Genomic DNA, 286,561 nt, shown 5'->3' with positions numbered 1-286,561 from the left:
TTTCTTTTGCATTGGACAGTAGTCGAAACTTACAATGACTGATCAGTAATACCAGCTTCATTTGCAGAGGTATACTCAGAACAAAGTGGAATTGGATAGACACACCTGTGTAGGAGCCAGTGTGCGCACTGACAGACTAGTATCTGGGAGAAAAGGGTTCAAATACTTCATAAACTAGTTGACTTTGGACCAGTTACTCTCGTTCAGCGTAGCCTACTTCACAGAATTGTTGCGAGGGCAAAATAAATCGCAGAGCCATGTCAACTGTCTTGATCTCCTTGGAGGAAGGGTGGAATTAAAACGTATGGATAGGATAGGAAAGGAGATACGCGATAGTTTGTACACATGTTTGGAAGCTGTGGTTGGCTGCAGCTTTCTAGTGTACAGAGATCACATGTACACATGATGAAAAAAAATCCTTACTTACATTGAACAGAGGAAGCTGCCTGATACGGAACGAGGCCCTTGGTCTGTCTATCACAATCAGTGCTGGCTTTGCCTTCTATGACTGGATGTGGCCCTCCGGGGTCTCAGAGAGAGGTCTTTCACGTTAGTTCCTAACTGATCTTTCAAACGGAAGATGCCAGCTGTGAACCTGGGCCAGTTTGGTGTAGTGGTTAAGAGCGCGGGACTCTAATCTGGAGAGCCGGGTTTGATTCCCCGCTCCTCCACTTGAAGCCAGCTGGGTGACCTTGGGTCAATCACTTAAGAGCGGCAGGACTCTAATCTGGGGAGCCAGGTTTGTTTCCCCACTCCTCCGCTTGAAGCCAGCTGGGTGACCTTGGGTCAGTTACAGCTCTTTCAGAGCTCTCTCAGCCCCACCCACCTTACAGGGTGATTATTGTTGGGAGGATAATGATAACATACTTTGTAAACCGCCCTGAGTGGGCATTAAGTTGTCCTGAAGGGTGGTATATAAATCGAATGTTGCTGCTGTTGTTGTTACTACTACTTCATGTTATGGAAGTGCTGTACCATTGGGCTGCACATTATTTTCTTCAGAAAAGAGACTTGTTTGGATGGATGTTGAGACGCACCTGGAAAGCTCTGCAGATTGAACACTCTCTCGCTTAGAATATTGCAAAATATGGGAGATGTAAAATATCTGAGACAGGACACAGTGCGATAGGGAGCGGCTTGGATGGTGCTGACAGGAGTTCTTCCTGGGAGATATTGTCTTGGAAGCATTGTTAAAATCAGAACTGCATTTACCACAATGCTTCCCAGAATCCCCCAAGGGAATTGCTATTGGATGCTAAATTGATTCTGTAGTGGGGAGCTATGAAAATTATGCACATTTGAAACTGATTTAATTATGTAGTGTGTGGATACACCCTGTGTCAGGCTGAGAGGCAAAGACCATTAGTTAACTACTAGCAACAAAGCCCATTGCAGCAAAAAATACAACGGGCTCTAGAAAAGGCCCACCGCTGGGCTGGGCTTTGCCCCTTACTCCATGCCCAGTCTGGGCAGGGGGAGCGCAGGGTGGCCGGCCTGGGCTTTGCCCCACCCTCTGCACCTGATCTGAATGAAGGGAACACAAGGCAGCCATGCCAACCCATGGCGGTGGCACCCTCTGGAGGAACGGGCTTGCTCTCCTGTCCTTCCTGTGGCACAGCGCCCTCTGGAGGCTATCTTGGTGACATCTCAGCTTTTATCCTGGTGCTCCTGTGCAGGCGCATCAGGATAAGAGGTGAGTCGTCGGCAATACGGCATGCCTTTTATACCTTAGGATAGTGAAGCCCTCCCCTCTACAGTTCTAGAGGGGCGATACAGAAATGGTTTGGATGGAAGATATGTTGTGTCCTTGTGGAATAGGGGGAATCGAAACTATAGAACATGTATTACTACATTGCCTCTATTATCAAGAAATTTGCTTTAAGTTTGTTTCCTCTATAATCAATAGGTGCCCCAGCCACTCAGAATCTGAGTATACCAGAATGCTGTTAATAGATGAAAAACCAAAGCTTATAGTGTGTGGCAGCTTACAAAATCCGGAAGTTAAGGAAGATATAAATATATGCAATGAAATGTTTGTATTGTATTTTAATTTTGTGTAACATTTTAAGTAATGTGGGAGCTAATAATTTTTACCTTTGATCTCTTGAGAATAAGAATGCTGTCATGTTTTATCCTGGTCTAGGACCGTTTTAATAAAGATTGAACTGACTATTGGTTAACTATTTCGATCAATCTCTTCGTCTTCCTTTAGTGGGGCCCTCAAGTGTCTCTGAAGACAGCCAGGCTTCCCGGCCATCGCACCATGAACCCTTGCCCGGTGTACGAGAAAGAGAGTGGCCGAGTTTTTCTGTTCTTTATCTGTGTCCGGTCCAACACAACAACATGGCATCAAATCATAACAGGAAAGAACGCCGCCAGGCTGTGCTACATCTTCAGCCAAGATGGCGGCCGCACATGGAGCCAGTTGACTGATTTGACCAATGTGGTGCTTGGAGATGACTTGAGGAAGTGGGCCACCTTTGCTGTTGGGCCTGGCCACGGGGTACAGTTGCGCTCTGGACGCCTGGTGATTCCCGCGTATGCTTACTACATCCATTGGCATTTCTTTGGCAAGCCGATCCTCTTCCAAACCAGGCCTCATTGCTTCACTTTCTACAGCGATGACGGAGGCCGGAACTGGGCCCGGGGCTGGCTTGCCATGAGCTTCCAGATGGAAGAGTGCCAAGTTGCTGAGTTGACCCGCCCGGACAGTGGCCAAGTATTATACTGCAATGCCCGCAGTCCAGAAAATTACAGGGTTGAGGCCTTCAGCACAGACAATGGGAACCAGTTTAAGGAGTATTTCCTTTGCAAGAAGTTGCCCGAGACAGCAAAAGGTTGCCAGGGGAGTGTGGTGAGCTTCACCCCAGTGCTGCAGCCCTCACAGATGGACCACACGGAAGGTGCAAGGGAACCAAGTCAACCGCTTGATATTAATTCCTCAGCATCCCTCAAGACTCCCAAGCAATGGCTGCTCTTCTCTCACCCCATTGGCAGACGCAGGCGAGTCAATCTGGGAATCTACCTCAACACTTCCCCACTGGCAAAGGGCAACTGGAAGGACCCTTGGGTGCTGCACAAAGGGCCCAGTGGCTACTCAGACCTTGCTGTGTACCAGGAGGGCCAGTCGCTGCTCTTTGGTTGCTTGTTTGAGAGTGGAGTGACCAGAGAATATGAAGAGATCGCCTTCCAGCTCTTCAGTAACATTGAGCTTTTGAAGAACGTGAAAGGTGTCTGACGTTCTACCATTTCTCCCTCACATGTGCCGCTTCCCTAAACTAAGCAGCTCTAGACATCTGCCTGTTTATTTTCTATGGTGCCGAATCAGGAATAAAACTCGAAAGACAAATTAATTTTGAACAAAAGTTCTTTAAGTCTGCCATATAGAACCATACAGCAAAGGTTTCCATTTTTAAATGCATGGGTGTTAACAGTGAAACAGAAACTTGCAATTAGGGTTACCAACTCCAGACTGGGAAATTTCTGGAGATTTGGGGATGGAGCCTGGGTGAGTTGGGCTTCCAGACAGGAGGCACCTCAGTGGGGTATTATGCATGCAGCCCACCCTCCAAAGCTGCCGTTTCCTCTGGGGGAACTGATCTCAGACCCAAGCTAGAAGTGACAAATTACACTTGAATGGCAAGTGAAGAGACTCAGGGCCAAGCTACACATGACGAATGACACTTGAACGGCAAGTGTATTTCTCCCTGTTCACTTGCCCTCCACTCAATCCACTTGCCGTTCAAGTGTCATTCGTCATGTGTAGCTTGGCCCTCACATGCATTCCTCCCTGTTCACTTGCGCTCCATTTGATCTCTATGTGATCAAGTGGAGCACAAATGAACAGGGAAGAATACATGTGGGTCTGTTCACTTGCCATTCAAATGTAATTCGTCACTTCTAGCTTGGCTCTCAGGGCCAAGCTACAAGTGACGAATGACACTTGAACAGCAAGTGGATTGAGTGGAGGGCAAGTGAACAGGGAGAAATACACTTGCTGTTCAAGTGTCATTCGTCACTTGTAGCTTGGCCCTCAGAGCCAAGCTATAAGTGACATTTTTCACGTGAAGGACACTTGATCGTTTTCGCAAGTTTTTCTGGGAACTGAAGTCCCTCTCCCCCACCCCTTTTCCTTCTGTTCCTTCCCCTCTCTGTTAGAATCGCTGTCTGAAGAGCCAGAGAAAGCCTGCGGCAGCAGCAGCTTTTGCAAATCGTCTTGCTCCCGGGGAGCTGCTCTGGAGAAAGCTGACATGTCGGTGAAGCTGAGCAGGACGCCCAGGGAAGGGAGAAAGTTGCAGCTGCCCGCCCCCAAAGATTGTTGAGAGCAGGCTTGTGACTGGAGGAATGATTTGTAAAAGCTGCTGTTGCCGCAGGCTTTCTCTGTCTCTTCAGACAGCGATTCTAACAGAGAGGGGAAGGAACAGAAGGAAAAGGGGTGGGGGAGAGGGACTTCAGTTCCCAGAAAAACTTGTGAAAACAATCAAGTGTCCTTCACGTGAAAAATGTCACTTGTAGCTTGGTTCTCAGATGTATTCCTCCCTGTTCACTTGCGCTCCACGCAAAGTGAACAGGGAGGAATGCATGTGAGTCTGTTCACTTGCCATTCAAGTGTAATTTGTCACTTCTAGCTTGGCTCTTTGTAGTCCAGAGATCAGTTGTAATTCTGCGAAAGCTCCAGATCTCATCTGGGGGTTGGCAGTCCTACCTGATATGAACCAGGCTAATGCATAGAGAAGTGCTAAGCTGACACGGTACTCAGCTTCCTGGGCCAAATTAAGAGAAGGAAAAGGAAAGAGATCTTAATTATCCATTTTTAACAGATCGCTTGTTCCTTTCCTGTTTATTTCTGCTTGGATTTTAAGAGTGGTTTTGTTTGGTGTTTCTCAACCCTGGCTTCTTTGCGTTATTACGGAGGTGGAGTATTTGGGGAGGGGGCACAGATTGCATTGAGCTCTGGAATTCAGACTGATGCAATCTGGAGACTTCCGGCAGACCTTGGTGCAAAGTGGGCATATCATCCCAGCCCATAACTAAGGGAACCTCAAGTACTGCAGATGTAACAGAGATAAGGTTCTTTGGGAAAGACGGACTCGGACCAGATACGTCTCTGCTAACTAACTCATTCCAAGGCCGGGAAATGAAGCAAGGTTCCCCTTGCAGAAGTGGGCAAGTTTGCTCTTCAGCTCGTAAGAATGAAGCAAGCAACCTCTTAGGGGGTTGCATTGAGCAACTACGGAGGACTGGACACCTCTGAGCACATCCACGTGGCACTAGCTAAGCAACCTTAATACAGTGTTCGTTTCCCCAGTCCCCACCCCTCAAATGCATGGGGCACTTCTGTGCATACCGGTTAATAGTGTGACCACCGGTGCTCTGATTTAGAGCCAGAAGGGCTTCTTCGCTTGTTGGATCCAGAGGAGTTAGCCATGTTAGTCTGTAGTCGCGAAATAGTAAAGAGTCCAGCAGCACTTTTAAGACTAACCAACTTTATTGTAGCACTAGCAAAAAAGCCCATTGTAGGAAAAAATACAACGGGCTCTAGAAATCTGGGAAGGGGTGGCAAGCGGGGGGGGGGCTGGGGAGGTTGACAGGTGAGGGGCTGGGTAGGGCTGGCAGGTGGGTGCTGAGGAGGACTGAAGGAAGGGGAGCTGGGGGCTGAGAGGCGGGGCTGGGGAGGGCTGGCAGTTGGGGGCTGAGGAGGACTGATGGAGGGGGAGCTGGGGGCTGAGAGGCAGGGGCTGGGGAGGGCTGGCAGAGGGGGGGCTGGGGATCTGGGCTTTGGAGGTTGGCAGGGGGCTCGCCCTCCCCTCCCCGGCTCAAGCAGAGCTTTGGAGGGCAATGGGTGCCCTGCCCTTCTCGCCTGTCCATGTCTCAAGCTGGGCCGGGGAGGGCGGCAGCGGCTTGCCCTTCCTGTCCCTTGCCCAGCTCAAGCGAAGCCAGGGAGGGTGATGGGTGGCTCACCCTTCCCATCCCTTGCCCAGCTCAAGCAGGGCCAGGGAGGGTGGCAGGTGGCTCACCAAGGCGCTCCTGCACAGGGACCACAGCAGGGAGGAGGGCAGGCAGCAGGCCAGCCATGAGGACTCACCTTTCATCCCCGCTAGGGGCGCACAATTACGCCTGCGCTGTGGAATCAAGGTGAGTCGTTGGAAACCCGCTTACAGAATTATATAGTAAGATATGCTTTCGAGAACCACAGCTCTCTTCAGCAGATGCCTCTGTAACCCCTGTGAGGTTAATTGGTTTAGCCCAGTGGGGTGGAGTCAGAAGCTAGAGGCAGGCTGCTGAGGAGGAGGCTGTTTGCAGGGGAGCTTAATAAATTATAAGCTCTTATCACCTTGAATAAGGTAATCAAATATTTTATGTAAAATATGAATTAAGTGGTGTTTGTGTATTGTATGTAGCTGGTGTTACTGGGGTTGTATTATTTTTGCAGGGCTATAATTCCCAACCAGAAGCCTGAAGCCTGGGTACAGCTGCTTCAAATGGATGAGAGAGGACACATCATCACTTCTTGGATGCCTTTTCAAGGACATTTGGAGGGGTTTTTTTGTATGGTTGTACTTAAAAGTTAATTTTTTGTTAAAGTTGTATTTTATTAATTGTTAAAAAGTTTAAAAGAAAAAAAGTTGTTTCTTAAAACTTTGTGAAAGTTGCTTTCTAAGCCCCATAGAACCCATGTAAAGAGAAGTTACGTGTGCATCTGACGAAGAGAGCTGTGGTTCTCAAAAGTGTTGCCAAGTAGGCCCCCTCCCCTGCTTTGAAGCCTGCTATGAACTGTGCTAAAGTTTCCTGCGTTGCTGTTTCACTGCTACACCAAAGACTGCTTTGCACGTGTGTGTTCTGATACACGTGTCAGTTTCCTGCCTGCGTGTCAATTACCCTGCTGCTGCAATAGACTGTGTAGTTTACTGACTCCATGTTTGGGTAACTGCACAAAAGGACTCTCTTTCTGGGCAGCCCTGCCCCGACCTGTATCTGGACTTCCCAGTGTGTGTTTGGACTGTGTTACAAGTGTTCCCCGTGCCTGCTTTGCCATCTGCCACGGACCGTGCCTGTTCCCTGCTTTGGACTGTGTTTTAAAGTGTTGTTTCCCCTGCCTCCATGGAAGCCTGCCTCATATGGGCCCAAGCCGCTGCTAGCAGCCGGGCGCCTGCCGGGGAAACCTCCAGCGAGCCTGGCTAGGCGCTCCCTGGTCAGTTCCCGCCTGGAGCCTCCCGTGAGCCGGTCCCCGAGCTTGCCCTCGCTACCGGGCAGCCTGCAATCCAGCCCCAGCTATGCCCAGCCGGCATCCATGTTCTCAGGCAGCCAGAAGACCCTGGGAAGAAGACTGCTTTGGGAAGCCATTTCGGCGAAGCGGGCACACCACGTCCGCAGCGAGAGCCCCTCGCCCTGCTCTGCATATCTTAGGAGCCGCCCCGGAGAAGAGCTAAGTGCTGACCATCCCAAGCACTTAGAGAATGCATCTCAAAGAAACCTCCGCATTCCAAAGCTGATGACATCAGGACAAGCCCTGTCCGCTGGAACATCCTTTCAGCCCACTTGGATTTCCCCCTCCCTCTTTTGTCTCCTCTTCCTGAGGTGTCACTTATCACAATCTGATTACCAAAGTGGCCCATCCAAGCCATTCAGTAGCCCATTAGACCCTTTGTTTTAATCTGTGAGAACCACCAAGTACAGCACCAGCCCCAGGGTACGTTTTGGGGTATTTAAGCTGGTCTCCCAGACCACTCGGTGCCTCGGCCATTCCCTATCCAGACCTCCTTGCTGTCCGTCTGTGGTTCCAGTGCTGGCATTGGGCCACCCTCGCTGCCGTGTCTCTGCTTCGCTCCAGGATTGTGAGTATTTCCCTTACCATCGTTGGGAACCAGCTAATGCGAACGTCTCTGTATTTCATACCCTGTATTTCTTAGACCTTGTGTGTTCCTTGTATGATTGTGCGAGCTAGGCTTACGCTACACTCAATACACGTGTTTGGACCTTACTCCTTGTCTGCCTCTTTTTCACTAGAGTGTCTGGGATCGGGACCTCCGTAAACATAGGTTATGATCCTCGCTTAATATTAAAGTTACAGACTGCTATAGCTAATTCCCCATTATAATAAAGAACAGTTCTGGTAACAAAAGCTTATGCTACAATAAAGTTGGTTAGTCTTAAAGGTGCTACGGGACTCTTTGCTATTTTCCCTTATTGGAGTTATTGTAGGCTGAGGAGGCCATTTTTATCACGGCAACAGCACAGCGAGAAAGTGTGCCCCCTTGCCCAATGCCGCACAGCCCTGATAAGAACTGCCCCTTTTTAACACTGCTGTTTTTTACCACCCCCACACACATAACACCCACTGATAGCCAACACAGTTGTGCAACTTACATACGTAACACCCACTGATAGCCAACACAGTCATGCAACTTACACACATAACACCTACTGATAGCCAACACAGTTGTGCAACTTACACACATAACACCTACTGATAGCCAACACAGTTGTGCAACTTACATACGTAACACCCACTGATAGCCAACACAGTCATGCAACTTACACACATAACACCTACTGATAGCCAACACAGTCATGCAACTTACACACATAACACCTACTGATAGCCAACACAGTTGTGCAACTTACACACATAACACCCACTGATAGCCAACACAGTTGTGCAACTTACATACGTAACACCCACTGATAGCCAACACAGTCATGCAACTTACACACATAACACCTACTGATAGCCAACACAGTTGTGCAACTTACACACATAACACCCACTGATAGCCAACACAGTTGTGCAACTTACATACGTAACACCCACTGATAGCCAACACAGTCATGCAACTTACACACATAACACCTACTGATAGCCAACACAGTTGTGCAACTTACACACATAACACCTACTGATAGCCAACACAGTTGTGCAACTTACATACGTAACACCCACTGATAGCCAACACAGTCATGCAACTTACACACATAACACCTACTGATAGCCAACACAGTCATGCAACTTACACACATAACACCTACTGATAGCCAACACAGTTGTGCAACTTACACACATAACACCCACTGATAGCCAACACAGTTGTGCAACTTACATACGTAACACCCACTGATAGCCAACACAGTCATGCAACTTACACACATAACACCTACTGATAGCCAACACAGTCATGCAACTTACACACATAACACCTACTGATAGCCAACACAGTTGTGCAACTTACACACATAACACCCACTGATAGCCAACACAGTTGTGCAACTTACATACGTAACACCCACTGATAGCCAACACAGTCATGCAACTTACACACATAACACCTACTGATAGCCAACACAGTTGTGCAACTTACACACATAACACCCACTGATAGCCAACACAGTTGTGCAACTTACATACGTAACACCCACTGATAGCCAACACAGTCATGCAACTTACACACATAACACCTACTGATAGCCAACACAGTTGTGCAACTTACACACATAACACCCACTGATAGCCAACACAGTTGTGCAACTTACATACGTAACACCCACTGATAGCCAACACAGTCATGCAACTTACACACATAACACCTACTGATAGCCAACACAGTTGTGCAACTTACACACATAACACCCACTGATAGCCAACACAGTTGTGCAACTTACATACGTAACACCCACTGATAGCCAACACAGTCATGCAACTTACACACATAACACCTACTGATAGCCAACACAGTCATGCAACTTACTAAGGATTTTCACAGTCAAGAGGTTAAATAACAGACGTGTTTAGCAATATTCTTTAGCAATATTGGTAAGTGAGGTTATGGATGCAAATCACAACACCTAATGAATAACTCTCCAAGTGACATGGACAAGTTAATGCAGATTTAGACCAATGGCACGGTTAACCACGGACTCGGCACCCACGAAGCCCAGTTCAGAAGACCCCCTAGTATAAAAGACCCTGAATACTTTGGACTCTCCATCTTGAAGACTGGAAGAAAGGCTGTGCTATGTAGATGGTCTCTGGCCATACAGGCTAAGCTGCAGATCACGGTCCTCTGCACTCAAGACTGTACTTCTGGATTAGGTAAATATTGAGATAATGAGCGGTACGTTAGTAGATTTCTAATAAGAAGCTTCTATCTCCATTTGAACGGCATCGGAAAGATAAGCTGAGTGGGAAGAGACCAGACAGCCACCTTTTGAGTGGCTAAAATGAGAGGTGCAGTTCACACAATGAAGAGAGATTTATATTTGTATAGATCCAGAGGAGTTAGCCGTGTTAGTCTGTGGTTGCAAAGTAATAATGAGTCCAGGACTTTTTTTCTGGGAAAAGAGGTGGTGGAACTCAAGACTGCACAATGATGTCACTTTGGGTCAGCTGGAACAAGGGGGGAGTTTTTTAAAGTTTAAATTGCTCTTGGCAAAAATGGTCACATGGCTGGTGGCCCCGCCCCCTGATCTCCAGACAGAGGGGAGTTTAGATTGCCCTCCGCACCGCTTGGTGGCATGGAGGGCAATCTAAGCTCCTCTCTGTCTGGAGATCAGGGGGCGGGGCCACCAGCCATGTGACCATTTTTAAGAGGTGCCGGAACTCCGTTCTACCATGTTCCCACTGAAAAAAAGCCCTGAATGAGTCCAATAGCATCTTTAAGGCTAACCAACTTTATTGTAGCATAAGCTTTCGAGAACCACAGCTCTCTTCGTCAGATGGCATCTTCAGGTGCTTCGGACGAAGAGAGCTGTGGTTCTCGAAAGCTTATGCTACAATAAAGTTGGTTAGTCTTATAGGTGCTACTGGACTCTTTACTATATTTGTATGGCAGCCTCTAAACCCTTTCCTGTGCATTCAAACCCAGCAGATGGATGAGAAAGCTTTTCAGCTGCGAGCCCCATGGCTGGTTTTGTGGAGCAACACAAAACTGGAAGAGAAGGGTATTGCAAAGAAAGAGGAGCCTGGTGGGCAAGGGAGATGGAGGGAATGTTAAGGTTGTACTTGTCATAAGAACGTCAGAAGAGCCCTGCTGGGTCATTGTGGTGGTCCATCTAGTTCAGCGTCCAGTCTCACGCAGTGGCCAACCAGTTACCCTGGAGGACTGACAACAGAGCAGAGGCCAAGGCCTGATGTTGCCTCCTGGAACTGTAACGAGCTTTTGCCCGTGTCTGAAACTAAGCTTCTACTAGCCAAAAGAAAGGTGTATCTTTTCTCTTGGAAAGCTTTCAGCAATTAGTTCTCAGACCTGTCAAACAGCTAAGTTCTTTGAACCACCTGTTTATCAGTGTATTTATTTTATATAGGGTTCGATACTGCTTTGCAACTCTTTATCAAACACACAGACACCTGTCTAGAGTTTATTTCACTTTATTGAAAATACACCCTGGTTTTTTAATGAAGCAAGTGATCAAAATATAAATGGTTATTAATATAAATCCTATAAAAACAGAACACAGAAAGGCAGTAAGAAATAAGTTCGCTAACATTTCTTAATAAATTCCAAGTTTAACATAATCAAAGTTGCTATGAAATGCATAGGTAAAGATAAATTCTCACCTAAATTCTCTCAAGAGATTTCTTCCATCAGAGCGCTGCCATTCTATCTGAGTTTGCATTTTTATAAGTAATCATATGCAAATATTTAAGATCTATTCACGATAGCACAAACAAACAATAATTGGTCTGATGCTTCATTGAATATTCATAGTTTCTATTGTATAACCTTCCAATTAGTAAAAAATGAAGTTATACTCAAACCTGCAAAACAAAACTATAAATCTCTGAGAAGGGTCAGAAAAAGGTAAGTTGAGAGATCACCATTGGTTGAATCTCTGATAGAGGAACATTAATCTCGATAGAGTCCACTATTTTAATTAACTGTCAAAAGATTAAAGCACACCTGTTAGAATTACCTAACACACAGGAAAAAAAAAACACAGTTTATGCAAAGTCTGAAAGTTCATCTAGAATACAAGTGCTTGGCCTAGTATTGCTCAGTATTGATTATTGTCATGTGCTTTTATCTATATTGGTGCAAGAGAACTGGGATTCAGAGGCTGACTGCTCCTGGATGAGGAGGCTCCCTTCAGTCACCATGGCTATTAGCCGCTGATAGATCTATCCTCCATAACTCTATCTAATCCCCTTTTAAAGCTGGCTCTCTCTAGACGATACATTTTTGCACGGGTATGCACTGGTTGTAATGGGCTCCCTGCAGCCACACGTCAACTGAAGGGAACTGCTTATTTTTAAAAAATGAGTTCAGAAGGGTGCCGCAGGGGGAGGAAAAGCTCCTGCCCTCCCCTTAATGCTGTTTTCCCACATGAAAACTGCATGTGAGGGGGAGATATTTCACTGATTTTGGAGCTCCGTTTGGAGAATCTGTGCACAGCACAGCAAAGTTGGGAAAATACGCCCCCCTCCCCCGCCCCGTGCTGCATCACACAGGAAAATGGCTTGGGGGAAGGCAGGAGCACTCCCTTCTCTTGTGGTGTCATTCTCAGCTTGTTTGAGCTCTCTTTTTTTAAAAAAGAAGCAGTTCCCTTTAGCCGACGGTGTGATTGCTGGAAGCACCTTAAAACCAGCACATTCCTGGGCAGAAATGCTATTGCTACATCCTCTGGCAGTCAGTGAATTCCACATATAAATCACCCATTGTGTAAAGAAATATTTCCTTTTGTCTGGACAGAATCTACTGCCCATCAGCTTCATCGGCTGCCCTCGAGTTCTGGTATTTTGAGCGAGGGAGAAAAAGTTCTCTCTGTCCACTCTCTCTGGCCCATGCATAATTTTATAAACTTCTGTCATGTCTCCTCTTGAGGTGGAAATACATGTTATTGAGTACCTAGGGACGCTCATTTCACATGTCCCCCCTCCAACTTCCCATGCACTCACTCGCACAGTCACATTTCAGTTTGCCCCGCGTGAGTACATTCACATGTTCGATATCAGTTCCTCCTCAACTGCTAAAAGTACCCCAGTTTCCCCCACATCCATTCATTGAAATGCAGATCCTGTCACTTTCTCATATCTTAAAGAAATGCAAACTGGCAAGTCAAAGGAGCCTCCAGTACTTGTTCTTGCAGCAAAAACAGAGCTGAATTGGCGCTCTGCCCACCGGGCACGCTTGCAAACGCAATCACACAAAGGCAGCTCCTGTGAAAGCAGCAAGCATATGTGCTGAGCAAGAACAGCCTGCATGTGCATTCAGGAGCATACATAAAATCCTGCACTTGCACATCCTCAGGTAATTTGCAATATGGATTTCCACTCATAGTCATCTCTTTTCTAAATTGAAAAGTCTCTGACTCTTCAGCCTTTCCTCATAGGAAGGCGCTCCAGCTCCCAATCATCATGGTTGCCCTTGTCTATTGCTTGCTGTCTTAGCACACAAAACCCCCCAAGGGATTTTCAGGTGTCAAAGCTATGGTGGTGGAGAGTGCCCTCAAGTCATAGCTGACTTATGGCACCCCCCCCCGGTGGGGTTTTCACAGCAAGAGACTAACAGAGGTGGTTTGCCATTGCCTGGCTCTGCAACCCTGGTCTTTGTCGGAGGTCTCCCATCCAATTACTAACCAAGGATGACCCTGCTTAGCTTCTAAGATCTGACGAAATCAGGCTCACCTGGGATATCCAGGTCAGAGCACGTCTGCATGTAAGCAGTCTTATAAATCTCTGAAAGAGGAGGTGGCAGCGCAGAAAATCTTTGGCATGCCTCGATTCCTGATGAAGGATTTACTGGTGTCAAGTTATAATGAATTCTGCTCAAGGTTTCTGCCCTCGTCTCAGGGAGAGTTTTCTGGCCAAGCCACCAAAATAACTACTTGGGGAGACACAAAGAGGGGGGTGCAGAATAACAGCTTGGCTCATATCCAACCATGAGCAGTGTTGTGTGACATGGGACCCCCGAAAATTATCGGCCAAGAACTCCCATCTGGGAAACAAGTCTGGACTCAGCTAAGGGGTGAAAAACTCAAAAGGCTTTATAAATGAAAAAAGGGAAGAGTTCCAACAGTGAAAGCAGGCTGACAGGCTGAGACGATTTGCTAAGTATTGCTTAAACTGGACAGAGTTACGGGAAGATCTTCTGGTAAGTTATCTAGAAGCAAGAGATAGGTTTAAGCAACCTGTTGATAGATTGGCCAGAGTTCAGAAGTTCCCTTTGCGCAAACTGGAGAACTGGAGAACGGCTTATGCAAAGCGATAACCAGAATACAAACTGCTGCTTGTAGCAATAGTCAAGAGGAAGAGGAAGAGGGGAGGTTAGGTACTGCTACATCCTGCTGACGACAAGCAAAAGTAAGCTTGTCTTGAAGAAGACGTGGTCAGTTCACAAGCGGGAGAGATAGCTGCAGGGAGATGGTGAGGTCAACTTTGGGAGGTGTTCATTGAGAGCAATAGAGGTGTTTTTTTCTTTAAATATAGACCAGCTGGTCAAGAGGCGATCAGGCCGATCCAGGGAGGGAGAAAACCTGATAGATAGCATTCCAAGAAACTAAGAGCCAAGCTACAAGTGACGCCTGACACAGGTTGGACACTTGTCAGCTTCCCTCAAGTTTTGATGGGAAATGTAGGCATCCTGGTCTTGCAGCTGTAATGGAGAGCCAAGCTGTAAAACAGGACGCCTACATTTCCCGTCAAAACTTGAGGGAAGCTGACAAGTGTCCAACCTGTGTAAGGCGTCACTTGTAATTTGGCTCTAAGCTTGGCTCTATATTCTCCAAGTCAGCCAGAGCAAATCTTCACATGACGATGGTTGCCTGCTTCCTGTTGAGAAGACCATGGCTGGCAACAGGCAGGAGCCCATGGGTGGTGGAGACTGGAGTGAATGGCATTGCTGGATGCCGCAACGTCACTTCCAATTGAAAACACAGAAGTGATAGCACCGAGTTGTGTGATGCTCTAGGAATTTACCACATCTCTGTAGTAAAAGAATAGCGATCTGGTAAATTCTTAGAGCACTGTGGGGCACGATGCCACTATTTCTGAGCTTTCAACCACAAGTGATATTAGAGTATTGTGTGATGCTATTCCCCCATCCCTTTTCGCTCCCAGTGCTCATTCGAGGAGAAGCAGTGGGTAAAGGGCTGCAGGTTCCCTGCCGAAGCAGGCAACCAGACATCCCCACATTAGGGACCTAGTTAGGACTGAGACCTTGGCATATAGGAAAGCAGGGCTTTTTTTCAGCTGGAATGCAGTGGAACAGAGTTCCGGAACCTCTTGAAAATGGTCACATGGCTGGTGGCCCCGCCCCCTGATCTCCAGGCAGAGGGGAGTTTAGATGGCCCTCCGCCCAACTCCCCTCTGTCTGGAGATCAGGGGGTGGGGCCACCAGCCATGTGACCTTTTTCTCCGAGGGCAACCCACTGAGTTTCACCACCTCTTTTCCCAGAAAAAAGCCCTGTAGGAAAGGGTCTTTAAGCCTTCCCCCTGCATCATTTTCCCAACCTGATTGGTTCCAAGGGGAGTCATTATTTGTTCTGATGGTGAAATTTGTATGTACCGATGCATGCTGTGGTCTCCGTCCAAATACGACCTCCACAGTCCTCCCTGAGAACCTTTTCGAATAGAGAACTCCCAACACACATCCGCTTGACAGGCCTGACGCAGAAACAGAGTGGCTTCGTAAACAGCGTCACCTATGATGTGGCCTTTATATTAGTGTGACATTAGCATGCTCTGAAATGGTGCGTGCACTTTGGATCTGGAGGAAAGGAGCCCTGAACCAACATTCTTGGGCTCAGCGTGTTACAGCTATCTGGATACGCTCCTAAGGCAGAATTTTGCAACGGATCACAGCTGTTCCAATTCTTTCAGTGGAGAAATGCCCTCCATTCAGGAATAGAGATGGGCACGAACAGCAATACCACCTACAAAAAGCCACAAACAGCAGATTGGGCTGTTCCTGTTCCTGAGGCCCCATTCTAAACAAACAGGTGGTCGTTGCAAGCCTCGTCCATTGCTGTTCGTCAAGCCACAGAGTCTGGCACCTGCAATCAATTCCCTTGGCAACTTAGGCAGGGACTGCCTGAACTCTGTCTGAACTCCTGCTGTTTCCCTGGAAACCCCAATCTAAGCCCAATTTGGCTTGATAGGCAGGTCTTCCTTTCAAGTGTGGAGCTCTAAATTTGTTACAAGGGAGCAAAAAGCAGGGGGAGGGGGGCTCCCAGCCCTAGCTTTGCAGACAGTGGAGAGGGAGAGACAGTTGCGGTTGGCATTATGAGAGAGAGACAGGGAGAGTGCATTGGAGCTTGAATTTTCTTTGTGTGTGGTGGGATTAGGGATCTATCCATCCAGGGCTGCTGCCAGGCTCTGGGGCCAAGCTATTATTTATTATTGGTACATTTCCTACTGCCTGCTCAGGTAGGGTTTCTGTGAGTGGTATGGTAGGGATCTTGATGGCTGGAGGAGAGCCTGCTGGCCCCCATGAACAGGTCATGTTCATCATTGTTCATTGTTCATGGATGGCAACGAACAACGAATGGTTTTTTTTTCTGTTCGTGCCCATATCTATTCAGGAATTCATCCCAATATTTCAATGATTGTGTCTGCTCTCTGTCCATGCACAGGAGCCCAACTGCAGCCTAGCAGCTGGCAGAAAGGAGCAGGTTGAAGAAAAGAGTCTCAAGCTCCAAGTACAGATCCCTCCCGCTCTTAGAGTGGAAATACACATTGTGAATTACCTGGGGATGCTCAAGTGCAGAATTTTATGTGTGGTCCTCAATTCACGTGCAGGCTGTTCTTGCCCAGTGTACATGCATGCCACTTTCACAGAAGCTCCCTTTGGGTGAATGCAACTGCAAGTGAGTCAGGAGGGCAGAGTGACAATTCAGGTCTGTTTTTGCTGCAAGAACAAGTACTGTAGGCTCCTTTGACTTTCCAATTTGCATTTCTTTAAGGTGTGAGAAAGTGTCAAGATCTGCATTTCAATGATTGGAGGTGAGAGGCAGGGAAAATGGGATACTTTTAGTAGCTGAGAAGGAACTGATATTGAATGTGTGAATTTATTCGTGTGGAGCAAATTGGACTTTCTTATATCTTGAATGCTCTCTGATCTTGAGTTTGATCTTTGTGACCACACTGCGCCTATTCAGTCTTTCTATCTGAAAAGTGGAAACAGGCAGGGGTAGGGGTAATCCACCGGATCATGATGACAGCTCTAAATTGCAAAGCCAGGATAGATCACCCCAGCATTTGCTTGGAGAAGGTTAGCAGGCAGCTGTGGGACAGCCACAGGGTTTTCTGACCTCTTGGTGGGCAACGAGAAGAGCTTGCCCATCTATTCTTTGCACTTTCAATCTCTCTTGCTGTCCATCTCTTTTCAGAATTTCTCTATACTCCCCAGAAAACATGGCGGAGACTCACGTTGGCTCTGGAAAGGTAACTCTATTTCGACAGGAGTCCCCGGATGGCCTCACCTACCGCATCCCAGCCCTGCTGTGCCTTTCCCACGAGTCCACTTTCCTGGCCTTTGCAGAGGAGCGCTCGACATTCAGAAATGTAGACGCCAAATTCCTGGTGATGAGACGAGGGCAGAAGGAAGGAACATCTGTCCAGGTACCGCCACTAACACCCTGCAAAATGAAGATACAAACCGGAGTGAATGCAATACTTATGCAAAATAGTTGATCTAGCTGTATAAATAAATTCAACCTAATCAACACTCTTTGCTTAGCAAATATCTTAGCTGTTGATTATATTGTATTTTCATTTGCACTGGGAAATCCACCTCAGGTTTCAGTAAGAAAGATGGGCTAGAAAGAAAGAAAGAAAGAAAGAAAGAAAGAAAGAAAGAAAGAAAGAAAGAAAGAAAGAAAGAAAGAAAGAAAGAAAGAAAGAAAGAAAGAAAGAGGAGGGAGGGGATATCTGAAAATAGAATAAACCACACATGAAGCAGAATGGAATTCGATGGTGCCAAGTGGCGTGGAGGGCAATCTAAACTCCCCTCTGTCTGGAGATCAGGGGGCAGGGCCACCGGCCATATGACCATTATCGCCGAGGGCGATTTAAACTTTTAAAAACTCCCCCCTTGTTCCAGCTGACCCAAAGTGACATCATTGTGCGTTCCTGGGAGTGTGCGTGCACTTTGCGCACGTGCATGTGGTACCAGGGGCACCACCTCCCGCCAGGAGTTGCCCCCTCTGCTGGCAACCCACTGAGTTCCACCACCTCTTTTCCCAGAAAAAAAGCCCTGCACAAAAGTATGCCGGAGTGGAGAAAGTTGCTAGAGAGAATGTTTTCTCCCTCAACCCTAATACTAAAATTTGCAGGCAACCGGGGAAGTTGATGGGCAATAGACAGATAAAAGGAAATACCATAAACAGCGTCTGCGGTAGAGTTTCTGCTTTGCTTGCAGAAGGTTCTAGGTTTAATCTCCGGTATCTCCAGTTAAACAAAACCAGTTAGCAGGTGATCTGAAGCTCCTCTACCTGCGAGAGCAACTGCTAGTCAAAGTAGAACATACTGATCTTCACAGACCAATGGCCAGACAGTATCAGACGCACCTTATTTATCTGAATGTAACGCAGAGATGTAATACATCTCAAATGGTTTTTCAAAACATCTAAGAGGAGATATAAAAAATCTGGGGTGCTCGGTGTGAGCAGACTGAACAGCTGAAGCTGCCTTCGACTAAACCGGACTATTGGTCAATCCGAGTCAGTATTGCCATTTAGCCATAGGCTCCCTTGGTCCATATGCTTTTGGGGACAGTTTCAGAATTAGGGTTAGGATAATGTTTCCAGGCTTGCCGTGTTCCTGCTGGTGGTGGAGGATCCCCTGCTGCCAGCAGGCACTTCCTGCCAGTGCTCAGCTGAGTGACAAGAGGAAATGGTGGGGGAAAGGAAGGTGGAGCAACAAACAGTGTCCTAACATGCTGATGTCAATCCCTGTGCAACCAGAAGGGATGTCAGCATGTAACTAGTAAAACTCTAGCATTTTGGCAAGACTTGATGGTTAAATCATAGAGTTTTGCCCGAATGCTAGAGCATCCCTGGCAACACACTGACATCACTTCTGGGCTCACAGGAAGTGATGTCGCCAGCGATGTTTATTATGTTGCCAGTACAGCCCCCTTCCAGTCTTGTCCTGGCAAACCTAAATGTTTCCCATTATGAATTATGGTGGTCAGTCTTCCTCACCAAACTTCCATCTCTTGCTTTATATATTGTTTGGGCACCATGACAGGGGAAAGGGGTTTAAGTGCAATATATTGTGTGGATATGGTGTGGTTAACTCCGTTGATCTCTTTTTCCCTCTTGTCCAGTGGGGCCCTCAAGAATCTCTGATGACAGCCATGTTGCCTGATCACCGCACCATGAATCCTTGTCCAGTGTATGAGCAAGAGAGCGGCAAAGTATTCCTGTTTTTTAACTGCGTGAAGAACCACGTCACAGAAGAACAGCAAATCACAACAGGAAGGAATGCAGCCAAGCTGTGCTACGTCTTTAGCCAAGATGGTGGCCGCACCTGGAGTCAGCTGACTGATTTGACTGATCAAGTGATTGGAGATGAATTGGGAAACTGGGCCACATTTGCGGTCGGACCAGGCCATGGGGTACAATTGCGCTCCGGGCGTCTGGTGATTCCAGCATATGCTTACTACATCCACAAACACGACTCTTCCACCCCACCTGCCCATTCTATCGAGCCGCATTGCTTCACATTCTACAGCGATGATGGGGGCCAGCACTGGACCCGGGGACATCTTGCCATGAGACTCCAGACAACGGAATGCCAGGTTGCCGAGCTAATCCGCCAGGATGAAACTCAAGTGCTGTATTGCAACGCTCGAACATCACAGAAGTACCGGGCTGAGGCCTTCAGTAGGGATGATGGGAAACGATTTGAGAAATCCTTCCTAGGCATGTTGTCCGAGCCTCCCCAGGGTTGCCAAGGGAGTGTGGTGAGTTTCACCCCGTCACTGCCACCCTCAGATCTCGACCTAACAACAATGCTAGGTGAATTGACTCCTTTTCCGAATATTCATCTCAGACTGACCCTCAAGACTGCCAAGAAATGGCTGGTTTTCTCTCACCCAACAAGCACAAAGAAGTGTGTGGATTTAGGCATTTACCTGAACACGTCCCCCTTGGAGAAAGGTACCTGGAAGACCCCCTGGGTGATATACGAGGGTCCCAGTGGCTACTCAGACCTGGCCGTGTGTGAGGAGGGGCAATCACAGCTTTTCGGCTGCTTATTTGAGTGTGGAGTGACCAGAGAATATGAGGAGATTGCTTTCAAACTCTTCACCAATGTCGGGCTCCTGCAGCATGTGAGACATTTGTTCCTTTAGAAGTCAAGTGCTGCTATCCTGAACTAACCTCAACAGAAAATGAGAACTTTTTAATTTTATTTCCTCCTGCCCAGTCACTGAGTTGGAGCTCTGAGGTGAAAACTTCAGAAAATGGATGCCATTCTTCTTCACTTTTGTATTTCCATCTTATTTTCTGATATCAATTTTTTGTTAGTTTTTATCTTTTGGCTCTGAAAAAATCTTAATAAAATTTAATTTTAAAAAAGTCATTCTATTTCTTTATATTTTTATTTTTTCTTCTTTTCTTCAGCTTCTTTTCTGTTCTCAGTTTTTTTGTTAGTTTTGATCTTTTGGCTCTAAAAATAATAAAATGTGAATTTTTAAAAAGTCTATATTTCTTTATATTTTTATTTTATTTTTTTATTTTTTTCCTTTTCTTCAGCTGTATATTTTTCTTTTCTGTTTTCAATTTTTTTTAGTTTTTATCTTTTAGCTCTAAAAATTCTTAATAACATTCCCATTTTAAAAAGCCAGTTCTTTATATTTCTGTATATATTTTATATTATTATATTTTTTATTTTCTTCAGCTTTGTATTTCTATCTTCTTTTCTGTTTTCAATTTTTTGTTAGTTTTTATCTTTTGGATCTAAAAATTCTTAATACAATTAATTTTTAAAAGGCACTTCTTTATATTTTTTCTTTTATTATTTTTATTTTTTCTTTTCTTCAGCTTTGTATTTCTAGCTTCTTTTCTGTTTTCAATTTTTTGTTAGTTTTTATCTTTTAGCTCTAAAAATTCTTAATAACATTCTCATTTTAAAAAGCCACTTTATATTTCTGTATATATTTTATATTATTATATTTTTTTATTTTCTTCAGCTTTGTATTTCTATCTTCTTTTCTGTTTTCAATTTTTTGTTAGTTTTTATCTTTTGGATCTAAAAATTCTTAATACAATTAATTCTTTTAAACGCCCTTCTTTATATTTTTTCTTTTATTTTTTTATTTCTTTTCTTCAGCTTCGTATTTCTATCTTCTTTTCTGTTTTCAATTTTTTGTTAGTTTTTATCTTTTGGCTCTAAAAAAAATCTTAATAAAATTTAATTAAAAAAATGGATGCCAGTCTAGGTGACACACACCCAACAGGGCTTTTTTGTCTACATCTCTGCAGAGAACACAGAGCAGCTGCTATTTCCACATCCTTTATAAGAAATGGCAGAAATGGCAAAGGGAAATCTGTTTTTTTACAGTTCAGATTCTCTGGTATTATAAAGAAGAAAAATTCTAATACTGGAAAGAAAAGCCAGAAGTTGGTTGGACAAACCTTGCTGAGATCTATGCAGCAGAAGCAAAATAGCAAAGAGTCCAGTAGCACCTATAAGACTAACAACTTCATTGTAGCATAAGCTTTTGAGAGCCACAGCTCTCTTTGTCAGATGCAATCTGACAAAGAGAGCTGTGGTTCTTGCAAGCTTATGCTACAATAAAGTTGGTTAGTCTTACAGGTGCTACTGGACTCTTTGCTATTTTGCTACTGCAAACTAACATGGCTAACTCCTCTGGATTTATGCAGCAGAAAAGACTGCTAGAAAAACTCGTGATATAACTCACACTGAGCCTTGCTCCATCCCCTAACCTTCCCCATAAAATTTCCCAGTATGATTTTCTCTTTACATCAGACATCAGACAAAGTGGGCTGCGTTTCACAAAAGCTCACACTGAAAGGAACGTCGTGTTAGTCTTTAAGATACCACTGGACTTCTGGAATATAATTAAAACAATTTAACACATGTATCCCAAAAGCTAAACTCTCTGGAAAGTTTTTCCATCTCCAGATTTGTTGCTGTTTGTAGGCTTTATTTTCTCTTCCCCCCAGCCATTAATTAACAGAGCAAGAATCCAATAGCACCTATAAGACTTAAAATTGGTGGTACAGATACCACCAATTGTGGTCATTTCTTCAGATACAGGCTGTATCTGAAGAAGTGAGCTGTGACTCACGGAAGCTCACACCCTACCACTGATCTTATAGGTGCTACTGGACTCTTGCTCTTTTCTACTGCTACAGACAGACTAACACAGCTACCTATCTTGATCTCTCTCCATTATTAAACAATCTGTTAGTCTAAAACATTATACTAGAGTCTGGAGAAGTTGAATGGTCTTCTTGATTCACTGGTTTATAGTATGTAGGTTTCCCTGTAGAGGCAACAGGCTGACTTAAAAAAAATTATCCACACAAATTCTTGTACATCTCTGTTGTCTAAAATCATACAGTCCAAAATTATTATTCTTTATTCTGCCTAAGGGGTAGAACAGCATTGATACCAGTTGTGTGTAAGCGTATAAATATTCTTTGCAGATGGTTGTGATATGATGCACCGCCCACCCCTCTGAACTGCGGCAGGACAGGGAGAAATTTTCCAGCTGCCAGTTAATTAGGGTTGCCAACCCCAGGTTGGGAAATTCCTGGAGATTTGAGGGTGGAGCCTGGAGAGGGACAATGCCTTTGAGTCTACCTGTCAAAGCAGTCTTTTCTCCAGGGGAATCAATCTCTAAAGTCTGGAGGTTAGTTGTAATTCTGGGAAATCTCCACCTGGAGGTTGGCAACCCTAGATGAAGGGGGGAACCAAGTGTTTATTTTAGCCAGGGCAGCAGAAAGCTTTTATTAAGGCTGATTTCTGGAAGATTGGTTGATAGCTCATCAATTGGAAGGAGCTGATGGTTAAGCAATGGTCTCTGCTCCAGGCTGGGAAATTCTTGGAGGGTTTTTTTTTTTGGGTGGGGGAGCAGCGGAACCTGGAGAAGGTAGGACTTGGGGAGGGGAAGGACCTCAGTAGGGTATAACGCCATACAGTCCACCTTCCAAAGCAATCCTTTTCTCCAGGGGAACTAATCTCTGTGGCTTGGAGATCAGTTACAATTCCGGGAGATCTCCAGCCCGCTCCTGGAGGTTAGCAACCCTGTCTCCTGATCGCTGGGGCTGTCTCTCAAGCGCTTCTTTCCTTGAGCTGCACATCAGAGAAGGAGACACACCCCTCCCCTTGGCTACCGTGCGACGGGAGAGGCGCCCTGGAATTCTAGCCAACCTTCTTCGGAAGTGCTTGCGGGAGTTGCTGCTACCAGTAATAGGAGAGCCTCCCTCCCTATCCTACTCCGGCTTTTCCTGTGCATTTGTCATTCAAGCAACTCAAGTCAAGGCATCGCAGGTCCCCGCTGGCCTCGCTTCACCTCCAAAGGAAAAGAAACTCGCGTTGTCCCCTGGAACTTCCTCCCACTTGAAACAGCGGGTTGGGAACCCGCGCGCCTGATTCTTTAAAGAACGTGCAAGCGCAAAGACAGCCGTGGTTAAAGGAGAAGGGCGGGGCTGCTGGAGAACGTGCTTTCCCCCATGACGGCGCGCCTGTGAGTTCGAATCCTGCCTTGTGCAAAGTGGTGTCAAGCGGCGCGGTTAGGAGTAGGGGAGAGGGAAGGATTAGCTCGGCAACGCCCCTTCCTTCCTTCTCCCCCTTACTAGTTGTGGCCGGGTGCGGAGTTTGCACATTTGCACGTGTGTGATCTTTTTCTGCGCTTCAAGAAAGCTGCTGCCCGGTGAGTGATGGGACGCCAAGAGGCTGGAGGGACAGGAAGAATCCGGGGGGGGGGGGGACACGACACCATACAAAAGGCTCCTTTAAATGGAGAGGCAGTGTTGTATAGTGGTTAATGTTGGGTTTGGCTGTGGGAGATCCAGGTTCGAATCTCCACCTTGCTAGTGACTGTGGGCCACCCACAATCTCTCAGCCTGACCCACCTCACAGGGTTGTTGGAGGCTAAAATGGAGGCGAGAGAATTATAGAAGCCTCTTTGCATCCTCATTAAGGAGAAAGGGTATAAATGAAGTAAAGAAAGAAGGGTAGTCGTGTTAGGTTGTCAAACTAAAATATAATTAAAGCCCAGTGGGACCTTAAAGACATTGAGATTTCTATTAAAATAGATCAGGCATCCTAGATTGTATGGGGTGACTCAGGGGCATAATACTCAGTAAAACAAACTGGGATCACAATATTAAAAAAAAAAGGCAACCAGTTACTATGATTTATGGCTACTGTATATTATAAACTTTGTAATAACATTAATTACTTGTAACCCTTGCATGTTATATTGATAATAGAAAATCGCTGCAACAAAATTTGTGATCCCATATCACAATTTTAAAAGTCCCATCCTTGTGATATACCGAAGCGGTTTTTGTAATACATAAATGTGAGACGAGCATCTAGATGTAAGCCTGTTTCGTAGAGGACTTTCCTCAGAAGTTATTCTCAGTAGATCTTCCTCTGAAGTTATCTTCTTCTTGCTTGCAATTCAACATTTATGTGGGAAGCAAGCTGGTCCGATAGCCTTTTTTTAACGAGGTACCAAGCCTCGTTACCGGCTTTAATTAGCCGGTAGAATGCTCTCATGTAATAGAGTGATTGGTCGCCTGTTTTATTGTGGGGCGTAATGGTGTGCTTTGCAAATTAAACTTCCCAATCCCATGATCCCATAAGGAAGAAATGTGCCTCTCCCCAGAGCAACCTGCTTTGGTGGAAAAGAGCAAGAGTCCAGTAGCGCCTATAAGACTAACAAAATTTGTGGTAGGGTATGAGCTTTCGTGTGTCACAGTTCACTTCTTCGGACAGAAAAGAGCAAGAGTCCAGTAGCACCTATAAGACTAACAAAATTTGTGGTAGGGTATGAGCTTTCGTGCGTCACAGCTCACTTCTTCAGATAGAAAAGAGCAAGAGTCCAGTAGCACCTATAAGTCTAACAAAATTTGTGGTAGGGTATGAGCTTTCGTACATCACAGCTCACTTCTTCAGATAGAAAAGAGCAAGAGTCCAGTAACACCTATAAGACTAACAAAATTTGTGGTAGGGTATGAGCTTTCGTGTGTCACAGCTCACTTCTTCAGATAGAAAAGAGCAAGAGTCCAGTAGCACCTATAAGTCTAACAAAATTTGTGGTAGGGTATGAGCTTTCGTACATCACAGCTCACTTCTTCAGATAGAAAAGAGCAAGAGTCCAGTAACGCCTATAAGACTAACAAAATTTGTGGTAGGGTATGAGCTTTTGTGCATCACAGCTCACTTCTTCAGATACAGCTAGAATGAGAAGTGAGCTGTGACTCACGAAAGCTCCTGCCCTACCACAAATTTTGTTATTCTTATAGTTGCTACTGGACTCTTGCTCTTTTCTACTGCTACAGACAAACACGGCTACCCATCTTGATCTTCCTGCTTTGCTCCTTCTTCCTCATGTTTTTTCCCATAGGTCAAGGAGTTTCTGAGCTCTAATTTTATAGAAGTAGCTGCCCAACCCCACACTTTCAACAGCTTCAAGTAGAATCAAGGATGGAAATGAGGGAGAGAGACTCCAGCACTGCCGATTCAGAATTATTCTTTGCCTCTTTCCTACAAATGGAGTGCGAGGATGGAAGCGTTTTTTTAAAAAAAATTTTTAAAGGGATTTAATATTATTGATTCTGTTTTGAGAACATCTTTGTCAAGCAGAAGAAAGAGGGATGCGCCAGTGTGTAAAGCCAATGGAATTTTTGCACATCTCTGTCTGCCTTTCTTAGGAACTGCCAGAAATTTGGTAATGCTTGTGACTCGCCAAAGAGAGTCTGAGATGTATTATCCGACTGTGGGAATAACCGTAGGGAGAGTGGGCATGAATCACGCACGGATTCGAAGGGACTTGCATGGAGCAATGACGTGAAATTCAGAATGATCACTCTCGGTGGTGGTGCTGCAGTGAAATTTCTCAAGGTTTGAGTCCTGGGGCCAAATGGCTGTTACAGAAGTCACTGCAAAGCCAGAACGTCTGCCTCATGCCAAAGGCAAATCTCTGAATCTGGGCTCAACTTTAAATCCCCACCGCAGACCAAAACAGTCATGGCAGATCAACCTGGGTGATTGTCTACTTCTTCAGTCATTGTTAATATTTTAAAAAGAAGGGAAGGGGGCATGGAGAGGATTTCGGTCCTAGGTAGCCCCGTAGTTTGCAGGAAGGGATATTTATACCTGCTGTAGGCTGGAGAAAAATGAAAGAAAGGAGCATGCAATATTTATTTTTAATTTTAAACATTTTTATGCCACCTTTCCAACCCATTCAGGGCCCTGAGGCGGCGAACATTAAGACATTTCAAGCATTTAAATACAGCATTCACTCTCTCATGCATTCTCTCTGTCTCTAGCTGTCTGTCCATCCGTCTGTCTGTCTCCATCTTTCTCGCTTTAGTTTTGATGTTACAATGGTGTAGCCAGATCAGCCGTGGCCATCTTCCGGGCTAGACAGAGTATGAAGAAGGCCTTTTTTGGGGGGGCAACTGCATTTTCATGCTTCTCTAGTACTGGATCCAGTATAACCCCTAGACTCTTAACTGAGAGTCTCTCTACATGAGATGCTTTGGCACATGCTCGTCAAGTGTAGGCAGATGCAATGTTAGCTGGGAAGCATAGTTTAAAAAGACAGAGCCGGTGGAGATCGCCCCTTAGAGTGTTTGTTAATTTCATCTTCGCCTCCCGGAAGGCTCTGTCAATTTCACCTCTCCAGTCTAAAACTGTGTGGGATCCCAACCAGAGGGCAGTGAGGAATGGAAATGAGCTGGAGCTGCCTTCCAGAACCGGGCTTGAACCTGGAGACGTTATAATGGGTTGAAGTTTCTCTTCTGGCATTTCACAGCCCCTTCACACAGCTCCAGTGTATAGCAAAGCCTTTGCCCTGCTGCCAGCTCTGTCTTTTTAAACTGCCTTTGTTGACCAACATTGCATCTCCCGACATGTGTTCTTCACGTGTCAGATGTCTCATCTAGACAGACTCTCCGTCCGCAAGGGTTAGCTGAAAACTGGAAGCACAATGTCCTTTAAGATCTCCACTGTCCCAACCAACATCACTTCCGTCTTGCCCGGGTTCCGTATCAGTTTGTTCTCTTTCAGCCACTTGACTACAGCATCCCACAGTGATTTGGATTGCGAGATATAGATCTGGGTGTCATCTGCATTTTGAGGGCATCCAATTTAAACTAATTAAAACACATAAATGCATTAAAAACACACAATGAAGGAGGAGGGCTTAATGTGTTAGTGAGAGAATGCCAAACAAAACAAAGAGAGCCAGTTTGGCGTAGTGGTTAAGAGCGTGGGACTCTAATCTGGAGAGCCGGGTTTGACTCCCCACTCCTCCACGAAGCCAGCTGGGTGACCTTGTGCTAGTCACAGTTCTCTGGAGCTCACAGGGTGATTGTCGTGGGGTAATAATAACACTTTGTAAACCGCTCTGAGTGGGCATTAAGTTGTCCTGAAGGGCGGTATATAAATCGAATGTTGTTGTTGTTGTTGTTGTTGTTGTTGTTGTTGTTGTTATTAAAGCTCACTCACTGGAGGAAGACCATGATAGAGAGGCACAGATGAATATCCCCAGGAGGGGAGTTCCAAAGTTTTGGCACCCTAAACCAGAAGACCTTTTCCTGGGTTGCCGCCCATCCGGCCTCAAATGGGAGGGACACCGGAAGCAGAACCTCCCAAGATGATCAAAGCGGTTGGGCAGGTTGATGGGGGAGTAAGTAAACATTTGGAAGGACTAACAGGTTGGTGTTTAAGGTGGTTCCTGATTCCATAGAAGCTGCAAATTCTTGCTCAGCAGCCATAGTTGTGTGTCCCTTCCCTGGAATTCTGCATCGCTAACAATGGGGTGTGTGAACAGTTGCCTAGCTAGGAGACAGACATGTCAGAGAAGATCCTTTCCATGGAGAAGGTCCGAAGTTCAGTGTCCAGTTTCCCTGCATCTTTGGTAGTAGGACTGGAAAAGAGCTGTCTCGCTTTTTCTCTTTCTTTTTCTCTTTTTCCTTTTTATTTCCCCGTCTTGCCCTGCCAAAGGCCTTGAGGAGCTGCCCTCTGAGTGCTAAGCCAGGGGGACCAATGGTCTAAGTTGGTTTAAGCCAGCTTTGTGTGTTCATAAACCGCATCCTCCTCTTCCTCTGAGGTGCTATGGGATCCACGTCTCCGGCTGCCCAGCTTTCACAACCTTGCCATGTTGACATCTGGGTGTAGGGGGGACAGGGTGGGGTTCTTCCTTATTCTTTCAACCTGTCTTCCCGGATCTGTAGTCTCACATTCTGAATTGCACATAGAGAAGTGGAGGCTGGAAGATGCTTCAGTCACACCAGCAAGATCTTAGAGGTTGTGTGATGTCTAAGAAGGATGCTAGGCTGAAAGAAAAAGGTAACTCCTTGGGAGTAAGTTTCAGATAGGTTCCTGCAAGAGACCTCGGAGAGCCACTGCCAGTTGGGTTGTTGAGTGTGATGGCCTAGGAGTCCATTGGGCGGGGGCAGCAAGATTTGAGTCCAGTGGCTCCTTCGAGACCAACAAGATTTTCAGGGTATAAGGTTTTGAGAATCAGAGCTCCCATCTTCAGATACTAGGAGAAGTAGAGATCCTTGAACCTTTATAGAGGTGTGAGGGGGTGAAGCAAAGAAGGGGGGTGAAGCCAGGATGTAAAGGTAAAATGCAGCTTGATTAGAGCAGAAATTAGCATCTCTAGTGAAATAAGAATCCTATTTCTCTATTTAGTCCTGAGGGTCCCCCTGCTCCGAACTTGTATTTGAACTCAAGTGCAGCATCTCATGTTGTAACCTGCCCTTAGAGCATTTGAGGACTGCTACTTTTAGGTCCTAAGAGCCACGTGGTGCAGAGTGGTAAGCAGCAGTACTGCAGCCCAAGCTCTGCTCACGACCTGAGTTCGATCGCGGTGGAAGCCGGGTTCAAGTAGCCAGCTCAAGTTTGACTCAGCCTTCCATGCTTCCGAGATTAGTAAAATGAGTACCCAATTTCCTGGGGGTAACATGTAGATGACTGAGGAAGGCAATGGCAAACCACCCCATAAAAAGTCTGCCAAGAAAACATCATGATGTGACGTCCCCCCATGGGTCAGTAACAACTCGGTCCTTGCACAGGGGACTACCTTTACCTACTTTTAGGTCAGCAATGGAACGTCCTGGAAGATTCGAATGTTCTCCCAAGGGCTTTTGAGTGCTTTGATTTTCAACATCAGATTTATGTTTATTCTTTCGCGTACGGACTGACCAGTTTGTCTGATGTTGAGAGTGGACAGGCATTGCTGAGACTTCACGACATCTATAAAACTGGAAGATGAACACGTGAATGAACCTGAGAGGGTCTATCCGGTGTGGTTAGGTCCAGTGATTGTGTCGTTGGAGTGCATATGGGAACAGAGTTGGCATCTTGGTTTATTGCAGAAGGGAAGGGGCTGTGGCTCAGTGGTAGAGCATCTTATTTGCATGCAGAAGGTGCCAGGTTCAATCCCTCACATCCCCAGTTAAAAAGAACAGATGAAACTCCCCCATCTGAGATCCTGGAGAGCTGTCAGTCTGAGAGCCTCGCTACAAGTGACATTTTACACGTGAAGGATGCTTGATCATTTTCGCAAGTCTTTCTGGGAACTGAAGTCCCTCTCCCCCACCCCTTTTCCTCCTGTTCCTTCCCCTCTCTGTTAGAATCGCTGCCTGAAAAGTCAGAGAAAGCCTGTCCCCCCTCCCCCAGCAAGATGATTTGCAAACGCCACTGTTGCTGTAGGCTTTCTCTGTCTCTTCAGGCAGCGATTCTAACAGAGAGGGGAAGGAACAGGAGGAAAAGGGGTGGGGGAGACGGACTTCAGTTTCCAGAAAGACTTGCAAAAATGATCAAGTGTCCTTCACGTATAAAATGTCACTTGTAGCGAGGCTCTGGCCAGTAGACAAGACTGGTCTAGATGGCCCAGTGGAAGGCGGCTTCATATGTGTGTTGTTCACTTGGAATTAGGCAGTTTCATATATTCATATTATCTCCGGAACAGCATCCAAAACAACTCTTAAATTTATGAGTTTAGCAAATCAAAACCCAGATTATCAAGAGGAATTATCTTGTCCAGCCTTCATCTAGGTAAAACAATCTCTGCTTTGCCTGTTCCTCCACCCACTCCTTGCTTGCTGGAAGACACGTTCCTTCTTTACATTGTATTGCATCTTTATTTGAATATAAAGCACATTGTTGTATTTATATACTATTTATAACATCAACTTTAGAATTGCTGCTATAGCTGGATACAAATTTCTGATTGAGGAAATCAACTACTGAACTTGAGAAATTCATGTTTATATCCTTACTGCATTGCTGGATTGGTTGCCTTGCAAGATTTAGAAATATTTTTGAGTATTCATTGATGCCTGAATGGCCACTTGCTCTGAGTGTAAATGTTTGTGTGCATTCTTTGGAACTGAGCAGGGCTTTTTTTTCAGCAGGAATGCGGTGGAATGGAGTTCCGGCACCTCTTGAAAATACTCGGCAATAGCACATGAAAATAATATTATTCCAAAGAATCCCGTGTGTTTCTCCCTCATTTCCCTCTTGAGAGTTCCACCACTTCTTTTCCTAGAAAAAAACCCCTGGAACCGATTCATTACAAACAACACTTCTGAACTGATTATATTCTTCCTTTATTGTTATTACAACATAGTTCATTTGGCCGACTTAGCAAGTTTATCACAGCACTTTTCTTGGTTTACTGTTGCTTTCCGTGACTCTCTCTCTCTTTTTGCCTGGGATTTGCACAGAACAGCAACATATTGGCAATAAGCAAAATTTGACACGTGCCACTCTGAGCCGGCATTAAGCCAAAAATTGCAGGCAGTGTTCCCATAAAGAGGTCTTCTTTAAAAGAGTGCAAAAAGAGCTCTCCATAATAAACGCACTGTGGATGGTTGCGCAAAGCAGCAATAAAAAAGGGAGGAAGTTGTCATGTTCAGAATATGCTATGCTATGTTCAGGTATACTAGTACCAAAGAGACTCCATTTTAATCCTTTCAGTATCATGAGTGCTTTCTTCCCAGGTGCCAGGACGTTCCCACGCAGCTATCTCCAGAAGAGGAATGTTTTGGCTACCGCTGTTCCAGCCCCAAAGGACTTTCGCTTTCCAAGCTTCAAAGGGATTGTTTTGAGAACTATGGGGGGAGGTTGGGCCTGCTGAGATCTGTTACTTTGTACCTTATGCTTTGCCTGTCATTGGTAACAATTCACATGTACCACCCTGAATATTGTATTCAGGCTCGTGGACTATAATGCTTTCTTTCTTCAGTGAACTTTTGAAAACAACGGGCTTTTGTCTGATTGCAGAAGGTAGTCTGGAGTAAGGACATTATCTAGCCACAGTTCTGACAGAAGTCAACCCAGCGGGGGGGGGGGGGAGGGGTGGTTATTCTAGTCTGCATGTGTAATTGCAAGAATCAAAGGAGGCTTGGAAATGCCCTGACAATGTGCAATGCCTTGAGTGCACAAGGACCCTTGGAGATCTATGATTCAAAGCCTTTTCGAAGCACAGGTTCTGAAGGCTCTTCCTCTTTGTTCACCTGCGCCAGGTTCTAGTTTCTACATAATTCCTCTTCCAGATCTTCTGATGTTTCTTTTTTTTATTCCCCTTCTTCTCAGAACATTTCTGCACCCCCAGAAAACATGGCTAAAACTCAGGTGGGTTCTTCTGCGAAGGAGACTCTCTTCCGCCAAGAAGCGCCCGGGGGCATCACCTATAGAATTCCAGCCCTGCTGTTCTTGCCTGACAAGTCCCTCTTCCTGGCCTTTGCAGAAGAGCGCTCCTCACCCAGAGACGGACATGTCAAGTTCCTGGTGATGAGACGGGGGCAGAAGGAAGGAAAGTCTGTCCAGGTAACAGGTCTTCATAACGACAGGGAGGACACCGGGGGACTGCTGTTGGTTTTTTTTAAATGGGTGCCTGTCTCCTCTGCAGTTTTTGAGATACAGCCCAACTGGAGAGAGAGAGAGAGAGAGAGAGAGAGAGAGGGGTCAGGAGGACCCTGCATATCCTTCTGGTTTCACTGCTCTGGTGGCTGTTCCTTTGATTTCTAAATTGATATTCTCACGGAAATTTCCTTCCTTCCAGTTGACTCCACCTCTTCCTCCTCTCTCCTCCATCTTACCACCATGAAAACAAGATGCGCCCTCCTGTATCTCTGTCTTTTCTAGTTTAGCTAGTTAGTTTAGAATGCTGTCTCTATCCTATCCTGAAACTTATAATAAAGGACTCATATTAATCAACTAAAATAAAAGATAATCTCTGTGTGAACTTGCTTTCCTAAGCAGCAAGTGCAGTCCCACTGTGCCGATATGTACTCTGCCTAACAGTGTATTCCCCATGTGAAACTTATTTATTTTTACTTACTTACATTATCCATAGGTGGCATTTCTCACAGAGACTCAAGGCGGATTACACAGTGTACATCAATGGAATCAATAGGATGGGACATCCAATAAGCAATGTAATAGGATCAAGATTGCAGAAATTAAAACCAAGTAAAAATTTGAAACAAAGCAGAAACAAAGCACATTATTAACATGGCATATTAAATTATGCAGAAACAACATGATAGGATGCCCTGACCTGGATAGCCCAGGTGAGCCTGATCTTATCAGATCTCAGAAGCTAAACACGGTTGGCCTTGGTTAGTAATTGGATGGGAGACCTCCAATAAAGACCAGGGTTGAGGAGGCAGCCAATGGCAAACCACCTCGGTTAGTCTCTTGCCATGAAATCCCCACCAGGGGTCGCCGTAAGTCAGCTATGACTTGAGGGCACTCTCCACCACCACATAATAGGATAATACCATTGTGTTGTAGCGGTTAGAGTGTTAGATTAGGATCTGGGAAACTGAGGTTTGAACTTCAACTCTGCCATGGAAGTTTACTGAGTGACCTTGGGCCAATCACGCCCTCTAACCCTAACCTACCTTACAGGGTTATTTCAGAGATAAAGTGCAGGAGATAATGATGTAAACTACTTTGGGTCCCCACAGGGGAGAAAGGCGGAGTGTCAATGAAATAATAAATACTGTGACAGATAGTATGTGCTATACACAGTAGTATAGTCCACAGACCCTTTCCTTTTATTAAAGCACCTTCCGGATCTGTTCTGTTCTAATACAGCGCTATGACTTTTGTAAAATCGCCCGCCTGAATAATTTAGTTTTGCGTAGTCTGCAGAATGCCAGGACGGTTGGAGCCTTTATGACCTCCACACGCAGGCTATTCCAAAAGGTGGGCGCCACCACAGAGAAGGCACGTGTACGTGCAAGTTTTCCCTACTTGCAGAGAGGCATCTGCAGAAGGCCCTGTTCAGATGAGTGAAGCAGCTGTAGAGAGACAGAGGCAGTACAATAGATATGAGGAACAAAGATCGTGAAGGGCTTCGTATGTGATGGCCAGTATCTAAAATTGAGCCTGGTAACTGATGGGGAGACCGTGGAGTGACTGCTGCAGAGTAACATGCCTGCCCTGCCCTGTATCTGACAATAACCTGTTGATCCTTCTCTCCACCTTGCTTCAGTGGGGCCCTAAAGAGCCTCTGACGACAGCCTTGCTGCCTGGTCACCGCACCATGAACCCATGCCCGGTATATGAGAAAACGAGCGGCCAAGTTTTCCTGTTTTTTATCTGTGTGCGGAGACACATCTCAGAATGGCATCAGATCATGTCGAGGAAGAACGCAGCCAGGCTGTGCTTTGTCTCTAGCCAAGATGGCGGCTACACATGGAGCCAGTTGACTGATTTGACCGATCAAGTGATTGGACATGACTTGAGAAACTGGGCCACGTTTGCTGTTGGGCCTGGCCACGGATTGCAGATGAGCTGCGGGCGCCTGGTGATTCCTGCATATGCCTACTACATGCACTGGAGTTTCTTTGCCCCCTCTTCTGTTAATAACATAAAACCACATTGTTTTATTTTCTACAGTGATGACCACGGGAAGAACTGGGCATGGGGCCGGCTCCTCAAGAGCTTGCAGACTATAGAATGCCAGGTCGCTGAGCTCACTTCTCAAGATAACCACCGAGTGTTATATTGCAACGCTCGTAGTCCAGACAAGTATAGGGCTGAAGCCTTCAGCGTGGACTATGGAACCCAATTTGAGGAGTCCTTCCTATGCAAGGAGTTGCCCGAGACAGGAAATGGTTGCCAGGGCAGTGTGGTGAGTTTCACTCCAGTGCTGCAACCCTCAGAGCCGGGTCGAAGAGAAAATACAACTGCATTAAAGACCACTAAGTCATGGATGGTTTTTTCCCACCCCGCAAGCAGACACGAGCGAGTCAATCTGGGTATCTACCTCAACACTTCCCCACTGGTGAAGGGGAATTGGAAGGACCCATGGGTGCTGTATGAAGGGCCCAGTGGCTACTCGGACCTGGCCGTGTGCGAGGAGGGCCAGTCGCTGCTTTTTGGTTGCTTGTTTGAATGCGGAGTGTCCAGAGAATACGAGGAGATTGCCTTCCAACTCTTCACTGATGTTGACCTCCTGAGAAATGTAAAAGAAGGCTGATCTTGAGTCCCTGTTCCCTCAGATGTGTTTCTGCCCTTAATTCCTTGACATTAAGAATCCAGCAACAGAAAATGAGATCCTTTTTGTTTTCCTGCCTATCCTCTCAGTCATTGGCTTGGAGCTTTGAGGTTAAAGACTTCAGAAAATGGCTGCTAATCAACCATCAAGCCCTCCTGTGAAGAGGACAAAGAACCTCCTGCCGCCACATCTTTAAGAAGATAACAATAAAGATGTATTGTCGAAGGCTTTCACGGCCGGAGAACGATGGTTGTTGTGGATTTTCCAGGCTGTATAGCTGTAGCATTCCACACCCTGGGAAACTCTTACAGGATGACTCAGCCCAACCCCACCTTCCTGAGTAGATATAAATTACCTGCCAACATCTTTTCCATACTGTGACACTGAGAGATCTCTGTCTTTTGGTGCTACACCTCTGAAGATGCCAGCCACAGCTGCTGGCGAAACATCAGGAACTACAATGCCAAGACCACGGCTATACAGCCCGGAAAATCCACAACAACCAACAATAAGGATGTTCCAAGCAGATAACAGTAAACACATTCCCTGCAGTTCAAGAATTCCATAACAAACGTGGCCTAAAGCTGGACTGTATTCCTGGCACACGCTTGATCCTCTGCCACTTTCTTCCTCAATGTTTTAAAGAAGCCATTTTCTAAACCTCGTGGGACAAAGGTGTGGTGAGATCACAGGAGTAGAAGGCAGGCTAAGGAGAACTTCCATAACTGGGACACAGGCTTTCTTCCCCTGCCTTCATTTCCCACCCTGACGGTTTTTATGCTTCTCCTTATCCTTGTATCTATATGTTTCCAGAAGTGCTGGGAAAATAATTGGTTCCCCAAAATTTGTCTTTTCCCAGTTGCCATTACTGTTTGGTGTATTGGGTAAGAGCGGCAATACTCTAATCTGGAAAGCCAGGTTTGATTCCCAACTCCTCTGCTTGGCCAACTGGGTGACCATGGGTCAGTCACAGCTCTCTCAGAGCTCTCTCAGCCCAACCTACCTCACAGGGTAATTGTTGGGGGGATAATAATAAAATACTTTGTAAACTGCTGTGAGTGGGTGATAAGTTATCCTGAAGGGCGGTATATAAATTGAATGTTGTTGTTGTTTCCACTCTGTGCCTTTCAGGAGGGCAGCATGTGGTCCACAGACAAGGCAGGAATCTGCATATGTGAGAGACTCCCTGGGCCTTTAGAAAATCGATAAATTTTTTAAAAATGGCACTCCAGCCCTGGGCCAAATCGCCACAGTTTGTTGTATAGAATGTTCTTTACAGTCACATCCATTGAAAAGCTCTTTGTGTCTCTGAGCTGGTGACTGGAGGCGGGGCGGGGGGCGTCGGGGGGAGCGGCGCAGCCGCGACCCCCGGGGGCCCGGCTGTCTTTGTCTTCGTCTTCCCGCCCGCTGCCCGCCGCCCGCCGCCCGCCGCCCGCCTGGGGATGGGGATGGGGATGGGGATGTTTATTTTTGGCAACCTCTTCATGCAAAACTTAAAACTTTTGTGGTACAATGTTGTAATGTTATAAAAAGGTAAAAATTTCATAAAATTGTAATTTTACTAACAATCCAACTCAAATAAGTATATATATAATTCAAACAGTATTGCTTCTATAATCATATTAGCCATAAATATTAAACATAACTTTTAATCATTATATAAAAAGTATTAAATACTCGGTAGTTTTATCTTAAATCTTGAGCAGCTTGAAACCTTCAAGTGAGAACTGAAAACATGTTTCTCTGTTTTAGAGAAACTATTTGTCAGTACGAAATAAACAGGATGGATGTTTTTGTTGCACTCTCCCAACCACGAGACAGACTTCTCCTAAGAGTTTAATGGCTTCTTTCATTAACAAACGCTAGTCTTTTTCATTAAGTGAGGTATCAAAATATAAATGATTATTTAAATAAAACATAGAAAAATAGAACAGATGCACACAAGAATTAAGTTTCCTAACATTTTTTAATGAAATCTAACTCAATCAGGTTAACGATGAAATGCATTCAAGTTACCGTAGCACATATTACAAGGATAAGTTTCCTGCCTAGATCTTCATGAGATTTCTTTTGGCCAAAACCCTGATCTGCTATTTGGATTACCATTTTTATATATTATCTTATGCGGAAATCTAAGATCTTTTCATATGATAACATAGATAAATATCAAACCAATCATAATTTAATTCTTTTTTACTATTTCCAATCATGTGACATTCTACCTAGCCAAAAGTACCACTATGCCCAGCTGCAAGGTAAGAGATATGGATATTAAAAATGACAGGAAAAGTTACATGACCAGGTCATCCTTGGTCTCTGCTAACAATTACAGAACATTTATCTGATACTGTTCACTATTTTTAATTGGCTGTCAAAGATAAAGAAGCACCAGTTATACACCGTACTAGAAAACGAACTACAGTGAAGTTCATACAGCGTTATTTAGAATGCATATGTTTCACTAAGTATGTGTTCTAAACCATAATCAGCAGTCTACTGGTTTGAATCCCACTACTGACATGAGCTCAGTAGGTGGCCTTGGGTCAGCCACTCCTCTCAGCCCCAGCTCCATTGTGGGGATAAGAATAACACTAACTTGTTCACTGCTCTGGGTGAGGCACTAATATGTGTAGAAGAGCGGTATATAAGCACAGTTATTATTATTATTTATATTTCCATGACGCCATCTCTTGACCTGTGAAATTAAGTATTTTGATAAATATGAAAGTGATACAAAATATAAATGCATTGCATAATGTGTGAGTGTACATATACAAACTTTAAAAATTTTATTGGATAATACCGCAAAGCATGATTACTGAGAAAGCTGCTTTCACTGCTTTCAGTGTGGAGAGCTGCTTGTAGATCAAAACAACCTGACGAGCTGTCTTCATGCAGAGTACACTTGATTCTCTTGGCTTTCAATTCTGCTTTCGTTCAGCATGGGTAAATCAATGTGTCAGCAGTAAACATTTGTATCACTCCTCTCTGAATGACCTTTTAAATTTTACTGCCTATCATGTCAAAGCAATTAAAATTAACAATACAGTTACTAAGCTGCTAAGATCAATTAATGGCTCTTAGGCTTTATCTATTGATCTAGTGACATCTTCAAAACCCACTGGTAACAGACTATACATACTTCTCTTCTATCCACAATATATACACAAGGATTGATTACATATTCTTATCTTCTAAATTACATATTTAAATGACATATTCTTATCTCCTAAATTAATTAGTCAAACTCTTACATCAAGGATTGGTGACAAGTTGTGGACAGACTATGCTTGGACAGAATGTACACTGAGAATAAATGACATCAAACAAATTGAAAACTAAATAAATCACTTATATTTAACAAATAAATTTCTTCTGAAGTCTCTTTAGAAATTAAACAATAGAAACAAACTATGTGGCATTCCTCAAATCCACGTGTAGGATGCTATGGAAGTGGTACTTAGAGGGAAATTCATCTCCATTGCCTCCTGTCATGAAGAGCAAAAAGAAAACATTAGAAATGAAATGATATCTAGAATAAGAAAACTAGAAGATGAACACAAAAAAGGCCACCCAATCTATAAACTTCCTTGCTTGAAAATTAAAGGAAAAAACCTCCTCACATTCTATACAAGCTATTAAAGGCACCCAGGAAAAACTCAAACTAATTCTGTAAATACTACCAAACCATTTGTACATCAGACAATCCTGACACTAATCATATTTTAAATTATTTATCGTCACAGGAAATTATTTGCAAAAAAACCTCACAAGAACATAAACAATATCTTGACCAACCAATCACAACAGAAGATGTTACAGTCACTATCAAATCCTTGAAAAAAATAACAAAGCTTCAGACAGGGATGGATTCCCTGCCAAATTTTTACAAAAAAATACATTCACCTACTTTCAACTCCACTAACTGCCACATGCAACTCTGTTATGATAGGAGGTAGCATCCCTCTATCTTGGTCAGAGGCTGAAATAGTAGTTACTCCAAAAAAGGACAACGATATTACAAATACTAAATCTTCGCAACCAATACCCTTACTGAATCAAGACCAAAAGATCTTTACCAGCATATTTGCCAAAAGATTTTCTAAATTTAAATAACCAACTACATTCACCTTGACCAGACTGGCTTTATGCCAATAAGGAATCTTATTGACAATACACGTAACACTTTAACTATAATTAATTTATGTGAAGCATACAAAATCCCTGCATTACTTCTGGCCTTTGATATAGAGAAGGCATTCAATTAAGTGGAAATACCATATCTAAAACTTTTACTTCAAAAATGGGTTTTGGCGACCAATTCTAAAATGCCATTAATGCTCTTTATCTTTCTACAAAAGCTACAGTTAGGACCAGCAATGTACATTTGATAGATATCCATATAGCAAGGGGAACTAGACAAGGCTGTCCCCTTTGTATTGTCGAAGGCTTTCACGGCTGGAGAATGATGGTTGTGGGTTTTCCGGGCTGTATTGCCGTGGTCTTGGCATTGTAGTTCCTGACGTTTCGCCAGCAGCTGTGGCTGGCATCTTCAGAGGTGTAGCACCAAAGGATAAAGATCAGTGGTGACACTGAGAGATCTCTATCTTTTGGTGCTACACTGTAGTAACGACACGAGGCAAAGTCTGCCCCTCCAACATGGAGGCGAGAGTTTTATTCACTTGTATTCAGGAACTCCCAGATGCCCAAATATGGTTATAGCAACAGTTACAAGTTACACATTCCATTCTCAGCCAACGAAGCACAATATTGCTGTGTTCAGACTTTTGTCTTATCTAGGAAGCATAACAGAGAGAAAGGTACATCATGAGCCTCTGAGCATAGGAGAATGTTACTTAGAGTGTATGAGAATGTTGTGCTCTGTGAATCGTGAGAGACTTAATGTTACACATTTAAACTACTCCCTGAGTCTTCCCGTGTGGCATGCCAACTGACCAGGAGATCAGGAATGTAGAAATGTAAAGAGCAATTAATGGAGGCTGTGTGGCATGCCTACTCCAGCCTACACTTCACTCTTTATTATTTATTTAATTAAAGTGGCAACAAAGGGCCGTTCTCTGCATCATTCCAAGAGCAGTCTTCCTCATCCTCATCATCAGAGGATGTAAACCAGGAGGCTGGGTAACTAGATACTGAAGTGGTAACTGAATATGCAGCAGGATGTGGTTTTGGAATTACTAAAGCAATAAGGGAAGGAATGCAAGTGAATAAAACTCTCGCCTGAACAGCCAGGGACCCTCCCCCATCTACTAGCGCCTGGAATAGGCCCCTTATCGAGTGCACTCCCCTTCTTCAACTGGCAAGCATGGGTACATCCTTGACGCATCTTCAGCGAAGGCATGCGGATGAATTATGTTTTTTAGTCAAAAAGTCAGGAGGGTCTACCACATTTGGAGAGATTGCATGTCTCCTGCGCCACCTAGCTACATATTGTCCAGCTTACCCGGAGGCTGGATCTTTAAAAGTCAAAGACTGGGAAAAGGTGGGCAGAACTCTACATACAGAGCCTAGGGCACCTGTTCAAATGCTACACACTTGGCACCAATGTCGCCATGCAGTGGACCATCTTGGCCCACTTTCAAAACACCCGGGAGCTTCTCTTTCTTTTACTCCTCAGTACTGTCCTCTTCAAGTCCTGCCTCCGTCTCCCCCTCACCTCCTACCTTCTTCCGCCTCTGTTCCTTCGGCACCTAAAGCCGAAGATTCTAACTCTGAAACATTTGAAGCTGGAATTTCAAGCAGGGAGTTCCCTGAAAAAGTAGCTGGGGTTGTTCAACCTAAGGGAGGATATCTCAGAGAAAGGTTGCAATCAGCTCTGGAGGACGCTTCAGAGGAGCATACTAGGGAACTCACAGAAATGTTGGCTATCTGCCCAGTACACTTTACAGGGAACAGAGACGCTGCTGGAAATGAATTTGTAGAGTACAGACCAGTTCAGTATAAAGTTCTTCTTCAGTTAAAAAATGCTATACGAGATACAGGCTTAAACTCTCCTTTCACTCATGGATTTCTAGAAGCAATGATCAGAAACAGTCGTATGGTTCCAGAGGATTGGAAGCATCTTTTCCGGATGCTTCTAACCCCTGCTCAATATGTAGTCTGGGAGAGTGAGTTCAGGCAGGAATGCGCTCTTCGCGGAGCTAATTCAGGTGGAGCTTACACAGCAGCTCAACTTTATGGATATGAGGCTTTTGCTCAGCCTGATGCGCAAATAGCTTTGCCTGTAGGGACGCTGGAGCAGTCAGCTCAGGCTGCGTTCCATGCTATGAAGCGAGTTCCAACATCAGGGAAATCTCAGCCTTCTTTTTCCACGGTCAGACAGCGACCAAATGAATCTTACTCTGACTTTGTTGATCGCCTCCAAGAGTCAATCAAAAGGCAACTTAAAAATGAAGTGGCACAGACTGAACTATTGCTTAAGTTAGCTAAGGAAAATGCTCTTCCTGAATGTAGACGAGCAATTCAAGGCTTAGGATACAATCCTGAACTGGCTGAGATGATTCGAGCTTGTCAGGATATTGGCTCTGCTTCTCATAATGCGACCTTGCTGGCAGCAGCACTTCGTCAAGCTAATAAACCAGCAGGGAGGTGTTTTAATTGTGGTAAACCTGGTCATTTTAAGGCGGATTGCAGAGCCAAAGGAGGGGGAGCAATTCAGCCCCATCCTCATGGAAGTCATCCACGATTCAATCAGTCTTTTCCAAAGCCAAAAACTAAATGCAGAAGATGTGGAAAAGGTTTTCACTGGACTAGTGATTGCAGGTCTGTCCCAGTCGGGAAACTCAAGACCGAGCCTTTGGTCTCTGGCCCCAGTCCAAACGGAGACAGCACTGGATCAGGCAGTGCAAGAGCTGACCCTAGGTTAATTCCATCCCATCTTTCTACAACAAAGTCAGCAACCAGGGGAAGTGCAGGTCTGGATCTTTTCTTACAGACTGCTCTAACTTTCAAATTCCCAGGAGAAGTCTTGGTTACTCCTTCTCAACTAAAAGGACCTCTTCCATCAGGAACTGTGGGTCTAGTTCTTCCTAGGTCCTCTAGTTCTAAACGGGGTATTTTTGTAGTCCCAGGGGTCATTGATAGTGATTATCAAGGAGTAATTCAGATTCAGCTCTGGACTAATTTGCCACAGTCTTTAGCAGCTGGTGATTCTGTGGCACAGCTGATTCTCCTTCCCGATTTTCTCCCCGCAGGGGGACAAGATCGTGATCGTGGGGAGGGAGGCTTTGGGTCCACGGACCAGGCTCAAGCAACACTGGTGGGTCTTACAGCATCCATTTTCAGAGCTCGCCCACAACAGCGTTTCTTTCTTAACAGCTGCTCCTTCTCAGGTATTCTTGACACTGGGGCTGATGTTACTGTAATTTGTGCACAACAGTGGCCTCCAGAGTGGCCGCTAGAAGACTGTCCAACTGTTTGGGGGGTTGGAGGACAGCAGAAAGCACGGCAGAGTGTTAATTTTGTCCAAGTTTCTCTACCTGGTTCAGCACAGACTGTGCCTCTCCGTCCATTTGTTCTTCCAGTCCATGTGAACTTGTGGGGCAGGGATTTGTTATCCCAGCTACAAGCTTCTCTCTCTTTTACAGAATAAGGTTCTATGGCCATTCCACTTACTTGGTTAACTGATGAGCCTGTTTGGATTGATCAATGGTCCCTTCCTCAGGACAAACTTAATGCATTACATGATTTAGTTCAGGAACAGCTACAAGCTCAGCATGTGGAGCCCTCCTCTAGTCCATGGAATACTCCTGTTTTTGTTATTAAGAAAAAAAATGATTTCAATCACCTCCTGTGTAATTCTGTGCAAGTTTCAGACTGTTCTTGCAAACTTTGTGGGAGATGTCTTTTTTCAGTTACCTAAAGATAATAGTTTCTCTCTCCTACAATCAAGTGCCTGTTTTCCTAAGCCGCTGCACACCACAGCCGGCACAGTTTTTTTTCTAACAGTAGCCGCTCCAAAGAAGTTATGTTTTTCAGACCGAAGGTCACTGAATTACTAAATATTCTCTTCAAGTTCATCTCTAACTCACATTATGTTTATAAACTAATCAGCTGTCTTCCTGATGCTCATTTAGCACCCCCTATCAATTCTAATCTTATGACTCTGTTTCTACACTTCTTTCACTGTTATAAGTGACATTCTGTCTTAAAAATCTTCTGCCTTGTAGGATCAATAGAAATCCTGGTATCAAAGTACACAGAGCCTAAGAAATTTTCTGAAAGCTCCAAGTCATCTGCCTCAAAAAACTTCTTTGGTTTGATTGGTTGTCTGTTCGTTAATTATTCACATTATTTCTAATCTGTCTTTCTCACTAAAACTCCAAGTGAATTACAGCATGGGTCTGTATGTTCTCCTTAAAATCTTAAATCTCTAAAGCAGCTCTTCCTTCCTCTCAAAGTCTCAAAAGGTTACTGCTTTGAAGCATAAGGTTTATGCATGCATTCTTCCAACCAAATACTAACTAGAGCTAACCCTGCCTAGTTTTAAGAATTAGCAAGTGTTTACTTTCAGTCAAAAGAAATAAAAGTTCCACTGTTTGTGTTACTTATTTGCATGTAACCACTTAATTTCTAGTGAGGATTCCCACCACTATTCTTCATGAAATAGACTTAGAATTCTCTATTAGACCACTCCTCAGAGGAGAAAAACTGCATTTCATGTTCTTTCCCATCTCCTGGGATATAACACTGACAGTTACTCTGGGATATCACAAAATTAAATATTTTTCAAGAAGCGTATTGGTTTCATAAAAATAGTTCTTAGTTCTTAAAGTTACTTCATCCAAACTCATTCACACAAATCTCTTGTAAGGTTTTACACACAGCTATCCTCTCTAACTCTTATTCACAGATAATATTTCTCTCATCACCACTTCAACATATTCATAGATCCAGAGGAGTTAGCCATGTTAGTCTGTAGTAGCAAAATCAAAAAGAGTCCAGTAGCACCTTTAAGACTAACCAATTTTATTGGTTAGTCAGAGCCAGTTTGGTGTAATGGTTAAGAGCACGGGACTCTAATCTGGAGAGCCGGGTTTGATTCCCCACTCCTCCACAAAGCCAGCTGGGTGACCTTGGGCGAGTCACAGTTCTCTTGAGCTCTCTTAGCCCCACCCACCTCACAGGGTGATTGTTGTGGGGTAATAATAACACTTTGTAAACCGCTCTGAGTGGGCATTAAGTTGTCCTGAAGGGCGGTATATAAATCGAATGTTGTTGTTGTTGTTGTTGCTGTTGCTGCTGCTGCTGCTGCTGCTGCTGCTGCTGCTGCTGCTGCTGCTGCTGCTGCTGCAGCAGCAGCAGCATAAGCTTTCAAGAATCAAGTTCTCTTCATCAGATGCCTGATCAGAACAGGCATCTGATGAAGAGAACTTGATTCTCGAAAGCTTATGCTATAATAAAATTGGTTAGTCTTAAAGGCTCTTCAACATATTCAGGCAGCGCACAGCCAGCCTGCTTTCTTCTCACCCCCCCTCTCCCCCTCACTTCCACAAACAAAGCTAAGTTAGTGAACATTCCTGAGGTGGGAGATGCTTGACTCTCAGCTTGCCAGCCACTCTTTCCAAGCAACTCAGACATTGTTCTTACTCAAAAAATCCCTTACAATTCTACAGGTCAGGCGATTGTACAACATGCCAATCGCTCTATTAAAACCCTCCTCTCTAAACAAATAAAACAAGGGGGGAGGAGGGTCCCAACTACCAATGCTGGGAATGACTATGCAGCAAATTCACAAATGTTTGTTAAATGTTTGTTCATGTACAATCAGCTTAATTTTTGCAGCCACAAGCTGCTGCCTCCTCAAATGCTTCTGCCTCTGATAGACATTTCTGGCAGAAACCAGAGTTACCTACCCCTCAGGTGTACTATCGAAGCCTGCTAGATAAGACCTGGCAGGGGCCAGCCCCCTGTTAACGTGGGGAAAAGGGTGTGTTTCTGTTTTATCCACAGGTCCTTTGTGGGTCCAACCCGAGATGGAAAAAAGTCAGCCTGGAACAAGTTCAGATGGAAAAAGCTTCAAACTGCAAATTCACTTCTCATTCCTTGTGTGCCGTGCTGTTTTCTTCCTTGCAACTTAACGTCTCACCTTTTGCCTTGAGGAGTCTGCGGATTAATTGCTTCTCTGAGCAGAACCACAAGTAACAAAAGGCACAGATTGGACACTTGTCAGCTTCCCTCAAGTTTTGATGGGAAATGTAGGCCTCCTGGTCTCACAGCTTGGCTCTCTGACTGCTGTCCAATGGACTTTTCAACTGTCACTTGTCCAACATTCCACCAAGCTGCCTACATTTCCCATCAAAACTTGAGGGAAGCTGACAAGTGTCCAATCTGTGCCTTTTGTCACTTGTGGTTCTGCTCTATGTTGAAAAGTGCTATGCTAGATTCCAGCTGTGACTCTACAGTGAATCTCCTAAGTGATGAGAGGCCTTGGCTCTTGCAGCCTCTCTATGTTGGTCTTCCAGTGCTCACCATTGTGAACCATTGAACTCTTAGCAAAATAGCTTGCAGCCTGACTAAGACAATGAATGCAACTTCTATTGTAATTGCTGCCCTGAATGCTGAACTCATAGAGCTCAGACGTGCTGCTTTGGACAATCGTGCTGCCATCTTTGTGGACATTACTGCAAATTCTACACTCATTCTGTGTGTGCTTCTCTGTTCTCTGCCAATGACTATACACACTGACACCCGGCCTCTGCAGGACTGTCTTCAGTACAATTTGTGGAAACGGCTTGCTGCACAAATGAACAGTTCCACCTTTGACATGACATGAACTTATTGCCTTGCTTTTGAATGATACATCTTTAAACAGTAGTAACATGAAATATACTCAAATGTATGATTGGGGTACAACTGTGCCCCAACTTCCATTGTTTGCAATGTCTATTTACACTCCTTATGTAGTTTCCAATTCATCACAAAATCAAACTGTCTGCTCAAATAGTGAACTGCACCAAGCACAAATCCAAACCTCACTGTCTTTCTGTAGGACCAAATGTTCTTAATTGTTCAAAAAACAGAAAATGTTTCTTTTGCATTAGCATTTACTCAATTACCCCAAGGTTGGTTCTTTATCTGTGGCTCAAGAACTTTTAATTACATACCTGCTAATTTGTCTGACTCTCTCTGCTGTTTAAGTCATTTTGCTATTGTTTTAACTTCCAAAGCCATGCTTACTGCTTCTCATGAATATCACTCAGTTACTCTTAATGCTACATGCTCTGAAGAAACTTTTCTCATTAATAAAGCTAAAACTGTTGTTTTAGGAGCCTCTCATATAGGGATTCCAACCCTTGCTATACTTAATACTAACAATGTAAGGTACTTAGCTTGCAACTTAGCAAAAACTATTAATGCCACCTCTGTAGCTTTAACAGCACTAAATTCTAAGCAACAAGAACTTTGCAATGCTGTTTTGCTTATGCTTGTGAATTTCAATGGCTTCCCTGTGCAGTCTGACAAAGAAATTCTCAAGCATAAGCAAAACTTCAACAGGAAAGAAGAAACCTTAAGAATGAACAGAGCATGGTTTCCAGTTGTGAAAAACACCAGGCTAACAAAACATTCTATCCCCGACAATAGCCCTGCAGAGAAGATTAGCACATCAAGTACCTATCCATATGCAAAAGAACCTCCTCAGGATACAGTGAAGCCTCCCACCATTAGCATTCCACACCCTGGGAAACTCTTACAGGATGACTCAGCTCAACCCCACCCCTCCTGAGTAGATACAAATGACCTACATCTTTTCCACACTGTGACACTGAGAGATCTCTGTCTTTTGGTGCTACACCTCTGAAGATGCCAGCCACAGCTGCTGGCGAAACGTCAGGAACTACAATGCCAAGACCACGGCAATACAGCCCGGAAAACCCACAACAGCCATCGTTCTCCGGCCGTGAAAGCCTTCGACAATACATCAATGCCAGCAATCTTTGGCAAGGGGAGCAGCCTGATGGAGAAAGACTCTCGAATGAGCACCACTACCCCAACAAGACATTTCCCAATATGTAAAACAAATATGAGAAACCTGTACCATAAATGTGTTGGAATATATGTGTGTTGCAAGGTCTGAGACTCAGTCATTATGGGGTTAATGTGTTTACCTACCATGCTATCGTTTAGATTGACCTGGAAGGGGAACCTGGCTCAAAGCCAATAATCTGCAAGCCCGGGAAACTTGAGAGTGTTTGTAAACTGTTATTGGTCAACAGGTCAGGTGATTTTCTTTCAGGGTCAAGAAGACAGAGGAATAAGAAGATTCTCCATTCAGTTATCCCAGCTCTTTGTTTGTAACCAGTAGTGAGAATGTAGCTCCAGGCATTTGTTATTTTGTAGGCAATCCTGTTAACCTTTTTCCTTTAGAAGTAAATGATTTTAAAAGCTAAACTCGTGTGCTGACTCTCTATTGATTCAAGATCCATTGCACCTCTGAAGAAAAGCTATTTTTTAACCCTTTTCCCCAACCAAGTGGACCAGTTGAAGTAATTATTAAGGTGAAAAAGATGCTAGCAATTCGTGTATATTGTTCTTTGAATAACAGCAGTATGGTATGGCTTTGGATAGGCAATATGAGATCATTAACTCTCAAAAAAGGCAAACCTTATGAGTTATATCATCCTGCTTTCAGATAATACTGCCAGTCATTGCTGCATCTCAAAATAGTCTAGGAGACTCAAAGTTATCTCAGAAGTCTCAGTCAACTTGAGAGGAACAATCCTTACTGAAACTACTCCTTTTTAGCTCTCCAGAGAGCCAGCTAAAAAGAAGAAAGCAAACAAACAAAGTAACTGCAGACAAAAGTATCTCCTTTTCAAGTACAACATAATTCTCTCTCTCATTGTCTCACAGCAAACATGAGAAGGGGGTGGGAGTAGAAGACACTCTGTTGTGCCAGCTAGGAAAAAGGTGGGGAAATAGCTTCCAATGCTACAAAAAGAAACTTTTCAGCAACTTGAGGAAGCCAAGCAAGAAGTGAGAAGGAAAACAAAAGGGAAAAGGTGGGAAACTGCCTCCGGAGCTAAGAAAAAACCCCACTTCATAGAGCAAACTGTATCCCAGCAACACCAAGAGAAGCGGCAGAGTGGAAAACACTAAATCTTCACAGCTATTCTGCTGTGTCTGGAAAGAAATGGGCAGAAAGTCAGCTTCATGGCTGCAATAAAAGGGAGGAAAGTAGGGAAATTCTGCTGTAGCAATGCGCATAGCATACTTGCTGCAGAGGAACAAGTGCAGGGAAAAATACCTCTGCACTAGAACCTACAACTATATAGTCAAGCTTTTAAGGTTTCCTCAAAATCTGAAAATCCTTTAAAGAGTTATGATGACCTCGTCCAATCCTTAAGGCCACTTTCAGTAGGTGCTCGAGAGGGAAAACTGGTCAAGACCAATTTGTCATCTAAACCTTGGTTTGATCAAAGCTGTATTTGTGCTAAAAATGCTTTAATCTATGCCTATAAGCTAGCACTGAGAGCTGATGAAAAGACCAGACAGGATGCATATCGTTCTCTTTCATTTTTAAAAAAGAAATATAAATCACTGGTTGCCCGCTATAAGAAAGAACATACCAGAAAACTGTGGGCCAATATAATTGAAGCAGCTATGAGCAAAAAAACAGTGGTGTTCTCGAAACTAGTGTCAAACCGCGCCTCCACAGCCGCCTCCTCCTTGGCTTCCTGTATCCCCCCAGATAAATGGACTTCTTTTTTCCAAAAAATGTATGATGATCCTATTCAACCCCCTCCTGCCCTAACAATAGAAAATCTGGCCAAATGCCCCCCAGTTCATGCCGAAGAGGTAAAAGCTTATATTAGCCAGTTAACGAATGCAAAAGCCCCTGGGCTTGATGGAATATCTCCAGAATTACTAAAAACAAATAAGGACTGGTGGGCAACTTTCCTAGCCTCCCTATTTACTTATATTGATGAAACCGGCTACATCCCCAATGATTGGGGAATGGCGATAGTAGTCCCCTTCCATAAGAAGGGAAAGAAGGAGGATCCATCCAATTATAGGACCATCAGCTTACTAAGCATTGTAAGCAAATTGTCTACAAAACATCTGCTGGAGAAATTTTCAGACTGGCTAGAACAGGAGGATATAATTGCTGATGAGCAAGCTGGGTTTAGAGCTGGCAGGTCAACAATAGATCACTGCCTAGTAATGCAACACCTTGTAGAGAAATATGCTACAGGAGACCAAGCATCACTTTACCGGGCATTTGTTGATTTAAAAGCAGCTTTTGACACAGTCTCTAGAAATAGACTTTGGAGGAAACTGCAGGCCTCCTCTATTGATAGGCGACTGCTGTTCCTTTTTGGGGCTATGCACAAGCAAACTGCCCTGAGTAATGTGCAGCCGAATTGGGGATTTGACTGACCCCATTCAAACTTACAGGCAGGTGTGCCTTCTAGCCCCCTTTCTGTTTATCTTCTACATCAACAATTTGGTAAACCTTTTGAATGACTCTGGATTGCATCCTCCCAAATTAGCAAATAGGCACATTCACGTACTGCTCTATGCAGACGATGCTGTATTACTTTCTAGGACCCCCATAGGGCTGAAACGAGCCCTAAAAAAATTCTCCCAATTCTCTGATACTGAACACCTTCTAACTAATTACCAAAAACTAAGATCCTGGCTTTCGATAAAAATCCAAAGATCAGATGATGGGAGCTTCAGAGGCATCAGTTAGAACAAGTTACCAGCTTCAAATATTTGGGTGTAGTTTTGCAAGCCTCAGGTTCCAAAATAACACATAGCAGCTTCATTGCTGATGTGGGAGAAAAAACAGCACACAGTATACTGAAATTCTATCGATCACAAGGGGGGCAGTATGTACCGGCTGCACTCAGATTGTTTAAAGCCAAACCATTGGCCCAATTAGTATATGGATCATTCTTAGGGCTGCCATCCTCCTCTTTCTCTCAACTTGAGAGAGTGCAGTCCAAATTCCTTAGAGCCCTATTACAAGTGCCCAAATGCATGCCTAACTCATGGGTTAGACTGGAAACAGAAATGTTAAGGGTAGAGGCCAGAATCACCATCCTTTCAATTTTCAAATGGCTGTCAGGATGTCTAAACCTGCAAGGTCTGCTCCCTCTGTTATTCCAAGACAAATTTCAATCTAATTGGCAAAAGGCGACTCTGAAATCCCTGGGAAAATTGGGTCTTTCCCCTCAAAGTTTGCTAGTCATGGAGTTAGACTGAGCAAAATCACTCATTAAGCAGAGAGCGACAGACATTGAAAGACAAACAGATTTACTTAGAGCACCAGGTTTTATTTCTTCAGATACTACTAAATATATTGCCGCTCCTGCAGCCTACTTTTACTTTCTTGAATCCAGTAACTCCAGAAGGGCTAGAAGTTCAACTCTACCCTCTGCCGTTCTGGAAGGAAAGTTTAAAGCTGTCCATTACTCTCTTAGGCTTTGCTCCTATCCCCTAAGAGAAATTGACTCAATGGAGCACATCTTCTTTAACTGCCCAAGTCATAGTAAAATTAGAGCGGAAACCATCAGTCCATTAGTAGAAAGATGCCCTGGAAGTTCAAATAAAATCAAACTTGATTATCTTTTGTCTGATTGGAATCACCAGACAACACATCAAGTAGCAAGATTCTGTGGCCAGGTCTACAAGCAACGTAAATCGCATAAGGCAGACTGAATGTATTTTAACCTTTAAAACAACTAATTTATGATGATCTTATTTTTTACTCTTATATTTATTCATCGTTCTTCCCCTGTATCCAGTCTCGACTGTTTTTAAACTGATTTGCAAATGGTTTTATATGTACTGGTCACAGACTGTAATAATAAACTTGACTTGACTACCTCTGCACTAAGAACAGCAGAAATACCTGAACCTACTTCATGGGGTGAATTATCCTAGCTACCACCAGAAGAAGCTGAGAAATGGAGAAAAGTGGAGGGTGTGGTGTTGGTGATGAAGAGAATGATAGCACATTGAAAGAGCTCCGTCTCTCCAATGCCTGAAATTTAAGATTCATGTTGGAAGGGTAAAGTAAAAATATTTACCCTTCCAACGTAAAGATACACTAAGAGATCCGAAAGGCAGATTCATATTTATTAAAGGCACTATAGAAAACCAAACTTACACATTTGGCTCAATTTATGCCCCAAGCCAAGACAGCCTAATGAAATTCTAAAACAAAGTTCATTAGAATACACATGTATCACTTAGTATAATGTGCTCTAAACCATATTTTCATGACAAACCCACAGAAACAGCAGCAACATAATCTAAGAGTATAATGGAGAGCAACAAATAGAAACAGAAGGATTAAAAGTATCCTGCTCACCAGGTTGGAGGCAAGTTCTGACGACAACAGGGCCAACAACAAAGATTCTCAGGTCAAACTCCATGGTCAAGTAACAGATTCCAAAATCAAAGACTGTGACCCACCAAGGCTCAGGCAGCCAGAACCTAAGAGCTCACCAACAGCCAAGTCCAGAATACCACAATTGTGACTAGCTAATCCCATGCTAGCTGCAGCCTTATAAAGGGAGTTTCTCCTACAGGTGAGGCTGGGTTCATTAAGCTTCTTGCTCCAAGCTGGCTCATCTCTGCTACTCAGGAGGAGTAGATCAGATCCTGTACTGGCTCTCCTGACATTTCCTCAGTAGGGGGAAGGCCATGGGCTGCCAGGCATGCGCTCCTGTGCTTGGTCCATGCCTCTGCCCTTACCCTCAGCCTTCGCTGCTCCTGGGGTTCTTTGGGAGACAGTGGCAGGTCTGGCAGCAGGCAGGTCCATGCTAAGGCCACCTGTCTTGATGACACTGTGGTTGCCAACCCTCCTGGAGATCCCCACAAATTACAACTGATCTCCAAATGACAGATTTTAACATTCTTCAAGACATGGAGGCTTCTTAGGCTGGCCTATGTGGAATTATACCCCACATAGGTACTACCTGACAATTGATGTCAACCAACCTAGAGAACACTGAGAGTTACAAATGACTTTCAAATGACAAGTTTAAATTGTCTCAAACAGAATGGTGGCTTTGGAGTGTGGCTCCTGTGGAATTATACCCCATTGAGGACCCTCCATATTATGATTGCCGTACCTGGAGATCTCCCTCCATTTCAGCTGAACTTCATATGTCCTATTTTACCTAAATTGGAGACAATGGTGGTATTGGGTATTGGCAACTGAGTGTCTGAAGCACCTCCTTACAGTAGTTGCCAACTTGGGGTTTCAGGGGGCTTATATTTTCACCACTTCCTTATTCAAAGCCATGTCTAATACAGGGTGCTTGGAGGGAGGCCACATTCGAGGACTTAGGTACAGAATCAGAGACTGGATCATCACCAGCACATGTCCTCTTGTAGGGGACAGTCTCTGGAGTTCAGGGGTGTGTGATTTGGGGTGATCCAAAGATTGTTTTGGGTTTCAGAGAGCTTATATTACCACCACTTCCTTATTCAAAGCCATATCTAATACAGGGTGCTTGGAGGGGGGCCACATTCGAGGACTTAGGTCCAGAACCAGAGACTGGATCAGCACCAGCACATGTCCTCTAGTAGGGGACAGTCTCTGGAGTTCAGGGGTTTTTGATTTGGGGTGATCCAAAGATTTTTTTGGGTTTCAGAGGGCTTATATTTTCACCGCTTCCTTATTCAAAGCCATGTCTAATACAGCGTGCTTGGAGGGAGGCCACATTCGAGGACTTAGGTCCAGAACCAGAGACTGGATCAGCACCAGCACATGACGTCTTGTAGGGGACAGTCTCTGGAGTTCAGGGGTGTGTGATTTGGGGTGATCCAAAGATTGTTTTGGGTTTCAGAGGGCTTATATTTTCACCACTTCCTTATTCAAAGCCATGTCTAATACAGGGTGCTTGGAGGGAGGCCACATTCGAGGCCTTAGGTCCAGAACCAGAGACTGGATCAGCACCAGCACATGTCCTCTTGTAGGGGACAGTCTCTGGAGTTCGGGAGTGTGTGATTTGGGGTGATCCAAAGATTGTTTTGGGTTTCAGAGGGCTCATATTTTCACCACTTGCTTATTCAAAGCCATGTCTAATACAGGGTGCTTGGAGACAGGCCACATAGTAGGGCTTAGGTCCAGAACCAGAGACTGGATCAGCACCAGCATATGTCCTCTTGTAGGGGACAGTCTCTGGAGTTCAGGGGTGTGTGATTTGGGGTGATCAAAAGTTTTTTTCTGCTGCAGCTGCCGCCCCTTTCTTCTTATTGAATTGTTCTGGCGACATCCTATTTTGAAGCTGTTTACTCAAGATCTGGGTTTTGTAGGACGACCCAGTATAGGTCCCCTTAGAGTGCTGAGTCTTATTAATATGGAGGTGTATAATATGTGCCCCTGCAAACTTCATTTTGGAGTTGTAGCTTTTCAGTTTCCCACAATATTTTTCTTTGGCCTTGCCGCTTTGCGAATAACGAATAAGGAATAAGGAACTGCGAATAAGGAACTGGGAACTGGGAACCAACTTCAGCTTCGTCCCAGAATGTGCTTTCCTGAAAAGTTCTTACTGCACAATAAAAATATTTTTAAAATTGTGAATAGAATTCTTCAGGAGACCCTCAAACTGGATATAGGGCTATGTACTGCGGTCTGGTACCTGCCGTACCAGGGTCAGGCTGTCAGCTGGAGTGGGGTGAAAGACTGAAGTGCCGGAGGGGGCCCAAAATACCTGAAAGTATAGGGGCCCGGACATGGGTTAATATGGCCCTGGTCAGGAAGGCTCCCACATTCCTGTTGTTCCACAGACTATGTAAAATAGAGTCATTCAGGAGAGATTTTTGATAAAGGTAATAGGGATCTCTACACCTTGACTTGGATAGCCCAGGTGAGTCCAATCTCATCAGATTTCAGAAGCTAAGCAGGGTCAGTCTGGGTTACTAATTGGATGGGAGACCTACATCAAAGGCCAGGGTTACAGAGATAGGCAATGGCAAACTACCTCTGTTAGTCTCTTGCCAAGAAAACCCCGCCAGGGGTTGACATTGTTGGAATATATGTGTGTTGCAAGGTCTGAGATTCAGTCATTAGGGGGTTAATGTGTTTACCTACCATGCTATTGTTTAGATTGACCTGGAAAGGGAACCTGGCACAAAGCCAATAATCTGCAAGCCCGGGAAACTTGAGAGTGTTTGTAAACTGTTATTGGTCAACAGGTCAGGTGACTGTCCTTTCAGGGTCAGGAAGAAGGAGGAAGAAGAAGATTCTCCACTTCCATTATCCCAGCTCTTTGTTGTAAGCAGTAGTGAGAAAATGTAGCTCCAGGAGTTTGTTGTTTTGTAGGCAACCTGTGACCCTTTTCCCTTTAGAAGTAAATGTTTTTTTTAAAGCTAAACTCGTGTGCTGACTCTCTATTGATCCAAGATCTATTGCACCTATGATTTAAAGCTATTTTTAACCTTTTTTTCCCAACAGACATAAGTATGCTATGACTTGAGGCATTGCATTCTCCACCACTAATACAGTTATATATGCTGTGGCTGAATAATTTGGCGGGGTGGTTTAAAGGAGGAGAGGGACTGTGGATATTGGAAGTCATTATTGGTTTACCACATGTACTGCCCTGCTGTCTTTTCATTGTTTTCTACTGATGTAATACCATTTTTTCATTATATTCACAATCTTTATTGTGTCTAATGTGCTATGCTCATTTCAGTAGCCCTAGTATATTGCTCACATTGATTTTATTGACTTAGGCTGTGCTTCCTAAATGTCTCTTCATAAGGACTGGAGAAACTGAAGATGGGAGCTTTGACTCTCAAAAGCTTATACTCTCAAAAATCTTGTTGGTCTCTAAGGTGCCACTGGATTCAAATCCTGCTATTGATATGGGCTTTTTTTTTATTTTCACACTGTGCGTTGACTTACTACACTGTGTAATCTGCTTTGAGTCTCAGTAAGAAAGGCTGACTATAAATATAGTGAATAAAAATTTTTAAGAAATATTTGTCCGGGGTCTGAGTCCCAGCCCCCAGACTTGACAAGAGGGAACAGCAGGTCAACCAGGCTGACGGGCAAGCAGAGGGGGCAGCTGGGGGACAGCAGGTCATCCCCTCCCATGGGCAAATGGGGCCAGAACCTGTCAGTGCCAGGGGCAAGGGGCAAAGGCCCAGGGCCTCAGGAGCCAGGGGGAGACAGAGAGAGGCCAGCGAGTCCCACTCCCCTGGGGAAGGAAAGGGGGCTAGGCAAAGCAGAAGGGGGCAAGGGCAGAGGGATTGGGGGCCCAGCAATCACCCACCCAAAGACCTTACCTGAGGAGGAGAAGCAGCAGCAGCCCCAACAGCCCAAAGCCACGCCCCAGCTAGAAAATAGTAGCCTGGCCCAGGAGTTGCCAAAAGCCAAGCCACTCCAGGTGGGGCTATTGAGGCACTCTGCAGGAAGCCCTGGGCAACAAGCCAAGGAGCCGCAGCTGGACCCACCTTCAGCCATCAGCTCAGCCAGGGAGGCCGAGCTGCTAGCCAGGGGACTGCAGCTGGACAGGCCTTCAGCAATCAGCCAAGGCAGGGAGGCTGGGCAGCCAGGGAACAAGGCACAGCTGGTGCTGGTCAGTGGGGCCAGATCAGCTACCCCAGCTGCAACTGCTTGGTGCAGCCCAAGACTGGGCTGGAAGAGGGGTGGGGCAGTAGAAGGAAGCCCTATAAATCTGGCTGGGAAGAGCCCTGTGGTGGTGGATGTGAGTAAGGAGTGATAATGTGGAGTGAGAGCGGTGCAATGCAAGAGTGGAGGTTTGGAGGAAAGTTCTGGAAGGAGGGGATGAAGAAGGACCCAGGGGGCAAGCAGGCCAGGTTGAGCAGGCCAGCGAGTGGACTGAGAGGGAGTCTGGGTGAGGTATACCGCCCCTCCTTTCACAGAGCAGGGTCCTGCAGCATCCCTGGCCCCCCTATGATGTCAGGAGCAGACCGCCCAGTGCCACGCCCAGCGGCAGCGGCGGCAAGCCCTGACAATATTGTACAGGCGTTTATATCACCTTCCCTTTTGATGGCCCTGCCCTTTGATGGCCTTTTGATGGTTCACTCAGAGAGCTTCAAATGGAGCAGATCTGATCTTTGCAAGTCTGACGTTTTCTTTCCAGATAATTGCAGCACCTTTGGAGCTACTGCCCCTAGAACTGTCAGGTCAAATCATGGAGGCAACTGACTCTTTTGCAACACTCTATCAGATTTGTTTTCCACCCTTCCCCAAGAAGTTCAGGGCCATATACATGGTTGTCCTCCTCGGGTCCTCACAACAACCTTGAGAGGTAGTTGCGGCTGAGAGAGGCCTAATCTTTACCCAATAAACTTCATGGCCAAGTGGGGATGTGAACCGAGGTCTCCCTGGTGAGACTCTCTAACCACTGCACTCAACACTGCAACAGCTCAGTTTGAATGCTGAATAAATGCTGAATAAATGGAAGCTGAATAAATGCAGCTTTCTGCAACAAGGATGGTGTCTGATTGGGTCTTAGGGCTGCACACTATCCATGTACATATCACTTTTATGCATCTCTGGTGCCATACCTATATTTAGATTCTTCTCTATTTTGTTTTCTCCTGTCTGTTCAAAAATTTAGAAGATGATATTTATTGCTTTTACTTTTATCATTTACACCCTGCTGTAACATAGTGGTTAAGTGGCTGGGATCTGAGCCAGCACTCTTCTGGTTTGACTCCCACTCCTGCCACGAGCTCTGCCAGTGGCCTTGGCCAAGCCACTCCTCTCAGCCCAGTTCCTCAGCTGTATTATGGAGACAATAATAACACTGACTTTGTTCATTGTTCTGAGTGCGGCACTCATCTGTCTAGAAGAGCCGTATATAAGCGCACTGTTATACGAGCTGCTGTAGAACAGTGGTTAAGTGGTTGGGCTGTGGAGCAGCACTCTGCTGGTTTGACTCCCATTTACTGCCATGAGCCCAGCAGGTGGCCTTGGGTAAGCCCCTCCTCTCTGTCCCAGCACCCCAGCTGTATGGTGGGGATTATAATAACAGACTTAGTTCACTGCTCTGTACTTATATACGGCACTAATCTGTCCAGAAGTGCCATATATAAGCACACTTGTTTTTATACCCTGCCTTTCTCCCCAATGGGGTTCTAAAATGGCTTACATCATTCTCATCTCCATTTTATCCTCACAACAGCCCTGTGAGGCAGGTTAGGCTGAGTGTGTGTGAGCGGCCCATGGTCACCCAGCAAGCTTCCAATGCAGAGTGGGGATTCAAACTTGGGTCTCCCATATCCTAGCCCAACACTCTAACCTCTGTACCATACTGGCTCTCATTTCCATCAAGACTGGAGAAGGCAACCCGTTGTTGCAAGCTGTCAGCAGAGAGACAGCAAAATTGCAGCGAGAGGTGTGCACACAAGAGCCTTACCCAAGGCCACCTGCAGAGCTTGTGGCAGTCATGGAAGTGGAACGAGCAGAGTGCTGATTCGCAGCCCAACCACTTAACCACTACGCTACAGCAGCTCACATAACAGTGCACTTATGTACCGTTCTCGACAGATTAGTGCCCACTCAGAATGCTGAACAAGGTCAGTGTTGCCATCACTACAATACAGCAGGGGAGCTGGACTGAGAGGAGCGGCTGACCCAAGGCCACCTGCTGAGCCCATGGCAGCAATGGGAGTCGAACCAGCAGAGGGCTGGTCACAACCCAACCACTTTCCCCACGCCGATTGAAACGTTCTCTCTCCGGTTTCTGCACATTGTGATTCTTGATGTCCATTTCTTTCTTTCATGAAGAGACCACCCTGTTTGCTGTATGAAGAGAAGCAGAGGAGTTAGCCCTGTTAGTCTGTAGTAGCAAATAGTAGAGGCCAGTAGCACCTTTAAGACTCACCAACTTTACTGTAGCATAAGCTTTCGAGAACCACAGCTCTCTTCAGTGATGCATGGAGGGTATGGTTGCCAGCCTCAAGGCAGTGGCTGGAGATCTCCCGGAATTACAACTGGTCTCCAGGCCACTGAGATCAGTTCACCTGGAGAAAATGGTTACTTTAGGGGGTGGACTCTATGGAATTATGCCATGCCAAGGTCCTTTCCCTCTCCAAATCCCACTTTCTCCTGGTTTCACCCCTCAGAGCTCCACGAATTTCCCAAGTTGTAGCTGGCAACCCTATTTGGGGGGTAGACTCTATGGAATTTGCCATGCCAAGGTCGTTTCCCTCCCCAAACCCCACTCTCTCCAGGTTTCACCCCTCAGATCTCCAGGAATTTCCCAACTTGGAACTGACAACCCTAATGCATCCGACGAAAACTGTAGTTCTCGAAAGCTTATGCCACAGTAAAGTTGGTATGCAGAGCAGGGCACGGTTAGCATGGGACAGAGCATGCTGGCTGGATCGGGGGGGTCCTCTCCCCTGACTAAACTATGCTACCATTCGTGATGCCACATTTGTGACCTTTCCTTCTTTGGACAAAGCAAGCTGCAAAGATGCCACATTTGTGACCTTTCCTTCTTTGGACAAAGCAAGCTGCGAAGATGCCAATGTGACCTTGCAAAAGAGGCCGGAGCTGGCTAAAGGAGAGGGCGGGTCTTCCCCCCCCCCTTTCCCCCCTTTGTATTGAACTTCCCGAGGCTGAGCCTGCTGCAAAGCGCAGCCTGGGAGGAGAGAGAGCAATGCACCCTTGGCACTGCCCGCTCGCTGCTTAGGGCACTGCCAGGCTCTGGGGCTGGACGGGGGAGGAGGAAGGTTAGCTGCTCCTGCTCGCCTCCCCTTCCGAGGAGTCCGCTGCACGGTGAGTGCTGGGGGGGAGCCAGGACCGAAAAGCCGTATTGTCCCTTTCCCACCCGCTTTACTAAAGCACCAAGGACAATGGAGACGGCGCCTTCCAGCTTAATATAGAGCCCTGGAGATCAGCCCTGCATGTATGCCCCCCCCTTCTCCCCCAAGGTGGGCTGCTTTTTGCAAAAGCTCAAGGCTGGCCCTCTTCCCCCCCCCTCCCCGCGGGCTTTCCCCCTTCGGACCAGGCGATGTCCCATTGAATTGATACCATACCCCAGCCAGCCAGCCAATGCAAGTTATCGATGGTATTAGGCACCCGGAGGTGAACGGGATGGGAGGGCTGTTACAGAATCATAGGTTGGAAGGGACCTCCAGGGTCATCTAGTCTATCCCCCCTGCGCAATGCAGAAAATTCACAACTGCCCCCCACCCCCACCCCATGACCCCTGCTCCATGCCCAGAATCATAGAATCATAGGGTTGGAAGGGACCTCCAGGGTCATCTAGTCCAACCCCCTGTACAATGCAGGAAATTCATAACTACCTCCCTTTCCCTCACACACCCGTGATCCTTGCTCCATGCCCAAAAGATGGCAGAACCCTCTAGGTTCCCTAGCCGAACTGGCCTGGGGAAAATTGCTACCTTAACCCCAAGGTGGCGTTGGGCATTACCCTGGGCATGTAAGAAGGGGACATGAAAACTAAGCACTGATGTAACCCTTCCTGCCCTCCTCCTCCTCATGATCTGCCCAGGTTCTCAGAAACAGTTATGGGGAGGAAGGCTTTGGATTGTTGGCTCACCTTGCCTTTGGTGCCAATGGGTTTCCTTCTTTATTCTCTGCTCTTAGGACTACAGTCTCGAACATCAACAGTACAGAAGGACAGAAAGCAAGTATAATGTTAACAAGTAATTATAATAATGATGGCTGTAACTGACACCACCTGGCTGTAACTCTGGCTATCTACTAGATTTAGTCATATAGGAGAAGAATTGGGCTACTGCCAGAATAATGTTACGATCAATTCCAGCGAAAAGGATCTGCCGGCTATGGTGGGCTGGGACACGGTGTAAATGGGTTGTATTTTTAAAAAGCGATACTTCTTATCCTGTCTGCAGAACTCTTTTGGCTAAGAGGGAAATGGTGTTATCTTTATTATTGTAATTTATTAGATGTGCAACCCATCCTTCCAACAAGGAAGCACAGCAACCCTGTGAGGTAGGTTAGTTGGGTTGGGAGAGACGATTTGCTGAAGAATGTCAAGAGTGTGTGTGTGTGTGAAGGGGCGGTGGTGCATGTCTAATCCAGAAAGGCACAAAATCCAGTTTATAAAACCATGTCTTGCTTTTCAGTAAAAGGTAAAGGTAGCTCTCTGTGCAAGCACCGAGTCGCATGGCGGGACAACGCATCATGATGTTTTCTTGGCAGACTTTTTACAAGATGGTTTGCCATTGCCTTCCCCAGTCATCTACACTTTACCTCAGGAAACTGAGCACTCATTTTACCAGCCTTGGAAGGATGGAAGGCTGAGTCAACCTTGAGCCGGCTACCTGAACACAGTTTCTGCCACGATCACACTCGGGTTGTGAGCAAAGCTTGGGCTGCAGTAGTGCAGCTTACCACTTTGCACCACAGGGCTCTATTGGACTGAACTAGAAGCTACAGGCTGTTTTATTTTCCTGTTTGAATGGAGAAAGCTAATAAAATCTACTGCTCTCCATAAAATAAAACACAACTATCTACCCCTTGCGTTTTAAGAGAACAGTGTCACATTAAAGTGAAAACCATTGACTATTTGAGGTCTCTGCTTGTGAAAAGTTCCAAATTGTACACCCTCGGGGAACTTGTGCATGACCGTGTGGTTGCACCTGGCGTAAGTATCCTAACAGGATAACTAATTACTAAAGTTCAGCGTAACCACATGTCCTCCAATGCAAAGCAGGGGCCTTGGTTCAGAGGTCGAGTGCCTGTTTGCATGCAAAAGGTCTTGGGTCGATTCCACGGCAGATGTTAGGAAAGACCTTTCTTTCCCAGAGATTCCAAAATTGTTGCCAACCAAGTCAACAATAATGGTTAGAATGGACCTGTACTTGGATTGATGTTCTGTACTCTTTGTTCTTCTGGCTCTAAGGCCAGAACTGAGTGACTCTGAGTAAGGTGCCAGAATCAAACCAAACTAGACTTGTTGCCAAAGAGGAAATAAAGCAACATCTCTAAACAGCTGCATTTTGATAATTTCTGAATGCAACATGACCTTTAACCTCAAGATGATGCCTGGATAACGCCCAATCTCCACCATCCAGATGAGTGCAGCATTTCCGCTTGCAAACTTATTCAGCCTTCTAGCTAGCCTTACTCTGCTTTGATGTTACTGTAGGAATTTAGCAAGTGTTTTCATTTCAGTCATGAAAGAGTTAAACTGTTTGTGTTACCTACTTAATTAGTAAACATGCTTTGAATGTAACCATTAGAGCTTCGAATAAGATTCCCGCCATAGAAAGGGGAGTCACTAAGCATAATGAAGTAAGACTAGGATTTTCTATTGGGCAGTTAGTTTATTGGGGGCAATTAATTGATGCTATATACTGTTTTATTGCTCTTTGTTCACCTTCACTTCACTTCACTTCACCTTCACTCACTCTCTTACTTACTTCTTATCTAGCAAGATGTAGTCAGCTTAGCAATTTATTATTTTCTCCAAATGTAACCCTAATTTTTTATCCTTTAGTAAAGCAATTTTACAGAGCTACACTGGAGTGTGTGTGTGAATCTATTCTCATTACTTCCAATGTGCAATCTTTGCACAAACTCTGCTATATTTTCCTACAAGGTTATGGGCTACAGATAAAATAATGAGAATAACTCCATGTGTTAGCTAAAAGAAGAAATATTCCTTTTTGGCTTTTGTAAGTTTGAAGGTCTCCTCTCTTCTGCGCTCACTCCCTCTTGCTGTGGAGCTTCGGGAGCCAACTTGAGGAATCACCCTGACAACTTCGGCCCAAGGAAAGAAAGAAACGTGCAACTGAAAAGAAAGGACATCTAAGTCGTCCACATCAAAGGAAAGATGAGTACCGGAGCCGCAGCAGCTGCCGCATCCACCACTTCAAAAATTGGTGAGGAGATAAATTCCTTTAAAATACCTAATTTGAATCAAACCAACTTTACAATTTGGAACAATAGTCTAAAGCTAGCCCTCAAGGCGAACAAAATGCTTGACCTTTTAACTAAAGATCCGCCTCCCGGCGATGATCCTCAATTTGAGGAATACTCAACGAAAAATGCAAAAGTGATGTTTATGATTGTTACCTCCCTAAATGAGACTTACAGTCCATTGGTTGATCAGTATGAAACTGCAAAAGAGCTATATGAAGCAATCCTAGAGAAAAATCTTGGCAAAACTGATGATCAAATTAGAGACCTGAGATTAAGTTTGTACACGATCAGATATAAACATGGAGAAGACATGGAGTCACACATTAACAGAATACTCCAAATTATTAGTCAACTCCAGGCTGCGGGCAGTACTGTGCCTAAGTCCGAAATTTTTGCAGCTATAATGGGAAGTCTCCCTGAATCATATGAGAGCCATGTTACAGTCTTGAAAAGTATTCCAAATTTGACCATTCCATCTCTTACTAAGAGTCTGATGGATGCAGCAAGGAAAAAGGAAGCGAGTAACTTGAGCGAAAGTTTTCGTGCTTTCAGAGTATCAGAGAGAGGAAACAGAGGTGATGTAATTTGTAATTTCTGCAAGAGAAAAGGGCATTTTGCAAGGGAATGCAGGATGAGAGACAATTTGCCCAGAGGCCAAGATGCGCCCAGAGAACAAAGAGGCAGCCATTATCACCACAAAGGACCACGTGGTCGGGGGGGGGGTCATTCAGAGCTAGGAGTCGCAGTGCTGATAGAGAGACACGCAGAGAAGGCTTTTCTATGAGCAGAGAAAGATGGAATTCTAATTCTAGACACAATGTTTGTATGATTAATGATGAATATGATGCAGATATGAATCATTTTTGGCTACTCGACTCTGGATCTGGATACCACTTATGTCCAGACTTTGATAGCTTTATTAATTTTAATAATCAACCTGAAGTTAGTCTCCACCAAGTTGATGGAAGTGCGCTCCAAGTGGAAGGCACTGGTACTGTGAATTTAAAGCTAATTGATCTTAATGGGCATGTTAATTTCCTAACTCTCAAAGACTGCCTATATGTGCCCAAAGCTACCGAGCGAATAATTTCCCTTGGCAAGATGCTCAGTGCCGGGATCAGGATAGAAACAAACCGTACCGGAACCTCAAAGGTTATTTTAAAGGGACATGATGCTGAGATTCCTATTGTGAAATTGAAAAATTGTTTGTACCTGAGAACCGAAGTTGATAAAGTTGCAAGCCTGAAAGAGAAAGATTGTCAGCATAGAAACTGCATTTTTGGTTGGCATCATCATTTCGCCCATAAGAATGTTAACTCTATTCAAAGGCTATTAGAGAACAATGGAATTGTATATGATGATTGCAAGGCTATTGAGGAAACCTGTGAGATTTGCCTACAGGCAAAGGCTACCAAGCCAAACAGCAAGCCGCATCAGAAAGTTGAGGCTACCAGACTCCTCCAGAGAGTTCATTCAGACTTAATTGGTCCACTTAAGAGTTCGATAGATGGACACAGATATATTTTAACCTTTTTGGATGACCACAGTCGTTTTGCAAGTGTTTACCTGTTAAAAACTAAAGATCAAACAATAGATAAATTTAAGAACTTTGTGGCTACTGTGAGAAATCAATTTGGGAAAGCTCCAGAAATCTTGCATACTGATAATGGAAGTGAATACTGTAACACTGAATTCCAGAAATTTCTTGAACAAGAAGGAATAAAACATGAGAGAACAGTTCCATTTAGCCCATACCAAAATGGGGCAATAGAGAGATTTAATAGGTCTCTGCTAAACATGGGCAGAAGTCTTTTATTTCAATCAAAGCTCCCTGACTTGTGCTGGTCAGAAGCAGTAATGACTGCAGCTTACCTGTATAACAGAACGCTACACAGAGTAACTGGACAAACTCCATTTTTCCGCTGGTATGGGAAAAATCCAGGATTAAAGCATATTAAATCATTTGGTGCTAAAGCTTATTCATTCATTCCTAAGGAAAGAAGGGGCAAGTTGGAACCCAGAGCAGAACTGGGAATCCTTTTTTTTTTCTTTAATTTTATTTTTACTTTTGTTTTCCATACCCTTATCCCTCCCGCCCTCCCTTTAGCTACTCATCCTTTCTAGCCAGGGGCACAAGCTTAGGAGCTTCCACCGAACGTCCCGTTGTTGATCCTCCATGACCCATTTTAAATATAAATGCCATTTTTCCTTAATCTTTCCTATTCTTAATTCCCATGACTCATCCTGATTAATTATGGCTATAATGTCTGATTGAATGTATTCAAATAAATAATCCTGCCAGTTTAGTTCCGTCCACTTAGTTTTGTCTTTCCAACCAAATGCTATTACTGCTTTACCGGCTAGCACCATTGCTTTAAATAAGTCCTGTCCTTCTTTTCTGATATCTTTATGACCTAAAGTACTACCTAACATCAATTCTGGGTCTATCTTTGGTCTTATTGCGAAGAACTTATAAAGTTGCTCTGTTACCTTCTCCCAAAAAGCTTTAACTTCTGCACACTCCCACCACATATGGGAGTACCATCCTTTCCCGTTTCTGCAGTGCCAACAGTTTGAACTTAGTCTTGAGAACATATTAGCTAATATAGCCGGGGTTCTATACCACTTCGTGTAGAATTTCAATTCCAGCTCTCTGAATTTATGCACTTTTATCTCCTGTATACCTTTTATAATTCTGTCAACCCTTCTATCCGCTAGACTAATTTCTACGCTCCACTTCCCCTGAAGGAGGGTTCTTGTCCGATCTTTATCAGACATCATCCTTCTATATATCTTGCCTGCTAATCCTCTTTTTGTGTTTATCATCACCTTTAATAACTCCTCCATTGGTTCCCCCGCCGTCAGAGTCCTATTTTCGATTATCTTTTTAAGTCTATTATGTAAACCTATTAGCTTCAACCAATATTGCCTTCCTATTTCATCATGTAATGTTTGTAATGGTTTAAGTGACTGCCCACATAGTATATCTTGCAATCTAGTGTACCCTTTCTGTTTAAGTAATCTCCACCACTTCTCATCTTCCTCCTCCTCATCCAATGCCTCTAATAATACTTGTTTAGATACTCCCTTTAACCATTTCGGTTGCCATTTCCTCCAAATCATTAATGCTGTTTTTCTCGGTCCCGGTTCTAACATACTGTATTTAAACTTTCCTCCTGTAAATACTCCAAATCTTCCAACCCCTTTATTTGCCTCATTCTCGATTCTAACCCATTTTTGTTCACTTCTCTCCCCTATTTCCATTAATGTTTTTATTTGAAATGCTTCATAATAATTTCCCAGTTCTGGGACACCCCATCCCATGTCAGATCTATGAGCATATATGAAATATCTAGAAACCCTACTTTTTTTACTGCCAAAGACCCATTCTTTTATTCTCGCATTCCAACTGTTAATTTTTTGTCTATTGATTTCTAAAGGTATCATTTGAAACAAATATAATAACTTTGGGGTCCAGAACATTTTCACTATATTAATCCTAGCTGTTATGCTTAATGTCTTCTTGCCCCACCTCCTCATTTCTTTCAATATTGTGTTCCACGTCCGATTATAATTCCTCTCTACCATCTTATTAACATTTTTAACTATATCTATCCCTAAATATCTGAATTTCTTGACCCCTAAACCTATTCCTGTCCATTTATGTATCGCTTTCCTTTCTTCCATCCTCACATTAATATACATTATCTCTGATTTTGCCATATTAACTTTTAATCCTGAGTTTAACTCAAAGTCTTCTAATATAATTTTTGTCTCTTTGACTCCTTCTTTCAGATTAGATATAACTATGATCAGGTCATCTGCAAATAAGTTTAATTTAATTTCTTCCTTGCCTATTTGACATCCCTCTATCCTCCCAGAGTTCCTAATACGTTGAGCTAGTTGTTCTATAGCCATTATGAAGAGGAACGGGGAAAGCGGACATCCTTGCCTAACTCCTCTCTGAATTGAGAATTGTGAGGTATGTTCCCCATTGAGTCTAACTACCGCTGTGCCTTCTCTATATATTTCCTGGAATACTTGTATAATTGATTGACTAATTCCATATTTGGCCATAACTGTCCATAAAAATTGATATGACAGTGTATCAAAAGCTTTATAAACATCTAATTTTAATAAAGCCAGTTTCCTAAATTTACTATGACACAAGACATTGATTAAATTTCTTATTGGGTGTGCAATGTTTCTACCCTCCATAAAACCGTATTGATCCTCTTTTATCACTTTCCGAATAATATTCTTAAGTCTATTTGCCAATATTTTGGCAAAGAGTTTATAATCCTGATTCAGCAGGCTAATCGGTCTATATGAACCCACTTCTTGGGGGTCTCTCTTAGGTTTCAAAATCACCGTTATTTCTGCTTTCCTCCAGGTATCCGGGGCCTTTCCTCCTTTTAGTATATTATTAAATACTTCTTGTAATTCAGGGATCAATACCTCTTTCATTTCCTTATAAAATTCAGCTGAAAAACCATCTAACCCTGGAGATCTACCTGGCTTTAAGCTACCTATCGCCTGCTCAATCTCTTGACACTTTACATCCTCCTCAAGCCTCCTTCGTTCAGTTTCCGTTAACACTGTCCCTATCTCTTCCTCAAATTCCTTCACCTCTTTTTCCTCATATAAACTTTTATAAAATTTCTCAAATGCTCCTTTTATCTCCTCTGGATTCTGTGTCACCTTTTTATTTATCTTAATACTCCTCACCCTTTGTCTCTCCTTTTCCCTTCTCAGGTAATTTGCTAATCTCTTGGCTGAATTAAGTGTATTTCTCTGGTATTCGTTTTTTACCATAACCTGCTTTTTCCATAATGCCATGGAGTCAAGAACATCCAGTTTTTTCCGCAGTTCCCTAATTAATTTATGTCTATTGGGGCAAAATTTCTTTATTTGATCCTCTTGCAACTTACTTAATTCCTGTAGTTTCCCTTCCCTATCGGCATGCCATTTTTTCCTTATCTCCTTTTCTTTCATAATACATTGCCCTCTAATTACCGCCTTAGCCGCATCCCATAGTGTATTTGTCTCCACTGTTCCTCTGTTCTCTTTGAAGTATAGCTTTATTTGATCCGTAATATATCGCTTGTCCTCCTCCCTAGCCATAATCATGTTGTTGTATCTCCATGGTCTTCTAACTTGTTTATGCATTAGTATTATTTCTACACTTACCGGGGCGTGGTCTGAAATCCATATTGGATGGGTGGTTACTCTTTTTACCTCCCAGGTACTCATTCTATTTATAAGTACATAGTCTAAACATGAGGTGGTTTTATGTCTACTTGAAAAATATGTGGGTTTGGGCACTAGGTTAAGAACTTTGTGTACTTCAGTCAGATCCCATTGTTTCCAATTAATTATGTTATCTTTATTAAAATCCTTATTTAAATCTCTTGCCAAAATTACCTCTCCTTCAGAGAAGCTACGCGCTTTTTTTAATACCTTTAATAAAAAGGTTTTCTGTCCCATATTTGGAGCATATATGTTTATCAATGTTGTTAATCTATTTTCAACCAGGCATTTAACCATTATGAACCTCCCTTCAGCATCTCTTATCACTTCTATTACTCTTATATCATTCCTCTTGTGAGCCAGAATTGCCACACCTCTTGATTTTGATGATCCACGTGCCTCTGCCAAGATCCCCCAATTAGGGTCTCTGAATAAAGGTCTTTTATCTTTCTTTGATTTATGTGTTTCCTGGAGCCATGCTATATCTATATTCTGTTGTTTAAGAAATCTAAGAAGTTTATACCTTTTTAAATCCGAACCCAGACCATTGACGTTCAGTGTCAGCACCTGTAGCGTTTTATCCATTTTCAAACTCAGATTTACCTTCCCTTTGTTCCCCTGGCCCGATATTTAGTTTGATATTCCCCTTTGTATACCCAACTTCCCTTCCCTTCCCCCTCCCTCCCCCTCCCCTTCCCTTGTGTAGAGCCATGAGCTGGGGATGAGTACTCATCCCTTCTCTACACATCTGGGGTAAGCGCACCCTCCACTCCCCGAGTTATATTAATAACCATTTTAATACTATTTTAATTTTGTTTGTATACTTCCCTTAATATGTCTCAGTCTCGAGACAGTCTTGGCCTCTTGTCCTGACGGTTAGATGGACCTTCCTCAGAGTCCGGTTGCTGTGGCCGAGGTTGATGCGTTTCATCCATCGGGATTGACTCAGTATTCCTCACATTTACTCCCAAAGTTTCTAATAGGTCCCGTGCCTCTTCAGGGTTCCTCGCACAACGCCTCCTCCCCTCTTGGTAAATAACCAGGGATGCTGGGTACGCCCAGCTGAATTTAATGTTGCTTTGGTTAAGTTTCTGTGCAAAAGGTTTCATTTGAGTCCTTTGATAAAGCGTTTCTTTGCAAAAATCTTCCTTCACATAAACCCTTCTGCCTTTAAATGTCAGCTCTTTATTTTTCTTGAGTGTTTTGAATATCCTCTGCTGTAACTTCTCCCTCACAAGCTTCATTATCACCGGGCGCGGTTCCCCCCCCATTCTTCTTGTTTGGAGTCTGTGGGCACGTTCAATATCTTCTTCTTCTATTTCCAGCTCCTGTTGTGATAACCATCCCACCAGGGTCCGCTCTAAATCACATGCTTTAACTTCTTCAGAAATACCAAAGAAAATAATGTTCCCCCTCCTATTACGGTCGGATAAGTCTACGTATTGTTTTTTCAATGAATCAATCTCCACTTTGTTCTGTTGCGCAAGAGCCTTGGCTTCCGATGCAATGCCTGCCACCAATTTAACCTCTGAGCCCAAATTTCTCATTTCTGCTGTTAGCTCAGTTAAAGAAGTTTGTATTTTGGTCTGGGAGTCAAGCATTAGTGCTTGAAATTGTGCCAGTTGTTCTGATAAGCCTTTCACAGTAGCCGCCATGTTATCTGTCTCGGCTCGTCCTCCCTTCCCTTTTAAAACTAAACAAGTTCTGTTATCCTCTCACCTATTCTTTTCACCAAGCTTCTTCTTGTTGTGCCAGACGTCTCATAAATCAGTTTCAGCAGTTTCAATCAGCAGTTTACATTCTTTTAAAGCTGTTAACTTGGATGTCCTCGGGAGAGTGGAGACAAGGCGTCCAAACGCTAGCGCGTGCGCATTGCCCTCCAGAACTGGGAATCCTTGTGGATTATGCACCAAGAGGGTACAGAATCCTAAACCCCAAAACCTTTGAAATAAAAGTTGCTAACACTATATTCTTTGATGAGAAGCATGTGTTCACAGGGAACAAAGAACCTGATTCAGCAATGCCACCAAGCCGTGAAATAGAAGGTCCATTCTTCTGTGATCTGGTTTCGAGGTTGCCTGTTGCTGATGCTGATGCCAGTCTCCAGGAAGGACCCAAAGAAGCCTCACCTTCAGAAGGGGCAGAGGCAGGGATCCTACCACCAGAAGGGGAGACAGGTGAAACCTGGCCAGATGACACAGAGACAGAGACCAAGGTGAGGCGCTCAGCAAAAGAAAACAAAGGTGTGCCACCACTGAGATACGAATCTTGTGCTAAAGTGCAAACTGCTGATGAACCAGCAGACTGGGCTGAGATGCTTGAACTGCCTGAACACGAAAAGGACAAATGGATTAATGCTGCAAAGGAAGAGTTCAACTCACTTCACAGGAACCAAACCTGGACTCTAACAAAACTGCCACCTGGAAGAAAACCCATTGGGTGCAAATGGGTATTCAAAGTGAAACACAATGCAGATGGAAGCATTGACAAGCACAAAGCACGTCTCGTTGCCAAAGGATATACACAGAAACCTGGAATCGACTTTTCTGAAACTTTTGCACCAGTTACAAAGCATTCAACAGTAAGAATCCTACTAAGCGTAGCAGCTTCCACAGGTCTACATATTGAACACCTTGATGTTAAAACAGCCTTTCTCAACGGAGAGCTAGATGAAGAAATCTACATGACTCAACCAGAAGGATTTAAAGAAAAAGGCAAAGAGGCTTTAGTTTGCAAACTCAACAAAAGCATCTATGGACTACGTCAATCTGCCAGAGCTTGGAATGAGAAATTAAGAAAGCTACTATCACAACTGAATTTTAAACAAGGTGAAGCTGAACCTTGCCTATTTACAAGGATTATAAATGGACAATATCAATATTTGCTTTCTTTTGTGGATGATTTAATACTATGTTGTGACAGCAGTGAACAAGCCAAAGAAATTGTTAATCAACTAAATAAGGACACTGAGATTAAGCAGCTGGGTGAACCCAGCAGTTATTTGGGAAAGCTCATCGAGAGAACCCAGAATGGAAGTTTTCTTCTAAGCCAAAGACACAAGATCATGGAACTCGTGGAATCACTAGAGATGCAAGATGCCAGACCAAAGGGAACACCACTGGATCAAAATTATATCAAATACCATGATGGAGTACCACTAAGAGACAATGTCAAATACAGAGAAGTAATTGGAAAGCTTCTTTACCTGAGTAAAGTGTCAAGACCAGATCTATGCGCAGCGGTTGGGATCCTGAGCAGAAAAACAAGTGCACCCAACGAAGCTGACTGGGAAGCAGTAAAAAGGTAGCCGGATACCTGATTGGATCAGCAAACCTGAAACTAGAATTTTCACCATGTGATCACCCAATCCTAGTGGGATACATGGATGCCAGCTTTGCTGAGGAGATAGATGACTACAAGTCAACCAGTGGATACCTTTTCTTCTATGGAAACAACTTGATCAGCTGGACAAGCCAGAAACAAACTCTTATCGCTACGTCAACCACTGAAGCTGAATATGTATCTGCTGCACAAGCCTGTGATGAGCTTGGATGGATTATCAACCTACTGAAAGACTTTGGAATAGAAGAACCAAGACCCATCACTCTATTTGAAGACAACTTTGTCAGGGCTTGCCGTCGCTGCCGCTGGGCGTGGCACTGGGCGGTCTGCTCCTGACGTCACAGGGGGGCCAGGGAATCTGCAGGACCCTGCTCTGTGGAAGGAGGGGCGGTATACCTCACCCAGACTCCCTCTCAGTCCACTCGCTGGCCTGCTCAACCTGGCCTGCTTACCCTCTGCGCCCTCCTTCATCTTCTCCTTCCAGGACTCTCCTCCAAGCCTCCACCCTTGCATCTTACTGCTCTCACTCCACATCATCACTCCTCACTCACACCCACCACCACAGGGCTCTTCCCAGCCAGCTTTTATAGGGCTTCCTCCTACTGCCCCACCCCTCTTCCAGCCTGGCCTTTGGCTGCACCAAGCAGTTGCAGCTGGGGTAGCTGATCTGGCCCCACTGACCAGCACCAGCTGTGCCTTGTTCTCTGGCTGCCCAGCCTCCCTGCCTTGGCTGATTGCTGAAGGCATGTCCAGCTGCAGTCCCCTGGCTAGCAGCCCGGCCTCCCTGGCTGAGCTGATGGCTGAAGGTGGGTCCAGCTGTGGCTCCTTGGCTGGTTGCCCAGGGCTTCCTGCAGAGTGCCTCCAATAGCCCCACCTGGAGTGGCTTGGCTTTTGGCAACTCCTGGGCCAGGCTACTATTTTCTAACTGGGGCGTGGCTTTGGGTTGTTGGGGCTGCTGCTGCTTCTCCTCCTCAGGTAAGGTCTTTGGGTGGGTGACTGCTGAGCTTCCAATCCCTCTGCCCTTGCCCCCTTCCGCCTTGCCTAGCCTCCTTTCCCTCCCTAGGGGAGTGGGACTCGCTGGCCTCTCTCTGTCTCCCCCTGCCTCCTGAGGCCCTGGGCTTTTGCCCCTTGCCCCTGGCACCGGCAGGTTCTGGCTCCATTTGCCTGTGGGAGGGGTTGACCTGCTGTCCCCCAGCTGCCCCCTCTGCCTGCCAGTCAGACCGGTTGACCTGCTGTCAGCTGGCTGACCAGTTGACCTGCTGTCAGCTGGCTGACCAGTTGACCTGCTGTCTGCTGGCTGCCCCCTCTGTTTGCCCATCAGCCCGGCTGACCTGCTGTTCCCTCCTACCAAGTCTGGGGGCTGGGACCCAGACCCCGGACAAACTTATCCTGTGTTGCTTTAGCCAAGAGTGAGAGCATCAAAGGAAAGACCAAACACGTAGTAGTGAAACATCTCAAAGTGAGACAACTGCAACAGCAAGGACTAATAGACATTAAATACTGTCCTTCTGATGAGATGGTTGCTGACATACTGACCAAGCCGCTCAACAAAGCAAAGCTTGAACACCTACGCAAGAAGATGAACCTTCATGACTTCCACTCCAACACCTGAGAAGGGGATTGTAGGAATTTAGCAAGTGTTTTCATTTCAGTCATGAAAGAGTTAAACTGTTTGTGTTACCTACTTAATTAGTAAACATACTTTGAATGTAACCATTAGAGCTTTGAATAAGATTCCCGCCATAGAAAGGGGAGTCACTAAGCATAATGAAGTAATACTAGGATTTTCTATTGGGCAGTTAGTTTATTGGGGGCAATTAATTGATGCTATATACTGAAGTTTTATTGCTCTTTGTTCACCTTCACTTCACTTCAACTTCACTTCACTCACTCTCTTACTTACTTCTTATCTAGCAAGATGTAGTCAGTTTAGCAATTTATTATTTTCTCCAAATGTAACCCTAATTTTTTATCCTTTAGTAAAGCAATTTTACAGAGCTACACTGGAGTGTGTGTGTGAATCTATTCTCATTACTTCCAATGCACAATCTTTGCACAAACTCTGCTATATTTTCCTACAGTTACCATGTTCATAGGACAGAGAAGATCCCTAAATCTTCTAATAAAATGAAACCCAAAATCTTCTGATCTTTCTTTGCACTTGACAACTGGAGCCCCTCCTATCTGTTAAGAGACAAGCTAGGGTTGAATTTCCCACCCTAGCTGGCAATTAAGCCCCGGATACAGAGCCGACACAGGAGCCCAAAGAAATACATGCTCTCCGACAGTTGCCATCTTTCTTCACTACTCTGATTCTTTTGATGTTCCTTCTTTTCTCCTCTCTTCCCAGACTATTCTTGCACTCCAGAAAACATGGCAGAAGCTCGGGTGGGCTCTGGGAAGGTGGCCCTTTTCTGCCAGGAAGCACCAGGGGGGATCACCTATCGCATCCCAGCCCTGCTGTACCTGCCCCAGGAGTCCATTTTTCTGGCTTTTGCTGAGAAGCGCTCGTCATTCAGGGATGAAGATGCTGAATTCCTGGTGATGCGACGAGGGCACAAGGAGGGAATGTCTGTTCAGGTAATGCTTTCCTGCAGTGAGAAGCTGAACGCAGTTGGGCTGTTCTTGATTTCATTTTTCAAAATTGATATCCTATCTCTTCCGCAGTGGAAACATAGAGCTGGAAGGGAACCCAAGGGCCAACTAGGCCAGCCCCTGCACAATGCAAGAAATTCACAGCTATCTGCCCTGCTCACCTCCCCCAGTGACCCTGCTCTATGCCCAAAGGAAGCCAAAAAACCTCTAGGATCCCCGGGCATTTGGGCCTGGAAGATTTGATTTTGATTTGATTTGATTTATTCAATTTCTAGCTCACCTTCCCTTCAAGTAGGCTCAGGGCCAGTTACATCATCATAATCACATAGAAAGATAACATATATAAAAAGCAGAATCAATAAATGTAAGTTATAAAATACAGTATTAAATACAATTAAACAAAATTGCTCCAAGATACAGGCTTTAAAATACAGATCAAGTAAACAGTTGAAATACTTTGAGGTTAGACAGTGGGCAGAAATCCACCAAGGTCCAAACCAGCAGAAAATGGAGCAGAGCCAGACAAGAGGGACAGCAGGCTAGTTCACCAGTGCTGAGGGCTGTATTGTTCATAAGGCTGACTAGGCCAAAGCCTAGATCAGAGCTGTATTATTCATAAGGCTGACTAGACTGAAGCCTCAGTCAGGGCTGTATTATTCATAAGGCTGACTAGGCCGAAGCCTAGGTCAGGGCCGTATTATTTATAAGGCTGACTAGGCCGAAGCCTAGATCAGGGCTGTATTATTCATAAGGCTGACTAGGCCGAAGCCTTGGTCAGAGCCGTATTATTCATAAGGCTGACTAGGCCAAAGCCTTGGTCAGAGCTGTATTATTCATAAGGCTGACTAGGCCAAAGCCTTGGTCAGAGCTGTATTATTCATAAGGCTGACTAGGCCGAAGCCTCGGTCAAGGCCATATTATTCATAAGGATGACTAGGTCGGAACCTAGGGGCCCTACAGGGACTAGGGGCCCGTCAATTTTTTTTGCTGCGGCACACCGCCATATAAATTACAATTAATTCTCTTATATAAGCTCTATTAATAAGATAATTAATTGCTTCCTTACTGAAGTAAAACAAATTGTCTCTTATTTTAAAACCATTATCCATAAATTATATATTTTTAATAAATAGTAACAATTTTATTCACTTCAAAATATTACATTATCGAACAATTATACCCCCAAAATGTGCTTTCCTGAAGAGTTCTTCTCGCGCAATAAAAATATTTTTAAAACTAGAAACACAGCCCGTTGTGCAAATAAATACAACGGGCTCTAGAAAGCTGGGGAGGGCTGTGGGGGGGAAGGTGGTTAGGAAGGGCTGGCAGGTGGGGGGCAAGGAGAGTCTGGGGAGAGGTGAAAAGCAGGAGAGGTCTGGGGAGGGATGGCAGGTAGGGAGGCAATGGGGGTTTGGGAAGGGTGGAAATGCAGGAGAGGTCTGGGGAGAGATGGCAGGTAGGGAGGCAGTGGGGGTTTGGGGAGGGCTGAGAGGCAGATGGGGTGTGGAGAGGAATGGTGGGTAGGGAGGCAAATGGGGGTTTGGGAAGGGTGGAAATGCAGGAGAGGTCTGGGGAGAGATGGCAGGTAGGGAGGCAGTGGGGGTTTGGGGAGGGTGGAAAGGCAGGAGGGGTGTGGGCAGGCCTGGAAGGCGGGGTGTGGAGCTAGGGAGGGAGGGCAGAGTGAGTTCGCTCTTCCCTCCGCATGCCCGGCTCCAGTGGGCCTCGCAGGGCGATGGGCGCATTGCTCCCGCCCCATTGCCCTGTCCCTGCTGAGAGCGCCACAGCACAGCACGGCTCCGAGGGGGATGGGCGTTTCACCCGCCCGGGCCCCGCCCAGAGCGGCACGGCATGGCTTGGTAGGGCCCGGACAAGCAATATGCCCATCGCCCTTGAAGCCCCGCTGAGCAGTGCCGCTCTCAACGGGGCCCGGGCAGGCGAAGCACCCGTCCCCCTCGGAGCCACGCCACTCTTGCTGGGGGCATTTCACCCACCCGGGCCCTGCCGAGCACCGCGGTGCGGCGCAGCAGGGCTCCAAGGGCGATGGGTGCTTCGCCTCTCCCATCCCCGCCCACGGTGCGGCTCTGCAGGGCTTGGACGGCGAGGGGCATTTTGCGTCCGCCCGGCCCCCAGCGAGAGCGGCACGGCTCGACAGCACTCCGAGGCCAACCGGCATTTTGCCTCCTCTCGGCCCCCTGCAAGAGCAGCACTGCGTGGCTCAGTGGGGCTCTGAGGGGGACAGGCGTTTTGCCTGCTCAGGCCCCGCCGAGAGCAGCACGGCGCAGCGCAGCGGGGCTCCAAGGGGGACGGGCATTTCGCCATTGCCCAGGCTCCACCAGCACTTGAGCGCGTAGCTCTTCCCGCACCGCCCTCTTCCTCCAGCTGGGCTAGCTAGCCCGCGGCCTTCCCCGCTGCCCTTTTATGCTGGTGCGCCTCGCGCAGGCGCACCAGCATCAATGTGAGTCGTCAGAAACTCACTAAGGGAATTATATAGTAGGATTATGAATAGAATTCTTCAGGGGACCCTCAAAATGGATATAGGGCTACGTACCTGCTGTACCAGGGTCTGGCTGTAGTGGGGTGAAAGATTGAAGTGTCAGAGGGGGCCCGAAATACCTGAAAGTCTCAGGGCCCAGCCATGGGTTCATATGGCCCTGCTAGTGTCTCAGCCACAACCATAGGCCTGGTGGAACATCTTCCTTTCCTTCTTTCCTTCCTCCAGTTGACTCCACCTCTTCCTCCTCTCTCCTCCATCTTACCACCGTGAAAACAAGATGTGCCCTCCTGTATCTCTGTCTTTTCTAGTTAAGCTAGTTAGTTTAGAATGCTGTCTATCCTATCCTGAACCTTATAATAAAGGACTCATATTAATCAACTAAAATAAAAGATAACCTTTGTGTGAACTTGCTTTCCTAAGCAGCAAGTGCAATTCCACTGTGCCGATATGTACTCTGCCTAACAGTGTATTCCCCGTGTGAAACTTACTTATTTTTACTTACTTACATTATCCATAGGTGGCATTTCTCAAGAAACTCAAGGTGGATTACACAGTGTACATCTATGGCAGCGATGGCGAACCTATGGCACGCGTGCCACAGCCGGCACGCAGAGCCCTCTCTGTGGGCACGTGAGCCAGAGCTCATTTGGAGGCGTGGGTTTTGGCCTCGCCCACGTGATTCCTTTTCCTCCTGGCTGGGCTACAAAGGAAAGAAAGCTGCATTTAATTTAGTAGCCAGTGCACAACGGGAGGAGCCCAGCCCAGAGAGTTGCCCTTTCCCTCTCTGTCCCGGACTCCCAGCTCGGGAAGCCAGGGCAGGCTGCCAAGCAGATTTCCTGTCCTGCGCATTCTCTCTGCTGCGGAGCAGACTTTCTGTCCCGGCAGCAAGAGCTGGGAGGAGCTGGGGAGGAGCAGAAAGCTGTGGAGCGCGCACTTTCTTTGCCGGCGTGGGAGTCTGAGAAACACGTGCGGTGCTTCTTCTTGCACAACTCCTTTACCGGCTGGGGATGGAGCCGGAGAAGGTGGCAACCTGTGCTGCTTCTGTGCCGGCGGCGGGAGTTGGAGAAGGACGTGCTGGTGCTTCCCGTGCAGCTCCTTTGCCAGCTGGAGAAGGCAGCGGCGTGAGCGGCTTCTTTGCTGTGAAGAAGCCTCCTCATCAATCCCAGCTGAAGCAGCGGTGGGAGGTGGAGGAGAAGGCCGCCAAGCAGCTTCTGTATCGATTTGGTGAGTCCAGTGGTGTGGGTCCGAGTCCATGCTGGTCCAAGTCCAATGTCCTTTTTTTCCTCAACAAGCTTCCACTACTGTATACTTTCCTGAAGCATGTAAAATATATAAACTAGTACTGTCAACAAAGCCTTTCTCACTGTCGGTTAAACATCCACTTCACCAGAGCTATATTCAAAAAATTTTATTTTAACATCTTTTAATTACAGACAGTAAAATAGTTCAGTAATGGGGGTGGGTGAGCAGGAAGGGAATCCTGGCTATATAAAAAACCTCCATGGTCAACAGTGGGGAAACATCCAAAGTGCTGGGGGCGGGGGCGGGGGGGGAGAGGAATCTGCTGGTTTTTCTTTTCTGGCTAAAGAGAAGAAATATCATTTCGGTTTGGAAAAGCTGAAATGAATATTCCTTCCCAGAGCAGGAGCGAGAACAGACGGTCCGAAGGTTTGGGGAGGGCACAAAGAGAAGTAAGGGTGGGGGGCTTTAAAAGCTGCAACAGTTGTACTGCCTAGTTCTGCAGCCCCTCAAAACTAGGAACACCCCCCCCCCCCTCAATTTCTGATGTAAGAAGGCTGGTGGAAGATCTGGAAAGTCATTCTCTCCCCATCAAGAGCAGTATGGTTTGAAGACCACGGCATATGTTCCTCCCCACAAGACACTCACAGAACCAAATCCTGCCCCCAAATTTGTTTGGGTCATCTAATGCTTGTGAGCAGCTGTTTTCAGCTTTGAATTATATCAAATCCGATACCAGAAACAGACTAACAGATGACCTGAGTGCTGCATGTGTTGCTCTCAAACTAACGGAGTATGAGCCAAGGTTTGACAAATTATCAGCATGCATCCAACAGCAAAAATCACATTAATTGTGCAAAAGCATGCCAAATGCAAATTTTTATCTAAAGCAGCGTTTGCAGTCCAAGACATTCGTTTAGGAGTTGTTTAAAGTGTGTTAAGCAAGTTTAGTTTTCTTGTTTATCTTGCTCATCCTAATACAGGTTGACTTTTACTTTTACTAATCCAACACCTGTAGAAGCAAGGAAAGGACCCGGAGTAAGGCTTGCCCCATACAATTTCAGTCTGGCATATTCATATTACGAGTATCCAGGGCTTTTTTTCTGGGAAAAGAGGTGGTGGAACTCAGTGGGTTGCCCACGGAGAAAATGGTCACATGGCTGGTGGCCCCGCCCCCTGATCTCCAGACAGAGGGGAGTTTAGATTGCCATCCGGAGGGCAATCTCAACTCCCCTCTGTCTGGAGATCAGGGGGCGGGGCCACCAGCCATGTGACCATTTTCAAGAGGTTCCGGAACTCCGTTCCCCTGCGTTCCCCCAGAAAAAAAGCCCTGCGAGTATCCCTTATCCAAAAATGCATGCACGTAATTATTTTAAAAGTTTATATAAATTACTTGGCTTCAGGCTATGTGTACAATGTATTACTGTATTTTTTTCATTTACTAGAGTTGATGTTTTTTTCAATTAAAAACTATATCATTGACACAGGGCCGGTGCCAGAGGTTTTGGCGCCCGCGGCGGCGTGTGCGCGCGGGCGCGCCACGGACTGCGTGATGACGTCATTGCAGACGTCATCACGCGCCGCAGGGGGGCTGGGCGGCGTGTGGAGGACCGCCGAGCGCAGAAGCTGTGAGCCGGGGCTGGGGCGGCGCGCGGAGGCTGCTCCGTGCGCCACCCCAGCAGCAGCTCACGGCTTCTGCGCCCGGCTGGGGCGGAGGAGCACGCAACGGAGCCAGCCAGCCCCGTGCTTCCACCGCCGCCGCCCCCACACGCCCCAGCCGGGAGCAGAAGCTGCGAGCCGCTGCTGGGGCGGTGCGTGGAGGCTGCGCCCGGCTGGGAAGTGTGGCGGCGGCAGCGGGGCTCAAGCGGCGCACAGAGGCTGCGCCCGGCTGGGGTGTGTGGCAGCGGTCATGGCAGCAAGGGGCTGGCTGACTGGCTGCAGCAGTAGCTGCAGCCAAGTCATGCCAGCTTCGCTGCGCGCGTCTCCACCCCCCAACACCCCTTCCAGCGCCCCTCCAGTGCCCGCGCGCCCGAGGCCACCGCCTACCTGGCCTCCATGGGCGCGCCGGCCCTGCATTGACAGCTCTTTTACTGTGTTTTTCTTTTAAGACAAAATATGTTAATTAGTTCGGACAACTGTACGAGTCGTTGTTTCTAAACTAAAACCTCAGTATTCAGGTTTAATTGCAGTGTTGGCACTTTGAAACAAATAAGTTGGTTCTGTGTTGCAGTTTGGGCACTCGGGCTCAAAAAGGTCCGCCATCACTGATCTATGGAATCAATAGGATGGGACATCCAATAAGCAATGTAATAGGATCAGGATTGCAGAAATTATAACCAAGTAAAAATTTGACACAAAGCAGAAACAAAGCACATTATTAACATGGCATATTAAATTATGTAGAAACGACATAATAGGATGCCCTGACCTGGATAGCCCAGGTGAGCCTGATCTTATCAGATCTCAGAAGCTAAACATGGTTGGCCTTGGTTAGTAATTGGATGGGAGACCTCCAATAAAGACCAGGGTTGAGGAGGCAGCCAATGGCAAACCACCTCGGTTAGTCTCTTGCCATGAAATCCCCACCAGGGGTCGCCGTAAATCAGCTATGACTTGAGGGCACTCTCCACCACCACATAATAGGATAATACCATTGTGTTGTAGCGGTTAGAGCGTTAGATTAGGATCTGGGAAACTGAGGTTTGAACTTCAACTCTGCCATGGAAGCTTACTGAGTGACCTTGGGCCAATCACGCCCTCCCTTACAGGGTTATTTCAGAGATAAAGTGCAGGAGAGAATGATGTAAACTACTTTGGGTCCCCACAGGGGAGAAAGGCAGAGTGTCAATGAAATAATAAATACTGTGACAGATAGTATGTGCTATACACAGTAGTATAGTCCACAGACCCTTTCCTTTTATTAAAGCACCTTCCGGATCTGTTCTGTTATAATACAGCACTATGACTTTTGTAAAATCGCCCGCCTGAATAATTTAGTTTTGCGTAGTCTGCAGAATGCCAGGACGGTTGGAGCCTTTATGACCTCCACACGCAGGCTATTCCAAAAGGTGGGCGCCACCACAGAGAAGGCACGTGTACGTGCAAGTTTTGCCTACTTGCAGAGAGGCATCTGCAGAAGGCCCTGTTCAGATGAGTGAAGCAGCTGTAGAGAGACAGAGGCAGTACAATAGATATGAGGAACAAAGATCGTGAAGGGCTTCGTATGTGATGGCCAGTATCTAAAATTGAGCCTGGTAACTGATGGGGAGACAGTGGAGTGACTGCTGCAGAGTAACATGCCTGCCCTGCCCTGTATCTGACAATAACCTGTTGATCCTTCTCTCCACCTTGCTTCAGTGGGGCCCTAAAGAGCCTCTGACGACAGCCTTGCTGCCCGGTCACCGCACCATGAACCCATGCCCGGTATATGAGAAAACGAGCGGCCAAGTTTTCCTGTTTTTCATCTGTGTGCAGAGACACATCTCAGAATGGCATCAGATCATGTCGAGGAAGAACGCAGCCAGGCTGTGCTTTGTCTCTAGCCAAGATGGCGGCTACACATGGAGCCAGTTGACTGATTTGACCGATCAAGTGATTGGACATGACTTGAGAAACTGGGCCACGTTTGCTGTTGGGCCTGGCCACGGATTGCAGATGAGCTGCGGGCGCCTGGTGATTCCTGCATATGCCTACTACATGCACTGGAGTTTCTTTGCCCCCTCTTCTGTTAATAACATAAAACCACATTGTTTTATTTTCTACAGTGATGACCATGGGAAGAATTGGGCATGGGGCCAGCTCCTCAAGAGCTTGCACACTATAGAATGCCAGGTCGCTGAGCTCACTTCTCAAGATAACGAGCAAGTGTTATATTGCAACGCTCGTAGTCCGGACAAGTATAGGGTCGAAGCCTTCAGCGTGGACTATGGAACCGAATTTGAGGAGTCCTTCCTATGCAAGGAGTTGCCCGAGACAGGAACTGGTTGCCAGGGCAGCGTGGTGAGTTTCACCCCAGTGCTGCAACCCTCAGAGCTGGATCGAAGAGAAAATACATCTGCATTAGAGACCACTAAGCCATGGATGGTTTTCTCCCACCCCGCAAGCAGACACAGGCGAATCAATTTGGGTATCTACCTCAACACTTCCCCACATGTGAAGGAGAGTTGGGAGGACCCATGGGTGCTGTATGAAGGGCCCAGTGGCTACTCGGACCTAGCCGTGTGCGAGGACGGCCAGTCGCTGCTCTTTGGTTGCTTGTTTGAATGCGGAGTGTCCAACGAAATTGAGGAGATTGCCTTCCAACTCTTCACTGATGCTGACCTCCTGAGAAATGTAAAAGAAGACTGATCTGGAGTCCCTGTTCCCTCGGATGTGTTTCTGCCCTTAATTCCTTGACATTAAGAAACCAGCAACAGAAAACGAGATCCTTTTTGTTTTCCTGCCTGTCCTCTCAGTCATTGGCTTGGAGCTCTGAGGTTAAAACTTCAGAAAATGGCTGCTACTCAACCATCAAGCCCTCCTGTGAAGAGCACAGAGAACCTCCTGCCGCCACATCTTTAAGAAGATAACAATAAAGATTTTCCAAGCAGATAACAGTAAACACATTCCCTGCAGTTCAAGAATTCCATAACAGACGTGGCCTAAAGCTGGACTATATTCCTGGCACACGCTTGATCCTCTGCCACTTTGTTCCTCAATGTTTTAAAGAAGCCATTTTCTAAACCTCGTGGGCGAAAAGCTTAATGTTGGCTGGACAAAGGTTTGGTGAGATCTCAGCAGCAGAAGGCAGGCTAAGGAGAACTTCCATAACTGGGACACAGGCTTTCTTCCCCTGCCTTCATTTCCCACCCTGACGGTTTTTATGCTTCTCCTTATTCTTGTATCTATATGTTTCCAGAAGTGCTGGGAAAATAATTGGTTCCCAAAAATTTGTCTTTTCCCAGTTGCCATTACTGTTTGGTGTATTGGGTAAGAGCGGCAATACTCTAATCTGGAAAGCCAGGTTTGATTCCCAATTCCTCTGCTTGGCCAACTGGGTGACCATGGGTCAGTCACAGCTCTCTCAGAGCTCTCTCAGCCCAACCTACCTCACAGGGTAATTGTTGGGGGGGTAATAATAACATACTTTGTAAACTGCTGTGATTGGGTGATAAGTTATCCTGAAGGGCGGTATATAAATTGAATGTTGTTGTTGTTTCCACTCTGTGCCTTTCAGGAGGGCAGCATGTGGTCCACAGACAAGGCAGGAATCTGCATATGTGAGAGACTCCCTGGGCCTTTAGAAAATCGATAAATTTTTTAAAAATGGCACTCCAGCCCTGGGCCAAATCGCCACAGTTTGTTGTATAGAATGTTCTTTACAGTCACATCCATTGAAAAGCTCTTTGTGTCTCTGAGCTGGTGACTGATGTTATCTTTAGGGCCTTTTCCCTCAGTATAAAACTACCTTTTAAAACAACTCGAAGGGCAGCAAATGGGCAAAATCAACAGCCACCCGTTCACCTGCTTGTTGATGAGGTCAGGAACAGGGCTGTGTTATTCATAAGGCTGACTAGGCCGAAGCCTAGGTCAGGGCCGTATTATTCATAAGGCTGACTAGGCCGAAACCTCGGTCAGGGCCGTATTATTCATAAGGCTGACTAGGCCGAAACCTCGGTCAGGGCCGTATTATTCATAAGGCTGACTAGGCCGAAGCCTCGGTCAGGGCCGTATTATTCATAAGGCTGACTAGGCCGAAGCCTCGGTCAGGGCCGTATTATTCATAAGGCTGACTAGGCCGAAGCCTAGGTCAGGGCCGTATTATTCATAAGGCTGACTAGGCCGAAGCCTAGGTCAGGGCCGTATTATTCATAAGGCTGACTAATCTGAAGCCTCGGTCAGGGCCGTATTATTCATAAGGCTGACTAGGCCGAAACCTCGGTCAGGGCCGTATTATTCATAAGGCTGACTAGGCCGAAGCCTCGGTCAGGGCCGTATTATTCATAAGGCTGACTAGGCCGAAGCCTCGGTCAGGGCCGTATTATTCATAAGGCTGACTAGGCCGAAGCCTAAGTCAGGGCCGTATTATTCATAAGGCTGACTAGGCCGAAGCCTCGGTCAGGGCCGTATTATTCATAAGGCTGACTAGGCCGAAGCCTCGGTCAGGGCCGTATTATTCATAAGGCTGACTAGGCCGAAGCCTCGGTCAGGGCCGTATTATTCATAAGGCTGACTAGGCCGAAGCCTAGGGGCCCTGCAGAGATTAGGGGCTTGTCAATTTTTTTTTCCTGCGGCACCCCCCCCCCCACACACATAAATTAGAATTAATTGATTCTCTTATATAACCTCTATTAATAAGATAATTGACTCATTCGAACTGTGTTGTTGGAGACGACTCCTGAGGATCCCTTGGACAGCAAAAGTAACAAACCAAGCTGTCTTGGAACGCATAAAACCTGACATGTCTCTGGAGGGGAAGATTACAAAGCAGAAGCTCAGCTATTTCGGGCACGTAATGCGGGCCAACTCACTAGAAACATCAATGATGCTAGGAATGGTGAGGGGAATGAGGAAGAGAGGAAGACCAAAAACCCGCTGGCTGGACACCATCATGAAAGACACTGGACTGAACATGAAGGAACTGAAAGAAGCAGTCAGAGACAGAAACATTGAAGTGCCGGAGGGGGCCCAAAATACCTGAAAGCCCAGGGGCCCAGCCATGGGTTTATTTGGCCCTGGTCAGGAAGGTTCCCACATTCCTTTTTTTTTTTTTTGAAAAATTTTTATTGAGTTAGAATCCATTATTTCCACATTTACATTCAATTTTCCCCAATTTTTTCATCTCTAACCCCCTCCCTTTCCCCCCCCTTTTTGTTGACTTCCAACAGCTTTCCAACTCTTTGTCCCCTTTCCCTTACTTTTATTAGCTTCCTCTATCTAAAACAAATATATATTCTCCATTATTCTAAGCAGTACATCCTTAACTATTTTTAACATTATATGCCCAAACTGTAAGCCTTTGTTTCCATCTTAGATAAACAATTTATCCCAATTTTTCAATTTCAGGTATTTCTATATATCATAAACCATATAGATCATACATTCGTTTATATCAAACAATTTGACTTATTCTCTCTATATATTACTCATTCTATCTTTTTATAATAGTTCTATATATCTCTCCTCACGTAGTCAATCAATTTGACCCATCTATATCTTCAGACATTCAGTTTGGTACAAAACTTGTCAGAAAAAAAAGAAAATATTGTTAGTTAATCGCTCCTTATATTTAGTCCTTATAATTAATTATTTTCTCTATGTTCTGTTTGTTAACCTATATATATATATATATATATGTCAATCTATTAATCTGACTGCTTATTAATTCACATTTATCTCTTCTCCCCCCGGTAAAGTCTCCCCCCTCTACTTCAATACTTCAGTAGTTCTCAAACTGCCACAGTTTTCCTCCCACCTCCCATTTCTTCTCCAGGTATTGTTTCAGCTTCTCCCAGTCTGTGTTGAACTGCCCTGAGTCCAGATCTCTCAATTTTCTTGTCATCTTGTCCATTTCAGCCATATACAGCAATTTGTAAGTCCAATCTTCAATAGTTGGCACTTCTTGTACTTTCCATTTTTGCGCATACAAAAGTCTAGCTGCTGCTGTCATATAAAATATCAACGTCCTGTGTTGGGCTGGAATTCCCTCCATTCCCAAGTTCAGTAGCAGGAGTTCTGGGTTCTTATTAATTTGAAATTGTAAAATTTCACTCATTTCTCTTATTATTTCCCCCCAGTACTGCCTGGCTACCTCACACGACCACCACATATGATAGAGGGAGCCCTCATGCTTCTTACATTTCCAGCATTTATTAGAAGTATTCAAATTCCCTAGCGCAATCTTCTTTGGTGTCATGTACCAACGGTAGATCATTTTATAAATGTTCTCTTTGATATTAATACATGTCGTTGTCTTCATTGTAGTTTTCCACAAGTATTCCCATGCCTCCATTGTTATTTCTTTATTAAAGTTTATAGCCCATTTCACCATTTGTGTTTTAACTATCTCATCCTCGGTATACCACTTCAACAGTACTTGGTATACCTTGGATATTCTTTTCTTATCTTCTTTAAGAGGGGTCTGCTCTAGTTCCGAATTCTCTATTCGTATACCTCCCTTTACAGAGTCCGAATTATATAAGTCTCTGATCTGTCTATACTGGAACCAATCGTAGTTAGGTGATAGTTCCTCTTGTGTCTTTATTCTAAGTTTGGATGCTTCAGTTTTAGTTATTTCTTTATACGTTAAACATTGTTGTTCATTATCAACAGCTCTCGGGTCTATCACCTCATATGGAACCACCCACAAAGGGGTTCCTTCTTGTAGATAAATTCTGTACTTCTTCCAGATTATGTATAGACTTCTCCGAACAAAGTGATGCAGGAACATCGAGTTGACCTTTACTTTGTCATGCCATAAATATGCGTGCCATCCAAATATTTTTTTATATCCCTCTAGGGCTAATAGTTTCTTGTTCTTTAATGTCATCCATTCTTTCAACCAAACTAGGCAGATTGCATCATGATAAAGTCTCAGATTGGGCAGTTGCATTCCGCCTCTTTCCTTTGCATCTTGTAAAACTTTCACTTTCACTCGAGGCTTCTTGCCTGCCCAAACAAAATCTGATATTTTCCTCTGCCATTTTTCAAATTGTTTGGAGTCTCTGATGATTGGTATTGTCTGTAGCAAAAACATTACTCTTGGTAACACATTCATCTTAACTGCTGCAATCCTGCCCAACCATGACAAATTCAATCTATTCCATTTAATCAAGTCTCTCTCTATCTGAGTCCATAGTTTTTCATAATTGTTTTTGAATAGATCTATGTTCTTTGCAGTTAATTCGACTCCCAAATATTTCACTTTACTTGTTACTTCACAATCCGTTGTTTCCATTAACAATTGTTGTTTCTGCTTAGTCATATTTTTGCATAATATCTTTGACTTCTTTTTGTTAATGAAGAAACCTGCCAAGTCTCCAAACTCCTTGATCTTATCTATCACTCTTGGCATGTTCTCCAATGGGTCCTCTACAATTAACATTATGTCATCCGCAAATGCTCTGACCTTGTATGAATAGTCCTTTATTTTTATTCCACGAATTTCATCATCTTGACGTATTTGTATCATCAGAATCTCCAATACTAAAATGAACAACAATGGAGATAACGGGCAACCTTGTCTTGTTCCTTTACTTATCGTCAATTTCTTGATCAATTCATCATTCACCACAATTGCTGCAGTCTGGTCTCTATAAATTTCCTTAATTGCTCTGATGAATCTTTCTCCCAATTGTAGCTTTTCCATAGTGGCAAACATAAAGTCCCAGTTTAAATTGTCAAACGCTTTTTCAGCGTCAACAAAGAAGAAACCAACCTCTTTGTCACAACGCTTGTCATAATATTCAATAGCATTGATCACTGTCCTTAAGTTGTCTCTTATTTGTCTGTCTGGCAAAAAGCCTGCTTGTTCCTCCTCTATGACTTCCGAGAGCCACCCCTTCAATCTCTCCGCCAATATCTTCGCAAAAATTTTGTAGTCATTGTTGAGTAGCGATATAGGTCTATAATTTTTCACATTAGTCAGGTCTTGGCCCTCTTTTGGGATCAATGATATATTCGCTTCACTCCAAGTTTCTGGAATCCTTTGATCCCTTAAAACCCCATTCATCACCTCTTTTAGGAATGGTGCCAGTTCATTAGCCATTGTCTTATAGAATTTAGCCGTAAGTCCATCTGGCCCTGGCGCCTTTCCTAGATTTGCAGATTGTATTGCCTTACTTATTTCCTCGTCAGTTACTTCACTATTCAACTTATTTCTCCAAGCTTCCGAGATTTCTGGAAGTTTGGTTTTCTCCAAATATGACGCTATTGATTCTTTGTTTACTTCTTTTTTATTATACAGCTTAGCGTAAAATTTATAAAAGGCTCTACTAATGGTAGCCTGCTCCAAATACGTTTTGTTATCTTCGCAAATTTTATTTATTATCTTCTTTTCCCTTTTCTTCTTCAATTGCCATGCCAGGTACTTCCCAGGTTTATTAGCACCCTCAAACGCTTTTTGGTTCAGTCTTTTGAGATTCCACTCCAATTCTTTATTGCTCATTGCTGTTAGCTGTTCTTGAAGTATTTTAATTTCCTGGTATACCTTCTTTTTCCCTGGTCTCTTTTTTAGCTGTATTTCTTTGGCTTTTATTTTCTCCTCAATCTCTTGTCTTTTCTCCTCTTTCTTCTTTCTTGCTCTACCATTTAAGTCCATTAGTATGCCCCTTACAACCGCCTTGTAAGCATCCCAAACTTTATTGGTTGGTACTTCTTTATTCACGTTGTATTGTATAAAAAACTTTGTCTCTCTTCTCAGTATTTCCATATTCTCTCTTTCCTGTAACAAGTCCTCATTTATTCTCCATGCTTTCCTTTTTCTCTTTTTTCCAAATTTCCACATAATTGGGTTGTGATCTGAGCCTACCATAGGCATTATTTCTACCTCCTTAGTCCATAATGCTAAGTCTTTTGAGGCCCAGATCATATCAATTCTTGATAATGTAGAATGCCTTGCAGAATAAAAAGTAAACTGTCTGCTTTTAGGATATTCTCTCCTCCATACATCTTCAAGAGTCTCTTGTTGAATCAACTCAAAAAAAAGCTTTGGTAATAGTCCTCTTTTCTTTTGTGCCGTTGTAGTCTTTTTGTCTAGTTCCAAGTCTGTCACTCCATTGAAGTCTCCAGCAAGAATTATCTGGTCGTATGCAAGATCGTCTAAATGCTTCCTTAAATCCTCAAAGAAGCTTTCTTTTGCACCGTTAGGTGCATAAAGTCCGACTACCAACACTCTCTTTAAATTCCAAATACATTCCACTGCTACAAATCTAGCTTCCACATCTCTCATAACAAATTTTGGCTGTAGCTCCTCTTTTATGTACAACACCACTCCTCTTTTTTTCTTGTTGGAGGCCGCTACATATTCTTTGCCCAATTTTCCAGATTTTAAATATTTTACATCCTGCTTTCTGATATGGGTCTCTTGCAAACAAACAATGTCACATTTTTGTTTTAGTAGCCAGTGAAAAGTATTTTTCCTCTTATTCGGTGAGTTTAGTCCATTTACATTCCAAGATAATACTTTACACTCCATACTCATGATCTTGTTGGTAAGTCTTTTTCATTGTCCTTAATAAATCGCTCCATCTCTCGCTCAGATCTGATGCGTTTTTTGGCCCCTCCAAACTCAAAGGACACTCCTTCCGGTAACTCCCATCTGTACCTGATTTTCATGTCCTTCAAAATCTGAATTAGCACTTTATATTTTTTCCGGTCCAGTAACACTGATCTGGGCAGTTCCTTCATTATAATAATCGTCTTGCCATCAATCTCCAATGGATCTCGAAACTGTTTTGTCACAATCCTCTCTTTCATATTTCGTGTTGTAAACTGCACAATCACATCTCTTGGTAGTTTCCTCTGGGTTGCTATTCTCGAATTCACACGGTATGCCACATCTAGGATAGCCACAACTTCCTCCTCCTCCTTCCCCAGGTACTCAGCCAACACCTCAGTCATCTGTTCTTGCGCTGACTTTCCTTCCACTTCTGGCAAGCCACGAAAAGGTAGCTGCTTCTCCATATGTTTAGTTTCTGCAACTGACATTCTCCCCTTCACCAATCTCATCTCTGTTTGTTGCGTGTCTGCTAAATTCTCCATCGCGTCTTCTACTGTTTTAACTCTCTGCTGCGTTCCTTGTAATTCACTTCGTATTGTTTCCATACCTTTTTTCACTTCTGACAGCTCCGATTTTACTGTCTGTGTAACCTCTTTAACCTCTTTTATCAGCTCCAATTTCGTGTCCTTAAGTTCTTTAATCATATCTAAAAGTTTTTTGTCCAGGTTTTTATCCAGGTTTTCTATTGCCGATTGCCACTCTTTTTTTGACATCGTGGGGCTTGCTTTAGCTCGCTCCCACGAATCCGCTCTCTTCCTTAACTCCGTGGCGTAAAATTTAACGTTTTTCTATTTTAAATGTCCCGGTCTTCTTATAGAAATTAAGTTTTAAAGAGTCCAAAATGTCGGGCGTCTTTTCTCTATGGTTTCTCTATGATTTTGTAATCCAAGATGGCCTACTTCCTCTTCCGCTGAAGCCGCGACCCTTCCCCTTTCAAAAATGGCGATTCCCTACTTCCTGCCCTCCAGCAAGGGCCGCTTCTCTCCAGCCACTCTATTGTTATTACGCACTTCCTGTCTCCCGTCTTCCCACAGCAGATCTCGCGATGGTGTCTTTTTCTCACAGCTCCAAAGCCACAGGTATTCAAAACAATAGTCCCATTTCTTTAATAACTTCTTTAAACTTAGTCTCTTTTTAAATTCGATTCCTGCCGAGTCTTCCCCTCCTTTTCACTAGTCTGTTGCAGTTTAAAAATCTACTTTTTTTCCTCTCTGTTTTTATCAATCTGTCCCGTCTCAGAAGATAATGATCTTTACCTTCTCTTCACTTTTCTCGGGTTGTAATCGCTGTTTCGATTTTAAGTTCTCCTCTCAGCTTCTTCCCCCAATCGATGCTTGGGTATGTAGGTCTTATGCCAGCCGAATTGGCCCCAAAACTGCCGCAGAGATTATAGCCGACCCGTCGCAAGGTGGGACCTCAAGGATCGGGGGGAGACTCGTTGTGTAGAGCCCCCCCTCGTCCGAGATCTAGCTCACCCTAGGGTCTTGAGCGTTCTTTGCCTGCTCCCCGCCTGAGAGCAGTCGGCCGCGGGCTATTTTCACCCCGCCGGCCGGTTAAAACGGCAGTCCGGTCAGCTCCGCAAGTGGAGCTGCGTTAGACCTCCATGGATCCCAAACAGGAAGTCAGGAAGGTTCCCACATTCCTGTTGTTCCACGGACTATGTAAAATAGAGTCATTCAGGAGAGATTTTTGATAAAGGTAATAGGGATCTACACCTTGACCTGGATAGCCCAGGTGAGTCCAATCTCATCAGATTTCAGAAGCTAAGCAGGGTCGGTCTGCGTTACTAATTGGATGGGAAACCTACATCAAAGGCCAGGGTTACAGAGATAGGCAATGGCAAACTACCTCTGTTAGTCTCTTGCCAAGAAAACCCTGCCAGGGGTTGACATAAGTATGCTATGACTTGAGGCGTTGCATTCTCCACCACTAATAGTTATATATGCAATGGCTGAATAATTTGGCGGGGTGGTTTAAAAGGGGAGAGGAACTGTGGATATTGGAAGTCATTATTGGTTTACCACATATACTGCCCTGCTGTCTTTTCATTGTTTTCTACTGATGTAGTACTATTTTTCAGTATATTCACAATCTTTATTGTGTCTAATGTGTTATGCTCATTTCAGTAGTCCTAGTATATCGCTCACCTTGATTTTATTGACCTATGCTGTGCTTCCTAGATATCTCGTAGTAAGGACTGGAGAAACTGAAGACGGGAGCTTTGACTCTCAAAAGCTTATACTCTGAAAAATCTTGTTGGTCTCTAAGGTGCCACTGGATTCAAATCCTGCTGTTGATGTGGGCTTTTTTTATTTCCACAGTGTGCGTTGACTTACTACATTGTGTAATCTGCTTTGAGTCTCAGTAAGAAAGGCTATGAATATAGTGAATAAAAATTTTTAAGAAATATTGTACAGGCGTTTATATCACCTTCCCTTTTGATGGCCCTGCCCTTTGATGGCCTTTTGATGGTTCACTCAGAGAGCTTCAAATGGAGCAGATCTGATCTTTGCAAGTCTGACGTTTTCTTTCCAGATAATTGCAGCACCTTTGGAGCTCCTGCCCCTAGAACTGTCAGGTCAAATCATGGAGGCAACTGACTCTTTTGCAACACTCTATCAGATTTGTTTTCCACCCTTCCCCAAGAAGTTCAGGGCCATATACATGGTTGTCCTCCTCGGGTCCTCACAACAACCTTGAGAGGTAGTTGCGGCTGAGAGAGGCCTAATCTTACCCAATAAACTTCATGGCCAAGTGGGGATGTGAACCGAGGTCTCCCTGGTGAGACTCTCTAACCACTGCACTCAACACTGCAACAGCTCAGTTTGAATGCTGAATAAATGCTGAATAAATGGAAGTTGAATAAATGCAGCTTTCTGCAACAAGGATGGTGTCTGATTGGGTCTTAGAGCTGCACACTATCCATGTACATATCGCTTAACTTTTATGCATCTCTGGTGCCATACCTGTATTTAAATTCTTCTCTACTTTGTTTTCTCCTGTCTGCTCTCCTGTTCATTGTTCTGAGTGCAGCACTCATCTGTCTAGAAGAGCCGTATATAAGCACACTGTTATACGAGCTGCTGTAGAACAGTGGTTAAGTGGTTGGGCTGTGGAGCAGCACTCTGCTGGTTTGACTCCCATTTACTACCATGAGCTCAGCAGGTGGCCTTGGGTAAGCCCCTCCTCTCTGTCCCAGCACCCCAGCTGTATGGTGGGGATTATAATAACAGACTTAGTTCACTGCTCTGAGTGTGGCACTAATCTGTCCAGAGGTGCCGTAATAAGCACACTTCTTGTTGTTTAATACCCTGCCTTTCTCCCCAATGGGGTCCTAAAATGACTTACATCATTCTCATCTCCCGCATTTTATCCTCACAACAGCCCTGTGAGGCAGGTTAGGCTGAGTGTGTGTGAGCGGCCCATGGTCACCCAGCAAGCTTCCAATGCAGAGTGGGATTCGAACTTGGGTCTCCCATATCCTAGCCCAACACTCTAACCTCTGTACCATACTGGCTCTCATTTCCATCAAGACTGGAGAAGGCAACCCGTTGTTGCAAGCTGTCAGCAGAGAGACAGCAAAATTGCAGAGAGGCGTGCACACATGAGCCTTACCCAAGGCCACCTGCAGAGCTTGTGGCAGTCATGGAAGTGGAACGAGCAGAGTGTTGATTCGCAGCCCAACCACTTAACCACTACGCTACAGCAGCTCACATAACAGTGCACTTATGTACCGTTCTCGACAGATTAGTGCCCACTCAGAATGCTGAACAAGGTCAGTGTTGCCATCACTACTGGAGAGGAGTGGAGAGGAGTGGCTGACCCAAGGCCACCTGCTGAGCCCATGGCAGCAATGGGAGTCGAACCAGCAGAGGGCTGGTCACAACCCAACCACTTTCCCCACGCAGATTGAAACGTTCTCTCTCCGGTTTCTGCACATTGTGATTCTTGATGTCCATTTCTTTCTTTCATGAAGAGACCATCCTGTTTGTCATATGAAGAGAAGCAGAGGAGTTAGCCCTGTTAGTCTGTAGTAGCAAATAGTAGAGTCCAGTAGCACCTTTAAGACTCACCAACTTTACTGTAGCATAAGCTTTCGAGAACCACAGCTCTCTTCGTCGATGCATGGAGGGTATGGTTGCCAGCCTCCAGGTAGTGGCTGGAGATCTCCCGGAATTACAACTGGTCTCCAGGCCACTGAGATCAGTTCACCTGAAGAAAATGGCTACTTTGGGGGTGGACTCTATGGAATTATGCCATGCCAAGGTCCTTCCCAAACCCCACTTTCTCCAGTTTTCACCCCCCAGATCTCCAGGTATTTCCCAACTTGGAGCTGGCAACCATCCGACGAAAACTGTGGTTTTCGAAAGCTTATGCAGCAGTAAAGTTGGTATGCAGAGCAGGGCCCGGTTGGCACAGGACAGAGCACGCGGGCGGGATCGGGATCTTCTCCCCCGAGCAAACTATGCTGCCATTCGCGATGCCACATTTGTGACCGTTCCTTCTTTGGACGGGGCGATCAGCGGAGACGCCAACGTGACGCTGCAAAAGAGGCCGAAGCTGGCGCGCCTGCTCGGCTGCGGGAAAGCGAGTCGCGCCCCGTTCCCCTTCGCGTGTGCCGGCCTCTGCGCCTTTACGAAAGCAGCCGGGGCGAGGGGGTGTGGCCAAAGGAGGGGGCGGGTCTTCCCCCCCCCCTTTGCATTGAACGTCTCGAGGCTGAACCTGCTGCAAAGCGCAGCCCGGGAGGAGGGAGCGCGATGCGCCCTTGGCACTGCCCGCTCGCCTCTTAGGGCAGTGCCAGGCCCTGGGGCTGGGAGAGGGAGGCAAGACGGGGCCGATCCTGCTCCCGCTCGCCTCCCCTTCCGAGGAGTCCGCTGCGCGGTGAGTGCTGGGGGTGGAGCCAGGGCCGAAAAGCCGCGTTGTCCTTTCCCCACCCGCTTTGCTAAAGCACCAAGGACAATGGAGACGGCGCCTTCCAGCTTAATATAGAGCCCTGGAGATCAGCCCTGCATGTATGCCCCCCCCTTCTCCCCCAAGGTGGGCTGCTTTTTGCAAAAGCTCAAGGCTGGCCCTCTTCCCCCCCCCCCCTCCCCGCGGGCTTTCCCCCTTCGGACCGGGCGATGTCCCATTGAATTGATTCCCCACCCCAGCCAGCCAATGCGAGTTGTCCATGGTATTAAGCACCCCGAGGAGGGAGGTGAACGGGATGGAAGGGCTGTTACAGAATCATAGGTTGGAAGGTATCTCCAGGGTCATCTAGTCTACCCCCCTGTCAGAAGCAGCCCTTGAGTTGTCTGAGGACATTGCCTGCTGCATGCCAAAGGGGGTGATGCAGATATAAGCAGAGTGCTGAGTTTTGGTGGCAGGCTAGCTGGATATCTTGTGAATAGTGTTATTGCAATCCATCCTTGTAGTGCATTTTTTCCTAACCTCGTTCCAAAGAGTTCTGGATCATACTTTTCTATACCTTCAAACATCCTCCCGATAGGTATGAGACCCCTGCCTTGTTTGTGGGTGTGAGTGGTGGGATTCAAACTCCAAAGGGAAGATATTCTCCAGGTGAAAAGCTTAGGGAATAGTAGAGAACACCTGAAGCTCTGTGTGGGTGAACATAAAAGGAGTGTTGGTTGTACCCAAGGCCCTCCTGAGATAAAAGTTTAAGGTAATGTAAGGAGGAGTTGTAATAAAAGTCTAAGGCAGTTTAAACAGAAACAAGAGCTTTGACGATCAACGGCGAATGCCCTGCAAATCTTGTTAGTCTTTAAGGTGCCGCTGGACTCAAATCCTGCTCTGCTACTGCAGACCAACACGGCTGCCCGCCTGAAAGCTGGCAAAGAAGCAAATTAAGGAGTAACAAGCACACATTGAGTCATCTCGGGAGGTGGTGGGCTTTCCTTCTTTGGAGGTTTTAAAGCAGAGGCTAGACGGCCATCGGACAGTAGTGCTGATTCTGAGAAACTGGGCAGATCATGAGAGGGAGGGCAGGAAGGGTTGCATCAGTGCTTAGTTCTCTCAGCCTCTTCTTACATGCCCAGGGTAATGCCAATTGCAACTTTGAGGTCAGGAAGCAATTTTCTCCAGGCCAGTTAGGCCAGGGAACCTGGAGGTGTTTCACCATCTTCTGGGCATGGAGCAGGGGTCACTGGGACAGTCGGGGTGGTGGTGGTGGTGGTGGTGGTGAATTTCCTGCATTGTGCAGGGGGTTGGACTAGATGACCTTGGAGATCCCTTCCATCTCTATGATTCTATCTTTAATCCTTTGGGCAGAATTCAAAGGCAGTGTTCCACCAGTGATGGGGGTGGTTGCTTATTCCCCTTCCCACTGCAGACCCCCTCGCTGCTTGTGTGGATCTCCTGTCCACAAAGTAACCACATTTTAGAGAGCTGAGTGGGTAGCAGCCAGAGGGGGAAATTTATAAAAAAAAAAAATTCCCCTCTTCCACTGGTGTGACATACACTGGCAGAAATTAGCATCACTCCTGTACAGTAAGGGAAAAAATTAATGTGCTGTTCTTTATTATAATAATTCTGTAAAGACATGGAATCATTCCATTGTGAAATGTTGATTCATGGTTACTGTTGTTCATTTTTTAAAAACTACCCTGAGCATGCTAGTAGAAAAGCAGGGTGCAAATTTAGGGTCTGTTGGGATGCTTTTCGGCACAAATTCCCTGTGAAAGCAGAAGTGCTCCAATATCACTCTCGTTGATATTTCAGGACCTGCTGAAGAATGCTTGTGCCTTGTGCATCAAAATATAAATTTTCCTGGACCAGCCATCATGTCCTATTTTAGTGTGCTAACCATGTTAGTCTCTTACAGAAAGAACTAGGAAGGATATTGTAGCATATACTGTTGTGGCCTAAGTGGTTGGGTTGCAAATCAGTCTTCTGCTGGTTCGACTCCCACCCCTCCATGAGCGCTGCAGGTGGATAAGCCACTCTTGTCAGCCCCAGCTCCCCAGCTGCATTGTGGAGATAATAATAACACTGACTGATTTTGATGGGTTAGCAAGTAACTTTCAGAAAGAAGGTGGGTTCTAGGTAAATGCTTATTAGAGACATCTTGGAAAGTTCATTTTTACTCCTGTCTGGAGAGAAAGTTCAGCTTGGATTTGTGAGGAGGAAAGACCTATGGTGTCTACCAGGTTGCTTGTGAAGTCCACAATGGCTTCATGTGGTGTCTCCCTGCCGTTATGGACTAAAGGGGATTGCAAGCAGAAATGCTGCACTCATCTGGATGGTGGAGATTGGGCGTTATCCAGGCATCATCTTGAGGTTAAAGGTCATGTTGCATTCAGAAATGATCAAAATGCAGCTGTTTAGAGATGTTGCTTTATTTCCTCTTTGGCAACGAGTCTGGTTTGGTTTGTTTCTGGCACCTTACTCAGAGTCACTCAGTTCTGGCCTTAGAGCCAGAAGAACAAAGAGTACAGAACATCAATCCAAGTACAGGTCCATTCTAACCATTATCGTTGACTCAGTTGGCAGCAATTTTAGAATCTCTGGGAAAGAAAGGTCTTTCCTAACATCTGCCGTGGAACGGACCCAAGACCTTTTGCATGCAAACAGGCACTCGACCTCTGAACCAAGGCCCCTGCTTTGCATTGGAGGACGTGGTTTTGCTGAACTTAGTAATTACAGTTATCCAGTTAGGATTGAGTACTTATGCCAGGTGCAACCACACGGTCGTGCACAAGTTCCCCAAGGGTGTACAATTTGGAACTAGGGTTGAATTTCCCACCCTAGCTGGCAATTAAGCCCCGGATACAGAGCCGGCACAGGAGCCCAAAGAAATACATGCTCTCCGACAGTTGCCATCTTCCTTCACTACTCTGATTCTTTTGATGTTCCTTCTTTTCCCCTCTCTTCCCAGACTTATTTTTGCACTCCAAAAAACATGGCAGAAGCTCGGGTGGGCTCTGGGAAGGTGGCCCTTTTCTGCCAGGAAGCACCAGGGGGGATCACCTATCGCATCCCAGCCCTGCTGTACCTGCCCCAGGAGTCCATTTTTCTGGCTTTTGCTGAGAAGCGCTCGTCAGTCAGGGATGAAGATGCTGAATTCCTGGTGATGAGACGAGGGTGCAAGGAGGGGATGTCTGTTCAGGTAATGCTTTCCTGCAGTGAGAGGCTGGACGCAGTTGGGCTGTTCTTGATTTCATTTTTCAAAATTGATATCCTATCTCTTCCGCAGTGGAAACATAGAGCTGGAAGGGAACCCAAGGGCCAACTAGGCCACCCCCTGCACAATGCAAGAAATTCACAGCTATCTGCCCCGCTCACCTCCCCCAGTGACCCCTGCTCTATGCCCAGAGGAAGCCAAAAAACCTCTAGGATCCCCGGGCATTTGGGCCTGGAGGATTTGATTTTGATTTGATTTATTCAATTTCTAGCTCACCTTCCCTTCAAGTAGGCTCAGGGCCAGTTACATCATCATAATCACATAGAAATATAACATATATAATAAGCAAAATAAATAAATATGTTATAAAATACAGTATAAAATACAATTAAACAAAATTGCTCCAAGATACAGGCTTTAAAATACAGATCAAGTAAACAGTTGAGATACTTTGAGGTTAGATAGTGGGCAGAGATCCACCAAGATCCAAAACAGCAGAAAACGGAGCAGAGCCAGACCAGAGGGACAGCAGGATAGTTCACCAGTGCTGAGGGCTGTATTATTCATAAGGCTGACTAGGCCAAAGCCTTGGTCAGGGCCGTATTATTCATAAGGCTGACTAGGCCAAAGCCTTGGTCAGGGCCGTATTATTCATAAAGCTGACTAGGCCGAAGCCTCGGTCAGAGCCGTATTATTCATAAGGCTGACTAGGCCGAAGCCTCAATCAGGGCCGTATTATTCATAAGGCAGACTAAGGTGAAGCCTAGGTTAGGGCCGTATTATTTATAAGGATGATTAGGTTGAAACCTAGGGGCCCTACAGGGACTAGGGCCCATCAATTTTTTTTACTGAGGCACACCCCCACATAAATTACAATTAATTCTTTTATATAAGCTCTATTAATAAGATAATTAATTGCTTCCTTACTGAAGTAAAACAAATTGTCTCATATATTAAACCATTATCCATAAATTATATATTTTGAATAAATAGTAACAATTTTATTCACTTCAAAATATTACAGTATCGAACAATTATACCCCCAAAATGTGCTTTCCTGAAGAGTTCTACTCGCGCAATAAAAATATTTTTAAAATTATGAATAGAATTCTTCAGGAGACCCTCAAAATGGATATAGGGCTATGTACCTGCCGTACCAACAAAGGAAGTACCCAAGTATGAAAAGAGAGGTGGGAAAAGTGGGAAAATATACAACAAATTTAACTGACATCCACATGAAAATAACAGAAAACACACACATGCGCATGTCAACAAGTACAATGTTAAATGAGATTCCAGGATGACAACAAGCGGGTCGGTTAGGGCTCACCTTTTGAAATAACTAGGTATGATGGTCTTGTCGAATGGCCCAAGGTAATGGAGCCGCAAGCCCTCATCTCTAGGTACATACATACACAGCCTTTTTTTACAAAGAGAGAGAGCCATTAAAATTTACCAGTTTTGAAAATGCAGAATTCTTCACCCTCGGTAGCTGTATTTTAAAAGGTTTAAATTTTGCTTTTTCTTGCACCAGTCTGTGTTTATCCTTACCTAATATACATAGTTCTGCCAACAGAGAGGGGTGTGTGTGTGTGTTATGCATTGTATCCAATCCTCGCCTTCCGTTGGGGTCCCCATGTGAGCTCACTGTGGCTGGTACTTCATGAGATGGCACCATTTTAATTACTGTGCTTACATGCCACTTTTCTTGACAGATCAGAGTGGCAAACAAAGGCAGTGTTAGAAAAGAGTCCAGTAGCACCTATAAGACTAACAACATTTGTGGTAGGGTATGAGTTTTCATGAGTCACAGCTCACTTCTTCAGATACAGCTAGACTGTGAGTCCATCTGTCTTTATATCTTGGAGAGTGGAATGATTTCAGATGCCGAATGACAAAGACAGGCATGAATGGATAGGGTGGGATATGCAAAGGGGTGGTGGGTGTGGAGAAATCAGCATTGTAATGAGACAGGAAGCCTAGGTCTCGGTTTAGTCCAGGAGGTTGCGTTGTCTTGAGCTTTGTTATCAGTTGCAGTTCAGCTATCTCTTTTTCTAATCTCCCTTTGAAATTTCTCTGCAAGATAACATGGCAGCGTTGTTAGTCTACCCACAATGCAACTGGGGAGCTGAGCTGAGAATAGTGACTTACCCAAGACTGCCTGCTGAGCTCATGGGGTGGGATTCGAACTAGCAGAGTGCTGATTCTCATCCCGAGCACTTAACCACTATGGCACAACAGCTCTCTTGGGGGAAAGGTGCAGCACAGGCTTTTCACACATAGCCGCAGCCTTCTCTTGTTACCCCAGCAGCAGGGGAAAGAGCAGGGCTTTAGCAGCTCTTTTGTTACGGGTGTAGACGGAAAAACTGCCTTAAAAGTCAATTCCTGATTGACTGCTGCCCATCTTGAAGGCAAAGCTTCTCGGGCTTGGAGGACTGGCGGCATGCGAGAGCTATTTAAAGCTGCCTAAAAATAGACCACACACTCAGCCTAAATATGCTTGTCTTCCATATTAAAAATAGGGACGTGACAAGGGGGAAATTCATCCAAACATGCAAAAGGTTGAGGCACACCGAAACCAACAGATGTGCGAGGACCGCTTCCAACCCGGCAGATTGTTCTCAACACAAAAACTCACTCATGAGACAACTAATATCCATGCGAGCACCTGAATAGCTAAGGATTTGTTTTGGGGGGGATTTGTTTCAGACTCGTATGGAAAATTCTTGAGCCTATGACTCAAGACCTCCAACTCACCATTATCTTTCTTCCTCCCTCCCTCCCAACAGCAAATAGAAATCTCTTTCTGTTTCAAGACCCCATTTTGGGCTTTTCCTTGGCTTTGTTTTCTCCCTTTCTTCTCTGTCCATCCATCTCTCAGCCTACTGCTGATTCTTTCTCACTTCTTCAGCTGTTTGGCAATAGTCCGTGTTATGGGAGAAGCAAGTGCAGGGAAGTGAGGCAGGGCTGGGGCTTTTCTGTAACATGTATATTGTGTGTACATATGAAAGACCAGTGCGATTTCTCCACTTGCAGGGTGGACATTATTTCCTGCAGAAAAGAAAACTTGGTAAAGTGTGAACCTAAGTTTGCCAGGTTCTCTTACCCTCCCAGTGGTGGGGGGACGTGGCATTTACCTTCTTGATGTTCCCAGCGTGCTCCCAAGGCGATGTCTCCCAGCAGGCTTCCCAATGTGATGACATCACTTCCAGGAAGTGATGTCATCACACAAAGCAGGGGAGTGCACGCATGCCTTGCAGCAGGCAATTTGGGGCCCAGATCAGCCCACTGCGAAGCAAGGGAGCACTCTCAGGATGGTGCGATGACATCAGAGAGGGTGGCACAATTATGTCAGTGACATTGTCACACTGGCCCTGGGAGGCCCATTCTCTGTCTTTCCTCCCCACTGGCCAGGTGAGCAGTGGCTGGGGGCGAAAGTGGTGCACCAGTTACTGTAGGAAATCCTCTCGTGACATCCTTCAAGATATCAGATACATGAAACATCAGACAATGGAAGAATGATAGGGGAGAAACATTGTATGGGCGGGAATGCTTTTTAGTTGAGGTTGGCTGGAGAGAAAAGTTATAGAACTGGAGTCAAGACTACATTTCCCATGATGCATTTCTGAGCCTAGACTCCTCCATTTAATAACTGTCTTGTAATTTTTGTTTCTTGGTTGGGGACTATGACAAGAAGTAACCCAGTTTAATATCTATTTAAATATATAATGAAGATATGCCCTGTATTAGAGCGAAAGAGAAATTTATTGGCCAACAATTTGATCCTTTTTTCTGTCTTTCTCTAGTGGGGGCCTCAAGAGAGCCTGATGACCGCCATTTTGCCTGGCCGCCGCACCATGAACCCTTGCCCTGTGTACGAGAAGAAAAGCGGCAGAGTTTTCCTGTTCTTTATCTGCGTCCAGATACATGTCACAGAATGGCAGCAGATAAAGTCGGGGAGGAACGCAGCCAGGCTCTGTTACGTCTCCAGCCAAGATGGCGGCCGCACATGGAGCCAGACGACCGATTTAACCGATCAGGTGATCGGAGATGACTTGAGAAATTGGGCCACTTTTGCTGTTGGGCCTGGCCACGGGTTGCAAATGAGCTCTGGGCGCCTAGTGATTCCAGCTTATACCTATTATATCCACAAACGTTGGTTTGGCCATTCTCTTCTGTGCTGGACCAAGCCTCATTGCTTCGCTATCTTCAGTGATGACCTTGGGCAGAAGTGGGTCCAGGGCCAACTCCTCAGGAACCTGAGGACATCAGAGTGCCAAGTTGCAGAAGTGACCTGCCAGGGCAAGAGCCAAGTATTGTACTGTAGCGCTCGCAGTCCGGACAAGAGCCGTGTTGAGGCCTTCAGCATGGACCATGGAGACCGATTCGAGGAGCCCTTCCTATGCAAGCAATTGTGTGAGCCGCCCAACGGCTGCCAGGGCAGCGTGGTGAGTTTCTCCCCAGCGCTGCAACCCTCGGAGCTGGGTCGAATGAAAAATCCAGGTGAATCAACTCATCTGTTGGGCATTCATTTCTCCTCGGCCTCCGTTGAGAACACCGGGTCGTGGCTGGTTTTCTCCCACCCCACCAGTAGGCGTAAACGAGTCAATCTGGGCATCTACCTCAACACCTCTCCGCTTGACAAGGGCTGTTGGAAGTCCCCCTGGGTGCTGTACGAAGGCCCCTGTGGCTACTCGGACCTAGCCGTGTGCACGGAGGGCCAGTCGCTGCTCTTTTGTTGTTTGTTTGAATGTGGAGTGTCCAGCGAATGTGAAGAGATCGCCTTCCAGCTTTTCACCGATGCCGAGCTCCTGAGGAATGTGAGGGAAAGCTGCTCTTGCGCTTCTCCTTCAGAAGAGCAGCTGCCCTAAGTCACGGATATGGACAGAAGACCTTATTGGCTTCTGCCGATCTCTGCTTAGTTATTGGTGTGGAGCTCTGAGGCATAGGTTTTAGAAAATGGCGTCACCCGGGGGGCCCTCCCGTCTACCTGTCCTGCTTCCAGAGGTTGCCGAGTCTGCAGAGTGCTGCTGACAGGTAACGAGGTCCAGCTGGCAAGGCGAGGAATGTGCAAAGTCCGTAAATCAAGGGAGTAGTCGAGGACAGGCCGGGTCGGAGGTCAGAGAGACAGTTCCAAGGAGCAAACACAGGCAGTACAATAGCAGCTTAGAGAACTCGTTGAAGCCACGCTGAAGGGAGCCCTCCCTCTGGCTTTTATACTCTAAGGGCATTCGGTCAGCTCGCACAGCTGCTTCAAGTCTCCTCCTCTGAAGCCCCTCCTTCCTCTGAGAAGGCTGGCCAGTTCAGAGCCCGGAGGCGTGCAGATTGACGTCGGGTCTGTAAGTCTCTTCTGTCCCTGCTACGCCGACGTTGCTCTCGATAGTCTGGAGATGTTGGAGGGGATAAGGAAGCTGGCTGCATCTGGGCCGGTGGCTCTGGGTGGGGAAGGGGAGCTTCTGGCTGGGATTCAGCCTCTGACTGTTCAGCTGTGGTCGGCTGCTGGGAGACAGGCTGCTCCTCCTCAGGAGGAGCAAGGCTGTCAGCAAGCGTCAGCTGTTCCAGTTCCTCCTCCTCAGAGGACTCGTCAAGCTCTGGCTGTACTATGACACTACCTCACTGGTAAAGAGCACAGAGAACTTGTCGCTTCCACATCCGTAAGCACGAAAGGGAGATCTGGTTCTCTGCAGTTCAAAGATTCCCTTTGTTGTGATATTTTTTACTTCCAGATTTGCAGCCCAAGTCTGTCTGCCAGCTCACACGAATCACAAAATAGGTTGGCCTTGACTTGAAAGTACCTGAGGCCTGAACGGTGCTATCTGCTCTCTTCCTTCTTTGGAGATAGATCAAGATGGGTAGCCATGTTGGTCTGTCTGTAGCAGTAGAAAAGAGCAAGAGTCCAGTAGCACCTATAAGGCTAACAAAATATGTGGTAGGGTAGGAGCTTTCGTGAGCCACTGTTCATACCCCACCACATATTTTGTTAGTCTTACAGGTGCTGCTCGACTCTTAATCTTCCCTTCTTTGGTATTGTAGTTCTAAAGTTCGTGAAAAAACAGTTTGAAGTTGGTTGGGCAAACGTAGTGAGATCTCAGCAGATGGAGATGGAGATGGGTTAAGGAGAACAACCCGCTTATTTATTTTTATCATGTAGAGCCTGCTTTTCTTGCTGAGAATCTAGGTGGATTCCAGATTTGTTGCTTCATTTACTTAGACATTTCTCCTCTATGGGGTCCCAAATCGGCTTTCACCCTCATTCCTCCCTCCTCGGCTTTATCCACACAACAACCCTGTGAGGTAGGTTAAGCTGAGAATGAGTTTTGTGAATTTGCAACTAGCCCAAGATCACTCCACAAGCTTTTATTTATTTATGTTATTTATAATCCACCTTTCTCACTGAGATTTAAGGCAGATTACATAGTGTTAAATCAATACAATCTGCAGGATGGGACAAACAGATCAGATATGACATGGTAAAGGATGTATAAGTTACATATCATAGCATAGTTACATACATTGCAGAATGAGGATTTGAATTAAGAACCAAGAAGGTTAAATTAATCCAAATTAAAGGGCCCAGGATTAAAATTGCTGAATATAGATTGTAGATATATATCAGTGTCCAAAAATACTTGTGTTTATTACAAATTAAAAACAATTACAGCCCCAAAAATAGCCTGAGGCTGTATTTAAGCCCATAATTGTAATATAGAACATAGATAAATATGAATATACAAAAAATACATGTCTTTATTACAAATCTGTTTTAAAACCATTACAGGCCTCAATCTATATTTGAGCCTGTAATTGTTTTAAAACTAATTTGTAATGAATACTTATATTTTTGTATATTGATATATAGCTATGTTCTGTATTCAGCAATTTTAATACTGAGCCCTTTAATTTGGATTTGTTTAACTTTCTAGGTTCTTAATTCAATTTTTGGGGTTAAGCCCCTTTCTTAGTCTTTTCAGAGTGAGGATTCGAACCTGGGTCTTCTAGAACTTTGTCTGTCTAACCACTGCGCCGCACTGGCTGTTGATGAGCAAGGCCAGGGCTTTAATGTGCTGCACAGTTTTTCTCCCGTGGTCCTGAGAGTGGGGCAGTCAGTCATGACTTGTGGGTAGCTCCTCCTCCTGTTCAGCAGGGTCGGACAAACGTGCGATCCTAGGGGGGGAGGGGCTTCCCTCTGCTCTCCAGTTTTTTCCGGCCCTGCTGTGGCAGGGAGACGGACAGCTTTGCTCTTGAAGAGCAAAATCGACCTAGGGGAAGCATTTTCATTAGAACGGTGCAGGCTCGCAGGGGAAAGGAAGGACTTGTTCCTCCAAACCCCCCCCCCATCGGAAGAAGCCGCAGGAAAGCGGAGCCGGTTTGCGAGCGGCAGAACCGACGATCCCTTAGCAGAAGGGACCCGGTTCTGCAGGGGCAGCGGCAAAGCGCAGGGGGAGCCCCTGGCAGCTGCAGAAAAGAAGACGTCCGCTTTGGCGCCAAAACGACAATCAGCGTAGCCGCGGCTGCAGCAGAACGCAGCAGCAGCGCCAGGAGACAAGCGGCAAAGCCCCAATTCGCGCCGGAACGGCTGAGAGAGGTAGGAAATATCGTTCGGGGGGGGGGAGTGTGTGCATACCAGCTGGAGCACTACGGGGGGGGGGGGGCTTGGAAGCAGACCTCTGGGGGTTGCTAAGCTCTATTATTAAACCCCCCGCATTTTGTGCTTTCACTTTCCCAGGCAAGAAAGTTTTGGCGGGAATGGCGGCAGAGCCAATTGCGTCTCAGGGCAAAAACGTGGAAGCAACCCTTAGTGATATGGAGTCCCCTGGCTCACCATTGTCACCACGATTGGCCCACGGGGGAAACGTGGGATCAGACCCTGATCTCTCTGGCCATGAAGCCAAGGCTAATATTCTGGCTTGGATCAGATCAGAGATTAAAAAAGGACCGGAGGGGGCGGTGAAAGATCTCAGAAAACAGACTATAACCCCCAGTACTGAGAAAGATGGGAAAGCTCTTGCAGAGAGAAAAAGACAGGCAAGACCATCGGCACTCCCCAAACCAAAAAGAAAAAAGACAGAAACTTGGTTAAGGGGTGACTCCAGCGTATCAGAAGAGTCCCTTTCGGGATCAGACTGCCAGGGGCAATCTTCAGGGAGTGAAGAGGGAGAACTCTCTGATGAGGAGGAGGAAGACATGGGCCATTTGCAGACCAGGCTCTTTCCCCAAGAGGTTTACAATAAGCTGTTGACTAAGGTGCTCAGGACTCTGGAGATCTCTCAGACTCATACAGAATCTCAGGATTCAGAGCAGTCTTATCCACAGGGCTTGGAAAGGGCACTCCCAAAGATGGGACCCAAGCAGTCTGGGGTGCCCCTTCCAGCTGCCTTCCATAGAATTCTCAAGACAGAATGGGATAATCCTGCTAAGCCTAAAGCATATCAGTCTGTATTTAATAAATTTTACTCCCTAACGTCTGACTCAGCTAAGCAGGTTAAGTTGCCTATTGTGGATGATCCGGTCTCCATCCTTGCTACCTCATCAATCCTGCCTATGGATGCAGAAGGAGTACCAAAGGACCCTTCGGACAAAAAGATAGAACAGGCTCTCCGCAGAAATTATGAAGCATCATCTGCAGTACTTAGAGCATCGGCTACGGGTTCCCTCTTCGCCAGAGCAGCATACACCTGGGCCTCAGATCTGGCGGCAGCAGGGAGTGAGGTTCCCAAGGAGATTAAAAATGAAGCAAAAAAGATAGCTCTTGCATCAGCATTTGCAGCGGATGCCACGCTAGATTCTTTTCAGATGTCCTCCAGGGCCATGGGCTATAACGTTGCTGCCCGACGTAACACCTGGCTCAGGAATTGGGACGTGGATCCTCAGGCACGAAGTAGAGTGGCAGCGATCCCTTTTTCCGGGAGTAAGCTCTTTGGAGATGCCTTGGACAGGTATCTAGTGGAAGACACAGAAAAGAAAAAGGTCCTACCCTCCAGAAAGAGGGATGTAAAGTTCAAAGGGAGACAGTCCTTTCGGGATAACAAAAGAAACTCGAGACCAGGACCTGACAGGTCTTTCAGGAACCGATGGCAATCCAGACAAAGGAGTGAACATCGTCCCTTCAACTTCAGAAAATCGGCCATTCAAACAAAGGGCCAAAAGAAGGGAACTCAAGCATGACTATATGCCGATGGACACACAGATTGGAGGACGCCTACAACATTTCTGCAATCAATGGTACCTAACGATCTCGGACAGATGGGTGCTGGACATAGTATCCAAGGGTTATTCCTTGGAGTTCGACAGACTCCCTCGACACCGCTTCATTCAACTGACACGGGATCCCAGTCAACAAAATCACTGCAAAATACAGGAAGCCATACAACATCTCCTGAGGATAAAGGCCATAGAACCGGTTCCAGAGAGACAACAGAGGCAGGGCGTGTATTCAGTGTTTTTCATTGTTCCGAAGAACGGGGACGTACGAGCCATTTTGGACCTCAAATGGTTGAATCGACATGTGAAGTCTCGCAGGTTCAAGATGGAAACAATGAAGTCCACTGTACAGGCCATCCAAAAGGGGGACTTTATGGCTTCCATAGATCTCTCGGAGGCCTATTTGCACATCCCCATAAGAAAGTCTCACAGGAAGTATCTGCGTTTTGCTTACAACGGACAACACTTTCAATACAGAGCTCTGCCTTTCGGTCTCAAGTCGTCACCCAGAGTTTTCACCAAGGTCCTAGTAACCCTAGTGGCCTTTCTCAGGACCCAAGGCATAGCCCTGTCTCCATACCTCGACGATATCCTGATAAAAGCTCCATCCCTACAGTCAGCTCAGTGGGCAGTAGAGACAACGATAGATTGCCTGGAGAGACACGGATTCGTCATCAACAGGCAGAAAAGTACTATGACACCGACGCAGGAAATCACCCACTTGGGAGTCGTGGTGAACACGATCAAGGACAGAGCCTTTGTCTCCTCGGAGAGGCGGCAGAAACTGGTAGGGATGATTCAAGAAGTGCAGGACAGACGACAAGTGGATGTGATGACGTTGGCACAGTTGCTGGGAATGATGGTGTCCTGCCAGGAGACGCTCCAATGGTCCAGATTTCACACGCGTCCACTTCAGAGTTTTCTGAGACCCTACTTGAGATTTATAATACACAGACGGGTCAAGATGGTGGAAGTTCCGGACTCTTTGTCCGAGGAAATGGAATGGTGGACACATCCAGTCAGATTCGTGAACGGCATTCCTCTCAGAGAACCAAAGAGGATAGTTCTGACCACAGATGCCAGTCTGATGGGATGGGGAGCGCATATGCAGGGCAAAGCGATCCAAGGTTTATGGAGTCAAACAGAAAAGTGTCTCAATATAAACCTGCTAGAGTTAAGAGCCATAAAGAACGGCTTAAGAGAGCTGCAGGGTTGGCTGAAAGGACGTCATGTTCTAGTTCAAACCGACAACATGATGGCCAAGGCTTATGTGAACAAACAAGGCGGCACCAGATTCAAGGCATTAAACGCAGAGGCAAGGGAAATCCTCCTTTGGGAAGAGGTGAACCTGGAGTCTCTAAAGGCAGTGCATGTGGCAGGTCAGCAGAATCATCTGGCGGACTGGCTGAGCAGGAACCTGATAGACCAGGCCGAATGGAGACTGAATCCTCGGGTTTTCACCCAAATATGCGAGAGATTTGGAAATCCGGAGGTGGACCTATTCGCGAGGGCTCGGAATGCCCAGCTTCCGAGGTTCTTCTCAAGACAGCCAGAACAGCAAGCAGAGGGAATAGACGCACTGAATGCAGACTGGCCAACAGGTCTTCTATACGCCTTTCCACCGCTGAGGATTGTACACAGGGTGGTTCAGAAAGTGGTGGAACAACAGGCGGAAGTGATCCTGGTCGCCCCATTCTGGCCCAGGAGACCATGGTTTCAGGAGCTGTGGAGGCTTTCACAGATGGAACCGTGGAGGCTCCCGTGCAGAGAGGATCTACTAACTCAAGAAGGAGTATGTCACCCAAATCCGGGAACACTAAGACTGGCAGCTTGGAGGTTGAGCGCATCCAGTTGAAGGCCTTAGGATATGATGACTCTGTCGTTTCTACAATGTTGGCTTCAAGGAAAGTTTCGACGAATAGGAGTTATAACAACACGTGGCAAGTGTTCCAGTCATGGTGTGCAGACCGGGATATAGACCCGGTGACAGCGTCAATCACGCAAATCTTATTGTTTTTGCAAGATGGACTGGACAAAGGTCTCAGCGTCAGCACATTAAAGAGACAAGTAGCAGCATTGTCGGCATGAAGGGTTCCGAGAGAGGGACATCGATCACGAAACATGCACATGTGAAACGATCTCTGAAGGGGGCTGCGTTATTGACTCCCCCACCGGTTCATAGGTTTCCGACGTGGAACCTTAATTTAGTGCTTCAGGCTCTTACGAAGGAACCGTTTGAACCTATGGCAACATGTTCTCTTAAAATTTTGACTCTTGAAAACGATTTTCTTGGTGGGAATAACTTCAGCTAGGAGGGTGTCGGAAATAAGAGCCTTGTCGGTGAATAGGGAATTGTGTTCCTTTCATAATGATAAGGTTGTGCTTCGGTTAGATCCCTCCTTTGTTCCAAAGGTGAACTCTCCATTCCATAGGGAAGAGGAGGTTATTCTGCCTTCCTTCTGTAACAATCCAAAGCATGAGAAGGAAAAGGAGTGGCACAAGTTAGATGTAAAGAGGGCGCTGAGTTATTACATAGACAGAACCAGGCCTGTTCGTAAGGTTGAGAATCTGTTTGTATCATTTAGGGCCTCTTCTATGGGGGACAAGGTATCGACCTTCACGCTTAGTAGGTGGATTAAGGAATGTATAGTGTTGGCATATGGGGCTAGAAAGGTGGAGTTGCCCTCGGGGATCACGGCTCATTCTCTAAGAGGGGCGGCGACATCGGCCGCCTATAGGTCCTTTCCTTCACTGGAAAGAATATGTAGGGCGGCCACGTGGAAGTCCGTTCATACCTTTACTAGACACTATAAAATAGATCAGATGGCGTCTGCTGAGGCTGCCTTTGGGAGACGTGTTCTACAGCACGTTCTGTGAGAGGTCAGTTATTCCCGCCCTGAGTATTACTGCTAGATGTATATCCCACAAGTCATGACTGACTGCCCCACTCTCAGGACCACGGGAGAATGGAAGATTCTGTCACTTACCGTGAAGCTTCTTTCTCTGTGGTCCGAGAGTGGGGCAGTCCAATCCCACCCTAGATTCAGATTAGCATTATTTTGTAGTTGCAGGAATATTTGAAATGTTCACCTGTTCTACCGAAGTTGTGAAGGAGAAAGACAAATTAAAGGTTGTGTTTTTGAAGTTCTTTCTTGTTTGTGTTACCTTTCTTTGGATGTATGTTGGTGTATGTTCACGTACTGACAGGCACAGTGTCTGGAGGGGTATTCCGGGCTTGAAAACGAACTGGAGAGCAGAGGGAAGCCCCTCCCCCCCTAGGATCGCATGTTTGTCCGACCCTGCTGAACAGGAGGAGGAGCTACCCACAAGTCATGACTGACTGCCCCACTCTCGGACCACAGAGAAAGAAGCTTCACGGTAAGTGACAGAATCTTCCATTTCCCCATTGTTTTCCTTCGCCATCCCCAATGTATTTTATCCTTTTCTGTCTATCTGCATCTTACATGCAAACACCTAAATAGCTAAAGATATCAATAGCTCTTAAACTCCACACAGATATTAACAGCTCTGAAATAGAAGAAGAAGAAAATAAATACAGTTTACAACTCTGGAAATTGGAATTTATTACTCAAAGTGGATTTGATGGATTGGGCGCTTGATGAATATTTATGATTATTTATTTATTTATTTATTTATTTTTGTTTATAAACTTTTTATTAAACGAAAACAATTACAACATACAAACTTGAACATGTACAACAAACAAACAATCAATTCAATGCATGGAATTTTGTTACAGAAGGAGAGTCAGCACATGCCAACAAAGTTATATACATTGTGGAACTTTATAGTGTAAAACCCTTTGACATAGTTATTGTTTGAAGGATTTTTGATTTCGACTGAATGTTATGTTTTTCAACATATTCAAAAAACGGGAACCATTTCTCCACAAAATTAGAGCTCACCGGAAACTTCTCTGCTACATAGAGATCGTTGTGTGTTTTTTCCACAATGAAATAATTCCACACTTTTTCCAACCATGCTTCAATTAAGGGAGCTGAGTTTTTCTTCCAAACCAAAGCTATCTCATTCTTTGCTACTACAAGAAAAGTTGCAATCAGATCTCTTCTAATTTTAGGTATAGGTAAATCACCCCACTGATTCAAGAAGATAATCTTGGGGTCTAACGGGATTATATACTCTGTTATTACTCTGATTTTTTCAAGCACTTTACCCCAATAATTTTTAATAAGTGCACATTCCCACCAACAGTGGGCGAACGTTCCTACCTCTCCACATTTCTTCCAGCACTGTGGGGAAGCCAATGGGTATATATGTGATATTCTCTTAGGGGTAAGATACCACCTGTGCACAATCTTGAAAGATTGTAACTTAGTTGAAATGACATTTGATTTGAAAATGTCTGATGTCCAAATTTTTTTCCAGGTTTCCAAGGATTGGTCTACCTTACTGTCTTTGGCCCAGCTGGACTGACATGAGATCTGTTTTTTGTTCACCATGTTTAGAAGGATAGAATAAAGTATTGATATCATACCCTTTTTTTGCGTTGTATAGGAGCGTAGCACCATTTCAAATTCTGTCAATGGTTCTTTCATAATTGACTTCAGACCTATTTGTTCTGACATGCTTTTAACCTGTAGATATCTGAACCATAACAGTTTTTGTTTCAGTTTACATTCTAGTTCTAGTTTTCCCAGCAGAGCCGCGGGTGACGCTAAGTCAATTAATCTTGTCAAATTGGCTTGTCGAAAAATGTTTTGGAAAACTGGATCTTTACCTGGAGAAAACCAGGTTTGATTTATGAAGGAAGAGAATCTGGATATGTCTGGAACCAGTTTATTTTTATGTTTATCCCATGAGTTCAGTATTGCTAATAAAAACCTATTTTTATGAATGCCATTGGGCCTGTTTGTTTGCTTATTCCACATTAGATCGTTAATAGTGTATGTGTCTAAAAGCGTCTTGAAGAGAGTGACCCAGCCTGCTGTATTATTTACGGAGATAAGTTGAAGTAAATTGAGAAGCCTGATTGCTGTTTGGTATAGGTTGAGGTCTGGGAAATTAAAACCACCATCTCTGGATTTCCGACATAGAGTGGAGAATGGGATCCTGGGGTATTTATTTTGCCATAGAAAGTTATTAATTAATGTCTGCCATTGAGTGATTAGAGTTATGGGAATTACCACTGGGATTGCCCTAAAAATGAAGAGAAATTTGGGTAAAATGAATGCTTTTATTAGTTGGTATCTGTCAAACCAGGTAAGTTGTAATTTGTTACAATTAGAGATCTCAATCTTGATCTGTTTTTCTATCCTTTGGTGGTTTAATTTAATAATGTCATTTAAATTGGAGGAAATATTAATGCCAAGATATGTTAGATATTATGATGCCCATTGGAATTTGTACTGTGTGCCAATTTGATCTTCTAAATTTTTAGCTATATTTATGGGGAGAATTTGAGATTTTGATTGATTAACCCTCAGGCCAGAGATATTACCAAATTCCGATAATAAGGGATGGAGATGTTTCAAAGAATTTACTGGATGTGATAGATAAATAAGCATGTCATCCGCAAAGAGGGATAATTTAAGGGACTCATTTTTAATGGGAATACCATGAATGTCCATGTTTTCCCTTAATGCTATTGCAAGTGGTTCTAAGGCAATTGCAAAAAGTATGGGCGATAGTGGGCAACCCTGTCTGGTACCTCTATTTATTACAATTTTCTCTGATCGTAACCCATTAATTTTGATGTTGGCCGAGGTGTGTGAGTATATAGCCCCTACAGCATTCAAAAATTTTTCCCCAAATCCAAAAAATTGGAGGGTACTACTCAAGTAATTTTTCTCCACAGAGTCAAAAGCTTTTTGAATGTCTAAAGACAAAAATAAGGCTTCAATTTTGTTGTTTTTGCAATGTTCTATCAAAGACAGAGTTTTGTAGATATTATCTGTGATTTCTCTTTTTGGGATAAAACCTGCCTGGTTGGGGTGGATATAATTGCTTATGAATGAGTTTAGACGCCGGACTAGAATGGATGTGAATACTTTATAATCATGGTTGAGCAGTGATATCGGTCTATATGATTCTGCATTTAATGGGTCTTTCCCTTGCTTATGTATTACGATAATGTCAGCCATGTTCCAAGTAGGGGGCATTTTACATTCATTCAAAACTACATTGCATGCATTGGTTAAGTGTTGAGCTAAAAGAACCGCATATTTTTTATAGAACTCTGATGGATAACCATCCGGTCCTGTAGCTTTGTTATTTTTTGCCAAGTTGATTGCTTCTAATGTTTCCTGCAAAGAGACAGGTTTGTCTAAGAGAGTCCTATGGCAACTTTCTATTTTTTTGACATTTTTGAGGGATTGTAAGAACTCCATGATTTTAGATTGATTAGGGTTCGTTGATGAGTACAAGTTCATGTAAAATTCCCTAAAAATTTTTAGAATTGATTTGGAATTGTGAAATTTAACCTTGTTTACATCTTGAAGAAGATGGATATCATTCTGTGTGTTCCTCTGCTTTATTCTTTTCGATAGGATCCTTAAAGCTTTTGGAGTATTAAACCAGTATCTTTGCTTGGTCTTAATTAAACTTCTATGTACTTTATTTGTTTCTAGCGTCTCCAAGATTTTACGTTGAGCCGTTAGAGCCATGTATGTCTTTTTATTTCCTGTTAGTTTATGTTTCTCCTCCAATATTTTAATGGACTCTTCTAATTCCTTCCTTTTCCTCATGTTTTCTTTATTTATTTTTGATGACAAAGCTATAATATGACCTCTAGCCACAGTCTTGATCGTGTCCCAAAGAGTGCTAGCCCCTATTTTTTCTGACATATTCTCATCTATGGTCCTTTTTAATATTTTACCTATTTCTTCAGCTGACTGTTGGTTATAAATCAAACGCTTAGGCAGACACCATTGTTTAAAGCCTTGAATATGTGGTTCTGCTGTTATTAACACATTGACCCAAGAATGGTCAGAGCATGTGCTTGAACCAATATCTGAATCAGTCACTTGATCAATCACTGAATTAGAGATCAATATGAAATCAATTCTAGTGTATGTGTTGTGTCTTTGGGAATAGTACGTATAATCTCTTTCCCCTTCGTGTAGTTGTCTCCATATATCAGTAATTTTATGCTTTCGTAAGGATGCAGGCTGATATCTTCACACCTGTCTGAGAGGAATGGCCATTCAGTTGTGTAGATTACATCTCAACTTACCAGAAAGTGATTTTCTTTCTAGTGTTGTTACTGATGACGTGCCATATTTTGTGGTATTGTTCCCCTCCCCCTGTGAAATGGCTATTTAAAAAATATTTATTTGGCATAAGCCACTCTCTCTCTCTCTCAGGTTCTCAGGGCAGCCTAAAAAGATACTAAATACATTGTCAAGTTAACACACAATCTCATTTTTTTAAAATACTCTCAATACTGTGGTGATGGAAAGTGCCATCAAGTCGTAGCGAATTTACGGAGACCTCTCCTGGGGTTTTCGAGGCAAGAAACTAACAGAGGTGGTTTGCCATTGCCTGCCTCTGAAACCCTGGCCTTCTTTGGAGGTCTCCCATCCAAGTACTAACCAGGGCTGACCCTGCTTAGCTTCTGGGATCTGATTAAATCAGGATCACCTGGGCTATCCAGATTGGGGCTTTGTTTTCCGGTACTGAAATAGTTGTGTTGGTTCTCTGGTCACAGGATATGATAGTGTCTCCCCCTTGAGGCTGTTGCCAGTAACTGTGGTTTGTGTGCTGCTTCCTTCTGTCTTAAAAATTTTGCAAAAATACTTTTTCTCACCAGACTCTCTCTCCTGCTGCCTAAACCTCCCAGCTAGTCCACGTATAATCTGTGCAATATCTTTGTTTTTTCATGTGTATGAATGTGTCTGTCCGTTTGGGAACGGGGGCTGTGCTTTGCTCCCCCACCCTCCTCTTTCTTCCCTCCATCCAAGCCCCGTCCTGTGGCTTTCTCTTGGGTTCCTGATCGAGAGTCTTTTGCCTATAACAGCTGTGCTACAGAAAGCATCTCGACAGAGGCAGCTCTCCACATCCTGTGCCTATTGTGGGGAAACGATTTGTGTATCGGTAAAAATGTACATCTACATGTGAAAACGTGCTTTTAGGACAGCGTGTCTCCAGACCTCATGGAATTGTCTTGAATTGCTCACTGGATCATATTATGACATCCCGCCCCCCTGCCAAATATGTTCCTGTTTTCTTCCATTAGAGAATGTCCTTGAGTTGCATAGAAGTGGCTGGCTGTCCAACAATTACAACAAACAGCGCATAGATTACTCCACCTTTGTGTTACACAACAGCAGCTCCATTCGTTGGAAGGGTAGTTGGGGAACCCCAGAATGCCCATAGTCCGCTGCTTGCCTGTAAAGTCCTTGTCAAAGCATCTCTTAACATCGGGGGTCATTTCGTAGAAAAAAAGAGCTGCAGGAACTCATTAGCATATGCCACGCCCCTTGCCATCACTGGAAGTGTGTCGTTCGCATAATTGATTTGATCGGGCCCGAAATGGCCGGGATTCGGTTGCTGCCAGACATGGGAGTGTTCCCCCACCTGGCAGTGGCCCGATCAGGGCCTTTTTGGCCCCAGAACAGGCCCAAAATGGCCCTCGATCCGGGCCGTTTCAGCCCCGATCCTGGCGGAAATGGGCCGAAAATGGCCATTTTGGGCCCGGATCGGGGACAAAACGACTGGGATCGGGTCGATGCCAGGCAGGGGAGGGTTCCCTCAACCCAAATGGCCAAAAGTCAGGTGGGGCCACCTGACTGACCTTTTGGGGAAACTGGCAGAACTGCATTCCTGTGCATTCCTCCTCCAAATGAGCCCTGCTTAACATAACAACAACAACAACATTCGATTTATATACCGCCCTTCAGGACAACTTAATGCCCATTCAGAGTGGTATGTAATAATAACATACTTTGTAAACCGCTCTGAGTGGGCATTAAGTTGTCCTGAAGGGCGGTATATAAATCAAGTATTGTTATTATTGTTGTTATTACCCCACAACAATCACCCTGTGAGGTGGGTGGGGCTGAGAGAGCTCCAGAGAATTGTGACTCGCCCAAGGTCACCCAGCTGGCTTCAAGTGGAGGGGTGGGGAATCGAACCCTGCTCTCCAGATTAGAGTCCCACGCTCTTTAACCACTACACCAAACTGGCTGTCATACGTCTCCCCTCTCCGCCTCTTTTTTCCCTTGCTATGCTGTCAGCAAGCATCGTTTCCCTTCCATTTCTGCTTCCAATTTTAAATAAACGTTTCGCAGTCTGCTCAAAACACAAACCCAAAATCGTTACCAGCACATCAGAGTTAAGAGTGCGGGTGCCTGAGCACAACAAAATCTGCATGCTTTATGACTGTTTGGAAGAGCGTGATTCAAACGCTTTTTTCCTTTTCACATGGAAGCAGCTAATGGGGACTTCACATTGCAGAGAGGAATTGTATTTTTTTTAATTGCTCCCCGTGTATTGAACTTTTACAGGCAATAAACCAGCACGCTTAAAAGAAGGCTGTCCTAAGCCTTTATGTGCAAGTTTAACTCCATGCAAGAACTCTCGCATATTTATTTTATTCTTACACTCATTTTTAGCCTGCCTTTCTTGCTGATATTCAAGGAGGGTTGATGTAGCAGCGACATCTGTCACCCTATTGAGTGCCAAGATTGAGCTGGCTGGCTAGGCGGGTGTCCCCTTTCTCCCTCACTGCTCCATGTATGCCCTGCCTGAACCTGTGCGCTTATTGGAAGAAGACAGCTGTCCCAGATAGGAGTGTACCATTTGGCCAAGGGTATATGACATATTAAAAAAGGAATTTGATCATGCAAGATAAAAACATCCAATAAACAAGGCAGTAGAAGTGGAATTACAGAACTGAGAAACAATGCAAACAGAACCTGTGTAAGGTATGACAACCATATTAAAAAAACTAAGATGGGTAGCTGTGTCAGTCTGTAGCAGTAGAAAAGAGCAAGAGTAAATCTGTGGTAGGGCATGAGCTTTTGTGAGTCATAAAATAATGAGTCCAGTAGCACCTTTTAAGACTGATCAACTTTATTGTAGCATAAGCTTTCGAGAGCCACAGCTCTCTTCGTCAGATGCAGTCACAGCTCACTTCAGATACAGCTAGAATGTGAGCATCTGTCCTTACATTTTGGAGAGTGGAGTGATTGCAGATGCCGAATGACTAGCCAGTGAATGACAATCGCAGGTGTGATTGGATAGTTGCAACTGATAACGAAGCTCAAGACAATGCATCTACCCGGACTGAATCAAAACCTAGGCTTCCTGTCTCATTACCAATGCTGATTTCTCCTCACCCGCCACCCCTCTGCATACCCCACCCTATCCAATCATTACTGCTTTTGTCATTCACCGGCTTTTGTCACTCAGCATCTGAAATCACTCCACTCTCCAAGATATAAGCACAGATGGGACTCTCATTCGAGCTGTATCTGAAGAGGTGAGCAGTGACTCACGAAAGCTCATACCCTACCAAAATTTCGTTAGTCATATAGGTGCTACGGGACTCTTGCTCTTTTCTACTGCTACAGACAGACAAACACGTTTACCCATCTTGATCTTTGCTACAACTGACTGTCACTACCCTTTTGCAATAATTTTTGGACCGGCCTTCCATTACATGCTGTGTTTTCCTGATATTAGAGGGAGACGTGGGCTGTTCTGTGCAGGCTAGCTAAGGCGAAGAATTCACTTTGAAGCCCATTGCATGCCTCTGGAGACAGAATCAGTTCTAACTCTCAAGTGCTCAGCTTTAACAAGCTTGTGAATTATGGGCTGTATGTATTGGACAGGAAACAGTGTGGGAACAGTTACATATTTTGGAAGATGGTGTCTTTGAATAAGAATTCTCTGGATCGCTTGCCTTCTGCCCCTGTTCCTTTTTTGAGGGGAGAAAGAGTGTGCGTATGATAGAATTTTTAAAAATTTATGACTCCTAACTAGCTCATCTTCATAGCCTTGGTGCGGTTGACAAGTTCCAACCCTTCAAAATCAGATGGTGCTCGTAGAACTGAACATACGCCGGAATATAAAATAACCACATTCCCGTTATACTCTGGAATATAAAATATTCCGGAATATACTCCGGAATATAAAATAACCATATTCCCGTTATACTCTGGAACCCAAGGCCAGCCGTTTCATCATAGCCTTACCTCACTTCTGGGAAAATACAGTGTTAGACGACAGATCTCCAAGAAAAGGGCAATAATTTAATTATTCAAGATGCATTCTGCTCCATCCTCAAGGGTCTGAGAAGCTTCCATAAACAGGCAGTATTTTATATCATTTTTTCCTCTAAAGAAGTGACAGACTTCAAGCTAGTCTACCCCTATTGGCCTTAAATCTTGCATCGGCAACAGGCAGCCATCGTTCCTAATTTGAAGAACCACATGCAGAGAATTTCACGGGGCAGCCGGACTTCGGGGGTAAAAAGGCTCTTTCTCTTAAGATTTCTGCAAAACTGGATTAGGACACGGAATTGTGGACTAAATTCACCTGGCAAAGTGATACTGTGATGGGAAGAGCCAATAGGTATCTGCTACCAAAGAACCATTCTATAAACAAGCCTGTATTAATATATTGTTGAAGGCTTTCATGGCCAGAGAATGTTAGTTGTAATATTTTCCGGGCTGTATGGCCATGGTCTTGGCATTGTAGTTCCTGACATTTCGCCAGCAGCTGTGACTGGCATCTTCAGAGGTGTAGCACCGAAAGACAGAGATCTCTCAGTGTCAATGTGTGGAGCAGATGTTAGCAGGCAATTTATATCTACTCAGGAAGGTGGGTTTGGGCTGAGTCATCCTGTAAGAGTTTCCCAGGGTGCGTGATGCTAATGGGGGGAAGCTTCACTGTATCCCATTAGCATTCCACACCCTGGGAAACTCTTACAGGATGACTCAGCCCAAACCCACCTTCCTGAGTAGATACAAATTACCTGCTAACATCTTCTCCACACATTGACATTGGGAAATCTCTGTCTTTCGGTGCTACACCTCTGAAGATGCCAGTCACAGCTGCTGGCGAAACATCAGGAACTACAATGCCAAGATTATGGCAATACAGCCCGGAAAATCTACAACTAAAACTCCTGTATTAACTGGAAAATTACACGGCCTTCAGGAGATGACGACAGTCTGCAGAACTCTGGCTGGAATGACGGTGGAGGGGCAGACGCTGTTCCTCTGCATAGCTGGCACCTGTACAGTCTTTCTCAGGATTGGAATGTGTGGATGAAGTTCAGCCATTGCAGATGCTATATCCTCGGCAGGCAGCACCTTGGAGTAAAGGAAGAAGAAGCTTTTTCAAAATCATAGCTATAGAATCACGTGGTAAGGTCCAACCTACTCTTAGGAAAGATTGGCAGAGCTAGTTCAGACCAGTAGTCCATCTAGCGCACTATCCCGCTTCCCACAGACGCTCCCAAGCCACCTCCTGGTTCCCCACAACAACTGCTATTCAGAGGTAGACTGCCACTGAACATGGAGGTTTCATTTGGCCATTACACTTAGTGGCCATTGATAAAGCCTCTCCGCAAAATTGTCTGATTGCCTTTTGAAGGCCGTCTAAAGCTAGGGCCCACCTGGCCGTTGCTCCCTATTCACTCTGTACAGCCACCTGGGCCTTTTGTTGCCTGCAGTGGCAAGAGGCAGAGAAAGAAATCACGGAGCCGTTCACATGACGATAAGGAGCATCTGGTTCTGTTGCCGGGGTTACTGCCACTCCCATCACACAAGTTTTAAGTACAGGAATACACAACGTTTTTCCTTAGAATCCACCATAAGTTGAAGATGCAGAAAAGAGTAGAGGGTCCTGTAGTGCCTGTCTAGAATAGCTCAGCTAATTAAGTGCACCCGGTGCTTGTGTTCTGACTAGGGGGCCTTGAGAGACAGAAAGCTTTGCTTTCTGCACGGCTTCTGTTTCTGGCCAGCTACCTTGCTATCACACTGAGCTCTGATCGGTTGATTATGTTTTAAAAGCTAACTCCTTACGTTTTTTTTTTCTCCTTCCAGCCCAGCCCAGGGGTAGGCCGTGAGTGTGAGCACCTGAGCTACCGGAGTATGCAAGTTAGTCATTGGTCTAGTTAGTTTTTAGCTTAGATTAGAATGAAGTTTTGTTTGCCGTTGCTTCTGCATTGAGAGTGCCTGCTTTTCCGTTTCATGCCTGTGTCTCGAGTGCTTGACTTGCTGTGTGCAAGGCCCCCCAGATAAAGAACCCAGAGACCTGTGAGTCTCATACAAAACAGGTGGGGTATATCCCTCTAAGAAGGTGGGACCCTGTGTGGCTGTTTGCAGCACTCAGTACTGGGGCTAGATGGTTTGCCTACTTCAGACAGTGCCCCTGTCCCGTCCTGCATATTTGGAAATGGGGGTCCTTATTGGCAGTATGAGATTACTGCATTTGGATCTTCCCTTCCTCTAGTTTCAGATCGGTAGCCAGCTGTGTTGGTCTGCAGTAGAACTGGAGGATTTAAGTCCAGTGACACCTTAGAGAATCTGAAGAATGCGGAATCTGAAGAAGGGAGCTCTGACTCTCAAAAGCTTATACCCTGAAAATTTTGTTGGTCCCCAACACACATCTAACTCGTCTCTGTGAGAGTGCACTTGTGCATGCGTTTGCCTGTGGATGTGAAGTTTGTGGGTGGGTGTGGGAGTGAACAGGATTTGAATCTAGTGGACCCACAAAGTATCTGAAGAAGCCGTCTTGTTGGTCTCAAAGGTGCCGCTGGACTCAAATCTTGCTGTCCTATTTACTCAGAAAAGTTTTATGCCACCTCTCCAGGGCAGGCAGCTTACAAAATAACCCTTCTAGGAATTCAGAGATTTTTAATCCTCTTAAAACTCCTGGAGTAAGCAGGACTGGTGTCTCAGAGGTAAACTACAAGAGACGAATTACACGAGGATGCTCACGTGAAGGGAGTTGCAGTGTTAGCCAAGAAGCTGAGTTTTAAAAGACAAATCGGAAGGCTTTGTCAATTTCCCCTTTCTACAAAGCCAGCAAAGATAATTCCTCAGAGGGTTTATTTCCTCTTTGCCTGCTCCCCTTCTAGGAGGTGAACAGGAAAGATCTTTGCTGCTCTGTAGTTGACAAATTGACAAAGCCTTCTGATAAAACTCGGCTTCCTGGCTAACATTGTGACTCCCTTCACGTGAGCATCCTCGTGTAATTCGTCTCTTGTAGTTTAGCACTCAGATTTCAGAAGGGGAAGAAGGAATGTCATGATTGCGGAGAGGGGTCTCGATCACATTTAAAGCTTCTCCCTCATATATCCCAGATTAAATTGCAAATAAATATCAGAGCAGTTCATTTGAACAGCATTTCTGTGGTTACTCTGTAAGTTCGTATTTATTGTAACTACAAACAAACAATCGATTTGGCTGCGATAAAGCAGGTTGCTGAGATGTAATAAGACCCAATGCTATCAAGATAGCCCAAGAGTGTATTGCGGGAGCACCAACAAGAGCTGGTCTTTACCTGTAGCGATGCGGGCAGCCGTAAATCCCGATGTTGGTCTCGTGAGTCAAGCAGAATCGGCGGCAGACACCCATCTGGTTGGCACAAGTACGTGAGGCCAGTGGAACGGCCACCTTCTGTCCAGCTTGGGCCAGGGTAGTACGCAAACGGGATGGTTAATACATGGCAGGCTTACTCGAAAATCAGTTGTTTATCCTGCTTAATCACTTGTTTATCTGGATCCTGCGACAGGAGGGAACCTCAGACCTCCTTCATGGAACACACGTGAAAGACTTATAGTGAGATTCTTTGTCCCCAACTAGGGTGCAAACCTGAAGCAGGCAACCAGCATGAAATCTGGGGGGTAAAGACCTACCAGTTTTAGCATCACTCGCATCACGACGTCACTTCCAGCATGAACCAGAAGTGATGTCAATGCATCAGGGTGACACTCTAGCATTCATCTGAAACTCTAGTTTGGGGCATGTGCCAAAGCGTGGGTCTGTAATATAGTGCCCATGGGAAACGTGGCGCCCACTGACACCTTTCCTGGTGACCACCGAATATTTTTCAGAAAGCAGGGAAGGCGAGGTGGTGCTTCTGCCCAGCAAAAAGCTTCTGATTGTGAAGATGTTTTAAAACTTGCTTTGGTAGCAACTGCCACCACAGAATAAGGATTTTCAGTATGTGAAAATGGCTGCAGAAGCCATTTTGTGGCTGGCTCTGCTGCCTGTGGCATCCCTTTTGCGGTTGCACCCACCATCCTGTGTCAGAATTCCAATAGGGTTGCCAACCTCCAGGTGGGGGCTGGAGATCTCCTGGAATTACAACTGGTCTCCAGGTGACAGAGATCAGCTCCCCTGGAGAAAATGGCTGCTTTGGAGGGGGGGGGCTCTATGGCATGATGCCCTGCTGAGGTCCTTCCCCTCTTCAAGCCCCACCTTCTCCAGGCTCCACCCCCCCCCAAATCACCAGACATTTCTCAACCTGGACCCGGAAACCCACCCTGTGCTGCCCAGCTGGGCCCACCCAGCCACCAATGTCACAAACCCAGGAGGCGATGTCAGTTCCCCCCTGTGCCACCAATGGTGGGTAGCCATCAGACCCCTGCAGGGCTTCAGCATCTTCCTCTTTGTGCCACCCCAGGCAGTGGCCCAGGTGCGTTATCTGGAGAGCCAGCCTGGAGCAAAAGCTTCAGGTGTGCACTCTAAAATCTTGCACCACACTTTTTTTTTAAAAAAAAGACTAAATAGGATTGCCAACTCTGCGTTGGAAAATTCCTGGATATTTGGAAGTGGAACTTGGAGAGGGCAGGGTTTAGAAGGCAGGGCCAGATCGAGGTGGGCAGGAGGGGTAGTCTGCCCCTGGCGCCGCCAAGGAGGGGGTGCTGGGCACAGCTGCCAGCTGCTGGGAGCGCGTGGGCGGCAGCACAGGTGGCCTCACAGCCTCCCCCGCTGCCTTTCGCTTGCCCTGCAGGATGGGGCGCCCAGCTCGCCGTGCACCCCCTGTCCTGCGGGGCAGGCAAAAGGCAGCGTGCGGGGCTGCGAGGCCCCTGTGCCATTCACCTGCCCCGCAGGACAGGGGGCAGCTGCTCACCCCCTGTCCTGCAGGGCAGGTGAATGGCGCAGGTGGCTTCCCAGCCCCGCACACTGCCTCCGCCAACTCCATGGTGTGCTGGGGCACCCAGCTTAGCGCACGGGCGGCATGCTCCGCCCTGCATGATATTGTCACAGAAGTGACGTCATCACGCAGCGCCAGGAGCACGCATGCGCTATGCGCGCATGCAAAAGGCTGCACTTGGGTTGCTGCCCTGGGCGCTGGCAACCCTAGATCCAGCCCTGTTAGAGGGCCGGAGATGCCTGAGGGACTGCCAGCAAGGCAATGCTTCCCCCTCTCTTGCCTCCAGCATAATGACTGAAGGGGGGATAGCAGAACAGCTGGGACAGCAGGGCTGCCAATCAACACCTGTATTTTGAGTGTTCCTAGGTAACATCGGGGCAGATGTCTTTCTTGTGCAATCGGTGGGCCAGGCCTGCAAGCAATTTCACCAACGTGTAACCTCGTTGGCAAAATTTGACGTGGAACGGGATCATGTGGCGATCCTGGATGCCTGAGCTGACCTGATGCTGCCCCAACTAAATCCCACGGATTAACACACAATGCCAGGGCTTGATCTGTCTTTCAGCTGCTGCTCCCCGAATTGTTATGGTACAAAGTGTGATTTGTCCATTTTCAGCAAGGTCCTGGCAGGCAGACAATGTGGTTCGGCTGCATGTAGATTTGCCCTAGAGGCAGAAGAGTTAGCTGTGTTAATCTGTAGTTGCAAAATAGTATAGTCCAGTAGCACCTTTAAGACTAACCAACTTTATTGTAGCATAAGCTTTCGAGAATCACAGCTCTGGTTGTTGTGGGTTTCCCAGGTTTTCCGGGAAAACCCACAACAACCATCGTTCTCCGGCCGTGAAAGCCTTCGACAATACATCGAATCATAGCTCTCTTCATCAGATGCATCTGACGAAGAGAGCTACGGTTCTCGAAAGCTTATGCTACAATAAAGTTGGTTAGTCTTAAAGGTGCTATTGGACTCTTTACTCTTCTGCCCTAGAGGATGGATTTTGGGGGACATGAACACTGTCAAGATTGCATCTTGATTGCTAAAACTTGCTCTTTTTAGCTGAAATTTGCAGATAACTTTAGCCCGGCATAGACTTCCTTAAAGTGGGTTGCAACCACAACATGTTTCGCAGATGAATCAAAGTGTCGTTTGTTTGGGTAGTCAAGAAATCTCATATTCCATAGAACCATTTTTCCAAAAATGAGCTGTTTCTTGTTTTCAGGATACAAGTATCTCAATATATCCGTTTTGTGGGTTTAATTAACATGGCTTCGAGACATCTCTTATTTTAAGAGAAGTTTCTTATGTGTTTGTATTTCTTTCAAGATACCAGAGTTCTGTAATAAGACTACTACCAGCAATTATAATCTGGCAGTTCCATTAACAATCTACCATTCCATTCGGCAAAGTTTAAGGCTTTCCAGCCTCAGGAATTGCAGGAATTGTGTGGAGTAATAGGATACAGGACAATTTCTTTCAATAAGGTAGCAATAATTATGAAGACTGGGATTTAGTACTCAGCCCAAAATCCTGGAAGTCTAACATTGCTTTGCAAAAGTGCAAATTCAGGATCAAGAATTGATGTGCAGGCAGCTTCTGTGCACAAAAGTTGTGATCCCCGCACACATACACTGATTGTACCCACTTTAAACAGAATCTGCATTTTCAGCGAATCTCAGCCGTAAAGAACAAACTAAGCTTACCAAGGGCAACAGTGCTTGACTTCCTAACACAACAGGGTGGCCAGCATTGATTTCTGTCTTTAGTGGTAGCTCAGTTCAAAGATATGAAACCGGTGTAATTTTGCCAGCTTTTTTAAAAATGATGTTTCGGGAGTCCTTTTAAAAGGCACGAAATCAGGGCCGGTAGAACAACGGTAATGCTTACACAGGCCAAACCTACCCTACATTGTTAGCAATCTTGGAATGCACTGGGTTGGAAAATTCCCGGAGGTTTCGGGGTGGAGCGTGGCGGGGGACAGGGTTTGGAGAGAGGACAGACCCCCAACAGAGCAGAATGCCGTACAGTCAATCCTCCAAAACACCCGTTTTCTCCAGGGGATCTCTGTTGCCTGGAGATCAGCTGTAATTCCAGGAGATCTCCCGACCCCACCTGGAGGCTGGTAATCTTACAGCAGCTACAGACACCCCAAAACTTGGCTGAGTGGCTGGCGCTCTCTGCACCGGCTCACCTGGGTGGCACTAAGCCTAGCTCAAAGGCTTTGGATCTTCGATACCTTCAGAGCGAGCTCCACGCGGGTGCTGCTTTCCCCCTCCATCCCTGCATAACAAACTTCCTTACAGAACAGCCCGTAGTTCAGGAGTCCCTTTGCATTCAATCACCTGAGGCTACTTACAAAGTAATCCCAGTAGCGCCAGAAGCAGGAGAATTCCTGGCCCTAAGACCTTCATGATGAAGCGCTGCCTGGTCGCTGCCTTTCTGTCCATCCCTTGCAGCCGACCGGCATGCAGCTCTGCCCTTTTCGTTGCACAAGGGAGGGGTTTGGCGCGGTCCTGCCGCACCACAGCTGAGAGTAGCTGGATTAAGCACAACGTTGGCTCTGGGAGGCATGAACCCTGGACGCGTTTATTCAGAAGTGAATTCCACTGAGGTCAACAGTATTTACGCTCCAGTAAGAGTGCTTGCCTTCAGCTGGCAACCCCAGGGAGCTTTGGGGGTGGGGAGACACCAGAAACTGGCATTGCACAGTGCTGTGACGTCACTTCCGGTGCACCCAGAAGTGATGTCGCAGCGTGGCTCAAGGTCCATTCCCCCCACCGTTTTGATGCTGCTGCTCAGAGCAGGCCTCTGAAGAGGTGGCATAGAAATCCTCTTAATAAATAAATAAATGAGGCCAGCATCTTTCAATGAGTCAAAAAGGGGCCAGAAAAAAAGCGCGGAGCATCAGAGGAGTGACCCTGCAGTCTCCAGGCCTTCATTTCTGTACAGTGCCTTGGAGAACTAAATAGCCATCAACGGACACATCTCCTGTCATGTGGACAGGACCTTGGGCATGGATGTGTTCTTGCAAGCAAAACTATGCACATCTGAACAAAATGCAATGAGATCACTTGGTTCCCTGGCTCAGAGCATATCAGCTGCTCGTGCCTGCTAGTTGAGACCCAGTTTGGTGTAGTGGTTAACAGTGGCAAGACTCTAATCTGGAGAGCCGAGTTTGATTCCTCAGTCCTCTGCTTGAAGTTAGTTGGGCAACCTTGGGTCAGTCACAGCTCTCTCAGAGCTCTCTCAGCTCCACCCACAGGGTGATTGTTGAGGGGATAATAATAAGTGTGCGTTAAGTTGCCTGAAGGATGGTATATAAATTGAATGTTGTTATCCTTCAGGCTTCAGCTGGATTTGATGTGATCGAGTGGCGCACAAGTGGAGCGCAAGTGAAGAGGGAGGAATACACGCGAGTCTTTACTTGCCGTTCAAGTGTCATTCGTCACTTGTAGCTTGGCTTTCAGACACACTTCGTTTGCAGTTTTCACTGAGCTGTGGACCCTCTGCTTGTCATGTTCGAATTCTCCATTAGATGGCAGTATAGGAATTGTTCTTTGGACCTGAAAGGAGAACTGCACAAAAAGTTTTGTTTTTTAAACAAAAAGAAATTTGCAGCATTGGCCAGTTATCAAAGCCACATTTGCCTACATTTGCACCTCCTCCTTTTATGTACCTCCCAGGAATACCTTAGATCATACAGAGCGCAAGTCCCTCTGCTAAAGAATGAACGGGGCACAAACCGGTCATTAAAATTGGGGGAAGGGGGGGGGATACAGAAACCTGGGTGGGAGCATTTCATTTTCCCCGAGACACTTGATTTCTGTCTTAGGGCTGCTGTAGGTAATTCAGGAACACTCCAAAGGTCAGTTGGAGAAAGAAGCCACTGAATAACATTTTGTTTAACAAATCTGGCTTTTCCTGTGGGCCTGAACAAGGATTTTCAAGGTTTCTCAATAAGGCCCTGATTTGGGACCCCAGAGAGCCCCCCTCAAAAAAACAATCCCATGGGAATAAAACCAACCACTGGTCTGTCAATAGGGTTGCCAGCTCCAAGTTGGGAAACACCTGGAGATCTGGGAAGTGAAACCTGGAGAAACCTGGAGAAAATGGGGGTTTGGGGAGGGAAAGGACCTTGGCATGGCATAATTCCATAGAGTCCAGCCCCCCAATGTAGCCATTTTCTCCAGGTGAACTGATCTCTGTGGCCTGGAGACCAGTTGTAATTCTGGGAGATCTCCAGCCACTACCTGGAGGCAGGCAACCCTATCTGTCAAGTATTCCTGTTGCTATGGGTTAAAAAAAGACTCTTGTAGGTATCTACTCCAAACGACAGTTGGCTGACTCCACTCCCCTACAGGGAAGTCCCAACTCCAGGCTGGGGAAATCCTGGAGATTTGGGGGTGGAGCCTGGAGAGGGTGGGGTTTGGGGAGAGGAGGGGCCTCATAGAGTTCACCCTCCCAAGCAGCCATTTTCTCCAGGGGAATTGATTTCGGTCACCTGGAGATCAGTCATAATTCCAGGAGATCTCCAGCCACCACCTGGAGGCTGGCAACCTTATCCCCAAGGCCTGGAAGGCCTGCCAAACACCCACTAAATACTAAACAGTGCCTGACCTCCAGGAGACGCCCGGGAGGGCCCCCAACCCCCAGAGCAGGCAGAGCAACCTCCCTAGCCTCTGACTCACTGCAGAGCAATTCCACATCGCCTGAATTCTGCCATCAACTTCAAGCCCTAGAAAAGTCTGGCTGCAACTCCTTTGCTTCCCGAACTGGCTGCACAGCTCATTAGCACCAGAGACTGGCTGGTGTGGCTTCCTTCTCCTCCTCTGTTTACAAATCACATTTTCAGCACTGGTGTGCAAGGGAAAGCTGCAGAGCAGATCGTCACAGCGTTGTGGTGCCTGGAGCGCAGACCCGCCACGGTGGGCTTTTCTGCTGCCCCTGCACATCTGGTTTCTATTCCTCTCGTTTCGCTCATGGAAAGGTTCTTGTTAGATGGATTTCCCAGCTGTGGACGAGATCCCAGCGTAGGAGCAGAGGTGAGGCCGGCGAAATGGCTCTGAAAACAGCTGGGCTGCCTCAGCTTCAGGACGAGAGGAAGAGTCCGGCACCAAGCCCCGGGGAAAGGTCGGGGCTAAGACAGGACAGTTCTCTCTGGGTGAGGATGATGTCGTGGTTTGTTGGGGTGGCCCTCCTTGGACTCTTGCAAGGGTTGGAGGCAGAAACGTTCACATCCATGCTGAGCATCCACCAAGCATTGGCGACTGAGAGAGAACTCCTGCAGTATTTGCACACGTACCTCGAAGAAGAGACCAGCAGGCTTAAAGACCTCCAAAGGTAAGAGTGAACGGGGCTCGGGCATCAGAGACCCCCAAATGCAGGGCTGCTGAGAGCCACAAACAGTTTCCTTCTGGGCCCTTGGTCTGATCCAGCAAGGAGCTTCCTTGCCCTTCCCAGGCTGAACCTAAATTAGATAGAAAAGCAAATCATGTTATTTGCCTGGCACTTTAGGCCCATGGGTATACCCTCATCCAGGTACCCCTAACAGGTACACGTGGTTCGTTCATTCGTTCGTTCGTTCGTTCGTTCTTTCTTTCTTTTCCTTCCTTCCTTCCTTCCTTCCTTCCTTGAATAAATATTTTTATTTTTTAAACAATCGGGTACAGATAAAAAAGAGAAAGGGAACAAAAGGTTTAAGTTAGGAAAAAAAGACTATAGATACACATTACAAGAATTATTACAAGGATTATTGAAGTGCAGCAAATTATATAACATTTTCCGGTATGTAAAATATTAAACTATATCATCAAATTAGATGAAAATGAAAATAATTATTTATCTCACTATTACAAGTTACTTTTTATTTACTGGTTTGAAAAAGAACAAAGATTTTAAAATATTTCCAAAAGATATAATAATGTCATCTTACACTTACAACTAATTATATATAAATTATTTTAAGTTACACTATACCAATCAATTATATGACATATATATCTGCTTAATTGACTCTATATCATGAAATTAAGAAGATTACTATTGCCGTAATTTTCATAATTCCATAAAAACACCAACATTTGTATCAGAGTTAAAATGTTTCACTTACTGTTTCACAATAGTACATTTCTCATTGGGGACACAAGGTTTTTATGCACGAGGTTTGATGCCTATTAATGGGTCTTGGGTATCAGGGTTAAGAAACAGTAAAGAATCCAGTAGCACTTTTAAGACTAACCAACTATATTGTAGCATAAGCTTTCAAGAAGCACAGCTCTCTTCGTCAGATGCATCATCAGCTTTTGAGAACCACAGCTCTCTTCGTCAGATGCAGCATCAGCTTTCGAGAACCACAGCATCTGACGAAGAGAGCTGTGGTTCTCAAAAGCTTATGCTGCAATAAAGTTGGTTAGTCTTAAAGGTACTACTAGACTCTTTACTATTTTGCAACTACAGACTAACATGGCTAACTCCTCAGGGTTAAGAAAGACCCTTTCCCAAGCTCGTGAGAGATGCTGCCAGTTGAGGCAAACTATATACTAGGCCAGGATCAAAGTATGGCCCAGTATATGCAGCTGTGATATAGAGAACCAGTAGGGTGTAAGGGTTAGAGTGTCCAGTGAGGATCTGTCCCCTGGGTGGAAATTCTCACTCAGCCATTCCCAGGGTGATCTTGAGCTAGTCACACCCTTTCAGCCTAACCTACCTGGCAGGGTTGTTGTGGAGATACAATGGGAAGGCAGGCCCACCCTCACCACTCCATGCACTTTGGAAGAATGGGACAAAAATGCACTAAACAGACAGGTGGCTTCATACATGCCATGTGCTGTTGGCCCTGACAGTGTGTTAACTATCGGTAAGGTAGCAGGAATGGGTTGCACAGAGCAGCTCTGTAAAGATCCAGAGGAGTTAGCCGTGTTAGTCTGTAGTCGCAAAATAGTAGAGTCCAGTAGCACCTTTAAGACCAACCAATTTACTGCAGCATAAGCTTTTGAGAACCACAGCTCTCTTCGTCAGATGCATCAGCTTTCGAGAACCACAGCTCTCTTCATCAGATGCATCAGCTTTCGAGAACCACAGCTCTCTTTGTCAGATGCATCAGCTTTTGAGAGCCACAGCTCTCTTCGTCAGATGCATCAGCTTTCAAGAACCACAGTTTTCTTTGTCAGATGCATCTGACGATGTATCTGACAAAGAGAGCTGTGATTCTCGAAAGCTTATGCTACAATAAAGCTGGTTAATCTTAAAGGTGCTACTGGACTCTGTACTATTTTTCAGGTCTGTGACGGCGCTTTCCCTGAGATCTTGGAAAGCAGCGAGTGAGTCAGAATAAGGCTGTTCCCTGCTGACTTTTCAGGAAAGGCTTTCGAACCAGGATCCTGCCCGCTCTTGCCTTTTCCCTCCCAGATCTTTGCATTCCAATGTAATGTTTTCCACATGCATTACTCCACGTGGTGTATCGGCCAGTACTGCCGTCGTTTTACTGTATGAAAAGCAGAGACTGAAAGATCTCTGCTTGTGCTGAAGGCATACGAGCAAGCTCAGAGCCAAAGCTGAGCCGGCCAGAACAGGAGAAGCAGAAAAATAAGAGTAATTCAGAAGTGGAATCGGTTGCCTAGGGGTGTGGTGGGTTCCCCCTCATTGGCAGTCTTCAGGGAGCAGCTGGACAAATACTGGTTGGGGATGCTTTAGGCTGTTCCTGCATTGGGCAGGGGGTTGGACTAGATGGTCTCTAAGACCCCATCCCACTCTAGGATTCTGTGATTCTAAAGGCCCACCACAGATAGATTTGCCAACCTCCAGGTGGCGGCTGGAGACCTCCCGAAATCACAACTGATCTCCAGGCGACAGAGATCAGTTCCACTGGAGAAAATGGCTGCCTTAAAAGGTGGACTCTTTAGCATTATACCCAGGTGAGGTAGCGCCCCTTCCCAAACCACACCCTCCCCAAGCTCCACCCCCAAAGTCTCCAGGAATTTCCCAATCCGGAACTGGCAACACTAGCGATAGATCTGAAGACCTGAGAGAAAACAACTGTCTCTTTGTGAGAATAACACCTTCATTCCAAAATCGGTTTAAACAGCCTGCTCCTGGACTATTTTAATGACTTTTTAAAAATTATTGATTTTATGGTTTTTTGACTTTTAATGTATTTTTTGATTGTCGTTAGCTGCCCTGAGCCCATCTGTGGGGAGGGCGGGTCATAAATCAATCAATCAATCAATCAATCAATCAATCAATCAATCAATCAATCAATCAATCAATCAATCAATCAAACAAACAAACAAACAAACAAACAAACAAACAAACAAACAAACAAACAAGAGATTCAGGCTTGGTTCCAGTTTGATGCCGGTGAGGTAAAAAGCCCTCTCCCATAGGACTTCTCTTCCCCCCCCCCACAATACTTTTTACTTTATTGACAAGTTTAAAATCCCATTAAAGAGGGAAAAGAGAAAGAAACAAAAAAAAAAATACAGAGGCAGAAAAAAAAGAAAAGAACAGAAATTAAAAACACAGAAGAAAGAAAAATAATACATGTATAAGAAATCATTTTCAGTTTTCTCTACAATACCTATCATATCTTTACAAACATAGCTGTAGTTTTAGTACCTCCAAAATTGACCTTTTCAGTATTGCCCCCCCTTTTATGTAATTTCCCCAAATTTATCTTCTTAGAAATCAAATCCATAAATCATCCGTTCATTTTTTTTTCTCATCTCACGCAGAAAGTCAATAAGGGGTTTTCAATTTACTATAAATGGAGAAAATGTTTGATCTCTGATCAAAGCTGTAAGTTTAGCCATCTCCGCTCACTCCATCATTTTCACCATCCCGTCATCTCTCGTGGGACTTCTCATGCACGCAGCATCTCATTGAAACTGGCCCCTGAACACTTCAGCGTCAACAAGGTGCCATGTGCACGCCAAGTCCCATAGGAGAATCATAGAATCATAGAGTTGGAAGGGGCCATACAGACCATCTAGTCCAACCCCCTGCAGGAGCATGCTGTGGGGCGCATGCTTGTGTCTCACCAGCATTATGTAAGGATCAAGCCTCCGAATCAGGTTGATGGGCCGTTTTGCCATAAAGGAACGAAGATATGAGACGCAGGTAATGCTATCTGTTCGGGCTGACTCAGGCACTTAGTGGCTTCTCATAATAGCAGGATGCCCTTTCATTGTCATAGGGCCTAGGTTGGGAAATTCCTGGAGATTTGGGGGGGTGGAGCCTGGAGTGGGCGGGGTTTGGGAAGGGGAGGGACCTCAGTGGGGTATATTGCCATAGAAAAATAGTAGAGTCCAGTAGCACCTTTAATTCTAACCAACTTTAGCATAAGCTTTCGAGTACCACAGTTCTCTTCATCAGATGCATCGTCAGCTTTCGAGAACCACAGCTCTCTTTGTCAGATGCATAGAGTTCACCCTTCAGAGCAGCCATTTTTTGGGGGGGAACTGGTCTGTGTTGATCAGTTGTAATTTGGGGGGGATCTCCAGCTACCAACTGGAGGCTATAACAACAATAACCACGTACGTGCCTAACTAACAACCACAACGGTATATTTAATTATACATGTACATAAATCACATCACAAAGTAAAACACATAACACAATAAAACGACTATTTATACAAGTAGTTCTAAGTAGTTCCAAGTAGTTCTAAGTAGTTCTACACTTCACACATGGAAAACCATTAATACAATTGCTATAATACAGGTACCTCAGGATAATAAAGTGCTGGTGCTACAAATTGCTACAAGAATTCATTGCACATATAACAGTTAAAGTGCAAGTGCCTAACAACCCAGCATATTCTATTTCACGGGTCCTAGATAGCAAAAGTCCAGTAGTGAGTGAGAATATCCAGTAAAATAAAGTCAGTCCTTCTTGTTTATTATTCCATAACAGCTGTGTGGGATAGAGTCCAATAAAATTGGTCTGGTTCTCCGACGGGTTATCTAGAGCCTCCTGTGACCCGTTTCATACAATCTTTGTCCAAGAGCACACAGTCACTAAAATCCAAAATGCATATGCAATATTTATATAAAATACAAATATAATATACTACTTACATAAAACCTTCCTCAGTCTTATTCACAAGTACTTATTCACGAAAACCATTCAATAATTACTGTGTAACATTACTCAGTAACAAGCTTCATATAGTCAGTCACTCCACGCCCTAATAGACCAACAATCAGTTCTTAAAGGGAAATGTATTCAAGAAAACCCCATGTTAAAGGCACAGTAATTATTGCATCTGGGTTGTTACTATGCACTTGCACTTTAACTGTTATGTGTGCAATGAATTCTTGTAGCAATTTGTAGCAGCAGCACTTTATTATCCTGAGGTACCTGTATTATAGCAATTGTATTAATGGTTTTCCATGTGTGAAGTGTAGAACTACTTGTATAAATAGTTGTTTTATTGTGTTACGTGTTTTACTGTGTGATGTGATTTATGTACATGTATAATTAAATATACCATTGTGGTTGTTACAAGCACGTACGTGGTTATTGTTGTTATACCCAATTTGTAATACCACTTATTACTTAATTTTTTTGCTACCACCTGGCGGGTCCTGAATGGCTGAACTGAGGAGTATCCACTGGGGATTTAGCCTGGGCACCGCCAGCCCAGTATGCTCAAAAGAGGGAACTTTGCCAGACCAGCGAAGGCTCACCATAGTACCAACCAGTCAGAGAGAGTTGAGTAATGCTCACTTGCTGTTCTGATAGCCAAGAGATTTTGGGGCGGCTGCTTGCTGGCTATGAATTCCCTTCCCGCACACAATCTTCATTTTAGGAGGATCTAGTTTGACAGGCATCCCAAATCGGCTGCCAAAGACAGCCCCCTCGCTTTGATTCATGTCACATTGCAAATCCAACCTCCTATCGCCAGGTTCCTGTTGCTCTCTTGACTCGAGGGCTGGTGGTGGAAATCAATCCTTCCCCACAGAATTTCTGGACTGAGAAGCTGACAAAGGAATGTTGTAATCCGAAACGAAACTTTGGCAACTGTTCCCCTTTCCGTTTATGGGTGAATTCGCTGTCTCCAAAACATACAGCTTCAAACACAATTCAGTTTTAAGGAAAAGAAAATGCGGAGCCCAAAACTTGTGCTCACCAGCAGGCAAGAAATGTGCTTTCAGATGTGAAAAAATATTCTAAGGGTTCGTCCCCGCTCCCATTGCTGTATACTGTAGATAATAAGAGATGGTGGAACTCAGTGGTGGAACTCAGGACCGCACAATGACGTCAGTTTGAGTCAGCTGGAACAAGGGAGGAGTTTTTTAAAGTTTAAATCACCCTAGGCAAAAATGGTCACATGGCCGGTGGCCCCGCCCCCTAATCTCCAGACAGAGGGGAGTTTAGATAGCAGCAGCACGGAGGGCAATCTAAACTCCCCTCTGTCTGGAGATCAGGGGGCGGGGCCACCGGCCATGTGACCATTTTCAAGAGGTGCCGGAACTCCATTCCACCGCTTTCCAGCTGAAAAAAAGCCCTGATAACCACTGTACTAGAAGAATGGAAAGTATCAAATTTTACACCAGTTTTTCAAAAGGGGTCCAAAGGGAAACCAGGAGATTACAGACTAGTTAGACAACTATCTGTTCCAGTGGTCCACCTACGCAAGTACCCTGTCTTACCGAGTGGTCGACTGGTTACTCTAGAGGAATCACAACAGGGCATAGAACCAAGGCATTCCACCCCCCCTACTTTGTAGCTCTGGAATTCCGAGGTTTACAGCCTTCGAATGAGCAGATTTTCTTTAATCAACATGGTTAGTAGCCACTGGTAGATCTGTTCTCCATGAATCTGTCTAACCCCTTTTTAAAGTCATCTATGCTCATTGCCATCACGAACTTCACTGGCAGTAGGGTTACCAGGTTCCTATACCGTCCCGGAAAAAGAGTAGACCCAGCGAGGGTGGGGGGGAAACCCAGCACTTACCTATCTTCAGGAAGTGATGTCATCACACCAGCAATGGGTGTGCTCACACACTTTGTGTTGGGCCAATTCAGCCCGTTTGGGGCCAAAATTGGTCCCTGCGAAGTGCAGGAGCATGCCCACCACCGGCAAGATGACTTCACTTGAGGAAATGACGTTGTTGCACCTCGCTAGGAGCACTCCCATTCCTGCTTTCCCAGGTTGCTTACTGTTGGTGGCCGATTGCCTGGTGGTTTACCTCCTCCCGCCAATTGCCAGCAATCGACGGGCAATGGGGCAAACCCCCGGGGAGATTGCCTGCCACCAGCAGACAACTGTGAACCCTATCTGGCAGCAAATTCCACATTTTCATTACTCATTGTGTAAAGAACTGTTTTGTCTGTCCTGGATCTACTGCCCATCTAGTATTTTGGAAGAGAAACTTCATGGAGTTAGAAGTGTGTGCGCTCAGGCTACATATAATTCTCTGCCTGGTCATTTGATGGTAAATACCCTGGTAACATCTAGATTAGACTACTGCAATGTGCCGCATGTGGGGCTGCCCTTGAAGACTGTCCAGAAGCTGCAATTGGTACAGAATGCTGCTGCCAGACTGTTGACTGGAGTGCATCATAAGGACCATATCACTCCCGTCTTGTTCCATCTACACTGGCTCCCAATTTGCTTCTAGGTCCAATTCAAAGTGTTGGTATTAACCTATAAAATCCTATATGACTTGGGACTAGCATATCTTAAGGACCACCTTCTACCATATGAACCTAACCATCCACTCTGGTCATCTTCAGAGGCCTTGCTTTGGGTTCCCTTACCACCTGAGGCTAGATGGGTGGTAACCTGAGAAAGGGCCTTTTTGGTTGTGGCTCCAAAACATTGGAACTTCCTCCCAGGGAGATTCACCTCTCTCCCCGTCATTGTCTTCTGTCAGCCAGTACAGACTTTTTTGTTTGGCATACCCCCAATAAACTCTTGTTGGTCTCTTCCCTGGTTGCTTGTGTATGTATTTGTCTTTTGATGTGTACGTTTTTATTGTATTTATATTTACACTAGCAACAAAGCCCGTTGTATTTAACAATACAATGGGCTATAGCAGGGCCCTGTGAGGGCATGCGCCTTCCCAGCAGCTTTCCCGCGCTCTGTACCGGCCCGATTCAGCCTCAAACAGGCGGAAATCGGAGTGGTGCAGAGTGCAGGAGCACTCCAGTGCTCATTGCGCTGCCCCGGCAGCGTTCCTGCACTCTGCACTGGCCCGATTTGGCCTCAAGCGGGTAGAAATCGAGCCAATGGGGAGCGCAGGAGTACTCAAGAGTGTGCCTGCGCAGGGATAAAAAGTGAGTCGTCACCAATACGGATTGCCTTTTATATAGTAGGATTTAAAATGTTATTTTAATGTTTTAATGTATGATGTTTACAGCCTTGGGGACCCTATTTGGATAGAAAAGTGGCATATAAATGTTTGAAAAAAATAAATACATACATTTTAATAATCAGAAGAAGTCAGGTAAGGAGCTGTTGACAAGTTCGAGTTAAGTAGGTACTGTGGGGCACAGCAGCAAGCACACAGGTTGTGCATGCTCTGCTCAAGTTCAGCTCTACAAGATCCCTCAATTTCTTTTTTCCACTGTTAAATCTAAACTGATTTGTGCAAAAGCTGACCAGGTAAAGGTTCCAGCTTTAGCAAGCCCATGTTCTTCCACATATCACTCAAGAGAGGGAACCAGGGCTAAGATCTGGGGGGTTATTATTAACACAATATTATCTGGGTTTTTTCCCTCTTTTCTATTTGCATCTTCCAGGTTCTACACAAAGATACAGACCTTGCATCAAGGAGTGGGAAGCACCGTGGTTAACCCTTTATTGGCCTACACCCTGATCAAGAGATTGCAGTCTGACTGGCTGAATGTGGTCTACAGCATGGAGGCCAGCGAGAATAGTCAAGGTACTTTGAAGGGGCTCAGGGCAAGTGACTAACCAAGGAGTGGGGGGGAAAGTATAAGGCCAACCATGCTGGGTCTGAACACTGTTGAATGCTCAAGAGGGGTCAAACCGCTGCGCAGAAAGAGACCGTGTCCTTTATTCTCAGTACAGTCCTAAGATTGGCTCTTTTCCAAGTAATGTACACTTTGCGATAAAGCAAGGCGACTGGAATCTGCAAACTCATCTCAAAATGATTGTTGAGGGAGATAATGCCAGAGATGGATTGCGTGTTTGTCAAAGGTTCAGTAAATAGCAACTGAAAACTTTTGAATGTGGTGGTGGGAAAGGGGAGGGTAAGCATCTTCTGCATGCCGCTTTCCCACTGTAGATCCAGAGGAGTTAGCTGCGTTAGTCTGTAGTTGCAAAATAGTAAAGAGTCCAGTAGCACCGTTAAGACTAAACAACTTTATTGTAGCATAAGCTTGCAAGAACCACAGCTCTTTTCATCAGATGCAACTTTATTGTAGAATAAGCTTTCGAAAAACACAGCTCTTTTCATCAGATGCAACTTTATTGTAGCATAAGCTTTCGAGGACCACAGTTCTCTTCGTCGGATGCAACTTTATTGTAGCATAAGCTTTCGAAAAACACAGCTCTTTTAATCAGATGCAACTTTATTGTAGCATAAGCTTTCGAGAACCACAGTTCTCTTCGTCGGATGCCACTTTATTGTAGCATAAGCTTTCAAGAACCACAGCTCTCTTCATCAAATGCAACTTTATTGTAGCATAAGCTTTCGAAAAACACAGCTCTTTTAATCAGATGCAACTTTATTGTAGCATAAGCTTTCGAGAACCACAGGTCTCTTCGTCAGATGCAAATTTATTGTAGCATAAGCTTTCGAAAAACACAGCTCTTTTAATCAGATGCAACTTTATTGTAGCATAAGCTTTCGAGGACCACAGTTCTCTTCGTCGGATGCAACTTTATTGTAGCATAAGCTTTCGAGATCCACAGCTCTCTTCGTCGGATGCAACTTTATTGTAGCATAAGCTTTCGAGAACCACAGCTGTCTTCGTCGGATGCAACTTTTTTGTAGCATAAGCTTTCGAGAACCACAGCTGTCTTCGTCGGATGCAACATTTTTGTAGCATAAGCTTTCGAGAAACACAGCTCTCTTCATCAGATGCAACGTTTTTGTAGCATAAGCTTTCGAGAACCACAGCTCTCTTCGTCGGATGCAGCTTTATTGTAGCATAAGCTTTCGAGAACCACAGTTCTCTTCGTTGGATACAACTTTTTTGTAGCATAAGCTTTTGAGAACCACAACTCTCTTTGTCAGATGCATCCAAATAGTGAGAGAGAGTCTAAGTAGTATTTACTTCAATGGAGACAACTCCCACTGTAGATACTACTGAATGAAGATACCAATTGGTTTATGAGACATTTTGTCTTGAATGGAAATTTTGACTGTGTGTGTACCCTTTGAGAAAGATGGAATTTTGAAATAGGATTTACCATGATCTAGACAACCTGTCAGAGGAAGAGTATTAAAAGGATTATCTTTACCATTTGGGAACATCACAGCCACTGGCAGTTGTCTCCGTTGGAGTAAATACTACTTGGATATATAGTCCTTATGACCCCTGATTACTGCATTTAAAGAAGTTATGTTTTCATGGTGCTAATTACGCATTCGCGCTTTAGGATGTATGTGGAATAATATATTTTTATAATAGCACTTTAAGCACCAGCACTTTCTGTATAATATTTACTGAATATCGTGGGGTCTGTCATGTTGTAGCGCTTGCATGAATTGTAACTCCTGTTGTGAGTTAGAGTACTAAAAGGGTCTTACATTATACTTCTGAAGGTTCTACTGTGCAGTTAAGGGATTCATGAATTGTGTTTAAAATACTTTATAAGAGTGTATTATAACTGGTTTATTAGAAAGTTTATGTGAGGTTTTTTTTGCTTTCTGGATTGTATACAAAAACCTATGAAGAAATGTACGTTTTCAATGTTTGGGCAAAACATACCTCCAGGAAACCAACTTACAACAGAAAAACTCACAGCCACACCGTGATCTGAATCCAAACCAGGGCTCTATTTACACAAGCTTAAAGCGACAAGAGATGTGTGATTATGGCTCTCCAACCTCTCCTTCATTTTCAGCCTGGGCCATCAACGCAGCCACGGCACAATAATTTTTCCCTTTGACTAAGCCTGGAATCCTCCCAAAATTTACAATGCAAACAACAGGCGTACTTGTCAGGAATTCGAGTACTAATTCGGTTTGTACATTGCCAGTCCCACCCACGTGTCAGATGGCTATTTGCCTTTATTTGTTTATAAACTGCTGGGTGCAAATGTATTCAACTGAAAATGCATTCATCCCTTTTAAAAACAAGCACAATTTTGAAAATTGTTGAAAAATTGCCCCCCGGGGGGGGGGGGTGTCGAAATGCTATGGGGATGGCACAGGCCACAGCCAATCAGAGCTGTGCACAACCAGCCTATGCGCAGATATGTGGAATAATTTTTTTGTATATTTGAACAAAAGTAGAGAGTGCAGTACTTCAAAAGCCCGTTCAAAATGGCCCCCATATCGAATGTGATCCCAGGAAAGGATTAACTTCAATCCCCCTCCCCCTAAATTTGTTCAGCTTTGAATGTTTTATGGGCTGGGGCATACAGCAGTGGGTCCCCCCCAATGCATTTCTATCCACAAAGGTCTCCTTATCTAAATAATGAAGTATATTTGATAATAAATATAAGATCAGCATCAAATCCTTTTGGCGATAGTGCTGTCCCTGGAGCTCTGCAAGTGCTCCACTCCCTGTCGTTGCTGACCATAAAAAGGAAGTAGATCCAGTTTTCACTCTCCTGGTGTCCTGTTGACTGCCCTTGTGCAAGGACCTGCGGCGGTTTCTTCTACGGCCTGATCTGAAGCAAAGCCCCTTCCCGGCAATGTGTCCCTCAGATGCAATGTTGCAAACTATGAAATCTGTCTGTCTGTGCTGAGTCGCGGATCTACAAAGGCTGGACTTCTCTTTTAACTTCAGTGCTTTCCTTGGGACTAGAGAATTCGACGACTGTTGGTTGTTGTGGGTTTTCCGGGCTGTATAGCTGTGGTCTTGGCATTGTAGTTCCTGGCGTTTCGCCAGCAGCTGTGACTGGCATCTTCAAGACAGAGATCTCTCAGTGTCACAGTGTGGAGAAGATGTTGGCAGGTCATTTATATCTACTCAGGAAGGGGGGTTTAGGCTGAGTCATCCTGTAAGAGTTTCCCAGGGTGTGGAATGCTAATGCGGGGAGGCTTCACTGCTTCCTGAGGAGGTTCTTTTGCATATGGATTGGTGCTTGATATGCTAATCTTCTCTGCAGGGCTATTGTAGGGTATAGAGTATTTTGTTAGCCTGGTGTTAGCCTGGATGACTGTTATTTCCTAGCATGGGCTCATGACTTTCCTTATCATACAGCATGCATGAGCACATTCTCCATTGCACACTACCCCAGAGTTTGTAGTTCACTGGTCTGTTTGGCATCTCCAACACTTTAGTTTTCCTTTTCTTTTCCCATTTATTCAGAGAGGCCCGTTATTCCTGGCATGGTTTGGAAGATGAGTAAACTGCTTCCCACTGCTTCACGTTGGGACTGGGCAAATTCCCCCAGGAATTAAACACGTACACACTCATTAATGCAACACTAGCCAAGGGGTTCAGTGTTCGAATGAAAACAAGCTGTTGGTTCTCTTTGAGTGAACTGTGTAGCATACAGCCCCTGATGAAGGTGGAAACTGCTGTCAAGTCATAGCTGACTCATGGCAACCCCTGCTGGGGTTTTCAAGGCAAGCGACTGACAGAGGTGGTTTCCCATTACTTGCCTCTGCATAGCAACTCTGGTCTTTTTTGGTGGTGTCCCATCTAGTTACTGACCAAGGCTGACCCTTGCTTAGCTTCTGAGATCTGGCGAGATCGGGCTTGCCTGGGTGATCCAGTTCAGGGTACAGCCTGTGATATGTACCCCCGAACTGGGCACCACAAGGAGTAACCAGAGTTGCTTACCCTTAAATCAAAAAGAGTCCAGTAGCACTTTTAAGACTAACCAACTTTATTGTAGTATAAGCTGTAGTATAAAGTTGGTTAGTCTTAAAGGTGCTACTGGACTCTTTTTGATTTTGCTGCTACAGATTAACATGGCTAACTCCTCTGCATCTATTACCCTTAAATGTTACCCTGGTCCCACTCCTCAAATCATGCATGTTTGCAGATGCCATGCAAGACAAGGGGGCAACCATAAAGGGGGAAAAGGAGCCCCCAGTGCCAAGGAGGTCTTGTTGCTACCTGCAGAACAAAACTCACCTTATTTTTATTCATCGCATTTTTGATCCACCTTTCTCCAGAAACAGGACCCGTGGGCAGCTAAGACAAGTATCACTCTTACCGGCCACCATTCATAGCAAGATGGCTAATTTTATCCTGCTGTGACTGACTTTCTAGCTCTCAAAGATGGCTACCAGAGGCTGGAAAACAGCCTGCCTGCCTTTGAGGACCTGGAGGGGGCAGCCCGTGCGGTGATGCGGCTGCAGGACGTCTACTCCCTCAGCGTTAAGGGGCTGGCCCAAGGCAAGTTCCAGAGGGTCAGCAACGCTCCCATCCCAGACCTGTACAGCTCCGGGCAGGATTTCTCCCTCTCTGCCGATGACTGCTTCCACATAGGCAAGGTGAGCGAGTGCCTGTGACGCTGGGATATAACTGCGGGTAGAGTGGTGGTGGGCAAGCAAGGTGGGCAGTTTGAGAAAGAGTTTGGGTAGCACATGGATTGTTTGAGCCGCTGTAGTGCTGTGGTTAAGTGGCTCAGCTGCGAATCAGCACTTTACAGGTTCGAATCCCACTACTGCCATGAGCCCAGTAGGTGATCTTGGGTCAGCCACTCCTCTCAGCCCCAGCTCCCCAGCTGAATTGTGGGGATAATAATAACACTACTAACTTGTTCACTGCTCTGAGTGGGGCACTAATCTGTCTAGAAGGGCAGTATATTAGCACAATTTTGTTGTTGTTGTTGTTGTTGTTGTTGTTGTTGTTGTTGTTGTTGTTGTTGTTGTTGTTACTCAAAGCCTAAACACCCCCAGCAAAAGTCTGGGAGCTCCCAAACCATAGATGTGGGACCATCCCAATGGAAGCAGAGGGAACAATTTGGGCCTAGAAACAAAGGTTGCAGCAGTCATGGCCTAGGCACGGCACCCCCTTTATATGGAGGAAGCCTCACTAAATTTGGGATACTTCCACTAACCTTCTGTAATTTGTGCTGCTGCCGCTGTTGATGTGTTGGGAATTAGCAAGTGTTCTTTGTTCAGTCACAAAAGTGTTAAACTGTTGTAATACTTAGTTAGTAAACTTATTTACATAGGACCACTTAGTTGTCGAGTTTATGTTTACGGCTGTCTATGGCATTCCCGCCATAGAAAGGGGAGTCTTTATGCTTAATTAAGAAGATGTGAGATTCACTATTTGGCAACCAGTATATGGGGCGAGGAGCAATTAGCTAGAAAGATATACTGAAGTTTTATTGCTCTTTGTTCAGAGTGTCTCTAAGCGAGACAAAGGACACGTGGAGGCTCAAGTGAAGAGAGGCATAATGCTTGCTGGGAAGACGAGTTCTAAAAAAGACAGATGGGAAGTCTTTGTCAATTTCCCCCTCTATAGAGCCCGCAAAGAAGATGGCTGCTCAGAGGGTTTATTTCCTCCCCGGCCCCCAGAAGGGGAGGTGAAACTGACACAGCCTTCGGGGCACCCTCCAAAGCAGTCATTTTCTCCAAGAGAATTGTAGTCTAGAAAGCATTAGCCAAGAGGGACCGAAGCAGGGCTTTTTTTCTGGGAAAAGAGGTGGTGGAACTCAGTGGTGGAACTCAGGACCGCACAATGATGTTACTTTGGGTCAGCTGGAAGAAGGGGGTCGTTTTTTAAAGTTTAAATCGCCCTGGGCAAAAATGGTCACATGGCCGGTGGCCCCGCCCCCTGATCTCCAGACAGAGGGGAGTTTAGATTGCCCTCCGCGCCAGTGGCGCGGAGGGCAATCTAAACTCCCCTCTGTCTGGAGATCAGGGGGCGGGGCCACCAGCCATGTGACCATTTTCAAGAGGTGCCAGAACTCTGTTCCACCACGTTCCAGCTGAAAAAAAGCCCTGGACCAAAGTATACAAGGATCTATGTGCACATGTGCATTTCCAGTCCGTCTTCTCTTCCAGCTGCCATTACAGTTGACTTATCTCCTCCTCTTCCTCCCAGGTTGCTTACGACATGGAGGATCATTACCACTCCATTGCATGGCTGGAGGAAGCCGTCAACCTCTTCCGGGTCTCCTATGGGAACTGGAACACGGAGGATGAGGGGAGCTTGGAAGATGCTCTTGACCACCTGGCCTTTTCTTACTTTAAGGTGAGCCAGGGATTAGGGTCACTGTCTGATGCTATGTTCGCAATCTCTGAGAGCCACTTAGGGGTGGAGCCTGGGGAGGTGGAACATCGCAAAAGCCATGATGCAACTTCTGGTCGAGCTGCCGGATGTCACAACGTTGCACCAACCTCCTCCCATTTTTCCCTCCTGCTACTCCACAAAGCAGGGTGGGAGCCGGAGCGAGGGGGTGGGAGATTGCCTATCACTGCAGGTGGACTGGTACCCAGGTCAGGAGATGCAACCTGCAGCTTTAGAGAAGTCATTTGACTTTGGATTAAAAAGGTAAAGGTAGTCCCCTGTGCAAGCACCGAGTCATTACTGACCCATGGGGGGACGTCGCATCACGACGTTTTCTTGGCAGACTTTTTACGGGGTGGTTTGTCATTGCCTTCCCCAGTCATCTGCACTTTACCCCCAGGAAACTGGGTACTCATTTTACCGACCTCAGAAGGATGGAAGGCTGAGTCAGCCTTGAGCCGGCTACCCAAACCCAACTTCCGCCAGGGTCGAACTCAGGTCACGAGCAGAGCTTGGGCTGCAGTACTGCTGCTTACCACTCTGCACCATGGGGCAGTTCAAGCTCTGCTCACGACCTGAGTTCGATCCTGGTGGAAGCCAGGTTCAGGTAGCCGGCTCAAGGTTGACTCAGCCTTCCATCCTTCCGAGGTCGGTAAAATGAATGCCCAGTTTCCTTGGGGTAAAGTGTAGCTGACTGGGGAAGACAATGGCAAACCACCCTGTAACAAAAAGTCTGCAAAGAAAACATCGTGATGCGACGTCCCCCATGGGTCAGTAATGACTCGGTGCTTGCACAGGGGACTACCTTTACCTGATTTTGGATTAGGATTGGGAAATTCCTGGAGATCTGGGGGGTGGGGCGTGGAAAGGCTGGGGTTTGGTGGGGGAGGGACCTCAGCAATGTATAGTGCGATAGACTCCACTCCCCAAAGCGGCCATTTTTTATCTCTGTGACCTGGGGATCAGTTGAAATTCCAGATCTCCAGCTGCCACCAAATGCCTATTTCTCTTTTTTCTCTCTCTTTATTTCTCTTGAATGTTAACCGCATTGTCTTCTCCCTTTCTTTTTCTCTATCTTATTTTTTAAGGCAGGAAACATTTCTCATGCCTTAAGCCTTTCTCAAGAATTCCTCCACTATGGTACGTGTCTCTTCTGGAAAGAAAATGTCCGGATCTGAAATGTTGCTGTTTATCATTCTTAACCAAGGAGCTTTAAAGGATTAGAGAGGTTCCTAATAAATTCCACTCCCTGGGACATCAGTAGATGGGAAATTATCATCATTCAAGCCATCTGAAGTATTTTCTCCTGTAGAGTAAAAGGTTATTGCTTGAACAAGGGGGAAGTGAGCATTGTATTAATTTTTAAAAAAAATTATTTGGGATTAGGTAACCTGGAATCATTGCTGTCTTTGTAGTGATGACCTCACTCAATTTCACTAGTGGAAGGTCAAATTATTACTGTGCTCTTTGGGATAGATTTCGGAAACATTTAAGTATTTGGCCCCATAGTATATATCCCCACCCACTATTTTGTTCACATCATTAAGGTGGGTCAGGCATCACAAAAATAAACAGCGGGTTGGATCAAAAGCTTCCATTCCACCTATATAATCTTCCAAGGTATCCTTATATCTCTGAAGAAATCTTGAATGGAAGATTCCTCTATAGGCGGGAGGACACTTTGGAAGACTCCTTCCACAAATGGAAGATTCCTGTGAAAGGTAGAAGGGTACATTGGATGTCTCCATCCATGAATGGAAGATTGTAGGGAGAAGGGAATTTTGGAAGACTCCTTCCATGAATGGAAGATTCCTATGTAGGTAGAAGGCAGCATCGTATCCCATGTTCCTGATGTACATGTGTCACAAACCAGGGTCCATTAGGCATTTCTTTCCCACAAAGGAGGGGAGGAGGTGAGAAGGTGCAAAGGGAATCCAAGTAGTTCTGATCATGTTTGGAGGAACTGTGGGTTGAAGCCTGATCTCTGCTAGATCCCAGCAACAAGCGGATCGCCAGAAACGTCCTGAAGTACGAGAAACTTCTGATGGAGTCCTCTGAGAGCGGCAAGGAAGCTCCGGCTCTGCAAAGGCCGAACGTGACACACCTAAAGACTAGAGATATTTATGAGCAGTTGTGCCAGACCTTGGGATCTCAGGTTGGTGAGACTCCGCCAGGAGGTCAACCTCTCATTGTGAAATGATACTGAATACCGCCTTTGTTTTGAGTCTGGAAGGGCTCTCTGCCTTTAACAACCACACGACCAGCAAAATCCAGCATTTTCTGAGCCCCACCTCCCTTCTTCTTTTGAGTTTGGTTTCCCAGCTTCCCAGAGAAGAAGACAACGGGAATAAATAGTATTGGGTGTGATAAATAAATGGTTTATTTAATTAAAGGATTCCAGAGTTGGACCGTTAGCAGAGTATATCATTTGCAGTGAAAGTGTAATTATTTTATGCTGGTGCGAATGCAGGAGAGAAAATAAGAAACCATACAGTTCCTTATATTTAGAAAGGAAATGAGAGTTCTTTATTATAGGAACTCTATACTCTGATAGGAAAGGAGGAGAGCTAGATCCTACCTACCTATCTAATCTAAGGATGGACATGGATGGCAGGACAAGTCTTGCATCCATGGTTGCAAGATGGAGGGAAAGGGAGAAGTGTGGAGTGGCTGTTACAAAGTCAGGATTAGTGGGATGTCACAAGGAGGAAGTCCTGTGAACAGCAATCTACACATTAAAGGATAGTCAGAGCAGTATACAGTAAATAGATGCCTTGACCTCTCTATCTTTCTAACTCTTTGGTTTGTCCCCCTCTGAAACCTGAGGAAAGGGACAGTGCTCGGTGCTCCTCTTCTAACAGGATGAAACTGCTGTGATAGGATTGCCAGCCTCCAGGTGGTAACTAGAGATCTCCTGGAATTACAAGTGATCTCCAGGCCATAGAAATCAATTCCTCTGGAGACAAGGGGTGCTTTTGAGAGTGGGATTTATGGCATTATACCCCACTGGGGTCCCTCCCCTCTCCAAACCCCGCCCTCTCTAGGAAATCTCCTGGAATTTCCCAACCTGGAACTGGCAACCCTAGTGAAAGGCAAAAGAGCAGGGGGTGGTAAAATCATCGGCAGGCCTTTCTCTTCAACTGCAAGGATGAGAATCCTTACAAGGTGTGTGCGAGGAGGATCTATGGCCATTCTCTGTGGGCCGTAGATCCAAAGGAACAACTGGTCACCTTATTTAAAATGCTGCCTCCAGTTCAGATTACTTCCTGCCCCGACTATCTCTGGCCTACCCTAACCTGGAGAGCCCAGGTGAGCCCGATCTCGTCAGATCTCAGAAACTAAGCAGGGTTGGCCTTGGTTAGTAATTGGACGGGAGACCTCCAATGAAGACCAGGGTTGCAGAGGCAGGCAATGGCAAGCTACCCCTAATAGTCTCTTGCCAAGAAAACCCCACCAGGGGTCGCCGTAAGTCAGCTAGGACTTGAGGGCAGGATTTCATTCATTCACCTCTGGCCTAGGGTTAGCAGTCCTTCCACTCACACCGTTCTTCCCCTCAGGAAAACAGCTCTGGCAGCTGCATTTGGAAAAGGTAAATGAGTTAGGTGGCTCAGTGGTAGAGCAGCTGCTTGGCATACGGAAAGTCCCATGTTCGATTCCCAGCTATCTCCAGTTAAAAAGACCAAGCAATAGGTGAGGTGAAAGATCTCTCCCTAAGACCCTGGAGATGTGCTACTAGTCTAAGGACAAGACTGATATTGATGGAGCAATGGTCCAATCCAGAAGTCAGCTTCATGTGTGCTCAAGTTTTTTAAGACTATTGAGGAACTCAACTCAAGGTAGAAAGTCCTGAAAAGGCCTTTCTCTGAATGGCCCCTGAAGAGAAGTTGTCAGCTAGAGTAGACCTCTTCTACTCTGGCTACTCCACTCGTGGCCCCTTCTCACATGCCCAGGGAAATGCCAATCACCACCTTGGGGTCAGGTAGCAATTTCCCCCTGGCCAGTTTGGCTAGAGATCCTGATGGTGTTTTGCCATCTTCTGGGCATGGAGCAGGGGGCACTGGGTGTGTGTGTTGGGGGGGAGATAGTTGTGAATTTCCTGCATTGTGCAGGGGGTTAGACTAGATGACCCTAGGGAGGCCTTCCAACCCTATGATTTTAGACAGGAGTGAGTGACAGGATTAGGCCACCTTCATGCACCCATGTTTCCTCCACTGATAAAAGTCAGAGTGTCTACACCTTGGGTGCAGGGAGCACATCTGCTCTCTTTCTGTTCATTTTGTTCTGCAAAGTGCCAGGTGCGTTGGTGGCACAATCGCCCCAGGTAATGATACCCCCTTTTTTCTCGGCCGGTTCGCCAGCAGATGTCTCACAGCGCCCTCCTTCTGTTCCTCTTTCAGCCCACTCAGTACCAGGAGGCTGGCCTCTACTGCTCCTACGAAGCAAATGGGGACCCTCGACTGATCCTCCAGCCGCTGCAGAGGGAAATCGTCCACCTGCGACCCTACATAGCCCTCTACCACGACTTTGTCAGCGATTCAGAAGCCAAGAAAATCAAGGCGTTGGCTGCTCCTTGGGTGAGCATGTCAGATGTAGTGTGGGTCTTGCCTTTTTGTGTGTGTGTATGTGGGGGGGGTTGCCCTTGGCCGAGAGCTGTCGTGGGCCCCTAAGCAAAGATTCCCTCTGGGTCCCCCTGCTCCCCCATTCATAAGACTCCATACAATAAGTATACTGCTGTGATCCCCCAGAATTTTGTGCTCCGGTACCACCTCCTCATGTTCTACCTTGATCAGGTCTTGAATGCTTACCCCAATGATACAAATAGCAGCTCTACAGGGTCACTTTGTGTGGGGAAAACAGTAAGGGGCTTAAACTCTCTCCTTCCTACACCATCCGAATCCCATGTGTTTACTCTGGAAAAAAAAACTTGGCAGCACTTTCCAGAGGGAATCACCTAAGGGCCAAAACATGTATTCATTACGAAGACCCATCATGTCCTCTTGGCAGACATACTGTCCAAATTCAGATCAGGATTGTGGCAAGTGGGGAGAGAGGACATACTCAAGTTTGGAAAATTACTTTCTCCTCCCCTTGAGCTATCATTCTACCTAAGATGTTAGATGTTAAACCCTTCTCTCACTCCAGCCAGAGCCATTGGTATCTGTAAGTCTTGATATGTTTAATGACTTTCATAGAATCATAGGGTTGGAAGGGCGCTCTAGGGTCATCTAGTCCAACTCACTAAACAGTGCAGGAAATTCATAATTACCTCACACCCACCCACGCACGTGCACAGGCACGCATGTATACATGCACACGTGCACGTGTGTGCACATGCACATGCACGCACACACATACACACAGCCAGTGACTCCTGCTCCATGCCCAGAAGATGGCACGACATATTGCCAGGGCCAGCGCGTCCATTGAGGCAGATCCGGCAGCCGCCTCGAGCGTGGAAGCGCTGGAGGGGGCACCAGGGGTGGGGGCACGCACTGCGGAGCTGGCAGTGGCAGCGCTGGCGGCTGAGTGGAAGGGCTGGGAAGCCACCCACGTGCCACCCTGGCTGCCTGCCATGCCTGGCCCGGGCTGTGCCCAGCCGGGAGCTCATGCTGGCAGCAGCAGTGCGGGGCAGTCTGAGTGGGCAGCCTCCCAGCCCTTCCGCTCAGTTGCTCCATGCTGCCACCACTGCTGGGATGCAGCTGAGGGCCAGGCGGCACAGGGCAGTGCAAGGCAACTGAGCGGGGGGCTGGCTCACAGCAGCATGCTGTGTGATGATGTCACACGCAGTGACATCATCATGCAGTCCAGGTGCACGCGTGTGAGCGCTTTGCACATGCGCGTGGGGGCAGCAACAGCCCTGAAGCTGCCCCTGGCCTCAGGTGCCAGAAACTCTGACACTGGCCCTGCATGTTGCACATCCGTCTTGGCCAGCTATGAACTTACAGCCAAGCTCCAGCAAACAGCCAGGGTGCAGCGCCCATTACTGGATTACAAACGTGGCTCTAGGGTGCACAATGTGATACGGCAGAGAGCAGCAGGATTTGTGTGTCCAGTGGCACCATAGAGAATAAGATTTTTCAGAGTGAAAGCTCCCTTCTTCAGACTTCTTTAGGCGGAGAGGGGATTGAAGTCCTCGCACTCATGGGCTTTTAGGGTTGTAAGTTTTCAAGGCTCCTCACTAGAGACGGGCATGAAATGGGGGGGGGGGGAACCCATGCGGTTCACGGCTTGTCGTGTTTCACGAACCACAAACCACAAACTTTCATGAACCTGCCCCGGTTCGTGAAACAATTCATTTGGTTCATGAAAACGCCACTTCCAGGTCAGCGAAAGGTCTGCAGAAAGCCCATCCCCTGTTGCCTAGGAAACAGATTGATAGGTGCCAGGCTGTCTGCAGTGATGAACTGAAAAATGAACCAAACGAACCGGCCTAAAGTTCATGGCGGTTCATCAGAAATGGGCTCTGACGAACCACCAGTTCGCGAACCACGAACCGACTCAGTTTGTGCCAAACTTTGGTTTTGTATTTCAGTTCATGACCTCCTCTACTCCCTGCCCCTGCTTTGTATGCAAATGAGAAATGAGGCTTCCCCTCCGCACATCTAGACTAGCCCTGTGAAGAGAAGATCTTGTTCTCCATCCTCCAGTGATTTCTTCCCTGGCAACTGCCAACACAACCTGGCCCATGTGGAGCCCATTAACTCAGCAGCGCAGTCCAGACATGAACGCTGCTCCATCTGTCTTTCCCAGACTCGGCCTGCTCTTGGCTGTCAGTGCTCACCACAACCGGTTTGGCTGTCTTATTGTGCAGCATTTCTGTTGATTCCCTCACATTTGTGGACTTTCTGGGAACTCGCAGGGCTGGGCCGATTTCCACTCAGGGTTGCTCCTAACGGTATCGTAGTATCTGGGAGTCCGAAAGCTTTAAAGGGAGTGGAAAGAAATGCTTCTTTCCTCTGGCGTGGCGAACCCACAGAGTCCCGTTAATTCATTGTACTATTTATTTTATTGACAAAGTTTATATGCCACCTTTCTACTCAATCATGGCCACCAAGGCAGCTAACAGATAAAACAAGGCATAATAAAAACAACTAAAATCCAAATTAACTTATATTTGTAAAAACAAATTCCTTCAACAAATCCTCTTTCCTGCTCTATCTTTTAACTATTGTTCAACTATTATTAACTATTGTTAAAAGATAGAGCAGGAAAGAGGAGTTGTTGAAGGAAGGCCTGGCCGAACAAAAAAGGTCTTCCCCTACTAGCAGAAGACAATGACAGAAGGTGACAGACAAATATCCCCGGGGAGAACTTCCTCAGTTTGGGTGCCATGACCAAGAAGGCTCTTTCTTGAGTTGCTACTTGTCTAATTTCTGAAGCAGGGCCTCAGAAGCCGATCTTAGTAGCTGGGTAGGTTCATAAACTGATTGAGAGCCAGAGTTGATTGGCCAAGACTGGAGTGATATAGTCCTTACAACCCCTTCCTGTCAGCATCCTGGCTGCACCATTCTGTACGTTTTGACGTTTCTGAGTACCTTCAAGGGCAGCCCTGCATAGAGCTCATTGCAGTAGTCTAATCTAGATGTTACTAGGGCATGCACCACAGTGGCAGATCTGCCCAAGAGAGGCCACAGCTGGTTAACCAGTCAAAGCTATAGGACTGGTCTATCCAGCAGTAGGCCTGTCTCTAAGAGCACCCCCAAACTACCCCCAAACCTTTTGCATCAAGAGGAGTGCAACCACATCCAGATCAGGTGACACTAGGGTCGCCAGCTACCCTTACCCTCTCAGTGTAGGGGGGGGGGTGGACCCAGCACTTACCTTATTCATCTCTTTGCATTTGAACGAAGCATGCCATGCCTCTGGGGTGGCACGATGACATCACTTCCAGGTGTGACATCACTGCACAGGCCCTGGGAGCGCTCCTGCGCTTCGCACTGGGCCCAAATCAGCCTGGTGCGAAGTGTGGGAGAGCTCCCAGGGCCTGTGCAGTTACATCACTCCTGGAAGTGGGGAGAGCGGATTACAATTTGAGGAGGAGGAGGAGGAGGAGCGTGCCCAGGAATCCTGTTCCCTTGCCTTCCCCCCCCACCAGCCATGTGAGTGGTGGCCAAGGGGGGGATCGGGGGATCCCCTGCACCCACAGGGGGACCTGGCAGTCCTAGAGAACACCTTAAATCCTGAGTCAACAATCTAAAAATACACCAAATCAATTAATCAATCCCTCAGTGGGATTTTTACTTTTCTAAAGCACCCCTTCCTCAATCTTTTAAAAAAATGATTATATTTAGGAGAAATAGAGAGTGGACAGTATTACAGTATTATAGTAAACCTTGCACAATTTAACATTGTTATGAATAGGAAACAACAGAAGAGTGATAAACAGTGCATGGAACAATGCAAACAAAATAAAGAGCAGTTACATGACAATAACGAACAGACTCTTTCTTCTTTACATCTCATTACTTGCATATACTCAACATTTTCTATTCAACATTCTAAAAATTTTAACATTACAATTGATCCTCTTCGACAGTAGCCATTCTTAGTTTTTTCTTAAATTTCTGCTACCTATTCAAAAAAGCAAGATCCAGAGGAGTTAGCTGTGTTAGTCTGTAGTTGCAAAATAGTAAAATGTCCAGTAGCACCTTTAAGACTAACCAACTTTATTGAGGTATAAGCTTTCGAGAACCACAGCTCTCTTTGTCAGATACGTGCATCGGACAAAGAAAGCTGTGGTTTTTGAAAGCTTATGCCTCAATAAAGTTGGTTAGTCTTAAAGGTGCTACTGGACTTTTTACTATCAAAAAAGCAAGTCTCTATTTTTTTCTGAAATTCTAAGATTGTTCTATTACACACACACAAAAATTGCCATTAACACATGTTCATACTATAATACTACTTGGTCTCCTTCCTCAATCTTGATGAAATTCAAACCCTGACACAATTTCATGTATAAAGCTTTTGGTCCCCCACCCACCCTCCTATATGCTCTTCCTTGTAAATCAAAATCATTCCTTGTAAATCAAAAACATTCCTCAAATCTGATTTTACATGGCCAGATGGTTCCTTTATTTCTTCAACCTGGGCAGTACGTGTGTAATATGAAACAGAGTAACAGCAAAAACAGAAGTATCTGCCTTGAGGTGCTTACAGTCTAAAACTGATCAGACTAGACATTAGAAGGAGGGGAGGAAGATGAAGTGGTGGATAAACAAAAGACAAGTAAGCCTTCAGTTCAATGGCATGTATTAACTAAGGCTTAGCTCTTGAGGTGGGGTGGGGTGCTAGCTATCCTACTACAGCCTCATGGTTTCTCTCTGCCTCTTCCCTTCTAGTTACAAAGGTCAGCAGTTGCCTCGGGAGAAAGACAGCAGAAAGCAGAATACCGGATAAGCAAAAGGTAATTGCTCTCCCTTGCAGAGGAAAGAACAATGTCTCTGTAGGGGGAAGGGGCTGTCCCACATAAAACCACTCTCATGTCCTAGAGTTGCTGAATAGACATGGGCACGAACAGAAAAAACAACAACGAACATGGTGTTCGTTGTTCATTGCCATCCACGAATAATGAACAACGAACATTGACGAACATGACCTGTTTACGAACATGTTCGTTGTTCGTTGTTCATGGGGGCCAGCAGGCTCTCCTTCAGCTATCAAGATCCCTTGCACACCACTCCCAGAAACCCTACCTGAGCAGGCAGCAGGAAATGTAGCAATAATAAATAATAGCTTAGCTCCCAGAGCCTGGCAGCAGCCTTGGAACCTGAAGGGGTAGATCCCTACTGCACCACTCTCAGAAAGCTTACCTGAGCAGGCAGCAAGAAAGGTACCAGTAATAAATAATCGCTTGGCCCAGAGCCTGGCAGCAGCCCTGGAACTTGGAGAGGTACATCCCTCTCCCATCACACACGAAGAAAATTCAAGCTCCAATGCACTCTCCCTGTCTCTCTCTCAAAATGCGAAAAGCAACTTTCTCTCCCTCTCCACTGTCTGCAAAACCAGAGCTGGGAGCCCCTCTCCCCCCTGCTCTTTGCTTCCTTGTAACAAATTTGGAGCTCCACACTTGAATGGGAGACCTGCCTATCAAGCTAAATTGGGCTTAGATTGGGGTTTCCAGGGCAACAGCAGGAGTTCAGACAGAGTTCAGGCAGTCCCTGCCTCCGGTTGCCAAGGGAATTGATTGCAGGTGCCAGACTGTCCGGCTTGACGAACAGCAACGAACGAGGCTTGCAAAGTTTAGAGTTCGTGTAGAATGGGTCCTCATGAACAGCTTGTTCGCAAACAGCAGATTGGGCTGTTCATGGCTTTTTTAGTTCGTATTGCTGTTTGTGCCCATCTCTATTGCTGAAGCCTGAATAGGAGACTTGATGCGCATCTGGTGTACAGTAGCCTTGAACATGCTGCACAGGTTTTCCTGATGAGGCATCTATCAAGGGCACAACAGGCACGATTTAACTGGTTGCTATAGCCATCTGCACACCCTACGCCCTTTTGGAACAGCAGAGATCTGGAAAACTAGCCTTAAGAGCCCGTTTAAATGCTACAGGATGCTATCCCCATGCAAGGTGCATGCTGTTTGAGAAACCCCTAGACATGGGCCTCTGCCACAGGTACCGTGCATTGTTCCCAGAAATGCAGTATTCAAATGCCATGCCCACTTTGTGGAGAGTTAACCCAGCCTGACGTTAAAACTTTAACCACTATACGGTGTTGGCTCTATTTGCATTCGTTTGTATGATCAGCACTTTTAAAAAATAATATTTTAAAAAGATGTTAATTATAGATAGATAGACACTGCTTCAGAAAGAGTGAAGCATGAACCAAATTTCCTCTCTCCCTTCCTGATATGTGCCATATGCAGGAATCTCTGTTTTCTTCAGCATAAACAGTAGTTATTGGTATTACAGCTTATCTCTAGAAAGGCGGCACATACATTTTGTAAATGAATAAATGATCTAGAGAGGGGAGGTGTGCATGTCCGCAATCCACGTCAAGGCTTCAAATCAACCCTGAGCAATTTTGTTACGTGAAACTGATGGCACAGGAGGAGACACCGGATAAGTTTGTGCTACTAGTTATGGATGCCACCAGCCAAATGCAGCAGAGCCATGACTGCTGCTTAGCTTGGTTGGTTCCTGGACAAATTTAACATCCCAGTCCAGATGAGGGTACCATTTGATTATCATAACCTCATAACCTGCCTGCCTTGTGCTGAATTTATGTCTGCAACCTCAAGGCAAAAGGTTTGTTTCCGGCCCTTGCCTTCGCCTGTTACAATAGCCGCTTGTTTTTCTGTCTGATGCTAAACAGGAGAATTTATAGCCCAAAGCTACATTTATTATTCCCCTGTGACAGGCTTTTTGGGTCGGGAGAAATGACTTCGTGAAGCCTCTCGCAAAATGGACTTCAATCCGCAGTCTTCACACAAAGGATGACACATCTCTGTGGTCGGGTTGCAGAGCTGGCAAATATTTTTCCGGATGATCTCATCGCTCAGCTTTGCAATCTCTGTCCCAGACACCCCATTAAAAACTGGAATTCCATTCCCAGCTTTCGAACAACAGGGGAGGAGTGAGCTTTTACTCTTGTTTTAGGGGGGTGGGGAATCACAAAGACCACTGGCTTGAAATGCCAGATGTCATCTTAACAAAGCATTCGCCAGTTGAGGAATTGCAAGTAGATTGATTATCTGGTTGAATTGTTGAATCATCGACCGTAGCCGCTTGATTTCAAGAGCCCACAGAGTTTGTTCACTCCTATCTTTTGGACTTTCTTTCCCAAGAAGCAATACCCCCATATGTACTATCTGACTATCCCACAATACTGCAGAGCTTTTTTCTTTGCAAAATTGAATATTATACCCACAATGGTTTTACAGGGGAGATTTTTGAATAGGCTCTATTCCAACAGAATTTGCCCTTGTGGCCTTAATAGGACTGATACAACCTTTCATGCCTTGCTTGAATGTAGGTTCTTTGAAAATATAAGGGATTATTATATTAAGCCCTTAATCAACCATCTCCTTATACTCCAGATACCCTGACTCTTTTGCCTAGCAGTAAGGATCCTAAATTTACCTTAGCAATTGCAAAATATGTCTCAGTCCTTTTAGCCCTTGCATCCAAAAAAGATAAGGAATAAGTATTTTCCACTGTTCAAGATTTATGAATCAATGAGCTTCTAAGGGAATAAAAGGAATGGAATTGTTGAATCAATTACTTATTGGATAATAATAACACTAACTTGTTCACCGCTCTGGGCGAGGCACTGATCTGTCTAGAAGAGCGGTATGTAAGTGCAGCAGCAGCAGCAGCAGTTGTTGTTGTTTGCTTTAGAGGCTGCGTGGACAAGACAACTCAGGAATGTTTGCCCGAGTGCAATGATCATATCATGTATACAGAAATGTGTGGATTCTGCCATCACCACTAGAGATGGGCACAAACAGGGAAAAAACCCAAACACGATGTTCATTGCCATCCACGAACAGGGATTCACGAACATCGATGAACATGACCTGTTCACGAAAATGTTCATGGTTGGATGTTCATGGGGGGTCAGAACTAATAATAAAGAAGAGTTTGGCCCCAGAGCCTGGCAGCGGCCCTGGAACCTGAGGGGGGTAGAGCCCTACCCCACCACTCCCAGAAACCTGACCTGAGCAAGCAGCAGGACAGGTAATAATAATAAAGAATAGCTTGACCCCAGAGCCTGGCAGCAGCCCTGGAACCTGAGGTAGGGGGTAGAGCCCTACCCCACCACTCCCAGAAACCTGACCTGAGCAGGCAGCAGGACAGGTACTAATAATAAAGAATAGCTTGGCCCCAGAGCCTGGCAGCAGCCCTGGAACCTGAAGGGGTAGATCCCTACCGCGCCACTCCCAGAAACCCTACCTGAGCAGGCAGCAGGACAGGTACTAATAATAAAGAATAGCTTGGCCCCAGAGCCTGGCAGCAGCCCTGGAACCTGAGGTAGGGGGTAGAGCCCTACCCCACCACACCCAGAAACCTGACCTGAGCAGGCAGCAGGACAGGTACTAATAATAAAGAATAGCTTGGCCCCAGAGCCTGGAAGCGAGACCTGCCTATCAAGGTAAGTTGGGCTTCAATTGGGGTTTCCAGGGCAACAGAAGGAGTTCAGACAGAGTTCAGACAGTCCCTGCCTACGTTGCCAAGGGAATTGATTGAAGGTGCCAGTCTGTCTGGCTTTATGAATGGCAGACAAACACCACAAGCAGGGCTTGGAACGAACACATGTTCGTGGGGAACGGGGCCTCACGAACAGCTTGCTCGTGAACAGCTGATTGGGCTGTTCGTGGCTTTTTTTTGTTCGTATTGCTGTTCGTGCCCATCTCTAGTCACCACTGGTCAGAAATGGTGGTGCTTCCTTTGCTGGGAGATCAAGCTCTCCAGTGGCACAAGAAAGAGGGAGGGGGGATCTCGTCAGGTTTCTTCTCCTTATTGACAGGGGTGGACTGGGATGTTAAAAGAGCCCTGGAACAAGCAGTTGCCAGGTGGTCCTTCAGGGCAGCTACCCAGCAGGAGCTGCCTCAGTCAGTTAAGGGCCAAATGGCATTTTGTCCATAAATGTCCCTTGACTATCAGTGCTGCATTTCCCGGTATCAAGGGGGACTGCTGAGGAAGCAGACATCGTGTAGTTTATGGGATCCAGCCCCATGTTTTCACTTACTATTTTTTTATATATAATTTTTTAAAAATATATTTGAAAAGAAGAATACAAATAACAATAGAAAGTGCATAGACAATTATACAAAATATAGAATGCTAAATTTAGACTACAACAGAAAAGCATATTCAAAATATGCAGTAACACAACTAAATTTTCACTTACCATTGTGAACTGTCTTCAACGTTTTCAAGGGAAAGCACAGCATCAAATGTGTTGTGCTTTATTTTAGGAGGATAGCCATGTTGGACTGCCATTGAAGAGCAAGATCTGGGTCCAGTAGCACCTTAAATACCAATTAGATTACCAAGGCATGAGCTTTCAAGACTCAAAGCCCCTTTCATCAGAAGAGGAAGGGAGATGAGGGGAGCTTTGACTCTCGTAAGCTCGTACCTTGGAAATCTTGTTGGTCATTTAAAGTCTTTAAAATGGTAAAGGTAGTCCCCTGTGCAACCACCGAGTCATTACTGACCCATGCGGGGACGGCACATGACGACGTTTTCTTGGCAGACTTTTTACGAGGTGGTTTGCCATTGCCTTCCCCAGTCATACCTTGTTATTTATTTACAAAATTTATACCCCACCTTTCTGCTACCAAGTTGGCTAACTGGTTAAAAATGTACATCACCTAAACTGTCATAAAAAAACCCACATAAACCATTGAAAGCAAACACTTCATGAAAACAATTAAAAGCAAAGGAGCCCCATGGCGCAGAGTGGTAAGCTGCAGTACTGCAGCCCAAGGTCTGCTTACGACCTGAGTTCGATCCTGGCAGAAGCCAGGTTCAGGTAGCCGGCTCAAGGTTGATTCAGCCTTCCATCCTTCTGAGGTTGGTAAAATGAGGACCCAGCTTCCTGGGGGTAAAGTGTAGATGACTGGGGAAGGCAATGGCCAACCACCCCGTTAAAAGTCTGCCAAGAAAACGTCGTGATGCGATGTCCCCCCATGGGTCAGTAATGACTCGGTGCTTGCACAGGGGACTACCTATACCTTTACCTTTTTTAGCAAATTAAAATAAACATACAATAAAATGAATTACACATATGTAAAAACAGCAATTAAAAACAGGGCAAAAAAGAGGGCTTACTGGGGGAATGCCAGATGAAACAAGAAAACTTTTCACCTGCTAGCCGAAGATGGCAACAGAAGAAAACAGATGTGTCTCCCTAGAGAGACAGTTACGGAGTTAAACAAACAAAATAATTCTTACCTGCTAGCCAACATATTGCCTTTGTCTGTGTTTCAGTGCCTGGTTGAAAGAAACTGTGGATCCACTTCTTGTCTCACTAGATTGGCGGATCGCAGCCCTGACTGGATTGAACATCCGGCACCCATATGCAGAATATCTGCAGGTTGTGAACTACGGTCTAGGGGGTCACTATGAACCCCATTTCGACCATGCGACTGTGAGTACACTGGATGTAAAGACGAAAGCCTAGTGGGATGTGACTGTGGTTTGGCAACAAACAGAAACAACCATGTTTGGACTTCGAAATGAACAGCATGAGAGGCAGGGAGAAGAGTCTTTCCATTGATTCGGAGTGTTCGTTGAAGTCATTTCTACTCTGCCAATCCTAGCTTTTGAGAGTTACCTACAATCAAACCCTAAGCCCCATCTACTCTATGTAAATTAAATCCATTTTGCATCAGTTTAACTGCAACTTCTTCCTCCCCAAAAGGAATTGTGGGTCTCTTATGAGTCCTGGCTGCTTAAGTACCATTTACGTAGTATAAATCTGGCAGTTTCTGGCCTGTGCAGGCTTAAATTTAACAGGAGACTCATCTCCTATTAGAGTGGAAATACATGTTGCAAATTACCTGGGATGCTCAAGTGCAGGATTTTATATGTGGTTCTCAATTCATGTGCAGGTTGTGCTTGCTTGGTGCACATGCATGCTGCTTTTACAGGAAATCCTTTTGTGTGATTGCATCTGCAAGTATGTCCAGAGGGCAGAGCACCAATTCAGCTCTGTTTTCGCTACAAGAACAAGTACTGTAGGCTCCTTTGACTTGCCAATTTGCATTTCTTTAAGGTGTGAGAAAGTGTCAAGATCTGCATTTCAATGAATGGATATGGAGGAGGGAGAAATGGATACTTTTAGCAGTTGAGGAGGAACTGATATCAAATGTGTGAATGTACTCAATGGGGAGCAAATTGAATATGAGCAAGTGCATGGGAAGTTGGAGGGGGAACATGTGAAATGAGGTTCACTTGACCATGCCTAGGTACTTGGTGGTGGTGGTGGGGAGTGACTTCAAGGCATAGCTGACTTATGGTGACCCCCTGGCAGGGTTTTCATGGCAAGAGACTAACAGAGGTATTTTGCCATTGCCTGCCTCTGCATAGCAACACCCTGGTCTCCCATCCAATTACTAACCAAGGCCGACCCTGCTTAGCTTCTGCAATCTAACAAGATCAGGCTCACCTGGGCTATCCAGGACAGGGCCCCGAGGCACTTAGTAATATATATTTCCACCTTACTGTGTCTTCATTCTGTGAAAAGTTATAGCGGTGGTTTTCTACTGTCACACAGCTGTTAAAACCACTTTGGCAGTTAGAACATTTAGTCACCCCGCTTACAGATGGCTAGGGATGGTATAGGGTTGGGCCAGGCTATAATAATTAAACACATTTCAAATTGTAGATATATTTATGGACTGCATAAATAACTGAGATTTTTTGGTAAGCGTCTTGTTTAATGATGTTACCCGCAACGCTTCATACCACCTAGTCAAAACTTCCAAAGATACAAGCTAAGACCACCCTCAGCTATGAATAATGCAACCATCTGATACTCCGTGAATAAGCATCTCTGTTCTTTTGATGCAGTCAAGAAAAAGTCCCCTTTACCGATTGAAATCAGGAAACCGAATAGCCACAGTGATGGTTTATGTAAGTATTTCCTCTTGGCTGAGATTTGTGTTTGAGCTCAGGTGGGGGGTGGTGAAGAGGGATGCTTTAGAATATATTATATAGAGACTCAAGAGAATGTTACCAGTATGCCTTGCTTGGGGAGACAAAGCCTGTAACCTTCCTTTTAGACCTGTTTATTTTAATGCTTCATTTAATAATAATTAAAAAAGCTTATTCAACCTGCTGGTTACCCTGGAATAACAAACTATAATATACTACTACTACTATTACTACTACTACTACTACTACTAATAATAATAATAATAAACTGCACATATATACCACTCTTCTAGACAGATTAGTGCTCCACTCAGAGCAGTGAACAAGGTCAGTGTTATTATTATCCCTACAATATAACTGGGGAGCTGAGGCTGAGAGGAGCGGCTCACCCAAGGCCACCTGCTGAGCTCACGGCAGGAGTGGGAGTCGAACCAGCAGAGTGGTGATTCACAGCCCAACCACTTATAATAACTGTGCTTATATACCACTCTTCTAGACAGATGAGTCAGTTTGGTGTACTGGTTAAGAGCGCAGGACTGTAATATGGAGAGCCGGGTTTGATTCCCCACTCCTCCACCTGAAGCCAGCTGGGTGACCTTGGGCGAGTCACAGTTCTCTGGAGCTCTCTCAGCCCCACCCACCTCACAATGTGTTTGTTGTTGTGGGGATAATAATGATATACTTTGTAAACTGCTCTGAGTGGGTGTTAAGTCATCCTGAAGGGCGGTATATAAATAGAATGTTGTTGTTGTTGTTATAAGTGCCCCACCCAGAGTGGTGAACAAAGTCAGTGTTATTATTATCCCCACGATACAGCTGGGGAGCTGGGGCTGAGAGGAGGGGCTCACCCAAGGCCATCTTCTGAGCTCAGGGCAGCAGTAGGATTCAAACCAGTAGGGTGCTGATTCACAGCCCAACCACTTAACCACTGTGCAGATTATTAGATAATGGCATTCATTATTGTTTAGTTATTTTATCGCCCAAGGTGCTGCATGCCTGGATTTCACAGGCGAAGAGAAGGCAGGGCTTCGCTACCTGCTTAGCTCCATGGTCCTCTTCACGTCAGGCAGAAGCTGGAAAAAAATACAGAATATAAACTTCTATTTGCATAACATGAAACAATATGTTTGTAAAGGTTAGCTTTGTTTTTAGAAGTTAGCTTTCCTGCGTCACTGGGATGCAGAATTTTAATCTTAAATATTTTCAGAGCACACGGTTCTGCAGCAATGATCACTCGTATATGTTTCTCCCCCCACCCCAGTTGAGTTCCGTAGAAGCTGGAGGGTCCACAGCTTTCATCTATGCAAATTTCAGCATACCTGTGGTCAAGGTAAAAGATTGCTTTATCCAAAGAGCTATTGGCATCCCCTTTTTCTTAAATTTTATAGCCATTTCAAAAAAGATTCATAGCTAATCATTTTGAAAAACATTCCGGCAACCGCCCTGCCCCCTCCCTATCCATCTTGTCCTTTCCCATGTTACCCAGATTGGTATAAGTATCAGGTCTGTAATGTGTAAAGCGTCCTCTACGTATGTAGGGTCTGATCAGGTCTCTGGGGTAATTATTTTGGGACCCAGCAGTCAAGAAGGAAAAATTAAACAGAGAGAGAGAACCTCAAATAAAACATATATCCAAGGAGTTAGGTAAGTTAGTCTGTGGTTGCAAAATAAAGTCCAGTAGCACCTTTAAGACTAACCAACTTTATTGTAGCATAAGCTTTCGAGAACCACAGCTCTCTTCGTCAGATGCATCTGATGAAGAGAGCTGTGGTTCTCGAAAGTTGATGATGCATTTGACGAAGAGAGCTGTGGTTCTTGAAAGCTGATGATGCATCTGATGAAGAGACTGTGGTTCTCGAAAGCTGACGATGCATCTGACAAAGAGAGCTGTGGTTCTCAAAAGCTGACGATGCATCTGGCAAAGAGAGCTGTGGTTCTCAAAAGCTGATGATGCATTTGACGAAGAGATCTGTTGTTCTCGAAAGCTGATGATGCATCTGATGAAGAGACTGTGGGCCCCTTTTCGGCCATTTTCAGCCCCTTTTTGCCATTTTAGGCCAGGACTGGGTCCAAAAGAGCCAGGATAGGTGATGGCATATGCAAATCAGTTATGCTAATGACACACTTCCGGTTATGTCAAGGGGCGTGGCATATGGTAATGAGTTATGCTAATGAGTTATACGAATGAGTTCCTCCAGCTCTTTTTCTACGAAATGACCCCTGAAAAAAGGAATAGGTTAATTATGAATTGTACCCCTTTGATCTCAATGGGTCAAAGCAAAATCTCAAACAGCCTAAATATGGAGAAAGTGAATTTAAGCCACCTGGCCAACTGAGTCACAGTGGAATGAGTCCATAGGATTAATGGGGATGACTGAAAGGCCGGGATTAGAGCTGCAGATTGCACAAAAGGACCATCCTACCAACATATAGAGGAAATTCTGCTGTTTCCTGGAAAAACAAAGCAAAAAAGGGCAATTGGTGCAAAGGGAAGAATCTCTAAGAATTGTATACCCCTACATGTTTCATGAAGAAATCAGAAGAAGATTGAGACTTGGAAGAGCAGCTTTGAGGGAGCTAGAAAAGATCCTTAAAGATTAAGATGTCTCTCTGGGAACCAAGATCAAGATAATCCAAACTATAGTATTCTCTATTACTATGTATGGATGTGAAAGATGGACAGTGAAGAAAGCTGACAGGAAGAAAATCGATTCATTTGAAATATGGTGCTGGAGGAGAGTTTTGCGGATACCATGGCCGGTCAAATAGACAAATAAGTGGGTGCTAGATCAAATCAAGCCTGAATTCTCCCTAGAAGCTAAAATGGCAAAACTGAGGCTATCGTACTTTGGTCACATCATGAGAAGACAAGATTCTCTGGAAAAGTCAATAATGCTAGGAAAAGTGGAAGGCAGTAGGAAAAGAGGAAGACCTAAAACGAGATGGCTTGACTCAATAAAAGAAGATACATCCTCTAGTTTGCAAGAACTGAGCAAGTCTGTTAATGATAGGACATTTTGGAGGTTTCTCATTCATAGGATCGCCATAGGTTGGAGGTGACTTCACAGCACATAACACGTGCAAACACGTTCCATACATATGCATACAGCTTCATCGGGGGAATCTTCCTTTTAGTGTCTTTTCCGTACACGCACTTCAGCAGAGTGCTGAATTATTATAATTATACAATTATTAAAGTTTCTTCTCTTTGCACCAATTGCTCTTTTTCCCTTCGTTTTGTCTTGGTGCAGCCCCCCTTCGCTGTTTCCAGGAACACATTTTTCTACATCCAGGTGTACATTGCAGAGCAGAATCTTCTCTTGTGGCTAAACTGTGACATTCTTGGCTTCTACTCTCTTTCCCAGAATGCGGCTCTTTTTTGGTGGAACCTTCACAGGAACGGAGAGGGGAACGGAGACACCCTCCATGCTGGTTGCCCGGTGCTTGCTGGAGATAAATGGGGTGAGGAAACCAGCCCAGCTGTCAACATAAAAATCTGGCAATCTCTGCTAAGTGTATAAAGGAGACATCATTGCACTCATGCCAATAATCCTTTTTGAGCTTTAACTGGGAAAAATAATCTGGCCAAAGGCTTGTCCACATGATTCTCTTTCATAATGGTATGTCCAGCTTCTCTAAGGCAAGATACAGGCCGTGACTTGAGGAGCTAGGGGAGGGGCTGTGGCTCAGCAGAAGAGACTTTGCTTGGCATGCAAGAAGTCCCAGGTTCAATCCCCAGCATATCCAGTTACAAGGATTATTAGATGCTAGCAGGTGATGTGAAAGACCTCTGCCTGAGACCGTGGAGAGCTGCTGCCTGTTAGAATAGGCAATACTGGCCTGGATGGACCAATGGTCTGATTCACTATACAGCAGCTTCACATGGGAAAGCCGGGACAATTTCATTACCCTCCTTCCAAAAGGAGGAGAGTGAAATTGACACAGCTCTGTTTCTTTCTTGGTTATCTTTCAGAGGTCTTCCCTTATGCTTCCCTGACCTACATAGCCCAGGTGAGCCTGATCTCATCAGATCTCAGAAGCTAAGCAGGATCAGCCTTGGTTAGGAATTGGATAGGAGACCTCTAAAGGTTGCAGAGGCAGGAAATGGCAAACCACCTCTCTTAATTCCTTGCCATGAAAACCCCACCAGGGGTCGTCATAAGTCAGCTATGACTTGAGGGCACTTATTTTTTATTTTATTTTTCCAGCGCTAGTGCTAGCCAGGTCTGAGTCATGGCCCTGAGTATTTGACAGCACTGAGGACTATTACCTCCCACGCTGCCAATGGCAAGCCAAGCCCTGTGGACTTGTAGATGGAAGAACCACCCTTAAACGGTGGTGATGTGTGTGGATGGGTGATTTCTGACCCCCCCAAAAAACAGGAAAAGTTGAATGCATAACTATGATTATGATGATGGGAGTGGAAATCTTTTTGGTGCAGTCATTTAAGGACCAAGCTGAAGGTTCTGGGCTTGAATGCATCAACGTGGAAGAGATCAGTCTCTTACAGTTGTTTTTGACGTAAAGAATAAACCTTTAGAAAGATGCACAAAATGTATCAGGTAGTGGGAAATTCTGCTTCTGCTTCCCATGACTCTTGGACAATCACAGGTGATAATTGGTGTATTGTCGAAGACTTTCACGGCCGGAGAACGATGGTTGTTGTGGGTTTTCTGGGCTGTATTGCCGTGGTCTTGGCATTGTAGTTCCTGACGTTTCGCCAGCAGCTGTGGCTGGCATCTTCAGAGGTGCAGCACCAAAAGACAGAGATCTCTCAGTGTCACTGTGACTCACTGTCACACTCACTGTGACACTGAGAGATCTCTGTCTTTTGGTGCTACATCTCTGAAGATGCCAGCCACAGCTGCTGGCGAAACGTCAGGAACCACAATGCCAAGACCACGGCAATACAGCCCGGAAAACCCACAACAACCACAGGTGATAATTATTAGAAATAATTATATTTCATTTGGTAGCAGAGTTACTTAGTCAGAAGCATTAATCCTCAGGCAATCAAACTGTAGAAAGAGAGAATTTATAGTTTATTGAGGTCGGTTCCATTCATGGTAATATCTTGCAGTAGAAGGAGACAGTCCTAGTCTAAAGAGTTACTTCCCCTATATACCAATGGCCAGTTTGTCTGGCATCGAGCCTGGATGCGGGTATGTGGATGAGTTCTTCATGGCAGGAGATCTCAGACATACATCCTTTCCCTTTGGAAGGCCATGAGGCAAGGAGAAGAAATCTCCCAAGAGACGCAGAGGAGAAGTTAGGAGGCATTCCCACCTTAGGCAAAGAGAAGCAGCTTACTGTCACGACAGTTACACATACACACAGAGAGAGACGCAGCTGCCCTCCCCACCCCACCCCATGTCCAAGGCATGGAAAACGATGGAAATTCTGATTTACCTATTTCATCAATGATCACAGGCGAAATGCTAGTTCTTTGCAGTGGTGGTGGGGGAGGAGTGTTTCTTTTTTTTTACTCCTGAGGAATCAGATATTGTGGGGTTTAAATGCAGAGGAAAGATTTTTTTGGTACTAAAATCATAGTACCAGAAAAGACTTTAGAGGGTTTGAGCTTAGGTTTCATCGCCAGCTTGACAGCCCCGATATGGGACAGAGTTTTTCCTTTAAATGACCAGCAAGTTTTCTCCAGGAGAGAAAAAGCATCTGGGGTGGCTTTTTCTAAGCGAGAAAACAGGAAGGAAGGAAATAATTTAAGTTGCCCCCTTCTCCTGGATAAGGCCACCTCAAAGGCTGCATTTGCAAGAGAAAAAGGAAGTCACTGTCAAGTGTACTGAGCTCCTCAGTTGTGAGAAGGGCTAACTCCTTTCCTGACTGAAAGGTCTTGCAAGGGAATGTAAGGTGCCCACAAGCTGAGGACACAGGGTGTGTGTAAAGTGCCATCAAGTCACAGTGGACTTATGGCAACTAGAGATGGGCACGAACCAAAATATGAACCATAATTCATGACGAACCAGGCTGGTTTGTGGTTCGTGAACCAGCGGTTTGTCAGATCCCATTTCTGACGAACCGCCACGAACTTTAGGCTGGTTCGGTTGGTTCCGTTTTTGGTTTGTTATTGCAGACAGCCTGGTGCCAATCAATCAGTTTCCTAGGCGACCGGGGATGGACTTCCTGCAGACCTTCTGCTGACCCGGAAGTGACGATTTTCTGACCTGGATGTGATGTTTTCACAAACTAAACAAACCAGTTCGCGAACCAGGGGCAGGTTCATGAAAGTTTGTGGTTCGTGAAATTTGACGAACCATGAACCACTGGTTAAGGTTTTTTTCCGGTTCGTGCCCATCTCTAATGGCACCCCCATAGGGTTTGCAAGGCAAGAGATGTTTAAATGGCTTTTGCCATTGGCTGCCTCTATGAAGCAAATCTGGCTTTCCTTTGTGGTCTCCCATCCAAGACCTAACCAGAGCTGACCCTGCTCTGGCCACGAACTTTAGGCTGGTTCGGTTGGTTCCGTTTTTGGTTTGTTATTGCAGACAGCCTGGTGCCAATCAATCAGTTTCCTAGGCGACCGGGGATGGACTTCCTGCAGACCTTCTGCTGACCCGGAAGTGACGATTTTCTGACCTGGATGTGATGTTTTCACAAACTAAACAAACCAGTTCGCGAACCAGGGGCAGGTTCGTGAAAGTTCGTGGTTCGTGAAATTTGACGAACCATGAACCACTGGTTAAGGTTTTTTTCCGGTTCGTGCCCATCTCTAATGGCACCCCCATAGGGTTTGCAAGGCAAGAGATGTTTAAATGGCTTTTGCCATTGGCTGCCTCTATGAAGCAAATCTGGCTTTCCTTTGTGGTCTCCCATCCAAGACCTAACCAGAGCTGACCCTGCTTAGCTTCCAGGTTCTGAACCATCCTGGGCCACCCAGGTCAGGCCATGAATTGAATAGCATCCCTTATTTTCATCCAATTTATGGTGAGATGAGGCACACATGACTTTTGCAAATTACAAAAGACTCTCTCTTGTCAATCCCCTTCTCATTTCTCTTGTACAGTGGCAAACAAATGGATCCACGAATATGGACAAGAGTTCCGGAGACCGTGCAGCACCAACCCAGAAGATTAGCGAACGCAAACGTTCTGCTAGGTTTGGGAGACAGTCCAGAGCAAAAGGATGTGGTGGATCACAGCGGGAGAGGAAGAGTAGCTGAAACTTGCTCCTTCCCATGCTGACGCAGCTGGGCCGTTGAGCCATTGCCAAAATGTGTCTTGGCAAGATTCTGCTGTCATTTATTTGGTCTGAAGACTACCAGGTGAGGAAAAGGAGAACGCAACAATCCGCAGAGAAGGAGAGAAAGGAGCAACTGGGTGTACTTGGCTGATGCCAATCTGTGATGTTTCCCTGAACTATTGGCTGAGTTGCTATGAAGTTACAGAATTGTCACAAGCTTTTTAACTATTGATAGGAGTGTGGAAATGAGCAACAGATGCAATGACAAAGTTTGGTGAAGTAATTAAGAACGGCAGGACTCTAATCTGGAGAGCCAGGTTTGATTCCCCACTCCTCCGTTTCAAGCCAGCTGGGTGACCTTGGGTCAGTTACACCTCTTTCAGAGCTCTCTCAGTCCCACCCACCTCACAGGGTGATTGTTGTGTGGATAATAATAGACTTTGTAAACTGCTCTGAGTGGGCATTAAGTTATCTTGAAAGGTGGTATATAAATCAAATGTTATGATGTTATTAAAGTGTGAGTTCTGTTTGGCTGGAGAGGAAAGCATCGTTTTGGAGCCTAAGGAGGGGAGAGGCAGAATGCTGCAGAGTGGATGGGAGGCGGGGAGAGGAGGAAAAAGGGGAAGCGAGGAGGCAGGAGGGACTCACTGAATGTCAGGAAGGATCACAGGTTGGAGGAGGATTGGGAGGTAGAAGGAAATGTGGCACCTCAGACGGGGAAGGCAGAGAACAGCGAGAGAGTGGATGAGGGCCCAATTTCACATTGATCCAAAATAATATTGGCCGCATGTTGCAACTAAAGGCAATAGTTTTGGAGAGTCTTGCATCAGGAGAAAAGAGCAAGACTCCCGTAGCACCTATAAGATTAACGGAATTTGTGGTAGGGTAGGAGCTTTCATGAGTCACAGCTCACTTCTTCAGATACCAAGATATCCAACGAGGTGAGCTGTGACTCACGAAAGCTCGTACCCTACCGCAAATTTTGTTAGTCTTATAGGTGCTACGGGACTCTTGCTCTTTTCTACAGCTACAGATTAAGACGGCTACCCATCTTGATCTTGCATCCTGGGAACGCACCTGCCAGAACAGCATCCAAATCAGTATCTTTAAGAGGTGGTGGGAGGGTTGAGTTTGCCAGATGTGAAAAGGTTGGAAGTTGTGTAGATGCGTGGTTTCCCTGATTGTCATTTATGCTTCTGCGACTGTCTTCCCGCACACGTGGAGAACTATTCCCCCTGGGAAATAGGATTTCTTCCAGCTTCCTCCGCCCACTTCATGCTCGTTGATGCCATCTTTTCAGACTGCAGGTGAATAAGAGCGTTCTCTGCTGACGCCATAATAAAGTTGGTTAGTCTTAAAAGTGCTACTGGACTCTTTACTATTTTGCAACTACAAACTAACATGGCGAACTCCTCTGGTTCCCAGGGCCGGATCTAGGGTTGCTGGTGACCAGGGCAACCCTTGCCCAGCTTTCCCTGCATGCGCACAGCGCACACACGCTCCTGGCGCTACGTGATGACATCACTTCGTGCCAGCAAGACAGCCGCTCCAGTGCACGGTGTGCTGTAGAGCAGGCAGCGGCAGCACGGGTGGGCGCTGGGGCAGCTGGCTTGCTGTGTGGGCGGTTGAGCACAGGGCTGGGAGACCCTCCACGCAGTTCACCTGCCCCGCTGATGGGGCGGCCGGCTTGCCGCGCGCTCCCTGTCCTGCATGCACGGCTAGCCAGCTGCCCCATTGGCGGGGCAGGCGGAAGGCCTCCCAACCCTGTGCTCAGCTGCCCACACTGCCACCGCCAGCTCTGGTGTGCTCCTGGTGGCTGGCAGCCACGCCTGGGGCCCCCTCTTTGGCTCCTCTGACTGTTCACAGAATCACAGAGTTGGAAGGGGCCATACAGACCTTCTAGTCCAACCCCCTGCCCAATGCAGGATGAGCCTAAAGCATCCATGACAAATATTCATCTAGCCTCTTCCTCCAAACTGCCAGTGAAGGGGAGCTCACCACCTCCCTAGGCAGCTGATGCCACCTTTGAACTATGACGATGAAAAAATTCTTCCTAATATCCAGCCGGTACCTTTGTGCATGTAGTTTTAGCCCATTGCTTCGCGTCCTACCCTCTGCTGCCAACTGGAACAGCTCCCTGCCCTCCTCCAAATGACAGCCTTTCAAATATTTAAAGAGAGCAATCATGTCCCCCCTCAACCTCCTCTTCTCCAAACTAAACATTCCCAAGGCCCTCAGCCTTTCCTCATAGGGCTCAGTCGAGTCCAGACCCCTGTTCATCCTCGTTGTGTCCCCCTCCTCAGCAATTGGTATTCAGTGGCCCAACTGTGTCTGAACGTGGAGGCTTCCTTTTGCTAGCTATCAGCAAGGTATTTTGTCCTTTTAAAGCATGCAGATTTTCTTGGCCAAGAAGTCCAGCACTGGGGAAAGCGTTGCCTGTGGATTTCTGCCTGTCAAGCAGCCGTTCAGACACTGAGAGCCTCTGTCCCTAAAAAGGTGGTCACTGGCATGGACAGCCCAAACCCCCGCAAGTTGGGGAGTGAAAGAAGAGATGTCTTTTGGCGAGGGAGCTGCGGTCTGCGCTTCTCCCTGGTGGCCTGAAGCCAGCCAAATCAATATTTGAAATAGGGAAATTGTGGTTAAGCAGGGCACGATTCTCCCTTCACACGCAAGCACTCCTCTCTCACTCGTTCTCGTTTCTGTGACTCTGCCTTTCAGACATTTGTGAAGGTAAATTCGAAGAAACGAACACGGGAAAACGTTTGCTCATCTCTCTTCAGCATCCAGCTAGAAGTATCCAACACAAATCTTAGGAGTACAAGAACTGCTTTGTTGACTCAAGCCAATAGTACCCCTACTCCCACATATAACACACAGCTAAATGCAGTGTACTCTAATCAGGAGAACCGGGTTTGATTCCCCACTCCTCTGCCTGAAGCCAGCTGGGTAACCTTGGGTTAGTCACAGCTCTCTCAGAGCTCTCTCAGCCCCACCCACCTCACAGGGTGATTGTTGTGGTGGGGTTAATTATAACAAACTTTGTAAACAGCTCTGAGCGGACGTTTGGTGCAGTGGCTGAGAGCCAGTTTGTTGTAGTGGTTAAGAGCGTGAGAGGCGGTTTGATTCTCCGCTCCTCCACTTGAAGCCAGCTGGGTGACCTTGGGCCAGTCACACTTCTCTGGAGCTCTCTCAGTCTCACCCACCTCACAGGGTGATTGTTGTGGGGATAATAATGACATACTTGGTAAACCGCTCTGAGTGGGTGTTAAGTCGTCCTGAAAGGCAGTATATAAATCGAATGTTGTTGTTGTTATCTTGCTTCCAGCAGAGGTCAGCCAGGTATTTCAGAGAAGCAGGGCAAGAAGTCCCCTATAATTGATCCCGGGATCTGTTATTTGGAAGTACACTGCCTTAGAACAAGGAGGTTCCTTTTTTCCTAGTGCGACACTTACACAAATCACCACTGGGCAGCTGCAGCAGGATGTTGTCAATGGCTGATTCCGCACACGTTGGATAATGCACTTTCAAAGCACTTTATCGATCGTTTGAGGTGGATTTTTTGTTCCGCACACAAAAAAATCCGTTCCAAATGATCTATAAAGAGGATTGGAAGTGCATTATCCAACGTGTGCGGAATCACTCGATTTGTTTTTATCCTCGCTTTCTTCCTGGGACTTTAAAGCAGAGGCTTCTCAGATCTTCCACTGCTGGGCAGGATATAACCAAACCCAGCCCTGCTCATCTCTATCCATACACCCCTGGCTCAGCTGCAACAGGTGAAACTGTATTTCCTCTGCACGGCCGTACCCTCAGGAATTATTCACGGCTGAACTGTCTAGGGAAAGTGCTTGCAGACAAATAATCATGGAATGCACCGCATTTAGCTGTGTGTTATGTGCCGTCCATTCACCTCCGATCTACGGCAACCCTATGAATGAAAGACCTCCAAAACGTCCTATCAGTAACAGACTTGCTCAGATCCTGCAAACTGGGGGACGTGGCTTCTTTTATTGAGTCCAGCCACCTCGTTTTAGGGCCGATTCCAGACGGCCCTCTGCCTCCCGAAACGTTGTGCGTCGTCGCGCGTCGTCGCGCGGAAAACGCGAAATATCGTGTTTTCTCGCGCGAGTTTTGCGCGAGGTCACGCAAAACTCGCGCGAGAAAACGCAATATTTCGCGTTTTCCATGCGACGACGCGCAACGTTTCGGGAGGCAGAGGGCCGTCTGGAATCGGCCATGGTCTTCCTCTTTTCCTACTGCCTTCCACTTTTCTTAGCATTATTGACTTTTCCAGAGAATCTTGTCTTCTCATGTTGTGACCAAAGTACGATAGCCTTAGTTTTGTCATTTTAGCTTCTAGGGAGAATTCAGGCTTGAGTTGATCTAGAACCCATTTATTTGCATTTTGGCTGTCCATGATATGCATTTAGCTGTGTGAAGTGGAAATTCATCAGCTGTAGAGTTCAAACCAAACCTCAGTCTATTCCCTCTGACCTGGTTGCTAGGTGCGGGTTTGGAAATTCCTGGAGATTTGGGGGGGGGGGGAGTCTGGAGATGGTGGTGTTTGGGGAAGGGAGAAGCCTCAGAATGGTATAATGCCATAGAGTCCACCCTCCAAAGCAGCCATTTTCTCCAGGGGAACTGATCTCTGTCACCTGGAGATCAGTTGTAATTCCAGGAGATCTCCAGCCAGTACCTGGAGGCTGGCAACCCTACCTGGAAGCTCTTCTCTCAAATCTGCCACTTCAATGTTTTAAATGGAGCAAGTGGATCAATAACCTTTAGAAGGAAAATGTGCAAACTTTCTTGGAACCAGAGCGTCTGCTCCTGTGAATATCATATTTCTGATTCTGGCCACTCAAAGTTGCATCAATAGCCAGGTGGCCTTCGGCACCTTAAAGATTAGCACATTTTTATTCCAGCACAGGTTTTTGTGGAATAAACCCCATTGCTTCAGATAAATGAAACTTTACTAGGTAAACGTTTTAAGTAGGAGATAAAGGGGAAAAATACCTTTTTGAATGCATTTTTTTCCCAGGCACTTTAGAAACGCGCCTTACAAATACCAAATGGTATTCCATCGAGGTTGACACAAAATGCTTTTTTACAATTTGGAATATGGGAAGGAGCAGGATTCGCAAGCAACCCAACTGTCAAGAGCCTCAATTTATTGGCTCTGCAACAAAATCGCTTTTCACAAGCTGCCTAGAAAGAGGCCCCTGTCTATGCATGCTAAACCCAAGGAGCAGAGAATCTGTACGTGTCTTGAGAGATCATGCAGAGCGCCCCTCCATCTCCCTCTGAAGCAGCCACACACTCGTGATCCTCTTGGATATGCCGGCTTTTCGTTGGGCTTGAACTGGCTGCTTGCCCTTCTGGAGAAAAATTCCAACATTTTTCATGGGACTGAGTGTAAATAAGTCCCCCCAAAGAGCAGTGTGTGTACGTGCACACGCAAACACACACACAGAAGCAGCATTTGTTCCAGCGGTTGCAGGTAGATGGGCACAGGGATGAGAGAGGCAGAAAGCTGGACCTTCAGCAACAGCTGGCGCCATGGCAAGAGAGGCAGCCGCTAAGGGCCAAAGCAGGAGCAATTCATTCATTCAAGCACTGTGGCTCAGTCGAAAGGCACTGGCTTTGCCTATGGAAGTTCCCAAGTTCAACCAGCAGCTTCTCCAGTAAAAAGATTTCAAGCGAACAAGTTTTGGGCAGGGGGAGGTCTTTCTCCTGAGAGTCTGGAGATTTTCTGCTAATCAGAACAGAGAATTCTGAGCCCATCTTACATGACGCAACAGTGCTCAGGGCTAATTCACGGAGAGAGCACGCAGGAACCAAACCAGTGGCTGTCTACACATTCACACAAGCACATGAGCAATCATGGGGATACAGCTTATGCCTGTCCAATCTGAGCCATTATATTAGCAAGCAGACAGTTGCCTGTATGTTTGGAGGCATTTATCCTCCTTTGTGTATGTTAAATGCAGGGGTCTTTCAGTAGAAAAAGAGCTGGAGGAATTCATTAGCATAACTCATTAGGATATGCCACGCCCCTTGACATCGCCAGAAGTGTGTCATTAGCATAGCTGATTTGCATATTTGCATGTGGAAGGAAAAGGGGGAAAAGATAATGTATTACGAGACTTTGGTTAACTTCACATTTACCTTTGGAATTGTGTACAACTGTTTGTATCTTTGGAATTGTGTATTATCCCTTTAAGGAACTGCATATCCTTGTAAGAATATAATGGTGTGTGTGTTATGTGCCACCAAGCCGCTTCCAACCCATGGTCTTTTCCATGAAGAAAAGACCTCCAAAACATCCTACCATTAACAGTTTTGTTCAGATCCTGCAAACTGGAGGACGTGGCTTCCTTTATTGAGCCAAGCCATCTCGTTTTAGGTCTTCCTCTTTTCCTACTGCCTTCCACTTTTCCTAGCATTATTGACTTTTCCAGAGAATCTTGTCTTCTCATGATGTGACCAAAGTACGATAGCCTCAGTTTTGTCATTTTAGCTTCTAGGGAGAATTCAGGCTTGATTTGATCTAGCACCCACTTATTTGTCTTTTTGGCTGTCCAGCACAATATAATTGTACTGAACACAAACGTATGGTAGAGATCACTAAAAATATTTGGATTTGAGTTTGAGCATGGTGGTAATTGTATTTATACTAGCCTGAGAACACCGTGGTCCTCTTGTATCGACAATTTCTGCAGTGAACGTGTGCATAGGTGGAGAGGAGAAAGTGTATGTACACACATGCACACCGTTGCCACAGTTACTGAGCTCAAGGTAGGACCTGGAGTTCTCCCTGAATTGCAACTGAACTCCACGCTACAGATATTCAGTTCCCCTGGGAAAAACGCAGCTTCGGCTGGTGGACTCTGTAGTACACCATACAGAGACTAGGAGAAACTGAAGTTCTAGAACAGCAAGAGACTGTGAAGAACTGACTCGATCAAATCCGCAGGGTTGTAGGCGAGTATATCAGGCACACTGAGCTTGTTAAAAAGAGATCCTGTGTAGGAATTGTAAGATGGGAAGTGGTCTCAAAGAGATGCTTCACCCACGAGTTAGGGACCATAGACTTCACCACTATGTTGCCTTATGTCCTATTTGCTGCTTTAGGTATGTGCTCCTATGTACTACCTGTTGCCTTAAGTATGATCCTACAGGACAGTTCTATGTTGTCTAATGTCAGTCCTAGAATTGCTTATGCTCTGCTTCAACATTTCTTCAACTCTGTATTGGATATTTGCTAATGTTATGTCTTTGTAAACTTGCATTTATTTACCCTATGGCATTGTTTATTGAAATGCCCTTGATATTAACTGTATTAATCTCACACTGTATAATTTGCCTTGAGTCTCAGTGAGAAAGGCAGACTATAAATGACATAAAATAAATAAGTAAATAAAAATAAAGCCAAACCAAGCCAGAGGCCCAGTCAGCTGGCCTCAGCCAGGTAGAGTCATAATGATACATGGGGGCGAGACTGAGGATGGATTTCCCAGTCTCAATTACCCCAAGCATAAAAAGATTTCTTGTGCTAGGGGACATGTATTAAATTAATTTTAATAAGTAAAAAAAGAAAAAGAAACAAGAACAAAGATGAAAGCATTTTTTATTAAAAAAAAAACTTCTCAGAACGTAATTGGTGAGTCCATTAAAACCTCTGCACAGGTGAGATCAGCTATCTGCCCAGAACAGATGTTGTTTAACAGTGTGACAGTCACACAGGGCCAAGCTAGAAGTGACGAATTACACTTGAATGGCAAGTGAACAGACTCACATGTATTCCTCCCTGTTCACTTGCGCTCCATTCGATCACTACGTAATTCATCACTTCTAGCTTGGCCCACAGAGGAAAGACCAAGAAAGGACTGCAGAGGTTAGCATTTTACATTATTTCCACTGCACAGTGTTCTTCCTGGAAACCCTGCTGTAGCAACTTGCCAAGGAAAGCCGGATGCTGAAAAATATAGGGAAATGGTCAAACAAATCCAATAGGCAGGAAAGTACTGCCACCGTCTGGTCACTGGTAGGTGGAGGAGAGCGAATAAGCTGAATTCTGACAAAATGGAGCTACCAAGAATGGGGGGGGGTCTCCTGTTCTGGATATGGTTGCACTCCCCCCAAAAGGAGCTTGTTTTTTGCTTGGGGGGGTGCTATACCTGGGCCTCCTGTTGAATAAACCCGGGCTGGAGGCACCTTTCACCAGCTCTGGCCGGTGAGCCAACTGCAGCCCTTCCTGGGCAGGAAAAGATCTCACGACTGTGGTGCATGCCTTGGTAACACCTAGATTACTGCTATGAGCTCTGTGTGGGGCTGCCCTTGAAGACTGTCCAGGAACTGCAACTGGTACAGATTGCTGCAGCCAGAATGTTGACTGGAGCGGCTCATAGGGGCCGTATCATTCCAGTCTTGTTCCATCTGGGCTAGCTCCCAGTTTACTATCGGGCCCCATTCAAGTTGCAGATATTGACATTTAAAGTCTTATATGGCATGGGACCAGCATACCTTAAGAGTCACGTTGTCCCATATGAACCTACCCATCAACTCCAGTCATCTTTGGAGGCCCTCTTTCAGATCCCCCCACTGCAGCTAGATGGAGGGCAACTTCAGAAAGGGCCTTCTTGGTTGGGGTGCCAAAACTTTGGAACTCCTTCCCCATGGAGATTTGCCTGTCTCCCCCCATCATTGTCTTCCACCAGGTGAAAACGTTTTTTGTTCCTTTTTAGGTACCCCCAGTAAACTCATATTGTCTCTCTTCCTTGGTTGTACATGTTTATATGGCCATTTTTTTACTGTTCTTTTGTATTTAAAACGTAATTTTAATGTTTTAATTATCTGTTGATCACCATCTTATCTAGGGGAAAGTCAGTAATGCTAGGAAACTCGATACTCCTATTATATGCTAGGAAAAGTGGAAGGCAGTAGGAAAATAGGAAGCCCTAAACAGAGATGGCTTGGCTCAAAGAAGCCACGTCCTCCAGTTTGCAAGATCTGAGCAAGCCTGTTAGAGATAGGTTGTGTTTCCTTCATAGGGTTGCCCCCCCCCCCCCACGCACATGTCTTACAGAGAGAGCTGTGAAGTCATAGCTCACTTATGCCGATCCCTAGGGCAAGAGACTAACAGTTAGAGATGTCAGGGTGTTCATCGTCTGAGGGCCAAGCTACACATGACGAATGACACTTGAACAGCAAGTGTATTTCTCCCTGTTCACTTGCCCTCCACTCAATCCACTTGCCGTTCAAGTGTCCTTCGTCATGTGTAGCTTGGCCCTCAGAGACCCTTATTAGGTCTCTGCCTAGATATTCCTGGAAGTCACATCCTCCAGTTTGCTGGTTCTAAGCAAGTCTGTTAATGATAGGACATTTTGGAGGTCTTTCCTTCATAGGGTTGCCGGCGACTTGACAGCATACAACACATGCAGCTGCTGTAGCACAGTAGTTAAGTGGTTTGGCTGCAAATCAGCACTCTCCTGGTTTGAATCCCACTACTGCCATGAGCTTAGTAGGTGGCCTTGGGTAAGCCACTCCTCTCAGCCCCAGCTGTATTGTGGGGATAATAATAACACTAATTTATTCACCCTCCAGTTTGCAGGTTCTGAGAAAGTCTGTTAACGATAGGACATTTTGGAGGTTTTTCCTTCATAGGGTCGCCATAGGTCGGAGGTGACTAAATGACACACACACACACAAGCTATTCCCAAGTAATTTGAGTACCTGAATTCCCAAGTAATTCAAAGGTACCTGCTACTTGATAAATGTAAGAGGAAGCTAACGTAATCTCCCTGCTATTTTCATTAGCTGGTTAGAATAGTCCGAGCAGAAGGTAAATCTTTAAACATATTCTGCTATGCCAGGGAACACACATCAAGGCTGCCCGGCCTCCACCGTCACTGCACTAATTTAGCGCAAGAACTTTCTGCCCCACAAGACACACGGATGATCTGAGGCCAGTCATTCTCTCTCTCAACTTAGCCTACCATACAGGGCTGTTGTGAGAATAAAATAGAGGGAAGGCTAATGCCTGCGGCCCTGACCCCTTCATGAAAATGTGGCATAAAAACAGCTGCTGATAAAGGCAGTAGCCCAACCACAATTAGACCTGTAAATAATGTACGAAGTACATGGCTGTAGGATACAAATACTAACTATTAAGAACAATTTAATAATCCCTATAACTTGTGAAGTAACATACAGTGATGTACTGTGTATGTCCCATCCTTCACTGTCCAAAGCACGAACTAGCCAGAGATTCTTTAAAAAATGCATTCGAACATTCCCGACTCCTCAAAATTAAAACTGAGTAGCCTTTGTAAAAGCTGCATTGCAGACATGGCAACCTGTAACTATTATTTTTCATTCTTAAACTTTGTTAGAGTGTATGGCCTCTGGGCTGTTAAGCTGAATAAACTGAAACTCATATAGTCCAAACCATCAAAATGCACAGGTTCCCCTCCTCAAGAATAACCTATCAGTTTGAGAGCCAGTTCGGTGTACTGGTTAAGAGCGGCAGGACTCTCATCTGGATAACCGGGTTTGATTCTCCACTCCGCTTGAAGCCAGCTGGGTGACCTTGGGTCAGTCACAGCTCTCTCAGAGCTCTCACAGCCCCACCCACCTCACAGGGTGATTGCTGGGAGGATAACAACACAATTTGTAAACTGTTCTGAATGGGTGTCAATTGTCCTGAAGGGTGGTATATAAATCGAATGATATTGTATCAAGCGTAGAAATTCCACATTTCTTCTATTGGGAGAGAACTTTAAGGCAGTAACAAAACCAGTTCACAACTCTACTTTCAATAGTAACAATACTGGATTTGTTATAGCCACGTATTTTGTACTTTATTTTACGGATAAAAACAGCTGCAGCAGTGCGGCCCCGATTCCAACCCTTTGGCTGCAACTGTCCTCCTCCCGCCCTTTGTTCAATTCCGCCCCCCGCCCCGTTCAACCCAGCAAGAACCAGGCCATAAAACATAACCACAGCACAGCACGGCAGGTAGCGAAATATTTATTTTCATAAAACAAGGGTCGTCGTTAGCAGTGGGTAACAAAAAAAAATCCCCCCCCTCCCCAGAAGCCAACAGTACAATAAGTGAAAACAGAAAACTGAACATGTGAAATCCCTTAAGGGGTTTAGAGTAACAGGGAATCTGCTCTTGAAGGAACCAGTCTGAGGCACGGCTCCCTGCGAGGGTGGCAGGCGAGGGGGGCATTAGGCCGAAGTCGGGCTCAGCAGGAAACGGAGGCAACGTGTGCAGCCCCGCAAAGCGGCAAAGGCCCCCCACCCAGGAGCTCAACACAGGGGAGGGAGGGACTGTTGGCTTGTGCTGTGTGAATGATGGATTGTCCCTGGGGCACCAACTCCCAAAGGCGGCCGAGGGTGGATGGGTGGGGTGCAGAACGTAAAAGGGCATCACTACATATATACATACACACATCAAGGGGAGGAAAAAGGGAAACTCCTGCGGTCGAAAGGGGAACTGAACCTAGTTTTAAAAAATCATTAGCAACAAAATTTGCAGTCATATGTTCCTCCCTCTCCCTCCCCCTGCCCCCCCCCCACAAAGAGGGCTTGGTCCAAGGCAGCAAAACAGAACTCGGTTGCACAAAGAAGCGCACCAAACTCCTAAGCATTCTCAAGACCTGTGAGGAGGAAGATGCTGTCCCAGTTCCCCTTCCACTGTTCTGACTAGAGCAGGGATTGAGCTGCCCCGGGGCAAGGTGATGCGAAGAGGACAAGAAAGTCCCTCCCTGCTGCCCTCGCTCCGGATCTTGCTGCTGCCACCAGAAGCCACAGCTAATAAGGGGGGGGGGGAAGCATCTTGCTGAAAGATGCACCCCACTCCCCGATCCTGATTTACACCACGTCCAGCGTTCCAGCACGAGGTCAAAGCAGCATCTTCTGGGATGTGAAGGCCAATGGAGACCCTAGGCACTGGCTTCCCTCTCACCACCAGCATGATGGGAAAGCAGGGGGCTTCCAAGCTGGAATGGCACAGAAAAGATACCCGGCTCTCGGGGATCACGCAGAGCCGACGGACGACGCTTGGCCACCCACCCGGGAGATGATGGATGCAGTAAAGGCTTGAATGCATTCGCTCGCGTAGAAACCTTCAATGCAAAACTCTGCACGGATTCTCAGACCTCTGCGTACTTGACTATAGGAAATATCCCGAACCGCTCAGACTGTGAGAAAGGTAGCGGCTTGTATCCTACAGTCTGTGTCTGACAACAGCAGGGAACTTCCATCCAGGGAGTGTGTCCGCGCATCCTGACTGCCCCACCTGCTGCAGACACCCAGTTTGCCCCCTATGCTGGTTTATAAGGGTCCCCTGCTGGCCTCCCCCAACTAAAATTTCAGGGACTCAGCTACGAGGAGGACAGGAAAGCCTGGTTCAGCTTGTGGGCCTTGTCAGATAGCAGCAGCTTTCCTAAGCCTGGGTAGATCCGGTGATCCACTCCATCTCCATATGGCAAAAGCTGCTCACTTCGTGGACATCGGGAAGCTCTCTTGTACAACCTCTGCTGGGACAAACAGGAGGCCGTGCGACGGAGCTTGCATGGCCCGAACTTGCTGACTCTACTCTTTAAGGGTCTCCTCAGAGGATATTTACGCCGCCACCAAAATTCAGGAGAAAGATCCGAGCCAGCCCGGAGCTGTCTAGGTTCTCTTAGCAGCCTCTATTGCAAGTCACAGTTTCCAACTTGACACTGAATGAATTCCTTTTTTTTTTTTGGCATCTGGTTATTGCAAATGGCTCAAGGTGTGTTCCAAGTGTGTGTGAGTGGTGGTTAGAGGGAAAGAGTCCAAAAGGAAAAGGCATCTCCCAGTTTATCAGTGTTTCCCACAAGAACTGCTAAACTGGAGAACAGACACTTAAAGCAGGGCTTGCTTTTAAGGTTTTTCCACGATGCAGGAAGGAAAGATTCGGCTGAGAGTGCCTCGCTGCTGATCTGGGGCCCTGAAGCACAAGGAAGATCCAAGGCCTGCTGTCTTCCTTGGCCCCCCACCCTCAATGCGACTCCACCCCCCTCTCCAAGGTCTTCCTTCCTACCAGTTCCATGCGGTTTAAGTGGGAAGAACTAAATTCCACAGCCTAAGGAAGGTTTGAAAAAAAACACAGTACACCTGGAAGGCTCTTGAATCTTTGGCTGCAAAATCCCACCCCTTGGATTTTATGCTCAACCTGGTGTACTTCTCTGGCATCCCCTAATGGAGATGTTCTCAAACAATCACCAAGTCCAACTTACCCCATCAGCTAGGGGTAAGCCCAAATGGGGACTATGTGTACCAGTTTTGGCTGACTGGTACTACTGAAACTGGGGGATTGACCCGCACCCTGCAGGGCACAACATGCAAGCTGGTGAGATGTGTTCCATGCAATGAATCACACAGTACAGTAGATCTGCGCAAATGCATTCGCCTACTACCTATAGGAGAAAAGTTGTCTAAGCTGAACTTCCAAATACCTAAAGGCTTGGAAAAACCATTGACCGGGCAGACGTCAGGTTCTCCAAGATGGCAGCATCACCCCTACTGGGTAAGAACATGAGAGACAGTGGAGGAAGGGGACCTTGGATATGATCTTCCAAGCCACAGCATTTTCAGATATGGGTGTGAAGACAGTTCTGGAGGGACTCAACACAGTGACTGGTGGACATCGGTGAATTCACAAAGATCGACCGCAAAATTCCAAGATGGCTTCCTTGGACTGAGGGAAGAGAGTTCCCCGGCCAAGTAACAGATGGAACCTGACTGTTTCAAGGGGGAGCTGCCTGTGGACAACGAGGAGAAAGGGGAGACCTAGCCGCTGACCAAATTCTTGGGGTGGAGTCGTGAGCCAATGAGTTGTTGCCAAACTGGGGAGATGAGAAGGATACAGAATACGCCACAGTGGCCTCTGGTGCAGTTTTATTTACAACGGGAGCTGGTGCCGGAGGATGTCGGGATATTAACAAGCGGGAAAGACACTGCAGAGAAAGAGAAAAGGGGGAAAAAAAGAAAGCCCGGTAAGCCCTCAGGAGAATTAGTGATGCAACACCCTACTGAGTTACGGTGCTCACATAACACGATGTTAATGAGCTAACTGCATGTAGGAGCAACAAGTGTCACGGTCAGAATTTCGGACCAGACCTGGGGACGAATAGGTTTAAATCTCTGCTTGGCTGCAAAACCTCGCTGGTTAACGTGGGGCCAGCCCCACTGTAAGCCTAGCCTACCTCACCGGGTTATTGTGAGGATAAAACAGAGGACAACTAGACATTGCCTTAAGCTCCTCGGAGGATGGAAGAGGCACAAATGTCATAGGTCTTGCCTCAACATAAAAGAATTTCAGGAAAAACTGAAAGATTTTTTTTTGGTCATGTAGCTGTAAATTAAGAATAACTAAGAATTATTTCATGCAGCTAAATCATTTTGGAAGTCACAATCAGTTCCTACAATTAACACCTGGTTCAACAAGATGTGGGATTTTCTAATAATGGAAAAAATAACAGAAAAGCTATACCTACAGAAAAACCCCACTGGTACTTCGAATTTTTATGTTAAGTGGGAGCCTTTCCTCGAATTTCTTTCTAAAAATGATCTACTTTTGACAAAGCTACCTTACCAAGAAGTTATTGATATGGAAATGTGGGGTTTGTGGTGACCTTTTGTGCAGATTGTTATGTTACTATTAACATCTCTACTGTTAAGACTGTTCTGTTTGTTACATATTTAAAATAAGTATTAATGGTTTCTTGTACTGATACTGACAAACTTGTATCCATCTTTGGTTTTAATTTGAGTATATTGTTGTTTAGTTTGATGATAGCTGTTAATGTTATTAAAAGTATTAAAATTATTTAAAAAAAAGAAAAAAGAAGAATAACTAAGAACAACTACAGAAGTGAGCTGTGACTCACGAAAGCTCATACCCCACCACCAATTTTGTTAGTCTTATAGATGCTACTGGACTCTTGTTCTTTTCTACTGCTACTGACAAACACATCTACCCATCCTGATCTAAGAACAACTATCAGTAAAATAGATTAGTTATCAGATTGGTAATGAAAATGTTGAATATAAATGCATCTTAATATAAGTAACTATAATAGTATCTCATAGAAAGTGTCTTAAGAAATTTAATGAAAGGGATGCTAGGGAGAAATATTTTGTGTTTTATATATTTTGTTATATAAAACTATCTCTGATTTACAAAACTATGTTATACAATCCCTTTTTTCTGTATCCCTTCCTACTATTATTTTGTTTTTCAAAATAAAAATACATTGTAAAAAAAAAAAACCATAAAAGGTACTTCCTTCCATAGGCAACTCAATACAACAATATTGTTGAATCTTTGGAAAAATAATGTACCAACTCAGAGAATAGATTTGGTGCTATTAATGTTAACAGCAGCCAAGACAACAATAGGCCAAAACTGGAAGTGTGATAAAATTCCTACTATTAGACAATGGATGCTAAAAATTTGGGCTCCCCTTTTTGCACTACATCACAAAATATACCTCTAAAGAGACTACTGTGCCTAAGAAATATATTGATTTTTATTTATATTAATCATTTTGGATTTGTAATTAAGTTATTTCTCATATAACTAGTATTGTACTGACATCTGGAACGAAGTTATAGTTGTATTGTTATCGTTTAGTATTTTTATTGTTGTGTTTATAAATAAAAAGTTATTTTTTTAAAAAGGTACTTCCTTCCCATTTGTGTTTATCTCAACGAACTGCCACCCTCACTCGACAGCTCAGAAGTGGTGCCTTGAGGCAGGAACGCTTGAGCAAGAAGGGAGCATGACCCCCCCCCCCCCGCCCAACCACACTGCCCGCCGCTTGAGGCTCACCACTGGAATCCACCGATGGGTTCTGTAAACCTGTGACGGATCAAGAAGGTGGCAACTGCCTCTGCAACCTGAAAGAGAGGAGAAAAGCAGCCAGAGAGTAAGATGGAACGCCTCCTTTCCTTAAGCTCAACACTTAAGGGCTCGTATTCACAGGCAGGCAATTGCTATGCTGTCTTCCAAAGCACAGGACACGGTTGTACCAGGGCCATATAAACCCATGGCCGGGCCCCTAGGCTTTCAGGTATTTTGGGCCCCCTCCGGCACTTCAATCTTTAACCCCACTACAGCTGACAGTCTGACCCTGGTACGGCAGGTACCAGACCGCAGTACATAGCCCTATATCCATTTTGAGGGTCTCCTGAAGAATTCTATTCACAATTTTTAAAATATTTTTATTGCACGAGTAGAACTGTTCAGCAAAGCACATTTTGGAGGTATAATTGTTCAATACTGTAATATTTTGAAGTGAATGAATTTTTTTTATTTATTAAATAATATATAATTTATGGATAATTGTTTTAATGAGACAATTTGTTTCACTTCAATAAAGAAGCAGTTAATTATCTTATTAACAGAGATTATATAAGACAATCAGTTAATTGTAATTTATGTAGGGGTGTGCCTCAGTAAACAAGCCTGACAGGCCCGTAGTCCCTGCGGGGCCCTTAGGCTTCGGCCTAATCAGCCTTATGAATAATACAGCCCTGACCTAGGCTTCGGCCTAGTCAGCCTTATGAATAATACGGCCCTGATCTAGGCTTTGGCCTAGTCTGCCTTATGAATAATACGGCCCTGACCTAGGCTTTGGCCTAGTCTGCGTTATGAATAATACGGCCCTGATCTAGGCTTCGGCCTAGTCTGCCTTATGAATAATATGGCCCTGACCTAGGCTTTGGCCTCGTCTGCCTTATGAATAATACGGCCCTGATCTAGGCTTCGACCTAGTCTGCCTTATGAATAATATGGCCCTGACCTAGGCTTTGGCCTAGTCTGCGTTATGAATAATACGGCCCTGATCTAGGCTTCGGCCTAGTCTGCCTTATGAATAATATGGCCCTGACCTAGGCTTTGGCCTAGTCTGCCTTATGAATACTACAGCCCTGATCTAGGCTTCGGCCTAGTCAGACTTATGACTGACTGAAGCAGCCATTAAGAGTCACCGAATTGGAATCTGTCTAAGCAAACTTTGCTCGGGCTTCCCTTTTTTAACAAGATCCCACTGTGAGACATTGAAATGTCAAGCCTCGAAAGCCACTCACTTTGTCAGGAGCGTCTTCGTGAACCGCGTGGCCGCACTGAGGAAGGACCTGCATCTGGAATTTTCCTGTAGGGTGGAGAAGGGAGGGAGCAGGATGACCTCCAAGAATCTTTTGCTTTCCCTGACTCCACAAATTTTAGACTAGGCCTAGAAAATTTTTCTTTGGCTCTATGAGCAAGCCCCAAAACGAAGAAGCCAGACTCATTTTTCAGTCTTCATGGTTTTGTATTTTTATGGCTGCGTTTTCTAAATACTAGGTGCCACAATGAAATTTCTTGGCACCATGGTGAACTGGCACCTGGGCCTTGTCTAGCCTTGCCTGAGAAAATATGCAGGGCTAGCTACGTGGACTCCACACACAAAAATCAAAATGTGGCCCTCAAGAAGTCCAAATTCTGCATAATTTTATGCAACTTGGTTTGCAAAATTCTCTGTCTCTTGCAAAAAGCCTCCGCTTGGGTTTTCCTCTGGGAAACTGGGAGCAGGTGTGTGTGTGAACATGACAGGAGGCAGGAAATCCTGGGTGGCTTTTTGCAAGGGAAAGAGGGAGAGAATCCCCCCCCCCACACACACACACACTGCTCTTCTCCTTGGCGGAGAATCGCACCGCAGATTCTCTTTCTCTCTTGCAAAAAGCCGCCCTGGGTTTCCTGCCTCCTGTTACGTCCACACACACATCTGCCTCTGAGCTCCCAGAAGAAAACCCAAGTGGAGACTTTTTGCACGAGAATCCCCCTACCGCTCTTCCCCCGATAGATACTCTCAAGGAGCAGCTGTTCTTTGTAAGACTACATTACCAAGGGAACCCTGCAGGACCGTTTCCCTCTAAGGTCTGCATCCACTCTCATAGCGCACAACTTTCTGACCTTCCACAGCTGGAGCATGCACACCCAAACCTTGCCTGTGGCTTCAAGCTCTTCAGTCATTCAGTGAATTCACCCTACGACATTATCAGTAACTATGAAGCCTGAAACCAGCCGCAATTGCACAGCACTCTATTTGACCCCTTGTGAAGCAACACAATCAGCCTGGAATATTTGGAGGTTACCTTGCATTTGGCCAATGGTTAGATCTTTATCCAGCCGGTCAACACCTAAAAAAAAAAAAAGAGGGGGATATGAGGAAGAGTGACTCCTGGGCCTCATGGGAGAGCGTGCAAACCAAACAGCGGAGAAAAGCACCAAGAACTTGTTGGAATCAGGTTACCAGAGGAGCAGTTGCCAGGGGCATAGAATTCACCGGCCGTACTTCAATTTAAAGAAGGGTGACCTGCCATACTAGATTCCATGGGCAAATTTATGCAGCAAACAGCAGCATCACAAGGTAAAGCAATTTTCCAAGCTTCAGGTTACATTATGTTCTTCCACGGCAAAAATCCTTTACACATAGAAAACTAGCACATCAGGGAGTAACCCAGCCTTTCCCTGGTTTTCTGCATGCAGGGATTTTCCCCAACATCAGGAAGCATTCCAAAACGCAGCTCTTAGCACGAAGTCCGAAGCAACAAAAGCTGCCACACTTTGCCGGCTGGATCAATTTGCCCCAGCCTCCTCCACCCCACACGCTTCCAGCAAGGTGCGGCAAGGACTTGAATCCACCCTCGATGCCTTCTAGTTTATCAGAATATATATGTACTGAGAGATTTTGTGAGCCTTAAAAAAGAAATGGTTAAAAAGGAAATCTCTTCATATTCAGAACAAATACACAAAAAAGATTATACCGAAAAGCCTGGTGCCTTTCAATGGTGGTGGAAAGGGAGTTACTAAACCATTTTAAAGTGATACAATTGGTCAGAGCATACATTCAATTTCAGGGATAATTTCTGTAACTTATGGAATCAAAATGTGATACTGGGTTTTAACAGAACTGTAACAACGTATGTTTAAAGAAATGATAACTCCCCTCTTTCTAAGCATTCCAGTCCACCATCACCACACCAGGAGAACAGCTGCATAAACGCCCCTGAAAGGGCGAATCCACACCATGTCACCTTACCAAAAGGCGATCAACAGCCAGTCTCAAGGCAATTTCAGGCAGCTGAAGACTGTTTGGCAAGGAACTGGGGTGGGGGAACGGCGAAACAGGCTTACCAGCCAGGAGTAGCAGCTTGGGAACAGGGCAGTTGAGAAAGAGGTTGGAGAGGCCCCGGAACCAGCCATCCCAGTACTTCTCCGTCCTGGCCAGCTCGATCCGCCACGTGTATACTGGCTCTTTCTTGGTCTGTGAGGCAACAGGAGAGGCTTGCTCAATGTAGCGACTACTACGCACAGCTTAGCATGCCTAGAACCCCCCCCTCCCAATCTCACAAAAGGGGAACTAATTCCTATAATGGTTGCTTTTTAGCTGGCCTGAGTACGAGCTGCAAGAAGTGCTCACATACTCGGTAGGGTCTTCTCTGCTGAACGCTCGTTTCCTTTCTTTCATTTTCGGCCAATGACCATTAAGAATCATGGATACATAGTTGCAGCATTCCCAGAGAAATGGGGAACACATTAAATTTCCAAAATATAAAATATAATAAATGCATCATAAGGTTTAAAATACACAGATACAAACTTTAAAATTGTTAGTATCATACTAAAAAGGAGGCAGAACAAATCTCTATATACAAATTTATAGCATGCTGTGAAAGTTTATCACATAAACACAAATCTTGACTATAAGACTAGAGACAGTCGAGTTTTCATCTATCATATGCCTCATTTATCCATCAAGCAACCCAGGGGTTCCTCCAGAGGAGCTCAGGGCACTTCACAAAAGCTCTGTGAGGCAGGTTAGACTGAGAGAGAACAATGGACAGAAAAGGAGACTTAAAGTCCTAGGTTGATACTCTAACCATTACACAGCACTGCCCACCCTCAGATGGATTTACTGTTCTGTGATCTGCACTTCTGATCCGAGTGACCAAATCAAACTAAGGAAAACAAGTTTTAAAATGGCCAAAAGAGAATGACACACCAGAGCACAAACAATAGGGGGGGATGGCTAGAAGTAGTATTTCCACTGCTGGCGGATTTCAGGCGTAAGGGCAAAACCTGAGGTTGGATCCTATCTAGCATGAACAGAATAGGAAGGGCAACCTTGCTGCTTCCCCCACCACTGCAGCTTGCTGTGCCTCCTGAAATCCTGTGCTCAGGGGTGAGGTGGGGTTGTCAAGGGATCCACAGGGCAAAATGGAGGCCTGTGGTGGGAGGGGAATTGTCAGAACACGCCTCCCTGCTTTTCCACATGCCTTCCGCAAGTGTATCTTCCACAAGCGGAAAACGAGGGCAGTCTTCAAAACACAATTTATTGTTAACGGGAACGAGCCTGGAAGATGTTCAGGCTCTTGGGCTCCCTCCTCCCTCCCGATAGGATGATCCAGTTACAGGCTTCTGCTTGCGTGATGGAGGATAGTTTGTGCTTTCGTACGAGCCACCAACGAAGAGTTCTGGCATCGGCAGAAGGCCTTTTGCGCCGGAGGATAGTGCCACCGTTTGCAGAATAAAGCCACGGGATCCAACCTATGTAATTTTTAAAATTCTACTGCTCAGTCAAATTTATATTTTTAACCAGCCTAATCTATTAAACCCAGCAGCCCTACCACTGCTGAAGCGGGAAACGACAGGGCCTGCTCGGCGCATCTGAGATCAAGACACGCAACAGATCTGAAACGTGATGAAAGTCAAGAGTCCTCACCTCCGCGTCGTCGTCTTTCTTCCTTTTGTTCACAGATTCTCCCTCATCATTTTCATCTTCCTCCTCCTCCTCCTCTTCTATAATCCCCTCCACTATGGCTTTGGGGCCTCCCGGGCTCGCATCGCTTTCACACCTAACACAGACACACACACACACAGTCAATTCCTTTCCCATTTCAAACATTTTAAGACTATGGACTCATGTCTGTATTTAAAATCTTATATTTTTTATATATGCCAATAAAGGCTGGCTTGCTTGCATTTTAAGACCAGGCATAATGGCTGAGTTGGACTTAACCGCTAAAGGAAACTTGCTACTGGGTTCAATCTCAGAATTGCTTGTGCTCTGTTTCAGCAGTTCTTCAACTCTGTATTGGACTTCTGCTGGATTTAAATCTTTGCAAATGTGCATGAATACACCCCTATTACATGTGCATCGAAATGTCTCTGAAACGGACTGTACCGACCCACATTTTGTAATCTGCCTGGAGTGTCAGTGAGAAAGGCAGACTAGAAATAATGTAAATAAATAAATAACAGGAAAACTAAGTCATAGCACTTGATGCAACTACCAGCGTGCTTTGCTTTTGTAGGATGCAGAAGGTGTTTTTGCTGGCTGTGCATTTTGTTACAGCTAGGCTCAAATTCTACTGCTAGCCACATTACTCAAGGCCCAAGTTTTCCTGAGATGAGCAACTTAACAACAACAACAACAACAACAACAACAACAACAACAACAACATTTGATTTATATACCTCCCTTCAGGACAACTTAACGCCCACTCAAAATGGTTTACAATATGTGTTATTATTATCCTCGCGACAATCACCCTGTGAGGTGGGTGCGGCTGAGAGAACTCTGAGGGAGCTGTGACTGACCCAAGGTCACCCAGCTGGCTTCAAGCGGAGGAGTAGGGAATCAAACCTTGCTCTCCAGATTAGAGTCCTGCTGCTCTTAATCACTACACCAAACTTGTGCCTGGACTGTACCACTGCAGACTATGGGGGTGTCATGGGACTGCATTATCCTTCAGACAAAAGTCTCACCACACAAAAGAACAAAAGTCAGGGAGAGAAGCAATGCTAAAACTGAATTTCTCTCTAATATGCTCCACATATATGACCTAAATAAACAGACTCCTCAAATATGCCCTTGCATTAATTGGCTCCTCCCTCTCTACAGAAAAATTAAAGAACATTTGGGATTTTAAAATGCAGTTGTGATGTAATTACTGGGAAAGCCCCCCCCCCCAAAAAAAGAATCATTCTCCCGCCCCTCCTACCTACTTCTCATCCATGTGCAAGAACTGAGCATTGATAAACTAAAAGGCAACGTCAAAAGGTGCCACCTACTCTTTGACTTGGCCAACCATTGAAACTCGGGCAGATTCCAGATTTCGTATCTGTCCACTTTTCACACTGCGGAGAAGGAAAGCAACCATTACAAGGAGAATGTGTCACAGCCGCCACTTTCCAGTGGCACTTGGTTGAAGCAAACTCACCACAGCTGCGCCCACCAAGAAGGCACCGGAAGTTGCTCACCTCCACTCGATGGCATTCTCGAGAGACTTAAACGTCTTGGGGCGACTCCGAAGGAAATTCTGCATGCTGTTCAGGGCGTCCATGGCGGTACCTACCAAGCGCCGACAAAAGGAGATTTAGCATGAAGCAAGTTTGCAGAGTTAGACAGGACTCCGGGGCGGGAGTAAAAAGCTGTATAGCTGTGATTAGGGTAAAAAGTCAAGCACATCAATACACGATACTAATAACCACAAATGACTTTTTAAAAAGAACTACACGTTTGTAGCCCTCAAAATCGAGGGGGGTGGATGGAGGGGAATACCACAATGTCCAGAGACAGGCCAAAATAGGAAATTATGAGGGAGCCGACTAGCCCTTCTAGCTGCACAGGGAGCTTCTCTCCGCCCTTTGCTTTCACTCTATGCCTTCTGCATCTCTACTTTAATTTCACCCAGAATAAACTAAACCGGTTCTATTTCCTCCAAGTAGGGACAGTTATTCCACATCGGATTTCACTTGGAAAGCAGATTATCCTATTTCAACGTGCAAGGGTTATGAGTTGCTCTAGAATAATTCTGGCCATTTGAGTCGCCCAGAGAAATTTCTAGCCCTGGGACACAGGAAACAGAATGGCATGTTTTAGGCTTGTATCCTTTAATTGTAAACTTCAAAACTGAATACAGGAAAGTCACAAGGACACTGGAATAAATTTAAATTACTGTGAAATTAGGAAGAGTTGCGGAAGATGTTTTGGGGGGCCAGAACCCAGTTCATACGATACATGAAACGGTAGGTTTAGCTGACAGAGATAAGATATACCCAAAGCTACAACCGGAGCAGCCTGCTATGTTCACAGCTAACTACGAGGAAGAGAAAAGTTGATTGGCAGACACCACTGAGAACCTTACCTTCCACTACATCGATCATACACAAGCCCAACAAACTGGGCACCGCATTGGATGCTGCCGTGTGCACAGCAATGGCGCCTCCCATGCTGTGTCCGATCAGCATGATGGGGGGAGAGAGGTCTCCGTACATCGCTTCTACCACATTCCCGATATCCCTGCAAACAAAGACACGCAAACAGGATTATTCTCTCGCATCTCTAAATGGATAACACCATCCATCTTGCCGAGGAGCTTTTGCTGGGGCACAGCAACTGTTCTGAAGAGCTTAATCGACGTCAGAGAAAGCCCCACCCCGAACACACACACGGCTAGAAATATTCATTCCTGCTGACTTGCACCAGGTTATGCAACAAAGAACCCGCGAACACTTATTAAGTATCCCTTCGAATGATGACAATAAACACAAATAATTCAACCTTTGTTGTATGATTTTTGTTTATCGTCATAGATCCAGAGGAGTTAGCCGTGTTAGTCTGTAGTAGCAAAACAGAAAAGAGTCCAGTAGCATCTTTAAAACTAACCAACTTGACTGTAGCGTAAGATTTCGAGAATCACAGTTCTCTTCGTCAGACACATTGAAGAGAACTGTGATTCTCGAAAGCTTATGCTACAGTCAAGTTGGTTAGTCTTAAAGGTGCTACTGGACTCTTTTCATGTTTATTGTCATCATTCAAAGGGATACTTAATAAGTGTTCTTTGCTGCATAACTACGGTTTACCGCAATACTCTCCTTACTGGTTTGACTCGCACCAGGTAGCGTGTTTTGAAGCAGCTGTTCCCTCTAGCTGCACCACCCAAGACTGCAGACCCCAGCAGTGACGCGTGACGTGTGTATGCAAAGGGACCACCTCTCACCATATGTTCCCCAGAGAGTTCTTTGCTCAGCCAGTCAACATCTTTTGGTGGTCCCTGGCCTCAAGGCCTAGTCTCACCTAGGGCCAGGTGGAACTCTCTCTCTGTCAAGACCAGGGCCCTGCGGGACTTTCTGCAGTTCCGTCGGGCCTGTTAAGACGGAGATGTTCCGCTAGGCCTATGGTAGTGGTTGAGGTCTGGGCGGACTACCTGGTCAGCCTCTCTGCTGTGGCCTTGGGTCTGCTATTTATCTGATACATCTATAAGCTGCCTGCCCCACCCTTCCAGGATGCTGAAGAGGTGTATATTGTTTTACTACTTTGCTGCTAATGGTTTATGGGTTTAAACTGTATTTTGTACTTAGTACTGTTACTATTAATTTTTTATTGTATTTATGTATTGTTTGGGTTGAGTTTGTGGGGACTGTCAGGCTATGGATGACAGGATACGGTAGACAGGGCTCTGTACCACTGCAACAAGAAATCCAAGCTCTTGGGTAAACGGTTTCATTCAGAAGTCCAATCTTTACCATATATATGTCCGTAAGAGGCAAAAGCCCATCTAGCAGTACACAGTTCCTTGATAGGAACAGCAACTTGAAGAAAGTACAAACTCTAAATACCCACTCATTTCCCCCCTCCCACCTCGACCACAGATTAGTGCGGAAACTGTTCTGGGAATGCAGGGAAGTGAACTACAATATTTCAGACATCGCAAGGTCACGTTGGTGAGCCTCAAAGAACAGGTAAGGCAGCTGGGTTCTCAGGCTGCGGAGGAAACGAAAGCTACGGTTAGAGCATCTGTAAAATGAAATCAAGGTACAGCATTAGCAATGGTTCGATACAGAGAGCCATGGAATGGATGTAGGGGTACAGACAGGACAGGGACCTTCCCCCACGCCTCCTTTTCTTCCTTGTTGTTGTTACCCGCCTGGAGCCTGCTTGCGGGGAGGGCGGGCCGGAAATTCAATAAATTAAATTAAGGTGCCACTGTACATCAGAAGTTGCTCCCCGGTACAGAGTCAGACCTCTGGCCTATCTCGTCCAGAATTGTCCACTCTGACTCACAGCTCTCAGGCTTTTCCAGCTTCTGCTGCCTGAGGCCCTTCAACAGGAAGCAAATATGCGATCCTGCATATAGTTCTGATAAGATAGTTGTCTAGCTTCACTGGAAGGTAGATGGGCTTCAGGGAAAAAAATATTTTTTTTAAAAACAGCAAGAGCCGTTTCAATCAACCCGTAGCTCTTGCCAAAGCTAGGAAAGCGGCCTTTGCGTGCAGCGTCTCCACGAGGCCCTGATGCGCGCAAGCAGGAGTTGGCACCACACAATGAGCAGCGAGCAGAAGGTGCCTTCGCAGATGGGCTCCCTTGCAGGGAGGCTAATGCCTCCGTCTGCACGAAGGACTCGTTCACCTTCACGACTCAACGGTGCCACGCTGGAGTCTCTGCTCCAAACGGGAACAGAAGGACGTGTTTTCAGGGAGCTGATAATTGCTTTCCTAACAGCCTGCCAAAAGAAGGGCATGGTGCTCTTAAAAGCAAGACGCTGTGGCGGAAGCTGCCACATCTGTGCTTTCAATCATGCACACTGCGCATTTCCCCCACAAGTGGTATCCAAAGATGTAGAGCGAGGCACGCCGAACTTTTGCCCCAGGTGACGAAATAGCAAAACGAGGGATCTTCGTTTGCAAAAGGGATTGGGGATCTCGGCCACTTTGCAGACACATGTCAAGAGTGCATCGGGGCACCTTGTGCCATCGCCACCCAGGTCCACAGAGTGCCCCATCAGGGGCCCTAAAAGGTACAGGAATTGGTATCAGGGGGTGGGTGGGAATCAGGGTCCACCAGGTGGATTTCTACAGCTGTGTAAGAAATCAGATGAATTTCAACTGATGGGGTGGGGGGACGAGAAACAATTGTACAGAGACACGGACACGGAGGCTATTGTAACACAACAAACACAAATCCCTTTTCAAAAGGAGAACCCAAAAGGAACCAGCTTGCAGCAGAATTATACAGCAGTAAGAAGTGCAGGCTGCAAGGCCCTTAGCTAAAATCTTATCAGGTAGCCTCAGGTGAGCCCCCGCATCATTGGACAGCCCCGTCTACACCAGCCAACTTTATAAAACTTCTGTTAACCGTTACCAGGATGATGGCTTGGAGACCGTGAGGTGTGAACGTAACGACGCAGCAATCCCCTCTTCCACCGCCCAACTCAGGGTCACAAACATCCTTACGCACACCTGCCACAGGAACCAAGCCAGAGGCCTGCAAAGTATTTCAAAGATTTTCAACATGCTATTATACTAATTATGATTGTGATTACGAGATGCCCATCAAAGGGTTGGAAGGTTGATGCAACTTCCACGCTCCCTCTTCGTAAAAAGTAGAGCTGGCTTCCGTTTGCCCCAGGCCTTGATGGCTGGCGTTCCCGTTTCTGCGTTCCATTTCCAGCAACGGACCACCTCCACTTGCCCACATTTGCTTGCAGCCCCTTTGCTTCCAGCCCATTTCAGCACAGCACGCCCTTTTCTTTAGGAAGGGGGAAGTTGGCTGCTGTGCCTGATACTGGAGTCCCGGATGGCTTTCTACAGCAGGAGAAACTCCTCCCAATTAATAATAGTAAATAATAAAAATAACATTTATCTACCACCCTTCAGGACAACTTAATGCCCACTCAGAGCAGTTTACAAAATATGCTATTTTTATCCTCATGACAATCTCCCTGTGAGGTGGGTGGGGCTGAGAGAGCTCCAAGAAACTGTGAGTTCAAGCGGAGGAGTGGGGAATCAAACCTGGCTCTCCAGATTACAGTCCTGCCGCTCTTAACCACTACACCAAACTGGCAATTCCCATAAGCAGTGGAGGGGCAAGTCTTGCCGTCAGAGCCATCTTGCTCCATAGCAGTGGTCTGCTATGCCTCCTTTCCAGCCCCAAACAGAGTCTCTACACCAGATACAAAAGATGCTAGAAAAAAAGAAGGTTATTCTGAAAGAGAAAAAAGGGGAAAGCCCTAGGCGGTCCAGCAGGTAGAAAGCAAAAAATAACGGAAAAAGCTATGCTACAGGCCCTACAGACCATATGCTCAAATGCCAGGTGCGTCGAGGCATGCCGTCATCAAGCTGAATGCAAGCGCAGCTGATCTGAGAAAGCCAAGGATGCCAGATGGCCAAGGCAGAAGCGGCAATGCACAACCCAGAAGCAGCAACCCATTACAGTTGGCCACAAATAGGCCACGTGAACGCTCAGTGGCTCTCTCTCCCCCTCTCAGGGCCTGGATCAATATCCAGCAGGCAAGAGCGGCGGCTGTGATTTTCTACATGAGAAGGAGCGATCGAAGCACTGCTTCCCAACGGGCAGAGGTTACACTAGGGTGTGTGTTAGAGAGCCAACAGAGCTTGGTTCTGGTCAGAATCGAGTGGTTTTCCAACTGGGCTTTCAAAGGCCGACCACAACAAAAGAATATTACGGGGTGACGTACTTGGACATGGTTTCTGCAGACAGGTCTTCCGGATTCCTAACTTTCGTCTCGCCTGCAAAAGGAAAACACAAAATCAAAATCTTGGGTGAGGGTGTGCATGCGTGAAATCTTCCGCCGTAGAAAAGCTTGGGAGGTACTTCCCCCGAAATGAACGGACTTACCGTGTCCCCTCAGGTCCAGAGCCACGATCCTGCACTGAATCCGGTTTATGATGGCGGACTGCAAGGAGGGACAGAACACAGAGTTGGCTCTTGCAAATGTGTCGGGCACGTTCGGGCGCACGGAGCTTCCCTCCAGCAAAAAAGCTTTACATCAGCTTCAGAGGTAGGCTCTTTGTGCCAGATTGGGGGAATGGAAGCGCTCGCTAGCCGGGTGGCCCTTTGGCCCGTGGTAGCAGGTTCGGACAAAAGGAAGGCAGGTTGGCATGGAGTCCAGGAATGGCTCCGAGGTGGGTGTGCGGAATATCAATGCAGCGGAAAGAGGGCACAGGAACAGCAGCCCTGGGAGCAGGCGACTTTCCTGTCAGGCCTCCAGCCTGGAAGGACAAAACGGGACTGTCCAAAGTTCAGGGGACTCGATTCTTAAAGGGAAAGAAACGCCTGGCCAGATTCTGTGACCAGAATGATGCGAGAAAAACAGATTTTCCCATCACCGTTCTGCACACTTTACTCTGCAATTTTTGCTGTTTTGCTAAATCTCCCTGCTCCTTCCACATCGACATGCTACAGAGGCTCTGTCCCTCTCTGGCCACCCCTGTGATTGCCACATGTATCCTGCACACCCTTGCAAGCAGACCCTCAGAACTTGGAGGACGAGAAGCCGGGCCTTCTGAATTCTCAGGGGAGCGGAAGGTGCTGAAAATTACCCGTGCTCCTGAACGATAGCAGGACCCCAGAAAGCAGTGACCAGCACTCAGAAGACAGGGAGAATATGGGAACGGGGGAAAGAGTGCTTCAGGTTGATGGACACTGGGGTGCACCAATGACAATGGGGTACTGTATTAAAAAGCCCAGAAGAACCTTTAAGATGAACCAACTTTATTGTAGCATAAGCTTTTGAGAACTACAGCTCTCTTCATCAGATGCGTGCTACTGGACTCTTTGCTATTTTGCAACTACAGACTAACACGGCTGACTCCTCCAGATCTATGACAATGGGGTATTGGTGACTGCCCTACATCCTCCTTTACATCACGGCTGTGTAGGCTGTCTAAAAAACATGGACTGGAGGCTCAATTGCTCAACTCCATTAAAATGCCACTCACAAACACACAAGACTGCACAATCAGTATTTATTAAAAAGCAAGTTTTTAAAAAATCAAAAGGCATGTAGAAGAATCATAGGGCTGGAAGGGGCCTCCAGAATCATCTAGTCTAACCCCCTGCACAAAACAGGGTATTCACAACTACCTACTTCCCACCCCAAAGACCTTTGCTCCATGCCCAGAAGATGGCAAAAAACCTCCAAGTTCCCTGGCCAAACTGGCCTGGGGAAAAGTGCTACCGGACCCCAGAATGGTGATCAGCCTTACCCTGAGCTTGTAAGAACGGCCACAAAAACTAAGCACTGGCGTAACCCTTCCTGCCCTACCTCTCATGATCTGCCCAGGTTCACAGAATCAGCGTTGCTGTCAGATGGCCATCTAGCCTCTGCTTAAAAACCGCCAAAGAAGGAGAGCCCACCACCTCCCGAGGAAGCCTGTTCCACTGAGGGACCGCTCTGTCAAAAAAGTCCTTCCTAATGTTTAGCCCCAAACTCTTTTGATTTAATTTCAACCCACTGGTTCTGGTCTGGTCTTCTGGGGCAACAGAAAACAAGAAAGGACATAACTACTGTTGAGCAAGTTTCACATTATATTTAGGAACTGTCCAGCGTTTGTGCCATTTTATCACAGAATTACAGCACAGAACCAGTGATTTATTTATTCTGGGGAGCATGCATTAACAACTCCTCTTTGAAAAAAACCACACATCCCTAAATTAGCATCTTATTCTCAGCAGGCAGCAAAGTGCAGCAATCATTTATTAGCTGCCCTGGATCAGTTCTTTACGAAGTGACATTTCACAGCCTTAACGGTTCTTTCACAACACACCCACCCTGCACACACAAGCACGCTCCCTCAAGAGCTCCTGAACGAGGGCGCTTTTGAAAAGGAGACACCCAGCTGAAAATAAGTTCAGGCTCCAGTCTTTGTTCCCACCATCTAACGCTTTTATGTAAATGTATTTATTTTTGGCACTGTGGTGATTAAGTGGCGTTCTGTGCTGAAAGCCATTTTTTTTTAAAGTAGACCTTTTGTTCCAGAAAATCAATTGGGTAGGGGAAAAAAAACCTTGCAGAGCTGCAAGAGGAATGGTTGTGGAAGGGGTCTTAACAAATAAGAAGTCCCCACAAAAAAAAAAATCTATCTACACAGAACAGCCTTTCTGACAGCCAAGGTGATGTTGAAGAAATATATATATATTTTAATCTTATAAGCACTCGGGTGTAAAGCAGCATTATTGGGAAGAAACAGAAAAGAGTCCAGTAGCCCCTTTAAGACGAACCAACTTTATTGTAGCATAAGCTTTTGAGAACTACAGCTCTCTTCATCAGATGCATGCATCTGACGAAGAGAGCTGTAGTTCTCAAAAGCTTATGCTACAATAAAGTTGGTTCGTCTTAAAGGGGCTACTGGACTCTTTTCTTTTTTTGCAACTACAGACTAACACAGCTGACTCCTCTGGATCTATTGGGAAGAAGATTCCTTTGAAGGCTTGTTACTGTTTGGCAAGAAAGTGCTGAGATGACAGTCCCATTCAAGGACTATACAACGGAGGCTGCAAGAACTGCATCAGCTGAACTTATACCAATCACAAAGCCTGTCCAAATGGGTGCCTTAACTTACAAAACGAGGGCACCAATGAAAACACGTAAGAAGTTGTCCAATGATGAACCCGACTGCCAGCTTAGCACCAACCCATCCAGTCGTACTTGCTCCACTCTCCAAGATAATAAGGACAGATGGACTCACGTTCTAGCTGTGTCTGAAGAAGTGAACTATGACCCACGAAAACTCATACCCCACCACACATTTTGATAGTCTTATAGGTGCTACTGGACTCTTGCTCTTTTCCAGGGGTACTCAGACTGCGGACTGGGACCCCAGACTGGGTTGTGACTCTCTTGCAAAGGAAGGAAGGGGAAACAGGGAAAGGGGGGCCTGGGAAGGCTGATGACCTCTGCGTCAAGTGACAAACGGCCAAATACAGCTTCTCACTCAATAATGAGATACGTTTGCAAAGAGCCAAAATGAAAAAAAGAAGGGGTTCAAGATAAACCGATGGGAGATTCGTGCACTTCGTATTGGGGAGGGGGAAGTAGAGGAGCACAACTTTGGAGGGGAAGCCAAAAAATAGAGTCAATTGAGAAATATGTCCCGTTTCAAAATGTGTGAGAACCGCTGATCGAATTCAAATGGTGGCTGCTTTCCAAAAGGTCGGGCAGAATTTTTCCCGGGACCTGCACTCTCAACGGGAGATGCCAGGGACCAAGCCAGGGACCTTCTCCATGCCGAGAGCCTGACCGTTCAAAGCAGCTCTCCTGCTCTGAAAAGTAAACCCTCGCTCAATACACGTTAGCGTAACAACAAATCTGTCGGTTATCATTAGGGCTATTTTGCCACGGAGAACTTCACAACAGCGCATTCCTCAGAGTTTACTTACAGTGAACACAGCCCAGGAAAGAGCAGAATGGCCTCCACCGTGTAGTAGGAGCAGGACGGGGCCTTCAGATCCACTCTTGTAAATTCGAAAAGTGTATGAACAGTTAAGGACATGCTTTCGAAAGAAAAAAAAGAGGTTTGACTCAAGATGCAAATTGCACCCTTTTTGATTCTTCACTGAGAGACTCTCTGCACGAGACATCTTACACGAAGACGCTCAGGTGTTGGGAAAAGCAATGTTGGCCGGGAAGTGTAGTTTAAAAAGACAGAGACAGCCGGAGATCACTCCTCAGAGGGTCTGTTAATTTCATCTTCGCCTCCGGGAAGGCTCTGTCAATTTCACGTCCCCTTCCAGGAGATAAAAATGAAATGAACAGACCCTCTCAGGAGCTATCTCCGCCCGGCTCTGTCTTTTTAAACTATGCTTCCTGGCTAACATTGCGTCTCCCTACACTTGAGCGTCTTCGTGTAAAATGTCTCGTGTAGAGAGACTCTGAGACTTGCCCAGCCTTACAGCTTCTACACTCAAACATAATATTCCCACCCAACTCGGGGGCACAGCTGGCTCTTCACAATCCCAGAAACATTCAGGAACGACCACTAAGCCCAAAATCGCAATCTGTCTGGTCTTGCCAGATAATTCCCCAAGCCCTTCACTGCAAACACTCAGGTGTATGAGTTAAAGTAACTTCATTGAAGAGACATATCAGTATCAAGTTCCTTAGACAGTAGCACTGGCAGAAGTGACGCAAGAGGGGCGAGCAAGGTTAGTTATAGGGGACGTTCCCGTCCCTGGGAAAGGGGGACCGTTAAGAGTTTGGGTGCGAAGTGGCCAGAGCTCAGGAGAGATGGGATAAGGGAGGAATGAGCTCATCACAGTTCTCAGGGAGGACTGGCTTCGGCTGGTACTTCAAGGCCACGTTCTCAAGCCGGCTGGGAAAGTGAACGCAAAGCACCTGCAAGATAAGCAACTAACAGCCAAGTAGCAACTATGTTCCCCTTATACACTCTCAGAGGTTCAGAACATTAAGCATACAGACAATCATGGCAGATACACGGGGTGTATCTCACAAGAGTCCAGGGAAGGGACATCTATCTAGGATGCTTCATGGCACTAGCAAGGGGGTGTCTATGAATTATGCCACACATTGTGGAGCAGGGACAAGGAGTTGGGACAGAGGGAGAACTGGGTATTGGTTGGACGTGGGAGCGGAACAGAGAGCAGAAAGTTTAAGTGCCTCTAAAATGGGACATTTTAGGGACCATATCCAAGCAAATGATAGGATGTGACCTCTTTTCATGCCAGTTATTGCAGGAATTCTCTATCTGATGGCACTACACCAATGGGAGGGGCCACTGGGTTAGTTTAAAGACAGAGCACTGCCTTTCCCCAAATCTAACCAAACCTCTTTCCTCAAATCAGGCGTGCTGGCCCACTCTGTCCAGTTCTACCACACAGCGCTGCAACGAATGTGGTCTGCCCCATGAGCTACAGCCCCTCTCCATGACCTGAGGCCCCTGGGCCAATGTCTTCACACCGACAGTAAGGCATTTTTCACTTTAACGATGTTGACAGAGCATTAATGTTCAGCATGCTTTACGCCATCCATCTCGTCTAGGTCGAAGGTATCGCGAGCCATCGCCAGGCTGCATCCCAAACACGCCCAGGAATGTTTGGCCTCAAGGAAATATGCTGTAGCAGGCTGCCCCACACGAGCAGGTCAGTGGTCTGCGATCCTCAGCCATTGCTCTTCAAATTGGGACCGAATGAAGGCGAAAACAAGAAGCACCATCCGGGCGGAATTACCTCTTGCCCCTCTAAAGTGAACAGGAGCTCGCCAAGAGGAGACATCCTCAGAAAAAAAGTACCTGTCCAGCACCGCTGGAGGCGCAGAAGGGATGTGCAGTTTGCACTAAAGCAGGGGTGGGGAACCTCCGGCCTGCGGGCCGTATACAGCCCGCAAAGTCATTTGGACTGGCCCGCGCAGGGCGAACCCCCCGATCCCATCCTTCCCCCCCCCCGCTCCCACTTACCCACTTGGCAGGGGGGCATGCTCCCTGGGGCGCCCCTTCCCTGGGGGGGGGATGCGTGCTCCTGCACTGCGAGAGTAGGCGGTGGCAAAAGCAGACCGCTCTTGCTGCCGCCACCTATTATTACTAGCACTGCCCACTGCTGCAACCTGCAGCGCTAGCGAAAACGGCCTGTGCCACTGCAGTCAGAGCGGCAACAATGGGGGGCGCTGGCGCCAGAGCTGCTGCTGCTGCCGCGAGCAGACAACAGCGGTGGCAGCAGGGAGAAAGGGGACGCAAGCGCCCTTTCTCCCGCACACATGACATCGCTCCCGGAAGTGGCATCATCAAGCATGGCATGTGATGACATCATTTCTGGGAGCGATGCTCTGTGTGCGCGTGCGGGAGAAACGGCCCTCCCCACGCGGGACAACATAAAGTTGGCCCTCGCTGGGAAAAAGGTTCCCCGCCCCTGCACTAAAGGAACACCATTCTCACTTGGTAAGATTTAGAGATGGGTGTAGAGCAGCAGGTATGACCAGAAACCAGAAAACTCAGATTCAGCTACAGACCGCTCTCCAGGGAGTCTCAGACTTACCACCACCCATCAGAACTCACAGAAAGGAGACCGAACGACCGAGAATATAGGCAAAACATTTTGCAACCTCAGAATAACGCAGGCTATGATTATTCAATGCATGCTATGATTATTTGCATACAACTATATCATCTCTCAAAGCTAAAAGACAGAATAACAGATGCAAAATGTATTTTTAAATCAGGGCCACAGTTCCCCTGTAGGGCCTCCTAGAAAGCCATGGTTAGTCAACGTGGATGGCAGTGCAGTGGCGGAAATGATCCGCTGCACCGACACATAGCATTTTAATAACAACATTCAATTTATATACCGCCTGTCAAGACAACTTAACACCCACTCAGAGCGGTTTACAAAGTTGTGTTATCATTAGCCCCACAACAATCACCCCGTGAGGTAAGTGGGGCTAAGAGAGGTCCGAGAAGCTGTGACTGACCCAAGGTCACCCAGCTGGCTTCAAGCAGAGGAGTGGGGAATCAATCCTGGCTCTCCAGATTAGAGTCCTGCTGCTCTTAACCACTACACCAAACCACTACACAAGAGAGGGAGTTGTTGTTCTTGGAAAGAACTCTCTACTGTTCCCATGACAGGCATAATTAAACAAGGGATGCGTGTGGAAGGAGAAAGGATATATCCTTGCCGGACTCGCTCTCCACCACCACGTCTTCCATTGACTCGAAGTACTGGCTCCAGGGGACAGGAGAATAGTCACGCTTCCGCCCAGGCCTGCAAAAGAAGATAACAGTGTTTTAACTCAGACATTTTATGCAGGGAATAACAACAAATCTCATTAGTAAGGTGGGTATTCTGTCTTGTATTTGCTAATAAACGCTAGCAATATTATTAATGAGCCACCCCACCCGCTTACAGACAGGTTTAACACGACAGGGGTGTACTCCCATGAATTACATCACAGGAAACTCTTGTGCCAGTGCTTCTATTCAGTTTATACTTCTAAAGGTTATAATTCTGGACATCAACAAGTTTGACTTAAGTGTGACTTGTATTTCTGCATGTGTTGGTGGTCTGCCTAGAGGTCATCTAGTCCACCCCGTACCCCTGGCTCAATGCACGGCGTCCAAAGCAAGACGATCCTTGACAGATGATTGTCTGGCCTTCTCTTAAAGACCTGCAGCAAGGAAGAGACCGTCCCCTTCTAATCTGCCTTATTGTCAACCAAACTTACCGTCAGGAGGTTTCCCCGTAATATTCAACCAATATCTGCCCTTCTGGGACTTGGCCCATGAGATCTAGGCTGGCCTTTTGGAATCGCAGAGGACAAATCCTTGCATTCTACACGTGACAATCCGTGGGGTATTTGAACAGGGCAATCATGTCTCCCCTTGGACTTCTACAGGCCAAACATACCCGGTTCCATTCACCTTTCCTTGGCGCAGGTTTTCTAGACCCCCAGCCATCTTTCCTGCCCTCCTCTGGACCTATTCCAATTAGCCTACGCCTTTCTTTCTCTGGAGGAGGCAGACTAATACAAAATAAATTGGAATTATGGGATTTCCTCTCCTGGCTCAAGATATCCTGCTTCTACAAATGCAGCCTAAAACTGCGTTTGCCTTTTTTGCTGCCTGGTGTGGCGATTTTGAACGGATGTGCTTTCATTCCTACCTTCATGGCTGAGAGGGGATTTGAACCCGGGTCTCCCCGGCCCAACGCTCTAACTGCTCCCCCTCCTGGATTAGGGAGTCCACCTTTTCACACATGCCTGTGTTGCTGCACACTGATCACGTAAGTTCTCTTTTTAAAGTACGTCTCTCCAGAGACCCGGGATGGCTAACCGTCTTGCAGCCAGGTTTTGGAAAATGAGGAGCGTAAATAAAATCAGGGAACAAATGATGTTTATCTGTGCCTGCTAGACAGCAGCTTGTTGTCTTCTGTGGAAAAAGCTCAGGGTCTGGTAAAGTTCAGGCCGAAGAATCCAGATAGGGTTGCCAACCCCAGGCTGGTTAATTCCAAAGGATTTGAGGGTGTGGAGGACAGGGTATAATGTTATAGAGTCCACCCTCCAAAGCAGTCATTTTCTGCAGGGGAACTGATCTCAGTGGCCTAGGGATCAGTTGTAATTCCGAGAAATAACCAGGCCGCACCTGGAGGTTGGCAACCCTAAATCTAGAACTGAGGCGCTGCCACCTCCAAGAAGGCCTCTTGAATGCTGTTAGTCTTCTAACACTGCACTAACAACTTAAGAGGATCTCCATGTCTGATCCAAGATCTCCGTGACTGATCCAAGAGCTCAACCAGAACACAAGAGATGTGGTGACCTCTTCCCCCCGATCTAGAAACACTTCGTTTGTCCTAAACACACCTGGCAAAGATTCGGGGCAAGCAAGAATTCTGAGTGAGCTTTTTTTTTTTAAGCCAAGCTATTTGCAAATCTTCCAATAAAACACCTTGTGCAATATTATTAGCAATAACGCTTAGCATCTGCATAGCACCTTCAGTGATAAAAGCGCATCACGTATTTATCACAGCAATCCATACAACAGCCCTGTCCAGTAGGACAATATATTACTTCCTTGTTGCAGAAAGTCAGCAAAAGAATGCCAGGCTCAAAAAGTTCAGGGCAGAGAGGAGACTCGAACTCGCAACTCCCCAGGGCTGTTGGGCTCACTCTCTTTGTCACTGGGCTATCCCACCTCTGGGAATCCTCCGCAATTAACACAGGCCACGCTTTGCCACTCTTCATTTGCTGAGCCACCCACTCAAAAGTGAGAAATCCTGGACCCCCACTGGTGCCCGACGGTTGCAGATGGCATGGCGTGAGTTCCAGAGTCAGGCAGCGCCGTAGTCCCTATCCCTCCGTTGTAAGAGCACAGCACCCATTCCCAAAATCAGGAATTATTAAAAGGTGACTACACCTTGCTTTGGATATCCTGCCACCACCTGTCAATCAACCCTTTCCTTTGGTTGCTGTCAAGAGGTACAGCGACCAAGGAGTTCATTTCGTAGCATGAGCACGCAGCCAAAGGCTGCATCAAGGCAGTATGTCTTAATCAAACAACTTTATTACCACAACTCTAAATACGCTTTCAGGACTGGAATGCAGGCTGAGAAAAGATGACCGAGAAGTTGCACAAAGCAGAACCTCTCCCGAGACATCAACACGTGCATTTCTCGAGACCAAGAGAGGGCAGATGCGGTGGCGGGAGGAGGCAGCCGAGGAAAGCAGGTCTTGAATACCTGATACAGAATCTCGTTCGTGGAAGGGCAAAACATCAAGGGGTTGTCTATAGCTGTTAGAGGCTCGATTCAAACATGACGCGAGGAAGGCAGGAAATGCTCATTCCAGGCAGTCGGCATAAGTGCCTTATTCAAAGTGGGCTGCTGCCCGTGGAAAGCAGCTATGCTCTAGCTTTAAGGAGGTGCCGTGTGAGAGCCAAGCCCCAAGAGAGGGCACTTTTGGCCTTGCCTGCATCTCAGGCAAGAGAAATAAACAGAAAACAAGAGCTCAGAAGAGCCAGGGGACAGGGCGGGATGGTTTCCTCAACTCCAGCTGTGCTTCTGCGGTGCACTGAGATGAAACCTCATGCGAGAAACACGGGCAAGGCACATTAGTCCAAGAGAGATGTGGTCCCGATGGGGAGAATCCTCGTAGCTGCATTGCTGACCTCCTCTGCTCTTGCAGCCTCAGATCCCTCGAACTTGCCAGGATTAACTTCAGTTGTGTGGCTAGGAGTGCTCCTGTTGGATTTGCCCGCGTGCCACATGCCACTCCAAGGCCTGCTGCAGACAGGCTCACCAGTTGCACTGATCCAGAACTTTTCAGCATGCAACTCCACCCTCAGAGAAGCCATTTATCCTGCCAGACGCTCTCTCCGTCGCCACCTCCGAGTGCCCACCTCTGAGATTCTTCCACCTGCTGTTCCCTTCTCTGGCAAAAGCCCTGTGGAGTGAGTCGTCAGCAAGACACTCAACCCCCCCCCCCAAAATATGACTTTCCTGCCAAACATTTCACTTGAAGGGGGCAGCCTTCCATCTTGAAAGCAATCCGAGCGGTCCATTGCAACCGGTCCCACTGGCTGAACATCAACTCATGCTGCACCTCGACCATTCACTGCCCCAGCAAATATGATACCTCTGGTCCCTTTGTGTGATCACGGAAACAAAATAGGGCCGCCCTATCAAGTTCCCAGACGTCAAGCATGCCGTAGTAAGTGTAAAGGGTTCTCCCCCCCCCATGTGTCACAGGGGGGACCCCCCGGGACCCCCCACCCGTCTCCTGCCAGCTCCCAAAGGAACATAAGAGCAGCCCTGCTGGCGCAGACCAATGTCCCACCAAGTCCAGCATCCTATCTCACACAGCAGCCAACCCGTTGCTCTGGAGGGCCACCAATACGGCAGACAGGCCGAGGCCTTCCCCTGATCTTGGCCCCCAGCACGGGGATTCAGAGGGTTGACTGCCTCTAAATGGGAGTTAGCCGCGTTAGTCTGTAGTAGCAAAACAGAAAAGAGTCCGGTAGCACCTTTAAGACTAACTAACGCTACTGTAGCATAAGCTTTCGAGAATCACAGTTCTCTTTGTCAGATGCATCTGATGAAGAGAACTGTGATTCTCGAAAGCTTATGCTACAGTAAAGTTGGTTGGTCTTAAAGGTGCTACTGGACTTTTCTCTAAATGGGAAGGTTCTTCTTAATCACCACAGCTAGTAGCCATGGATAGACCTCTCCTCCAGGAATCTGTCTAATCCTCTTTTAAAACTATCTATGCCTCTGGCCACCACTATACCCTCTAGCAGCAAATTCCACATTTTAATTCCCCCTTTCTTGCAGAGTGAGTTTCCAACACACAGGTTTTGGTAGACTTTTTAAACTTCTAGATAAACAGGGAGGATGAACGACACTGTGTCCCTTTTATTTTAAGAGGTCCACTCAGGCTACCAAAATCTCCCAACAGAAGAAAAAAATAGACAAACCAGCAGTCTACCCCCCATTCATATTTTGAAACAGCCACGCACACAATTCCCTCCCCTTTCTTTAAGAGCAGCATCTCTCACCCTTCAGGGAAAAACACCCTCACTCCATCAATCTTTAATACAGCCCAAAAGCCATATAAAAGCAGAACAAACAACATTAATTCGCTACCCAGAATTATATTTTTACAGACAATAAGAAGGGTTTGAATTTATCACAGCAAATTATACACAGGACTTTATCTCGCCCTGTCTATTCACAGCAGAGAACAAAACTGAACGACAAATATAGTGATTCTTCAGTCCAGCCCAGCCAATAAAATGTTAAGATATTCTGCTCAAGAAACAGTTTTTAAAATGCTCAGACAGGTTCCAATAAATCCAGGCATGTCTGAGTATAAGATCAGGAGATCTTAAGGACGAAAAAGACATTTCTGAGGTTTGTCTGATTCGTGATATTTCAAATTGCTCTTTTTGACAGTACGGCAGCACAACCAAACTTTGCAAACGGCTATATTTTCTATTGCAATTCTCTTCTGCCTAGTCTATCAGATGTCCTTTTCGTGTATTTTAACACATTCCCTCATTGTCTGCCTTTCTTTTGTGACTAAAGCTACAGCACGTTGCTTATACAACTGAACTATAAATGGGGAGTTCCCTGGTTTGAGACTCGCCTCCGCCACTGACTCTCTCGGTAGCCGCAGGCAAGCCACTCTCCGCATCACAAGCAAAGGATCAAAGGGCCAGGCTTCCAATTAAGAGAAAGCATCATGTTAGCAACATGTCAAGCCTGTAAGGTAGGTTAGTATTAAGGACAAATTGCAGGTGTCACAGCCGTAGGAAAAGGAGAAAGAATCATCAACCAAGGCTGCCTTTTCAGCCTTAAGCCGCCACCACCCCATGTACACACGCAAGACAGTGATCTTGCTGAGCTACCTTGCAGGTAATCGAGTCACCACATCAGCCTAGTTTACTGCAAAAGTTAAGCACGGCGCCTAGGGCACGCCTTCAAGATTCACATTTTATTCCAGAATCAGCCTTGCTAAAGTGAGAGCTTGCCTTCTGACTCCCAAAAGCCGACACTTGATTAAACTCAATAAATAGAACAGAAATAAAAAGCAAGGACCCCCTTGCATAATAAAAGAAAAATAAAAAACAAAAACCCTTTTGTTTAATAAAAGGCAAGTACGCCCTTGCTTAGCAAAATAAAAAGTAAGGACTCCCTTGCTTAAAAGAAAATAAAAATAAAAAGCAAGCCCCTTCCCCGGTTGGGTAACAGAATAAAAGTTAAAAGCAAGAACTCCCTTGCTTAATAAAAGAAAAAGCAAGGACCACCTTGCTTTGTAAAATGAATATAAAAGCTTAATAAAAGGAAAAGAAAGACTAAGGACTCCCTGTTGCTTAATAAAAGAACAACGAAAAGCAAACATCCCCTATTTTGCTACCTGGCAGGGTTGTTGTGCATGCTTTCACATCCATCATCCAAATTATTCCCCCTTTGGGAACAGCCCCCCCCCACATAACCCCCCCTTTACATGCACCCCTATTCATTGCTTTGGAAAGCGCCCCGGCCACGCCCCCTGACGTCATTCTTTAACAGAAGCCACGCCCCTCTCGGTCCCCCCGCACCTGCCGCCCCGGTCGATGACGTCACGCCCCCCCCCCGCTCACCCCATGCGCATCTTGGGCAAGGCCTGGCCGCTGACCCCCGCGGGGCCCGGCGGGCGGGGCGGGAGGCGGCCCAGCTGCAGCTGCTTCTCCAGAGCGGACATGGCGAGAGGCGCAGTCCGGGCGGAGACGGAGGGGCGGGCAGGATCCGGCCCCCGCCCGCCGAGAAGGAGCCGCCGGCCAGCCGCTCCCAGCAGCCCCTGCGCGCTCGCCGGAAGTGCTCGGCACTAAGCCGCGCGGCCCCACGGGAAGTGTAGTCCCGCTATTCCGTCTCTGCAAGGGAGGGAGAAAAAGCCAGGAGTGGGTTGTGTGACCTTTACCCGGAAGCGTTCGCGGAGCACTATGGGAAATAGAGTTCACACGTCGCTAAACTATATGTCAAGCAAACGCGAGGAAAAGTTAACGCGAATGACGAGGCCAGGCAATTGAAGCTTAGAAAAGAGACTGCTTCTGTGGAAGAATGCAAAGTGCATTGTGGGAATGACTCCCGTTATGCCGAGCGGGCCGCTTGAGGCTGTGATGATCAACGAAGGGATAACCGGAAGTTAGCTCCCACCTTTCCTCCTGCAGCTTCCTCTGGGCCTCTCTGTTGCCATGGAGAAGTGAATTGCCTTTTCCAACGGCCGAATGTTTCCCTTCTTCCAGAGTTTCGCAGCGCCCCCTGGGGATTGTAGTTCGAAGACCGCGGCTTTTTCTTCCCCGTTGCCGCCATTTTCCCAGAGGGCCTTACGGGGCTGGCTGTTGCTAAGCAGCGGGAAGCGGCCCTGGGCCTACTTTGGGCCCGGGGAGAGGATGAAGCAGAAGAAGCCCAAGAGCAGCTCGGCCCGAACCGGGCTTGGACGCAAACGGAAGGGTGAGCGGGAAGGTCGCGGGTTCGAATCCCGGCTCTGCCACGGAGCGCCTCGGTCGGCCCTGCAGCTTTTCTCAGGCGAACATAATTGCAGGGTTGTTGGGAGCGGAGGGGGAATCTGCAGATACTGTCTTGAGCGTGGAGGACGGACTATATAAAGAAAATACTAAATAAAAGTGTATTATGCTAAGCTCATACCCTGAAAATCTAGTTGGTCTCTGAGGTGCCATTATACTTAAATCCTGCTGTTCCACTGCAAGCCAACATGGCTACCCACTAAAAATAAAAATATACTAGGTAGGTTGACTGAGAACGAAAGAAGGGGATGCTCTCCTAAGAGTCTCCTCCAAGGGTTGCCAACAACCTGAAGGAAAAGCCTCCTTTGCTTTTAAATAGACGCTTCAGCATTTCTTCTACTCTGCATTGGATTCTTGCTAATGCTCTGTCTTTATAAAATTGGGCTTATGGCATTGTTTATGGAAATGTACTTGATACTGACTGTGATAATCTCATGCTGTGCAATCTGCCTTGAGTCTCAGTGAGAAAGGCGGACTATAAAAGATATAAATAAAAACAAACATCTTTGTAAAATTGTATATAGTTACGCTATGGTATTGTTTATGGAAATGTCCTTGACATTATTTATGTCATTTATAGTCTGCCTTTCTCACTGAGACTCAAGGCAGATTACATAGTGTGAGATTAGTACAGTCAGTATCAAGGACATTGAAAAACTTTGCCTGCCCCATGTCCCTGCATTAAGTCTCTCCAGGTCTGTTGGCAACCCAAATCTCCTCCTTCTCTTTTGGGCTTGACGAATAAAATTGAAATAGGGTTGTAAAATTATTATTATTATTATTATTTCGATTTATAAACCGCCCATCCTCAGGGGCTCTGGGCGGTGAACAACAGTTAAAATCAATACAAACAAGAAAACTATAATTCTAAAATCAACGTACAATAAACAATAATAAAATAAATTAACCAAGTACATTAAAGTGCAATGGTGGGGAGAACCCCCCCACCCCAAAGGTGGGAGGCCGACATGGCACTGCCCCCTTCAACCACCGAACGCCTGGCGGAACACCTCTGTCTTACCGGCCCGGTGGAACGATAATATGTCCCGCTCGGCCCGGGTCTCCATTGACAGAGCGTTCCACCAGGCTGGGGCCAGGACTGAAAAGGCCCTGGCCCTGGTTGAAGCGAGGCGGGCTTCCTTAGGGCCGGGGACCACCAGTAAACATTTATCCGCTGATCGAAGTGGTCTCTGGGGAAAAACTGCCAGCACTGACCTATGCGGTGACAATTTTTAGTCAAAGCCATAACCTTGATTGCTGGTGTCTTTGTATTTCTTCTTCCCTTCAAAATAGTGAAGGGAAGAAACTTCAAAATAGTGACGTTTGTTAGGGTGTATCTGCATAAAAACTGGCAGGTCTGAATGGGCCAGATTTTCATCTTGATTCATTCACTTCCCTGAACAAAACTGTTAAGACCTGTTGATCACCGCAGGATTTGAGTGGCGCTGTAGAGACCAACAAGATTTTCAGGGTATAAGCTTTGGAGAGTCAAAGCTTCATTTTTTTCTGAATTAGGAAGCTTTGACTCTTGAAAGCTTATTATATCCTGAAAACCTTGTGGGTCTCTAAGAGGCAAGCGGACTCAAATCTTGTAGTACCCACAAGTGAGTTGTCATTCGGAAGCCCGGAGCCAGTGTAATTTGTTCTGCATGCGTGGAAAGAGATGCCTCATTCTATTAATTGTATTGACTTGGACTGCTTTTACGCATGTTGGATAATGCACTTTCAATTCATTTCAACAGTTGTTTGCTAGTGGATTTTCCTGTTTCTGCTAAAGTGCGTTATCCAGCATGTGTGAAAGCAGCCTGTAATCTTTCTTGAGTCTCAGGGTGGAAATGCACATTGCTAAGTACCTAGGGACCATCAGGTGAACCTCATTTCATGTGTCCCTCCCTCCTCCAACTTTCCATGCACTCGCTCACACAATCACACTTCCTTTCCCTGTAACTTAACAGCCTACAAGCCATAAGTCAAGTATTTTATAACTCCATGGATAGATATGGCTAGATCACATGTACATTTTTTTATCTGGCCTGATAGCAAGATCTTTCATTTCTGTTGTTCAGAAATATTCTGTAGACGTTCAGTCCAGGAAATAATATATTGATTGTGAAGTAAATTGTAACCGAGGCAGCTAAAAGGGATATGGGCAGTTGGATCAACTTGAGCCGTACAATGAATACAATAGGGCTTCTCAGGGGGAATTCTAAAACGGCCCTTCATCTCAGCAGAAGGTAACACATTGCATCTGAGTAAAGTGAAAGAGCATCCATATTTTGGAACTGTTAAGTAGAAGAGATGTTTAGCTGGTTCAAACATTTTCAGGTAGGATAGATGAAAATAAATTGGGGAGCATTTCCAATCAGCTTTGAATTTTAATATAGCCCAGTTGCAGTCACACTTCAGTTTGCTCTGAGTGAATACATATCAATTCCTCCTCAACTGCTAAAAGTACCTGGGTTTCCTCCAAATCCCACATCCATTCATTGAAATGCAGATCTTGACGTTTATTCACACCTTAAGAAATGCAAATTGGGAAGTCAAAGGTGCCTACAGTACTTGTTCTCACAGCGAAAACAGAGCTGAGATGCAGTCACATGAAGGGCCCATGAAAGCGGTATTCACATGTGCCGAGCAAGAAGAACCTGCATGTGAATTGAGGACTGAACATAAAGTCCTGTGCTTGAGCATCCCTAGGTAATTCAGAACATGTATTTACACTCTCAGTGAGAGAGGCAGACTATAAATAAAATATTTTAAAAGTCTGTTAATCAGTTTGAGGAAGCATAAGAGAGCCAATATTTCAGAAGCCTCCTTATTTCTGTATTTATTTAAGTCAGGCTTGGACAGCATAACTTACTGGTGGCTCATTCCCACCAGCTGTATCTCCCACTCACCTTGCTCCAGAGCAGTTCCTTTGCATAGGTGTGTAGTTGCAGCACCAATGTGTGCAAAACCATTGCAAATCTTTGTTGCTTAGTTGTAGCCAGTCTTTAACACCTCCTTTCTTCTCCACAGACCTCAGTGATGTCTCCCCCTCCACCAGCTTGCCACCTCTGGTAGAAGGCCAGCTGCGCTGCTTTCTGAAATTAACTGTTAGCAAAATCATGTGGACGGTGAGCAAACCTCCAACTTCCTTCGTTGTCCGAGTGAGGTGGTGGGGAGAAACCTCAGATGGCACCATCTTCATCCCCCAAGGCGCTTCACAGATTGAACAGAAAACATTTAAAACCACTACCCGCTATCCAATTCGGTGTGGCCCAAAACAGTTTACCTCCTACTTGACAGGTATGTGCTGAGTCCTTGAAAAATAAATATGTCTGCTGGTTGGGGAGTTACAGAAGGAAAAATAGTAAAGAGTCCAGTAGCATCTTTAAGACTAACCAACTTTATTGTAGCATAAGCTTTCGAGAACCACCGCTCTCTTCGTCAGATGCACCTGACGAAGAGAGCTGTGGTTCTTGAAAGCTTATGCTACAATAAAGTTGCATCTCACCAATGTATTTAGCTTTGCTGTATGGGGCTTACAGTGCAATCCTAAACAGAGTTACTCCAGTCTAAGCCCATTGTATACCAAAACAGGGTGATAGTCCGCCTAGCCTAGAACTGGCTGGCTGCAGTTCTCCACTGTTTCTTGCAGAAGTGTTATCCAGCCTTTCTGCCTAAGAACCTGGGACCTTTAACACACAATCCATGTGTTGTGCCTCTGAGGCAACACCCCACTCTATACATTTGTCATATCAACTCATAACTGATGTAATTGATTGATGTGAATCACTTTGAGTTTTTAACCAGAGAGAAGCACTATAAAAATAAATAAATAAATGCTTAAGAAAAGGCAGAGCAAAAAAAATTGAAATTATTTTTTATTGACGACAGATACGCTATTTTTTATCTGTCATGAAAACATCTCTTAATGAAGTCTACTACTTTGTGCAAAAAGCACATACTGTCTTGTTAGCAGTGACTTGTCGATTTGATGGGCACAGTAGAGGGATGTTTAACAGACAGATGCAAAGAAGTAGCTTTTTATATAGATGGTAACTGGGATATTTTAATTGTCAGTTTCTACATTTGTGAGGATAAATTCATTCCTTATATTTTGTGTCAAGCCAGCCACCCATTTCCCCCCTTTGTCTTCTGTAGATATGGGTGCTCTTGTACTGGAAGTAATGACCAGACCAGACCACCTTCCCATCGGGCGCGTTCAGATCTGTGGGCTTTCGAAGCTCTCTCCAAGCCACCCCATCAGTGGATTTTTCACCATTGTTTCACCAACATCTGAGAAGATGGGAGAGCTTCAGGTAGCCCTGGAATCTTTTCCGACTTAATGTTTTTCTGAACATTTGCTCATGTGTTTTGAGCTCCAATTGGAGATGAGTGGGGCTCAGAACGCAAATATTGTAGCAAAAGGGAAAGAAACTTCTCGGAAGGGGTTTCTAGTGCAGCAGCCCAGTTTACCGACTGAAGAACCGTAGAACTCCATGTTCGGAGGCTGTAACCCTCTAAGTACCACTTCTAGGGTCAACTGGAGGAAGAGGGTTTGGCGCTGTACTTGTTGGCCATCTATGAACATGGGGATGGCTTAGGGATGCCAGGACACTAGCTAGCATCCCCAGGAGCTTTCTGCATGCAGCCTGGACTGGAAATGACATCTGGCTATGGATGATGTCATATCCATCCCAAAACCCGGATGTGCCTTTCAGGGAGGTCTGGCTGCCTGGACGTCTGGCTGCCTTATCTGGGCTTCCCTCCACAGCAGCGCCCTCTGGAGGCACTTCAGGGTAGGAAGTGAGTTGTCTTGAATACGCTTAGCCTTTTATATAGTAGGATGTTTTATAGGCAGCAAGCAGCCATGGTTACAGCCTAGTATGTGGCAGCTGTGTGTCTCAGGGGAAAACCAGTCAGGAGGGATGATGGGACTCGCCACTGGACCCTTGTGAGGCTTGGTCAGCCCTCTTCGATAAAAAGCAGCCAGCAATAGGGTGGCAGGTTTGGGGTTTGAATGAATTCCATTGCTTTGTTTAACACAGATGAGCTGCTTTGAGCTCCTGTGTGTATCGGAAGTTTGCAGATTTGGTTCTTCATTTAGGACCTCTGCGTTGAAGTCTCTCTCTTTTGACAAAGATTTCATCTTGATCTCAAATCGGTAGCACTAATAATTGACAGACAAGTTAAGAAGATTCCCTCCAAATAATTTTGTAGGGAATAAGTCTTTGAGAGGACTTTTCCAACTCTGCTCTCTGCTTTCCAAATATTTGTTTATAATCCTGAATGCTGGGCTAGCAACGCAGGCACTTTTAATGGGTTGTGTTTGTGGCAGAAAATGCAAGTTGGGAGGGGGGATGTTCCCAGTCCCAGTCTTAAAGGGAGCTACTGTGAGCAGAACCACAAGTGACAAAAGGCACAGGTTGGACACTTGTCAGCTTCCCTCAAGTTTTGATGGGAAATGTAGGCCTCCTGGTCTTGCAGCTTGGCTCCCCGACTGCTGTCCAATAGACTTTTCAACTGTCACTTGTCCAACATTCCGCTGAGCTGCCTACATTTCCCATCAAAACCTGAGGGAAGCTGACAAGTGTCCGACCCGTGTCAGGCGTCACTTGTGGTTCCGCTCTATGTCTGAGCTCCCTCCTCCTCCACATTATTGAAACGACATACTATTTACTAAGTTACTTCATTCATACCCTGCCTTTCTCCCCAGTGGAGACCCACAGTGACTTTTATTATTCTACTCCCCTCCCTTTTATCCTCACAACAATCCTGCGAGATAGGTTGGGCTGAGAGGGCGTGACTGGTCCAGAGTCACCCATGGGAGTTTGAGGATCGGACCCTGGGCCTCCCAAGACCCTAGTCTCCCACGTGCTTGAAGCATTATATAAATGTTGAGTATTTATTAGTAAATCTGTATTATTCTTACTTGGCTGAGAAAAGCCCTTTCAATCACTCTCTTCCAGGTGTCGCTTGTTTTGGAACCTCTGTCTGAAACCTACGACAGCAGCAGCTCCGTTCCAAACACGGACGTGAGCTTCAGTGTTAGCTTGCCAGCTCAGGGAACCAAAGAGGCAACTGATCCCAGCCGCTTCCTTGCCCCGTCTCAGCTGTACAGACCTCCCAGCATCATCGGAAGCGAATCCATCAGTAGCAGCAGGGCTCCTACACCAAGGTCATTTTTTTGGCTTCAGTTGATCTCATTTGATCTTTAAATGACAGTCAGTTTGCAGCATCCTCAGGGTAGATCTGTGCAGCATATATGTCCTGGCTAGAGGACTTGCTTGTCTTACTGTCTCTTCACAAGGGTATTCTCAGCTGGCCTCCTCTAACTTGTGAGCTCTCCGTGTTTTCCTGTTTAAGGGCGCATGCTGAAAGAGCAGTCCTAAGCACGTTTATTCAATGGGGCTTACTCCCTAGAAAGTGTTCGCAGGATCCTCTGGCTCCTTTGTGAATGCCGCTCCGTCATGGGTGGGGGGGTGGGGAAGGGGGAACTACGAACAAGAAATTTTCAGCTTTCCTGGTTTCTAGTGATGCAGAGGAGTTAGCCGTGTTAGTCTGTAGTAGCAAAATCAAAAAGAGTCCAGTAGCACCTTTAAGACTAACCAACTTTATTGTAGCCTAAGCTTTCGAGAATCACAGTTCTCTTCGTCTCTGACTTTAAAGTTCATAATAAAGTTGGTTAGTCTTAAAGGTGCTACTGGACTCTTCACTATTCTGATCTGTTTAAGGCCGCTTTACACGTTCATCTCAATCACTACGCATCTATTCCGCGTATCGTAGATATATTTATCACACATTTATTGATATATTTATTATGACTTCTCTCTTTATAAACATGCATACATGTTTATAACATAACATATGTTTTTAACATAACATATAATGATAATTGAGCACTGTCAAATTGCAACTGACCCACGGCCACCCTTCATGGAGTTTTCAAGGTGAGGGGAGGAGATACGGCTTGCCATTGCATGCCTCTGCATAGCGCCTCGGTCTTCTTAATAATGAGGATGACGACGACAACACAATGCTTATATTGAAAAGAGTCCAGTAGCACCTTTAAGGCTAACCAACTTTACTGTAGCACAAGCTTTCAAGAACCACAGCTCTCTTCATCAGATGCATCTGACGAAGAGAGCTGTGGTTCTCAAAAGCTTATGCTACAATAAAGTTGGTTAGTCTTAAAGGTGCTACTGGACTCTTTCTGGCTTCCAGTGCCTCTGTATCTGCAGAAGGCAGGCCCTGAAGTGGGGCTGGGAAAGCCTGCTTACGTCCTGCAGTATGCCTATTGTGTCAATTTAATTTACGACAAGAGAGCTGCCACTGCTTATGATAGGTAAAAGGCCATGTTGTTTGAATTGGGTTCATTGGTTCCGAACCCCTCAACTGACAGGTGACGTGGTGGCCCTGGAGTGGCTTTGCAGGGTCAGAGAAAAATGCCTCTCTTCTAAGGAGTGATATGGGAGAAAAGTGGTGTGGCCTCTCCAGCATCATAATCGTGTTGTCTTCCATTTTCTGATGTGTCAGGGCTGAACAGGAGTCAGAGCGCCTGGAAGGGTGCTAATAGGGCTCAAAGAACGTTCTGCTTCAGCAGAAACACTAACACAAACTACACTGATAGTCTGCTGCCTTCAGACTCACGTCAGTGCCTGATTGTGGTTAAGCATTTAAATGCATGGAAGTTTCTACATTTCATCGAAAAAATTACCTAGTCAGAAGCAGCTTAGACAGGCTGTACATCTAGCATGGCAAGGCTGACTGTCCTTGCCCATTGTGTGTGTAAAAGCAGAGTAATCAAGTGGTTGGGCTGTGAATCAGCGCTCTGCTGGTTTGACTCCCACACCTGCCATGAGCTCAGCAGGTGGCCTAGGACGAGCCACTCCTCTCAGTCCAGCTCCCCAGCTGTATTGTGGAGAGATTAATAACACTGACTTTGTTCACTGCTCTGAGTGGAGCATTAATCTGTCCAGAAGGGCAGTATATAAGCACACTTGTTGTTATTATTAGACGTAGGAAAGCAAAATTGTTCTGGGATGGTGCAGGGCATTGGAACCCAGTGTAGGTGTGGAGATGGCCCAGGGGAAAGGGAGCAAGGCCTTTTCAGGGGCACAAATGCACCTGCTTCGCAGGAGCTTTGAAGCTTCAACACAGGACCACTTCTTTCCCTATGCTCTGCCATGGCGGCTGTTGTATTTATTTATTCAATTTGTAGTCCACTCTCCCCACGAGCAGGCTCAGAGCGGACCTCCTCAACTTGAAAAACTTCAATGGTACTGTGTAGTACAACCCAATTAGAACATTAATAGCAGAAGATACTAACAATTTCTCTCTCTTAGTTTACCAATATGATCCATAAACCTCTTCATGCAATCTGAGTTGAAGCCATTTGCCTAGTAGCCTTCTTTCTTGAAATGTGAACCCGTGATTGAGGCATTTGCATCCAAGTAGTCTTTCACGTTCTCCAGAGTCACTCCAGATCTAATCAATACTGGAATCTTCACAGCATTTCTGACTTCTTCCAATTCTTAGTAAAGTGGATGGGTTGTGAATCAGTGCTCTGCTGGTTCGACTCTCGCTCCTGCCACGAGCTCAGCAGGTGGCCTTGGCTAAGCTCCTCCTCTCAGCCCCAGTTTCCATGCTGCATTGTGGAGATGATAATAACACTGACTTCGTTCACCACTCTGAGTGGGGCACTGTTGTGTCCAGAAGAGCGGTATATAAGTGCAGTTATTATTATAAAGTGCCATCAAGTAGCAGTGGACCTATGCTAACCTCTAGTGGTGGAGTTATTTACGGCAGACTTGGAGCACCTGCTATTTTTTGAGCTACTCTTCCAGTATTTCAGACACATCTGAATGGAAGCAAGTGTCTTAAACTGACATTCACTGATAAACCAGATCTGGTTAGTAGCATAAAGATAGGTGTCAGTTCCTCGTGTGAAGAGCGTCCATTTTGTGCCAGCAATTTTATTAGTGCTGTCCTGGACTACAGACTGCTTGGCTTCAGTTATGCATACTGTTAAAGACGCTCACAGCCCAATTCTTGCTCCTCTTCCCCTCCACCCCTCATATATATTTGACATGCACGTACAGCAATCCAACAGGGCACGCTGAGGAGATCTGCCGTGAGTTACACGTTCTGCTTTCTGTTGTGTCTTGAAACAGGGGGAAGGATCACTTGTATTTTCCAGAGAACTCGGAGCACATCAGAGAGGGCTTCATTCTAGGGCAGGAGGATTCCTTGAGCGTGACTGCTCCTAAACACAAAGTCCTGTTTTCCAGCAGCTCTGATCACGAGGCTCAAGTTAGACAAGGCAGCAGAAGCCCAAATCCTGTCCATGTTCTCTCTTGGCAGAACTCAGCCTCAAAAGACCTCCTTTCAGGTATGCAAAATAGCAGTTAACGATTGTAAAACCCAAGTTTTATGTTACAGGATACAAGCACTTGTTAGTTCCTCCTTCTAGAAATAATCAGAGTGTGTCTTATCTCTAAGGGTGTTTAGGGAAACCTCTGTGCATTTGTTTGTTTGCATTTAAAGAAATTCCAAAGCTTAATTCTTGTGCTCTTTCTCCAAGCCCTGTTAGATCGAGGCAAAAAACTTCGAAACGCCATGGTTGCATCCGCTATGAAATCCAGTCCGGACACTGTTACAGAATCGTATGAAACTCATCCTTCCCTGAATCTTGAAGATCCAAGAGCGGCAGGAAAGTGAGTTTGGGTGGGTAGGTGGTTCATATTCATGATATTGTGGTTGTCAACAGCTAAAATCCCAAGAGTTGTAAACAGAGGGGACTTTGTGCTAAAGCTGCGCTCAGGAGACGCTTCAGTATGATTTCTGTCCAAGTCCCCCTTCCTGTTGCAGCCCCCACCCCCTGCCATGTTTCCATGCTATTCTCATACAACATCGGCCTTCAGGAACAGCTGTGAAAGAGAGTGCAGTGAATTTCCATGAACTCATTCTGATCCTTGTAGCTGTTTTATTTATTTTATTTATTTATATTCTATTTGTAGTCTGCCCTTCCCGCATTGTTGGCAAATGTTCTGGCTTGGAACAAATCACAAATTTCAGAATAGCTGTACGATTGACAAACTGGGCACACCTAAATGTATTTTATTGGACCAACGTATATTGGCGTAGGAATATTCAAAGCTGTAAAATGGATATTCTTCATCAAATGCCTGTAAAATGCAATGGGTGAGCGCCTGCACATAGATACACACAGAGAAGGAGTTGAATCCTGTGTGTATGTATGTGTGCATAGATACATATATATGAAAACTGGGTGTCTGTGCGTGTGTGTGATCATACCATGCACAGCATCAGGTCATTACAGCAGTCTACTCTGCAATTGCCTTTCCTTGTAGGTAACGTAGTTTCAGAACTGTTGTTCAAGCAGCCAGAATCAAAAGTCCGTTGCTTATAGATGGTACTCGGCTGCCTTGTGGATTTTGGTTGCTGTAATTTTGCTCCCGCAAGAGGCTGTAAGCTGAATGGGGGCTCTTTCCTGGTGCACCCGCCTGCTCTGATTCTGGACGCCCGCTGTGAGCCCTCGTCTGAATAAAACCCTCAGATCTGAGAGTATATCTTGTTTTCTACAATAGTCTCGTTCCCATTTAAATGCCAAAAAGCAAACCTGTCACGATTGTTCTTGATGATCTGATTCAGTGCTCCTTCCTCTCTTCATCACTGTTGGGATGTCTTACCCAGGAATCTGGAAAACCTGAATTCTGTCCTTGTCTCTACCGGTGAGGATCCTCTTCAGCCTCTACCTGACAACTCGGAATTTGATTTGCATGCTGAAAACAGAGCAATCCAGCTCCTGTTGGGCAGGTAGGCTGTGAAATGTCTGTCCATCTAATGCATTTTTATTCTCCCTTACTCTGTTCTCCACAACAACCCTGTGAAGTAGATTACGCGGAGAGAGAGAGAGTGACTGGCCTGTGGTCACCCTAACCCAGCAAGGTCCATGAAAGAGGATCTCGGCTTGTATCTCCCAGGTCCTAGCCTGACCTTAAGACACCGCACCAGCTTTGTGGATCACTGCTGTAACCATGCTTATGTAACGAGCTTTTGCCCATGTCTGAAACTAAGCTTCTACTAGCCAAAAGAAAGGTGTATCTTTTCTCTTGGAAAGCTTTCAGCAATTAGTTCTCAGACCTGTCAAACAGATAAGTTCTTTGAACCACCTGTTTATCAGGGTTCAGTATTGCTTTGCAACTCTTTATCAAACACACAGATACCTGTCTAGAGTTTATTTCCCTTTATTAAAAATACACCCTAGTTTTTTAATGAAGCAAGTGATCAAAATATAAATGGTTATTAATATAAATCCTATAAAAACAGAACACAGAAAGGCAATAGGAAATAAGTTTGCTGACATTTCCTAATAAATTCCAAGTTTAGCATAATCAAAGTTTCTGTGAAATGCATAGGTAAAAATAAGTTCTCACTTAAATTCTCTCAAGAGATTTCTTCCATCAGAGCTCTGCCACTCTATCTGAGTTTGCAGTTTTATAAGTCATCATATGCAAATATCTAAGGTCTATTCACATGATAGCACAAACGATAATTGGTCTGATGCTTCATTGAATATTCATAATTTCTATTGTACAACCTTCCAATTAGTAAAAAATTACATTATACTCAAATTTGCAAAACAAAACTATAAATCTCTGAGAAGGGTCAGAAAAAAGTAAGTTGAGAGATCACCATTGGTTGAATCTCCGATAGAGGAACATTAATCTCGATAGAGTCCACTATTTTAATTAACTGTCAAAAGATTAAAGCACACCTGTTAGAATTACCTAACACACAGAAAAAAACACACAGACAATTCATGCAAAGTCTGAAAGTTCATCTAGAATACAAGTGCTTGGCCTAGTATTGCTCAGTATTGATTATTGTCATGTGCTTTTATCTATATTGGTGCAACACTTATGAAAAGTGTGGGAAATCCGCCAATTGTTACGCTTCTTGTGAATTCAGATTTATTTGGGGGACTCTTTTATTTTAAGGGATGGGAGACGATGCGTTTTTTATGAAACAGGCTGTGTGTGTGTAATGAAAGTCAACGGGCTGCTGCCTTCAGAGAGCTACCATGTTGTTCAGATCTCTTTTCCCCCACCGGCAAACTTACAGCCAAATCCTGTGCTTGTTAATTTGGAAATAAATCCCACGAGCTCTGTGTGAGTCTCGTTTATTCATTGGTACGCCGTGTTTCACCTATGCAGCTGCCAGCAAATAGCACAGCCAAAAACTATAAGAACGCTGAGTCTGCAAAGACCGTAAATTCCACCAGAGTTAAAAGTAAAAATGTTAGCAAGGAAGGACACAATCTAATTCCTGCAAGAAATTGATCTTGTTCACACAAGCAGCAGAACTGATTACGTCTTCACCTATACCCATCATTGTAAGCCCCAGCCTTTCTCTCTGTAATATTTCTGGGCTGAACCCTGTAGATTTCCTTCGGCTTGCGCAGTGCAGTCCTGTTGCAGAGTATGCTCTGGTGCTAGATGCTTCCTGTTCATGCAAGGTGTTACGTCCTGCATGAATGGAAAGCACAGGAAGTATGCACTGCATCACAGTATCATGCTCAAGAACAGAAGAAAACATAAGGCCCAGCTCATTGCGTGCATGAAAAGACAACTATGCACACACACGGTGCCTGTGTAACTTTTCCTCTGCCTTTTCCCACAGCTCTGACGATCTCCCCATGGGTCTTTTGGATGGTTCAGTCTCCCCTCCGGGATCCGTCTCCCTTGGGAGCGAGGTGTATGCCAGTGACCTGAACGATCCCCACTATGACCAGAGCCTGTTAGAGAACCTGTTCTACAAAGCTCAGGTCAGTACCAGGGGCAGGGGTGTCCTCCGGACAGATTTCTTGGGGTCAAGTTTCTAGTGCATCTCATCTGTATTTCAAAAACAGGTGGCTGTCTTGAAGCTTGAAGTGGCCTAGCACAACAATGAGAGTATCACGAAAGAAGGTTATCTAATACAATTGAGTCGTGAAAACTTTCTAAACCCCATTTCTACCAAGATATTTCAATAAATATAAGTATATATAATAAGTGTATATCACCTTAAATAATTCACAAATACTTTTGATATAATCTTTATTGTTGACTTGAAATATCTTGGTAGAAATGGATTTTATTAAGTATTCACAACTCTATTGTACTGCTTGAGGTATCCTGGCAATGTACAGGGTCAGTAAATGTATACAGGGGAAATGCCTTGGAGTTTGCAACCTCGTGATAAGAACCACCTGGAGCAGCCTGTGGCTGCTTATTTGGGGGGGGGGGGCATACAGGAAAGAGAGAGAATCTTGCAAAGTTTAGAAGTAGGTGTTGTCTTGCCTGATTTTGTTGGGACTGCAGCCGTGTGTTGTCATTGAAGTGGTCCATGGATTTTAAATCCAAAATAGATAGGTGTCGGCAAAATAAAATAAAAGTCCGGTGGCATCTTTTTTTTTTTTAAGAATTTTTATTGGGTGAGTATAAATTGCAATTACAAATTTTCCATTAATACCCTTATTTCTAATACCCCCCACCCTTTCCCTCCCCCCCTTTATCTAGGACTTCCAACAGTTTTCCAACCCTCTGTTAAATTCTATTACCTACATCTCTATTCTTTTATTACATATCCTAATATTATACTGGATAATATCTAATAATTTCAACATACCTTAACCTCCGTCTAATAATAAGTTATAGTTTATCTTTCTTCTTCTCTAGTAAAGATCTATATCTCTTCCATTCTACAAAATTAACAATTGTCTAACAACCATAATTTCCCCTTTACGTCCCACTTTTTCTCTAAGTACTGTTTTAGTCTCCCCCAGTCATTAAAAAAATTCTTCTGGATTCTCATCTCTCAACCTTCTCGTCATTTTGTCCATTTCTGCCATGTACAGCAATTTTTGCATCCAATTTTCAATCGATGGTACTTCTTGTGTTTTCCACTTCTGTGCATATAAAATTCTTGCCGCTGTTGTCATATAAAATAGTAATGTTCTGTATTGCATAGGGATTTCTTCCATATTCAAGTTCAGCAGCAACAGTTCTGGGTTCTTTTTTATTGAAAATTGTAAAATTTCATTAATAGCTTCTAAAATATCTCCCCAGAACTGTTTAGCTAGTCCGGTGGCATCTTATATACCAACAAAACTTATTCCGGGGAAAGCCTTTGTGTGAGTTGGATCTCTCTTCCTCAGATGCATGTCAGATGGCATTTAACTTCCTCAATTGCCCTCCTCAGAAGTCTGATAGCAGCTTAAGCGACTTCCTCAGCGATGAGGAGGGTCCCGTCGCTTGCAAACAACGCCAAAAACGCCAGACATCAGAGATCACGCCAGAGTCTGCTTCTGCAGAGCAGAGAGGGAAGGCCGCGGAGGCAAAAGCCAGGTACGTGTTTTTGGCTGTGCGGCTGTATCACGGTGGCTTCACTTTCTTTAGGCGCTTGCAAGCTTTGGCTCCTTTCCCTCATTCAAAAGGTGCATTTTTCAGATTTTTTCCCATGCGGTGAGTAGAATGGCTCTAGGAATAAGTCTCTGTTTTATTTTTCACCCTTCCAGCAGTTCACCTCCAGTCTGGAAACCCAAAGAGACGCCCCAGGAGGCCCTTCTGCCCCTCTTTCACCTGCCTCCTGCTGCCTTTACTGCCTCTTTGTCTCGGCCTTGTTCCGAGTTGCTGCGGAGACCTTTTTCATATGTTGTCGCACAAGTGCTGTATGTCGTGTTTATTTAATTCATTTATACCCCACCTTTCTCCTCAATGGGGTGGCTTACATCATTCTCCTCCGTTTTGTCCTCACAACAACCCAGTGAGGTAGGTTAGGCTGAGACCGTGTGCCTGGCCCATATTCAACTGGCAAGTTTCCATAGCAGAGTGGGGATTCTAACTGGAGTCTCCCCGATCGTCTCTAACCACTACATCACACTAGCACTCAGGAAAATGTGGCTGAGATTGTCTGCTGTCAGTGTTCTTCTGGAGCTTCAGTGGTCTGTTCTAAGTAGGAGTGGTGATAAGAGAGCGATATAAGAGCAAAAAGGGCACTTTCTGGCATGGTGCTGAGCTCTAGTGCATAGAAATACACTCCGGGCATCAGCACCATGAGGAGTTGGGGAAAGACTTTTTAATTAATTGAAACAGGAGATTCCTAGCATGCCAAATTCTGTTCAAGGCAACAGATGCATGCTATTTTTATTTATTTTTAGAGCATTGTGCACACTCAGCTTACTCAGGGCCCTTGCAAGAATGAGCTGTCTGTCTCGGAGGCTATGTTTGATCACCAATTTGTAGAAGCATTTATTTCACTACGTTCTTCAGCTGCAGCCGGAACAAGGGATTCTTGCTAAGTGAGCCGGAGAATCGTGTATGCGAGAGGTTTCATGACATTTCTCCTTTTCGAGAATGTATTCTACTTTCCGAGGGGCTGCCCTTACGGAAGAATACGTTACCCCCTCTTTACATAAGAACATAAGCAAAGCCATGTTGGATCAGGCCAGTGGCCCATCCAGTCCAACATTCTGTCACACACAGTGGCTAGAAATCCAGTGCCATCTAAAGGACTGTCAGTGAGGCCAGGACACCAGAAGCCCTCCCACTGCCTTCCTTCCAGCACCAAGACAACAGAGCACCACCTCCCCACAAAGAGAATACCATCTATCTCCTGTGGCTAATAGCCACTGATGGACCTCTGCTCCATATATTTGTCCAGTCCCCTCTTGAAGCTGGCAATGCTTGTAGCTGCCACCACCTCCTGTGGCAACGAATTCCATGTGTTTACCACCCTTTGTGTAAAGTAGTATTTTCTTCTATCTGTTCTAACCCGACTGCTCAATAATTTCATAGAGTGCCCACGAGTTCTTGTATTGTGAGAAAGGGAGAAAAACACATCTTTCTCGACCTTCTCTAACCCTTCTTTGTTTGTGTTCTTCCTCCTAGCAGTTCTCCTGGAAGGCCTTTCCCTCTCCACGAAACAGCCACAGAACCCGCAGGAGACGAAATGGGTGCCGTCAACTTGAATCTCGACAGGTTGGCGATGCTGGGTCGGATCCATTTAGCCAGAGTGGTGATTGACAGCTTGAGGGTCCCACTGGAAGGCAGCACTCAGAACACCCCAGGCAGAAAGAGCTCTGTGGGAAAACCACCCAAGCCAACAATGGCTCAAAAAAGGTAAGAAATCTCATTGCATTGAAAGTACGCGTTCGCCCAGGACTTGGCCTCAGTGCTGGTAATTGTCTGCATAATCTGTAGATGTGTGACTGTTAACTGAACAGCAAGCAACAGGTGAGATTGCTAGGCAGGCAGGGGAGTGATTCACTTTCCTTGCACGTGCACTCCAGATGGTCCAATGACATGATGGGATCTCAGCGGGGCCAAAATTGGCCCCAAACGTAGCATTTTTACTATGTGCGGGGCTGATTCGGCCCCGCTGAGACCCTGCAGCTTCCCGTTTTTAACTCAAAGTATGTCCTCAGGGCCTCTGGAGCTCGCAGACAATTTTGCCATGTGCTCTGGTGGCTCCCAACCTACCTCTAGGAGAACTGGGCCGGGGGCAAAAGGCGGGGGCAGGGGATCTCTTGCCCCCCAGTAGGGGGTTGCCATCCTTATTCCTTATTCAGATCATTTAATTCCTGTCAAGTGGCACACCTCAACAACGTTTTTGGTTTGTTATGAGTATCGTGCACAAGTTGTTCTGTTAGAGAACCTTTGCTTCCATTTTATGCTTTTATTCCAATATAACTAATTTCTATCTTTAATACTTGGTTAATTCAAAATAAAATTCTACCATACATTACTTCTACGTGGATAATCAAGGGAGAGCAATTACTTAAGTTCATAAAAATATCATTCCCCAAAATAAGCAAGTAAGGAGCCCCTTCTGAGAAGAAGCTCCCAATTAATTTAGTTTCCCGTATTTATGGGTTTTTAAACAATCTCCTAACAGTAGCTAGTTGTTCCACTTGATAAGGGCACACATTCTTAATTATCTTATAATTTCAAACGCCATACAAATTTACCTATACTTGAATATCTTTTTAAAATATAGGAAAAAAACTTAGTTTACGCTTGCTACTTTTTAACATAATAAAGTCTATATAAGAATAGTGATTATAAGTTTCTCATGCATATATGAATATCTCTTGGCCCTCAACCAAAATAGTTCAAATTTTGAACTATATCTTTGCTTTTGTGAAGTCAGATTTTCTTGCCATTATCAGATTCTTCCGCATCTGGGCCTCAGCACACGATATCTATTGATACGGATTAGACGAGCTTCTAGTGTAGCCCATGTAACTTTTACTCCTTTTTTTTTGCCACTCTCCAATCTATTCTGTTCTGGGTCTCTTAAACTCCCTTTTTGACATGTTGTAGCTGAGAGGCTAGGTCAGCTGTGTTTCTGGCGTGCAGAAACATCATTCCCCATTATCCTTTTGGTCCAGATCAGCTAATGTTCCCCTATATTCATGGCTATATTTGGGGTGGGGGTGGGGGTTCTCCCCACCGTTGCGCTTTAATGTACTTGGTTAATTTATTCTATTATTGCTTATTGTATGTTGATTTTAGAATTATTGTTTTCTTGTTATTAATTGATTTTAACTGTTGTTCCCCGCCCAGAGCCCCTGAGGATGGGCGGTTTATAAATCGAAATAATAAATAAAAATAAAACATATCCTTGACAGACCTCCCAGGTGTACACCAGCTCCAATTACAAAATCTCAGTCACTACAAGATAAACACTCAGAGTCCCGGAAACAGTCACTTGATTATCTATGGAGCAATCGATGAAGAATGGTGATTGAACTGAATTAATTTTCCTGCTGTTACATTGTGGCCTGAAGAAAGACATTTCTGGTCTGAAACGAGCGAAGAAATTGCCAGCTCGTACTCGTTGCCATCCACCTACCTTGCCACTTACCTACTTGGAGCGCTGTCCTTGGACAACGCGTCACGTCACAGCTTGTACCTTTATGAACTGGACACCTACCCATTGTGATGAAAGATTGACTGTTACCGGGACTCTGAGTGTTTATCTTGTAGTGACTGAGATTTTGTAATTGGAGTTGGTGTATATATGTAAATTACGAGCATTTTCATAATTGTGCCTCTTCACTACTTTTTCCTTGGTGTATTATTTAAGTGGAAGTGAACCCCCCCCCCTTTTTTTTTGTTTTTGTCAGACCTCCCAGGTGAACAGCTCCAACTTTAGAAACCAGTGACTGGGATCTTTGGGTTCCATCTTGCATGGGAAGCAGAGTAGCTTCTACAACGAGCGGGGCCTTTTTGTCCGTAGCCCCACAGCCTCAGAATGCTCTTGTGCAGGCTGGGACAGCAGGATTTGAGTCCCGCGGCACCTTAGAATCCAACAAGATTTTCAGAGTGTAAGCTTTCCAGGGTCAGAGCTCCCTTCTTCAGTTCAGCTCTCGAAAGATTACGCTCTGAAAAGCTTGTTGGTCTCTTAGGTGCCACTGGACTCAAATCCTGCGGTTCTGCCACAGACCAACACAGCTACCCACATAAACTATCCTTGTGCAGGCTGTGCTTCTCTTTAATAATATTAATTAGATCAGTAAAGATGATCTTGTTATGTTGTGGGTGGCCATCTCGGTAGCCATGTCGGTTTGCAGTAAAAGAGCAAGATTTGAGCCCAGGAGCACCATAAAGACCAATAAAATTTTCAGGATATGAGCTGTCGAGAGTCGTCACTCCCTTCATCAAATACTTGGGACTTAAAATCTTGTTCTTTTACATGGTGTTTTTTGGTAGTTTTTCATTGGTTGTTGTTTTTTTGTACACCATTTTGGGCGTGCAAGCTGAAAAGCAGCTTATAAAATATCGTAAATACACTTCAGTGAGACGTCGCTGGAGAAAGCAGTCCTTGAATGGACCCTTTCACCCACCCACCCTCTAATTGCCTCCTATGGCAAAGAAAGGCCTTTTAGCCGTGATCTAGATGGTCCAGGCTATCCCAATCTTATCAGATCATGGAAGCTAAGCAGGTTCAACCCTGGTTAGTAGTTGGATGGGAAACCACCAAAGAAATCCAAGGTTGCTACACAGACAGGCTATGGCAAACCACCTCTGTTCCTCTCTTGCCTTGAAAACGCTATGGGCCGCCATGTCAGCTGTGACTTGACTGCACCTTGCATACACAGCTTTGACCATTAATAAACTGTATACAAAAGGGGCTGGATCTCACACATGAGCTTCCCTAATTGCAGTACTTCCTGCTGATGTTAGCAGAAAGTTCTTTATGTCATAGGGAAGTATTGCTGTTAAGGGAACAAATCCACAGGATAACAACATTCAATTTAATAACATTCAATTTATATACCAGCAGGACAATGCCCACTCAGAACGGTTTACAAAATTTGTTATTATTATCCTCATGACAAATCACCGTGTGGTGGGTGGGGCTGAGAGAGCTCTGATAGAGCTGCGATTGACCCAAAGTCACCCAGCTGGCTTCAAGCGGAGGAGTGGGGAATCAAACCTGGCTCTCCAGATTAGAGTCCTGCCGCTTTTAAGTGACTGACCCAAGGTCACCCAGCTGGCTTCAAGCGGAGGAGTGGGGAATCAAACCTGGCACTCCACGTTAAAGTCCTGCCACTCTTAACCACTACACCAACACAACACCTTGGGGATAATCACTAAGCTACTCTGTCTTCTTTCTGTATTCTGCTCCTAGGACGTTCTTTGTCGAGTATCACTTTCCAGTGAAAGCTACGAAGAATGGAATAGGGCAGGTCGCCATAACAACAGAGATCATTCGGGTAGCTTCAAGTAAAATCTCAAATGAAGGTGAGATACGGGCAGGAGAGGTGTATGAATTTTGAAATGCCCTTCTCCTTTTTTTATACAAACATACACACACACCTTTTTTCAGTATAAGGATATCATACTGTATGTGTTTTTCTCTTACAAATATTCATGCAAAATATTTTCTGAAGAATACCTAATGCTTAATTATAGGACTTGTAAAGATAGGAGGAAGCAACTATATTTAATTGATTTTTATCTCAGACTGCAAGGGATATTCCCTCTCTCTCCAGCTGTCTCCTTGAAATACCGACCTAGCATTCAAACCAAGCGATTGCAACGGACACAACGTTAGAAATCCGTACCAGCTTACTGTGCAGTTCATGCATCGGCAATAGAACCAGGACCTTCCAGGCCCCACATTTGTGAAATTTTGTCATTTAGGTAGAATGGGAGTTATCAGGGTGTTTCCCGGGGTCAGCTTCACGCTGCCTCAAAAGTACCACTTGACTTATTTCTGAATGTCTTACAGCCCAACCCTGTGCATGTTTACTTAGACCCAAGTTCCATTATATTCAGGAGCCCTTACTCTCAAGTAAGTGAGCAGAGGAGTGCACACCAAAGCAGAGTTATAACCTTCTAAGTCCTTTGGTTTAGGAGGGTCTAACTTGGCTTTGGATGACGCTCTCAGTCTCCCCCACCTCTTTTTTCCCCCTCTTGTTGTAATTACTTCTTGCCTTGTTATTGATGAAAAACCTTGAACAAAGATAAATAGCTACTTCAGGAACTAAAAGGCATCTGTTTGCCCGTTGGCTTGTACATCAGAGCAAGCACCCGTATTCACAACTTACTTGAGCAAGGCTCCTTTCTCAAGATCAACGCCGTCGTTTTGCTCTTTCTCCTCCAGGCCTTCAGAAACCACGCCCCCTTTCTTCCGCCTTGTGCTTGAAATGTAGACTGAAAGTTTTCTGTCCTTTTCCCATTCTCTCCGGCCAGCCTTCGCACTGTGTTTCGACGCTGCTTATCTTATGATACGGTTAACATTTCAGCATTGGGTCTTAAGCTTATATTCTCATGTAACAAGGGGATGTCCTGTAATTGTTTTTTTTTTTTTCAGCTTTAAGCGGCATCCAGCATTGCTGCCTCCAGTCTTAGGTCTCTTCTATTTTGAAGTCTGCTATTAAGCCGGTGCGTCTGGTTGAGTGTATGGTTCTCATTAGGCTGCTGCGAATTAAGACATGAATTCCGAAGGCATCTCACCCTTGCTGCCCTGGCGTTCTGATTAAATTGACAAGAACCCTGTCCAGGAGCTGAGATAGCAACTTCAGCATGGAGCGTTTAAAAATGGGTATAATCCAGCACAAGTTACGCACATTGATTTCAGAGAGAATGAGAGTTAAGCCCATGCTTAAGTCTTTGCTACTGAATGAATAAGCCTTAAAATTACTTGACTTCTGCTGTTGGTCATACCCGTTATTTTTACTAACCACACCGGAACACATCTTAGACTAATGTAACAGTAAGAGCCAAGCTACAAGTGACGCCTGACACAGGTGGGACACTTGTCAGCTTCCCTCAAGTTTTGATGGGAAACGTAGGCGTCCTGGTCTTGCAGCTGTAATGGAGAGCCAGGCTGTAAAAGCAGGACGCCTACGTTTCCCATCAAAACTTGAGGGAAGCTGACAAGTGTCCAACCTGTGTCAGGCATCACTTGTGGCTTGGCTCTTAGATGTTTGCTTGTTTTTTTCCCCTGTAATTCATCTCGAGTGTCTTCATGGAAGGAAGCCTTAAAATGAAGTAAGTAAAATAAACCTGCATCCCATTCCTTATTGTTGCAGTGGTGAAATTCCAGCAGCGGTATGTGTTTCCTGTTCATTTCAGTGGAATGATGATAACCCATTGGTGGAACTCAGACCTTGCATTCAATATCTACTTGAAAAAAGGCGCACAAAGAAAGGTACTTATTTATGTAGATTTAGACTTTCTCAACATATCTCTATATCAGGTAGAGGGAGGGTGCTAGAAGCCCAGTGGCCACAAACCCTCCAAATGTCCCATGCTAACCACTTCCTTCCTGGCCTCTTCTTCCTGGCCTTTTCCTCCATTACCCTCCCTTCCTCTTTCCTAGGTAAATCACCTACTCTTGTTCGGTCATCTTAGCCTCCCAGCTTGCTCTGATCTATTCCCAGGCTCTGACCTGCCCCACAAAGCTGGGCCTGTGTCAGGTTTTAATCCTTTCCCTGACTGAAGCTATGCCCTGAACAGTTTGTCAGTGTCATTTCCTGAGAAGTTGGAATGTTTGTAAACATTCCATCCCAGCTCAACCATTCACAGTCCAAAGCTTCACTGCTGCTTGTTTAATACGCTGTAGATGATGAAAACATAAATGCACAGCCACTCTTCCCGCCCCCCACCCCCATTTCCTTGTTTTTCAGCCGTTGCTGATTGGCTCTGCTGTTCTTCCTCTGCGAGGTGTAATTCAATCAGAGCAACTAACCGTCAGTCGTGAGTTACCTGTGGAAGAAGAAGGTGGTTCAGCTCAGCTGGGACCTTTAAAGGTACATAAACTGTTTCTATTCTGTTCTGAATTTTTAAAAAATCCCTTTCTGAAATGCTTGGCCATCGCCTCATTTCCTTTTTAAAGTTGTCAGCATGAAGTCACAAGGAGTAGGGCCGGTTCGAGGTATGTTGCTGGCCCATGCAAGGAGTGCCCTGTGCCTCCTCCCATACTGCAGTGGTAGAGCATCTGTTTGGCACGCAGACGGTCGCAGGTTCAATCCCCAGCATCGCCGGTTAAAAGGAGCAGGTCAGAGGTGATGGGAATGAACTCTGCTTCAGATCCTGGAGAGCTGCTGCCGGGCTGTAGACAGTTCTGAGCTTGCTAGACCAACGTTCCCGCTCCGTATACTGCAGCTTCACGTGTGTTTTGGTGTGTGTTTGTCTGTACGCAGTAGGAGGAGATCATAACAATGAGTAGGTGCCTTTCCAGGAATCCTGTTTGCCATTACTTACCTTGTCATTGAGGAACATTCAGAAAACTTGCTTGCTTGTGTTGTTTATTTTTTTTTTTGCAAAATTTATCCCCTGCCTTTCTGCCTTCAGCAGGGCCACCAAGGCAGCTAAACAGATTGAAAATATACATGTAGCCAGTTTGGTGTAGTGATTATGAGTGTGAGACTCTAACGTGGAGAGCCGGGTTTGATTCCCCTCTCCTCCACTTGAAGCCAGCTGGGTGACCTTGGGCCAGTCACTCAAAAGCAGCAGGACTCTAATCTGGAGTGCCGGGTTTGATTCCCCACTCCTCCACTTGAAGCCAGCTGAGTGACCTTGGGTCAGTCACTTAAAAGCGGCAGGACTCTAATCTAGAGAGCCAGGTTTGATTCCCCACTCCTCCACCTGAAGCCAGCTGAGTGACCTTGGGTCAGTCACTTAAAAGCAGCAGGACTCTAATCTGGAGAGCCAGGTTTGATTCCCCTCTCCTCCACTTGAAGCCAGCTGGGTGACCTTGGGTCAGTCACTTAAAAGCAGCAGGACTCTAATCTGGAGAGCCAGGTTTGATTCCCCTCTCCTCCACTTGAAGCCAGCTGAGTGACCTTGGGTCAGTCACTTAAAAGCGGCAGGACCCCAATCTGGAGAGCCAGGTTTGATTCCCCACTCCTCCACCTGAAGCCAGCTGGGTGACCTTGGGCCAGTCACTTAAGAGTGGCAGGACTCTAATCTGGAGAGCCAGGTTTGATTCCCCACTCCTCCACCTGAAGCCAGCTGAGTGACCTTGGGTCAGTCACTTAAAAGCAGCAGGACTCTAATCTGGAGAGCCAGGTTTGATTCCCCTCTCCTCCACTTGAAGCCAGCTGGGTGACCTTGGGTCAGTCACTTAAAAGCAGCAGGACTCTAATCTGGAGAGCCAGGTTTGATTCCCCTCTCCTCCACTTGAAGCCAGCTGGGTGACCTTGGGCCAGTCACTTAAAAGCAGCAGGACTCTAATCTAGAGTGCCAGGTTTGATTCCCCACTCCTCCACTTGAAGCCAGCTGAGTGACCTTGGGTCAGTCACTTAAAAGCGGCAGGACCCCAATCTGGAGAGCCAGGTTTGATTCCCCACTCCTCCACCTGAAGCCAGCTGGGTGACCTTGGGCCAGTCACTTAAGAGTGGCAGGACTCTAATCTGGAGAGCCAGGTTTGATTCCCCACTCCTCCACCTGAAGCCAGCTGAGTGACCTTGGGCCAGTCACTTAAAAGCAGCAGGACTCTAATCTGGAGTGCCGGGTTTGATTCCCCAGTTCTCCACTTGAAGCCAGCTGGGTGACCGTGGGTCAGTCACTTAAAAGCGGCAGGACTCTAATCTGGAGAGCCAGGTTTGATTCCCCACTCCTCTACTTGAAGCCAGCTGGGTGGTATATAAATCAAATGTTGTTGTTGTTGTTAAAACATGGATTTAAAAGCCCCAAAGCCAAACAAAAGCCCATCATTAAACATTTATAACCAAGCTAAAACATACATACACAAACATTAAAATAACAATTAGAACATAGGGCAATAAGGAGGGGGATGCCAGATGAAACCGAAAAGTCTTCATCTGCTGGAAGAAGACGGCAACAGAAGGGGGCAGGTGGGTCTCCCTGTGGAGAGAATTCCAGAGTTTTGGTGCCCTGACCGAGAAGGCCTTCTCCTGGGTTGGCACCTGCCTAATCTCAGAAGGTGGGGCACCCGAATTGAGGCTTGAGAAGACGATTGTAGCATTGTGAGTAGGTGGTCCTTCAGGTATCTGGTCCCAAGCCATGCAGGGCTTTAAAGGTCAGCACCTTGAACTGTGCCCAGAAACAAATTGGGAGCCCACATAGGTGGAACAAGACTGGAGTGGCATGTAAGGCAGTTGTGATCCTGAGACTGTGAAAGAAAATGGCTGGACTTAGGTTCAGAACTAAGTATTGTCAGATTTTGGCCTAGTTCAAATATATGGTTGTTGAGCTGATTAGTAACACCTGTGGAGCAGTTTCTAAGCTCCCCAGACCTTGGAGAGACTGTTCTCACAAAGGTCCATGTTTACGCGTAGATTTTCACATAGCAAAAATGCTAATTAACAGCTCAGCTCTGATTGGCTCTTGAGTTGCCGGGTAGATTCACCGAATCCTGAAAAAGATGGCTTCTCAGCTCACCCAGGGAGTCAGTTAGTTTTCTTTGGTCAAGCCTCGACCACGATGCAAGCATGCCAGAGAGAAGCTGAAAGCGGCATGCTGTTTATTACCTCAGCCTGTAAAGAAGCAGCTAGGCAGGGGAGAGGGCTTGCGTTTGAACAGACGGGTGAGATAAGCAACAAAGGATGCCAAACAGAGATGCCTAGGCAGCTAGCTCTCAAGTTTTAGATAGGCAGGTTTTATTATGTAGCAACGTTAAGGTTTTCTTACTTTCATGTTTGTTGCCTGTGCGAGAGTGCTGTATGCTTTTTGCAAACTCTCCTTAAGCTAATCAACTTAACTTTTATTTAAGCTGGGTCTGGAATTCATGACTCGGATGTGGGCACACCCCAGATACGAACACCAGAGATTGGAAAGCCAAGCCTTTAGACAAGGAAGAGCTTTCATTCTCCCCCTCCCTCCCAAAGGGAACATGTCCCACCTGCTTGATTGCTGGAGTGGCTGTGTTCAGAGCCCAGAATTAGGAGGAGAGGCGTCGCTTCCCATGTAGTCCCTGCAACCCCTTCTGGTAGAGACCATTTAGCACAATTATAGACCGCCCTTCAATCCAGAACATCTTCCCAGGTTTTCTCAGAATGCAGTTTAAGGACCACTGTTGTAGAAGACCTGTACCCTTCTGAGAAGTCAGGCAGCCTGATATTTCTTACTTTCTGGCACAGGTATCGTTGGAGCTTGCTGCTGATAACAAAGACTTCTCCAGCGCCACTGCAAGGGCAGCAAACGTGTCATCACAAGCCCCGGTTTACTCTGTCAGAAGCCCTGGGGTAAAGTTGCAAGACGCCCCTGGGGACATCACGCCTGCCAAAAGCCCTCGGCTCTCAAAGACCCAAGAGCCTTTGCCCACAGCTTCCACAAAACTTGGTGTGCGTGCGAATCAGGCGCCGGCGTCTGTGTCCCGTAGCCTGTTGACCCAGACGAGTGCGTCGGAAGAAGAGGGTTTGCTGCTGCATGTCCTTCTGATGGTGCCAGAGGGAAAGGACTTTGTTCCCAGAGATGCTGGACCCCATGGCTCTTGTAACATATATTTAAACTGCAAACTCTTCAGCACAGACACAGTGACAAGATCGGCCGTCATGTGGGGCACGAGACAGCCTGCCTTCCGTTTTTCTCAGGCAAGCAAAGCTATGGCTCTTCTTTCTGGTGTTGTCCAGTCCTGTAATGCTGGAACTATCGTTAAAGGGCTCAGTTTGTAATGGGGTGACGGGGTTTCTCCACGTAAGCCGTGCAAAGAGCTAGGAACTCTCCCTTAGCACTTCTCAGATTTACCCAAGCAGTAAGTGAGAAACCATTAGTATGCCACAAGGCTAGAGCCGATTTGCATCTGATGACCACATTGGAAATTCTGGACAGTGAAAGCCGGTGTGATCAGCTTTCATCTGACGAACCTCAGCTCAAGTCTAGATTAGCCTCTGGACTTGTGAGAGCTCTTAATTTTCTTGGCCTCAGTTCTACATCTCTTCGTACAGGGAGTGGCCCACAAGCCAAAATGTATTTTGCTGCTTGCGAAGGAACAGACTCGAAAGCCCCATGCCCCTTAGGTGCTGGGATGTGGGGGGGAACCCATGACCGTCCCAGGTCTCTGCATGGTGATGCTACCGCTTTTCCTTTGTGCCAGGGTACCAAACTCCTCTCTAGGTAGTAACCGCTCCTGCCAGCAAAGCTGAGAGTATTTACTGCTAGTTGGATTTTCACATCTAGCACTCTGTATTTGCATTGCTATTTAGAGGCTCCTATTTATTGCGTCTCCCGCTTTGCTCGGACGAACTAGCACGAGGATAATCTTAGCACACCTTTGCAGTTTTGAACTATCACACTCAAGGGGTGGCAAGCTCACCTGTTGCCCCCCCCCTTTACCAGTCTTTCGATAGCGAGGCCAAATAGACATGGTGTGTTTACGGAGATCAAGCTTCAAGCTTTCAAAATATACAAAAGTTTGATAAAAAGACATTTTAAAAGAGTACACACAGTCTTTTTAACCTTCAGAGTAAGCAAGGACACAAAGAAAATGTGAAGACTTGCAACCTTCTGACCCTAAACTCTATGCTTATTCTAGCACTGTTATCAGTACGATAGGCTAGTAACTTTTGAAAGTTGCAGCATTTTTTGTCATTTGTGCCCATCCAAGGAAGATGAACAAGGATAAGAGATCCAGAGGAGAAGCGAGCTTCCTACCCATGTCCTGAGAACGTATCATTTCCCCTTTGAGAGTCCAGCTCCCTCTGGGGTCATTCTGATCTTCCTGCCTATCTAGCCTTTTGGCTGTCAAATCTCTGTCCCTTTTGTGCTTACTCTGGACAGAGCCATTGCTATAACTAAGAGCTGGGGGGGCTCTGTGCTTGGGAGAGGGAGATAATTCACCTGTCGTTTTCCTTTGGCCAGCATTTTTCTAGCATTGTAGCCTCTGGGTGCATGCATAAAGGGTAGCCCTAATTAACGAAATTTCAAGATGGGGCGGAGAGTGTTTCTTCATGCTGCTTTATGATTGGCCCGTAAGATCCACTCTACTTTCCAAAGACGGCTTCTTAGTTATGGGTCACACGCACACAACTGTGTCCTAAAACGCCACTCACAAAACCCAAAGCGAGGCACAGTGCATGAGCACAGGATCCATCCGTCCTGCTGGCCTGGGGAAAAGATATGCTGTCTGCGCTTTGATTTGAAATAAAGGCTAAATAAAAGGTTCGTGATCCGTAAACCGAACAAGTTCCCCGAATACATCCCCTGAAAGTTTGACCTGCAAGCTGGGAAGCTCTTGGGAACCGACTGAGATGCAGTGCGTGTCTATAGCTCAAGTGGGGGAGTTACCTTACTTTCCTATTATGGGAGTTTTTCTGTCACCTACGAGAATGAGAGGGGAGGGTCTGCCAGGCTTTCACTTCTTGCTGCTGCATTCCACTCTGCCTTATACCCCTTTCAATTCCTGGGGTTCCCCCAACTCTCAGCAGCTAACTTTTAGGGGTGGGTCTGCAGGAGGGGGAAGGGGAGAGGATGTGTTTTGTTAATTCATTCTCACGGATCATTGGCTCCTGCCTTCTGTACATAGGCTACTTCCCTGATTAATGATTTGACTGCCTCTCTAGGTAACACCTATTTCCCTGACTTCGAAGCACCTGGAGAGGCTGAAGAACAACGTCATGGTCATAGAGGCCTGGAATAAGAGGCCCAGTCCTGGAGGGGACCAGCTCCTAGGGCTGGTGAAGCTTCCACTGCATCAGTTCTACATGTCATTCAAGTAAAGAGCCTCCTCTTAAATCCCTTTTTATGTATGTATGTATGTATGTATGTATGTATGCAGGGGTCATTTCGTAGAAAAAGAGCTGGTGTAACTCATTAGCATATGCCATGCCCCTTGACATCACTGGAAGTGTGTCATTAGCATAACTGATTTGCATATGCCACACCCCCTGACATCACCTATCCAGGCTGTTTTGGACCCAATCCTGGCCATTCAGGGCCGAAATTGGGCCCAAAATGGCAAAAGGGGGCTGAAAATGGCTGAAAAGGGGCCCAAAATGGTTAGGATCGGGCCACTGCTGAGCAGGAGAGTGATCCACCACCCATCAGAGGCCCGATCCAGGTCATTTCGGACCCAATCCAGGCCGAAACGGGCCCCAAATGGCTGAGAGACAGGTGGGTGGGACCATCTGTCATGTGACCTCTTTGGGGAACTACCGGAACTGTGTTCCTGCACGTTCCCCCTCGAAATGAGCCCTGTATGTATGTATGTATGTATGTATGTATGTATGTATGTCGTTTATAGTCCGCCTTTCTCACTGAGACTCAAGGTGGATTACATAGTGTGAGATTAGTACAATCAGTAGGAAGGACGTTTCCATACAGTATCGAGGACATTTCCATAAGCAGTGTCACAGAATAAATAAATACAGGTTTACAAGACATAGCATTAGCAAGGATCCAATGCGAAGCTGAAGAATTGCTGAAACAGAACATAATCAATTGTAGGACTGACATTAGACAACATGAAGCACGAGTAGTATATAGGAGTACTAGGGCTGGTGTGAAGTGAATTATCTTCCTGAAATGGTTATGAAGTGTTGATTGTTCTTCCAAATTTTAGTGTTTGTCCCAGCAGGGGAGTGTGCCCGACAGCGCAATCCTGTGCAGATTTACTTCTGAACCTATCGATGTCAATGCCTTCGACCCTATGGATTCTGGGAAGAGGCATTAACATGTACGAAGCCACCCAATTGCTTTTGTGTCTGAATGGAGGTTGGCCGTGCCTGTCTCCTGCTGCGGCCCACGAGGGTGCCTGCTGCCCCTCTGAAATGATTGGGGCAGCTGATGTGGCTTGTCTTAGCTGGGAAGGGTCGGGGAGGACTATTCCTCTCTGAGACCACCCTGATCAAGCTTCCTCTGTGTCTATTTATTTATTTATTTAATTCAATTTGTATTCTGCCAATCCCGCACCAGCAGGCTCAGGGCGGATTCCAATTAATAGAATAATATAAAATACAATATCTTTAAAACCAATAAAACATCTTAAATATTTAAAAAAGAACACACACTTGAGTGGAATCATCTCTCTTAAGCTGACTTTGCATAGGACGGGGTTGAGTTCTTTCACTCCTCCTTCTCTACAGCCCGAGCAAGCCAGCAGGGTATGGGCCCAGCCCTTGTTCGCGCTGTAGCAATAGCAACTTGGCCGAAGGGCTGAGAGTTGGGCAGCATCCCTCCTCCACGCCCCTTCGTCCAAGTGACAGTTGGTCCAGCAGTGCAAAGCAGTGGCAATGCCAGTCCCTTGTATGCATCGCTTTGTAATTTTTACTTCATTGATACCCTACCTTTCTCCACAATGGGGACCCAAGATGGCTTACATACTTCTCCGTTTTATCCCTGCAAAAGCCCTGCAAGGTAGGTTAGGCTGAGAGAGTGTGTGGCTGGCCCATGATCACCCAGGAAGCTTCCATGGCAGAGTGGAGATTCGAACCTGGTTCTCCCAGCTCCTAGTTCGGCACTCTAACCACTACGCCACTCTGGCACATCACAGTAGCTAAGAGTGAAGAGGACTTGAAGAAGGGGGAGGGAGGCACGTATGTAGCAAATGTGCACAGCGTTTACCACAGGAAAGCCGTGCTGTGTTCCAGGAGGCTGCCAGTTCAAATCTCGGCCATGAAATAATCAGCGCTCTGCTCTCCCTCTCTTGTCCTCAGCTTCCCCCTACACCTCCCCAATATGGGATAATAATAACTGCCTAATTTACAGGGCTGTTGCAAGGATTACTCCGATAATTTTTTCATTGTGTTTGGAGACTCTACAGAATTATATTAAATGCTAAGTAATATTTGCCTAAGTGGAGTCTCTCACTAAAATGCTGGATTTTCAAGTGCCACTCCAGCTGGAGTTCACCTCTCTTTTCTTTGTTAGCATTCAGAATTCTCTCTCTGCAGAAGGTTCTGTGAAACCCCATGGCAGGTGGTCCTTCAGATTGCGAAGCCAGGTGCGAATGAGTATGGCCCCTGTCACATTACCTGTCTCTGCTCCTCCCTCCCCAGAGACCCCAAGATCTCCGCCCTGCTGCTTCAGGCTCAGTATCCAGTGGTGGCTGTGGACGGCCCTTTGCCTGTGGTTGATGTCTTCACCGGCAGCAGAAATGGGAGCCTGAAGGTCATTCTGGCCATGGGCTCAGCGGACCAAATTGTGGCTCTGCAGAGGCTGAAGAATGAAGAAGGGGCCGTGCCTCCCAGCATGCCACGCTCCGCACATTCCCTGGACCCCCCGGAAATGCCTCTTCCAAAGGTATTTTCTGATAACTGTTTCTTGGCTTGTTCTCTCCTCCCACCCTTTTTTTTTAGCATTCACACTGAATGACTGTCCTTCACACTTTTTGTGTCCCCAAGGTTAGGCTGTGCTAATTAATCCCATTAGTTACGGATGCTTTAGGGAAGAAGTAACTTCCTTGTTGTTGGTCTGCCTAGTAATAATAACAACAATAACCATGTGATTATATACTGCTCTTCTGGACAGACTAGTGCCGCACTCAGAACGGTTAACAAAGTCAGCGTTATTATTATCCCCACAATACAGCTGGGGAGCTGAGCTGAGAGGAGGGGTTCACCCAAGGCCACCTGCTGAGCTCACGGCAGGAGTGGGAGTCGAACCAGCAGAGTGCTGGCTCAGAGCCCAGCTACTTAACCACCATGCTAGTGAAAGAAAGGTGACACATTCTTTCAGCGTGAAGTCCTCTGGCTGATTTGCAGATGCAAGAAGTTCTCTTGAAAGGTAACAAAAGCAGTCATGTGTGTGCACATATGCGTGTACATGCAGGTGTGTGTGCACGCACGCAAATTTAGTTTATTCGAAGGAATTCATCTTGGAATATCAAAATGAGACGAGTCTTGGCCATTTCCTACAGAATCGCGCATAACATGAAATCATACAAAGGTAATGCTGAGTGATATATTGGGATATTTAAGAGCAAGAAGCGGGACGAAGTTTCAAAACTCTTCTCGGTTTTATAGCTACGAAGGGGGATATAGTTCAATAGTGAAGTCTGTTCTTTGCATGTGGAAGATCTCAAGTTCAGCCCCTGGCATCTGTCCTTAGAAGCTCAGATGGGAGGCGGTGTGAAATACCTCTGAGACCCGGGAGAGCCACTGCCAATCAAACTAGGCAATATTGGTCTAGGTGGACCAGCGATCTAACTCAGTAAAGGGGAGCTCATGTGTTTCTTTCAGAAACCATTCAAAGCAAACCCCCCACCCCATAGCATTTGGTGCCAGTGGACATCCCACCCCTGTTGGGGCATGTCCATCTAATCCAGCATTCAATTTTGAACTTAATGCCTTTAGGGGAGCTCACAAGAGTGAGGCACATGTGCAGCATGTCGCAATTCTCTCTCAAAGAGACAAGTGTCCTTCATAACTGCTCCCAAACTCTAGAACTCCCTTTCTCAGGAGGCCTTTCAAGGACCAAGCCTTGCTGAATCTGGGACAGCTTTCTGTTTGATTTCAGTGGGAAATTCAAAACAGTTGTTTTTGTTTGGCTTTTTTGTGTTTGTGTGTGTGAATGTGCTGTGACCTGCTCTGAGATCAGGCAGTCTAAAAGAAACCTCATACATAAGGGAGAGTCGTACTGCCCTGTTTCATGAGGATTCCATTTTTGTCTTGGGTAGCAGTCTGAGAGAGAAGGACTCATGGAACACGTCTTTGAGGTCCACATTGAGAGCGTGAAAGGGCTCACACCCCTCCAGTCCACAGTCTGGGGAGAGGCCGACTGTTACGTCCAGTATCATTTCCCAGTTCAGGAGTCCGAGACCAGCGTGCTGCGTGGGACAGAAGCGTACGAGAGCAGTAGGTTTGGTTCGCATAAGGCCCGCCTGCCATTTGATAACGTTCTGTCGGTTCCTGAATATTCCTTTCCAGTTTCTTGGCTGAGCTTTCTGTAGCGAGGGACTAATATGTGAGTTTCTAAACTAGGCAGGCCCTGACCTGGATAGCCCAAGCAAGCCTGATCTTGCACAAATCTAAGAAGCTAAGCCGGATCGGCCTTGGTTAGTAAGGGAGACCTCCAAGGAAGACCAGGGTTGCTATGCAGAGGCAGGCAATGACAAACCAACTCTGTTAGTCTCTTGCCTTGAAAACCCCAGCAGAGGTTGCCTATAAACCGGCTATAACATGATGGCATTTTCCACCCCCACCCCCCACTGAGGTAGACTTGTTTTAATACTTATTTTTTTAAAAACATATCCTGACTTTCCACTGAAAATATCCACAGGGCCCAGTGTCAATAGTTTAATAAAATTACAGAACAATCCTAAGAAGAGTTACTCCAGTCTAAGCCCACTGAAGTCAATAGGCTCAGACTGGAGTAACTCTGCTTAGGAATGTACTGTTAGTTTATCAGATCATAGAATCATAGGGTTGGAAGGTACCTCTAGGGTCATCTAGTCTAACCCCCTGCACAATGCAGGAACTTCCCCCAGTGACCCCTGCTCCATGTTGAGGATCTAAAACAGAATGAAACATCAGCAAGTAGTAGCCTAAAGGTTTTATACTGCTCCATCCCCAAATACTCAGCCCCGTAACACTGTTTTAGCTTTCTGTTGTGGGGTGGGGGCAGGAGAGCAGGACTAGTTGTGACTTCGTCATAAGGCCACATTCTCACCGCACACCACGTTGGTTGATTCCTCTTCTGTTCTCACTGAAAGGGGTATTCAAACAAAAGTGGAATCTGGCTGTGGAATTTGTTCCTGGGCACTTTGTTCACAAGCGTTTTTTTCCAGAAGGTGGGTTTGGGTGGCAGCAAATCAGAGACCAGCAGCTCAGCCTTACTCGTACAGAGTTGTGTCATATTGAGATTTCAGTGCTGTTTGTGGTACAGCACAGTTTGTTTAATGTGGTCTTTTAAAGAACTGAAAGCTGCCTTGGGTCCTGCTTTGCAGGAAAAAGGTCAGGTAAAAAGAAATACGGTGGTGGTTTGCATTATTTCCCAGAGACAGCATAATTTTTGTTTTTGGCAGGCTAGGGCTAGTTAACGTCGTTTTCTCGTAGCCCTGCTCCTCTGCGTCTTCTCTTCCCCGCTCCTCGCCTGTGAAGGCACAGTGGGTGACAGGGCTTTTTCAGGGGTGGCACCTTGCCTTTCAAAAGCTCTCCTCCTGGAGGCTCCCTTGGCACCTGCTCTGCCATCCTTTGGGTGCCAGGTCTGGGCTTCATCCCCCCCCCCCAGCCCGGCTATCTTTATGGTTGGACTCTAGCCTGAGCGACTGTCTTATGGGTATCCTTTTTGGACTGCTCGGTGCACTTTTTAAGCCCCTGATTTGTTTTTTATGACGTTTTAAATGTTGATATTTTGTTCAGAATATGGAAAACGCTCCTCTAATTTTGGTTAAACTACTAGAATTATTGACTCCAGCTTTCACCTGTAAGCCATCAAGAACTTGGACACTTCACAGCTCATGGTTTGATGATAATATTTTGTTTTGATAACATTACAGTATGTTTTTACATTGCAAGCCACTCTGAGCAGATCCCTGGAGAGACAGCCTATGTACGCTTTCTAAATTAAGAAATGGGGCAGGTGAGGAACCCCAAAGGGATGCCCTTTTGCAACCCGCTCTAGTGGTCCTTAGAATTATGTTGGGAGCCAGAGCACAGCTGTTGTCAGAAAAAGGCTTTTCCCCAACCCCTGCTGAACTGAACCTTGAAGGATTTTAGTAAAGAGTCCAGTAGCACCTTTAAGACTAACCCACTTTATGTAGCATAAGCTTTCGAGAACCACAGCTCTCTTCGTCAGATGCATCTGACAAAGAGAGCTGTGGCTCTCAAAAGCTTATGCTACAATAAAGTTGGTTAGTCTTAAAGGTGCTACTGGACTCCTTGCTATTTCAAATTATTTCGACTCTCTGTCCCCTTCTGCCTTATTGGGCGTGTATCCCTTGAGCCAGCTAACCCTCTTTGCTGTTTAACCCCCCCTTCCTGCACTTGAATCACTCGGCTTCCCTTCTGCAGGTGTCCGGCTGAAGCCCTTCCGCTCAGCCACGACCCTCTGCGTCCCTGACCCCACCTTCAACGATGAGCGGCATCACTCGTTGCTGGTCCCTGCTGACGTGCCTGTCCAGAGGCTCCTTCTCAGTGCTGTCTCTGAGCAGGGGTTAGCTGGAGGGGGAGGAATCCAGTTTGAAATCTGGTGCAGGTATGTACCGTGGAGCTTCCATCCTCCCTGCTTCTTTTACAGCATTCAAGATGCCAGTGTAGAGACTTGGGAGACCTGGGGTCATGGACTGGTTCCCAGTGGCTGAGGGTGTTGACTCACCCCTGTGCAGCTGGCATTTCTTACAAGGATGGCAGCCACAGAGGCCTTACCCAAGATGATCTCGAGCAGCCCAGTGTCACTGGGGGCAGCATGGGGGGTGGGGGTGGGGGCAGCACAGCAATGCCAGCCCAGGAAGTGTGACCAAGGACTCAGTTGGCCAGTGTGATGAGGGAGGGGCGGGACTGAAATCAGCTTAAGTAAACAGGCTTGGAAGCCAGCCTCGCCAGGACAGCTCTTGGCTGTTACATCCTTGCCAGTGGGAGGGGCAGCAGCCCTCATGAAGGGGGGAGAGCGATCACAGGGCTTGTGTGGGATGCATGGCCCTTATTTAAGGGGCTGGACGAGGCCTGGCTGAGGAGGAAGAGCCTGGACCTTCCCTAGTGCAAGGGCCAGGCTGCTCGGGAGAGGCGGTAGAAGCAGGGTGCGACATACCTGCTGTCCTCTCTGTCTGAGGCCTTGGGAAGGGGGGCAGTGCTGGGGCATGCTTAATGGAAGGCAGTGGAGGGGTTCCGTGCCCTCACACTCTCCCGCTTCAGTGAGCTGGCCCCATTACAGCCCCCCGCCACCATTGGGGGGCTGTGCTCCACTGCCCACCCTTTGCATGGAGCAGTCCAGGGCAGCAGCAGACTGCAGTTCAGGAGGCCCACCGCAAGACAGGCTGATTATAGGACCTCTGAATGCCTCTTCTGTTTCCCCTCCTGTGCAGGTATTACTACCCTAATGTCCGGGACCAGATGGTCGCCAGAGGAACCTTGTCGCTGGCCCGGCTGTGTGCCATGGTGACCATGCAGCGCCGAGAAGAAGTGGGGATCCAGACCTTTAGTCTGCCCCTGATCTCCAGGACTGAGGGCTCCGGAGAACCCCGATCCTCAGGTAACGGAAGACGTGGCCTTCGTGCTCTTGAGCAAATGTGGGGCTCAGCCAGCAAACAACTCCCTGGGGGGGGGCCTCCCTTTTCAAACAACAGAAATGTGTCTTCAGTTCACTGCCATCTCCTTGAATTAATAAAGAAATCAGAGGTTAGAATAAGTGTGAGAGGCCTCATCCTAGGAAAACAGGTACCTGTAATGGAGCCAGAGTGTTGTGGTTTAGAGAGTGAGACTAGCGCCTAGGAGACCCAGGTTCGAATCCTTCCTCTGTCATGAAAGCTTGCTGAGAGATTTTGGGCCAGTCCCACACTCTCAGCTTAACATACCTCATGTCAGATCTGTGGCTAAATAATAGTTGTATCCAGACTACCTTCTGCAATCAGACAAGAGTCCGTTGTTTTCAAAAGATTTACTGAAAAAAGCAACCATTATAGTCCACTGGTCCAGATGCAATATCTGAACTGGTACACGTGTATTGTTACGAATGAGAGGCAAAGAATACAGTACAAAGTATCAAGACTCAGTAGGCCGAGCCTCCCCCCACAGTTCTCAAAACAATCCCTTTGAAGCTGAGAGAGTGAAAGTTTCCCAGGGCTGGAAAAGCTGTAGCCAAAACATTCCTCCTCTGAGAGATAGCTGCTAGGGAACATCTTGGCACCTGTAAAGAAAGCACTCAGAACACTAAAAGAATTAAAATGGAGTCTCTTTGGTTACAACATATAGAGAAGCATTCTGAACCTGACACCTCACAGGCTTGTCAGGATAAAATGGTGGAGAAGAGAATGACGTATGCCGCTTTGGGTGAGGTCAGGGTATAAATGAAGTAAATTAAAAAAAAGATGTAAAAATAGCTGTCCCAGTGAAGTCCTGTTTAATTAAGTCAGATATTTCTACATATTTTTTTGTCTTGAAGAACAGGATATATGCAAGGCGGGATACACAAGTGGAGATCTTTTATAGGAACTAATCTGTTCAATGCATGTTGTTGCCGGATATTCTTTTTACGTGCTTTAGATTGCTTTCCCAACAATCACAGAAAGCACGTCTTATTCCCATTGTACACATGGGAAACTGAAGGTGGGACTTAGGTGTTTGCTGCTGTTATATATACTATCTTCAAAACACATTTGCCTGCGAATGGTGGGGGTGAAGGGGATGGCCTTTGCAGAATAGAATCAGGCACGAGGACTCTTAGCCTTTCCCCCCACTGTTGCCTGCAGCCCTTTCCCCCACAGATAGGCTTATTTCTAGCCTGAGAGCTGGTTAGGGAGAAAACTGGAGGAGCCTGCTGAGATGGGGAGAACTGGAATACAGGGGAAACGGGTGAACAGCCTTCCTCCTTCACGTGGATTCTCTCCCCCATCTTGATATTAGCATTTAAGGCAAAAGGCTTATGATTAGAAAGTCTGTTTGCCCCCAGATGTCTGGGTATACCTGAGGATGAGAGAGAGAAGAGTGGCTTGCCTGTAGCCACATCGCAAGTTCACGTCCAAAGAGGACTCTGAACGTAGGGTGTTAAACCAGGCTTTGTCCCCTGGATTATTCTACTTCTCTTTCACAGCTTCTGGCCTTACTCATACAGAGTTGTGTCTTTAGCATAATCTAGGTGAGCTAATAATAATACAACAACAACAACAACATTCGATTTATATACCACCCTTCAGGACAACTTAACACCTACTCAGAGTGGTTTACAAAGTACGCTATTATTATCTCCACAACAAAACACCCTGTGAGTTGGGTGGGGCTGAGAGAGCTTTGAGAGAGCTGTGACTGATCCAGGGTTACCCAGCTGGCTTCAAGCAGAGGAGTGGGGAATCAAACCCGGCTCTCCAGATTAGAGTCCCGCACTCTTAACCACTACACCAAACTGGCTCTAAGCACATCACTACTTAAGTTAAGCATTAAGCACATCACTACTTAAGAAGTGCCCACTTTTTGTCTCCTGTTGCATGCATGGAGCCATTTGATTCATATCCCAAATGCTGATGAAGCGTCAGTTCAGATTTCCCCCCCCCAAAAAAAGGCTGAACCTGGTTCTTCTGCCTTTCTCCAGGTTTGCTGGATGTGAGCATCAAGTACAGGTGCTCCCTCAAAGCGGCCGAAGGAGTCCTCGCAGCTCAAGTTGTTTCCATTTCCATTCAAATACACCGAGCGGCTGGTTTGCAAGCAGCTGCCAGGTAAGACGGATCCAAATGCTCCAAGGGAGAGGTTCTTGTTAAACAGCTCTTAAAAAGCAGACCTGCTGCTGCTTTCGTGAGAGCACATTCTGAAATCAAAGGAGTTTCCGGCTAAACGTTAGGAAGAACTTCTTTTAGTGGAACAGGCTTCCTCGGGAGGTGGTGGGCTCTCCTTCTTTGGAAGTGTTTAAGCAGAGGCTAGACAGCCATCTGGCAGCAATGCTGATTCTGTGAACCTGGGCAGATCATAAGAGGGAGGGCAGGAAGGGGTACACCAGTGCTTAGTTACCATGGCCCCTTCTTACACGGCCAGGGTAATGCCCATCGCCAATTTAGAGTCAGGAAGCAATTTTCCCCAGGCCAGTTGGGCTAGGGATCCTGATGGTGTTTTGCCACCTTCTGGGCATGGAGCAGGGGTCACTGGGGGTGAGAATAGCTGTGAATTTCCTGCGTTGTGCAGGGGGTTGGACTAGATGACCCTGTAGGTCCCTTCCAGCGCTATGATCCTATAATTCTATTCTCTGATGTTTTAGATCCTCCGTGAGTGGTGAAGCAGCCCTCTTGTGGTGCTGGCAGCCCTGCAAGGGCCATTCAGGTTGTCTCCCACAAACTGGTTGTTGGTGGTGACAAGCATTGGCTTGCTGTGGCTGCCCTTTGCTAGCAGCAGTGAGATTCAGCTCTCTGTTAACTTCCAGCAGCCCTGGTGGGCAGCAGCCCACAGCAGCTTTCCCCACAAGTTAAAAGGGCCACTCTATCTCTGCCGAGCGTGCAGCCTACAAAAGGCTCCACAATCTCATAGCAAAGTATTTCTGTAACTGACCTGTTCCTTGGCAGCCCAACTGATGTGGAAAGGGTTGACGGAAGGTAGAACGTTTGATAGCCTCCCCCTTGCCTCACTGCAGGCAGGCGGTTCAGCACAAGATAATTGGCGTAAATTTTGCTGCTTTGAAAGGTCAGATTGGCTTAACAGTCCTCAGATGTTTGGGGTTATACCTTACAAATTTCGATGAAACAGCTGAAAAAATAATCAGGCATGAGATCGTGGAGGCAAGTTTCAGTTAACAAGGCTGTGGCCTTATGTTATGAGGATACGGAAACGTTTTTGCTTAGCAAACCTAGATCGTATCCACATTAAATACAGCCACACAAAGCCTCCTCAAGAAACATAGGTTCAGGATGGAGGAAAGAGAAAATTTCTTCACTCAGTGCTTAACTATCTGATGGAATTCACTGGCTCCAGGTGAGGTGATAGTCACTAGTCTTGGATAGCTTTAGAAGGGGACTGGACAAATCCGTGGAGCAGAGATTCAATAGCTGCTGCTAAATGGAGACTCCATAGTCAGTGGCAAAGTACACCATTATCAGCTGTTAGGGCGAGCAGTGATGGAAAGCTGTGGCCTTCATGCTCTGTTTGGCCAGTTGCCAGAAGCATCTGACTGGCCATCGTTGGAAATGGGAAGCTTCCATCTAATCTAGCAGAACAGGTCTTGCAAATGCTTCTGTTATAGCATAGCCTTGCATAGCTTATGTTATGTTATGCTATGTTATGTTATGTTTATGTTATGTTATGTTATGTTATGTTATGTTAGCATAACCTCGCCTTGTGTGTTCCTTTGCTCAGGGCACTGGCCGAAAAGAACCCTTCAGTGCAATACAGTGCAGAAGTTGGAGTAAATGCCTACGTGATGGTGCACTTTCCTTTCCTCCCTGATGGCGAGAGGCGCAGCACACGAACCGTGGCACGCACTTTCTGCCCGGAGTTTGAGCACCATGCCGAGTTCACGTGCAGCCTCGTGATCCAGAGAAGCAGCGGCGAAACGTGTTGTCTGGGGGAGCTCTTGCAGTTTTCAGAGGCCATCTTCTCCATTTTCCACCAAAACTTGAATTCAGGTATGCAACGGGAAGGCAGTAGGCCAAGGTTTTACCAAGTTAATGATAACTGACTTAACTTCATCCATTTGCATTTTAACCATGCATGAACAGAAGGTGAGGAAGGAATGGACCAAGGGAAGGCCCGAATAATGCTTATTTAGATGGTTAGCTATTCCACTTGCATCAGTAAAAGTTATATAGGAGTCAATCCTAGAATGTTCCCTGCTTGCTGTGTACAGTGCGGCCTTAGTACTCTGACACCAAGCCCTTTCTGTGTGCATAGCTGCTGTATTCTCTATTTCTGCTGCAATTTTGAAGCACAAGTGAATATAGGAAAACTGTACATCCCCTTTACTTTTTACTTACTCGTTATATTTATCCCACTCAAATATGGGTCCCCCATTGGTCTCTGGTCTAGGATGCCTAACTGGCTGTGTCAGTCTATGGATGACAGGCTATGGCAGATAAACCCCCTGTACCCTCACAGCAAGAGATCCACGATCTTGGTTGAAAAGGTTTTATTCAGGGATCCAATCAGTTCCATAGATATGTCCATAGCAAGCCTATATCTATGGAATTGACTGGGTCCCTGAACCAGGTGCATGAGGACGCCAGATGAGACTCGTTTTGATTATTCAGAGATTGACTGTACTGAGCGACATGAATGAATACTTTTGATTTGTTATTATTGTGGTGGATACATCTCGCCCCTGAGGAGGTTGTAGATACGAAACAGCAGGATCAAGCCGGCGCTGCATGTCGGGCATCGTGGGCTTTGTCAGCTGCCTCCCACCGGCTACAGCTCCACCTGGAAAGAGAGAATATTAAAATTATTGACTTTATTTAGGATACTTACCTGTTGGATGTCTTCCTTACTGTACCACGTAGCACTACACTTTGTTTTGTGATTCTCATATGTGCACTAAGTTTTGACTTTGATGTATGATTTATTGTGACCACTATTTTTGTGACTCTTTGACTGTACTGAGAGTTCTATACTCCAATATACTGTTTTGATTTTTTTAATTCATTTACTTCCTGCTCGTGCGTTTTCACCTTCCTTGCTCTCATTTTGCGTGGGTTCCTCTCTTGTTGTGCAGCTTAAAATAATGGCATGGACGAGGTGCAGACATGACAGGCTCCCTACCACACCAGCTTAGCGTCAGCAACACTGCAGCATCAAATCACTAGATTGCCACACGAAGGTGCCTTGTACCCAACTATCAATCCATCCAAGTCCATATTGTCTGCTCAGACGGGCTGAGGCTCTCCAGCTCCTTACGTTCACATGACCTAACGCCTGGTCCTTTTAACTGGAGATGCTGAGGATTGAACCTGGGAGCGCGCCGATTGAACCGATAAGCACACTGTTGTTATTTTGCCCCCGACCTAGGTAGCCCAGGTGAGCCTGAGCTCGTCAAATCTCAGAAGCTAAAGCAAGGTCGGCCTTGGTTAGTAATTGGATGGGAGACCTCCAGTGAAGACCAAGGTTGCAGAGGCCGGCAATGGCAAACATCTCTGTTCGCCTTTTGCCATGAAATCCCCACTGGGGGGTGGGCGGTGTCGCCATCTGTCTGCTATGACTTGAGGGCAAGATTTTTTAAAAAATTATTCTGCACGCCAAACAGAGGCTGTTCCGCTGAGCCGCAGCGCCTGAGCCATTGCGTTCTGTTTTGTTACCTGGGCTTCCACGGAGTCCACGAGGCTGCTTTGCTTTTGTGCATTTCAGTCTGTATTCGTATGCCATGTTCTGTCTCTAGGAGCCGTGGCTAAGGTTGCCTACAGTCTGACGAAAGACCTCCCTCTTTTCATAGAGTCTTATTTTCCTTCATGCCATGAGAAGCCTCAATTGCTCCTTTCTATTGTGTGAATAGAGTCTTAAAAGGGATTAATGCTTTTGTCCAGGCCATTTGGCAACCCTAGCTGTGATAGGCCTCTAGCGTTAAACGCCAAGACTGAGCACACAGCTGCATAACTGCACCTGGGTAACCAAGCACAGCATTAGACCTTCTAGAGGGACCTCCACCAAGCTTAGGGGATTACCGCAGAACAGCTGACCTGCTGCTGAGCAGGGCAACCCTTTCCAGTTCCATAGGACCAGATTATCTGTCTCTCAAGTATGCTTCAATCCCACCCCTCCGCCAAGAAGCTCAAGTGGCAGCATACTTGGTTCTCCCATCTACATTTTATTCTCACAGGAGCCCTGTGAGGTAGGTTAGGCTGAGAGCGTGTGACTGGGCCAGGCTCACCCAGCGAGCTTCCGCGGCAGAGTGGAGATTCGAACTTGGGTCTCCCAGATCCTAGTTCAGCACTCTTAACCACTATATCCGCTGACTGTATTCATGTAAGCTCATCCTGCGATGAGCCCGTTTCTGCATAGGGTGAGAGCTGCTTGTCATGCACACCGTTTCTACTCCTACTGTTCTGATTTCTTCCAATGTGATGAATCTGGACTCTTTTTCCCCATTATTAATGTAAAATATTTCATCTCAATTTTACAGCTCCCCGAGCAGCACAAGCTTCAAAAGATTACTTGCTGGGAACGATCAAAATGCCTACCAGAGAACTGTTGATCAGAAGATCGGGTAAGGATCCCGTTGTATATCCCATGGTCCCATTGTCAGTCGTGCATGAAACGGCTTTGCTTTATGATTAATGGGGTTTCCCCGCATTAAAATTCTCACTCTGTGCTTTGTTGTTTTTTTCATTTAATATATTTTTTTATTAAAAATTACAAATGCGTATACAATGCAAGTAATTATGCCATTTACATGTTACAATGTTGAATTTCACAAATTAAAAGTTGTAAAACATACAATAATACCAATACAGTTTGCTTAGATAACAATAAAACTTTAAGTTATAAAATAAACACTTATTTTGTATAACGACTAACGACTAAAAGTACTGTATAGAGTGTTATTCCCTCAATGTTCAGTGATATAAAGACACATAAAGTAAATGTTTGGGAGGATGTAAGTCATTGATCGTTAAGTATTCAAAAAACGGGTACCGTTTAGGTAGGAAGTCAGTTTCTTTCAGATAATATTGTGTTTGGTAAATATTATCATAAATGTTCTCTTGAATATAGTGATCCCAAATTTTATGTAACCAACTCTCAGACTCTGTGCTTTGTTAAAGGTATTAGAGGCTGGTACCCGATAACTCTACCGGATGATTTGGTCCCTTCTCATTGTGCCAATGTCGTGCAAACCATCGTTGGAGGCCTGGAGCTTTCTGTGACCTTTGCTCGCCCTGGGGACCGAGAGCGCGTCCTGGAGGCTGCTGCCCTTTTGGGCTGGAACTGGGAGGAGACCCTTGGGGAAAGCCCACAGGACAACAGCGACAGTGAATCTCCTCTTCCTCTAAATCCTGCCACAGTGACCGTTTCGATCCCTAGACTGTGGTTACCCGTGCACTGCGCATTACTTGCAGGACAGACGCATGTCAACAAAGGCACCTATTTCTACCTTCGCTATAAGCTGTATGATCAAGAAGCCACATGGACGTCCCCCAGAAGGCCGAGGTTAGCTGAAGACCAGAAACACGTGACTGTGGCTTTTAACAAGAGCAGACAAGCGGACCTTCCAAGGAGCCAAGCTCTGTTGTGGTACTTCCGGGAGGAGAGACTGGAGTTCCAGGTGTGGCGAGCTTATGGGAACGAAAGGCCCATGGAAAGACCGCTGGATACAGATCGTTTGATTGGGTCGGCATACGTGGATCTCTCAGCGCTTGGGGAAGATTCAAGAAAAACAAGAACAGTCAGTGGTATGTTTCCTAGCAGCCGGGGCAGCCTTTGGGTCTAGTCCGATGGCTTCCACTCAAGCTGTAGTCCTCCCATTTTAACCCCATCATCTTTTATCATCATTTATTAGATTCTCCAAATAGTATTTGCCCCTACTGGGCAATTGCCACAAGAACTGGTGGAGGCTTCTACCATAGACAGGCTTCCAAGTGGCATTTTTTCAAAACAACAAATCTTGGGAGGACGTTACTCTGATTTGTTGGCCTTGATCTTTAAGAATAGATTTTCCACTTTCAAAGGCAGCGTAATTCTCAATGTTGTAGGCTAGAATCACGTAGCTGGGGAAGGGGGCAGTTCTGGGGGGAGAAAAAGGAGGCAGGAAGCCGCCTGCATCTTTCAGTACGAGTCCCTGAGGGTACACCTCATCTGCCTCTTTCTGATAAACTTGACTCATCCGGCAACTGCAGAGCTTTGCTGTCGTTTGGAAGGGAGGCGCCCTGTGCCTAGTACGTGTTGTGATGTCCTGTGATTCCCCAGTTGCTGCACAGCTGAAAACATCTGTATGGAGTTGTCTGCTGTTCGCCTGAAGTCCAGCTGGTGTTTCAAAAAGCCAAGGGTGTCTTTAGGGTAGGGCTGCTTGGATGCCGCTTCCCACGTAACTCTGAACTTTTGCAAACACCTAACTGGTGGTAGAACAAAAGGCTGCACCCCCCCAAGGGTGCTGGCAGTTCCTGAATTCCTCACGTTCTTGGGCTCTCTTGCTTATCACAGCAGCTGAAAGACCGCCGTAGTGGCTGCATTTTGTATGAACTAAATGCATCAGTTAATGTTTGGTCTGGACATCATAAAATCCTGCGACGGGGGGCTTTACAAAACCATGCCAAAAATTAAATTCGCAGCTAGAAAGGAAGGAAAGGCCTCAGGAAGAGAGCAAATGTCAGTGTCCCACGTGATTTGCATGCAGAAGGCCCCAGGTTTGACACGTTAGGAAAACTGGCTTTCCAGTGCCCGTGGAAACATCCAGATTTTACTCTGCTCTGCCTAGGAATCACTTTTGTTCTTAACAAAGCACAAGTCCAGATCCGCACAGATAAGGGTTTCCCAAAACAGTACTTGGCTGATTTAAGTGTATAAAGTTCTGCGACTTTCCAAAGAGATATAACATGCTGCTCTCTGCTGCTCTCATTGTTGCAGGTGTCTACCCTTTGTTCCGACGCAGTGCTTCAAACCTGTCGGGAGCCGCCGTGCGAATTCACATTGCACTTTCTTCCACCCCCCACCGCAGCCTCGAACCTGCCGAACATGATGGCAGTAGCAGCAGCGAGTGTGGAGAAGAAAGGAAGGAGCCGGTGGTGGTCCAGCAAGACCTGGAATCTCAGAGCCACAAGCCGGACTCCTCGGTCGTGGGATCTCTCCCTGAGAAACCCCCAGAGGAGTCTCCCCCCGCGGTGGATCCCCAGAAGACATTTGCTGTTAGTATCCTTGTGGAAAGAGCCATGCACTTAAGCTTGAAAGGTGAGCAAAGCTGGAAGTGTCCTGGGGCTGCAGGAGAGAAGGGCGAGTAAGATGAAATCCCACAAAGTGTATAGGCAGGTAGGCAGAGATGGCGGCATTCCCCCCCCCCCTCCTCTTGGCCATTTGTTCGAAGGGCAAGGTCTGTCCTTTTTATTTAATTTCCACTGTCATTTGCAGAGTAATGCAAATTCCCTAGAGAAACCCCAGGACGGTTGTGTGTGTTTGTGTGTGTGTTATGTGCCATCAAGTCGCCTCTGACCTATGGCAACTCTATGAACGAAAGACCTCCAAAACATCCTATCATTAACAGACTTCCTCAGATCTTGCAAACTGGAGGACGTGGCTTCTTTTATTGAGTCAAGCCATCTCGTTTTAGGTCTTCCTCTTTTCCTGCTGCCTTCCACTTTTCCTAGCATTAGTGACCTTTCCAAAGAATCTTGTCTTCTCATGACGTGACCACCTTTAGTCTTGTCATTTTAGCTTCTAAGGAGAATTCAGGCTTGATTTGATCTAGTACCCACTTATTTGTCTTAATAACAGGAAATACAAAAGGTGATTATTTGCAAAACGGCACTGTGAGAGCCTGTGTGTGGTGTAGAGGTTAGATTGCCAAAACAGGATCTGGGGAGACCCAGCCTCCAGTCCCCACTTTGCCGTGGCTTGCTGGGAGCCGTCTGTCCGTGGACTTTGTGGAGAGGGGCTGTCCCGCTTCCCACACCTGCTGCAGCCCATTGAGTCCCCTGAAATGTTGTTCCTGGTAGTCAGCAGCCTCTCAGAAACAGCACTGGGGGAAAGGTTAGGGGGGCTGCAGCTGGAGGGGGAAGTCAGCAGAAACCACCATCCCCCTCTTCCACAAATGCAAATGCCGTGCGCCAGAGGAACCGTGCGACTGGATACATACCACTGAGCCCCTGTTCGCGGACCTCCGGGCAAGCAGATGTGATCCGTGCGTGTGGTTATCTTTCTGTCGCTAGTTAAATGCTGGATTGTGTTCATTTTGATCCTCTAGGTGCTGCTAGAGTGCTGCAAAGGGGTGTCATTCAAAGGACACCAGTTCTTCCTCCGTTTTCTATGGGAGGAAACGCAACAGGAGCATCTTCTGCTGGGTGCACCGTTCTGCCCTCGGTGGCTCATTTCCTGTCTCTCCTCTTGGCTAAGTTTGAAGCTCTTCTCCAGCCCGAGGGGGCCACATGCTCCTGATAGCGGGCCCCAACCAGCAGTCTAGCCACAGCATTCTGCACCAGCTGCAGCTTCTAAAAGCTGTTCAAGGGTAGCCCCAAGTAGTGTATATGTATATTTATTTCAAGTTGTATTCCGCCCTTCCCACAGCCTGCAGGCTCAGGGCAGATCACGTACATCTAAAACACACAATAATAATTTACATTAGATACGTTTAAAATCACTTAAAACAATAATACAATATTTAAGTATTTAAAAAATCGATTTAAGGCAGCACCAAAACAATCCATCACTTACCCATCAATCAATAGTTCACATTCAGCAGAGCAGCCGTTAGGTGGTGGATGGTTCTATACAGGGAGGGACTCAATGTCCTCTATTCAGCCGATGGGGGCCGACTCAACCCCAACCATACGCCTGGCAGAACAGCTCCATCTTATAGGCCCATCGGAAGGATAGCAGATCCTGCCGGGCCCTGGTCTCATTTGACAGAGTATTCCACCAGGTTGGAGCCAAGACCAAAAAGGTCCTGGCTCTCGTCGAGGCCAGGCGGCCACCCTGGGACCAGGGACCACTACTAATTGCTTATCTCCTGATCGGAGCATCCTCTGGGGCACATACGGGGAGAGGCGGTCCCACAGATATGCATTCATCACAAGAGAGTTTTTACGTGGTATGAGTATATGCATGGTACAACCCCCCATCCCTTCACAGAAGTGGTACCCACATAGGAAAATATTAGTCACAGAGTAGCCATGAGTTTTCCCAACCAGTTGGTTTTCCAGTACTCTAGCTAATGCCAAGCACAAATTTAATTCAGCCTTCCATGTCTGAGGATAAGATTTTAACAACTGCCCTGCAGAATGTTTAGTTGCACGTTGTAGTTGAGGTGGTGTGAACTGCATGCTTGCCAAAGGAATGAAATGATTTTTAATAAACTGTTTCATGGAAAGCCTGTTTCAAAATGGTCTTGAGATATGATTGCAGTGTTACTTGAACAGTGAGATGTATACAGCTCACAGCTATTTGGATTGTGTGTTCAGGAAGTTGCTACAGCAGTGCAAAATGTTTCTTTTGTTAAGTCTGGGGCAGAGTTGATTCTAGATTATTCCCCCCCCCACTCCCCAATGTTGAAAACAAGAGGAACAAGCTATTCTTGTGATATCAAGAATATTCACAAAGAGGCATTGTGTGGCCAGAGACGGTATTGTCTTGGCCTTTGGGGGGCTTACTTCTAGCATTCAGGTTTTATGCGTGTCATCTTTTTGTGAAGAACGCAGATGTCTCATGTGGCTTAACTTATCTTTTTGTAAAAAATAGTGTGTGACTGACTGGACTAGCCCAAACCAGGGCTCATTACCAGGGCTCATTACTGTCCCATAAAAGAAACTTTGATGTGCCACAATTAAATGTAATTAAATGCTCTTTTGAGTTCACAGCATCCACCCTCAGAAGAGGCAGCTCACTGAGAGTCTCTCTGCACGATACATCTTACACAGGGATGCTCAAGTGTAGGGAGATGCAACGTTAGCCGGGAAGCATAGTTTAAAAAGACAGTGCTCAAAAGACTCTCGTCAATTTCACCTCTTTACACAGAGCCTGCAGAGATGGGCACCTCAGTGGGTTTGTTAATTTCATTGACAGAGCCTTCCTGGAAGCAAAGATGAAATTAACAATCCCTCTGAGGAGTGATCTCTGCCCACTCTTTAGCTCTGCCTTTTTAAACTGTGCTTCCCTGCTAACATTGTGTCTCTCTACACTTGAGCGTCCTCATGTGAGATGTCTCATGTGGAGAGACTGATTCTCTGTGTGATTTGCTGTTTTGTCTTTGCCTCCTGTATCTCTTTCCCAGAATGTCCTCTCTGTTGTTCATTATTGTTCTTTGATCAGTGAATGTCCTAGCTGTTGATTATATTGTATTTTCAATTGCATTCTATAATCCACCTTGGATCTCAGTGAGAAAGGTGGGCTACAATAATAGAAATTTTTCTGTGGACTCTGACAGACATGATTTGATCATTCGGTTGTAGGTGCAGCAGAATTAGCAGATCTTGAAAGACACTGCCATTACATTTCTGTGTGAGAAGAAAGCACTGCTGTTAGCAGAGGGACTGTGGCTCAGGGACAGAGCATCAGCTTGATGTGTAGAAGGCCCCAGGTTCAATCCCCGGCATCTCCACCTAAAAGGATTAGGTAGCAGGTGACGTGAAAGACCTCTAGTCTGAGACCCTGCTGAGCTGCTGCCATTCAGAATAAGCAATACTGACCTTGATGGGCCAATGGCCCGTCTCAGTATAAAAACAGCTTCCTATTGTCTTGCCCCATGGCTCTGGGCTTTCCTTGTTCTTCCATACCCCCATCTGTGCCCGTGGGGCATAGCCAGGAATTATTCCTGGTGACTTTTGTGCATGTTTTTGTCCAGCTATGAATAGATGCATTTTGTGCTCCTGCTTCAATTCTTGCACGAGTGTTCTTGGTCATACTCAACGTAGGTGTTAGCACGCAGACCAGGTGCTGCTGCTTCATCTAGATTTGAAACTCTTCCCTTGTTCTTGGGCAGGTTCAATTCTTTTAATTTCGTGTAAATTATATTTTGATTTTTTTTTAAATGGTGTGTATGAGTTTTTTTTGGCTTTTAGATTGCATTATCAATGGAAAGAACTAAAGAAAACAAGTCAGTCTTAATTGACTGGATGTGGTTAATAAAGACTGAGATGGCAGGTTGCCATATTGGTCCAAAGCAAAATGTAAAAATATTATTGCCCTGTTACATCTTTTTAAAAGACCAACTGAATGATCAGTCCCCGTAAAAGGTATTTCACAGCTTTTGTTTTAGGCGATTGAAAAAAGTATCACAAAATGCAAGAGATTTCAGTGCAACGAGTCTGAGAAGAAGGGATACAACTTCGAACAAATTGCTCCTGGAAGGTACCTCCATCCATACGCTCTTTGTTCTAACCTTGATTCAGGCGGTCCTGTGCTCTGGATCGCCTCCTCCACAGGAAATGGCCGTGGGATTCACATTCCACATTGTTTCCTCTTTGAAGCCGTGCAGAAGCAGTTTCCCGGGCATGACCTTGCTGCTCGGCATTGAAGGCACAGCAGTAGCCAAATTGTTGAACAGCAGACAAACCAGGTCATGCTCCTTAACATCGGCTAATCTCTTTTCTTGCCAGCTCTTCCTCTTTTTTGCATTAAACAGACCGAGTAAAAAAAAGCCAGTGCCTTTAAAATAAGCCAGGGCATAACATGGGGAGGGCGGAATAGAAATCCAAACAAAATAAATAAATAAAACAGCTTAAAATCCACACTGAGCAGTCAAACATGATAAAATGATCCCCATGCCAGAAGCAGACCATAAAACATTTAAAAGACTAAAGACTCTAACCTAAAAGCCTGAATAAAAGGGACTATTTTAGCCTGGTGCCTAAAAGAAAATAAGATAGGCACCAGGCAAATCTCACAGGGAGGGCATTCCACAGGCAAGGTGCCACCACTGAAAAAGCCCTGTATCCAGTGGCCACCTGTCTCACCTTTGAAGACAGGGACACAGAGAGCAGGGTTTCAGGAGAGGGGCTTAACTGGTGGGCTGGACAGTATGGGTGGAGGTGGGTCTTCAAGTACCGTGGCCCCAAGCCAATTAGGACTTTACAGATAAGACCCAGCGGTGGGACTTATGCCTGGAAACAGCTGGCAACCTTCTCTTTTAGGCTTCCAAAGAATTTGCCATGCTTGGTGTAGTGGAGAGCCAGTTTGGTGTGGTGGTTAAGAGTGGTGGGACTCTAATCTGGAGAGCCGGGTTTGATTCCCCACTCCTCCACCTGAAGCCAGCTGGGTGACCTTGGATCCATCACAGCTTCTAGGAGCTCTCTCAGCCCCACCCACCTCACAGGGTGTTTGTTGTTGTGGAGATAATAAAGACATACTTTGCAAACTGCTCTGAGTGGGCGTTAAGTTGTCCTGAAGGGCAGTATATAAATCGAATGTTATTATTATTAATGTTTTTGTCAGAGCTTTAGAGGAAAAGAAGAAATTGAGAAGCATAAAAGTTGAGGATAGTTATACTGCAAGGACAGGAACCAGGAAAGGGGTAGGAGAGCTGCTGTGGCACAGTGATTAAGTGGCTGGGCTGAGAATCCGCACTCTGCTGGTTCGAATCCCATGACTGCCATGAACTCTTCAGACGGCCTTGGGTACACCCCTCCTCTCAGCCCCAGCTCCCTGGCTGCGTTACGGGGATAATAAGAACACCGACTTTGTTCACCACTCTGAGCGGGGAACTAATCTGTCCAGAAGGGTGATACATAAGCACACCATTGCTGCTGCTGCTATTGTTATTGTTATTGTAATTTTATTAGGAAAGCAAAATTGTTCTGAGATGGTCTGAGGCACTGAAACCCAGGGTAGATGTGGGGAATGCCCAGGGGCAAGGTCTTTTCAGGGACACAACTGCCCCTGCTTTGCAGCAGTGTGTTTGAAGCTTCCAGACAAAAGTACAGATGGATCCTTTGACGATAGTCACTTTTGTCTTAGCATGCTTGCATCCGAAGGAGGGAGGCCCCACGGCGTAACTGGGGTTATGTGCTACAATCGCTTTGCACAAGTGCAAAATCAGGGGTGTGAGAGCAGAACTGAGCGTCCTGAGCGTTGCTTTTTCTGCTTGAACGTAAAACTTGCAAGTTGCTATCCTTTAAGAGCACTAAGGTAGGCTTGGAAGGGCATTCTGTGCAAGGCCTACCAAAATCTCAGAAGGAGGGCAGAGCAAAATTTGTAGTGTTTAGAAGGAGCTGCTTTGGTACCCTGCCCAGTTCATTTCCAGTACAATGCATACGGGATACAAAATGGAACTTTTAAAAACGGCCTTTGCGATCCCTTGATACATGAGAGGTGGCAGGGAGGTTTAAGCAATCCAGATTTTCTCAGGCATTGGCCTGCTGGGGGCAGGGGGTAGTATAAACTGCACTTTTGTTGATAGTTCTTTCCTGAGTCCCCTTTGCTGAAGTTGTTCAGCCGTTCATAATGCAGTCGTTTGCTGTCTTCCTCCTGCCTTCGCTGTGTTCCCTGAAGTTGGCAGCTCAGTTTCCGTGGCTGCTATGCTCCTGTGCTTCGTAGCTCAGAAGGGGATGGGATCCAGTGGGTGTCTTCTCTTTGAGACCGGGCCACGCGAACCTTCCTGCCATAGGCTTCTTTTTATGAATTTTGGCTGTTTCAGCCCCTCCAGCCCCTGGCGCTTAGTGCAGAAGGCAGGCTGTACCATTCCTTGAGCTGCCAACATCTGGGCTGAAGTTCTAAGCACCAACTTGAGGGTCACAGAGTAGCCAAGCTCTGTGGCTGAATCTCCTCTGTGGCTAAAGCTCTCCTTACTGTGAGATTTATAAAGACTTATCAAGGTCCATGCACATCGTATCCATGAAGCATGCCCAGGTTGTGTCACTGCTTCTCCTGGGGTTGTTCACGGTTGAACGGCCTGTGTGCAGGCGGCAGCAACATCTTCAGCCTCCTGATTCTAGTTTGTGTATCTGGTTGTAAGGCTGTGCTTTTGGAAGACTTACTCAAAGGTAAGGGTTGTGTCTTCCCTCCTTGTGGGAGCCCAGGAAAGGGCCATTGTTTTCTCATTGCCTTATTAATCCTCATCACGAAGCATAACTGTTTTATGGCACTACTGGAAGTGTTTTGTCATAAGAGGTCTTCTGTTTCCAAAGTTACCCCCAGTTTTGTAATATCATTCCGCTTGTTCGGCTCCTGTGTTTCAGGAAGCCCCCTCACCGAACGTGGAGTGACGGCCCCCAGCAGCTGCGTGTCATTCGTTACCGCCAACACCGACAGCCCTATTTCGACAGAGATCGTTGAAAAAACAGACTCGCCCGTTTGGGATTTTCAGCTGCAGACCAGGTATGAAATGTGGCCTTTTCAAGAGCAATGCTTGTAGAGCTACGGGGTTTTGCCACCTGGTCACTAGTTGGCAAAACTGGTTTCTTGTGACGGAACTCCCCAGCGGAAGAGTTCAGGGCAACGAGAATCGCACGTTGTGTGCCCAGGTCCTGCTTCCTCGCCCAGCTCTCTGCAGCAGGGGAGCAGTGGTGTGGAGGAAGCACGCTTAACTTCTCCCACTTTCCCCCTGCCCATCACCATCAGGGATCTAGAGTGCCTGGGTCCAGTATTTTGCAGGGGGATTGGATGGGGAAGGAAGAGTTACAATGGGGAAAGTGCTGGGCTTTTAATGCTAAAGTTTACCTATTCTTTAAAGGGCCTAAGAGTGTCTGGCTGTTTCTCTCATCCCAATTTCTTTTTGTCTTCAGGAACCAAAGAATCAGCTCTTGGTCATTTTGCTTCCATTTCTGTACCATGGAGTCACTTGTGATCATTGACTTGGGTGGGGGAAATTGCGGCAGTTCTCGTTTTCTTAAAACACATAAGCACATTTTAAAAATTCACCATCCCCTTGTTTTTCCCAAGGTCACAATTTGAGGGGGGTCAATGAACGTGCACTGTGGTAAATGGGCTGTGCATTCGACCCTTAGAACATTCTCCCTTTATCCATTTTATCCTCACAGCAACCCTGTGAGGTAGGTTAGGCGGAGAGGAGGTGACTGGCCCAAGGTCATCCAGCAAGTCTCCTTGGTAGAATGAGGATTCGAACCTGGTTCTCCTGCCCATGAAACTTAAGCGCTACACCACTGGAGGAATAAAAATGTTCTAAATAAATAAGCAAACAGGGTGAGCTGGAAGAGGACGCTGAACGGCAAATCAAAACGGAATGCAGCCTCTTGCTCAGGAGTGTTGATAAAAAACTAAACATGAAAAAGGCCCAAACATCTTAGTAAATCATGTGAAGGAATGGCCTTGCAGGCCCCTTCTGTTCTTTCTGATTGATTACCAAGAGGTTGGAAAAACCCTGCAACCATCTCTTACTCCCTGATGTGCCAAAAAACAAACAAACCAGCATCCACCCACTGCTACCAATGCCCCTGAGAGGCAATTCGAATACTTGCTGCCACCAAAGCCTCAGAGTATCTCCTGCTTAAACAGTGGCGCAGAGTGGTAAGCGGCAGTGCTGCAGCCCAAGCTCTGCTCACAACCTGACTTCGATCACGGCAGAGGTTGGGTTCAGGTAGCCGGCTCAAGGTTGACTCAGCCTTCCATCCTTCCGAGGTCGGTAAAATGAGTTTCCTGGGGGTAAAGTGTAGATGACTGGGAAAGGCAATGGCAAACCACCCCATAAAAAAGTCTGCCAAGAAAACGTCGTGATGCGACGTCCCCCCCATGGGTCAGTAATGACTTGGTGCCTGCACAGGGGACTACCTTTACCTTTACTCTGTTTCTGTGTCGCTATTCAAAGGCTCAGCCTAGCTGCTGTGCCTCCCACTATAGTCTCTCCCACTTGGAAGTCATGTGGATCTTCCTGCCTCCACCCCCCCCCCCCCAAAACAGTCTCTATCCTTTTTTAGGTGTTGCCTTCCAGCAGGGTGTGGGTAGTAAAGCAGTATTCTGCTAATCTAAAGTCTGTAGCATAATGAAGAACTGGAGGGGGTCTGCGCTTGAAGCTTGAGGGCTTCTTCCCCCAGTCTCCTCTTTTCTGCAAGCTTCTAGTCTGCAACTGAGCTCCTGCCCATGAACAGAGTGCAGTCACAATAATTGAAGTGCTGAGGTGAATTCTTGAGTGATGATGACAACGATGATAATAACAACCATGTGCTTATATACCGCTCTTCTGGACAGATTAGTGCCACACAGAGCAGTTAACAAAGTCAGCGTTATTATTATCCTCACAGTACAGATGGGGAGCTGGGGCTGAGAGGAGGGGCTGACCCAAGGCCACCTGCAGAGCTCATGGCAGGAGTGGGATTCGAACCAGCTGAGTGCTGTCTTGGAGCCCAGCCACTTAACCACTATACGACAGCAGTAGTGTAGTGCTCAGCAATGTAGAGATGATTTCTCTCCACATCACATTTAGAAGAGGGTCCCAAACTGTACAATAAGTGTAGAAGTAGGTCCAACTTCAAAAAGTCTGTGAATAACAACTCTAGGACTTCCAGCTATATTCCAGCAGGTCTTATCTTGGAATCACAAGAACAAAACCATGAGAGGCAGCCAATAATTGTGTCTCTGGCATGCGCTAAATGTATCACCCAAGGTGATGTTCAACTGGCCCCTTTAGACTTCTCATTCAGACACCTAGTTAAGACATTTTAATTTTGGAAAACACGTGGAGGGATGAGTGAGCTGAAATGGTTAGCTGGGATTTGTTTTATGCTGCTGCTCAGATTTATGGGTTCGTTTCAGGATCTCAGTGCTGTTCTGGATTCTAATACTGATACAGTTGCTTGCTAGTTCTAATTGCCGTTATTTAAAGTTTAACTTACTCTTTTCATGGTTGTGTGTTTTTATGGCAGTGTGTTACGATGAATTTTGTAAACAGCAGGGGTTTTTTTCTGGGAAAAGAGGTGGCGGAACTCTCAAGAGGGAAAAGAGGAAGAAACACACCGGTTTCTTTGAAATAATATTATTTTCAAGCACTATTGCCGAGTATTTTCAAGAGATGCCGGAACTCTGTTCCACCGCGTTCCCCCTGAAAAAAAGCCCTGGCAAACAGTCTTTTGTTGCTGATGATTTTTTTTCACAGGAAGCCAGAGGATTAAATTTTCTAAATAAATAAAATGCGTTCTTGAGTCATAGTTAGGGATGGACGGGGACCGAATCCTGCCTATTCACTTGTGGGGTTTGGAGCTTTTTAGAACTTTTTCTCCCTATTCCCTAACGCTAGTACTTGCTGGCACCCAGTGAAGTTGATGGAAGATCAGTTCAGGATGATCTAAAGGAAGTACTTCTTAAAGAGTAAATTAACTTGTGGAATTCACTGCTACGTGGTGGAGTGATGGCTTCTAATTGAGATAACATTAAAAGGGGAATAAACAAGTTCATGGTGAACAGGCCTATCAATGGCTGTAAGTAGCTGTCTGAATACCAGGGCTGTAGGGCAGCAGCCGAGGAGGCTTGGGTCGCTGTGCCCTGTGGGTACACCTTTTGGGGGCATCTGGTTGTGCCACTATGGGAAACAAGATGCTGGACTAAATGGGCCATTGGTCTGACCTAGTGTGGGCATTTTTTAAAAAGATGTTGCCATTTAATTTCAGAGTCTTAGTTACTGACCTTGGAGCAGCTGAGTTTGGAACAGTTATATTTTGGTGCGTAAAGTCTAGTCTCAAGCACTGAAGAGCGGTTGGAGCTCAGCAGCCTGAACTGGCTACTCCACTGTTGTGTTTAGACCTTCTAGACAGCCGGAAGGCATTCCCTAAGTCATAACAATTAAAAACAATCTGTAAGTAGAAAAGCAGTGGGCCGTATTGTGGTACTCAGTGGTCCAAGGCACTGAAAATCTTATCAGTGAATATTTAGGCTGCTGGGTAGCCGTTATTTTTAGAAGTGTGAAGGCAAATATTGAAATATGCTGGTAGCTGCAAGATTAGCTGTTTGCAGTTCAAGACATATCAGAAATTCAGCAAACAATCTCATGGATTGCCTGGGGGACGAGCATTTTCTACTGGGTGGCCACCACCACTACTTCTCACCCATCCCAGTAACCTGTGTCCGGGGCTTTTGGGGGGGGGGAAGGTGGTGGAACTCTCAAGAGGGGAATGAGGGAGAAACGCATGGAAGAAAAGTGTTGCTGCTTCCAGATGCCCCACTGCTTTTTTCAGCTGAGGCGGAGGGGGGGGGTGTCCCTCTTCCCTCAGCTGAAAAAGCTGCTGGAATTTTAAAACAGCTCTTTTTTTCAGCTGACGGGCGAGGAATCTTCCTGTCAGCTGAAAAAAGCTGCGGCCTTTGAAAGCAGCAACACTTTCCTAGCAAGGCAAGGCTCTGAAAGCAGCGAGCTTTGAAAGCCACACTTTTCTTGCTGCTTGTAAGCGGCTAGAGAAGTGTTGCTCTGTGCCCGAAGCTAAAGAGCTGGACGCCTTGGGTTGTGTACGGGAGGAAACAGGATCCGGGGGGGCGGGGCCACCGGACATGTGACTACTTTCAAGAGGTGCCGGAACTCCCTTCCGCTGCATTCTGGCTGAAAAATAGCCCTGCCTGTGTCGCCTTCAGCTACTAAATAGCCCTACTTTAACCTTTGGGACCCCATTCCCTCTGTTGTTGTGACCCTTTTAACTCTGTTAGAATAATGGGAGTGAAATAAACACTCTGTCCCATTTGGCAAACAAATGCCAGATCGCCTGAGATGTACGCAGCCATTTCCAGTATGCCCACCATCGCCATCCCGTGCACCACAAGAGCTAGCTTTACCTGTGAGAGGCTGACCATTGGTGGCATTTCAGCAATGTTGTGTCCTGCTCGCCTGACGTTACCAGCCTCTCTGATTTTTCTTTTTCTTCCCCTCAGGCTCTCCAACGAACTTCTGTTGGATCCCCAGCAAACTCTGGTCTTCAAAGTATGGCATAAAGCAGGTATTCTCCAGATGCGGAGTTTCCCATATTGCCAACCATCACCAAGCCTAAGCCCATTTTTAAAAATCACGGTAGCCTTAGCTGTTCTGTCGGTTGCTGTTCTGTGCTGGTTGCTTTTTGATTTTTTTTTAATGCTGTAGCAGATTATAGCATAGTGGTTAGATGGGCGGGCTGCAAATCAGCACTCTGCTAGTTTGACTCCCACTACTGCGATGAGCTCAGTGGGTGAGCCACTCCGCTCAGCCCAGCTCCCCGGCTGTATTGTGGGGATGATAATAACAGTGACTTTGTTCACTGTTCTGAGTGGGTCACTAAGCTGTCTAGGAGAGCGGTATATAAGCACAGTTGTTATTATTAAATTGTTCTTAATTGTTTTTGTTGTTTTATTCATGCTTGCGCACGCGCACGTGTGTCTGTGTGTGTTTGAACCTGTACGTTGCCTCAAGCAGTTCTCTGGAGAGGAGAACTCAATAAATTGCCCCACCTTTCCTCCAAAGGGCTTAAGGTAGTTCCCTCCTCCATGTTATCCTCAGAAGAACCTGTTGAAATACATTAGAGAGAGCAGATCGGTTCAGAGTCACCTAGTGAGGCAGGGGTGGGTGGGTGGGTGGCAGACCAGGTCTCCCAGTTCCTAATTTAATACTCTAATTCCTGCATTCCTGATACTCTAATTCCTCTCTAGGAAGAATGATTCAGGCCTACTTTATAGGACTGCTGTTAAAAGATTACTGAGTATCCAAAAGTATGCAATATTTCTGTGGGATAACCAAAGGCCCTGGAATTGGAAGAGGAGGGTGGTGGCCTCCCCGTCTAGCATGTGGTCTGGCTCACTTACATGAGCTGTGCAGAGGAATTTGCTCTGCACTCCCTGCCTGTAATACGCTTACTTTATGCTTGCAGCACATTGTTGGGGGCTGGATTGTACAGCCTGGCACTTGTGGGGCTGGAGTGCAGAAGGTTTTGTCTTTGGACACATGAGTTACATTTGGTAGTATCCTTCTAACTAGGTTTGGTTCACCTAGAACTGCTGCAATCGGTTCAGTCCGTAATCGTTTGCAGCGGTCTGCCCTCTTCGGTATGGGCTCGGGGCTCACAGCCTCACAACTCTGGATGTTCAGAATACTCAAGATGTTTTACTGCGACGGTCTACTCGGGTGTGAATTTTAACCAGTTTTTCCTAGCTGACGTGCGGTTGTGCCCTCTGTTTCTCTGCAGACGCCGAACGAGTGATAGGCTTTGCATCTGTCGATCTCTCCCCACTCCTCTCGGGCTTCCAGTTAGTCTGTGGCTGGTACAACATCACGGACTTCAGCGGGCAGTGCCAAGGGCAAATCAAAGTAGCCATTTCGCCCCTCGAAAATATCATTCATCTCAAAGAAGAGAGGCAGGCCAGAAGCAGGACAAAGCCCCCAGGATCAGCAGTATGTGCATTCCCTGGTTTCCTTGACTGGAGTTCTGATTGCTCGTCTGACGAGGCAACTCTGAAAGTTCCGTATTAGAAATGTCAGGCCGGAGCAAGGTTACACGTATCAGAAGTTCCCATTTGCCCCGTCTCACTCTACGTGAGCATTTGTCAAGTATTAATGAAAGCAGCTGCCTTATCCCACATCAGATCTCTTAGACCGGCTCAGTATTGTCTGCTCTGGCTAGCGGCGGCTCAGACAGATCTCTTTCCCAGTTCTGCTCTGAGCTGAAGCGACCCTGGGTGGACTGCAGCTCTTCAGTATTATTACATACTCTGAGAATTGCTTCGTTTTTTATCTGGGGGTAACTTACCTTCTTCTCAGAGGTGTCCTGATTTCAGATAGACAGCCGCCTATCCTAAAGCAATTATTTTTCCTGTTCTTGTGGGATTTCAATGCAGTTGACATAATGAAAGCATATTCTTTTTCCCTTTCAACCTTTTGGCCTCCCTCTTTGAAACATAACCAAACTGGCCCCGGTTAACCAGTTTGATACAGTGGTGCAGAGCCAGTTAGGTGTAATGGTTAAGAGCGGCAGGACTCTAATCTGGACCACCAGGTTTGATTCTCTGCTTCTCCACTTGAAGCCAGCTGGGTGACCTTGGGTCAATCACAGCTCTCTCAGAGCTCTCTCAGCCTCACCCACCTCGCAGGGTGATTGTTGTGGAGATAATTATAACACACTTTGTAAAGTGCTCTGAGTGGACGTTAAGTTTTAATGACTGTTTTGAATTACCTCTGATTTTATGTTTTTTTATGATTAACTTACTGTATTGCATGCGTGTTGTGAGCCGCCCTGAGCCCATTCGTGGGGAGGGCGGGGTTTAAATTAAATAAGTAAATAATAAAAATAAGTTGTCCTGAAGGGCAGTATATAAATTGCATACTATTATTATTATTATTATTACTACTACTACTACTACTACTACTACTACTACTACTACTACTACTACTGCCCAAGTTTCCTGTGATGAGGCCTGTGACTCTCCTTGGAGGGCTCAGAGGAAGAGCCTAAGGAACCGGGGCCAGGGAACCAGGAAGACCAGTGGGCTCAGGGAGGGCTTGTTGTTGCGGAGGCACCTGCTGATCATACTCCGCAGAGGCCACCTTGCCGGGTCCTGCAAGTGAGCCCCTGCCACCGGCCCCTGAGATAACCACTGGGGCTCTGCCAGGCAAGGCACAAACCAGGGCTCACGACCACTGTTTTTTGTGTGATGAGCACAGGTAGAGCTCCGAAAGGTGTCTTACCGTTTCTCTGTTGCAGATTCCAGCCACAAGCCCTTTTGCGTTCCAGGCGAGAGGCTTGTGTGCAGCATTCTCCACCTTTTCCACAAGAGGCGCCGAAGAACTCTTTAACCCTTCATCGAATGGCACTGTGGACACTGAACATGAGAGGTAGGGGCAAAATAGGAGACGTTTGTTCTTTCCAGACAATGGCAAGGGGGTCTGCTTCTGCACAGTAACAGTTACCCCTTTTCTGCAAGAACCGGTTATTTTTCAACGAGAATATCTTCCACTGTGTGGCTGTCACATTTCCCCAGCACTTCTACAGCAGTCAAATGCTGCAAGAGAAAAGGAATTCTCTTTCGTTGCCTTCTGCCGCTGCATTTATTGCTAGTGCAAACGCTGTGCGGAATGTGTTTCTGTGAAGGGCCAGCCGCTGAAAGCTGCCAGTCATATCCCTGTAGGCCAACAGTGCTGCTTCTCCTCCTCCTCACCCCCGCCCCCCCCCCACCAATCTGTAACCTTTGAGAGTGTTATTTGCTTTTTCTTAATTTTTTTAAATTAGGCATGTTTCATTTACTTCCCTGAAGATCGTAGATTTCCCCCATCCAGTGCTAGAGCACACATCAGCTCTGATTGCTTCTGATTTGTTGTCTTTATTAAAACCACAAAAGAGTTTAACGTCAAAGTTATTCTTAATTATTCAGACATCAGACACCGTGCAGTGGGAATATAAAAGGAAGTGGGGGAAGGACCTATCTGAGTCTCAATACTGAAATCGGAATGAGTAATACAAGAAATTAAAAGAATATTCGTTGAATGTTGAAATTAGTGGAAATCGTTTTTTTCCATTGGCATTATAGATCAGATAGATTAACAAAGATCTCTGGAGAACACATTGTCTATTGGAAATGTGGCAGAGTAAAAGAGACGTTATTTCATAAACGGTGTGGAAACTATGTATGGTGCATAGAGATATTAAAGAAATGATAAGCCAGAAATGTGAATGTTTTCCAGTAATTTATTAAGCGATTTTTTCATAAAGAATACAAAAGGAATATAGAAGTTTGGTAATACGTTTAATAATGGCATCGAGAATGACAGTAGCACAGACATGGAGGCAGCAAACTATATACCAAGTAGCAAGAAACGCTTACAAAGAATATAGCAAGTGATGTTAATGGGTAAATTTCCAACTTCTAAATACATGGGGGAAAGGGAGAAATGATCGCAGATCAATTTTAGCAAGAAATGATCTCCATTCATTCAGTACTGGAGTAGGCACAATTTGTTGGAGGGAGTAAAAGAAGGAATACTAGAGCGCATCTAAGAAACCAACCAATTGTCCATGGAAGACAAAATGGTAAATATTTTTAAATATAGTGGTGGTATGCCATTTTGCTATATGTTTATAGTTTGTCATTCAAAATAGAAAGAACGAGGAAGAGTTGTGAAATAACAAACGTGCACGTGGCTTATCTCTCGGATTCCATTACTCTTGACAGCAAGGCCATTCCGTTATCTGTTATTTGGGAACAGGAAATCTGCAACTGCTAGGCAGTAGGAAAAGATGCTTGAGAGCAACACCATTCGTGGCCAGCAATATCGTTTTGCAATTCAGCCGGGCCACCTGCAGCAGGCACCAGTGAATGGGCGTCACTGCCTCTGACAGTCGTGGGGTCCTCACTGTTCCTCTCTATGGATGTTCTGCGCTTCTGGACTAGGCACGTGCCCACAAGCTAACCTCAAACAGATTCTCAATCACCTGGCAGGAGTTTCTGTTGTTCCTAAACGCAGGTGTTGAGGGAGTCCACCTTGTTTTCGCCTTCTAATTAATAGGGCTTGAAGCTCGCAGTGGGAATTGCTTGAGGGAGAAGCCGGCGTTGTGTCTTCTGAGCTGAAGGCACCCCAGAAGAGCCGCCGCTTGGCTCTTCTTGCCTCAACTCGCTTGAGAAGGCTGGAAATTCTGCCCCTGAGGGAAAAGGGGCAGGTTATGAGAGAACAGGATCTAGCAAAATCCCCTCTATCACCTGAATGGCACATCTCTCCGCTGTTGAGGCTGAAATTTAAAGGACCCTTTAGACTCCTCGAATGGTTCTTTCTAAATTCCCTGCCTTTATTAAAGCAGCTTTGAATACAGAGAGCGAGCCGCTGGAATACAACATGTAGCATTGTTCTTGGATTTGTTACAGTGCTTCAGCTCAAAGCAAGTTGCGACACTTTAAAAGCTAAGCGCTGCAGAAGATTAGAATAAGATTTCACAAACAGCTTGATAAAACTCCCACCTAGTTCCCACAGATTAACAGTCCCAGCTCACCCTAACTGGCCAGATGACTTGCAGAACCTTTGTCTTGACCACCAGGCAGCCATTTTCAGAAAAAATAGGAAATGGGCAAAGAGATTGCTCGAGTGGACGAGAGGTGAGACAGTATATATCCCGTAATAGCTTACAGGGCACCGTCTCCAAATCAGATGCATTTGAAATACTGACTCTGATCCTCAAACTCCCTAAGATAGGGCTTTTGGATCTGGTATTTCTCGCGATCAAAGGTAGTATTTATTTTATTTATTAACTATTTAAGTTATCTATTTACTGTATTTATAGTCTGCCTTCTTCACTGATCCAGAGGAGTTAGCCGTGTTAGTCTGTAGTAGCAAAATCAAAAAGAGTCCAGTAGCACCTTCAAGACTAACCAATTTTATCGTAGCATAAGCTTTCGAGAATCACAGTTCTCTTCGTCAGAGGCATGGCACAGAAACTCCAATGTCCAATGGGCAAAGTTTCTGTACCATGCATCTGACGAAGAGAACTTGATTCTCGAAAGCTTATGCTACAATAAAATTGGTTAGTCTTGAAGGTGCTACTGGACTCTTCTTCACTGAGACTCAAAGCGGATTATAGCGTGTAAAACAATAAGACTGTACAAAGAGGCATGTAGGTTGATACAGTCACTATGAGGAGACATTGAATGAGCAATATACTAAGACTAATTTGGGAGTTAATAATTTGGCCTGATTGGTTCAGTGCAGGGTGCAGTTGCCTACACCTGGAGGGTCTGATACCCCAGCAACAAGGGGACATTTGCAAAGCAGGTGGTCCTCCCCTATTCCGGATTCTCCCTTTCTCCACTGCCCTCCGTTATGCTTGTTTACATGAGAGTGTATAATCTTGCATTGGTGGGAAGATGGGGGCAAGCAGGGCTGTAATTTAATTGTGATCTGCTCTGAGCCCACTTGCAGGGAGAGCACACTATAAATGATGATGATGATGACAGAATCAACAGCTAGGACATTCACTGAGCAAAGTACAGTAACGAACCACAGTTAAGACAATCAGTGAAAATATACAATAGGCATGGGCCTTTGAAACAAGAAGGAGAGAAGCCGATGATGCCCAGTCCTGAGAATAATCAACACCATCCCTTCCTTACCAGATCTGGATCTCCTGCTTTCTCCATGCCTCGTCACGAAGAACACGTGCAAAACATCCGCAGATTCCACGAGTCTTTGCAGCAAGCGGAAGGGAATGCGCACCGAGCCGGAAGGCTGGATTCCCTGTCCCAGGCTTCGCGCACTTCGCTTCTCCGGGCTCTCAGGTAAAAACTGCATTTTAGCCATGAGTTTCTGCACATTGTTGGGGTTGATTAAGCATTATTTCCATCTTACATCTCACAAAAGGATACAGTTAGTCTATATTGATGATTGCTGTAATGGCGCCCATGCTAGTCCAGGAATGTTGGAATTCTCTGTCACTGGAGGAGCAGGCAGGTGCGGGGGGGGGGGGATGATCTGTCTTTCCGTCTGCTCTGCTGCTGCATGACTTTTTGGAAAGAAATGGTGCAGTCCGGCATATTTACAACCTTATGTTAGGTTGATGAGACAAGCATAGCAGCAGAGGTCATGAACTCAAAGGATGAGTCAGGGATAGGGGTGGGAGAGTCCAATGGGCAGCAGGGGTGCACTTTATTTATTTACTGACTTATATCCTGCTTTTCCATTTGTGGCTCAAAGTGCCTTACAATTTGGACCAGTAAAACCATAAGCATAGAATAAATTCATAAAGACATTCGACAGAAAGACCTGTGCTTGTTGCTCAGGTCCCACTAAATGCGCTCACAGATAGCCTAGCTTTGCCGCACTTTTTCAAGACCTCCAAAAAGGTTGCCCCTCTTAACTTCTCTGGGAGCTTGTTCCATGAAGTGGGAAGGCACCATTGAAGAGGAATAGGCAGGCAAGCAAGCCTGGGTGGGGGGATGTTCAGAAAGTGACAACTAATATGGCAAAATTGGCATATGGGGGCATGTACAGAGGTGGCCCTTTACACTGATGTGAAACCCCAGGCTGCGAAGGGGTTTAAACATCACAACCAGCACCTTGAATGGAACTTAGAAACAAACTGGCCGCCAATAGTTGTTTTAAAATTTTTGAGAAGTTTTCCGGTAGCGAGCCTCTGCCGATAACCAAACTGCCGTATTTTGAAGCAGTTCTAGTTTCCAGCTTGTCCTCAAGTAGAACAGGCAAAGTTCATTTCATTGGTTTGGATTTTTCTTTTTCCACTTTATGCTCAGTCTTTGGATCTGAGCAGGCCCTGAAAGCAGTTCATCCGAGACGATAACTTTAAAAGATAACCAGCCGTTATAGAAAAATAACGTCACCGCAGAACGCAACAGAAATGACACCAGATGGGGATTCTTAGCTGTGGTCTGTTTCTGAAGATGGAAAGGTAGTTCCATAAATGTGAGGAAATTAGTGCCAAGCACCCCTCCCACTGCAGAACTCCACTTGCGTTCCTGAAATTTGGGGACCTCAGCGGGCTAGAAGGAGAGGCAGGAAAGTTTTATTCCATTTGTAGATATTGAATGATACAAACCAGTAATTCCCTCCACTAATCGCCCCCAAGCCTTCTGAAATAAAAAAAACTGTTACAAGCCCACCAGGTCAGAATGACTTCCTGCTTGATTTTTCTCCTTCCAGAAAAAACCTGAATGAGCTGGATGAGATCAAGAGGTACTTCAATCAAAAGCTAACCAGGTCGTTCCCTGACACGGGCGCTCCAGATAGAAATACGGGTGCTCTCGGTGCCAGACGCCCAAGTCCGGCCTCCAGAACGGTCGATTCTGAAGGGCGCCATCTGTTGGAGAAGTCCAACCATCTGCTGTCTCAAGTCAGCAACTTGATTAATGGTAAGACATGAACCATTAAGAAACGTTTGTGGGCGGGTGCTTCTTCTCAAAGGCATTTGTAACGTGCTTCCACCACCTTCTTTCCCAAACTCTGCTTCTCTGACTTTTCTTCCATTTACATGGTGGGGTGGTTTGATTTTTGGAATGGCCCTTCCAACTTCTTGGTGCCTGCTGCCACCAAACACCTCCTTTCAAGCCCTGTGATGCTTTGGGGCCTGTTTCCAGTTGAATAAAAGGAGACCTGTGGTGCAGAGTCATAAGCAACAGTACAGCAGCCCAAGCTCTGCTCACGACCTGAGTTCAATCCTGGCAGAAGCCGGGTTCAGGTAGCCGGCTCAAGGTTGACTCAGCCTTCCATCCTTCCGAGGTCGGTAAAATGAATACCCAGTTTCCTAGGGGTAAAGTGTAGATGACTGGGGAAGGCAATGGCAAACCACCCGTAACAAAAGTCTGCCAAGAAAACGTCATGGTGCGATGTCCCCCCATGGGTCAGTAATGACTTGGTGCTTTCACAAGGGACTACCCTTATCTTTACCTCCAGCTGAATGCAGGCCACCTGGCTAACACCCAGAGGAAATGAGACTTCACCTAAACTAAACAGACTGTCTCATTCAGTCAATAAACTGTGACTTTAAGGGGGGGGGGGGATGTTGCTTTGTAACGTCCTTGGCAACCAGTCTCTCCATCAAATAGGTGGCATTTGTATTTTGCTCCCTTCTTACTGCAACATGTCATCATTGTTCTTCCTTCCTGAGCCCAATTTAAGTAGAGTGTGTTGGGTTTAACCTGCCCAACATGCCAGAGTAGAGATTTTGAACATAGTATTCTAGTGGCACACACACATTGTTAATATGATTGAGCTATGCACGAATACTGAAATCACTTTTTTCCCTTTTGTTTTGGTAACGTCTGTTTTCCGGCATCAGGCCTGCAGAATATAACAGAAAATGCCACGGAGCCATCAAATGCTTGCGAAGGGCTCTTTTCGCGTTTGGATGCCCCTCTAGATCAGAGGGAGGGGGCAGCCAGGACTGCTGACGGGCCAGAAGACCTCCTGAGGAACGAAGCCTCAAGTGGTGGTGTAGATGAAGAGGCTGCCTTCCCCCTGGAAGAGGCCTCCTGTGGAGGGGGCATGCTGTATGAATTCCTTGGTCAAGCCGGCTCCCAAAGCACCCCTTCGGAAGGAGCTGCCGAGTCCCACAGTGAGGATGACTACGAAGAGGACATCGTAGAGCCAAGAACGCTCAACGAAATCACCACCGTGACAGACAAAACCAGCCCCTGGTCCAGCTTTGTCTCTGAGGAACCTGACCAAGAAGCAATAAAAGTAAGGGAAACCCGCTGGCCACCTGGCTCTGAAGAACTCACGGGGGAGAGAGCCGGAAGTAGTTCCTTGTCCAGTGTAACCCAGGAGGACCCCCTGAGCGTACCCAGCACCGTTAGATCCAGCACGAGCCCGTCCCGAGAAGAAGCGGGTGGCGAATATGGGGGGAGGCAAGCCCTTGAAGGCAGCCCCGAAGAACCGTGCCAGTCTGCCCAGGCCATAAACAGAGATTACCCAAATGACAGGTGTGCAGAAGAAGATGACACTGGTCCGAAAAGAGCCCTGGAAATCCAGACCAAAGAGGCAGAGGTAGAACCAGGTGCTTTCTTGGGTGGTGGAGACGTTGCTACCAGTTATGCTGTTCCCAAGGCAGAAGAGGGAAACGGGGCTTCACATCCTGACCCCCAAGATGCGGAAGGAGCTGATTCCAGTGAGGAGGAGCTCCGGTGTTCTCCTGGGCTGTCAGAACCTGCACAGCAGCCAGGCAGTTGCTCTGACGAGGGTGACCAAGACCCACCTGAGGACTCAGGTGAGCCTCTACAGCCCAGGGCAGTGCTGTATCCTTTTTCATCTAACGAAGCAAGCAACCCCCTTCGCATTCCAGTAAATGTGCCAGGCACATTTTCCTCTAACCCATCACGTTGTGGCCGGTAGGGGGTAGACATAACCTCTTCAGTGTCTTGCGTGCCACACTATGTGATATACCAGGGGTGGCCAAACTGCGGCTCAGGAGCCACATGAGGCTCTCCTATACATATCGTGTGGCTCCCAGAGGTCTCTGAGTATTGTCGTGGCCATACATTTTAGTTTAGTTTAGTTTATTTCCCTCCCTTCTTTCTTTCCATGTCTTTCCCTCCCTTTTCCTTTTTTCTTTCCTTCCTTCTTTCTTTCCATGACTTTCATATTTTCAGTAAAAATGTTGGGGTTGCCAGGTCTGACTCAGAAAATACCTGGGGACTTTGGGGGTGAAGCCTAGCAAGGATGTGACATCAATTTTGTGATGTCACGTCCAGCATACTGCACCTAAGCCCCACCCCTTCCTGTGATGTCACTTTCAGGACACTCCCCCAAACCCACCTCTTCATCTGAAGTCACTTCAATGCATCGCGTCTTGCGGCTCTCAAACATCTGTCGTTTATTCTATGTGGCTCTTACATTAAGCATGTTTGGCCACCCCTGTGATATACATTAGCATGTGGACTTTGGAAAGGAAGCTTTGGGGTTGCCGCGAGCCACAGTAGCCGGAAGTGCGCTGTAGTCATTCAGACATACACAGTGGTGGCCGTGTAATTCCCATCCACGCGTGTGTATTTGCAGAAAGCCCAGCAGCCTGGCACTGAGGCTGTGCAGGGAAGGTGCAGCCATAGAGCTAGAAGTCAGAGTTGAAACTGTTCTCAGGACAACAGATGAAAAAACAGGCAGGGCGGCCAGGAAGGCCGAGCATCTTTGTTCTCCGGGTCTGCCCTCATTGTGTCTGCTTGCTTTCTTATCAGCTGAAGGCAACTTTCACTGCTAACTTGTTATGGGTGGCAACACCGGTCCATTCCGTCTTTCGCTTTTTATGAAGCGCGTCTTGTGTCCTTTGGGAGGAGGCGTTACGTAGCGTAAGAGCATCCTGCCTTTCTCAAGTTAAATTTTAACGTTCTGTGAAATAGAGCCAAGTGTTCTCAGTGTATTGCAGGGAATAAAGTTGTTCCCTTTATCTGACATCAAAGCTAAACTAGGACTGCTAGATCTTATCTCAGACAGGTCAGCAGTACTCTTAAAATTCACCTCTGATGAGTCTTCCCATCACTGAAGTCTTAAAAGACCCTACGAGCCTATCTTTGCATGGTCGGTTGGTTGGTTTTTAAATGATGTGGACTTGTATTGCCACTGGATTCTATAGAAAAATAGACAAGGGGTATCTTTATATTGGACTAAGCTTTATGAATACAAGTGGACAAACATTCAAGCTACACAAGTCTGTTGTACTGCTTAATTGAAGGGAGGCAACACAACTCGGTTCAGCCCCTGCTTGGCACTTCCAGGGGCCCTGGCTCAACGCTTCCTTCTTTCAGTTAAACAACCCACTGTAGTTGTGAGGATAAAATGGAGGGTTATGGTAGCAATGTCTGCTGCCCTCAACTCCTGTGGTGGGCTAAAAACGTGTTCATTCGAAGTATTTTTATGCCTTCTGGCTGGCTGGCAACAGGCTTCCAAGGTGAGAAAAACTGAGATGCTGATGGGGGTCTGTGCTGGCTGAGACTGAGATTGAAAGAGATCTTGAGGTTGTAGTGGAAAACTCAGTGAAAATGTCAGTCCAGTGTGCCACAGCAATGAAAAAGACGGGCTCCATGTTACAGATTATTAGAGAAAGGGCTGAGAATAAAGTGGCCAATATTGCAATGCCCTTGCAATGCCTCATTTGGAATAGCACATGCACTGTAACTCAAAAAGGACATAGCAGAGCTGGAAAAAATACAGAAGAGATCAGCCAAGATGGTTAGGGGGTTGGGGCAGTTTTCCTATGAGGAAAGGCCAGAGTCTGGGACTTCTTCATCTGGGGGGGCGGGGGGGGAAGGCTAACAGGAGACATGATAGAGGTTATAAAATTATGCATGGGGTGGAGAAAGTAGATAGAGGGACCTTTTTCTCCCTCTCCCATAATGTTAGAAGTTGGGAAAGAGGTACAGGACAAACAGAAGAAAATACTTTTTTACACAATGAGTAATTAATCTGTGGATTCACTGCCGGTGGAGGCAGCGATAGCCATGAGCATAGATAGCTGTAAAAATCAGACAGATCCACGGAGGAGATGTCCATCAATGGCCACTAGTAGGGAACCTCCACATCCAGAGGCAGTCAACCTCTAGATCCCACTGTGGGGAGGCAGCATCAAGGAAGGCCCTTGGCCTCTGTGCCCTGTTTGTTTGGCCCTCCTGGGCAGGTGGTTCAGTTGCTGTGTGAAGCAGGGTGCTGGAGTGGATGGATCAGGTTGCTGGAGTGGATGGGCAGGTGGTTCAACTGCTGTGTGAAGCAGGTTGCTGGAGTGGATGGATCCAGCAGGCTGTACTTACGAGAGACAGTAAATACAAAATCAGTGCCTGACCCTCCCTTTTCTCCTTGCCGCACCTGCCACCATTTAAAGGCTCGGCAGTGGCCAGAAGAGAATAGCTCCTGCAGGTTGCCATCCCATAACCAGGGCCAGGCTGGACCAGATGCTTTGCTCCCTGTGTGGGACGAGAACTCCATTCACCCAAGTAGATGGAGAGTCTGTGGCTCCCGCCTTTCCCCAGCAACTGTTGTGAAGTAGGTGGGAGGAAGATGTGAACCGTCCGCTCCTCGGTCCTCAGGTGTTAGTCAAGGAGTCGGGTTGTTCATGAGCAGAAACGTATTATGCACTTTATCCACGTAAGTGTAGCGGCCTGCCCACAGCTGCTCCGTCTCCCATCTCTTTGGGTGGGAAACTCATTTCGCATTCCAAATGCCTGCAACACAAGCTGTTCCCCATCACAACCTGCTGTAGTCGCCTTAACCCTGCTGTTCAGATCCGACCCGGTTGTGGTCCCCAACTTCTTCCTTCCACCACAACATCTGGAAGCCTCCCTGAGACTACTCAGTGTTTCTGCGGCTCCGCTGACCACCGCTGCGAAAGTAAGTGCCTTCTTTGGGCTGTCTTTGAAACCCTGAATTTTCAGCCTTCCTGTAGTCAGTGCAGCAGCTTTCCAAGCAAACATGTTTAGAAACTGGGCGGCGAAGGGAAAGGAGCTCTCCATGGTATGCAGTGGCTGAGCAATTTAGGGCTTTTCAATCTGGGCCGATTCCAGACGGGCACAAATAAAGCGAGTGCTTTCGCTTTTTCAGCGACAGCACTCGTAAAAACCCGCAATTTCCCGTCCCGGCTTACTTGCAGTCCATGGCGCTCGGTTGCGCTATATAAGCGGACAGTGTGAACGCAGTATGGTGGGTTTGCACACTTCTGGACGCTTCGTCGCCGCGGAGAGGCCCTCCCCTTTCCCTCATTCCTTTGCCGGCGGACCGGCAACAATATTCCCTTAATTTTTTTTTTTAAACCGGGTGCCATTTGCACAGTCGCACGTTTCCGCACATCAAACTGCGCAAATGCGCACAAATGCACAAATGCACAAAAGCGCACAAACATCGACACTGCGCATTCGCATACCTGCGCATTTGCGCAAAACACGTAAAAAATTTTTTTTAAAAAAACGAAATGCGAACCAATGAAGGCCCCTGACGTCAACTGTGACGGGGAGGAAACAACCAATCCCGGGTACCTCAGTTGGGCGTGCGAACATCCGGAAGCGGGACGGCACGGCACGCTGCGAGACAAAGCGGATGGAGACGAAAGTGAATGCGTGGCCGGTAAGCGATTATTTCCGCAGAAAAACCGCAATTTCTGGCCATCTGGAATCGGCCCAGGATTGTGTGTGTCCACCGTCACACTGCAAAAGTGTGGAATTGGGTATAAGGCACGGAACTCGGCACCCCTGGGAATTCTTTCAAAAGCGAGCTTTTTATTTATCTGTTTGCAACATTTATATACTGCTGTTCTATTCAGGGCTTTTTACGGTTCATTGTAGTTGTTTTCAGTATAGAAAAGAGGCAAACGTGGGTACAATAATAATAATAATAATAACTGCACTTGTATACTGCTCTTCTAGACATATGAGTGCCTCACCCAGAATAGTGAACAAGTTAGTGTTGTTATTATCCCCACAATGCAGCGGGGGCTGAGAGGAGTGGCTTACCCAAGGCCCCTGGCAGTAGTGGGATTCGAACCAGTAGAGTGCTGATTTGCAGCCAAACCCCTTAACCACTGTACTACAGCAGGTGTCATTTCTGAGCTCACTTAGGAGAGAGGCAGTGACTCAGTGGTCAAGCATCTACTTTGCATGTAAACCTCACATTTCCAGTTTAAAAGGTGAGGTAGTCGGCGATGTGAAAATCTTCTTTCTCAGACCTTGGAGATCCACTGTCAGTCAGAGTAGTTACCTTGGTAGACCAATGATCTGACTCAGTGTAGGGCAATCTCAGGTGTTTAGCCATGTTGGTCTGTAGTAGAAGAGCAAGATTTGAGTCCCGTAGCCCCTTAGAGATAGGGTGGCATTTCTGATCTTTCGGCTGAGCTGAGATGGGCTGGAGTCTGTTGAGTGACAGAAGGGCTGGCTGAAAGTGTAAGAAACGGGTAGGGGGACAGGGTCACCTAACATTATGTGATTGAGAGTCCCCTGTCGTGGAAAGGACAGACCCTGTTTCCGATAGCGGGTTCCTTTATGTTTAGCATCACCCATGGCTCAAAAACAGAATCTGCATGGGAGAAGTAGCCATGCTTGTGACTCAGGGTGGCATGACCCACAAACAAAATAGCTGTGCTCCCTATTAAAAAATCCACCCAGAAGGCAATTTGTGCATGTACATAAGGTCCCTGCTTTTCCTCTCTGCCCTGTCCTACCAATGTGCAACCAGATGTTCTGCATAAGCTCATGCAAGCACAAACATGGGATTTTCCACTGGGCCAGGGAGTACCCGGCGTGGCTGTTGTCTGTCGCCTGTGACAAATAACAGAAGTTGTACAAAATCAATACACATAGGAAAATAGGCCCGTCAGTGGCTATCGGGCGTGATCCCCAAATTGACCCCGTACTGAAGCTGTGAACGTTTCTGGGGGCAAAGAGCAGAGAAGGGCTGTTTCCTTCCTGCCCTGCTTGTGAGTTTCGCAGAAGCCCCTGGCTGTCTGTTGTCAGGGAAGAGATGCTGGAATTGATGGATGTTTGGTCTGATCTAGCAGAGCAGTTCTTACGTTTTTCAGCTTGCTTTAATATGCAGAGTTTCTTGGCTCAGAATTTCAGCTGCTTCAGCTCGTCTTTTCAGAATGGGTTTTGTGATGCGTGTGAATTGGCAGTGGGGGGAGCCGTCTATAAGCTTGCATCCTCCTCTTGACTCTTCAGTCAGGGGTTTTCAGAAGTGACCTTACAGCAGAAAGCCTCCGGAAAAGGAGGGCGGATGGGCTGTTAAAAAAGAGGGAGCGCTAAAACCACAGAAAGAATCGTTGCTTATAAAATAATATATCAATACACATTTTGGTTGCTAAGTGCACAAAGGTACTTGTCGACTTCCTGTTTTGAATGGGGAAGTTGGCATCTTTAAAAACGTTTCTTCACGTCAGGCATCTTGAGTTTTTTAATAGTCTGCGTCTGAACGTTGTTTACGTCGTCCCCATAAATTGAGGGACCTGGTATAAATTTCACTGGGCCAGAAGATGATGTTCTAGTACCTGGACTTCTTGGCTGCCCGTCGTAGCAGAAAGTGAGTCTAATGGGTTCATTTCCCCTCCCTTTGACCTCTTGAAGTGGAAAAAAATCTATAAAGAGCATTTGGAAGAGAGGGAATGTCTTGCTTGGGTGAAACGGAGACAGCTAGAGACAGACTCTAATAACCCTGAAGGAAAGAGTACAGAATAAGGCAGCCATGGTAGTTTCCTGATGATGATGGTTTCTGGATTTTCATATGTGTAAGAAAAGAGGAACTGAGAGCAGCTGCTGTGCTGACCCAAAAGGAAACTCAGTGGGGGAACCAAAAGAACAGGGGAGGCGAATTGCAGAACCCTCAAACTGGAAAAAGCCTGATGGGTCTATTCCAACTATGACACAGTCTGGGGTTTACACAGCTCTCTTCATGTTAACAGAGTAAAACCCCTGCTGTATGAATGTCAAGGCCTTTCCCGTGAGCCTTGACTGCCTCCATCTGCCTCCACAGACCTCTGAATCGCTTGATCCTCTGGAACACAAACGCAACTGTTTGGAGAGCACTTAGAAAATCCTGACCGTGCCTTCCAGTTATCTCAGGACAGGGCTGTAATTTCAGACCAAACTAAGGAAAATCAGGGACAGCCTCCTGGAACCATCATAATGCTTTTCCAGGAAGAAGAAATGTGCATTAACACACATTGAGTACTCATGGGCACAGCCAAGAGGTCTAGATGGCCACTATAAAAATGATAACTACGTCCTCTGCATTTGTGTTTTATTAGATTCTTGTCTGTGGCTCATCCAGTGCGGAAGAGTAATGCGAACAGTTTTAAAGCATATTTCTAGACCTCATCAAACAAATGTACCAGGGCTTGTTAACACAGGCTTCCTACTGTGTGGACTCTGCATAGGGGTGAATCCTGAGCTCTCAAACACCCCCTCAACCACCACACATAGAATATCATGATAACTGGCCCTGTTGCATGTGGTCTGTCCACCTTTTTCAGCATACAGAGCATGTGTAAAGGGATGTTCGGCACATGAGTGCAGGGGGGACAGCCCATGCATGCATCTGAGCCTAGTACTCATTCCCACATTCCATTTACCAGTGAGTCCAGAGGGAGCAATGTATGTTCTGTGTCTGCAGAAGCCCAATACTACCTAAATGCTTGAAAAGTCCAGCCTCTGGGCATTGCATGTGTTTGAGAGTCTCTCTACACGGGACACTTCGGCGCTTGTTCGTCAAGTGTAGGAAGGTGCAGTGTTAGCGGGGAAGCATAGTTTAAAAAGACAGAGCCCATGGAGATCACTCCTCAGAAGGTTTGTTAACTTCATTTTCACTTCCCAAAGGCTCTGTTAATTTCACCTCTCCCGTCTCAATTGTGTGAGATTGCAAACAGAGGGCAGTGAGGAATGGAAATGGGCTGGAGCTGCCTTCCAGAGCTGGGCTTGGACCTGGAGAGGTTCTAATGGGCTGAAGTTTCCCTTCTGGCATTTCACAGCCCCTTCACACAGCTTCAGTGTATAGCAAAGCCTTTGCCCCGCCGTCGGCTCTGTTTATTTAAACTACCCTTCCTGGCTAACATTGCATCACCCGACACGTGTTCTTCACATGTCAGATGTCTCGTGTAGAGGGACTCTTAAGTTGGGAGCTGTTCTCATGTTTAGCATTCACAGGCCCGTCTGTAGTTCGCATCTGAAGGGAGCTAAAGTAATTGGCCGTTGATATGAGCGGAGGTTATACCTCATGGGGAAATCGTTCTTCTGTACGATCATTTGGGCCTCTCGCATCTTTTTGTGTCCCGCAGGGTGGGTATGCCTTTGGAGGGACCTTGATAGCCCAGGCTCTCTTCCTGTAGTAGAATCCCCTCCATCAGATTCACTCAGTGCCCACTTGACAGAATTCCTTTTGGCTTGGAGAGAAACCTGGACTGGCTCTCTGAATGGCAACTGCCTTGCCGGGCAGGTGGATTCATGCCAACTGAGCTCCATGGAGATGGCTGGGTGTGCCTGGGCTTGTGGGCACCTAGCGATCGCATCTCACTCCTGAGGAGTGGCCTGTATGTGGTGTCTCTGCTTGAGGGATGTTTGCTAGTCTTTTAATCTTACCTTGCAAAACAGATTTTTTTTCCCCTCCAGCGGGAGTTGGTAGCTTTTTCTATACCAAAAGGCTCAATTCACCTTCAGTTTTCTAGGCTGTAAAAGAGTCCCGTTGCCTTTTTTGGAATTTCTTACCGTTGAATACATTTGTTCTGTCAATGGCTTCTGGCACACTGTGTCGCCAAGTCACCGACTTTAGTCAGAAGTGAGAGCGCAGCGGTCTTAGAAGAGCACACGGCTGCCCCCGCTGGAGGTCAGCCAGTTTAAATCCCCCAGAAACACAACCTGCTTGGATCAGCTTTTCACACACGGCCCTTTCACCTCCATGCTACCTTCACAACAGCCCTGTGGATACGTCAGGCCGAGAGCAAGAAACTGGCTCCGTGTCACCCATTAGTTTCACAGCTGAGTGGGGATCCAAACCTGGGCCCTGATCCTAATCAGACGCCAAGCGACTGCACCACACTGGCTCTCAGAAGCAGGCAGAAGGGTTTTTTTTAAGTCTGAGTCAGCGGTTCTCTGTGTGTTCCACTCCTCTTGCTGATTCAAGCTGTACAAAGGTCAAGACAACAGGCACCCAGCCGGCTTTAGCTGGCTGCGCTTGCTGTAGCTTTCCTGTTTCAGCTGTTACCCTGGGTGGCTCTCATTCTGTGACGACGACGCAGAGGGAGCTTCTGCCGCCCAGCTCAGAGCAGACGAGAGCAGAAAATCAGTACTTACCGAGGGCAAAGTGCACCAGCTCCCTGGAGTTTGGGCCCCCCCCTAAACCCGGAGGAAACAAACAGCACAGACATACATGCCTTCTGTGCGAAAGAGCTCGTATTTTAAGTGCCCCTGCTTCCATTAAGCCAATGAAGATGGGGTGCTTGGAAAAATGATGAAAATGGTATTTTTATTTTTAACTCAACCTATTCAAGGGTGCAGCATTTAAAGTAACTGAGCAGTACCTACTTCACAGGGTTGCTGCGAGATTAAATTGCAGGGCAGGAGGAATGATGCGTGCCGCTTTGGATCCCTGTTGGGGAGAAAAGCAGGGTCTAAATTTTACTTATTTATGTTATTTATAGTCCGCTGTTCTCACTGAGACTCGAAGCGGGTTACACAGTTCAAGTCAATACGATCAACAGCTAGGACGTTCAATGAACCAATGCAATAGGATATGGGTTGCAGAAAACAAGCATATAAGTCTGAATACAGAGAGAGAACATCGCTGAAACAAAGCATAAGTAACTAAACACGACATCTTTAACAACGCTGAAACTTCCTGGTAGGAGCATATCTACATCAACCGACTGTACCCGGTAGAATGATCTACAGTCCCTGTCCCTTTACCCAAACATCTCTCTGAGCCATTTCTTTCAGCATAGCCCTATTGCCGGAGTCAAGAAGCCCTCCTAAGTAATTCAGTTTTGCATAGTTTGTGGAAAGCCAGGAGAGTGAGCGCTTTCCTGCTCTCTTTAGGCAAGCCGTTCCATAAGGTGGGGGCGGGGGGGCATCACAGGGAATGGACATGGATGGGCAGCTGTTGATCTTGCCCAGCTTGCAGGGTGGTATCTGCAGAAGGTCCCATCCAAATGAGTGAAGTTGCCCTGGTGGAGCATAGAGGAGGGGCAGCCCCGCAGATATGAAGGGACAAGGCCATGAAGGGCTTTTTACGTGATCGCCAAATTACGCCCAGTAGCTGATGGATAGCCAATGGAGTGACTATGAAATGAGAGTAATATGCACGCTTCGCTTAGCTCTGGATAATAAATGAGCTGTACCAGCTGGAGTTGTGCACCAGCTGGAGTCTCCCAAGTTGACTTTGAGGGGAGACCGAACAAAACAAGAACTGACCCCTGTAAGAGCGATTCCTAGGCCATCGCGGACCATAATGGGGGCGCAGGCAGGGCATAGGGCCAGCCAAGACGGGCAGGGAGGATCCACAGTAGCAGCGGGCAAGATGTGTTTAGAAAGCCGGCCCTGCTTTTTACAGGGCATCTTGCGGAGAAATGAATTCATAAACCAGGCGAGGGTGACGCCTCTGAGTCGACAGGTCCAAACAATGACCCAGATGCAGATAGCATACCTTGGGATGGCGGTGTTTTTCACAACAGCAGAAATCTAAACATTTTGGCACAAGGCAGTGCCAGAGGAGGGGAGGGGAGGGGGTTTGATCCCACAAAATCAAGACAGAATTTCAAAGCAGCCTTGATTTGATGAGATGAGCATTCCCTACTAGCCAGTGGCCTTTCTTTAGGTGTAAACATGCCAGTCTTGAGAGAGAGAGAAAGAGGCAGCCACACTGCTAGGTAGGTGAAAGGTGAGACGGCCCACATCTGCATTTAGCTAGCGGTGACGAGCAGCCCGGCTTCCTCCACTCTCTGGGAATAGCAGCTTCCTCCAGTTTGAAGCTGCTTAGCCAGGCCTGATTTCCATGTCTGCTTTGTGACCACCCCTCTGGGGCGGTGGGCTTTGCATTGGATCTTTCCTTATGTTTACTTTTCTTTGCACCCCACCTTTTTTCAGAGGGGCAAGGAGCAACTAAACTTCCAAAGTGATAAAAACACAAAAACTCATCAGTAAACAGGAATCGAAAACTCTTGCGTGTGTGTGCGTGCGCGCGCATGTGCGCACACACTTTTCTCACAACAGCCTTGGCAGGCGGGTCAACATAATTGCCCCTTTACTAGCAAAGACAGATGGTGGCTCCAGCTGGGATCTGAACGGGCCATTTCCTTCTTTGAAACCGTTGTGCCACCAAAACTCTGTATGCGTCTCTTGGGTTGTTTTGTGTTGAAATTCTGCTCCTGCCAGTCGTGGGAAGGGCCAAGGGGCTTGCTGGAATTTTAGCCGTGTCACTGCTCCTTCTGCTTTATTTTAAAACTATGACAGAGACAGTAAGCGACAGCACGTTTCCTAGCTTCCCAGCCCTCCCTTATCAGTTTCATTTCTGCTGAAAGAGCTTTGTCAGTCCTCTCTCTAGCTTTGGACTGTAAGATGCGGCAGGCGGGCACTGCCGCAGAGCTCCAGGGCAGGAAGAGCAAGATGTGCGCCGCCTCCAATTCGGGAGTGCGCATCTTGCTTCCTTTTTGAAAAGGGGAGGGTGATTAGGAATGCAGCTGGCACAACTTTCATCCTAAACAAAACTCCCCACACAGTATAAATACATACAATGAACACTGAAATTGTATTTGTCTAAAATTTCATAGACATTTAACAAGCACTGTTCCCTTTATGAGAATCAAAGCCCGAAATCCAGAAGAGACTCTCCTTTTAGGCTCTTGCTGCATGGATAGTAAAACAGTTTGCATGAAGTTACTCTCTCCTGTTTTAGACTGGACGCGGCACCACTGCGGGGGAAGTTCTTTGCCGAAAGCCGAGCCGTCGCAAACCAAGCTTGGCGCCAGCTGACTTGCCAGAAGAAGAAACAAAAAGAATTGCGAGAATATTTTCTGCGCAGTTCTCCAAACGGTAGCAGAGACACTGAGCACGGAGGAGCAGCGAGATTGGCTCGGATTCTGAACTGTCCAGCAGGGAGGGCAGGCGGGCCATGCTCTGAGAACTGCCTTCTCAGAGGTGTGTGTGGGAAAGCAGGAGTCTTCACATCGGCAGCCCCGTGGCAAAACGAATGGAGGAAGTGGAAATCCTGCAGCTGATTGGGAAAAAGCTGTAAATGTTGTGCCCTGAGTATCCAGCCCGTCCTGTGTTCCTGATCCACGGGGCATGGCCACCCATCCCTCTGTAAGGCCGTGCAGAATGATTCAAAGGAGCAGGGCCATTCAATTACTGGAAAGGGTGGTAACCAGACAGCCTTGTGTCATGCTCAGTCTGAAGTTCTTTCCACCAGTCGTGCCGGAGCCCTGTGCCTCATTGTTTGTGTTTAGCTGCTCCCCGGAAGCTGGATTCTTATGTGACTCTGGTGATGTGGGTGTTGTCACTCCCTTCTGTGCTAATAGATGCCCAGGGTAGTCCCAAACCACAGGCCTGCTGGGCTCCTCCCCGTGAAGGGAGACCTCTTTTTCCCAAAGGCCATTCGGATGTGAGCAGGAGTTGCCGTGTGGGTTCTTCCCCCACGGCCTAGGCTTTCTTATGTTACCCTGGCTCCCATCTTGCCTTGGAGTTGTGAGTGCCGGGCCTTTGTGCTATAAATCTCTGCCTCTCCCATACAGCCAGCCCCTGTCCTTCCCTATTGCACCTTCCCACCCCCACCCCCCCCGCCACAATTAAGATTTTCCAGTTAACTCTTCCTCCTCATCAATCTCAAAAGCCTTTTTAAAAATGGGTTTCTTTTTGCACCTTTATTTTCCCCAATCCAACAGTGGGGAAAAAACCACCAACTCATTCTGGAATTCTTTTGAGGGCAGGAGGACAGAAACTCACATAGGCTAGCAAGGAAAGCGAAAGATGTTATTTTGTTTTTCTGATTCCTGCCGTCCTTTGTCGCACAGTTCAAAGTTCCGGCCCCAAAGCTGAGCAGACAGCAAATACCTTGTTTAATTTTCTCCTCCTTCTCACGAGGCTACGGTCCCCACTGAGATTTCTCGGGGTACCCCAATGACATAATGAAGGGCAGCAAGGGATGCTGGCCCAAAATAAAAGCCGTCTGAGGCTTCTCTACTCACATGCTTGAGCCACTCCGTTCTTTCCAGGGTTGTGAAATGCTCCATCAAATCAGCCTTCAATTGCAATATCACATTCGAATCCCGGGTGTTCCCTTCCTCTGCCCTGCTGGGTCAAAAATGGTGACTACATGGAGGGACGACGGCACTTTTTGTTTACAGTATGCAGTTTTGTAGATATAAATTATTTCTGTTAATCCTGTCTATAATGCTCCTTTTAAACCTGTTTTTAATGAATCTTGACGGAAACCATGTGAATTTATTTATCAGCATTTTTACAGAGCTATAGTCCTTATGTCTCTCTCTTTTTTTACAATAAAAAAGAATTTCTATTTTTGTGAACTTGAATTATTTTTTTGCAATGTAAAATTTGGGGCGCCCTGACCTGGATAGCCGAAGTGAGCTTGATCTCGTCAGATCTCAGAAGCTAAGCAGGGTCAACCTTGGTTAGTAATTGGATGGCAGACCTCTAATGAAGACAAGGGTTGCAGAGGCGGGCAATGGCAGGCCGCCTCTGTTAGTCTCTTGCCATGAAAACCCCGCCAGGGGTTGCCATAAGTCAGCTATGATTCGAGGACAGTCTCCAACACCAAGTATACATGCAGGCCCTGATCTGGATAGCCCAAGTGAGCCTGATCTCGTCAGATCTCAGAAGCTAAACAGGGTCGGCCTTGGTTAGTAATTGTTTGAGAGACTTCCAACGAAGACCAGGGTTGGTCAGGCAATGATAAACCACCTCTGTTAGTCTCTTGCCATGAAAACCCCACCAGGGCTCGCCATTAGTCAACTATGACTCGAGGACAGTCTCCAACACCAAGTATACATGCATGGATAGCCCAAGTGGGCCTGATCTTGTCAGATCTCAGAAGCTAAACAGGGTCGGCCTTGGTTAGTAATTGTTTGGAAGACCTCCAACGAAGACCAGGGTTGGTCAGGCAATGACAAACCACCTCTGTTAGTCTCTTGCCATGAAAACCCTGCCAGGGGTCGCCATTAGTCAACTATGACTTGAAGGCAGTCACCACATGGCAGTCCTCTTTTATAAGAGGTGGAAATGTGTTAAGAAGGTCCCATATGCTGAGGAAGCTGGCATCTAGCTTGTTTAGGTTCCCTTGAGAAGCTGGTGAGCACAAACTTGAGTAGGCACCAACCCTAAACTGCGGGGGACAGTCTGTTTACTGGCCTAGCACAATTCAGAGAAAGACAGCCATTAAGTTCA

At 46.0% G+C, this 286,561-nt stretch overlaps 8 protein-coding genes across 13 annotated transcripts in view; 7 read left to right on the top strand and 1 right to left on the bottom strand.

The window, feature by feature from the left end:
• Positions 1 to 3,238, top strand: part of LOC129326338 (sialidase-3-like) — a 5,303-nt gene extending 2,065 nt beyond the window's left edge. Inside the window, exons 2-3 of the mRNA XM_054974492.1 lie at positions 2,213 to 2,903; positions 2,946 to 3,238. Of these exons, the coding sequence (XP_054830467.1) occupies positions 2,213 to 2,903; positions 2,946 to 3,238 (984 nt within the window). The remainder of the gene's footprint in view (positions 1 to 2,212; positions 2,904 to 2,945) is intronic.
• Positions 3,239 to 17,326: 14,088 nt separating this feature from the next.
• LOC129326337 (sialidase-3-like) lies at positions 17,327 to 20,288 on the top strand. Its single transcript, XM_054974491.1, has 2 exons — positions 17,327 to 17,551; positions 19,260 to 20,288. The coding sequence occupies exons 1-2, from the start codon at positions 17,345 to 17,347 to the stop codon at positions 20,286 to 20,288; spliced, it is 1,236 nt and encodes a 411-aa protein (XP_054830466.1). The 5' UTR covers positions 17,327 to 17,344.
• A 7,549-nt stretch (positions 20,289 to 27,837) lies between these two features.
• LOC129326127 (sialidase-3-like) lies at positions 27,838 to 34,718 on the top strand. The gene is made up of 3 exons (XM_054974272.1): positions 27,838 to 27,861; positions 31,754 to 31,987; positions 33,663 to 34,718. The coding sequence occupies exons 2-3, from the start codon at positions 31,778 to 31,780 to the stop codon at positions 34,650 to 34,652; spliced, it is 1,200 nt and encodes a 399-aa protein (XP_054830247.1). The 5' UTR covers positions 27,838 to 27,861; positions 31,754 to 31,777; the 3' UTR covers positions 34,653 to 34,718.
• A 26,703-nt stretch (positions 34,719 to 61,421) lies between these two features.
• LOC129326128 (sialidase-3-like) lies at positions 61,422 to 81,472 on the top strand. The gene is made up of 3 exons (XM_054974273.1): positions 61,422 to 61,511; positions 72,494 to 72,723; positions 79,829 to 81,472. Exons 1-3 carry the CDS (start codon positions 61,463 to 61,465, stop codon positions 80,816 to 80,818), a joined length of 1,269 nt encoding a protein of 422 aa, XP_054830248.1. The 5' UTR covers positions 61,422 to 61,462; the 3' UTR covers positions 80,819 to 81,472.
• An 11,057-nt stretch (positions 81,473 to 92,529) lies between these two features.
• On the top strand, positions 92,530 to 109,929 carry LOC129325895 (sialidase-3-like). Of its 6 annotated transcripts, none has more exons than XM_054973876.1 (4): positions 92,546 to 92,609; positions 95,602 to 95,832; positions 99,654 to 100,295; positions 109,456 to 109,929. In XM_054973876.1, exons 2-4 carry the CDS (start codon positions 95,626 to 95,628, stop codon positions 109,501 to 109,503), a joined length of 897 nt encoding a protein of 298 aa, XP_054829851.1. In that variant the 5' UTR covers positions 92,546 to 92,609; positions 95,602 to 95,625; the 3' UTR covers positions 109,504 to 109,929. The 6 variants fall into 6 exon arrangements, with proteins under 6 accessions (XP_054829849.1, XP_054829851.1, XP_054829850.1 ...); XM_054973875.1 differs by having other exon boundaries at positions 99,654 to 100,350; XM_054973872.1 differs by having other exon boundaries at positions 99,654 to 100,884.
• A 16,187-nt stretch (positions 109,930 to 126,116) lies between these two features.
• P4HA3 (prolyl 4-hydroxylase subunit alpha 3) lies at positions 126,117 to 166,151 on the top strand. The gene is made up of 13 exons (XM_054974239.1): positions 126,117 to 126,478; positions 134,884 to 135,026; positions 139,507 to 139,730; positions 141,295 to 141,444; positions 142,569 to 142,620; positions 143,472 to 143,635; positions 145,878 to 146,054; positions 150,819 to 150,883; positions 156,414 to 156,573; positions 157,998 to 158,060; positions 159,343 to 159,411; positions 161,447 to 161,543; positions 165,103 to 166,151. Exons 1-13 carry the CDS (start codon positions 126,195 to 126,197, stop codon positions 165,171 to 165,173), a joined length of 1,719 nt encoding a protein of 572 aa, XP_054830214.1. The 5' UTR covers positions 126,117 to 126,194; the 3' UTR covers positions 165,174 to 166,151.
• Positions 166,152 to 176,290: 10,139 nt separating this feature from the next.
• On the bottom strand, positions 176,291 to 205,890 carry PPME1 (protein phosphatase methylesterase 1). The gene is made up of 14 exons (XM_054974033.1): positions 205,747 to 205,890; positions 199,783 to 199,876; positions 196,547 to 196,639; positions 193,004 to 193,061; positions 192,843 to 192,894; positions 188,511 to 188,665; positions 187,624 to 187,714; positions 187,435 to 187,500; positions 186,083 to 186,215; positions 184,495 to 184,624; positions 183,453 to 183,497; positions 182,406 to 182,470; positions 181,147 to 181,214; positions 176,291 to 179,269 (listed from the first exon to the last, which is right to left on the bottom strand). Exons 1-14 carry the CDS (start codon positions 205,845 to 205,847, stop codon positions 179,251 to 179,253), a joined length of 1,170 nt encoding a protein of 389 aa, XP_054830008.1. The 5' UTR covers positions 205,848 to 205,890; the 3' UTR covers positions 176,291 to 179,250.
• A 640-nt stretch (positions 205,891 to 206,530) lies between these two features.
• On the top strand, positions 206,531 to 285,678 carry C2CD3 (C2 domain containing 3 centriole elongation regulator). The gene is made up of 33 exons (XM_054974963.1): positions 206,531 to 206,596; positions 209,689 to 209,958; positions 210,817 to 210,974; positions 212,625 to 212,833; positions 215,829 to 216,046; positions 216,239 to 216,371; positions 217,372 to 217,494; positions 219,361 to 219,505; positions 220,921 to 221,066; positions 222,609 to 222,839; positions 226,357 to 226,469; positions 228,266 to 228,384; positions 228,863 to 228,985; positions 232,280 to 232,732; positions 234,701 to 234,852; positions 237,134 to 237,377; positions 238,753 to 238,930; positions 241,088 to 241,271; positions 242,098 to 242,264; positions 244,317 to 244,440; positions 246,062 to 246,348; positions 248,826 to 248,897; positions 249,454 to 250,080; positions 251,252 to 251,572; positions 258,505 to 258,643; positions 263,132 to 263,196; positions 264,412 to 264,617; positions 265,924 to 266,054; positions 269,318 to 269,479; positions 270,858 to 271,066; positions 271,993 to 272,947; positions 275,921 to 276,026; positions 284,058 to 285,678. Exons 1-33 carry the CDS (start codon positions 206,536 to 206,538, stop codon positions 284,196 to 284,198), a joined length of 6,972 nt encoding a protein of 2,323 aa, XP_054830938.1. The 5' UTR covers positions 206,531 to 206,535; the 3' UTR covers positions 284,199 to 285,678.
• Positions 285,679 to 286,561: the final 883 nt, after the last annotated feature.

Source organism: Eublepharis macularius, chromosome 3 (assembly GCF_028583425.1).
Source record: "Eublepharis macularius isolate TG4126 chromosome 3, MPM_Emac_v1.0, whole genome shotgun sequence".
Classification (NCBI taxonomy): domain Eukaryota; kingdom Metazoa; phylum Chordata; class Lepidosauria; order Squamata; family Eublepharidae; genus Eublepharis; species Eublepharis macularius.
Note: the sequence above shows the minus strand (reverse complement) of the source record. Positions and strands in the feature narration are given on the sequence as shown.

Excerpts from the sequence above, each read along its gene's own strand:
- LOC129326337 (XM_054974491.1), top strand. The coding sequence starts at position 17,345 with ATGGCGGAGACTCACGTTGGCTCTGGAAAGGTAACTCTATTTCGACAG. Across the intron at positions 17,552-19,259 it reads AGGAAGGAACATCTGTCCAG|TGGGGCCCTCAAGAATCTCT; the intron begins GTACCGCCACTA and ends CCTCTTGTCCAG.
- LOC129326127 (XM_054974272.1), top strand. The coding sequence starts at position 31,778 with ATGGCTAAAACTCAGGTGGGTTCTTCTGCGAAGGAGACTCTCTTCCGC. Across the intron at positions 31,988-33,662 it reads AGGAAGGAAAGTCTGTCCAG|TGGGGCCCTAAAGAGCCTCT; the intron begins GTAACAGGTCTT and ends ACCTTGCTTCAG.
- LOC129326128 (XM_054974273.1), top strand. The coding sequence starts at position 61,463 with ATGAGTACCGGAGCCGCAGCAGCTGCCGCATCCACCACTTCAAAAATT. Across the intron at positions 61,512-72,493 it reads ATCCACCACTTCAAAAATTG|ACTATTCTTGCACTCCAGAA; the intron begins GTGAGGAGATAA and ends CTCTCTTCCCAG. Across the intron at positions 72,724-79,828 it reads AGGAGGGAATGTCTGTTCAG|TGGGGCCCTAAAGAGCCTCT; the intron begins GTAATGCTTTCC and ends ACCTTGCTTCAG.
- LOC129325895 (XM_054973872.1), top strand. The coding sequence starts at position 95,626 with ATGGCAGAAGCTCGGGTGGGCTCTGGGAAGGTGGCCCTTTTCTGCCAG. Across the intron at positions 95,833-99,653 it reads AGGAGGGGATGTCTGTTCAG|TGGGGGCCTCAAGAGAGCCT; the intron begins GTAATGCTTTCC and ends GTCTTTCTCTAG.
- P4HA3 (XM_054974239.1), top strand. The coding sequence starts at position 126,195 with ATGGCTCTGAAAACAGCTGGGCTGCCTCAGCTTCAGGACGAGAGGAAG. Across the intron at positions 126,479-134,883 it reads AGGCTTAAAGACCTCCAAAG|GTTCTACACAAAGATACAGA; the intron begins GTAAGAGTGAAC and ends TGCATCTTCCAG. Across the intron at positions 156,574-157,997 it reads CCCATTTCGACCATGCGACT|TCAAGAAAAAGTCCCCTTTA; the intron begins GTGAGTACACTG and ends CTTTTGATGCAG.
- PPME1 (XM_054974033.1), bottom strand. The coding sequence starts at position 205,847 with ATGTCCGCTCTGGAGAAGCAGCTGCAGCTGGGCCGCCTCCCGCCCCGC. Across the intron at positions 192,895-193,003 it reads TCTGGACCTGAGGGGACACG|GCGAGACGAAAGTTAGGAAT; the intron begins GTAAGTCCGTTC and ends TTCCTTTTGCAG. Across the intron at positions 183,498-184,494 it reads CAAGCTGCTACTCCTGGCTG|GTGTTGACCGGCTGGATAAA; the intron begins GTAAGCCTGTTT and ends TTTTTTTTTTAG.
- C2CD3 (XM_054974963.1), top strand. The coding sequence starts at position 206,536 with ATGAAGCAGAAGAAGCCCAAGAGCAGCTCGGCCCGAACCGGGCTTGGA. Across the intron at positions 244,441-246,061 it reads GGTTTGCAAGCAGCTGCCAG|GGCACTGGCCGAAAAGAACC; the intron begins GTAAGACGGATC and ends TCCTTTGCTCAG. Across the intron at positions 263,197-264,411 it reads CAAAGTATGGCATAAAGCAG|ACGCCGAACGAGTGATAGGC; the intron begins GTATTCTCCAGA and ends GTTTCTCTGCAG.